Genomic DNA, 225,003 nt, shown 5'->3' with positions numbered 1-225,003 from the left:
TTTATTCTCATTCTACGTGACTTTACCGAAAGAACCAAAGAAGATGAATCCTTGCAGTCACGAAAGCTTTAAAAATAAGAATATCCTTTCACGCCCAATTTAGGCCATAAGACATTTCGTGAAAGGGTATTACAGTAACGTGTTACATTACAAACGCCATCACTGTAATGCCTTCCTTGTGTAAAGATTTATTAGATCGTGTGGTTTTTGAAAGCTGATATTTTCTAGACGCACAAAAGGCTATGACAGTACCGTATTATTTGTTGCAGGTAAGGATATGGTAAGAATCCACCCATCCTTGTAAGTAAAAAGACTGCCATCCAGTGGAAATATAGCTTATAACATGTGACCCTTGATTTATTTCCACACCAAGTTTCATACTCGAGTGTTTGTGTTGATTATTATGTATTGGCATCATTTGAAAACTGTGCTCCATGTTGTTAGAATATTATGGCACACTGGTCACACCTTCGTGAGCGATTGATGAGGCTAGACAGAACACAAGCCATAGTAACCAATGATATATCTGACTGGTGACCTTGTTCCTCACAAAGCATTATTCCCTTACACGTGCCAGAGATTGATTGCTGTATGATTCTTTTGAAACTGGCTGATAAAGCAACAAGATTTGCAAAAAAATCCAGAAAAATAATTGCTCAGTGCCATTAAAAAAGTCTCAATATGTGATAACATTATGATTGCATAACAGCATCGAAAGGAAATGTCAACAACTTATAATAAAGCTTGAATAAAGTGTAGTGTATACAGTATAGGAAACAATATAAAAAATAACCATCGCACTTCCAGTTTGTAATTTATTTATTTTTATTCCCTTATTTAATTATACAACTCTAATCAGGAATAAAACATGAAATATAACTGCTGTTCTCCACTAAGTAGCAGTGACGTCACCAGAACTTGTGCCAGGCTAGGTGCACGTTGTGGCCACATGAACATAATGAACACAATCCACATCTCAAGTGAGAACATTGGTCATGGAAAATAAATTAAAAACACAGCAGATTTTGAACTATATTACATTGTGAATATTAGTAAATACAGAAAATAGTATTTTAATGTGCATACTTTAAAAAAGACAATTCAAAATTCAGTAACTCTTCAAAACAACAAATTCTGCAAGTCAGATTTGCTTTTTTTACTCTTACATTTTCATGTTTGGACTGTCTTATATAATCCATCAACCCAGACCAGATATATTATTTTTCACGACCACCTGAGCTGGTATAACTTTAGTGATTGCCATTTATTTGCAGCCCACAAGTGAATTAAGTAATAACAATTTGAAATCAAATAATTTATTCGTATTACCCCTGTACATAAATTCATACGACTAAAAGTTTTGCTATCTTAAATAGTACCAATTTCTGATCTGGCCCATGGATTATAGAGCATTGGTGACTCGTGGTGATAGTATTGGAAATCTATTAAACTATAACAAAAATATTTTATCAGGTATGGCCCACTGAGGTATAAAGCTCTTTTTTTGAAGCGACCTGGCCATAAATGACAGCTGAACGAAGTGGCTTATCACGTGGAAATGTATCGCAGCCAAATACTCTAAATGCACGTGGATTCTAAATGTGCAGAGAAAAACCAGAGGATCATGAGAAAAATCCACGTGAGAACGGAAAACATGCAAACTATACAGGTGTCAGGGTTGTCTCCAACCAAAAGAGCATATGGATTTCACGCAGCTTCCCAGGAGAACTGGCGTAATTGTGCATTCTTAAGCATTGCTTTCCCTTTCCAATTTAAATTCATCCACCTGTACAATTCACCTGAGACCAGAACACGGGAGCCATGAGCTGCCAATGCAATACAGTAAACCGTCACTATTCACACGTTCTGGATTAGAGTAATTTAATGCATACTAATTCCCTATTCGCGACTGCCTGGACTCCAGTATTTGCGAGTGTACCTGCCAGACCACCGACACCAGGGAGGCGCGCACAGAATTTTTCAATTAAAACTGCGAAGATTAGGCACCCCCTTGGCTGCCAACTTTGTCCTCAGTCCCGCAATAATCCCGTGTACCACGAATAGACAATACCTTGCAGATTTTCTGAACTCGCTATTGTGCATTTTACTTGCTTGTTAATTGCTCCAATGAGAGAAGAAAGTGCATCTGCACTTTCCTCTCTCATCATCAAAGGTAATACAAACCATTGTTCTTTATAATTTAATCTTTATTTATTGTACAGAACATTCACCATTCCTCCGTGATGTTCACTCGTACCATGAACTTAACCCTATTTTCCCTATTGAACAAAATTGCTACATTCGCGAATTCTGCATTCGCGAGCGTTTTAAAAAACGTAACCCTCGCGAATCCATCTCAGAGCCACATTGGCTACAGTTACATTGACATCTATATGTAGCCAGGTGATGGGAGAGCATCGATCGACTTGAAAAGGTCTTTTCACAGACTTTGCAATTGTATTTGAGAGTGCGACACTTGTTCTGAAAGTGTCTTGTCAAGGCAAAGTGCATAGAAAAAAGCTTTTTACACTTTGAACATTTTTTTCTAGAATTTATGAGTGAACATGAGTCACCAAGTTGTACTTGGATATGTAGCTTTAATCACATATATGGCATCGCCAAATATTTTTACCAAACACAGTGATTCCTTTGTAGGAATCATCTATGTAATTGTACATTTCTTTCAGACGCATCTGACCAAGTGAATGGTGTTCTTTTATAATTCCATATATTGTACTATTTGCACAAACAATTGTTTCTGGAAGAGAATTCAGTGGAAAAATGTTGATCAGCTAACAACTTATCAAAGATTTTGCATGCAGTATTTTTATGAATCACTTCACCTGTTTGCTCATGGATCTTTTGACTTTCAACATTTGAACCAATACATTTTCCATTTTCAGAGTGTGTTAACACGAGTCACGAAATTGTACTTAGTCGTATACCTTTTGACGCACATTCGGCATTGCCAAAACCTATGGCCATACGTTTTGGTTGTGTAGGAGTTGTCGATGTAATTGTTCATGGCTGCTCGATATAATTGTGAATGTCATGATCTTACTGTGTCTTGGGACGTATTCTGGAACAAAAGTTCCATCCACAGTGCCACGAGCACACAGATCTGGGTTTGTAGAAGATGCTTCAGGAGAGGAACAATTCTGCTCGATAGGCAAGTGCTGAGAAGTTGAACAGGCATTCTTTTTCTGAAGCACTTCACTTATTTTACAAGAACTAAAAAACAATGCACGGTTTGCAACACCTTCCGTTTTCTCTTGGATCTTATGACTTTTGAAATTTGAGCCAATTAATTTTCCCTCTTTAGAGTGTGTCAAGATGTGAGTCACAAAATTGTACTTAGTTGTATACCTTTTGACACACATTCGGCATTGCCAAAACCTACGGCTATACGTTTTGGTTGTGTAGGAGTTGTCGATGTAATTGTTCATAGCTGCTCGATATAATTGTGAAAATGTCATTATCTCATTGTGTCTTGGGACGTATTCTGGAACAAAAGTTCCATCCACAGTGCCACGAGCACACAGATCTGGGTTTGTAGAAGATGCTTCAGGAGAGGAACAATTCTGCTCGATAGGCAAGTGCTGAGAAGTTGAACAGGCATTCTTTTTCTGAAGCACTTCACTTATTTTACTAGAACTAAAAAACAATGCACTGTTTACACCTTCCGTTTTCTCTTGGATCTTATGACTTTCGATATTTGAGCCAATTAATTTTCCAGTTTTAGAGTGTGTTAACATGTGAGCCACAAAATTGTACTTAGTTGTATACCTTTTGAAACACATTCGGCATTGCCAAAACTTACGGCCATACTTCTTGGTTATGTAGGAGTTGTCGATGTAATTGTTCATAGCTGTTCGATATAATTGTGAATATGTCATTATCTCACTGTATCTTGGGACAGATTCTTGAATAACAGTTCCATCCACAGTGCCACGAGCACACAGATCTGGGTTTGTAGAAGATGCTTCAGGAGAGGAACAATTCTGCTCTATAGGCAAGTGCTGAGAAGTTGAACAGGCATTCTTTTTCTGAAGCACTTCACTTATTTTACTAGAACTAAAAAACAATGTACTGTTTACACCTTCCGTTTTCTCTTGGATCTTATGACTTTTGAAATTTGAGGAAATACATTTTCCAGTTTTAGAGTGTGTTAACATGTGAGCCACAAAATTGTACTTAGTCGTATACCTTTTGACACACATTCGGCATTGCCAAAACTTACGGCCATACTTCTTGGTTATGTAGGAGTTGTCGTTGTAATTGTTCATAGCTGTTCGATATAATTGTGAATATGTCATTATCTCACTGTATCTTGGGACAGATTCTTGAATAACAGTTTCAGGCACAGTGCCAATAGCGCACAGATCTGAGTTTGTAGAACATGCTTCAGGAGAAAAACAATTCTGCTCCATAGGCAAGTGCTCAGAAGTTGAACAGGCATTATTTTCCTGAAGCACTGCACTCATTTCACCAGAACTGAAAAGCAATGCACTGTTCACACCACCTTCCGTTTTTTATTGAATCTTATGACTTTGGAAATTCTAGCCAAGGTATTTTCCAGTTTTGGAATGTGTTAACATGTGAGTTACAAAATTGTACTTATTTGTATACCTTTTGACACACATTCGGCATTGCCAAAACCTATGGCTATATGTTTTGGTTGTGTAGGAGTTGTCGATGTAATTGTTCATAGCTGCTCGATATAATTGTGAAAATGTCATTATCTCATTGTGTCTTGGGACGTATTCTGGAACAAAAGTTCCATCCACAGTGCCACGAGCACACAGATCTGGGTTTGTAGAAGATGCTTCAGGAGAGGAACAATTCTGCTCGATAGGCAAGTGCTGAGAAGTTGAACAGGCATTCTTTTTCTGAAGCACTTCACTTATTTTACTAGAACTGAAAAACAATGCACGGTTTACAACACCTTCCGTTTTCTCTTGGATCTTATGACTTTCGATTTTGAGCCAATTAATTTTCCCTCTTTAGAGTGTGTCAAGATGTGAGTCACAAAATTGTACTTAGTTGTATACCTTTTGACACACATTCGGCATTGCCAAAACCTACGGCTATACGTTTTGGTTGTGTAGGAGTTGTCGATGTAATTGTTCATAGCTGCTCGATATAATTGTGAAAATGTCATTATCTCATTGTGTCTTGGGACGTATTCTGGAACAAAAGTTCCATCCACAGTGCCACGAGCACACAGATCTGGGTTTGTAGAAGATGCTTCAGGAGAGGAACAATTCTCCTCTATAGGCAAGTGCTGAGAAGTTGAACAGGCATTCTTTTTCTGAAGCACTTCACTTATTTTACTAGAACTAAAAAACAATGTACTGTTTACACCTTCCGTTTTCTCTTGGATCTTATGACTTTTGAAATTTGAGGAAATACATTTTCCAGTTTTAGAGTGTGTTAACATGTGAGCCACAAAATTGTACTTAGTCGTATACCTTTTGACACACATTCGGCATTGCCAAAACTTACGGCCATACTTCTTGGTTATGTAGGAGTTGTCGTTGTAATTGTTCATAGCTGTTCGATATAATTGTGAATATGTCATTATCTCACTGTATCTTGGGACAGATTCTTGAATAACAGTTTCAGGCACAGTGCCAATAGCGCACAGATCTGAGTTTGTAGAACATGCTTCAGGAGAAAAACAATTCTGCTCCATAGGCAAGTGCTCAGAAGTTGAACAGGCATTATTTTCCTGAAGCACTGCACTCATTTCACCAGAACTGAAAAGCAATGCACTGTTCACACCACCTTCCGTTTTTTATTGAATCTTATGACTTTAGAAATTCGAGCGAAGGTATTTTCCAGTTTTGGAATGTGTTAACATGTGAGTTACAAAATTGTACTTATTTGTATACCTTTTGACACACATTCGGCATTGCCAAAACCTATGGCTATATGTTTTGGTTGTGTAGGAGTTGTCGATGTAATTGTTCATAGCTGCTCGATATAATTGTGAAAATGTCATTATCTCATTGTGTCTTGGGACGTATTCTGGAACAAAAGTTCCATCCACAGTGCCACGAGCACACAGATCTGGGTTTGTAGAAGATGCTTCAGGAGAGGAACAATTCTGCTCGATAGGCAAGTGCTGAGAAGTTGAACAGGCATTCTTTTTCTGAAGCACTTCACTTATTTTACTAGAACTGAAAAACAATGCACGGTTTACAACACCTTCCGTTTTCTCTTGGATCTTATGACTTTCGATATTTGAGCCAATTAATTTTCCCTCTTTAGAGTGTGTCAAGATGTGAGTCACAAAATTGTACTTAGTTGTATACCTTTTGACACACATTCGGCATTGCCAAAACCTACGGCTATACGTTTTGGTTGTGTAGGAGTTGTCGATGTAATTGTTCATAGCTGCTCGATATAATTGTGAAAATGTCATTATCTCATTGTGTCTTGGGACGTATTCTGGAACAAAAGTTCCATCCACAGTGCCACGAGCACACAGATCTGGGTTTGTAGAAGATGCTTCAGGAGAGGAACAATTCTCCTCTATAGGCAAGTGCTGAGAAGTTGAACAGGCATTCTTTTTCTGAAGCACTTCACTTATTTTACTAGAACTAAAAAACAATGCACTGTTTACACCTTCCGTTTTCTCTTGGATCTTATGACTTTTGAAATTTGAGGAAATACATTTTCCAGTTTTAGAGTGTGTTAACATGTGAGCCACAAAATTGTACTTAGTCGTATACCTTTTGACACACATTCGGCATTGCCAAAACTTACGGCCATACTTCTTGGTTATGTAGGAGTTGTCGTTGTAATTGTTCATAGCTGTTCGATATAATTGTGAATATGTCATTATCTCACTGTATCTTGGGACAGATTCTTGAATAACAGTTTCAGGCACAGTGCCAATAGCGCACAGATCTGAGTTTGTAGAACATGCTTCAGGAGAAAAACAATTCTGCTCCATAGGCAAGTGCTCAGAAGTTGAACAGGCATTATTTTCCTGAAGCACTTCACTCATTTCACCAGAACTGAAAAGCAATGCACTGTTCACACCACCTTCCGTTTTTTATTGAATCTTATGACTTTAGAAATTCGAGCGAAGGTATTTTCCAGTTTTGGAATGTGTTAACATGTGAGTTACGAAATTGTACTTATTTGTATACCTTTTGACACACATTCGGCATTGCCAAAACCTACGGCCATACGTTTTGGTTCTGTAGGAGTTGTCGATGTAATTGTTCATGGCTGCTCGATATAATTGTGAAAATGTCATTATCTCATTGTGTCTTGGGACGTATTCTGGAACAAAAGTTCCATCCACAGTGCCACGAGCACACAGATCTGGGTTTGTAGAGGATGCTTCAGGAGAGGAACAATTCTGCTCGATAGGCAAGTGCTGAGAAATTGAACAGGCATTCTTTTTCTGAAGCACTTCACTTATTTTACTAGAACTGAAAAACAATGCACGGTTTACAACACCTTCCGTTTTCTCTTGGATCTTATGACTTTCGATATTTGAGCCAATTAATTTTCCCTCTTTAGAGTGTGTAAAGATGTGAGTCACAAAATTGTACTTAGTTGTATACCTTTTGACACACATTCGGCATTGCCAAAACCTACGGCTATACGTTTTGGTTGTGTAGGAGTTGTCGATGTAATTGTTCATAGCTGCTCGATATAATTGTGAAAATGTCATTATCTCATTGTGTCTTGGGACGTATTCTGGAACAAAAGTTCCATCCACAGTGCCACGAGCACACAGATCTGGGTTTGTAGAAGATGCTTCAGGAGAGGAACAATTCTGCTCTATAGGCAAGTGCTGAGAAGTTGAACAGGCATTCTTTTTCTGAAGCACTTCACTTATTTTACTAGAACTAAAAAACAATGCACTGTTTACACCTTCCGTTTTCTCTTGGATCTTATGACTTTTGAAATTTGAGGAAATACATTTTCCAGTTTTAGAGTGTGTTAACATGTGAGCCACAAAATTGTACTTAGTCGTATACCTTTTGACACACATTCGGCATTGCCAAAACTTACGGCCATACTTCTTGGTTATGTAGGAGTTGTCGTTGTAATTGTTCATAGCTGTTCGATATAATTGTGAATATGTCATTATCTCACTGTATCTTGGGACAGATTCTTGAATAACAGTTTCAGGCACAGTGCCAATAGCGCACAGATCTGAGTTTGTAGAACATGCTTCAGGAGAAAAACAATTCTGCTCCATAGGCAAGTGCTCAGAAGTTGAACAGGCATTATTTTCCTGAAGCACTTCACTCATTTCACCAGAACTGAAAAGCAATGCACTGTTCACACCACCTTCCGTTTTTTATTGAATCTTATGACTTTAGAAATTCGAGCGAAGGTATTTTCCAGTTTTGGAATGTGTTAACATGTGAGTTACGAAATTGTACTTATTTGTATACCTTTTGACACACATTCGGCATTGCCAAAACCTACGGCCATACGTTTTGGTTCTGTAGGAGTTGTCGATGTAATTGTTCATGGCTGCTCGATATAATTGTGAAAATGTCATTATCTCATTGTGTCTTGGGACGTATTCTGGAACAAAAGTTCCATCCACAGTGCCACGAGCACACAGATCTGGGTTTGTAGAGGATGCTTCAGGAGAGGAACAATTCTGCTCGATAGGCAAGTGCTGAGAAATTGAACAGGCATTCTTTTTCTGAAGCACTTCACTTATTTTACTAGAACTGAAAAACAATGCACGGTTTACAACACCTTCCGTTTTCTCTTGGATCTTATGACTTTCGATATTTGAGCCAATTAATTTTCCCTCTTTAGAGTGTGTCAAGATGTGAGTCACAAAATTGTACTTAGTTGTATACCTTTTGACACACATTCGGCATTGCCAAAACCTACGGCTATACGTTTTGGTTGTGTAGGAGTTGTCGATGTAATTGTTCATAGCTGCTCGATATAATTGTGAAAATGTCATTATCTCATTGTGTCTTGGGACGTATTCTGGAACAAAAGTTCCATCCACAGTGCCACGAGCACACAGATCTGGGTTTGTAGAAGATGCTTTAGGAGAGGAACAATTCTGCTCGATAGGCAAGTGCTGAGAAGTTGAACAGGCATTCTTTTTCTGAAGCACTTCACTTATTTTACTAGAACTAAAAAACAGTGCACTGTTTACACCTTCCGTTTTCTCTTGGATCTTATGACTTTTGAAATTTGAGGAAATACATTTTCCAGTTTTAGAGTGTGTTAACATGTGAGTCACAAAATTGTACTTAGTCGTATATCTTTTGACACACATTCGGCATTGCCAAAACTTACGGCCATACTTCCTGGTTATGTAAGAATTGTCGATGTAATTGTTCATAGCTGTTCGATATAATTGTGAATATGTCATTATCTCACTGTATCTTGGGACATATTCTTGAATAACAATTTCAGGCACAGTGCCCATAGCGCACAGATCTGGGTTTGTAGAAGATGCTTCAGGAGAAAAACAATTCTGCTCCATAGGCAAGTGCTCAGAAGTTGAACAGGCATTATTTTCCTGAAGCACTTCACTAATTTTATTGGAATTGAAAAACATTGCACTGTTCAAACCACCTTCAGTTATTTCTTGAATATTATGACTTTCGATATTTGAGCCAATTAATTTTCCCTCTTTAGAGTGTGTCAACATGTGAGTCACAAAATTGTACTTAGTCGTATACCTTTTCACACACATTCGGCATTGCCAAAACTTACGGCCATACTTCTTCGTTATGTAGGAGTTGTCGATGTAATTGTTCATAGTTGTTCGATATAATAGTGAATATGTCATTATCTCATTGTGTCTTGGGACGTATTCTGGAACAAAAGTTCCATCCACAGTGCCACGAGCACACAGATCTGGGTTTGTAGAAGATGCTTCAGAAGAACAATTTTGTTCCATAGGCAAGTGCTCAGAAGTTGAACAGGCATTATTTTCCTGAAGCACTTCACTAATTTTATTGGAATTGAAAAACATTGCACTCTTCACACCACCTTCAGTTTTTTGTTGAATCTTATGACTTACGATATTTGAGCCAATGCATTTTCCAGTTTTAGAGTGTGTCAACATGTGAGTCACAAAATTGTACTTAGTTGTATACCTTTTGACACACATTCGGCATTGCCAAAACCTACGGCCATACTTTTTGGTTATGTAGGAGTTGTCGATGTAATTGTTCATAGCTGCTCGATATAATTGTGAATATGTCATTATCTCATTGTGTCTTGAGACGTATTCTGGAATAATAGTTTCACCCACAGTGCCACGAGCACACAGATCTGGGTTTGGAGAAGATGCTTCAGGAGAGGAACAATTCTGCTCGATAGGCAAGTGCTGAGAAGTTGAACAGGCATTATTTTCCTGAAGTTCTTCACTTATTTGATTGGAATTGAAAAACATTGCACTGTTCAAACCACCTTCAGTTATTTCTTGAATATTATGACTTTCGATATTTGAGCCAATTAATTTTCCATCTTTAGAGTGTGTCAACATGTGAGTCACAAAATTGTACTTAGTTGTATACCTTTTGACACACATTCGGCATTGCCAAAACCTACGGCCATACTTCTTGGTTATGTAGGAGTTGTCGATGTAATTGTTCATAGCTGCTTGATATAATTGTGAAAATTTCATCATCTCACTGTGTCTTGGGACGTATTCTGGAACAAAAGTTCCATCCACAGTGCCACGAGCACACAGATCTGGGTTTGTAGAAGATGCTTCAGAAGAACAATTTTGTTCCATAGGCAAGTGCTCAGAAGTTGAACAGGCATTATTTTCCTGAAGCACTTCACTAATTTTATTGGAATTGAAAAACATTGCACTCTTCACACCACCTTCAGTTTTTTGTTGAATCTTATGACTTACGATATTTGAGCCAATGCATTTTCCAGTTTTAGAGTGTGTCAACATGTGAGTCACAAAATTGTACCTTGTTGTATACCTTTTGACACACATTCGGCATTGCCAAAACCTACGGCCATACTTTTTGGTTATGTAGGAGTTGTCGATGTAATTCTTCATAGCTGCTTGATATATTTGTGAAAATGTCACTATCTCATTGTGTTTAGGGATACATTCTAGAATAACAATTTCATTAACTGGAGTGCACTGCTTAGTAGGCAACTTCTCGCAAGATGAGCATGGGCTATTTTTCTGAACTCCTTCACCTTTTATACTAGGACTAAAAAGCAATGCCTTGTTTTCAACATCTATAGATTGCTTTTCGATCGGACACTTTTCTAAATTAAAGTCAATGTCTTTTCCAGCTTCGCAGTGTGTTATCATGTGAGTAATCAAATTGTACTTTGTCATATACCCCTTGTTACAAAGACGGCGTTGCCAAAGCTTCTGACCAAGGAAGGAATTATCTACGTAATTAGTCATATCTGCTGGATTTATTTGTCGAATAGTTTGTTTTTCATTTTGTTTTGGAACACGTTTTTGAATAATGGTTTCAACTACATTACTTGCACATGTGTTTACGTTTTCAGCAGTATCATCAACAGAATGCATACCTTGCGTAGCAGATAAATTATCACAAGTTGAAGATATACTACTTTTCTGAAGTGAGTAATTGGTTTTGCTTTGACAGATAAGCAAAACACATTTTGTCATATCAGATTGCTCTTGAATCGAACAACAATCTGTCTTGATTACTGCAACATCCAGGGGTAGTGTGTTAGAAAGCATGGCGTTTACATCACAAATAGCATCTTGGAGGCACGGTTTTAAATTGTCCTCTTGCATCAAATCTGATAAATGTGATGTGATATTTTTTGAGGCTTTATATTCTTCAACCATCGCCAACTTCTTGGTTTGTCCATGTTCACCGGCACAATGTGATGTATTTATTTGACTATTTATGACCTTTCCGTCAAAGTAATGTGTACCATCTTGCATGCCTTTCTCTGCTTTAGTATTTGCATTGGATGGACTGGCTGTACAAAAAAATATATTTTCTCTAACCTCTTCATTACCAATGCCAGGCAACTCAACATTTGTGTCTTGCTCATAGTTTTCCAGCAATAAATTGTTTTCATTTCTGAGTACATCCTTATATGGACCCTGAGATTCTCGTAAATGTGTGTTTGGGTGACATGTATTGACTGCTTCATAAGCTGCTTCATGTGTTAGTACATCTGCACAGCTTTCAGTTGTCCATTCCTTAGATGGCTCGTGGTATGGTTTATTTACAATCGGTTTTGATTCGGAACCAGTGCCACTGTCAAAATAATCGTTAAGTGCTGAAACAGATAAACTGTCAAATTTTGGCAATGGTGAGATAGCATCACTATCAGAATCATCTGCACTGTTATTAATCTCATCACCACACATTATATCATATACAGGCGATGCTGCAATCTTCATGTAATTGATCAGATGTACTCCTTCGTTACTTTCTTCAGCCTCATAAAGCTCACTGGTGCAGAAAAAGCCATCAACTGCATCTTGGCTATTGAGTTGACATCTGGCTTCAGCATTCAAAACTTCCTCCATAAATTTAGCATTGCTCAAGTCCAGCTGTTGCTGGTCATCATGAGAAGATCCACTAGAGACACCGGGCATATCACAAGTGGTGGTAGCAAGTCCAATCAAGTCCTCTTCATCACAAACATCAGCATCCTGATGGTGAGGCGATGTTAAACAGTCTTCTGTAGACATTTTGATTGCTCCGGGTAGATAAGAGTTCTGATATGTGCACAAAAAAGCAATAGAAACACATGTTTAATAGCAAAATACATTGGAAGAAGAGTACAGGCAGTATACTCTTTGGTTCTTTCGGTAAAGTCACGTAGGTAGACAAATAAATAAAAAAAATATCACGACGTTTTGATGGCAACCCAAGCGGTGGTCCTCAGGCGGAAAAAAAAATCCAGCGAGAGAGTTGTTACAACAAGATTGGACTTACGAACGGGTCTCAGGAACTGAGGTAAACTTTTATGATGGGGGGAAAACTGGGTGAGATGATGAAAAGCTGAGTATTGCATTTAAGAATATTAAGCCACTAAGGACAGATTACAGCAAGTCCATGGTCCAATTCAAACGACCACGCGGTAATCTCTGCATTTACCAACGCAGGCTATGAGTAAAGTAGGAATTTGAGACCAAGTGAGTACCACATGAATTGACACAAGTTATCATTTATGCAAGGTATAGTACCTACATAAAATAACAAAACATTTAACCGTCTCTGATTATTTTATAGCATGGTGACCCCCCCCCCCCCATCCCTCCTCGCCATAACTTTACCTTGCAAGAGGTGACGAGTCGAAGCTCCCGCACTCCTCGGTTCAAGAGAGGTTACAGTACGGTCATTGTTGCATACGGTACTCTCACGATCGTGATGGTACCTGGAAAATAAGCAGGTGGACACCAATTATCATGCTCACCCCGAGCTATACATGCTTTGATTACATGCATTGTCTTTGTACCGTTCGCCTTTTGGCCTTTTTCTCTGGTCTAACACTGGTGAGACAAGGCGATAAAGAAGGTTGTCTCTGGTGTAGGCCAAGCAGTTTCAAAGACAATGCATTAATAATCAGAACATATTTGTTTGCATGTTCACCACAAGTACGTGTGATTAATGCAGACTTGATTCTTTGCTGGTCTAACACTGGTGAGACAAGGCGATAAAGAAGGTTGTCTCTGGTGTAGGCCAATCAGTTTCAAAGACAATGCCATATATCGTCAGAACATATTTGTTTGCATGTTCACCACAACTACGTGTGATTAATGCAGACTTGATTCTTTGCTGGTCTAACACTGGTGAGACAAGGCGATAAAGAAGGTTGTCTCTGGTGTAGGCCAAGCAGTTTCAAAGACAATGCATTAATAATCAGAACATATTTGTTTGCATGTTCACCACAAGTACGTGTGATTAATGCAGACTTGATTCTTTGGTAAAGGTAGCTACAGTATTCTTTGTGTCTTTCGGTAAAGTCACGTAGATAGGTTCAAATTAATTTAAAAATAAATAAATAAAAACTACGACGTTTCGATTGATACGTAGTTGTTTTGTTGTTTAAAACATGCCAATTCGTCACGAGTACAGCACTAACCGGTAACTGGGGAGCAAATCCACAACATTTACAATCTGAGTACGACGTTTCGCCAGTAATTACAACTAGCTTCATGAGGCAACAGCCAGATTTGTTGAGAAATCCTTCCGTTTCGTTCCTTAAATAGAGGCGTAGATGTGATGACGTTACTTGTGTGTCCTTGCGAACATAAATGACTATGGGTAATCCCTTGCCGATTGTCGTTACTCACTGGACCACCAATTGACTTCCCCCCACAACTATGCTAATACAGACAATAGTTACAACAGCAATTTATTATATACACCTCAATTGTTGTGGATTCTGAGTCGTGCCTGAGGGGAATCTGGCCCAGACGGCGTGCTTGCTCACACACGAAGTGAGTTGTCCACGCCGCTCAGTGCTGCCTTGGTGTTTGTTATCAGTGTTTGTCGACGTTAATTGTCAGTTGTTTGATGTCTTCTTTCGCGTTGGTTATACATGTAATTTTTTTTTTGCAAACGAAGCTCCTCAGTGGGGTAAAACCGCATGCGCGCTCGACCCCAAAGAGATTTTAAAGAGGCGGGAAAACTCTTGGCCAATCAGAGAGCGAGGAATCCGGCTCCTCCCACTCCTGGGGGGCGATGCCAATCAAAGCCAACGGGGTGGGGTCAGCGCGAGACGGTGCAGAGGTGACGGATGAGAGGGGTGGCAGGGCCCTAGTGCGAGGGGTGAAACTTGCACGTGGCGCAGTGGGTGTCACACCACTAGGAGTTGTTATAACTAGAAAGAAAATACATTAAATAATACAGTAAGACCTTTCGATTGCAACACAAGCAACCGTCATCAGCTAGAACAAAATTTGAGAGAGAAAAAAAACACAGACACACAAGCAGAGAGAGACAAAACAACTATTATTTAATTTATTTTTTCTTTCAAGTGACTTTACCGAAAGAACCAAAGAGTAATTCCTGCAGTCGCGAAAGCTTAAAATAAAGTTTTTTTTAATAACTACTTACTGCCTGGTCAAAGACCCCAACGCAGAAAGCGTGGTCTCCCACGAAGCTCATGGTCCACCATAAAACCGCATCTGCGCAAACCACGGCGGACGCGGATACCTGATGGGTGCACAAATGGAAGATACTCAAATAAAACTCTCCAGAACAGACCGTACAACAACAAAAACAACATCACGAGGGCAATGCCCGATTCACAAACGCGAAGGAGGCATCACGGCCGAATGCGCTCCCACTGCTCCTGACGAGGAATATTTTGCTGTTTTTATTCTGTTTTGCACAAGTCAACATAGTCACTTTAAGATGTTTTTCTTGTTCGTGTTTTTGTTTTTTGTTTGTTGCGGTTGCACCCGATTCAAGAACCGAATGGCTCACAGGGCTATACCAAAATAAATGAAACTGAAAGCTGGAATCTTGGCTCGACTCACCTGAATGTGAAATTGCTGTTGTCTATTCTAGATTTGAAGCTTTCGTGACTGCAAGGAGCCATACTCTTTGGTTCTATTCGATAAAGTCACGTAGGTAAAAAATAAAACAACAAAAAATAAAAATGAAAATAAAAGATAAAAATAAAAAACACGACGTTTCGGCCACAACACAAGTGGCCTTCATCAGGTGAAGGGCCCAAACTGTCCAGAGGACAGCGTTGGAGTGAAGAAAGCCAAGCGCAGGTGGCCTCCTTTTTGTTGTTTTATTTTTTACCTACGTGACTTTACCGAATAGAACCAAAGAGTATTTATTGTTGTTGTCGCCGCTCTGCGTCTGCAATAAGCGTACACGAAGTGGGCAAAAGCAAAGCACTCTCGCGTGTCAAGAGCTGCTGGGGCAGGCAAAAATGCAACAGCAGCGGCGTTCCGTGAGCAACTTTCGTGGTCTCCACCACCTTCACTCGCACTCTGCTTCCTCCCTCTCACATGCGCGTCGCCACTATTTAAAAATATATATAACATTTAAAATATAACCCCGAGAATTTCCAAATAGCGCTCCAGTAACGGTACAGGCTGGTCCACATATCTCGTGACCCCCTCATTTAAGTCTCCAAAAACGCAATATTTTTGGGATTTTGTTCGAGTAAGGTTTTGACGTGAAACTTTCGTTGACTGCGCGGAATTCATATTCGTTGGTTCGTTCGGTAAAGTCACGTAAATAGAAAATAAAACGAACATTAAAATAATAAAAGACCACAAACCTTGCGACGTTTCAATCGTAACGCAAGCAGTTGTCATCAAGCCACCACTTGTGTTGCGATCGAAACGTCGTGAGGTTTAGGTTTATTATTGTATTTTATATCTACGTGACTTTACCGAAAGAACCAACGAAAATTGTTAAAGTAAGGTTAATTTAAAACATAAATTAGTATGCAACGGGGAAAACAATGTTAGGGGTCAACTCGTTTAGGGATCACAATACATCTGGACCACCCTGTACACTGAATTGTTCACGAATACACACAACTGAGATGATTAAACCCCGCGAATATGCCGGGAACAATCTAGATTTGAAGTTTTCGTGACTGCAGGGATCCATACTCTTTGGTTCTTTCGGTAAAGTCCCGTAGGTAGAAAATAAAATACATTTATTCGGTAAAGTCACATAGGTATAAAATCAAATAAACAACGCTCCATGAATTTAATTTGGCCACACCCCATCATCCATCTTTTCCCTACGTATTTATTCATCTGTTCATAGCATTACAGGAATATATCCGGGTCCAATAACATTGTTTTTATGTTCGTTTTCCTTCCACCCCACACCCCAAAATCAGCACGGTTAGCTACGTACGGTGCGAAAGACGTTCAACACACAACATGGAAAACAAAACAACCCCGAGTCCATGCACAGGAGATGACTGAAGCAGACGATCCATATCAGGGAATTGTGCAGGACGATGTCATGAAGGGGATGCGTTTATTTCGTATCATTCATATCCGTGGTGAAGAGTACCATTCAACTGTTTACATTAACTATACTGTCGGGTAACATCGGGAAGAAATTATATTGTAAATTTGAGAATCGAATGGCTTAACGCCTGAGCGATGCCATGGATTCGCATTCTCAGAGGCCACTGTAGCCAACTCCTTCAAGTAGCCCATGGGTCAGAGTAGACATTGGCATCACTTAAGGTTGAAACAACTATAGTCATAACGATATATATTTTTTGCAAATAAGAGTTAATTATTTGCCAACCTGGTTATTTAACATGTGTATTACATTATTCGCTGTTACTGGCCACATAACTATATTGAACCACTCAAGGTAAATAATATTAAGTGGTACTGACAAGTTAAATATCTTGTCTGGGCTCATGGACTCAAGGGGGAAGTGAGACCAACCAACCTCACTCATTAGTCGCTAGATGTCGCGAGATAGCCCAAAAATCGAGTCAGAAATGTCAAATATTAACCACAGTAAACTGATGCGGGATCCTTCATAAGCATCTTGGTTCGCTCAGAAATCTACACAATTCTCTCGTCCCAAAAAGTTGGCAACACTTGCGGCAGGGCGACTAATCGTTCCGGCCCCTTGTGTAGAAGTCATATATACCGCTTATACTACAATCCATATTAAAGTACATTGTATAAATTGTACACACTCGTCTATAAATTGAAATTTCTATTGAATGTAATTTATCGTGGATTTTTAATGTGCACCGTTTATTTTTGCTTCATTTTCCCTGCTGACGTGGATTAAAAACACTTCCCGATAAAGCTTGTCCCCAACTCATCAACAATTGAAAAGTGTTCATTTTACATAATTACCACAGTATTGTATGGCCAGATAACACGTTGCATGATATGTAACATGAGCACATCTTTAAAAATGTAGTTTTGAAATCATGTATAGCTTATGGACCTTTTTCCCAACTTCAAGAAAACAACGAATAAGACAGATATGTTGCAGTAATATACTATGAATATAGTGCAAAAAAATGCAGTCTGCTGAACAAGCGTTGAAGAAACGTCACTGATCACACACGTTTGTCTTCTAAGGCAGCGTCGTTGACGAGTGTGAGTTTTACGTTCATTTTCCTTGTGCACTGCTGCCAACGCAGCATCGCCAAACTATGTACAACTATAATCCTCGGGTGCCATTATTTGAGCTTAAACACAAGAGGGCATTGGTGAGTCGAGCAAATAGTCCACACACAAGCGTGGTACATCATCTTCAACAAGTGGTGAGCCGTCACAGCTGCACTAGACAAGCATTCGTATATATTTCAGCAGTGAAATAACGAGCTTAATTGTAAAGCCGAACAAAGCAGCACTTACTTAATCCATAATTTATATTTGCAGTTGCGTTATCAGCATACAAGCACAGACGAAATGTTTTCATTCATACATTTTTATCTAATATGCATTGTTCTTGTATTTATAACCAGGTGAATGAAATATATCCTTAACTTGGTGGTTCATGAATATTTAATATTGAAACTTTATTTATTCTTTATACTTCTTAAAATACCAATTTTTGAGATGACAGCACTTTTAAACATATGCCAAATAATCCCTCTGAAGTGTACGATCAAATGTGCTAATGCTTTCCAATGGGTGTCTTTTGTAGTCATTGGAAGACATGTTCACTCATTAGATAAAATACATTTCATCATGGGTGAAATGCCTAGGATGTCATCTTCAACAATTCTGATAAAGCACTAACCAGGGCAAAACGATAACACTGACAGCCACCGAGCCACCTTCCTACTCGATGGCATTGCCAAAGCTCTCTATTATTGTATTATTTTCGTTATCCTTTTCTAGCAAGCACACACATAGAGTATACGAGTGATATTCCACAAAAGCACTCAATTCAAAAGAAGCATAGCATAACTCTTAAAACCATGAGCTGGGGTTAATGACCTGAAATCCATTCCTGACCATAACTATAATCGGTGGCGGCTGGTATCTGAACTAGTCCCACTTCACCAACCAGCAATGACCAGCGCGGTGAAGTTTGGCCTTGCATCCCCATGGCCGGTATAGGAGGCCTACATGCTGAAATTGATTGACAATTTGCTAAAAATCATAACCTTGCTACATCGTAGGAGCTTGAGAGATGGCGACAACTCGGGCAGTCGTTCATCCAGCAGTGAATTGGAGATTATGATGATGATGATGATACCACAACCTAGTTCTACAGATATATAATTTGTGCTCGGGCTGCATATGTATTCACAAATGTATTATTAGGTGTGTGTTAACCGGGTCGGATAAACATACCCTTGCCTTAAAGCGCACTTTCTTGTGGCATGTTATAACACATGACACCAATGCCTGTTAATGTTAGAAATGCAGACACAATCCCAGCGGTGCAGGCTCACGTAAGCGTGGCATGTTTGGTCTGATATATTTAAGTCTTGTGCGGGGCTCAGTCCACCACCACAGTCTTGTCATGTCTGGTTATAGCAGTTTTTATGACAAGTATTTTGACGGCTGCCTTGGGCATTCTACATCACATTGACAATAAAATGTTATAGATTAAAATGTTTTAGGGTATTATGTTTTTACTGTGGTGTGTATAGGCATGTGCAAGTATCACAATAAGGCACCGATGTAGGACACTTTTCAAAGACGTAAGTGCGTATGTGTAGCATGTAGCTGCCAACATTAAAACTTTTAAGAATATAGCATGTAAAAAAAATGCGATTTCTTATAATGTACTGTAGTGCTTTGTACCTCGCGTGTGCAGTTGATGTCATAAATATAGTCAGGACTTAGTTTATTTACTAAACATATTCCAGGTTGCTTTCAAAACTAGCAGCCACGAGTTTAATTTATGTCACCTTATGCATTCGTGGGCGACACATTCAACCACAAAAAAGGCCAATGCGATTACAACCAACGTCGTTGAAATTATAATTACGCCGGAAATAAAATAAAGGTAATAATCTTCCAAGTACAGATTTAATTATAAAACAGTATCCAAGATTTATGTAACTGGTTCTAGTGGTCAGAGATCACTCTCTGTTGTCACCAACCTCAATTGAGCATTACTGCACTGTAAGATTACTAAACATCTCTTATTCTCTGTAGCTACTACACTCATTGGCTTGCAATTATCTTTTCATGAACAACCTATGTCTGTAGACTAAGTAGGATAGTAATGTCGGTCAAAATATTATTTTTGAAACGAACATGAATTCTTGTTTGCCTGTTCAAGGAACCATCACACAATGTGACCTGGATGAGTGTGAATGGAGCTATTTTTGGCACGTTTTTAAACACAGCTGGGCCAGTGGATGATGGACCCTAGCGTTGGAGAGCTGAATGGGGGCTGAGCCTCCCTTCTTCATTCTTATAGTCAGAACAAATACAATTTCAGGACAATATTCAACATCCACAATATTTGTATGAGGTTGGACAAAATGCTCAACTTAGTCACATTTAGTTGTGGGCATCAAAGCCTTTCATCGTGTGCAAATGGAGTGAGGGCTAGAGCGGATTGCATAATGGGAAAAAAGCACACCATATCACTCATTCTTTTTAGCATTTAACATTAAACCTTATGAAAGGGACCCCGGGGTCCCCTCTCGCATAAACATTATATTAGAATGTAAACAAGATCTTTGCTCTTTTTCACCAATGGGTTTGAAGGATGGTGGCAAGTATTGTCTTGTTAAACTATGCCTTTAAGACTGAAAACTACTTACCTGTCGTACCTCTGTTTAAATACACTATCGAAAAAAATATTTACACCCTCTGTCAATCATCGTGTTTCTCAATGTGGATTTGTGAACACACTTTGTAAACAGTACATAAAATAGTACTGGTTTTCATTGCGCTGTTCATATTGTAACAAGCGTTTATACCAATGTTACTCTACAGAGTAGTGGGTCGCCGCTCCTCTTATCTGCATTGATACGAGCGGTATGTGGGGACTTAACCGCAAAAAAACTATCTGCACAGATGCATATCTGCAGGTAATAGGATTGTCATCGATTGATCCTGGCTGCAGACATTGGTAGGTCACAAATAGTAATGAAGATAAGAGAGCAGTTTGACTGTATTATGCATACCGTTATGCCAAAATAAAGGACTTAAGTCGTGTAGGCAGTTTGAGCAGCTTTGGATAAGACTTGTTATGATCCTGCCCATACCCGAGCATGGAGTGCATTCGCTTGCTCAGCTTTTGTGCGCATTCATCCTCGATGCTATGCTTGGACGACACGACAACAGAATGATCTGCGCCAGGTGGGTCGCGGCGTTTATGTGCGGGGTGGGACGGAGTCGCCAAAGATACATTTATTAATTACGATTTTGACTTCCGTTTATTCGGGACCCCGGGGTCCCCCCCCATAGCGTTCATTTGTTTAAAAATTGTTTAACAAAGGTGTGTAATGTTCCCCTTGAGTTTGTGCATGCCCGCCCGTTTTAACAAGGTCGTGGTACGGAATTATGGTTGACCCCAAGCAATTGGTCTGCAGTATCATTGACGAGGACCTAGCAGTGCGAGCAAGCACCAGGCAGCAGCGTACACCTGGAGTTCATGAAGTTCCAGCAGCAGCAGCGGCGACGTTGACCACCAGCAGTAGCACTGACAAATAGCAGCAGCAACAACACGTAGTACTAATCACACAGTCATCTCACCACATAAGGGTTTGTGCTCGGGCTTGTCTCACAGGCAGCGTTAAGGACAAGCAACAGCAGGAGCAACATAATCATGTGCAGCACAGTTATTACATTGCTACAGAATCTCGCTTTGGTAAAGCGCAGTGAGGTAGTTATAGAGTTGTGCAGTCAGTGCAACTGCACTGGAGCTCACAGGTCGTAGTGACGCAAGCACCAGGCTTTGAAGCGGGGGGGGGGGGGGGGTATTGGACCGGAGGCCTCTTTTTTGTTATTCCTTGCACCAGGGCCCATGCCAAGCATGCTACTTCACTGGGGAAAACACATTCTCCCACTTACTTTTTTCCATCCTTATACGTTATATCATATAACCACGCTCATCTCACAGGTTCATCAATTATCAAGGAAAAACTGAGGCTCTCAGTACTTATATTCTGGGTAGTGCCCTCTTGATCACGTCGCTCTCCACAAACGGTGATTTCACCTTGGCTGCTGAAGGAGGCACTGGCTCCCGGCTTTCATCCTCTGCCTAGGTGCGAGTGCTGCTCTTCCCTCTGTCCTCTCTCATCCTCGTGTGTAAATTACCACACCCTTTGGAGCTGCCTCACTCATGGGCAGCTATCCCCATGCGCTCTGTCTGGGTGGCAAACTCGAGCACATAAATGTTCCCATTGGATACCATGGGGGTGCTTTATTTGGCAAACCCACTTCCTGTTGTTTGAGTCAGCAAATTCAGATGTGCTCTACGGCAGTGTTATCTTAGTGGCAGGATTACGCTCTGGCCGTTGGATGACCTTCCAGCTAGCTTAGGAGTTACAACTCTTAATTATTGTTGTTACCTGTTCGAAAAATACACGTCTGAAACAGATCCAAACACATCAGTTGGAAACACATTGGAGAGTTCTGACCTGTGAGACTGCATTCTTGCCTCCTTAAACATTCTATGTTCAATGACAGAATCACATATTTAACCTAAGGATGACCCTGAAGCAAAGCCTGATAGTCCAAACCCCTTAATTGTTATTGTTTCCCTGTTGGAAACACATGACAAAACCCAGACCAAATAAATTATGGCCAGATATAAAATAGCCTATCTACACAGAGCGTAAGTTAACACTCCCTATCAGCTGTTATCAAGAGCCAGAATCTTGTTTAATGCCAATTTGCAACCAGGCCATCTGTGTGCCCGGGCCGTTGAATGATGTATTGACTTTTGACCACGTATCTTAAAGTGGGTCGAGTTGACCCTATTTTCTGTGGGTGTAATAAACATACGACGTGACGTCTGCTTTACAGTGAACATTAAAGGTTCTCTGACATCATTCGCAAGAGTAGGCCATTGCATGCCTGCATCAGGGACCAAATGTATGCAAAAAAAATGTTCATGATGGATCGCAATAATTATCCTCTCCTCGCAGAATATAGCCCCAGGTCAGTCTTGCAAATGCAATTGATCATGGTTTCTTGATTTATCTTCTGGTTAAACAAAATAAACTTGACACAATATATACATATATGATAATTACTCAGGCCAGATGGCTCAGCTTTCGAAATTGCCACTCGCAAAAGGAAGGTTGAAAGTTTAAATCCTGGTTGAGAGTTGATTTGGCCCATCATCCCTCTGTGGTCAATAAAATAGGTACTACTTTGTAAGGGAAGTTAACAGTGGTTGTCCTAAGGAGAGATTCGCCCCTGCTATTGGAGTGAGGAATTGTCACCACAGGTTCAGGGCTGTAAACAGGATATAATATCTGCCTCAGTGCTCATTTGAGCAGTAACTCACTTTTACTCGAACAGTATTCATAATTAACTTAATATTTTAAGAGCTATATTGATAACATGTCAACTCCAGTCCTTTGCATATGCAATTTTCTCAAATGGCGTTTCTCTTCAATTTCCCCTAATCTCTCGCTCTGTCCTTTCACCTGTCCCTTTATGCGAATGCCGTGTCAACCGCTGATTTTTAGGCTCTGTGTGGGCAACCTCCTGGCTCTTATTTGCATGCATTGGGCTTTGGTTGTTTGCTAAGCCCTCCATACAACAAAAACAAGATGATGGCTTGACATCTTTCAGTTGAATTGGTGAGCAGAGGGAAATACAATTGCGTGTTCGTAATTGACATAGACATGCCCATTTGAACCTTTATGGTGATTAGTTCCCCTTGGATATGTATGCTTTGACCAAGGGTGGGAACAAAATCTGTTGATGTGATGTGTGTCCTGCATTCTTTTTTATTAAAAAACTGGCACATTTATTCATAAGAAATGCAACTCATGAACATGGTAACATGTGTCTTCAAGTGTTACCCTTCCCTCTGACAACATGATTGTATTGTTTTGTTAAATTTTACGAGCAATATTTTCTGATATTTATACATAGAGACTTGTTGCAACGCAGGATCATGAGAGGTGATAACAACTTGGGGAGGACATCATCCAGCAGCAGATAACTCATGGCTGAATATGTTAATGATACAGACTGGGGGTGGAGTGATGAGGCAAGTTGTTGGTGCACTATACTATGAACCTGGTGACCTACGTTCGACTCTTGGCCATGGTTAACCTAAGTGCTGAGTGATAACTGAATCAGTCCCGGACTCCCTTTCTCTCCTTGACCCTCACCACTGCCCCACTCCCCCTCCCTTCACCACCCCTATACTAACCCAGCATGGGGAAGTATGGTCAAACAACCCTATGGCTGATAGTTTTGGCAGGCCTTCATCGAGCAGTGGATTGACAAATGTATTATATATAGTACAGCATATGAGAGAAAAATACAGTGTTGGAAACATACACTTAAATTTACACAAGATTGGATGGTATGCGAAGTGAGTTTTCTCCACACTAGCCCCGAAGATTGTGGAGAATATCGTCACAGAGATAGATAAGTATGCCGTTCAAATGATCTTAATACAGTAGTTTATCATTTCATCTGGAGCGAAGAGAGAGGAAATCAAAACTCAAGCTCCTACCAGAGGCATAGCGCCTTCACACATGATTGCATGCTGAACTTGTTTATCACAGCAGAGGAACATTTAAAATTCCTCGGATAACTCAAAGGTCAAGTGGCAAACCTCTAACCCATAATGTCGAGCACTGTTGGATTTTTCTAAGTTTTTTGTTCATGATGAGCACATCTGTGTTCAACCGATTTGTCTGCTGTAATACTATATGGCAGTGCAAGCTTAGGTCCCTCTTTCTTCTGTCACCTCTCATTAACTCTTGAGACTCTCCCGTGGGCCTATGCGGTAAAACCGTATTCCTTTTACAACTGAACAAATTACAAAGCATCGGACGAAGTCAATTCAAGTCTACATGTTGCTCATTTTTATATTCATATTCTTAGCTCTTTCGGTAAAGTCACGTTGAAGGGAAACAATAAAATAATAAAATATATATAAAACAATAAAAATTCTCACGACGTTTCGACCATAACGCAAACGGTCATCATCAGGTGTGAAAAACCTGATGATGTTGAGAGCTCATGAAAAACGTGTTGCCAATGTGGATAACCGTTTGTATGAATATGCCAAATATTGGTACAAACTGTAAAATAGGGACAATTAAACTAATTATTGGGAGTGGTGCACAAGCACAATTTACACAAAAAGAACTCAACACATTCGTCGATAGTACTTCCATCAAATAAAAATATATAATAGACGACATTTCAGAAGAAGGGCCATTGCCCAAAAATGTCACCCACAAAAAGGAAAGGTTTGTTAAAGATTGTAATTTGAGAAATGTATGTCGTGTAGTCTATTCATGGATGAATGCTGCAGCCGGAAATTATTTGTGGGGAGAATCCTTTGGCTTGGGAGCCACCGCAAAGTATAAACCCAGAGACCCTTGGCGTTCTGCTTCGCTGATTCGTGAAGATTTTAAGAAAATCAGTTTAATCTCCCATTGGTGGTGTCAAATAGACTTTCGCCAGGAATACATCATGCAGAAGTTTATAATGCATTTTGTGTCAGCTTAAAACGTGGACAATTTTTGTTGTTGCTGAGTGATTATCTTTGGTGACAAGCGCAAGCGTTTAGCGCACTGCACTGTGAACATAGCGACCAGAGTTCTTATTCGTGGCCATGGCTAACATCAGCTGGCCATTCTGAACTGAGCTGCATTGTAGAAAATGGTCAAACACACGGTGCGAGGAGGCTTCCATACAACAGTGAATTAGCAAAGGTGTAAACATTATGAACTTGAGAGAAACATAGTCAGTTAGCTTTGCCTCTCATTTTCACGTATTTTTTATGGCATGATATTTTACCATCGCGTGGTAGTTAAACTGCAGTAAACATAGTGTTAACACTTTTAAATAATTTACATCCCTTTGGCAATCTACTGCTGGATAAAGGCCTCCCCATACGGTGTTGGTCAAGGGAGATCTCTGATCATATTTCACCATTGCAGTAAGCACAGGTTGGCGAGGTTACGGTGGTGGGGGTGTGGAAGCATCTGTTTAGATATCGCTTTGCCAATTATGTAAGCCAAGGCCAGGAATCAAACATGGGTCACTGGGTTCACAGTGCCATGCACTAATCACGGCACCACCGCTCCATTATTATTAAACATATACGGTAAGGTTCTATTGACCTCTATGGAGTCTTTCATGTTTGTTTCGCCACTTAGCTTAACTAAAGGATACAAATTTGCCCAAGGTGGTAATTTACAAACTGTCTGGAATGGTCATGATTGCGATGAATATCGTCATCATCATAGTCATGATGACCATTATGTTCATCACAGCATGGCAGACCTCGCAATGTAAGAGCACGATGAGAATAGCGTGCGAGCACTTTCTCAACCGGCAGCCTCTCTTCAGCACCATGTGTGGCTTGTCAAACGCTGAGCGATGTTTTAACAAAAGTCACGCACAAATGTAATAGGGAATATCCCGTGTTTGGATTGACAGTGATTCCTTGAGATGCATGGGTGAACTTTGAAGTCGTTGTTTATTGTTAGAGTCAGCACAGCAAGGGGAAAGTGTAATGTTTGCACATTAAGCATTCAGCCCTGCAAATAAGGAGGCAGTCCTGGTTAACCCAATGAAGGCTTGCGTTTTTATTTTTAAATGAGAACTGTACTTTCATAATTACATACAACACTGTGGCATGCTACTGTGGTGTAATAATGAGATACTCTGGAGTTGCGATCCAGAAGTTGCCGGTTCGATCTGGCTACGTAACTTGCTAAATGGGGTTCATTTTTGTGCAAGAGATTCAATTGATCTCCCAGCATGGCAGCTGAAACAAGGGACATGTTACGTAAATATTTTCCCAGCAGTACGAGTAGACTCCCTAGTTGATTGGTAGTATGGTATGTCACCTAAGTTTGGGTAAAGTGTGAGTATTCCCATCTCTTCCAAGACATCTGGATAGAATGGAAGAGGAGGCCAACATACCCTCGAGAGGCAAACTCTATAGCTACCTCTAGTGGAGGTTTTTCCTCCAGCAGTTACATCCGCAAATAAATTGCAGGGTTGCTCCTTATCTTGCCACACTGCATTGCAATTCAGAAAAAAACGATGCCTCATTGCTTTAAAAATGCCCTTTTGAAATTGTAATTAGAAGTTATAAAAACAAAATTGGCATGTAAAAAAGGTGCACTGTCACAAGAACGGTTTGATTAAAGTTAAAATAGAATTGTTACCCACTAAATGAAGTCATCCGTGTTTAAGAGCTGCCTTTCTCACCCTGGCTGGCAGGAGAGGCAGGTGGTTCCCGAGTTCATTCTGCTGGAACGACAGTGTCGTCCAAACCAAACAGCACCTCTTGTGCGGTGCAGTAGCGAACTGCACAGTCATGCGTTCCGCTGTTATAGTCAATGTCGAGCACCTAGTTCCCACCACTGCAAGCGATGAGTTGTTTTAAACCGTGGAGTAATTGGCCTCAAATATATTCGTTGCTAATATACATTTTCTCACGTACCTTTTCCCCCCTCTTTTTTGTTTAACGTTTAAAAAATGAAATTTTCGTATGTGTGACATTTATTTTTCAGAGAAGGGGAGCAGCGGTGCAGGGGACGGCGTGCTGCACTGTTAGCACGGAGACCTGAGTTTGATTCCTGGCCATGGCTAACACCAGTGGCGAGCGGTATCTGATCCAGTCCGCGGACCTCGACCCACTACGTTCACCAAACCCAAACTGACCAGCGTGGTGATATACAATCAAACCATCTCCAAAATCAACGCCATGCGGGAAAGCCTTCATCCAACAGTGGACAGGAAAGTGCTTCATATCATAACACTGTATTATTATGTTAATGGTTTACAATCAAATTATAGAGAGATAGTTTGGGATTGAAAGTTGCATTTCGTCAACACGTTGAGCCTGCCGTCACCAACCTCAACAAATATTGGGCAAATTAGATTCTGCTGTGACTGTTCCACCTGAAGACGGAAGCTTGTGTTGCCTCCGAAACGTCGTGATTTAATTGTTCTCTTTTATTTTATTTTACCTACGTGACTTTACCGAAAAAAAACAAAAAGTATGAATCCTTGCAGTCACGAAAGCTTCAAATCTAGAATATTACGCAACCGTTTGCAAAGAATTACACTGCGCTGCCCAGGGTGTGCGTTATCTGAAGGCCGTGTCTTCATCGCCGTGCTGATTCCTGTGAAGGAGAACCAACGCTCTCGCTTTAATGTGGCTCACATGTTGGTGAGCGTCCGTGCTGTGAGCTGAGAACACATGTGTGGCTCTGAATTCAAAGGTTTGCGTTGAAAAAGAAATGTTTGAGTCATGGAACCTGGAACGAAATGTCAGGGATTAAATGGAACACCTGGTAAATATGAGCGAGAGAGAGTCTCCGACTGTGGAGCATGCATGTGTTTCTTATTAGCCTGCACGTTCAGCTTATAGCAATGCAAAGTCGATCAAAGAAACCAGTCTTTCTCTTCTCGCAGCAAAAGGCACTGCGATTTAAACAGTTGCATTTTTATAAAAGCACCTACTTTTATTTTGCTGTTCTTTTTTTTAGTGCTCGGTATTTTACGCATTATATTGATTTGTGGTAAGTATTGATCAATAATAGTGCAATGTATTTTTTTACATATATATGCAGATATCAATAATGTCTTTGGAGCATGAAAGAGGGTATGCACGTTGCATGAAAGGAAAGTTGATATTTATAACATAACTCAAAATGTAAAATGTAAAAAGTGCAAAATGATCATACTATAACAATAATTACATTGTTATTACAAAGCAAAGACGGTGCCTTTCTTTTGTTCTCCCAAGAGAACTTCAACCAATATTAAAAAAACAGTGCTCAATTAACAATATGATGGTTGTATTTTTTAAGGTTCATACTTTAAGATAACCGCAGTGGTGTAATGTGTATTATTTAATCTAAACCAGTCCACTCGTATTCATTCCATAAACTGCAAGGTTCTTAAGTGCTCTGTCGATTAGGTCTTTGAACACTGGACCCCCTACTGAATAATTTACAAGTTTCTGGTAGGGTGAGCAGGAAGAAATTCTAACCATATACGTATATATCGTGTATAATGATGACATGCCTTGATTCTTGGTAGGCGATGCTCGGATATGGAAAATGATAAACTGCATTCGTTTTGTATCAAATTCATATCCATTCACAATGCCTCATGTAGCTGCTTAGGATGCCATTGAGATTCCTTCAAATTGCTGCAATGGAAAAAGATAGTGCATATAGTGGAATCATGTCGATGATAAATTACGGTACTGTACCATGGCTTGGGATTTCGTTCACAGCCAAGTTATAGACAAAGAGATCTTTAGTCTATTGAGACACAACACTGTATTCATGTTTCATGTTACAACTTTGAATCTAAGAATAGGGAGTTTCTCCTTTTTTTCTGGCAACAAAACTGAAACCTTTTTACAAGGAATCATGTCTGCATTAACCACAATACTTGTGGTCAGAATGCAAACAAAAAACACCCTGTAATATATGCATTGTCCTTGAAACTTATTGGTCCACACCAGAGACAGCTTTTTTTTTAGCCTCGTCTCAAACGATGCTAGACCAGAGGACGCCAAAAGGCGTACATCTCAAACACAATGCACTATCAAAATAATGAGGGCTCGGGGTAAACATCTACATCATTGGACCTCCTTTGCCAGGACCAAAATATAAGAATAGGGGTTTTCCCCTTTTTTCTGATAACAAAACTGAAACCTTTTTACCAGGAATCATGTCTGCATTAACTTTGAATCTCCCAAAAAACGGATCCTTTGCGTTACATTATACTATTTTAGAATTGTATTACGTGATAACATTGAATCATTTACAGCTCTTTGTCAGCCCACGACTGGGTGAAGGGCCTCCCAATGCCATGTCAGATGTGGCGGTAGTTTGATGCTGCTTCTCCACGTAGGGCTCGTGTGGGTGTGGTGAGGTGTGGATGCGGGACCGGTTCGGACATCGTTCGCCACTGCCGTTTGCCGTGGCTGGGAATCAACCCGTTTCACAGCACAGTGCGCTAACCACTGTACCGCCACTCCACCCACTGAATTGCACGAATGATTAAAATAAAGACAAAATGTTGTGGGTACCGTAGGTGTTATAAAAAGTGTCATTTTAGCTATGGGTACTGTGTGAATTTCCACGACGATAGATTTGATTGAGAGTTATTGCTGCCAATTAGCATGGTTGGCTACGTACGGTGCAAAATAAGTTCAACGTACATAGATACAATCGGAAAATGTTGTTAAACCAAGGGCCATACTGCGCATCATGGTGTTGAGTTGCAGCGAGAGAGTATGGCCTGGAACCTGTATTCGTTGATTGGATCCTGTTAAGATGTGTTACATGTGGAGCTCTTTGTGAAACCACTGATGGATGAGGGCCTCCTCCCTCATGCCGTGCGGGTCGTGGGGAATTATTTGACCAAACTTTTGCACGGTGGTTGGGTTGCATTGTGAAGGCGGGGCATGTGAACGTGAGAGCATTGTAAGTGCAGTACAATAGTGGATTTTGCTGCAGTGCCCTCGGTTACTCACCACGTAGACACTTGTTAGAAAAGTGTGCGGTCTGTGGACAAAATATTAGGACACTGAGTCACTTCCAGCAACACCGTGAGTCCATCAGACTCCTTAAGTAAAACCACCAGTTCTGACGCTTCTATTCTGCTTATTCACCTGGGTGGTCTGGTGTAGGTTTGTTCTACTGGTACATATTATTTACCTGAATGTTTGACATTTACCTTTCAAGCAACAGTTACACCATTTACTCTCAACCTCTTCCAAGATATAAAAAAAGCAGAAAATGCTTTATTTTATTTTATTCAGACACTGATTTTTCTATTATAAACCGTACAAACACTTGCGGTGTGCTAGAGCAATGGCAAACGCCAGGACAGTGTTAGATAAATGACACTTTATTTAACGCGTGCCTTTTATGACTTTCAGACTTCCTTCCCGAGCCCCCCACACCACACCACTCCCTAGCAACGTTTCCTTTGATGTGTTTTCTCATCGGCGACCTCCCCCCCAACACACCCACCCAGCCAAAACCCCGTCTGCTCGTCACGAGCGCGTGCTCCTAGGCAGACGTGGACCCAGGTGCCGAAGGAGGAGGGTGTGCGCCCTGACGGCGGCGGCGGCGTGGCACGCCAAAGGGCCGCCGCGTTCTTCCCCTTCAATAAACAACGGCCGCCCCCTCCCCGGCCCTGCGTGGAAAAGCCCACGGGGCGTGACCGATCGGCCGCAGACGGCGCACCTGGTTTGATGGCAAAGCCCTCGCAAAACAAAACCAAAACCCCCAACCACGCAGCCCACATCCGGACACGCGAATTAAAAGCGGTGACGTTGTCGAGCCGTCGCGTTTGACTCAATCATAGCGCATTATTGATATTATTATATATGTGTGTGTGTAATAACCGCCACGACGGCCTGAAACGCCATGGGGATCCCTTCATCCAGCAGTGGATTAATGAAAAGGATCTCCCTGCACACGGACAACTGTGGGACGTGTATTTCGACTGGCAATAAGAGTGGGAATCTTACAACAAAATTAGACCACATTAGGCCTAAATTTGTTTTGTTAGACATTTGCTGGGATTTGCCTATGGACAGACACGCCCGGGCAATATGAGTGTGACATCTTCATAAATTTCTCTGGGGCCGAAAACAGAAATGAGCTTCGCTCGAGTTTAACTTCAGCAAGACGACAGTTTCACCTGAATTAAGCTTTGGGATAATTTGGCTATAAGCCTTCAAAGGCTTTATTATCATTATTGGGTAACGTACAAAGTTGAGGATCTATTCGTGTAAACGGTGATAAAAATGAGTCTTTGTCTTACTTCCCAATGAGGCATTGAGTAAATGCCAAAATACCATAACTGTAAGAAAGTTCAAACTCATTCCAACAATTGTGCTCTGTACTCTGTTCCTGTTGGTTTCATCATCAATTCAACGTGACATCAGTGGTAACGTACGGTAATTGTACTTTGAAAATACGACCTTTTTTCTGTTCGTCCTGTAATTGCGCCGCAGCAGCAAAATTAGTCTCGGAATCAGAATCGGTGACGCATTTTTTTTCGTGCATCAGGCAGCCCTTTGTTTTTCAACACTGAGTCACATTTGACCTCGGAGATACTTTTTTAGCCGTGTGCACAAAGTGCACATGCAATGCACATCAAACAGAGTTAGAATCAAAGCAAAGTGGATCACGGTGAAACCCTCCACGCCACTCTGCCCACATGCAGCTTCGCAGGGCTGATGAGCATGAAAGTCACATTTCATGGTGCAGCATTGTCAAAAAATACGACGGTAACGATGACGATGATACACGTTGACGCATATTATCCAATTGCTAAATAAATAAAGCACACACACAGCGTAGCTCCAATCGTGTTTGCATTAATAATGTTGCACAGCCACGTACACTTACTTGTGAATTCATGAATTGTTTCCTAACCTAATCTTAGACTCCTGGTACCATGTGCTGTTCCTGCAGAGGTTAAAACCTTAATACTCGCTAAAATACAACTTGTCCAAAACTTCCAAAACTCAACCTGTTCGTCAATAACGCTGCCTTCAAAGGAGAACATGTATAATAAGAGACGTTTCAGGCAATGGCTCCTCTTCATAACACATCACGTGGACATTATAGAAAAAAGCGCAATTGCCCGTGACATCGCCTATTATATTATTTCAAAGACAGTTACTGACAAAAAAATGTGAGTGTTTTGTGTGATTTGGGCTTGTGCACCACTCCCAGTGCAGTTTCCACCCAAAAAATTGGCAAATAAACTATGCTGTCAATGGAGATTTTCACCACTGGCTCAGTGCTGCCATCAAAGGGCATGCACCACCCATGCTTGTTTTTGATTATATAGATAATCTAATTTTGGTTATACCATACAGTATGGGTATGTGTATATGTATATATACACACATTATATATACGTTATATATACATCTTTGGAGTACAAATGTTTCTCAAATAATGTTTTGGACTACCATGCAAGTAGTATCATTCAGCATTCCAACTGCTCAAATGTTGCTTTTTTGGTATAGTTTGCTAGTGTAGTGCTATCATCAGATGTATTGATATCATCATCATAATTGTAAATTAATAATAATTGATGCAATAGTGGGGTGGGGGGGAGACTATCAGACGTCTATTAAATATTGCAGTTCATCAATTAAGCAGTAAATAACTGAGCATTCAAGCTGCGTTGCACAATACTCAATGAAATTATCAAATGCGCCCTCATAAAAAGTAAACAGGCTCAATGTGGATTACCGGTCAAATAGATATCCCATTACTTGCTGCACCTTTGTTTAACAGTGATGTCTAACCTTTTAAGTAAGCATGCTCATATAATGGAGAAGGCCCCGTTAGCGAGCTGCTAATATCGTGCTGGACCGTCCGTTTGGTGTCATGTTTTTTTGTGTGTTGAACCCTAATGGTTTAAAGGCGGCATGGAATTCGTGCCAGGATCCACCTTCTGGTGAAGTGCTTTACAGCCCAGGCTTGGCTGGACAGGGCTTTTTACTTCCTCGTGTTTTTGAGACCCCCCCCCCCCCCAAGGGGCTGCAAGATGATATCCCCTTGATGAGCACAAGCCCTGAGTAGTGTCGCAAGGACCCCACCCTCCCGATGATAAGTCGACATACACCACTCCCCCAACCTTATCCTCATCCCAACCCCTCCCATCCCCCCCCTCCTCCGCCACCAGCCCATGCATTGGCATCAACCCTCAATACCCTGAGCATGAAGCCACAAGCACCGCTGACGCCCGCTCTCAGCGAGTGACGCACGCGTCGTGAACAGAGGTGAGTGGCACTAGTGTGTCCAGCCACGTGGCTGTGTGCGGTATCATCTTCTTGACACGTTTCGGTCTGCCGAGGGCTCACACTTTAGATTATCCGTTGATTTATTTTATCCTCTGTGCATAAAACAATTGTGGACGAGCCTTTCTCTCCATTTAACTGTACAGAGTCTCCCTCCCTCTCTCTCTCTCTCAAGACACATGCAGCAGCCTCCTAAAGAACGCGCCCTATGTCGGCAATTTTGGCGAAGGGTCCCCTGGGATGAGAGTGAAGAAAAGACCCATCCAGTACAGCAATTAGCATGTGCCCTGGCTGGGCTTGGGTTCCACAAAGTGCAGCGACCTGTGAACTTTAGCGAAGGCACTGGCAGTGTGCATAGGCTGTTGCAGTCCACATCTTTATATATAATGCCCTGTGGGCTGTGTGCCCGCTTAAGCTGATTTGGCTGCCTCTTAGGGTGGGGTGAGTGTGGCTTGATAGGTTGGTTCGGGGGTGTTGGCTAAGTATAATCTGTGATTTTGCATGGACTGGCCTGTACAGCTATACAAAGCCCCTATGTGTCCTGGGACCCTTGCAATCTGCTGTCATGAATATTGAATTTATAAGTTGAAATAGCTGAAAAAAGAGTGATTAACACATTATAAATAAACTACGATGAATTACAATAGATAAATGTGAAAATAATGGTATATTTGTTATTTTTAAAACTTTGAGCATTCAATGCACTTGACTCAAATTGAAAAATATCCAGGGCATTATTCACATATTGCTGAATTATATGGTGCAAAAGTGATACTTAGAAAAGGTCATTCTCTGAGCTTATTTCTGGATGTGCATAATAATCCTTTAAAGAAGCTTAGTTTCACATTTCTAAAAACAATGCTAATGGAGGTAGCACTGCGAATGCTGTAAGAGCATTTAACAAAGCTTATAACAATTCTTAATAATGAAACGTGAAATCTCAGCAAAGTGGTGTTTTTTTCTGCAATTATCGCAACAAAACCATTACTGAAGCTATGTTAATATTGACAAGCTGGTATTTATGTGCATATTAACTCTGTATAAATGCACTTGTGTGTGTTTGTCATTCTGGGATAGGAACTGACATCTTGCCTTCATGGTTGACACTTATCTTGACAGAGGCCCCTAACAACAACAAAAACGTCCAGTGGATTTATTTTTCAGGGACAGATTAAAAACTGGGTTTGTGTTTTTTTTTAGTCACGCATTACTGTGGTCAGGCTTGTGCTTGCAGCGACGCCTATTATGGGCTGCGGTGTGAGTGCAGAGCTTCATGACATTTCTGCTGCCCGCGTGTCACGGGGGAGAAGACAAAGTTATTGCCAGCACTCCCAGTTGTACAGGCAACTTGAAGAATTCCAATAGGGTTCAAAATGAGAAGGTGACTGAGTGGCTCGGGGGAAGGGTGGCGAAGACCCACATCAGACTGAGCTTCGGATCTGAGTGACCGCTTGGAGTTAAAGGGTCATTTTTTTGTGGTGACTGTGCATACACACCAAAAAGGATGACTGCAACTAATTTGGTTCGCACTTCACTCTGAAAAGACATTAATTGGTAATAGCTGCACAGTGAACTGGGCAATTTTCTGCTCAGCTGAAAAGCCCTCTCAATGAATGCAGCTAAAACGAGTGAATGGATAATTTACACGGAGATATCTCTTGGTGAGACTGTGGCCTTTTTGAGACGTGGTAGCTCTGGTGGATGTTGGATTCAGCAGATATCCTTTCAACTGAAGGCGCGTTTAGGATGTACCACCCATTAAAATACACAGTGGTGCTTTGAGAATTATATATCATCACCATTATCTTAATGATACACAATTCACAACACAGGCATCATTTGTGAAACATCCAAACTATGTAAGGTCTATAAGTGTAACCTATAGTTTAACATTAATATGCAACATTCCAAATATCAATAGAGTGAAAAAAAATATTTCTGAGCATTATCAACAGAACTAGCAATAACCTACAGTATGTATACTGTAATGTCCTTTGTCTCATTGGGTCACGGTGTAGCCACTGCATTTGACTCACAACTCAGAAAATTTGGGGTTCAAATCCTGACGAGGGATCGACTCAGCCATTCACAATCCCCCTCTTCTGGAAGTCTACTGTGATTGTCCTCACCATAGATATGTAAAATTTGGCGCTCTGGCTCATGGCCATAAGCAGAATAAGCGCTGCTCCTCTGCTACTTTTAATTTGGAGATACGTTCACCTGTGACTTATTTTTCATCCATAACAATAGAAGGTAGCTGCACATCTTTTAACGCGTAACGATGCGTGTGCCTGTTGGTTGAAATTAATTCTTCCACTATTGACGCATACATGAACAGCTATTTTCACAATTAGATTATTGGCAATATAAATTGTGTGCAAATGATATCCTGAGCTAGAACCAACAAATAACACTACAAATTTGATGGTAGATAGGAGACAACCACTACTCCTAACTTGAATCAGAATTGTGCATTGTGACAATTCATCGAATCTCTTGGGGGGCGTGAATCATTACGTGTGACGACATCATCACCTGTGTCTTGGAAAAGGTCGTAGAATTCTCGTATCGTTTCCCTATCTCAAGTCGACGAGCCCCTTGCTCGCTACTTTGCAGGCGACTTAGATGCGTGTCGGGGAGCGAGCGTGGAATCTGCGCTATCTCTCACGCTCCGCTCACGTGCAACAGAAAACCAGCTGTTCCACGCGATCCTCTCGCATCAACGCGCCTTTCTGCCGGGATGGGACAACTGCTTGCTGTCGCGCGCTATTTGCCACATGGCAGCAAATGCGTACAGCCAGGCGCTCGAACAATGGTTGTCTTGTGATTCACAAGTGTCCCATGCATTTCTGCAGATAACGCCTGCCGTTTAACAAATCAATTTATACCGTTTGTGATTTGACGACGGATATTTTGACGAAATTATTTTTGCATCTCAAACGATTAATATAATCACAGAAATTCAACATGCTTAAGACTAAAAGGTGGTACAGGTATTGTATTTCCAATTTATATGTGGTAGTTGACTTAAAAAAATCTCATTGTGATAATTCATGCAGAAAATAAATAACATTTGACTTGTTATTAAAGTTTGTACTTTAGGTGTAAAATTGTCTGCTGTTTTAAATTCGTACTTGAAAGTGCCTGGAATGAAAGTTTGCATGAACGTGTAGTGCAGTCGCTGCAATTAGTCTAGAAGTGTGGAGGATGACGGACATGACTGCAAGGCATATTCACTCCACTACCATGGCACAAGACTTCCAGGCTGATTTATGTGTTTGCAAAAATAAATTATTCCATATTTGGTTACATTAAACGGCCACTTAGGAAGAAAGTTATATTGATTTATCTATTTTTATTACCATACATGCATATTGTCAGAGACTCCAATTTTTGCCAATCCTTGAATAAGGCCCTCGGCATTTATATCACTGGAGAGAAACTTCACACGTTGAATAAAACGTCGATCAGAGTAAATATAAGTTTGTCCGCCCACTGTGCAGTATCTCAGTATCACCAATCCACTTTAAAGCTCCTTGTGCTTTATAACGGGGGGGGGGGGGGGGGGAGGCCAAAGTAAATATGACAGTTGCATTCAGTTAAGTCACACCTGCTACGAGCATTTGGCTCACTCATCTAGAAATGCCTTTGCTTCAGCTCTGGCTGGCGGATGAGGACTCTGCCCCTGGCCCGCTGGCACAGCAGCAGTTGCGCCATGCTCGGTGGCACTGTGCCCTCTTGTTTGGGCGCACACAATAAGCTCCCTATTCACAGAGGACAGGGCAGCGCACCACTGAGCTGGACGCAAATCAACAGAACGGAAGCGGGCCGAGTTCCTTTAGAAGCAGCGGCGGCGTGCTCGGAATGAGGAGCAATGCGGGTAAGGTGAGCGAGCCCTGTGTATTCGTGCACTTTTAGCCATCCAGAATTCAGGCTGGGAGGAGGGCCAGTGATTGAACTTGAATTTAAATCTTCATGCGTGAAGAGTGGGTGTGGGTGTTGTTTTTTTGACGTAAAACAGTGCAGTTCATTAATAATGTTGGCCCCGATTGCTTTTTCTTTTTGTAATAATAATCAAAACGTGTGAAGGAGGGTGTTTTATGGATTATTGCGTCGTAAGGCTGTGAAGAGATGGTGACGGCTTGGAGAGGCCTGCATCCAGGAATGGATAGATCATGGCTGATGATACCGTTGCTGAAAGAGGGTTTATTCAGTTAAATAAAAAAAATATTTCAAGGTTATCACCCATAGGACCCTCAATACAGACCAATGTATCGCAATATAATTTCTTTAGACAAGGCAATCCTAATCTGGTCGTGATGCCAATTAATCTCATCAGTGCGGCGTTAGCCTGCTGAATCAATACTGATGGGTAGTTAGAGGCAGCAACCAACCACAAGATATATGGAGCTGAGAAATGTGGTGCCTATCTTCATTTCCACGAGTTGTCCCTTGTAATCACCATTAAAAACGTGTTGCTAAAATAATAATAATGGTGTTGTGACAGTGTATGCTGAACTGAAGATCTGGTGAACTGATCATGTCATCCATGCGCTTTAAATATCCTGGCTCACTGGTGACATATATGTTAGTCGTAAGTGTGCGTCAGGCCTTAATTCAATGTTGTATCATCTCACATTTGAATCCTTGTGACATAGCGTCATGGCTTTGGTATTTATAGCTTCTCCAAGTCGGGCGATTGGTATTGGCCTTGTGCTTTTCCCGTAAACGGTTGGCGTGACCTGCTTCACAATTATTCGTAGCTAGGATAGTGTGGGAATGTCATGCCAAGTGCTGCATGCTGCCAGCCTTATCACCTCGCCAAGATTTAAACTCCTTAACCGAACCCAGATTTGTAAGGTAAGTACGACACTGTATGTGGTTTTCATATAGAGACTTAAATATATTACTACTCTACTAGCTTGTCCTTCCCCCGCGCCTCCGCTTAGCTACGTACAGTGCAAAATAAGTCCAACATACATTTACAAATGGTTTTAAGTGAGTACAGTTTCTTCTAAGTCATTAAACTTAAGTTAATAGATCACCTTTCATGTACTTAACCATTTAATCATTCAAAAGTTTAACACCGCAAATGTATTTTTATAATTTACAGTGTGGCTTATTACTTGTAATTATTCATACATTTTTACCTTAGTTGGCATAAGACTATCCCAGAAGTCATGACCAAACATCTCATGAATCGGGCAATCGGCAAGGAAATGTAACTTGCGTCTACGAACTGATTAATCTAAAAATATTGTTTATAAATACATTCTAACAGTTTGAACAAATAATTACAAAAAAATAAAGTGCAAAAAAGCTGATGGGAATGTTTCCATTTCCTTAAAAAATGTCGACGAATAGTATATTTATGAAACATTGCCACACTTCCACGTGTGCACATCAAAAATGGGCACCATTTTTATTTCTTTGCCACAGCGTTACCACGACAACCCTGTCGATCACATGGGACCTCGCGCAGCCAGTCACGGCTCTGTTGCACGTGTAACGAGAAATAACATCATAATGATTTTGAACATACTTGAGTTTCAGATCTAAGCCTAACTTAATTTCCCCTGTGTTGCGGGCCACGTTCGACTTTCCAAGAAGGCTATAAACGTCACTCACTGTAAGCAACGCTAGTGCAGAAAAGCTGCATCATCTTAACATTACAGTATATTTGTTGTGCTTTAAAGGTGTATGGTCAGTAAGCAACGTGTGTAGATATTATCATTAAAATACGGTACCGTACTCTGTATTCTACAAAAGGAGCCGTCCATAAATGACATCACACACCTGGGGGGGGGGGGGGGGTCAGACAATTGTGACGATTTGTGACGGGGGGGGGGAGGTTTGAGAAATGTGACGTCACATCAACATGCGCAATTTTAAATAAATATAGACAACACGTTCTACTTTAGTAAATATACTTTTTTTAATAAATGCTTTCTCCTACAACATCAGAGTGCAGCGCTCCATTAAATACGCACTACAATGGCAATAGTTTAAAGCGATATGAAGCATGTTTTTTTGTGGGGGGGGGGGGCAGAGCTTTGTGATGTCATATTTGAGGGGGGGTCTGACTTTTTGTGACGCCGTGTGACGAGGGGGGGGGGCTCAAAAAACGTCCAAAATCGCGTGACGTCATTTATGGACGGCCCCAAAAGTCGCTGCTGTATTCAATGGTTATCTTCAGAGATTGCTCGGTAGTTCAGAGGTGACAGTACCACACAGTTACCAAAGAGTGCAGAATTTGGTCTTGCACTTGATTTGGTAATATTCTAGGACTGATCATTTAAATATCTCAATTTAAATATGATCGTCATGCTACACACTCTGAGCAGTGTGTATGGGAGAGTGTGAAGTTATTAAAAGCCACGTACATAATTTTTCAGGAGTTCTGTGCAAAATGTATCTTACAGCCCTTCTCTGACATCTAGGGGATGATGGCCGTGAGATGTTTGACTTGATTCTTTAGCTCATAACATTACGCTGATAGCACAATGGGATTAAAGGGAAGGGGGGGGGGAAACTCACAAAACCAAAGTTAACACATGGGTTGCTCGGTCAATGGCCAGGGTCAACGGCGGCGTGGTGTATTCCGCAAATATGCCCGACTGTGAGGGCGTACAGTATTAATAGGGGGAAGTAGTCCTGAGCTTTTGTTTACAGAATTCACGCAAAAGTGAACGCGACTCGCTGAGCTCAGCAACTTATTGCACTTGCTCACCACACCAAAAATATGGTCGGCTCTTGCCAAATATGTATGACCTTCAGTACAACCACACACATTGCACCGAGTTGCATGGCAAAGAACTAGCAACTGTGCCAAGACAATCGAAGTGAACGTTCGTCTATCCTGCGGAATTCATTTAGCTCCACCGTGCATCGCCTCGTGCTTTGTATTCCATTTTATTAGACCGAGAAAGGATAATCTATTTGAAGACGAGAAAGTTTCGAGATATGGATGTTGCGTCAAATGCAGGAAGTCAGCTGGAGGGAAAGAGAGAATAATTCAACGATCCACCATTGGTGTATGGGTCAGACCGCGTGAGCACAAGGCCAATGTGTGCCGGATACCCTCCCTCCACCCAGCACGGCCGAATAAGTAAAGTTGTCAGGCGAACAAAAACATTGTTGCACATCTGTTCACGCGACAACTTAAATTGGGCTGTGTCAGGTGGACGAGGGTGTACAACACACATTTGCATAGTTCTCACACGTGTCATGGCTGAATAAACTGCTATTATGAATCACAATAATGTCAACGAATGCCTACCTGTTGTTAAGCGATATAAGTGCCAGAGTGGGTTTAGGAAGATAATGGTCTCATTTGGATGATTTTCAACAATTCAGAGAAACCAAAAATGTCTGGATTGAGCTTATTTTTAAAGTGGGGGGGGGGGGGGGGTGCTTGCTGAAGGAAGATCTATAGGGGAGCTGGGGGAAAGGCCAAGTGGTAGAAAATGAAAGGCACTGCTTCACAACTCCAAGAAGGTGAGGGGGGGGGTTGATGGGGGGGGGGGGTATATATCGAGTATGATGAAATCAAAAGGAAAGCACAAAATCGAAGGGGATGGGAAGGAACGCGAAGCAAGAATCTGCCCTTGTTCATGGAACTCGAGAATATAACATGTTCATATCTGCTGTGCTTTTTTGTTAATTCGTTAAACGTAATTCACCATTGTACACTCACTGGATGCAATGCCTGACCCACGTCGGGAGGTCACGCTGGGATTGAGAGAATGCAGCGTACGCACAGCACAGGAAAGAAGCCACGACAATACGCAGAGCCGGCAATAATTTGTCGCGCAAAGGCAAAACAAAATGAACGAATGCCCTCCTGATTATTTTCAAACCCAATGACCAGCATTGTATCAACACAGCAGAAACATCTCGCGTCGGACACATCTGCCTGAACAGTGTGGGCGCCGTGGCCACGCTGCGAGCACAGACGATGGTGTGTTCACATTTTGCCGTGTCTCGATCGGATCCGACAGCTGTACGGCGATGGGGCCCATTTGAAGCTTCTCTGCCGTGCGCTATAAATTATCCTGAGTGATCGGAGTACGTGCCAGGCTTGTTGAGTCACGAGTCATTTCACTAGCTCGGGGGTTTTGTTTCTAAAGTTATATTTGAAGAAGCTGTCCTCGACTACATTTCATGACAGTTTATTCAGCATCGGGGTTTGTCTGATAATTATTGAGAATATTTTACACAATAGCTGGTGTTGTGTTATTACGACATCTTGCAAAAAAGGCAAATTCGATTTTCTTATAAACAATGTACGCATTAAAACAATAATGTACAGCCATGTATTAATCAACAGTTGAATGAAGGCCTCTCCATGCTCTGTCGGTCGTGGTAGTTGTTTGACCATACTTCCCCACGAGGGAAGGTTGCCAAAGGAGTTCATTGTACAGGACTGGTTCCGTTATCATTCGCCGCTCACGTTAGTTGTGGCCTGCCAATTGAACTATTTACGCATTACAGTCTGCTTTTTTAAAATAGATGTATACGACACTGACGACTTCTCACCTCCGATTAGCACTGTTGACTACGTAAAGTGCGAAAGAAGTTCAACATACATACTTTGAAACTTTATAACCAACCCTTTTTTTAAGCTCATAGAATATTAATTTTGCAATAAAGCAAACAGTATATGATGATGATTACTTCTTCCCCCGCCACAGGCATGTGTTTTTCACAAGACCTCTGTAGCACAAATCAAGGGAATGTAATGTGGTGATGTCACGGCCACAATGAGCAACCGCGCCACTCCGTGCATGTCGTTCGGAAGCCATAGGGTTAAAGATGGCGATACGCGTGGTATCTGGTTATTGGCACAGATTTGCTCTCAGCCAGGTGTTGGTGAATCTATTGGCTCTCCCCAGTGGGGTAACTTTTGAGTGTGAATGCGATGCAGGCCCAGGTGAAGGGTGCATAGGGGGAGGCCCCGTTTCATTTCTTGCACCAGGGCCCACGCGAACAACGCTATGCCACTGAGTCTCCCATCTTGCGAAATAGGAGCGGCACTGTCTCGCTGGAGGGCAACGGTGGAGGAGTGGTTGGCACACTGTGCATCAAAGCCGGGCCACCTGAGCTCGATTCCTGGCCACGGCTTAGAGCAGCAGTGAGTGCGATGTGAACCGGTCCTAGGTGCCCCCTGAAGTATATGATCAGTCAATCCCCATGACCGATATGGAGAGGCCTTCATCTAGCAGTGGATTGACAAAGGGCTGTACATTCCATTACAGTTCCATCTCACTCATAGAAGTCTGGAAGAGGCCTTGTTTGTAATATCGGTTTCAGATAGTTAAAATATACATACTAAAACTTCTGTGATATATTCAATGTTCTGCCATGCATTTCCAAAGTGTGAGACTGCAGACGAGAGACCACATTTAACTACTTGACATGCCCAATGGTTCCATTGTTTCCTACCAAGTGGCCCTGAGGTGAGAACAATTGATTCATGATCAGAAGATCGCGAGTTAAATCGGGGTCCGGGGGTCGACTCAGCCATTCATTCATCAAGGATTGAACAAAAACATTACCACCAGCGTGGGGAGTCAAGTTTGAACAAGTAAGTGACCCTCTCCGGGCGCCACCTCCTCGGCAGAACGTTCTCGTCGTTTCACTGAGGCCCTGTTTGGAGACAGTTCCTGCGTGGGAATACAAAAAAAACCGGAATCCTCCTAAATCACGAGCTGCCCTTTCATTCCGCTCGACACTTGTTATCTCCGATTGCTATGCGCTGGGGGAAGAATCTCTTACGCAGGCAATCGTACTTCATTGCGTGATGACTTGGAGAGGCCACGTTTATTATAATTTACAGACATCACTGCGTTTATTAGAATTTACAGACATCACTGCGTTTATTAGAATTTACAGACATCACTGCGTTTATTATAATTTACAGACATCACTGCCTTTATTATAATTTACAGACATCACTGCCTTTATTATAATTTACAGACATCACTGCCTTTATTATAATTTACAGACATCACTGCGTTTGTTATAATTTACAGACATCACTGCGTTTATTATAATTTACAGACATCACTGCCGAAGAGCTTTATATGTGTTGAAAGGTTACCGACCGCAACATCAGTGTGTTTCTGTTGCCAAAATAATTTTTGCTTTCTGCAAACATATACTTTTACTGCACGTAAAAATACACATGCTGTGTGACGTGCGTAACCAAAATTGCTAACAATTATGCTGTCAGATGCTGACTTTTTGGAACATATCGTGTTCTTGAAAGCATTTTAGAGCACTTAAAAGGTAGTTTTATTTGTTCTTAAAAAGATAGCTGTCATTTTATTTTGCCTGTAACAGTAATGTCGCATCTTATGGCCGTCGGTGATATACACAATCAAAACTTGGGAGGCCTGGCGTGGCAGTGGATTGCGGGCTGCCACACCTTTAGCTCCGAGGGGAGGTTCGATTTGGCCCTTAAGTTGGCTTTATGGGCTTTGATTTAACCACTGCCGCTGGGACATAGGACAAGTCACAACAAGAGCTCAGTTGATGATCCTGCAGTGATGTCGGCCCAGACTGACGCAATTATCTCCTCACATTATATCTTATTCATCGAACTTCTATTGTTATTCAAAGAGCCCACGTAAGATTCACAAAAATTAGCGAAAAGCACAGGATTCTAAAGGTTTAACGTCAACGTGCCATGATGTAATCGATTCGTAACAACTTTTCATCAACCTTCATAGTTAATTCATTGCATTACATTACAATAATATGAATATAATAATAATGTACAGCCCTTTATCATTCCACTGCTGGTTGAAGGCTTCGCCATGCCATGTCGGCCATGAGTGACGTTTGATCTTACTTCACCACGCTGGTCTGTGCGGGTTGGAGAAGGAAATGCCGAGGATCGGTGCAGATATTACTGACCACCGGTGTTAGCTGTGAGAGCCACGGTGGCGAGATGTTAACTAACCTCACCTGGTATGCAGGAGGTCGTGGGTTCTGACGCCTGTATATTTGGAGTTTGCGGTGTCTTTCTCCTCGTGGTCGCATGAGATTTTTGTCCAGATCCTCCTTTTTTTCCCTCGTGCGTTTAGAATATTTAGCTCATAAATTTCCACGTGATAAGCCACTTCGTTCAGCTATCATTTGTGGCCAGGTCGATTCTGAAAAAAAGCTTTATAGCTCAGTGGGCCTTACCTGGTAAAATATAAATAATTTAGTTCATAGAGGAGCAATTGAATCCAGGTTGTGATTTTAAGATTGTAGTGTTTGATCCCAGTAGCGATTAGAAGCATAGTTTATTAAAGTTCATGTCGCATAAGGACACACATCGCAATATGAATTATTGGTGCAAACAGCCAAACACTAGGATCGTGCCATAGCAGAACAAGTCTTGGGCAATCATTGATGGCAAATTGGGATCAAAATGGTAAAATAGCGAGGTGAAAAAAAGAGTGATGAAATATTTTTGGAAAGTTGAATTTGACAATGAAAAACAGCACACAGATGTGTCTGAAGTAGACACGTTTCATTCAGTTTCAGTTTTCATTTATTTGGTATATCCCTGTAAATTCTAGATTTATAGCTTTCGTGACTGCTAGGATCCATACTCTTTGGTTTTATTGGGTAAAGTCACGTAGGTAAAAATAAAATAACAAAAATCACGACGTTTCGGCCACAACACAAGCGGCCTTCATCAGGTGAAGGGACGAGACTGTCTGGAGGACATATCCCTGTGAGCCATTCGGCTCTTGAATCGGGTGCAACCGCAACAAATAAAAAAACAAAAACATGTACGAGAAAACATCTTAAAGTGACAATGCGCAAACAGAAAAATCCAGGAATAAACAACAAAATCTTCCAGAAAAATTCACTGTACACCAACGCTGTGTGCATTCATCGTGCATGGCCAGATATATAGTACGTGGAACAGAAATATTGATGTTGACGAAGAACATGCTTGAAATAACATAAGAAAAATAGAAAATCAGAGGTGTCAAATGGACTGTTTGAGTGGCAGGACACATCGTGGCTGGAAGGGATGGCCGATGGACTTGTGATGGAATGGCAGCCATGGAAGAGAACACGCCTGAGAGGATGACCACCATGGAGATGGAGTGATGAAACCAGGAGTGAGATATATTTCGGGATTTCTGAACCGTGAGGAATGGCGATGGCATGGGGGAGGCCTTCATTCAGCAGTGGGTAGAGACTGGCCGACGATAATGATGATATATCTTATCCAACATGCAAGTAGCATGTTCATATATGACAACAGTTTTTTGGTATTTCGGTTACCTATCCATGCAGGTTCTCATTTTCTCAACAGAGGATGTGTGTAACTACTGGACAACATTGAGTATAATGTACACAACTTTGAGTGGCATTAATGTACGAAATAATATTGGTATTACAGTATAATAATGAAGCAATGTTATTATTTAACTTTCAGCGTTTTGGAATACGCCCTTCCTCAATAGCAAATGCACCTTATGGCGGAACCCCGAGGTCCCGAATAAATGGAAGTCAAAATCGTAATTAATCCATTTTTTGCGAATCCGTCCCACCGCGCACGTAAACGCCGTGACCCACCAGGCGCGGATCATTCTGTTGCCGTGTCGTCCAAGCGCAGCAGCGAGGACGAATGCGCAGAAGAAACGACACTGTGAAACTTTGAATAGCGCATCGTGAAGAGCTCGTCGAGAGGAATGGATTGCCGTATCGTTCGCCTTCAACAGACATAAAATGACGTCGCAACGCAGTTTATGCGAGAGCCGGGGGCTTACGGGGCCCCGGGGGCTTGTGGGACCCCGGGGGCTTGCGGGACCCCGGGGGCTTGCGGGACCCCGGGGGCTTGCGGGACCCCGGGGGCTTGCGGGACCCCGGGGGCTTACGGGACCCCGGGGGCTTACGGGACCCCGGGGTCCCGCCATAAGGTTCAAATGTCAACGTGCCTGAATGTTTAATTGGTGCGCAAAACTAATGCACTCGCATGAATGCCATGTCCGTAAGAAAATGTGTGCACGATAACAGGGGCATTGCCAGAGGTGCCAATGGTTTTAAAATAATTTGAACTGCCTGATACGGTCAACTCCATTAGCAGTAGGATAGCAAGTGCCCCAGACAAGCCAATTAAATGCAATTAAATGACAGAGAGGCTTCGTGCAAAAACATGCTCAGTCCAGAATACTAATTAGCAGCTAGCTTAAATGTTGTTTTTTTACTGGCTAGGAAATTGGCAATTGTGTTGTGGAGTTAACACCCTTCATGTTTCTACTTGCCAATATGTACTTGTGCTGTATGTGTGTCCGGGAGTGTGGAGGCTAGCGCGCTGCGCTATGAACCCGGTGTCTCGAGTTCGATTCCCGTTCACGGCCAACACCAGTGACGATTATCTGAACCGGTCCAGGGCCTCCCCTAGGTCGACTCAGCCTCAAATGAGTACCTGGTGCGGTGCGTGCACATCGCCACTGGGGAGACAAAGGCGGCCGGGCGTGGTGTTGGCCACCCACCCCCTCGTGCGCCGTGCCGGCCTTCATAGGTGCTCGCTAACAGCACTTGCCCTAACAATCTGATAATGCAATACAGGGGATCTTTGTCTTGGAGTGTGTGCGCGGAGCGGTGAAGGGGTCATTGCACAGTGCTGAGGAGATCTCTGTGATAAGCGTTTCATTCTCTGTCGTGCGCATCAATGGTAAGTGGAGTCTGAACCTGTTCTGGGCCTACCCGAGGTCAACTCTGCTCGAAAGAGGCACGTGGTACCACGTGCAAGCATCTCCATTCTGTGCTGGCCACACCAACTTTTCCATGTCCCGTATAAACGGCCTTAACAATGCTTGCAAACGACATATGCCCCAGTGCTATGTGCAGCAAATTTATGTACTTGGTGTTACAAGCATTACGAAACAACGTGATGATTTACACGTCTATTATTGCAGTAGAATCCCCACACCATGGGTGCCACGGTGGCTCGGAGATGTTAAATATCTCACCTGGTACACAGGAGGTCGTGGGTTCAATCCCGACCCTGAGGCCTCTACTGTATATTTGGAGTTTGCGTGTCTGTCTCCCCGTGATAGCGTGGATTTTTATCCAGGTCCTCCGGATTTTCCCTCCTCCACATTTAGAATCGCCATCACGCGTTTAGTGTGTCTGGCTGCTGTAAATTGCCACGTGATACGCCGCTTCGTTGAGCGATCATTTATGGCCAGGTCGCTAATCTGAAAAATAGCGATATATAGCTGAGTGGACCTTACCTGGTGAAACGAAAACAAACAAAAATAACAGCTGAATAGTTGCATAAACAAAACCAATGGCCTGTGCTTCGGCTGCCCCTGTGTTTCACTTTCCGCAGTGGGACGTGTGCGATGTTGCTGAATAGACTTCACTCGCTCTGTCACAACGTCGACGGCAAAACGCTGACGTGTGCCCCGTCAACTTACGCGACGCGCAAGCATGAATTCCCCCCCCTCCCTCTGCAGCACTTATGAGCTAAAAGGTAAAGCGTTTAAAATTACACCTTGCACGCCTCTGCTCCTGGCTGTTAGATAATAATTGTCAGTTGGCCCGAATCCACCTCCCTTCCAACGTGTAATATAAATCCTCTGGTCAAGCGTGGCAGGCACCGAGCGCTCAGGCCACTGGTACACAGTTGTCTGGAGTCTAGACACGAGGGAATGTGTGCGTTAATCTCCGTCTGCTCCGAGAGCAGGTTGACAACCATAAACAAAGCCTCCAAACCACCGGTGGCACAAGTCATCTGTCTATCTACTGTACGTTAAACTTCTTTCGCACCGCACGTAGCCAACCGTGTGGGGCAAGGACAACAAACTAAACACAAAAATCAGTTTGCATTTTTTTTTGCAACAGCCTCATAGCCACGTGTGTGTGTCTGTTGACCTGCATGCGGTCGTCCTCATCTTCAGTCACCTTCCGTCGTCCATCAATCTTCCACTTTACTTTGAACAATTTTTTTTACAACACCAACAACAAAAATATTTCAAAGCACGTCACATTTAATCAGATCCGTTCATCATAACAGAAAAAAAATGCGTGTCTCGAGTCGACCGATGACTCCTAATATGTTGTCTATCTCTGCATCACTGATGCCTGTCAGCCGGTCACATTCGCTCAAATGTATTCTGATGGTGACCTAAGACAATATGACCAAAATGCGCTTCTTCAGGAAAAGCTGACGTTTTGTTGTTCTCATCATGCACAGAGGCTGAGCGCTTTGTACACGAGTTCGTGTGTTGTTTGAATCTCGCAATACACATTTGCAGCGATCCCAAAAATAAATCCGTGGATCACAACTCGTATCACTGGGCAATTTTTGAACAGAGAGAAATGTTTAAACGCTCAAACAAATCAACAGGACAGCACTCATTTCCATTGGTGGTTCTCAGCCAGTGGTCGGAATTCCACGTTCCCCTGACGGTACCAGCCTATCTCTCGAGGGGGATGACTCTTAGCTTCCAGCATAGTGGTACATGTATAGTTGTTCCAAGAGGTACAATGTGCTGAGTCGATCACCGACGAGGAGTTGAACTAGCAACCTTCTGATTGTGTGCCAAGTGGTCTAACCACAGCAGCACACACCTGTGCATAGGCAGCGGTAATTGACACAGAGGACGTGCACAAACACCTACGACTATTTTACATGATCCTGTGATGGATTAAATGCGAAAGCATGAAACCGCAGTAAATGTCTGTGCTGTAATTGGCTGTAAATGTTACCGGTTGACTGAGCGTGAGGGTTTTAGTCATTTTTTTAAGAAGCCTCCTGGAGAATTACACTCACTTTTGGCATTTGTGTCAAAGACTTTCAGTCCCTTTTATTGGTGTATTGGGTTGTAACGTGATCGTGAAATATGAAGTGACAGGAATTTATAATTGTGTGTCTTAATCATTAGCTGTGCTTTAACAAAGTCTGGAAGTGTATGACTTTTTTCTAGTTTTGCGTATATTTCTGCAGTTGTGCTGTATCCGATGTGTTTTTGGATTGTTCCCTATATGATGTCCGACATTTCGCTCCCGGCTTGGAGCAAAACGAAAGACATCAGGCCGAACAACACGCGGTTCCACCCTGCAACAAGCAGTCGAGCTAAAACAGTCGGCTACTTGCAGTTGAAAGAGAGATGCGTGGACAGTGCTGCTAACATCAGGGTCGTCTGTTGAAAATACATCTCTTGGCGCTATGCACCGTGGCTCTGCGTCGTTTTTCCATGTCATAAATCTTAGCGCAGCTGACCCCGTGGGCTGCATACGCACGTGTAACCAAAAAAAACTGACCTGTCCCTGAACAAGGAGTGGCTTGCGATGAAAATTGGCTGCGGATGACTCCCCGTTACAGGAGGGACACTGTGCGTAGGAAAACAATGACGCTTTTGTAATTAAAAGGCAGGTGAGTGTGGGTTCGTGTGTGGCCTCCGGGCCCATTGGATCAAGTGTCCCTCAAGTAGAACTACGCGCTCGTTGTGGGAGACGGAGATGCGAGGGTGCCTTCAGCGACCTCGGACGCATGTGCTTGCAGAGACGAAAGGACTGGCGGTTATTGCAGGCGCATTATCAGTTGCGCTACGCTCGCAAGTTTTTCATGAGCCCCGATAATGCAAGAGGCAAGTACTGTCAATTAGCTTTCCTTTAATCCACGTCACCGGTTTTGGGACTGCCACACAATCCGGAAGAATCCGAGCGACGCGTGCCGTCGGGATGAGATGACTTCATCCCCACCCTGCCCGTGCGTGGCACATCTCCGATAACGTTGTGCAACTCGACAATGGAAAGCGTGGAGCGTTGGCAGTCTGCGAGCAGTGGAATTTAGACAGAAGGCGTACATTAAACATAAATGCTCAGCTGGCGCTGGCGCAAGGTATTTGGGTGAAGTTCACAGGGTTGTGAGTTCGATCCCCGTTTGGGGGTCAACTCCGCCATTCATCCCTCCATCGTTGATACAACAGGGTACGACTTTGTGGGAAGTGAGCGTGGGTTACCTTTGTGAAAAATAATTTCGCCGCTATAGGATTGCGGAATTTCCACCATGGACCCCTGGCTCGACAGAGGTCCGCCATCCAGGGGCTTGTTATGAACGTGGAGCTACTCTTCTGTTTTTTCCGGTAAAGTCACGTATAAATAAGAAATAATAAAACAACATAATAGCGTACGACGTTTCGGTTGCAACACAAGCAGCCATCATCAGGTACAGAAGAGCTAAATTTACGAGAGAGAGGAAACACATAACCCCAGATGTATATACAGACACCCAAGTAGGGGGGAACTAACACAGATACAACAGGGGACACAGAGAGAGAAGCATACCAAACAAACAGGGTTTAGCAAAATTTGGAAACCATATAAAGCAACACAGACGGTCGGTCAAAACACAATTAACGCATAGTCTGGTTGATTACGCTATTTCAAAGATTGCTAAATTGCAAGTTAAGTATGACATTTAAAATACAGACCGCGCGCACACATAGACATCTACTTGGATGTCTATGTGTGTGCGCGGTCTGTAAGACATCAGGCCGAACAACAACAGTATGGAATTTAAAATACAGACCGCGCACACACATAGACATCTACTTGGATGTCTATGTGTGTGCGTAGTCTGTATTTTAAATTTCATACTTAACTTGCAATTTAGCAATCTTTGAAATAGCGTAATCAACCAGACTATGCGTTAATTGTGTTTTGACCGACCGTCTGTGTTGCTTTATATGGTTTCCAAATTTTGCTAAACCCTGTTTGTTTGGTATGCTTCTCTCTCTGTGTCCCCTGTTGTATCTGTGTTAGTTCCCCCTAAATGGGTGTCTGTATATACATCTGGGGTTATGTGTTTCCTCTCTCTCGTAAATTTAGCTCTTCTGTACCTGATGATGGCTGCTTGTGTTGCAACCGAAACGTCATACGCTATTATGTTATTTTATTATTTCTTATTTATACGTGACTTTACCGAAAAAACCAAAGCGTAATTCCTGCAGTCACGAAAGTTTCGAATCAACGTGGAGCTACTTTCACTTTTGTTAAATTACTGGCTTTACCACAACCAAATACATTTTAGGTATGTCGGGCATAGGTGGTTGAGTCAACAATGATGGATAAAGTATTTCTATTGTCACTGCGTGTAATAAAAAAAAATTCGAGCTTGACAATGGAAGGTCATTACAGAAACCAAACAACGGAAATACGTCACTGTCCTCGACCTGCAGCCTTTAACATTTGTGATAATAACTGCTAATACACGGTAATGCAGCACGTCATTGCTAAACGAGTGTCACCTAATCTTGGCCCACAGTGTATGTGACGCGTGGCACGTGCATGAACACAACCGCAAACAATTGGAGACACTTGCAGGCGAGCAATGTGCACACTCGCTCGGGATCACTCAGTGACGGTTCGTCGCCACTGAGTCCCCGCCACGCCCCGCACACACTCCACGGCGCACGCACGTCAATTTACTCAAAATATTATTTCAATTATCCCCATTCCCACTGAGGCTGCCAGTTAAGCGCACACATTACCCGACACACGTCTGCCCATGGACTTTGCAGCAGCTGCAAATTCACCACCCATTCTCTCTTATTACCCTCACGTTCCTCTCCATTCCCAAATTGCCCGGCACTCCAAGGCAAACTATACGTGCCCGCTCACACCCTCTCTATTTATACTCCCTGATGATGCTTTTTTTTGGAGAGCATATCGAAGTTTGCCCGCTCTGTCCTACGCTGGGTATTTTTTTCATCCGCAAAGTGGCGACTGGATTTCAAAAGGACTTTGGGGACCGTGCGTAACACACCGGGGGGGGGGGGGGGGGACCCAGCCGCGCCTACACGCTGTCCCGACACTTGCTGTCCGGAAGGGGTTCAATAGGGCGCTCGCTCGTTTTTTTTTTGGGTCGTTGGGTGGAGTGAATTCCATCGATAGTTAACGTTCCTGGGAGCCGTTACTCCTCGCGTGTTATGGATTGCTGTGGCTGGCCTGCATAAATATAGCCCACCCTTGCATGTCACGATTTGAATAGCACCCGAGCGGAACTGTGCCGCTCACACTGCGTGTCGTGTTGTGGCTACTTCTCACCCCGTGGCTCGTACGCACCTTCTATCTGTTTTTGTAACCATCAAAGCATTTCCAAGAGTGACGCATTTCCAAGAGTGTGTAAGAAAGTTATTTTTTTCTCCCCCAAATGAGATTGTATTTTTTTAAGTTGTTAACGTGTGCGGTACTGGGGAGTGGTGGCGCAGTGGTTAGCACACTGTCCTATGAGCATAGCGAACCAAGTTGGATTCCCAGTCACTCACGGTTTATATCAGTCGAGAGTGATATCTGAACTGATCAGCATGATGAAGTATGGTCAAATAACCCCCCTGACCAACGGAACATGGGAAGGCCTTCGCCCAGCAGTGGATTAACAAAGAGCTCAATATTTCTATGTTTATACCATGGGTATTTTTGTTAAGTGCGCACCTTAAATCAATTGTGAAGCATTTGTTGTAAATATTGTAACGGTTTTTTTGTCTATTTCATATTGTATTAATTTATTTCACCCGCACATGAATGTAATATCCGCAGTAAGAATTACCATGTTATTCATCATCATCATCCATTAGTCAAGTTCAATCCACCGCTGGATGAATGCTTCCTCGAGCCGTCACGGCCTCTCGCTATTCTGCATTGAAATAACCCGCACTGCACACCAGCTCCTTTCATCGCTCCGTCTCCTCGGTGGACCTACTATGGAACGCGTTCATAATATAATTATTTTTTTAATAGTTTCACCAGTTGGTGAAACTAGTTGGTGAAACTATGAAACATTTAAATATTAAATGACTTTTTTTTATTTCAGAACTGTACGGCGTGCAAACAAACAAAAGCAACAGCCTAAAATGTTAACGACCCAAATCGAATTCGTTTTACATGGATGAAACTGTTTTTATTATGCGCCGGCTTCTAAAAATACATATTTTAAAATGTATTACGAGCAACTCAATTCAGTGTACAAAGTAACATGATTCGTTTAAATAGTATGTATACTTCATCAGAATCTTTGGGGAAAAAATGGTAATATCCATTGACAAGATAAATCACTTTAATCCAATAAACAGCGTCATCATTCGCAGCTGTACTTGAATGAGCTTGAGATGGAAGGCTCTGGGTTGCGTCACCTGCGTTACTCATCACGCCTGCCTCTGCTTTCGAGCACTATACTACCTACGATCGACTTTGCATCATTTGTGGCCCGAAATACTTGCAGGGCATTTCTGTCAGTCCACAGCCAGAGCCGGAATCCTGACTTAGCTCCTCTTCAAGTGTATGGCTTTAAATGGGATCTTCTGCACCCCGTGTGCAGCGCTTGTTGTGCTCGTCTAAATGCGACTGTGATTTGTTTCAGCCTGTACATCGTCTCCATTTGTAGGCTCAAGGTCAGAGCAGTGCGTTAGGTTGACCCGTGGCTTTGACGAATGGAGGGTTTTACCTCTTGTTTGTCTGTCTCGATCGACCAATGATGTGTTGTTGTAAGTTGTACATTTATTATTACGTAACACTTGGCCTTGCACGTAAAGTCGTTAAACATTGGAGCTGTTATGGCGCATTGATTTGCAATAATTTCTTACGCTACTTTAACACACATCGAATCAACCATGTAAGAATTAATATATGTTTTACATTTGTATACGGCATATGGAACAGGTTCCCACGACCCCTTCATTGGCCACTGTTAAAAAGTCCCACTCAATCCAGATGCCCCATTGACAAATTAACGAGAAATGATCACAAATTAGGCGCTCATACCCCCAGATAGCTCGATCCTTTGGATCGTTATGATGATGATGATTCCCATTCTTTTCCAAATCTTGTAATGAATCCTCACCAAGCTCTCTAAGGGTGAGCTATGCATCATTTCTGTGCTATAACAATAGTAATGTATGTATGTATGTGGAACGTATTTCGCACCGTGCGTAGCCAACAAACTGAACACAGAAAACAATTCGAAAGAAATTAGTTTTCAATTTGAATCCGTGAACCTTAATTGTGACAATTCGTTGACTCGTCGGTGTGGCGGCAGCGGGAGTGGCGTTCCACCCCTTATTACGGTGACACAAATGTGTGGTCACCACCAGGCAGGAAGGGAGTGTGAGGCAGCACCAGTTCGTGTAAAAGTAGAAGAGCTGACCGTGAAGCCAGCGCCAGCACCGTCCGAACGTGACGGAGCGTTCCCTCTAAATGGGATGTTTCACCGGTTTAACTCCCCGAGTGCCATCACTAAAGGCTTTCTCTATGAACAACAACAACAACCCAAGATCCGCAGCTTAAGGGGGTACAGAATGTCGAATAGAACAAATTACATCTCACATTGGCGCTCAATGCCCATAAAAAAAACGCAATCTTGACAATTGCTGCAATTTCAGAATTGAGCCGCGACACAAAAGCATCGTGCACATTTGATGGGGCTTACGTGCCACTTTCAATTACTCTGAATGCGCAAAACTGCTGAGCTCCCCCCGATGCTTTATGTGTGTTGTGGCCGGGCCGTGAGACTGGGCCGGGCCGTCAGGGAGGTGCGGCAGGCACACATGGGGGGTGGGGAGTGGGAGGGGGGTGTAGCTCTGTGCCTGGGCCGAGCTGAGTTGGGGAGGGAGGCCTCCCGTTAGCGCTGGCTGCACGCCTGGTCCCAGAGCACGCGAGCGTTGGAGCGAGGGCGCGGGAGCTCACGCCGGGACGCCCCCCCCCTCTCTCTCTCAGCAGCAGCTCTTTCATCGCGAGGCTGGGATGGTTCGAGAGGAAAGCGTGGAGAGGGATTTTTTAACCGATGGGCGTCGAGGCCATGCGGAGCCGTGTGCTTTGCTGCGACGGGCGCTGGTGCCAACTCCCAGCGCGCTCTCTCTCTCTCCGTTTGCAGATGGGCTTAGACATTAAGAGTTGGCTTAAGCTTAATGTGATTCGGGCCGTGTTGTATAACAACTTTTTTCATAATTGGTGGCCAACAAAGAGGCTTTGCGATTAAGTGTGAAACAAAGCGTGCAATTAAGTATTTTTTTTGGTAATGTTAGCATAGTTCTCAAATGTATGCCATTAATGCCTTCGTTCATGACTTGCACATCCGTAATACGTGCATCCAGTGCGCATACTAATATGAGCACCGGATGCATCTCTAATGACTATTGGGCCTCTTAATTAAACGCACAAGTTGCCGTGCAGGTTCATTTGTCACGCACACGATGGCTTCATCTCCAAACGGTCTCGTCAACCACACCTCGTGTTGTTGGATTGTAATTGCTGGGTGCGCCACCACACACCCAGCCATCATGCTACGTTAATTTATTCGGGTCAATAAAATGGGGTACTGCAATGTCTTGACTGATCCTCACCATAAGAATGTGGAATCTCCACGATTGTCTCAGCGTGTACCAATAGAGAAGGGCAACATGTTCGTGTAGAGAGACACATTGAGTTTAAAAAAATTGTATTTTCCCAATTTTCATTTTCCATTTGTGCTCTGTCATGAGACAAAGAATTGTCCACTTGTAAATTTCACAGAGCAGCGAATCACCCTGTCTTAGAGTATGACCCGTAGAACAAAAGATTACAGAATTACTTCCGAGATCTCCAAGTAATCTCTTATCCACATTGGAGGCGCTGTGCTTCCGCATATGCCATACTATGTTAGCACATGGGAAGTCAAAACATATTTTAGTTTGTTTTGTTTTAGATCTCAGTGTCGAATTAGCTCCACGAGAATGAATTGTTTAAGGGTGAATAATAGATCACGACGTTTCCATCGCAACACAAACAATCGTCATCAGGTGGGACAACCACAGCAAGAAGAAACTGCTGAAGTAGGCGAGAGATCCGCCGTGGCACGAGGTTATATAGTAGGCCTCGGCAGTAGGGGTCCACTTCCTGCCCCGCCTCCTTCCCCCCCCCCTTCTGTCTCCCCCCCTACTGTCGAGGCCTACTATATAACCTCGTGCCACGGCGGATATCTCGCCTACTTCAGCAGTTTGTTTTTCTTGCTGTGGTTGTCCCACCTGATGACGATTGTTTGTGTTGCGATCGAAACGTCGTGATCTATTGTTTTTCAACCTACGTGACTTTACCGAAAGAACCGAAGAGTATGGATTCCTGCAGTCACGAAAGCTTCAAATCAAGACTGTGTAAGGGTGCTGTATGAATGTTAATTAGAATCATATACAACTGTGAAAAACTACATTTAATATGTTGGATTTGTTGTGCAGTCATAAGTAACTGGGCAAAGACCACATAGTCACTCCACTTTGTAATCACGGATGGCTGCCCAAATTCACGCCCAGGATCTGGATTAGGAAGCCACTGGAGCTGTGCCCTTTTAAATGTAGATTGAAAACTCAGTTCTTCAGAACTGCTGATTTGTGTTTGGTTTGTTGTCCTTCCCCCGTACCTCCAATAAGCGTGGTTGGCCACGTACGGTGCTAAAAAAGTTCAACATACATACACCGTGAGCGATATCATGGTAGGTGTATCTGTTTCTTGTGTACGTGTCTATAGGTGCAATGGTGTGCACGCATGTGTGTACGGGTGTATACGCGTGTAGACGTGCTAACTACTCACTGTTCGATAACCTGCATTGCCACTAGGTATCAAAGGAGCAGTGCAGCGTTACCTCTGTGTGAATAACGGATGGGGTCAGACGAGGTGAAGTGGATCGTAGTCACAGTTGGTAAGAACCAATCAGACAGTTCCACGTGGGAATGTGGGATTGGTTACACCTGGCCACAAACGGGTATAAGAAGGGTGAGCGCGCAGAGCGCAGCGAGTTCTCTCCGTACACGAAGACCGAAGCCCAGGTTGAAGATAGCCAGGACCCTGGACCCGGCCTTCCAGCCCTTCTGAGGGCTAAGGCTCGGCGTATCCAGTGGTCAAGACCCACCGGGCCAGCGGTGGGTCAGATAGCCTCCCCTAGGTCCAAGCAGGAGGACTCTAGGATAGCGGTAGACGTGTGAGTAAGTCCCGCCAAGACAGGAGGCTGTACCTCCTTAGGTTAGGAAGAGACCTGTGTCTAGGTCACGATAAGTCCGGAGGTTGTACCTTCTTAGGGTATCGGGTAAGGGGACCGTATACCCCTTTGTGTGTTAAGAACTGTGTAAGAGAAGAAAGACAATAAACAGAGTGTGCGTCATAAGAAGTTTATTCTTCATTATAAACACTACACGTGTATTATGTGTGTGTATGAGTACCAGTCATCTTAGTCAGTCAACCCATGATACCTGGGTCTGTCCCGTGACCTCCTGCCGTCGAACCCTCGACACAATTAGCATGAGCTACGTGGCCATCACTTTGAATTCTTAGACTAAAAATGGCTTTCAGACAATTTAAATGTAAAATGTTTCACACATTGAATAGTATCATTCGTTTACGTACAAAATATAACCAAATCGATGTAATACCACCATGTTAGGAGATATTGACATGCTACGTTGATTAAAATTGCAATTATATCGATTGTTCGTGTTGATAACTTAGTAATGGACACTTCTGCTTTGCGGGTGTCTCCTGTGGCGATGGATGTGACCTTTGAACCGGGAAGTTCTGTGAATCGCTATCCAGCGCCGATCGTCAACCCATTCACAGGAAACCACAATCACTAAGGTCACATTGCAGAGGCTGCGGCCTCAGAGCTTTGGGGGTTGTCTGGTAATTATATGTGAGAGTTCACAGAGCGAGGGCAGCCTGCTGGGTGGAGCTGTGACCCCGTAATGATTATCACACGGCACGGTTGAGTGAAAATGCACAGTGGATGTGTCCTGGCAGCTCACAGAACCGTGGCAGCCCCTGAGTCTGGTCTCAGAACATTAAACTACATTTGTGTCCGGAAGGGTGTTTTCCTGTGACTAGGACCAATTGTTCATGGCCGCATTTTGTTTAAGCAGACAAATCCTGGACCAGTTTGAATCTGGTTCCATCAAAACGATGCTCCATGCCATGTTTTTTGTACACTCCTTTGCACGGCGCAAATTGTGCTAAAACGGACTTTTGACATTGGATTGGAAGCGTGGAATGAACACTGGCACAACAAGATCAAACACACTGCAGTCTGGAGGAAACTGGATGGTCGGCCATGATAAATCTGACACGTGAACAGAGTGACAGCGGGGAGATGTAGAAATCAAGACTACGGGTACAGAGCTGACAAGGCAGTGGGCTGCAAATGCACTGGAAAAGCAGGCCAATTATGGGGATTTTTTTATTGAACTATAATTTATTCATATTCTTGGTTCTTTCGGTAAAGTCACGTTGAAGGGAAACAATAAAATAATAATATATATATAACAATTAAATTCTCACGACGTTTCGACTGCAACACAAGCAGTCATCATCAGGTGTGAATTTAATTGTTTTATATATTTTATTATTTTATTGTTTCCCTTCAACGTGACTTTACCAAAAGAACCAAGAATATGAAACACTGCAGTCACGAAAGCTTTAAATCAAAATATAATTTATTCCTCTATTTAGGACTAAAGCAGGAGGATTTCTCCACAACTCTGGCTATCCGTTTGATGATGCTAGTTATAATTACTGGCGAAACGTCGTACCCGAATTGTAAATGTTTTGGGTTTACTCTCCAACACATTGATGTGCTGAACTAGTACCGAGTTGGCATGTCTTTGTTTACGTGACATACCTTGCGAATTCAAGAGCCAAATACAGAATTCGAACGTCAGGGAGGGAAAAGCACACGTCACTCGTGAGCGACAACCCCTGGGCTCAATGCTCTACTCCCATAGGGGCAACGATCGGAGACAAAATATTTTTAAGAGAGGGGTAGAGAAGGGAGTGGGGGGGGGGCTATTCAGCAGCTTAAATATCTTAACACGTAGGCTTTTTCAGCCAATACTAGGAATCCCAATTGATTTTTTCTAGAATAGGCCACGTAACCTAATAAAAACTATTATGAACTTAATAATCTGCTCAGAACGTGTGGAATATATTCACGTGGCCACTCGAATATTCACTTGGCTATCATCATACTGAGCCTGACACTTGGGTGCGAGTGATGTCTGGAATGTTCTTGGGCAGCAGCATCGCAGGAGGTTGTATCAGGTGTGAGAATGACATCCCAGTTGATATTTAAACAGTCCCACTCAATCCAGATGCCCCATTGACAAATTAACGAGAAATTATCACAAAATAGGAGCTCATACCCCCAGATAGCTCGATCCTTTGGACCGTGATGATGATGACTCCCATTCTTTTCCAAATCTTGTAATGAATCCTCACCAAGTTCTCTAAGGGTGAGCTATGCATTATTTCCGTGCTATAACAATAGTAATGTATGTATGTATGTTGAACTTATTTTGCACCGTACGTATCCAACCGTGCTAATCAGAGGTGCGGGGGAAGGACAACAATGTCCTTTATGCACCCAGAAATCCCCAAGTCGTTTGACTCGTTTTAAAAGAGGGTCCTGGTTTTATATATTTGGCCAATGCCATGAATGAGTGTTTGGTATGTGCAGGGGAAAACTTGAGTAGCCCAGAGAACCACAATGACCAGCATGGTGAAGTATAGTCAAACAACCTCCATGTCTGACATAGTGTGAGCAGGTCTTCACTCAGCAGTGCGTTGACAATATTATTCCTTTGCCTGAAAATTTATAAGCAAAATGTATGAGGGATTAGGTTTCTCAGCATTTTAAAATCCAATCATTAATACGTTTTGTGCCAGTGCCATTATTATATAGAAATCCATATATTTCAGTGTTGCCTTTTCAAATATGGTTAAATAAAAAAAATATGGTTGCATCATAACGATTCATGAAATTGTAGAGGTACAGTTCAGCAAACTGTCCTTGCCTAAGTAAGGCGCCTCTGAGCGATTTTACAACATTATTAGTGAATTATTTGTCTTTTGTCAACGTGACACTTTTTTGCTGATTGGCCATGTCGGGTGGTGGAGGGTTATGACACATTTATAAATAACGCGATCTAACCCAAAAACATTTATTATGAATAATATTGGTCGCGATAGCCTACGTGTTAAACTAACATTATTACAGTCCGCAGGATTTGTAAAAGAGGATAAAATAACCTAATAGTGCAGTTTTAATATACAATATATAGCTATGTCCATGTTAATAATTGTACCGTTTCTCCATTCTCGTCCAGATGGTACAGTCTTGGCATTGATTCTTTATTACAATCCAAGCTGTAAAATATTCTCCTTTTTTAAAGAGTTAAATGTCCTAAGTCTGCAAAGTCTGTTTTTCTCTCTGTTTGGAAAATTCAGTGATAATCAGTAATGATTGATTTGACTATTGCCCTTCTGTGTCGTCTCGAAACCTCATCATACAAATCCTTGCACTGATATTAAACTTTGACTTAAAACTTTCGTGACTGCAAGAATTAATATTCTTTTGGGTCTTTCGGTAAAGTCACGTAGATAGGTTGAAAGAAAATAACAAAAAAATATGACGTTTCGATCGGGAAAAAAGCGTTCATCATCAGGAAGATGACGAACGCTTGTGTTGCGATCAAAACGTTGTAGTATATTTTATTTTATTTGAACCTATCTACGTGGCTTTACCGAAAGATCCAAATAATATGAATACATCTGCCCAGCGTAAAAATGTTGGTCAACTGCCCTCTACAGTGGCTCTCTACCCCTCCCTCTAGTGGACTCCCGTCATAATTTTCCACAACCAAATTTGCAGGGCTGCCCGTTTATCCTCACTTTTTACGTACAACCATCCGGAAGCTTTTAAAGTTACAGGAGAATTTTACGAACTTAAAAAAAAATGAATTAGTACGTGGAAGAATCACGAACCTCCCTGCCATACTCAATGGTTGTATTCGTTAGGCACAATCTCAGAACTACAGCATCTGAGCTACACGCTCAAAGACAAGGAAGAAGAATACACACGTACATGGGGTCCATTCCAAAACCTTAGAACAGTATTAAATACCTGAGCCCAGAATGGCAATTATATGGCCCCCACCTCCCCCAAATAAAATCCCCCCTCCCATCCCTAATCTGATGAGTTCAGAGTGCCTGGTAACGTCTATGCAACTGGCAATGCTGTCCGGAGTGTTAGGATGTTGCATCGTCTGACGAGAGGCAGGATGTGGAAGACGAATATTTGATTTAAAAAAAAAAACGGATTCCCAAAGAGGTCCCCGTTGAGGCTGCGTGTAAGAGGCTGGCACGTTTTTTTTTGTTACATTGAAACGAGGATCATTGAGGAGATTGCTATTCCTGGGCCGCGATAGGCCGCGTGGGCCAGGCGAGGCTGCCTTGTGTTTTTTGACGGCGGCACGGCGCGAGTGGACGGGCCCCGATGGGAAGCTGTCGCGGATACCAGCTGACGAACTTGACGCCCTATCGGGTGTCGGGCTGAAAAGTGAAGGGCAGACGGGAGTATTTTTGGCCGAGACGTTTGACGAATGTCAGAATTACTGTTGTTTTTTTTTTAAACGGCACTTGGTACAAATATGATGACAAACAATAATAATTATTAATTACTTATGAGCCTCTAAATTTTGACCTAAAACTCTCGTGACTGCAGGAATTCATATTCTTTGGTTCTTTCGGTAAAGTCACGTTGATAGAAAAAAAAATAAACTACGACGTTTCGATCGTCTTCCTCCTGAAGACGATCGCTTGTGTTGTGATCGAAACGTAGTGGTTTTTATTTGTATTATTATTTTCTATCCACGTGACTTCACCGAAATAACCAAAGATTTATAAGCCTCTATTAATTCACTTGTAGATAACGGCTTCCTCAAACACTTGTGTCAGTATCCGGGGAATTTTTTTTTTACCATACTTCGCTACGTTGGTGAGTGAATTATGGTGAACGGGGAGTTGGCCGCCGGTTTGAATACCACCCCCGTTACTGATGTTAACTGGGGGCCGGGAATCGAACTCTAGTGGCCGGGTTCAATGGCTCAGCACACGTACAACTGAGCCACAACTTTACTTCATTCACGAGAACATTTGTATGTTATCCCTGCACCAGAGGTCGTCAAACCTGCTGCTCTTTAAGGACGGCTTCGCTAAAGTTGTTTATTAAGGACCACCATCCGTCTCATATCCACATGCATTGCGGCCATTGAAATAATTAGTTTTTTTTATACCGAATTCTAAAAACATTTGCGCTTCTTGTTATTTCGGTTTGCCGACCCCCCATTTCCTAAGATGTTGGGCAATAATATGTAGTTTTCAGTTACATAATTACTCCTAAAATACTAGTAGGGTACGTTGGGTTCTTTGTTGCTAAGCAGATCTGTGTGTTTAATGTTAGTCGTGGTAAGTGCGCTAGTGGTACAGTACTTCAAAGGCACTTCATGAGGAATACATTTACAAAGGGATACATGTTTCCAAAAGCAATTCTTATCCACAGTGAGTGTGGTTATAAACATGATAACAATGTCTATAAATACCATGGCCACTCGCGTTCACGTGTGCACGTTCCATGTCGACACCTTTATCCGTACGGTATTAATATTAATTGAACTTTAACTAATACGTCAATGAAGGAGGTGCGGTGATAGCTCAGGCTGAAGGTTGTTGAATCGTTGCCATTGATCGATGCTTGGTCACCGGGTCGATGGCACGAGTCGTGATTTCTCGCTGAACAGAGTGAGTGACGCATGAAGGTAATGTCCTCGAACTTTGGAGATCCGTATAAATAGTTGCCGTCTTAAAATATTTGTTTATTATTTATATGCACGTCTTCTTCAGTTATGACAACGACCAGTAAGTATTTTCAACCGATATTTGTTCGCATGGGAGGGAGCGGTGATGCCGTGGTTTGTGTTACGTGCTGTGAACCCGGCGACCTGAGTTCACTTCCCATACCGACCCTGACGCCCGCTGTATATTTGGAGTTTGCATGTTCTCCCCGTGGTCCGCGTGGATTTTTTTTAAAGCTGGGTTCTTCAGTTTTTCCCTTCACGCCAAGAAACATGCGTCTAGATTATTTTGTTTTATATTTCTTGCTATGCATTTCCACCGGTAAAGGCTCAGTGGCCTTTACCTGCTAAGATTAACAATGCGTGGTTTAGCTTAATTTGCACGTGTTGTGAGTGATTTGTTGACCTTCCCTATGGTTTGCACTCCTGTCGTATTTTTGTATTGCTTGTCGTTGCAACGTTCTGACATTCCCCGACTGGACATCTGTGAAAAAGGCTTTTTGAAGCTCATCGGTTTCCTCCAGTATAAATTCACATTCCGATTCTTATTAGTATCGGTGGTGGTGAGTGATATCTCAAATGTTCTTGCACGCCCCACCCCGCCACAAACCTTCACCAACCCGCACCGACAAGCGTGGCAAAAGTGTGAGCATCAACCCTCTTGTTGACTGACGTGTTGTGTGGAAGGTCTCCATCCAGCAGTGGATTGACAAAGGGCGCGCACGGTAGGTTGCGGCCCGGTGTCAAATCCACCGCAGCATGAAGGCCTCCTCCGCACGTTGCGTCAGGAGCACCCAGAGCTGATGGTCGAAATCGCTCACCACTCATGTTAGCCCAGGTTCAGAGCTCAGCATACAGACCACCGCACCACTGTTCCCCCCCCCCCCCCACCGAGAACGCATGCGTACGTATATAGTACAGATAGTTTTGATGAGTATTGTACAACCGTGTGTGTGTGTGAATGTGCACACACGCAACACGCAGCGCGTAGGTAAGTAAACAGACGATGTTTACGAGGGGGTGAAGCAGTGTTGTTATGGCTGCAGAAACAGCTCTGTGAAAACATCAGCTCTGTTCGTTAAGCAGCAGTCACTGCCACACACACAGTGGTTAAAACGAGGGTGTGTGCTGGCAATGTCAATTAAATAGACGCAATAAAAATAAGTCTTACCATTCCTGTTGATTCGGACGGATGGGTTGGGCGTAAGTATTTTGTCTTCGCTCTTGTGAAGGACATTTAAATATTGTACTATGCTGAGATATATATATATGGATCTCTAAAATATGTCCACGTTATGGAATATCCTGACCGACGTATTTGAGAGGTGGCTAAATTTACTGTGCACATTGTGTTCAGTGAGATGCTCTTATCACAAAACAGGGCTCTCTGACACTAAGTTTTCTGAGACATGCCGGGGAAATAACTTGGATTATTTGAATAAAAATGTATTTGGGTGGGTTAATCGACTTACTATTTTCCAGTATGGAACTGTGTCTCCTTGTGATGAATACATTGTTTTTACAGAAGTCTCCCAATTATACCCAACTCTGATTGGAGGGAATCTGTCACGTGTAAATGTATTTCAACTTAAAACTAGTTCACTGTGTCCTTAATGCATTTATTCAACAAAATAAAAAAAGGAAATTCATTTGTATCCTCTTTGCGCGTAGCAAACAATTTTTCAGCCTGACATTTGTTTACCGAACAGCGATTTGTTTGAACGCATGGCGCTTGCTCAAATAACAAATGGAACTTGAAACCCAATACAATATTAAATAATAACATTCATGGTGCATGGAGCCATAAAGCAGTCTGCATCATGGCTGCGTGAACATCTATGAAGAGCACATTACTCTCAACTTTATTATAATGCAAAAGAAGATAAACTCCTGGATTGTATCCGTAAGTGTCCCATCAGCAGCAGCAACCATTGCCCATCCACTGCTGGATGAAGGTCTTCCCCAAGCCATCACCACCCTCCTACGGTCCTGCGATGCCGCATTCCATCACACGAGCGGATCTCATCTCGGTGGTGGTCTCCTTCTCATGCGTCCTGGAGAGCTGTGCACGTGTTGTGAAATCCACGAGGGAGATAGCAAAGTATCAACCCCCTTTATACATCTTCTCCAGCTCCCCTTGCACAGCCATCTCCATCTCTCTCCGCCCGCGACTCCCGCTCGTTCCTCTCTCCTCCAACCATGTCCCCCCCCCCACCCCGTAGGGCCTTGACTCCAACGGGAGAGCTGTGAGACTCTGCAGTCAGATACTTGCTGCTTTCCCCTTCTGGGCTACCGCACCTATGCTCATCACATCTGCCCCGAGTAGCCTACGCATGTTCAACACTTTATATAGGCTATTCAAACTGTTTACATTTTTACTAGGGCAAAGGCCCGTAATTCAGGAGGATTAATTAACAACTGAGCGAATCTAGAGGTTGGCCGTTGCACTCCTTAATTTACGATCATGGCAATAGTTTTGTGTTTCGCCTGATTTAAACAAAAATGCTAATCGCCAAGTAATTACCGTGATCGTAATCAGAATTGCTTGGTTAAAGGATGCCTTTAGTGGGCTCCCATCTGGTTAATTAACTAGTAACTATTAACTGTTTTGTATTTTTACCAGGTAACGCCCACTGAGCTATGTAGCTCTTTTTCATAAGCGACCTAGCCACAAATGATAGCTCAACGAAGTGGCTTATCATGTGAAAATGTATAGCAGCCAAACACTTTCAACGCAAGTTTATTCTAAATGCGGGGAGAAAACCGTAGCACCCGGAGAAAAATCCACGCGACCGCGGGGAGAACATGCAGACTCCAAATATTCAGGCGTCGGGATCGAACCCACGACCTCCCCCACGCCAGGCGACGGAGTTAACATCTTGCCACCGTGGCGAGTTAATATCTACCCTGTACATTAGGCGTGCAATAACTGTGCCCGCCTCCCTCCACACCCACTCCCTGAGATTTAAAGATTTGTCATGATTCAGGGTCGTGATTCGTTTCAATTATAGATTTAAATTGTGCCGGGTGGCAATGCTGCAAGGGTCACATGGATCCATTGCCTTGTATAGAATAATAAAACATTGCTCCTTAGAAATGCGATTTGATGCATATATCGTGAATTATTTAACATTAGATACCAGACGAAGGATCGATGCACCGTTACTCCCGTAATACATAGTGAGAGACTAGCTCTTGGTAAAGGAATGTGGAATGCCCAGCATTAACTCTGGATGACTGAAGAGAGAGGAGTACATGTAAGAGGGAGACGCTTCGCCTTTTTGAGTCGACTACGTGAAAGAACAATCAGGAATGCGTTTAAAATCGCTTACGAGTATTATTACAACGTCTACGGTAAACTTTTTTTTTCTAACGCGTTGCTGTTGACGCGGCCTGTTGGGTGATGTTGCTGTTTCTAAGCCGCAAAAAAAAAGGTGGATGGATCGTGGAGCATGGCAAGGCTGCATGGAATCCCAGCGTACACACATCAGTCACACTTGGCAAAACCCGAGAGCCCCCCTCACGCCCCTACCCACTTGCCCTTAACCTCAGTCTCACTTGCAGCGTCTGACTTAACGGTGGTAGACAATTGGCAGGGATTGTACTCACAACCGAATCGCCCTGAATGTGCCCGGTCTCATCAAATCTCGGAGGCTTAAGCCTCGGTTGCAATTGGATGACAGACTGCTTGTGAATACCAGGTTTTGTCGGTCTTAGCCTGTGAAGTAGCTAGGAAATGGCAGTACAGCAACGGATTCTTGAACGTGTATGCATGGAGCTTTGTGTGTTACCCTTCAAATGTGCCGAGTTCTTCCGTACAACTCCAGCTTTCTGACAAATACTCATTGATTGAATTGGTCACACATCACAATACAAGACCATAATAAAAATAAAACCGTGGCTTTCATGGGTAAGTAGAGGGCATTAATATAATTTTGTTTGCTACAATATCCAAAGATCATTACCACAAACGTGTAATGATTGATATTTATTTCCATTAATTGGGGTGATCACGGTATACCAAAATGATTACAATCATACCACTCCCATTACATTCAACATAGACAACAGCGGGTGGTGTTACATGGAGTGACCTTTCTCCACAATAGCAATAATGTAGAATACTGTAGAATCCCCACTCAGGACCGCCAAGAGAGATGAGCACTGCCCAACCCACAATCTTGCTTACTGCTTTGCTTCAGGTAGTCAGGCCATCGCATCCGATGATGACTTCCATGAATTCTCGTGGGTTCTCTGATGACTGTATCGTCCGATGCGGGATGCACACTGTCTGCCACAGACAGTGTGATGATGGCTGATGGTCAAGAATAATGATGGAGTGGCAGCCAACGGATGGAACGCATCTTGAGTAGACCTATACCGAGGAGATGGAGTGATGAAATAAGCGCGTGTGCAGGTGCTATGAAGATCATTGTTACATCACAGGACCGTGAGTGATGGTTGCTTGAGTAAGCCTTCGTCCAGCAGTAGATTGATCATGGATGATGATGGCTGGTATTTTCATGGCTGATAATATAATAATTGAACAGTATTTGTTTGTCCTAGTATTCATAATAAAGGTTTTTGGGTTAGATCGCGTTTATTTATAAATGTGTCGTAACCCTCCACCACCCGACACGGCCAATCAGCAAAAAAAAGTGTCACGTTGACAAAAGACAAATAATTCACTACTTCAGCCCACCGGTGTGTTGAAGAGTTAATCCACATTTACAGTTTGAGTACGACGTTTCGCTGGTAAATACATCCAGCATCATCAAGCAATTCGCCAGAATGGTAAAGCCCTCGCTTGCTCCCGGTTTTTATATAGAGCAGCAGGGTGACGTCATCACTTAACTCATATCAGGTGCAGTGATTAGAGGCGGAGGGGGGGGTATTGTAATTATATAATCGATTAGTAATCAGTCATTGGTTATGATTAGTAATGAGTTGTAGATTAGTAATTCTTTAAATGTAATGTGTATTATTTAATAATACGCTTCCAGGCCGCACTAAGCCGGTAGCTGTCAGAGCGATTAAAGTTATTCTTGTTCCTCTCAATTTCAATGGATTCTCTAATTAGTCTTTGCCAGTAATAATTCGTTTTACACACCACTGCAACATTGTCAAAATCAATTGAGTGTCCTTGTTGACAAGCATGTTCTGCCACTGCCGACAGTTGTGTTTGAGATAATTTAATATTTCTCTGATGTTCTTTTAGTCTTACGCTGATGTTACGTCCCGTCTGCCCAATGTAGCAGCTGCCACATGAACAATTAATCCGATATACACCTTCTGTTGATAGTTCAGGTAATGCATCTTTAGTGCAAGATACTAGTTTTTGAATTTTGTGTACTGTACCAAATCTTACTGTAATGTTTTGCTTTTGCAGAACACGGGCTAATTTGTCAGTTACTCCTGAGATATATGGAATTTTTATTGTTTTAACAATCTGGTCGCTTTCAGTAGTATTGCTTTGCGATCGTGATTTGGCATTCAGTGCTCTGTTAATTTGAGCATTATTGTAACCATTCTGTCGTAGTGCGTCTTTAACGTGTTTAATCTCTCTCACTAGACTCTCACCATCTGACACTGTTTTCGCCCGATGTACGAGCGTCTTGATAAGAGATGTGGATTAACTCTTCAACACACCGGTGGGCTGAAGTAGTGAATTATTTGTCTTTTGTCAACGTGACACTTTTTTTGCTGATTGGCCGTGTCGGGTGGTGGAGGGTTACGACACATTTATAAATAAACGCGATCTAACCCAAAAACCTTTATTATGAATAATATTGGTCGCGAAAGCCTACGTGTTAAATTGTCCTAGTATGTTTTCTCATTGGGTAGAACAGAACCTCCCGAAAACAAATAATCACACACAATACAACGAGAAGTTGCATACAAAATGAGTACATTCAAATTGTGTATGTGTATTGTTTGCACGCCCTAAAACAAAAACCCTTACGTTATAGCATTGGAACACCATTTTCGTAATCCCACAGATTACGAAAACGCCGTGCCTAGTGTCCCAAACCGAGAAACCAGCAATTGTCCCTGGAGCACACATTTTGACTTTCTTGTGCCAACTTACGTGATTATCCGCTCAGGTATTAAGCCAAGCTCGAATAGCGACGTATGTTTCCTTTGTTTGAACCAGGTGGGAGCCCATTCAACCTGCATGTCTCTTTAAAACAGGTCTTATTTTTGCTCGACGATTGTTTAAAACAATCAGTAGCCGATTTGAAAGGCCTCTGTTAATTTGAAATAGCGTGACTTTTGTTTCTTTGCAATTTTTACGTATCACTGCCGTAAATCTTGTTTGTTGTTTTTGTTTATACCAAGGTGACACTCGTCCAGCGCGTGAAGTAAGTGTTCTTGTCCGTCTCCTCCCTTGGCCTCTTGGGCCATGGAGGCATGACCATGTCCTCTACCCCTTGCGGTGGTCTTTCCACTTCTTTCTGCCCGCCACTGCGTCAATCGATCAATCGATCTTCATTTTACGTGCCAATATCGCCCTCAATAAAGTAGGCCGGTGTACGTTACAACGGAACGGCAAAGGCCACATGGGAAGGGCATGAAAAAGAAAGTCGTCACACACACAGCGGCTGACACCGACTGAGCAAAGTTAATTGATACCGCGCGCAACGAATATCAAAGAAAGATAAGAGGTAAATACGAATAAAGCATAAATAATACAATTCAAGAAACATTTTTATTTTATTTTATGGGAAGAAGGGGCCTCACTGGAGGAACATCGAGAGACCCCTGTAGAATGCAATTCACCTATTCTTCCCCATTGGCCAGATGTGTTGAAAGAGGTGGGAGTATACCCACGCTTTGCCACACCACAGATGACCTGCTGTTGGACTAACTGTGCTATATAGTACCCATTTATATTGCTGAGTAGTTGCAGGCAGGGGAAAAAAGCCCGTATCGATTGTTTAAAATGTCATGCTGAGACAGCTTTTTATGTTTAACATCCAGCCGTATTGTGGTCTTCCTCTTCCTTAGAACCTTCGAGTGTTCTCTCCATCACCATCCTCTTCATGTCCGAAATATAGCATTTTCGTCAATGAATCATCACCTTGTGTGTTTTTTTGTTCATGTCGATTATTTCCAGGACTTCCTTGTTTGTTCAATGCGATGCGAAGTAGTGTGCCTAATACTGAAAATGCATTATCTGAAAGCATTTGCAGCAGGCTTCCGGATATTTTGGGGTTATTACAGCGATTACAGTTGATTCTTAGGGCTGGAAATAATTAAACAACTGTTGACTCCACGAATAATACACTTAGTGTTTATATCTAGATTGGTTTATGCTGCTGTGCATTGACTTTGTCATGGGATTAGGTGTGCTCAGCTGCTAAATAATTCTTACTCAGTAATACCAACGGAGTTGAAATCCATGCTGACCTGACCTTCGCTTAAATCCTCGCAATCCTCATAGCCAGACAGCTTTCCCCGGGCTCTTAATGCGAGAGCGATGACCATTGACACGTCTCTGAGACAACACATACAGGCAAGCACGAAAGACACGTCTGAAGAAATCACTGCACAGTAAAAAGCCAAACGATGATTATCAACCGATCCTTCAGTAAAAACTTTGAAAACCAAGTTGTAAACGGGACACTAAAATCACCGACTAGTAATACAGAACCAGATTTATCGCATTTTAAGGGGAATATTACGACGGTTTGGCAACTTGCTCTTTGGTGGTTGGGTTGGTGACTCACGCAAAATTCCCTCCCAACCCACTCGGGTAAAGGTACCACTAAGGTGGACACTTGTCTGAGGGGGGGGGCAGGGGTGGGCATGCCATTACCGCATCCTGGTGGGCATCTTATCTCTCCAGAGATTCTCCAGTTTGGATTGTGTTTGGGTGGTGCTTGGGTGCGATGCCAAGATGGCAAACTGGACCACGGCTCTCCCTCTCTCTCTTTCGTCGCGTTGCTGCTGAACTTTCCCCACGGCCCCTTTGCTGACGCTCAAATTCGTCTGTGGCGTTTGTACCGCGGTGCGCATGAGTGGGTCATCGGTTGCCCCTCTGTGACATCTTTCAAGTGTTGTGATTTTTCTTTGGTCATTTTCCACCCGTCTATCTTTTCCCATTTTTCGTCACAGTGATGTTTTTGTAGTTTTTGTTTTGCCCTACAGAAGGTGCATTGAGATGCCGCGGGATTTAAGCGTCTGATCAAACATTATTCCATTTCTCTGTGTGGTAGCACAGCAGATTTGCTGCTGACCCATCTGTGTCGATGTTCGGATATTGTTGCCACTTTAAGCGTTGGCTTTCTCAAGGTTCCCCTGGCTTATGTCCACACTGTATCAGTGAGGCTTTACTGAATAAGTAAATCTTGTTATTATAATATACTAAATTAGACAGCGTATTTTAATTACAGGATTTAAGTCATAGTAAAGTACAGTAGTGAGCCTTGCAATGATTTCCATACCATGCAATAATCCCAGTATTAGAGAAAATATGAATCTTTGTAATAGAGACGAGAAACATTTTATTGCTTTAATCTTTTAAAAATGTATTTTAATGAATTGGTTTAAGACTTCACAACTGTGAAGCCTCTCTTGGGCAGGCCCAGATTGAGACAGCAAACGCTGGCAGTAACCGATCTGAGTTTGCGATGCCAGTCTGAAATAGCGATGGGTCAGACACCACTGCGGCCGAGCTCGTGTTGTGCAAATACACAACGCAATTTTTATTTTTTTTATTTTTTTGTCTTTCCCCACAGGGTGCGCAAAATAAGGAACACGCAAACTGTTTGACGAGCAATTGTGACGGCAATTTCCGATGGCATACACAGTGCGTCGCGCCGCAGGAATTACGGCACGAATTGTGATTTCTGTTGTTGATAACCATGGGCGCAAGCCACCGTCAGCCGTACCCCGCGGTAACAGGAGAGGACCCGCGCGCGCGCGCGCGTGTACAGCCCCCTTTGATAGCGCCACGGCCTGCTGCCGCGGAGTGGCCGCGTGACTCCTCGCGATCTCCTCGCTATTTCAGAGGCTTTTCCCGGCGTAAAGCTCAAAATACGGCGAGTGAGAAGCACGGATTTCCTGAACGAATAAAGCCGGACCCGCTGGCGCAGCTGCCGCGCGTCTGAGAATAACGGCTCGGACGATATGGATAGCAGTAAATGATATGCAAACATTTATTTTAAAGTGAGTTTTCATACAAAACTATGTTTTTCATGTTACGGCGAGGAAATTTTTTTTTACGGAAAATATTTTTTTCCCTCTGTATTAACCGTATTTTCTTGGTTATAAGACGTGCATTCTCCCCCCCCCCGCCCGGCCACCCCGTATTATAAAACAAAAATTAAGGGTGCGTCTTATAATCCAGCAGGTCTGTGTTGTGCCCATGTGACCAAATGAGTACAAGTCCATTGAGACCGGGCAGCCACAGGTTTGGGGCGCGTCTTACTTTCTGCGGCGCCTTATGATCGGGAGAATACGGCATTGGAGAATGATATGGGTGTCGTGCATTATCTGCGTAGTTAATCAACTTGATGTGATCAGACTGCCAACGCCTGCTTGTAATGGAGTCGCCACGGCTTCCCGGCTGCATATAAGCACTCTGTCACAGGCTCAACTAGAGGCGCTAGGCAAGCCAGGTATGTGTGTTTTCACTGTGTGTGTACGTGCATCGCACTGCATGTTTGTTGTATTACGTTGTAGTCAATTATCCGCCGCGCATGTTGATTTTTGCTGAGAGAAAAAAAGGTTCTGTGTGTTTGTTTCATAAGCTCTGTATTTGGGAAGAGGTTGTTTTGTACATTGAGTGCTTTGTCACGTGACACTTTGGAACGCTGTTGTTGATCTCTGGTGCTTATACGTGGCCGGTGCTTTGAAGAGGAGTTTTTAAATGTGCAAGTGAAGGGGCCATTGTGAACGCTGTAATGGGAGTGCATGTTGTATTTCAGAACACTCTCGTGTCAATGGGACCCCACTCACAATAAGCTGTGAAAACATCGCGTTAGAAATTGGGTTGCAATGAGAAGTTGTAGTTTGGCACAAATCATCATCACCATGTGCATAAGACTCTGAACTTCAGGGTGTTAAATCGCCTAATTAAAGAGAAACAGCAATTCCAAATGAAAATGTATTATTGATACATTTCACAGTGCACTCCACTGAACATTGTCAGCAGATCCTCTATAAATCTAGCATCTCAAACGTGTGGCATTCCTATAAGCCCCTCATTTATCTACAGTTTGTTATGGGACATCACAGATGCTGATGGAACAGCCGATAGTGGTTTGAAGAGAGGTGGAATTTACCCCAGTAAAAAATAACTGCGTTAGACAGAGACATTTTGACTGGTAAAACAGTCATTGGACATCTGATCGCATTGAACTTCGAAACATCCGATTAGCAGAGCCCGCACCTCCGATGAGTATGGTTGGTTACGTACGGTGCGAAATAAGTTCAACAGACACACCTACACCTCTCAAGAATGTACATTCACGTACAATCCCAATTCGCCTTAATTATGTTTTCCAAGCACAAACGTGTAACACATTGCTTGTAGAATTCAATACTGTGGAATCTTCCTGGCAAAGTCTCGAGGCTCATTGAGATTTCAATCCAAACAATAATCACGTTTGAGAATAGGTTTTCCCCTTTTTTCTGGCAACAAAACAGGTGTTAAGATGTTAAAACACCAGACTGAAACCTTTTTACAAGGAATCATGTCTGCATTAACCACAATACTTGTGATCAAAATGCAAACAAAAAACATACTTTGATAATATATGCATTGTCCTTGAAACTGATTGGTCCACACCAGAGACAGCTTTCTTTCGAGCCTCGTCTCAAACGGTGTTAGACCAGAGGACGCCAAAAGGAAAACCTATTCTCATATTTTAGTGCTGCCAAAGGAGGTCCCATGAAATAATCACGTTTGCTTGAATAAAAAGAAATAATACAATAGTTAACAGCTCCTTGTCAATTCACTGCTGGATGAAGGCCTCCCTCACGCCATGCCGGTCCTGGTGGTTATTTGGCCATACTTCACCATACGGGTCAGTGCGGGGCCCAGAGCAGGTTCAAATATTGACTCAGCAGCGATGAAATAGTCTGGTCAGGCGATCAAACTCACGCCGGCGGGTCCATTGCTCAGTGCGCTAATCGCAGCTCTGCTGCTCCTCACTATCACGTTACTAATTGTAACGAAGGAACATTTGGAATGCATTACTTTCCCAAATTAACTTTAAAGCATTCCACCATGGTCTCTGGCCATGGTGGAATCTCCAAAGTGAAATGAAGTGCACCTGCCTGATGCGCAGTGTATTTTGGCTCAGGGGGCTGGGTGAGTGCGCACAAGGACACAGATCTGTCAGCACATTTTCCCGTTGCCATTTAAATACCCGGCAGGTCTGTTATGTCTCTGCGCGTCCCTCGCCAGGATGCCCAAGGTTCAGAAAGTCTATGGTTGTTGTTGTCGTTTTTTTATGTTTCCCCTAGTCATTATTTGGCGACCAAATGTGAATGCTGGGAAAATAAATCAAGCAAGAAGAAGAAGAAAAAAAGCCGATGGACTCAAATTCAACTTTTAACTTCAGGTCCCCTTCGGGACCCAAACAAGGGAATTAAAATGAATTTATCTTTCATGGCCAAAGGTGCCGAATGTCGGAAATGTGAATTGCAAAAATCTGGTAATAGTTGAGGGGCACGAGGAGCCGGGGCAGCTCGTTAATCTCAGGAGGATGCTGCTTCCGTGGCATCATGGTTAGCACACTAGATTCGCGATCGACAGATCGCCGATTCCATCTCCCAGCATGCCATTTGAAACAATCGATAAGGTTTTTTGTTCCTGCAACTACTCAGCAATATAAATGGGTACTATATAGCACAGTTAGTCCAACAGCAGGTCATCTGTGGTGTGGCAAAAGGTGGGCATACCCCCACCTCTTTCAACACATCTGGCCAATGTGGAATAATAGGTAAATTACATTCTACAGGGGTCTCTAGATCTTCCTCTAGTGAGGGCCCTTCTGCCAGTAGTGTCATGAGCAAGCTATTTCAGGGCTGCACCTTTACCTTGTGTTATTTAATGAACTCTCCGGAATAGGAATCCTCTAATCGCTCGATGATCCACTGCAAGATTCATCTCATTGTGGCAGCGACAGAGCGTTGCCCGCCAGTCACAACAACAGATTCACATCGCCAGCTGGTATGCAAGTAACCCAGACCGCTCAATAGCCATTTCAAAAACATTTTTTTTAATACCCGTGTGTGTGTTGTTCCCAGAATAGGTGGCACAGATCCAAATACGTGCCTTGTGCTCGAGAATTGCGCGTCACCAAAAAACATGGCACCTGTTCATCTCTCCGATCTGTGTTCGAGTTGTTACCGCGTGCCGTCCAGCACGATGTCCGACGTTTCGCTCCACGTGCTGGGAGATTAATCTGGAGCTGAACAGAATGCGGAAGACGCTCCAGGCACGCGGAGCTAACCGTCGTGCGTCATGCCGGACAACACGTGGTAAGACTCACCACCGTGAAAATAAAAAAAATAATTATTTACATTTCTCAGGATCATTTCATCCGTAGGTCCCCATACGCAGTAGCAAAGACGCGGAGATAAACAGAATAATAGCGCTGGCAAAATATATATTTCAGAACATTTGATCTGTTTTAAAATATATATTGACGAGGATTAGTATATTGCAGCGTTACATATGGTCAGTTCTCCCATATGGATGTGAAAGCTGGACAATTACATAGACCCTACAAAGCAAACTGGAAGCAACAGAAATGTAGTGTTTGAGAAGGATGTTAAAATTGTCATGGACAATGCCAGATGAGTGACATAAACGTCGTACGGATCGCAGGTACAAACATAATAATAAAGAAATTAGAAAAAGGCAAGTGAGCTTTCTTGGACGTGTAATGATGATAAAATAAGAGACTGAACGAAAATGTGTTTTGCTTAGAAAAATTACAGGTATAAGAAGCCAGAAAAGACAGCGATATGAATGCATAACCATTCTGAACTATTAGATGCAACCGTGAATACACATTTCTTGAGAAAAATTCCACCGACAGAGCTAAATGAACTGGAGGCCATGATCGCCGATATCCTTGAGAAAGGACGCGACGCACATAGAGTAACGACGCCTGTTGTTAAATCTTGGGGGGGGGGGGGTTAATTTGTTTTAATGAAGGGGCTTCGCGGCCAGAAAGCTGGCTGCATCATCTCGCAGGTCGTGTGAGATGCCCTCCCGTGCGCGAGGCAGTCGCAGGCCCCGCCTGCTGCTGCCATCAGCGTACGTGCGAACCGTTTTTGGCCTCGACGAGGAATGCCACTTATCGTTTCAGCTCTGGCGTTGCTTTGGGCCTCCACCGAATATCCGCTCTCGTTTTTGTTTTTCTCTCGGCCGAAATCGGCGCGTGCATGCATTACACAAACACCGCTATCTTGTGCACACACACGCACGCACGCGCGCGCCTATTTACTCGGTCTTGCCGCGATTGCTTCGTGGCAATAGCGCATTCCGCGCCGCAGACTACCATCTCAATGGCCCTTTTGTGCCCACGGAAGACAATTCGATCGGTACAGTGTTGCCAGAGGAACTAATGATGGCCGCAGTAGCCGTGGAACAGCATTCAGAGGTTCCATTTCCTTCTTGATTACCTAAACACGGGAATACCGGATGGGATATTTGGGTTGTTCGCGTTGCGTTGGGCTATCGCCCGCCGGCGTGTCGTCTTGTTATGTTGCCACAAACAGTGGCGTGCCCCAGGGTAACCTTGTGTTGGAACAGCCAATGGGCATGCAGGTGTAACCCTTGGCGTTGGGAGGGATTGACCTTCAGAAGTGACCAATACAGCGCTGTGCTTGGTGACGATTCGCCCATCCAGCTATTTTCTATGTCACTATGTTGGGGGGGGGGGGGGGTTATGATTGAACTCAAGAACGAGTTTTATTTTCTCACGCTTGTACCATCTCATGTATTCGTCTCATTTGTACCGACTGTCTTGACTGTCGCAATTATGCTACAGCATCTCATTCGTATTCTACGACTCGTTCGTTTATTCATTAATTCGCTGGATGTACATTTTCACAATTGATTCATACACCTACTATTTCCATCCATACTTTGGGAGTGTAGGAATAGGCTTAATGAATCGATTAATCGTTTGTGAAATGTGCCCAGCATCCCCATTTAGGGGGCAGCTGGGGCGACACGACTCTAACACAGTTGAGAAAGAGGGAGCAGCTGCTGTTGCCTACATGATCTGCCTCAGTGCATGCACCTGGATACAAGCACCCCTATGGGACCGCATGTTGTTCGGCGTGATGTCCGACGCTTTCGATCCGCGTGCTGGCAGCTGCTTCAGGAACCGACTTCAGTTCCGACGCTCCTTCATTACAACTGAATGCAGTTCCTGAAGAAGCTCCCGGTGGTTGGAGCGAAACGTCGGACGTTGAGCCGAACAGAGCATGCGGTACGTCCCTGAAAACAAATCGGAGAGCTATGCAGCATAACTTCGAAAACGTATATGCAGTAGTTACCGTTCGTGTTGTCTGTGCTGGAGCATATCTATATATATAAAAGAGAAATTTGTGAATGTGTGTCTGTTCGAAATGTTTAGCATACTGCCCAACATGCAACAAACTTGAAATTTGGTATGTGGGTAGCTTCCAGACTGTACACAATGCAAAAAATATAAAAATAGACTTGTATTTTGGGGGGGGGGAGGGGGGCGCAATAATGGATTTATTTTGCACGGCAAGTGAGCGGTGACGTCACATCTGTGACAGCTGTGACGTCGCCTGCATGCGGCAGCGTCACGCAGTGCGCCTGCTGACGTCACGCATCACCCTCCCAACCCTCCGTGTAGGCCGTGTATTAATCCAAGACAAGAATCCAAGTCTCGGGCGAAGCCGGGTAGTAAAACTAGTAGATCAAATCAAGAAAGCCAGTTGTATTATATGGCAGCGGTTAATGTAGCAGTTGGCACGCTGCGCTACGAAGCCGGCGACCCGCGTTCGATTCCCGCTCACGGCCAACACCAGTGACGATTATCTGAAATAGTTATGGGCCTCCCCTAGGTCGACTCAGCCTCATATAAATATCTGGTGTGTGGTATGTAAACATTGCCACTAGGAAGACAAAGGCGGCTGGGTGTGGTGCTGGCCACCCACCCCCTTATTGTGCCGTGCTGTCCTTCATAGGTGCTCGCTAACAGCACTTACCCCAAAAGTCTGTTAAGGCTATGAGGGGGATCTTTATCTTTGTATTCATGAGTGTGTGTAATCCAAACCAGGTGTCACCTGCAGAGCTCTTGACTGACAATAGGAAGGTTAGTGTCTCCATATCTCAGTTGTGAGTCGGCTCAGCCCATTGTCTCTCCAGAACCGATAAAATATGTACACGTATACAGCTTTATAGAAAATCATCAGTGGCTGTTGAATGATTAGGCTATATCCTGACATAGGAATGTGGAATTTCCACAGTTGGCCGAGTGTCACCATTAGATATGAGTGTTGTTCAATATTAAATATCTTTATTAAATGGTGAAAATGGCTGTGCGATTGAAGTTTTTTTTGAGCACACAAAAAGAATAGCGTTGATGTAACGTGTGAAATGTATTATGCAGGTACATCAAAGTGGGCGTGATTATGATGAAGATGTCAGTTTTAAGCTCGCACTTGCCCTTGAAGTCGAGTGCACCTGCTCGGGTTGGGAATTTTATGTTGCTGTCAGGTGAGTTGATATCTCAAAGAACGTTCAAAAGTGACCTCACTCTCTCGTCGGAGCACCGGTTGTTGTAGTCCATCAACTGTGCGTGAAGAGGTCCACTCATTTCCATTGTGTCTGAGGAAGCCCAACACCTGGTATTGTAATACAACTGTGGATAGCGCTCCACGCCAGAGGAATTTAATACTAATATATCCATATTAAAACAGTCATGCGGTAATAATAATATAACGTACAATTGTAATGTGCTACACAGTATTCGCTCGCTCTCAAAGAGAGACAGCGAGAGAGACCCGGAGGCAAGAGGATCCACAAACAAGTGGAAAGGCAGCCATGCGGTAAACCGGCACCAACAGTTGCCCAAGCTCTGCCGTTCTCCATATATATGAAGGTGTTATCGCTCCTTTTCACGAGTGTGTATGTATGTTGAACGTAGCCAACCATGCTAATCGGAGGTGCGGGGGGAAGGACAACAGACTAAACACACAAAAAACTGTTCTTAAGAAATTTGTTTTCAATCTAGATGATTTAAAAGTGCACAGCTCCAGTAGCTTCTTAATATCGGAAGGGCGTTCCAGATGGCCGCAGAAGTGCATCTGAAAGCGCGCGATGCAGAGTGTTTACGTGGGTGAGGAAACCAGAGCACCCGGAGAAAACTCACGCCTGAGAAGGGGCAACACGCTATCCCATACAGATGGTACAGTTGGAGTCAACGACTGCTGTACCGCATTTTCTTGGCGAGCCAGGGTATGGCACCTCGACACCCACGGGAAGGGAGTTGCGTTCCAGTTGTATGATCTACCAATCCAAGTATAGCTCTCCTATGTGTTTTCAGGATGTACTGCGTATGATGTCTGACGTTTTACCCCACGTACGCAGGTGTGTCATCCAGTTATTTTGAGTCTGCATGTTTTGATATACGATATGTAATATAGTGATTGAATTAAAATCACAACGCATGCAAATCTGTTTTATTGTAGAAGGTTTATTTTAGGTATCTTTTTTACTTTTACGAGAATACTTTACACACAACATTATACTGGTCTACCATGTTGTACTCAGTATGTTCTACATTCAGTAGAACTCCGTTTTGGGGGGAACTGACACACTATATCTACAAGACATTGCTATCAATTCAAAATATTAATAATGCCAATGATTCACCCATCACGCACATGGGCATGTGACACTCAGCACTGCCATCTCCTGGCCACATTGCAGCCCCACCCCTACAACATCTGGCAAGCCCCGAGGGTTCACCCATCCAAGAACTCGCCAGGCTCAAACCTACTTAGCTTCTGAGATATGACGACATAGGGTGTAATTATGGCGATTCGGTTACCCTTGTGGCAATGTATGCATGTAAAAAAATCTGATGTGTGGGGGGAAGAACAACAAACTTAATACAAAAGGCAGCTCTAAAGAAATTAGCTTTCAATGTATAAATGAGCAAGCGGCAAGATCACGGTATGAGGGGAGGAGGCACGTTTGGTACAAAATTACTTCTTTACATTCTTCAGGGGAAACGACAGCAGAAGCATAATAATGAATTCATTAAAGTCCACCAGCGATTCCCATCCCAATTGACATCGGTAGCACGATATGCATGGAGTGGCACGAGTTCTCCTTTATGTTGAATGCGTTCACTTTAAACGCCGATTTGCACGAATTCCCAGCGGCACAGACCTATCTATATTTTTTTTCCCCTCGGTGTTTTTTTTCTCTCTTGCTCAAAGTGTTTTTCTCATGAGCGCGCGGTAAACAGGTGAGGCTGGTTTTCGTGAAAGGGGCAATAAGCCGCATTTGTGGGCTAAAGGTGAGGTCAACTGAAATCCTGGAGAGCCTTAACTCCTTGAACGCAATTCTTCTGGCACGAAGGCAAATTTAACTCTCTCGTGATCGAGTGCCAACGTGTATTTAACGTGCTCAGTTTGCATAGATTCCCCAGGGAGTGAAGGAAAGGAAACGATGTTAATGTCTTACACAATGAGCTGGCTGCCGCTTTGAATTTCTGTTTTGAATAGTTAGAGTGCAGCCTACAAAGTCGAGTAGCGTCTGTGTGTGTGACGGAGGGTATTGGTGGTTGTGCCTTTACAGCCTTGATAGGTGCTCGCTAACAGCACAATGTGGCGGCGGCGTGTGTAGCAGCGTGTGAGTTGTTTTTGTGAGTTGTTTTGCGTGAATGTAAACTGTGCGTGAGTGTGAAAATGTGAGTGAGAATGAGCCGTGTGTGAGTGTGTGTGAGTGAGCCGTGTGAGAGGGACTTCTGCGTTCGTGTGTGTGATGGTGTGGTGATGTACACTCTGTGTGTGTGATTGTGTGATGGTGTGCACTCTGTATGTGTGTGATGGTGTGGTGATGTGCACTCTGTGTGTGATGGAGTGGTGATGTGCATTCTGTGTGTGTGTGATGGTGTGGTGATGTGCACTCTGTGTGTGTGTGATGGTGTGGTGATGTGCGCTCGTGTGTGTGTGATAGTGTGGTGATGTGCACTCGTGTGTGTGATGGTGTGGTGATGTGCACTCTGTGTGTGATGGAGTGGTGATGTGCACTCTGTGTGTGTGTGATGGAGTGGTGATGTGCACTCTGTGTGTGATGGTGTGGTGATGTGCACTCTGTATGTGTGATGGAGTGGTGATGTGCACTCTGTGTGTGTGATGGTGTGGTGATGTGCACTCTGTGTGTGATGGAGTGGTGATGTGCACTCTGTGTGTGTGATGGTGTGGTGATGTGCACTCTGTGTGTGTGATGGTGTGGTGATGTGCACTCTGTGTGTGATGGAGTGGTGATGTGCACTCTGTGTGTGTGTGATGGTGTGGTGATGTGCGCTCGTGTGTGTGTGATAGTGTGGTGATGTGCACTCGTGTGTGTGTTGGTGTGGTGATGTGCACTCTGTGTGTGATGGAGTGGTGATGTGCACTCTGTGTGTGTGTGATGGAGTGGTGATGTGCACTCTGTGTGTGTGTGATGGTGTGGTGATGTGCTCTCTGTGCGTGTGTGATGGAGTGGTGATGTGCACTCTGTGTGTGTGATGGAGTGGTGATGTGCACTCTGTATGTGATGGAGTGGTGATGTGCACTCTGTGTGTGTGATGGTGTGGTGATGTGCACTCTGTGTGTGTGATGGTGTGGTGATGTGCACTCTGTGTGTGATAGAGTGGTGATGTGCACTCTGTGTGTGTGATGGTGTGGTGATGTGCGCTCGTGTGTGTGTGATAGTGTGGTGATGTGCACTCGTGTGTGTGTTGGTGTGATGGTGTACACTCGTGTGTGTGTGATGGTGTATACTCGTGTGTGTATGAGATGGTGTACACTCGTGTGTGTGATGGTGTGGTGATGTGCGCTCCTGTGTGCACCTGGCGCAGCCTGAGTGAGACCTAGTAAATTGTGCACCTGGCGCAGCCTGAGTGAGACCTAGTTAATCGTGCACGTGGTGCAGCCTGAGGCCTAGTTAATCACGCACATGGCGCAACCTGAATGAGGCCTAGTAAATTGTGCACGTGACATTGCCTGAGTGAGGCCTAGCTAATCGTGCACAAGGCGCAGCCTGAGTGAGGTTTAGTTAGTCATACATGTGGCGCGGCCTGAGTGAGGTTTAGTTGGTCATACACGTGGCGCGGCCTGGTTGTGCACATGACACTGCCTGGGTGAGGCCTAACAGATCGTGCGCCTGGCGCAGCCTGAGAGAGGCCTGGTTAATCATGCACAAGGCGTAGCCGGAGTGAGGCCTGGTTGACAGTGCACCTGGCGCAGCCTGAGTGAGGCCTAGTTAATAGTGCGACGGACCACAAGCTGTGTTCCTGCCAAGGCGGCATTGCCATGGACCCCAAGCTGTGTTCCTGCCAAGGCAACATTGCCATGGACCCCAGGCTGTGTTCCTGGCAAGGCAACATTGCCACGGACCCCAAGCTGTGTTCCTGCCAAGGCAACATTGCTACGGACCCCAAGCTGTGTTCCTGCCAAGGCAACATTGCCACGGACTCCAAGCTGTGTTCCTGCCAAGGCAACATTGCCACGGACTCCAAGCTGTGTTCCTGCCAAGGCAACATTGCGACGGACCCCCAGCTATGTTCCTGCCAAGGCAACATTGCCATGGACTCCAAGCTGTGTTCCTGCCAAGGCAACATTGCCACGGACCCCAAGCTGTGTTCCTGCCAAGGCAACATTGCCATGGACCCCAGGCTGTGTTCCTGGCAAGGCAACATTGCCACGGACCCCAAGCTGTGTTCCTGCCAAGGCAACATTGCTACGGATCCCAAGCTGTGTTCCTGCTAAGGCAACATTGCCACGGACTCCAAGCTATGTTCCTGGAAAACTTCACGGAGATCGTCAAGACGGCCAAGGGTCGTGAATGAAGAGTCCCCTGTGTGGGCTTCAGTTGGGCCGTCTGGTCGGACAGCAGAGACACGAGAGGCATTCCAGTCGTGGGTTGAGCTCAAGGAGGGCTAGCTCGAGCACTATTCTGCGGCGGGGAAAGGAGGTGGTGCAAGCGGTTCAGCCGAGCCCACAACAGCCACAAATCTGCTGTCCCTGTCTGGGGGGGGGGGGGGTGGGCGCTGTTCAACCTTAGCACATGGGCGAGAAGCCGTGCATGTGTGACAAGTGCGGCAAGACGTTTTCTCGCGCTCGGCCTACAAGTATATATATTTTTTCCTTCCCTTGTGTGTGTTAATCTGTGTTTACCCCGGATATTTTAGAGATGGCAATTCTCCTGTGTATCCTACTGCTGTCCCTCCCGGCCATATCTAGTGCCACACTCAACTCTACAAACAGCTACCCTCGTTACTTTGCATCCATACTTGTTGCTCGATTTGCCACTACACCTGCTAATGAAACAGCTTGTATACACTTCTACACTCCATCATTGTATCCTTTTAAACCCTATCTTTGTCCCATTACTTCACCAGCACTCCTTTCAAACTTCATTCTGCTCTTAAAAATAACACCATCTGCGAGCTACTGCTATTCGTCCAAGGTTCGCCGCTCTTCATCCTTTCACAGAAAATACTTGTGCAAACTATTAATTCTACTTTTCTTATTTCTGGGTGGTATTGAGCTTCATCCTGGCCCAAATGAAAGGAACTCGTATAATTCTGTAGATTTTTCTGGCAGGAAAGGTGTTGGTGTTCTACATGTCAACATCAGAGGGCTTGTGATTAAATTAAGTCAACTAAAACTAGAAGTGGCAAATCTTGACCCAGACATTTTTTGCCTAACAGAAACATTTCTCACTCCTGCCGTCAATGACTTGCAGATTGCGATTGACAACTTTTTCGGCTTGACCGAGGATCTAAAGGAGGTGGAATTGCCATCTATGTTCGTAACACTATTGCATGTTCACTAGCTCATTCCTTGTTTAAAAAATGTTGCTTTGAAGGTCTGGCTCTCAAAATAACTCTCCCAAATAATCAACATATTGGTAGTGTGCTGCTATAGACCGCCTAGTGGGAAGGATGTTGAAGCTGCATCTGCACTGAGAGAGCGTTTTGGGGGCCTCCCTCAAGGTGAAATAGTTTTAGTGGGTGATCTAAATTGGAATTGGCTAAACCCGCCGGCCGTGGCCACACATTTTGCAGATTAATTTAATCTGTTTCAATTAATAAATGTCCCCACAAGACCCAACCTAAAAAATCCGGGACAGTCATCTCTGCTTGACGTCCTATTGACAAATGCCCCTCACAATTTCACACCGGTGTTCTGGGTAATAACCTTAGTGATCACTCCTTAATTTTTGGGGTGAGATCATCAGCCAGACCCAAAGCCCCCCTAAATTGGTTTAGAAGCACTCTATGAGACACTTCAGCACTCAGGCATTTACTAATGATGTGCTTCACTCGGATATTGACAAGGTCTGTGATATCCCCAACCTGACTACGGCTTGGGAGACCTTCAGGTATACATTTCTCCAGATTCTTAACAAACATGCTCCGTTGGTTAGATTTAAAACTAAAGGCAACCGCCCACCATGGTTTGATCCTTTGATTACAAAGCTCATGAAGAATAGGGACAAGGCTTGGGTATGTGCTCAGAAAAGTAATTTGGTCAATCACTGCCTAGAATACAGGATTTTAAGGAATAGATGCGTCAAAAAAATACGGCATGCAAAAAATGCCTACTTTTCCTCCACTCTCCTGGAATCACATGGAAATGCCAGCATTTTCTGGAAAACAATCAAATGTATCGAAAAGGCATCCAAAATTCACAATCTGCCCGTTGAGCTTAACCGAAATGGGGAATATTTTTCAGATCCCAAAAAAATAGTTGACAATTTTAACCTTCATTTTTCTGAAGCTTGTAATCTTTTTGATAATGTATTGGGAGTCACCCCTGCTCATGCAAATTCCTACACCCCTGTCCAAACATTAAACGAATTTTGTTTCCAGCCAATCCACGAAAGTAATGTTCTGAAATAACTGTCCTACCTCAAGGGGTCCTCCTCTACCGGAGCAGATAGTATTCCCGTCTTTGCTCTACTAACTGTTGGTCACCTAATATACAAACCTATAGCCCATATTTTCAACCTGTCCATCAAAGAAGCATCAGTTCCTCTAGAATGGAGACATTCCTATGCCCGTCCACTTCACAAAGGGGGCCCTTAAGATGATCCAAATAACTATCGACCTATCTCAATTTTGTCCCCGTCGATGAAAATTTTTGAAAAATTATTGACCTACCAAATTAGCAGTTTCCTGTCCATCAACAATCTACTACATCTAAAACAATCGGGGTTCCAAAAAAAAATACAGCACCACATCTGCTGCATTAGACTCTCTGAATCACATATACAGTAGCCTTGATAATAATCAGAACTGTGCCTGTCTTTTTCTTGACCTGTCCAAAGCTTTTGATACAGTAGACCACAACACCCTGCTTAGTAAGCTAAGTTGCCTCGGTTTTTCCTCTTTTCTCGTATTCACAAATGGTTGGAGGTCAAACAATGTTAAGATAACAAAAGGGGTTCCACAGGGCTCCATCCTCGACCCCCATTTGTTCTCTCTTTATGTCAATGACTTGAGCACTGACCTGGATCATTCCAGGGTAAATATGTTTGCAGATGACACGATACTGATTACTGCTGGCCGCTCTCCAGATGATGTGATTGCTAAGCTACAGGGTGATTTCAACAAACTACAACATCAGCTAGTTGCTCTTAAACTAGTCCTGAATACCTCCAAAACTAAGGTGCTATGCTTCTCACCAGGACTAAAGCAGGAAATTATTTTTCCCCAATCACATTCCGTAAATTATTATCAAATAGAGCAAATCAAGATCTATAAGTATCTTGGGGTCATCCTGGATTCAAAACTGAATTTTGAAGATCACATTGATTATATTGGTAAAAAGATAAAAATAAAAATTGGTTTTCTGTATCGACACAAGCACTGCTTCCCCCCAATGTTCAATTTGGAATTGATAAAAGCTACCATACTGCCTCTACTTGACTACTGTGACATCGTGTATAAATCAGCCCCAAGTACTGTACTGAAGAAGCTTGATTCCATCTATCACTCGGCCTTAAGATTTACATTGAACTGCCCACATAGGACTCACCACTGTGATCTCTACATTGGGTCAAACTTAACATCTCTTAATGTTAGACGGCTTGTGCACCATATCTTATTTATTCACGATGTACTTACAAAAAAAATCCGCAGACTACCTGCTGGATCGCCTCTCTGTTTCAAAGAACAAATTTGACTTCATTTACCAGCTTCACATTCCCTATTGCCATACAAAAACTGGAGGAAGGGCCTTTGCTATTGATGCCCCAGGGTCTGGAATGCTATTGCCAATAAACTGCAACTTGAATCGCTATCAATGAGATCTTTTCTCCAAACTGCTCTAGAGGAGTTGTACACCCCTAGCTGCCACTGCTATTCATTGGCGTAAAATAAAATAAAATGTTTCGCTCCGGATGACGCTGAAAAGTATTATCTGTATTTTTATTTAGCGTGCTGATCTTAAAGGTGCATTGAAAAATTTGATACTCCGACTGATGCTTCTGTTGTTGTGGGGTAACTCATGCAGTCAGCTATGGCTCTAGGATTTGGTGTTACATGTTATTTATGTAGTTTATTGTAAAAATTCAGTCACAGTCCCTTTGATCAGTTACGTTGGAATTATGGCTTTATTTTTTGGTGATTTCGAAAACGTTTTTTGGTTTTGACATGTTTGTTTTGTTGTAGTCCAGAGTTAGACTGATGGCCTTAATCTAAGTTTTCTTGTGATTGTTGTTTGACTTACATCCCACTGGGATTTTTTGCACACAGCGTTGGTGTACGGTGCTTTTTTCAGGAATATTTTGCTGTTTTTTCATGGATTTTCTGTTTGCACAAGTCACATAGTCACTTTAAGATGTTTTTCTTGTTCGTGTTTTAGTTTTTTTGTTGGTTGTGGTTGCACCCGATTCGAGAGCCGAATGGCTCACAGGGCTATACCAAAATAAATAAACTGAAATAAAATAAAAAAACTGAAACTTCCCCCAACTACCTCTTAAGGCTATCCGGGTGATCCTTGTCCCCTTGTCTTTGCGGTGACGATTATCTGAACCGAATCTAGGTCTCCCCTATATCAACTCAGCCTTAAATAAGTACCTGGTGTGGTGTGTGAACATCGCCACTGGGGAGACAAAGGTGGTGCTGTCCACACACCAAAGATGCCCGCTAACAGCACTTGCCCCAAAACTTTGTTAAGGCGATATGGGGAATCTTTGTCTTTGCGGTGAGTGTATGTACAGGTGCAAGTTGTGGTTTGTTGGCAGTGGTGAGTAGTGTGGGCGCAGTTGTTAGTACGCTGCTCTAAAATCCTGGCGACCTAGGTTAAATTCTTGGACATGCGGAACATTATTGCCAAGCTGTTACTGAAAGCTCGATTCAGCCTGAGACGCGAAGTTTAAACACAAGTATGTTGGCCACACCTTGTGTGCTATGCCTGCAACAGTAAGGTTCTCAATAACAGCACTTGCCCCGTGTGTTCTATAAAGCCAGCCAGGGAAATAATTGTCCGTCGTGGTGGCTATGTCGAGGCGTGTGCGTGTGTGCGTGTGTCACAACTTGCTCTTGAAAACAAATGCTGACGCTATCGTGGTGAACAAAGTAGCTTACTGACAAGGATGAGTCATTTTCAACCAGGAAGGGTGGAGGAAAATCTTCCATAATAATTCATGATGATTGTTATCGAAGGTATTGACGTGGGCATATCGCGCCTCGTTCTGGGTGTGTTTCAGAATCAATTGTGCTTCTTGAGTGCATTCACTGAATCCAGTCCTAAATCTGGTCTTAAACCTATTTCGAAAGTTTAACCATAACAAATGGATTTTGACTTCCCCCCCCCCCCCCCATTTGCTTGCAGAGATCATCCCTGGTGTAGGATTGTGTGTCAATGGGGGTTGCGAGGATTACAAAGTAAAGCGATCGCTCCCCACAAGAAGCGTGACCGCCCTGTGTTTTCTGGAAGGCGACTGAATATTGTCTGCCACCCACGTCATTTGTGTTGCAATGTTTGTGCACGACTGTATTTTTAAAAGATTCCGTCGTAGGCACAATTTGCATTCGTAACCCTATTGACGAAGGCATTTTTTTTTAAACTCAATAAACCGATGAAATTTGTCTAAAAAGTCGGGGGTGGTGTTGCAGACGGCCACGGCACTCGCAGTGTACTGCGCCCCTGGTTGGGTGTCTCGGGATTAGAGCACTGAGCCGGCCAGCACCACTGGCGACAATATTGGTCTGAGTATGGCGGCTGCCTGTGATTATTCAACTGCGTGCTCGAGTCTAAAGAGTTGGTGGTCTCGATCTGGTTACCAAAATGCCTGCAGGAAGAGAAAACAAACTGATCAATTAAAATGGGGGTTTAATTTTGGCAAAAATTTCAGCTTTCATTAACAAAAAACCGTGAAAGGATTTGTTTCAACAAGTTAAACTCTGAACTGGTGTCGACTCCATTTAATCTCATCAGCCGAGTGTGGCAGGTTAAACGAATGACCACCGGGTAACCCGATGTTTTCGACAAGAGCCACTCCTGAACACCGTGGGGCCCGACATTGAGTTTGCACAAATAATAGCAAAAGGGCTCAATGTTTTACGTGCTGCCCCAGTGAGTTATGGGTAATGACGAAAAAAACAGATGGGGGGGATGTGTTTATATTCTTGGTTCTTTCGGTAAAGTCACGTAGATAGAACGAACCAAGAATATGGATGCGTTTACTCTCTAAAATGGAATAATAATTAAATAAGAAAGACTCCTCCAGGGGATGGGCCTTTCCATCAAGTCTCCATCTGTGATGTTTACCTCTACTCTGAAGGGGGATGTATGGCGTTTACGGGTGATGTACGGAGTTTAAGAGGGATGTGCGGTCAAACACTGAACTCGCAGCAGAGTTTTTGAAGACGTGGATTTTTATTTTTTTAAAAACCACAATCAAGCGCACTGTTACACAAACCATTCTTGTTGTGTGATTTACGAGAGCCCCCTCGTGATTGCTGCTACCCGATGAGACTGCAGAGCCTCTTTCACAAAGCATCAATGATTGCCCTCAAATGAAACGGAGCTTGTCTCCGCGACAAAGTTACCAATATTTCAGCTGCACAATACACCCGCCTTTATTTAATATTCTGCGGGGTTTTTTTTTTGTGTAAACACAGGCAAAGGCTCTCGTCGTGCCCTTTACCGTAAAAACACCAACGACACCGGGAGCGTGGAGTCGAGTTGCAGCGGAATTCTCGGTTTGAATTACCAAGAAATGTGCTTGCCTCCAAAACGATTCGCTGGAAAGCAAATGACTGTTCCTTTTAGAGAAATTTTAAAAAAAGCACATGCACAACATACAAAGAAGAGATTTCAACGGAGGTCGCGAAGACCTTGAAAAAAATCGCCTGCGCTCTGACTATTGATGTTTTGTTTATGTTTTCGCCCATCGTCAGTCGCTAGGACTGTGTTGGGCCCGAATCGATTTTCTTTTTTTTTACATTAAAGCGATATAACTGTTTAGGGAAAGGAGTAGAGTTAAAGTTAAAGAGCAGCACGTTTCATCCGAGGGTGCCTTTCAAAGGTGAACGTTGCAACCCTCGAAGGTCCACTTTGAGGGTGCTGCTCTCGCTTGTGTATTCTGTGAACGTGAGGAGCCGGTGGCGTGTCGCCGTTGGAGGCCAATGGCTTTCTTGCTGGAAAAGCAGCGCAAAAGAGATCGGCATCCACGTGAAAAATAAACACCACATCGCATTACGCCCGCTGTCATGTGCAACGTGATTCTCGCCGACACCTTGGGTATACACACACACAGGGCACATGAAACAAACGCGACCCACGCCTGCTGCGATGGTTGCCACCTTAGTTATTTATTTTAAAGGGGCCTTCAAGTATATTTGTGTGTCAGTGCTTTATCAGCACCGCTCCCTGACTTTTCTAATTGAGTTTCCCACTTGTCAAACAATGCGCTGCTTCGCGCGTGTCATACGTTGCCCGTACGTTGTGCTGCGTGTGTGTGCGTGCCTGGCAGATGTGCGTGTGTGGGGAGCGGTGGCGCAGCGGTTAGCGCTCTGCGCTACGAACCCGGTGACCGCAGTTCGATTCCCGCTCAAGGCCAACAGCCAGTGACGAATTATCACCGGTCCTGGGTCTCCCCTAGGTCGACTCGGCTTCCAATGAGCACCTGGTGCTGTGTGTAAACATCGCCACTTGAGAGACAAAGGCGGCCGGGCGTGGTGTTGGCCACCCACCTCCTCGTGTGCCGTTCCGGCCTTCATAGGTACTCGCTGACAGCACTTGCCCCCACAGTTAATACGGGACGGGGGATCTTTGTATTTTTTGTGGCAAATGTTGCGCGTGTCTGCTCGTGTGTTCCACGTGGTGAAGATGGGTTAACCTCTTTGGTTTGTATCGCCATTATGTTGTCAATCAACAGAGGGAGCGCAATTGTCTAAGGAGGGTTTATATGGCTGATAACTCGATCAGCCAGGCAGCCGCCTCGCAAAGGAGCGCAAAGGTTGAGCCGAACTGGCAGTCTGCGCCTTGTCCCCCTTTCGTGATGCAAGAGCATTGTTTGACTTGCAGCAAAAAAAAATCAAGAAAAAACGGTGTTTGTTCATTCACATCGCCCTTGACGAAGCAAACGAGCGCAGCGCGCCACGTTGCAACATTACGTTCAAGGGTACCTGTCGATAAACTCACGTGCGGCAGCTCCCAGGGATAACACAAGAGTGTGCGCGCCTTGTCACGATGGACACCTCCATGTGCTTCTTCCGTTGTCCGTCGTCGCGTGGCAGCTGATGCCGAGGCTGGACGAACGAGCGAGCATCTTCCACGCTTTACATCCTCTGGTCACGGCTTCCTGTCGACCTACGTTGGGGGTTTTGTTGTTGTTGCTCTTCTCTTTCATTTAAATCCTCATGCTGTTCGGGATGCTGCCGTGGTGTGTGATGGTGACCACACTGGACCAACAATCCAGGGCGTGGGGGGGGCACAAATGATAGCTCAACGAAGTGGCTTATGATCATGTGGAAATTTATATCAGTCAAATATGCCAAAGGCGTGATGTTGATTCTAAATGTGGAGGGAAAAACCGGAGGACGCGGAGAAAAATCCACGCGACCACGGGGGAAAGAGACACCGCAAACTCCAAAATATACATAGCAGGTATCAAGGTTGAGATTGCACCCACGGCCTCCTACATACCAGGCGAGGTAGTTCATTTCTCGACACCATCAATCCGGCCCACCTCTGTCCACCCAGCAGGTTAAATGGGTACAACCACAGCTAGTCGACGAGCAGGTCGCGTATGGCGGGGTAAAGTGTGGGTACTCCCAACTCGCCCAAGACGTGTGGCAAGCGTGGAAGAGTATACTCCTCTAAGAGTGACTCTCGAGCGATTTCGCGAGTGGAGTCCTTTCCTTCAAGCAGTGGTGTGAGAAAGAAATTGCAGCGCTGCAACTTTTTTGTGTCCTGATGCCACCCCATGCCGTGACGGCCTCAGCTTCTCCTTACTTCCTCATGGCAGTACAAGGCCACCGATGCCTGCATCGCAGTGTGAATATGGCAGTGCATGTTGTTTTATATACGTGGATTTTAGCTGTAATGTTTTTATTTGGTTACTTGATTATTTAAGGGAACGTTGAAACGTATAATCAGCAAAGTTCACGGGGTTAGCATTATGATTTAGAGTATTGACCGAGCTAAGATCGCAGGAGATTAATCATACCTGTGATAAATGAAAATTATTATGAACATGCTGATAATTGATTTTCTCTCTAGTTTGCTTGTCAACTTTAATTATTTGGTTTTATATCAATTGTGCTCGTCTGAAAGTTGGCAGTATTTATAGAGGAGTGGAACTCAAACATATAATGCTAGGGATTCAAGATAACTTCGGATAGAGTTGCTCCATCCTCACAGCGGCTTTTGGCTAACCATCGAAACAAAGACGGTCACTGCATCGCGTGCTTTCGGATGCGCTTCAGTGGCCGTCTGGAACGCTCTTCCTTCCGATATTAGGAATCCACTGGAGTTATGCACTTTAAAATCTAAATTGATAACTAATTTATTTAGACCTGCGTTTTGTGTTTAGCTTGTTATCCCTCCCCCACACACCCGATTAGCACGGTTGGCTACGTACGGTGCGAAAGTTCAACCTACATACGTACATGCTCAACTAACACTAAGGCTTCCTTCAACCACTACACATTAAACATCATTTAAAGGTATGTTTCAATAGCAAGCAGTGAAAATTTTAAAGTAGTCCAAATGTGTGAAATTATTGTATCGACCTCTAAATGAGGGCAACACACATTACAACGTGATAATGGGTAAGCGAATATCAAAGCTAGATAAAGGGTGCAGAGATGAGAGGGTGTTTGGAATATTTGGGGTAGGAGTGAGGAACCATAGAGGAGGACATTTGTCACATTCCTGAAGAAAGAAAAAATATAAAATTTATGTTACCACATCAATGAGTGAAACAACTAGAAATGAAATGGGCAGTATCCTGAAAGTGGGAGGCAAAGTGATAGTAAAGGAAACGGAGAAGATGCGTTAACCTGAAACCCCTCATAGCACGCCGAAGCAACGGAGAGATATTAAAAGGGATGAACATGTCAACCAAAAGATAGAATCCACAGATCTCCGTAAAACCATGAGAGCATGAAAAAAATAATTATAGGCCACAACACACACACACGATTGAAGATGTTCTAAGAAGCAATGGTAAGTGGATGTGTTCAGTGCTTTGATACATGGTGGTGTGTGTGCCGGTTGGTAAAGTTTGTAGGGGGACATGGCGGGGGGGGGGGGGTGTACCCTGGGTAATTTCAGATATCACTCGCCATCGATGTTAGCCGTGGCCGAGAAGGCGACACGGGGTTCACGGCGACTGCGACAACCACTCCGCCAATGCTCCCCGCATGCATTAATTAACATATTAATTAACATATTAATTAACATATTAATTAACATATTCAAATTGGAGAGATATTTTGGCGGCGGCTCCACCAACTTCCATTCGACTGCGTGGGATGAGCGCGAGTAGAAATAACAAGTTGAAATGGCTTCCTTTCATTGTCCCACTGCTTGGTCTAATTCGCATAATAAACAAAAACTGATGAAATTAACATTATGGAGATTTATTTTTTTAATGACACGCCATTCACCAAACAATGTCTCACATTAATATCCGAGGTTTTTAAAATTACAATGTCCGATGTTGTGTTCGTATACCTCTGCTGACCATCCCAACATTTTGAGGTATGCCGTTATATACATTCTGCCATGGTCTCAATTTCCCTCGGTACACTTGAGGACGATTACGTGATGCAACCTCTACTTGGCTCTAATTTGTCCATGTCGGCTGAGACGAGTGAGTCGGTCGTCTAAAAGTGCTCTTAATTAATTGCAGGATGTAACGCAAATAGATGCCATTTTAAAATAAGGATTGCTTTTTTCAACGATGTTTTTTTTTTCCACCACGGCACCGATGGACATTGATTTTCTTGTACTCACTGGCACGCACACAAAGCATACAGTTATTTGACTTATATAAACAACAGGCTTCCGGTCGCTTAATGGGATGCCAACATGTAAAACGGTGAAAATTTGTGTAAGCTTTACTGTCATCGATCTGCCTTATACCGATTGCAGACAGAAAGTCAACGAAACAAACGGCATGCCGTGATTGCATGGACACCAAGTTTATCATGTGACATCAGCCACCACCAAAACCTGTCTACCTTCTCGAGTAAATATAGGACTCTCTCTCTCTGTGTGTCTGCAAACACAGAGACACAACAGCTGTGAGATGACCGACGTGCGAATCCGGAGCTTCTCCATCCGGAGCAATTGTCCCTATTGGTAACGGGGTACAATGCAAAAAATGCGACCACTCGGTGACAATGTTACAATACCGGGCTCGGCGTCCATCAGTAACGTCATCGTGAGCCGTGGGTCAGCGACAGAATGCATGGTGCCATTGGTAAGCCAAAGGCGTGGGTTGCGACCTCAATGAATGGAGCACAGCTGCACCTGTGTAGCTGCTGCCCAAGCTTTTCTCAAGAGTAGTTTGTGGTGTTATGCCACCGCGTACTCTTTTTTTAAGTATAACGTAAGCAGTGAAGACAGACGAAAGTGTTGAAAAATGTAACAATGTTTTATTTGTGGTAGTCTTAAGGATATTAATGACGCACTCAGGGCGATGTTTTCACTCGAGACGTCTCATTGGTTTATTTTTCATAAATATTTTAATCGCGCGATCAGGCTTCCATTTTTTCATGATGTGGCATTTATTATTTTGCAGTTACCACAGACCGTTGGAATGTGTTTTTTGCGCCAAAGTGGAATTCTTCTTATTTGCTGAAGTATTATTTTAAACGTGGCAAATATCGCTAGCTTTATTACTTCATTACATACGTGAGCGCCAAAAAATACACCCACGACAATTTTCGTAACGTGTTATTAAGTCGCGTGTAGCTAGTCGCCAACAAGTGTGCTTATCATCGGGCGCTTCTTTTGTTTTGACAAGCCAAATGAAAACAAATTGAATTTGGTGGAGATCACAATCAAGTTATTCTCACGTTGTTTGGGAGTAAAAAGGAAAGATATAACAACAAAATCGTTCTTGCTGTTGACACCACCTCTGTCAAAGGGAACCGAGGTGCCTGGATTAATGATCCAGATCGGCGATGAGACACTGAGACCAAACCTGGGGGGGGGGGGGGGCGTGGAGGGGGGGGCAATGTGGGGAGGGGGACTTGGGGGCAATGTGGGGGGGGCGTGGAGGGGGGGCAATGTGGCGGGGGAGGACGTGGAGGGGGGGCAATTTTGGGGGGGGGACGTGGAGGGGGGAAATGTGGGGGGGGGACGTAGGGAGGGGGACGTAGGGGGGGCAATGTGGGGGGGGACGTGGAGGGGGGGCAATGTGGGGGGGGGACGTGGAGGGGGGGCAATGTGGGAGGGGGGGACGTGGAGGCAGGGGGGGGACAATTCGGGGGGGGGACGTGGAGGGGGGCAATGTGGGGGGGGACGTGGAGGGGGGGCAATGTGGGAGGGGGGGACGTGGAGGGGGAGGCAATGTGGGGGGGGACGTGGAGGGGGGGCAATGTGGGAGGGGGGGACGTGGAGGCAGGGGGGGGACAATTCGGGGGGGGGGACGTGGAGGGGGCAATGTGGGGGGGGGGGGGGACGTGGAGGGGGGGCAATGTGGGAGGGGGGGGGGATTACGTGGAGATGTGTTTGCAGTTTTATGCTTAGACTTTTCTTGTGGGAAGTAATTTCCCAGCTGATGTTTCATTCGTGGCCGCCCAATTTTCATCATGAGTGAAGGGAAATTGCAAATTGGTTCAAATCGATCGGCAATTACTTAGTGGTTTACGGAAATGGCTTCGTTTAAATGAAAACGTGTTTGAGTGATTGCCAGGTAAACGAACCCCGAGGTGTTTAGCAGGCACCGGGTCAATACGGCTCACGTTGTACGAGCAGAGATCTGTGTGTGTGTTGGCCGTCTGAGGCTCGAGACAAAGGCGGTCGGGTGTGCTGCTGTCCACCCAACCCCTCGTGTACCGTGCCGGCCTTCATAGGTGATCCCTGACAGCACTTTGCCCCAACAGTCTGTTAAGGTTATACGGGGGATCTTTGTCTTTGTTGTCCGTCTGCTCCAGATAATTGATTTCAAATTGATTCCCTGCCACCGCCAAGTTAAACATGCATTTGTGTGCTGTTCAACATTACTTTTAAATACTACAATCTTAGTTAAATTAAACGTGCTTCATTGATTGGCATGCAGTCATAGATTTTGAACATTGACAAAAAGGCACCAAACTATGAGCTTGAGTTCAACAAGCGTTCGTTCCAAGCAACTGCACATACGATTGAACGTTCTCTCAATATTTACGATTACTCATATATGACATCCAAAGCGGAAATTAAACTTGGCTTAACTTAATGAAAGTAACATTACATTTCCCGAACTTGACATGATATTGAGAAGGTCACGTTATTTGTTTTCTGGTTTTAAGTGCTGAAAATGTGTACATACTCTGGTTAGGGTTCCTGCCTCCCCATCTCAAAGTTGAGAGGTTAAATTTCGGTCGGCAGCCAACCGGATCCATCATCCCTTCGTTGTCGATAAAATATGTACCATTTGCGTAGACATTCAATGGCAATTATTTTCAGGATGCACTGTTCACCCCGTCCACCAGCTATGGGAATGTGGAATTTCCACTACTTGCTTGCAGTGAAGGTAGGCACTGACCGACGTTCAATTTGATCCTGGGGACACTTTGACTCGACTTTAAATGCAACAGATGCTTCAAATGCTGGAGCCAAGAGCAAGAAATGAATATAAATGGAATAGCAAGGACCATCAGCCATCGCCAATAAGAATGTTGGGGGGGGGGGGGGGAGTTCTATTTGCCTTGTTGTGAATGCTGGACCAAGGATGGTCCAAAACTGTGGTCACGCTGAGCCCGGAGGGCTGGCCTGAATGAGGAATTGTGCCAGTGGTGTATGGTAATGTAACATGCTCTATCATGCTGATGAATGCTTCATCTCAAAGGCTGCATTATGTCCAGTGTACACAGAGGCATTGAATAGCTTGTGGTATTTGCTTGGAGGAAAATCATGATATTTCGATTAAAGAAATCTCGAGAAAATTTCCATAACCATGTTTATATAGAGGCAGTACAAAATGTACGGCATTGTGTTTGTTTGCTCGCTTGCTTGGGCCAGTGGTAGCAACAACCCTTGTAGCAGACTGCTTGTTGTAGTGCTACGGTAACAAATTATACAACACGAGTTGCCAATGGGATATAATCACAGCTCTGTATGCGCCGGCGAAGATACTAGGTGACACATCGATAAACAGAAAATGCTCGCATCTCCCATGTAAAAATAGATTTCCCCTTCAAAAATAATACAAATAACACTTTATTCCACGACGTTTGCCACTTCCAGATCATTGTTTTACAGAGTAATGTGTTTTAAACAAGCAGCCATACTTGGGTCAGTTTTGACCGTTTGAGTCTCAGTTTGAAGTCTGGACAAATAACCCAAGTGTCTGACACTGTGTAAGGAGGCCTTCATCCAGCAATGGATTTGACAAAGGCTGTAAAATTACTTGTTGTGATTTTTTTAAAATTATTCATCACCCTCCATATTACATAATGTGTTTGTACAATTTTATTGTTTAGCAAGGAACAGCCCCATAGCTTTTCTGGAGAGCTCTTTCCTGACATATCAGGCAACTTGGCAGAATTTTCCTGATGCTACTGATGAGACTCAACACAGTTGAGAGAGTTTGTCTGATTGAGTCAATGTGGATAGAAAACATTGGTTCTGAAGGCATATTGACTCATAGTTGCTTATCTGTTCACTGAGAAATTGATCAATCATTGCCTATCATATGGCCAGATGAGAATTCATGAATGTCCATGAATTCTACTACTATGGAGGTCTTTATAACCATAGTTACGTATGCACAGTTGATAATTTTGTCCAATTTTGTTTATAATATTTGTAGATTCAAATTTGGATCGGTGGTCAGTTCAAGTCCATCATTCATCTTTAGTCGATAAATGGATACCACTTTGGTATTTCATAGCAGAAATAACCTCTCCTATGAAACATCTATCAATATATCTCAAACATATGCATCTGTATCTTAAAGGGTCCTCGCATATAACATCTGGCAGTTCATCAGCATTGATTCAAGCAGACTTGACTGCTAACGAGACAGTGTATGTCACAATCGGTCCCGAACTTGCTTTTACTGAATAAACGCAGCTGAACATTTTTAATCCCAGAAGGCCGTCGGGACCGATGGGTTGTGTAAGAACTTATTTTTATTTTTGTATGGAGACGCAGATATATGATGTTGACAATATTGTCTGCTAATTTATTTTATTTATATTCCCATAAACAACACTCATGATTATCTCATGCACGATAAAAGGCCGTTGCCCAAACCAATGCCCGTTATATAATTGTGTCTCTTTAGGGCACTTTTATTGATTAAGGCGTTGAGCTTAGTTATTTGTGTTTGTGTACCACTGCCAATGCAGTAGCACGATTTAATGTTGTTCATTCCTGCCATAGCAGTGTATAATTTTTACCACTGACTCAGGGCTGGCAACGGAAATGGGAACCGCGTCATGCTTGATTTAAACGGGGGGACACTTTGAATGTTCAAATGTGGAATTTAGGGGAAGACATTGTGACACAGTGACATACTCTTGCAAACGATGTCACGCAGTCTTTGACATCCACTTCACGGCCGAGAGGAACACGTTGGCAATTTCCTAAATAAATTACTCGCTGGCTCCGTGACAGATTTTACGATCATTTTCTGTTACTCAGGCTCTGGGGATAGAATTTTGTCAACTTGGGGCAAATCGCTTCAGCGGTTGATGAGGACCCGAGCTCGGCTTTGCACTTGCCCTATGGGTCGATGTGACCAAACAATATTAAAAGTTACCAAGGTAGAGGAGTCAAGCGAATGAGTTATGACTTGTTTGAAATGCGGTATTTGTACAGGTGCACTGTGTTACCTTCCCTCTCTGTTTACATACGAGTCCACTCGGCACCTTACATCCGCTTAATATGTCTGTCACTTAATTTTAATTGTACTATGATCAACCTACAAATATTATTCCCAAGTCAACTGGCGCTGGGGGGGGGGGGGATTTGATTGTTCAACGTTCAATTCTCTTTGTCAAATATTTTCGATTTCTCACGTGACGCTCGTTTTTTGTTCTGATTTCTATTTGCTTCATTGCACCAATTGTTTGGCTTTTTGCCATTTTGGTGACCCGAGCCCATTCTCACCAATGGCACTTCTATCCTTGCCTCTTCAAGAGTTGCCCGGTTAAACAACATCAACTTTAAAACTTGAACTGGGATAGCAGTTCAGTCCCGTGGCAAAACACCACAGTGCTGTATATTTGTGCGCTCACAACAAACCATGGCTCAACTCACTCCTTCCTCCTCTCCATGTGATGCTGCGACTATCCACTCGCGTTTGGTTAACCCCTGTGTGGTAACAAAGCAAGCACCACCGAAAGCTTCGCAAAATAATGGCCGTGAGCTATGACAGCAACACGCAACCGAGTCCCATTGGTTATGGAGAAGCAAAGTGCTCGGAATAGCGAGAGCAAATTATGCGTACGCAGACTCTTTCCTCCTTTAGACCGAGATGACCCAACCGACTTTACAAAACGCCCGTAATGACAGGCCCGCGTTCGCGATGTTTCCCCAGCGTTCTCATGCTGTCATCATTGTCTGAGCGCTTAACCGCGGTGTGCAAACAGTCGCCACCAAAGGACGAGGAGAACGTTCCGTAAACAAGTCGACATCCGCGGTGGTTCCTTCACATTGTGCCGTCCCTCGGCGTTAAAGTACAAGCGCCCCCCCCCCCTTTCCACCCCCCCCCCCTCTCATCATTCTCACGTAGCTTTAAGGAGTGGGCATGCGAGCCATTGCCAGGGTCACCTGACCCACGGGGCGCTGTGTTCCGTGGCAGCAGCTGCGTTTTCCACGCGCACGCGCGCGGCTTTGTGCGCGCGCGGTGTGTGTACACGCGGTCTTCTGAGTAGCCGTGGGGTTCGTAGGAGGATGTTTATTCTTGGAGCGTTCTGGGGCAGTGGAAACCACCACGCGCGCTGCTCCTTCCACGCGTGAGAGCTTTGGCCATCGGAGGTTGTGGCGACGGTGCTTGGGGCTGCTGTCGGAAGCGACTACCGCGCTGTGAAATACCCGAGGTACGCTGGAACGGTGTCAAAGTGTGAAATTGTAGCCGCGGTATCGCAGTGCGGAGAGATTGACTTATGAAGAGCATTATATTCTCTAATTACGGAAGAGAGATTTAGAAATAATGCAACGGAATTGCTTGTTTGGTATTTTTAAAGTAGACCTCGTCCGATAATATTATCACTCGATTATTCTCGTGATTACTAGTAAAAAAATATATGGTATTTAATTTAACTTTGGCATTCATAATGTTATACCGTGACTGTAGGCTTTGTAGCATGAATGAAAGCAATCGGCTTCTGTTGTCCTCACGTTAATCCAAGCTGCTACAGACTCGTCGTTTAAAAATGAATATTATTGTAAAATCGAATTACTCGGTGCATGCTAAGTGTCGGTAATTTGATTCCACACTGGGAATAAAAAACACCCCCAATAGCATCATATTACTAATACACGTTATTGCTTTTTGTAATTGGATTTCTGATAATGCATTACCCCCCACCGCTGGACATAATTGCACACGCTTTGTGTACGATGTTTTAGAAGCTGAATAACTCTGAAACGGGTAACGTTCATTCAAATCATCACAATTATGTTGTTGCAATGCTTCAGCAAATATATTCCAGCCCCCCCCCCCCCCCCACTGCAGATTAATAACGTATTTTCGTGAAGGGAGAAAGAGCTATAATATTTGAGTGAATATTTTCCTGACAATGTTCGGTGTACCCGAATACATTTTTATCGCGTAATTGATGAACACATAATGCGTGACTTGACGCAAAGATAGTTTGGTACATGAATTCAAGAGATGACGTGTGTACATTTTATATATATTTACATTATGCTTGTCTATGAGTGCACTGACATGTTAACTTGATATTAATTCACCTTTTAAACATGTGTGCAATATGCGATATTCAATTAAATTGCATATAATATATGTGAATAAATCATTGCGGAATGCACCCAATGTCATCAGATCTCGGCGGAAGCCAGGCAGGGTTTGAGTCTGGACAGCGCCTGGATGGGTGACCACCATGCACAAATAGTGTTAGGTTCAGGGCCTACGCGGCGGGCAGTATAGGGCAGTGCAGCAACATCCATTGTTGCACTACTACTACTATATTGTGCTCACACGTCGACTGCTCGGAGCTTCACCAAGCCGTACCTCACTGGCAGAGTCACCAGCGGAGTGAATATGTCCAAATAACCCTTGTGAACCACACAGGCGTCAGAATGCCCTCATCCAGCAGTGGATTGACAAGAGGGCTGTACAGTGACATGCTCAAGCACTTGCATAGGCACGCGTTTGCGAGGTCTATTTTAATCGGTGTGACTTTGCAGTGGCCGTAGCCGCTACAATTTAAAGGGTCCAAATAATGACGTTCTACCCAGAGTGCACGTTTGAGTGCGCCGCGCCTGACAATTTGCTTCTGAAAAGGTTATTTCCCACAACGACTGTTGTGCAAAGGTCAAGAATGAGTGGGCCCTCAGGGGGCCATTGCGCAACGCTGGGCTTAACTTGACCCTGTTTGGCTAAAGATTTCAAAAGTACAGCTGCTGCTACTGCTAACTCCGTTGGAGGAATTAAAAAAAAGTTGAGTTTACATAACTGCCACCACTATTTTTAATTTGAGGGCAGCACTTACTGCAACAGCGGTGTGGCTAACGCTGCTATAATTGGCACATTGGGTGGAAGAGTTGCACTTTGTTAGACTCCCCGACAACACTGCAAGCAGCTCGGCTGTGTGCTGCTGTTTACCGCGCAGGTTTTTGCGGGCATGCTTTGTATGGATCTCCGTTGCGTTTTCCGGGGTGGCGGGGGAGGCTGTCTCGCGTGACGTTCGGCTCGAAGTCTGACGTTTCGTCCCACGTGCCGGGAGCTCCATGAGCCGAACAACGCTCGGTACAACGTGAAAACACGCCGGGTGGTTCCTCCCACAAGGGACTGACTCTGCTGATGTTGAAGCGTTATACCTGTACACAAACTCATCTGTTGCTACAAGCCCCGCCACTTGGTAGCAAACAACATTTAATGGTGAAAATAACAATGTCCTTCATTTAGCCAGGAAAGCCTTAGCGGAATTTCGAGACACCATCTTTGTCAGGAAGGACCCGCATTGAATTCCGTTCACGAATGTTTGGCATGTGGGAGGACACCTGGAATACGGTACTCAGAAAATCCACACGCACGAAGTGACAGCACTCGAAATTTCACCCAGATAGATTCAAGCAGCCATCGCTGTACCGCCATCTCCTGGCCACCTCGCGACTCGAGCCCGACAACAACACCAGGGTATACCCTCGGCAGTGTCCTCTTCCAAGTACGAACCAGGCTGAGGTCCCCGATTGGCTTGTGATATCTGGCGAGATCGGGTACATTCTGTTGGCTGTATGCATCTGCGCTATCGTTTCACTCCCCTGTGCTGGTGTCTGGTGGCTTCTACCAGGGGGGTGCCCCAAGGTTAGGGGCAGAAGGCGCCGTCCAGACCCGGTAAGGGCGTGAGACCTGATGCGTCAGCAGGTGCAGGCGGCCGACATCATTTGCCGCGATAACGGAGCGTTTGGCTGCCACCTTTCTCGCACCAGGTGAACCGTAGAGTCGGTTTTTTTTGCCTCTGCCGCCCTCGTAACTTATCCGCTGACATTCAAACTGTGGGCGGTGGTGGCCGGGCTGCAACGGCACTGTTGTTCAAACAGAGGGTTGCGTCACGCTTAAGCCGAGCTCGCTGGGACGTCGGGCTTGTGAGCTCAACGGTGACAGAGGCTGCTGCAGTTAAGGCTGCATATAGAGCGGTGGTTCTTCTTAACCCGGGGATGCACGCTGCACCCCCTGGGGGTGTGAGACGCCCTTTCTGGGGGTGCGAGACATGCCAGAATTTTTGGTTAGAAGGTAAATCATCGAAAGCACGAATTAAACACGGGCAACGTGAGTACAGCTAACTTCGCTTCATCAAACGTATGTCTTTATAAAACAAAATTGTACGATTGAGAACCAACAAGGTGCAAGGCTGTAGTAAATGTGAAGAAGCACTGGCATAGAGCAAATACACGGGGCTACGTGGTGGTACAGCAAAATCCATTGTTGTACTCTACTATCAGCGTGGTGAAGTGTGGTCAAATAACCCCAGTGATCCACACGGCATGGCTGGGGGGGGGTGGGGGGGGCTATACACGTATGTGTGTGTATATATGTGTAGCAGCGGCACTGTGGTTCAAGCACTGCGAAATGAACCCTGGGGGAGACCTTGATTGGATTCCCAGCCACGTCTAATGTCAGTGTGACATATGCACCACTCGTGCGCCGACCCCCTCCGCCCACTCCCCCTTCGAATCGCGCTGACCGGTGTGGTGAAGTGCCGTGCTGTGCTGTCACACAGCCTCCGCGACTGGCGGAGTGCGGAGAGGCCTTCATCCGGCAGTTGATCCGGCAGGGCGCCACAGTGGCGAGCTGTTAACTACCTCGCCTGGTATACAGGAGGTCGTGGGTTCGATTTTGACTCTGACGCCTGTTGTATATTTGGAGTTCGCGTGTTCTCCCCCCTGGTCACGTGGATTTTTTTCTCCGGGACCTCTGGTTTTTCCCTCCACATTTAGAATCAACACGCGTTTAGAGTATTAGGCTGATATATGTCTACATGATAAGCCGCTTCGTTCGTTGAACCAACATTTGTGGCCAGCTCGCTTCTTATAAAAGACCTATATATCAGTAGGCCCTACCTGGCAAAGTAAAAAATAGTTTTCGTTTAGTTTTATTCCGTGGTTTCTGCATTGTTTTGAAATTGCCTTTTAATTTTAGATTGACAAAAGAGCTATACAAATGTGCGTGTTCGGGTGGCACTCCTAACAGAATGCTTGACTCACGCTTTAAACGTTGCGAATACATTTTCCGATTGGAGGTCAACTTGCCACACCATCGCTCTGGGGTTGATTAAAATCGGTACTGTACCCACTTTGCAAAAGTCAATAGTGGTAAACCGTGACCAGCCAAAGAAATATGGAATTTTTATTTCTGGCACGGAGTATCCAATAGGGATGAACGCTAACCCCTGCCATCCACTTACCGATAGTCTGAAAGCACATGTAGCCTCGTGAAAGTTTTATTTTTATTTTCTACATTTGATCGATGCAAATTGATTATTTGAAAGAAAAGTGACGTGGGACTTGCGGCTGGTGGAATGCCACCTCTTGAGTGACATTTTCTGTAAATGTGTCATCTAAAGCAGTCTAGACTACATCCAGGGGTACAAAGAATTCACTTTCGTTTGTTTTTACTCACTGGCCCGTTGGTCCAACTGCAACATTCACGCTCAAGCAGAGTCCTCTTCAAAGGGCTTACCTGCTAAGACCTGAGACACATTTACAGTAAATCTAAGTAAGCTCTTTAGGCTCCCAGTGACAACGTCCTGTTTTTAACGAGTTGGACTGTACAGCCTTTAGGCACGCGTGCGGATCCTGCTGATATCGTTTATCTGATGAAAAAATCAAACACTGAAGTTGGGGGTCGGGGGTGGCGCAGGGGTTCTATTCTTTCCATTACGAAATAACCAGCATCACGAAACTTTACGTCGCCCAGCGCTAAACCGAAGCGTCAACTGATGTTAGCCGCGTCACTCGTCCGCCTTTGGATCAAACGATGTCCGGTAAGCCGAGCCGTGAGACAGAGTAAGGCACACCGCTGATCAGCGCAGACAAATTGGCGTGGCTTTGTACGTCTCAACGAAACCCTGGTCTGCGGCTGCAGACTTTGAGCCACGAGCCGGGACTCCGGATTGCCCCCTGTTTGAAGGCTTTAATAGTTTTACCTCCTGGCCTGCCCCCGTGGGTTATCTTTTTGCAGGCGCCGACGACCTTGGACCGGCTCGCTGTGCCCGCCGTGACGTGGCCCGTTGCAGCGAGATAGCGACGCGCCGTTTCACTCCCGCTGCAAGGATTAAGGTAAAACAAGAAAAAAAATCAACAAACAAAAGGAGGCCACGGGTACCATTTTTAAACGGCCGCTCACCGCAGCAGCAAGCCAGCTTCAACGAGCCATCTTTATTGTTTTACTGCGGCTTTAAGTTGCGCGGAACTCGGCCCTCCAGAACAGGTTGCAAGCCTTGTTGTGATATTTTTATTTATTTATATATACCGTTTAATATTGGCTCGGTCAATGTGATCCGGTACTGCTTTCTTTTTTTAAATTATATTTTAATGATTTTTTATTTTTTATTCTGGCAGGTCTAAAATCTTTGATTGTTTTAATAGCGATCAGGTAATATAAACACGTCAAAAATTGAACGTGCAGAGTTGAGCAGTTGTTTATTTAAAATGTATTACAACTCGGGTTGCTAAAAAAACATATACAAATGTAACCAAAGAAAACACAGCGGTGTATGCTAAAAAAAAAATGTGTTGGCACTGACGCACGAGCACAAACAAAATGAAACTTGCCACCTTCATCGTTAACGCTGCTTTAGGGGTGCAACATCCATCGTTGGGCAGTGGTTTCGGCAATGGGGACATTCTCTCCACTGGCAAGTGGAATTCGGCGATTCTCTAAAAATGTTAGCCTTTTGCATTATTCTGCAAGAAAGGCAGTGCTCGTGATGAAGGTGGTGAGAGTTTCTGTATATATATACATTGTAAAAATATATATTCTATTTCAATCTTATAATGAAAAGTGCTGTGAGGAGTAGGTACGTTATAAAATGTCAGCTCAGGCAAGCGCTCAGTAAGGAGACGGTGGCACGTTGCGGGGATTCTCCGTGCCGTCTCTTCTGTACCCATCGCGTTGCCTATAGAACAGCGCCTTTGGCGGGTGTTGATGGGACACGGGTGTTGATGGGACACGGGTGTTGATGGGACACGGGTGTTGATGGGACACGGGTGTTGATGGGACACGGGTGTTGCTTTGCCACCCGGGGGTGATGTGGCTCTGTCTGCTCGCAAGGGGCACTGGCATCGTCCGCACGCTGGGCTGTAATTGGGTGAGACGGAGTGGAGTAATTTAGCGTGAAGAGATCGCTTGTTCCGTGGTCACGTATAAAGGAGCCGGGGCCGGCGGGCGGGGGGGCAGAAATTTGATCGCGAGTGGCTCGGACAATAAAACGTGGCGCTATTTCCTTTATGGGTTTAGGAGGTAGAGAAGAATGAGATTAACGTGTGAGCATGTCTGTACGTGTGGTGCGTATGTATGTGCGGAGCGGTAGTGTAGTGGTTAGCTCGCTGCGTTGCAAACCCGGTGACCCGAGTTTGATTCCCGCTCACAGTGGCCAACACCAGTGACGATTATCTGAACCGGTCCTGGACATCCCCTAGGTCGACTAAGCCTCAAATGAATATCCTGTTGCGGTGTGTAAATATCGCCACTGGGGAGACAAAGGGGGTCGGGCGTGGTGCTGGCCACCCACCCCCTCGCGTACCGTTCCGGCCTTCATAGGTGCTCGCTAACAGTACTTGCCATAACAGTCTGTTAAGGCTATATGGGGAATCTTTGTCTTTTGTATGTGTGGGAGCGGTGGCGCAGCGATTAGCGCGCTTGTGCTACAAACCGTTCAATTGCCGGAAACCGCCATCGCCACCATTGACGATTATCTGAAATAGTCCTGGGTCTTCTTTAGGTCAACTCAGCCTCAAATGAGTACCTGATACGGTGTGTAAACATTGCCACTGGGGAGACAAATGTGGCCGGGCGTGGTTGCTGGCCACCCACCCCCTCGTGTGCCGTGCCGGCCTTCATAGGTGCTCGCTAACAGCACTTGCCCTAACAGTCTGTTAAGGTTATAAGGGGGCGGGGTCTTTATCTTTGTGAGTGTTTTTTTCTTTCTGGGAGTGGTGGTATCGTGGTAAGCACACTGAAATACGATCCCGGCAATCTGGGTTCAATTCCTGGTCATTCACAACATGTGTGCGCAAGTGGCATCCGAAGCTATCCTGGGCCTCCCACCGATGTTTTTTTTCAAAATGAAAATTACTACCTAGGCTTTGTTGTTGGTCTCAAGACTTCCTCGGTCCCGACCATTGCGGTTACTTGCGAACAACAACACTTGTCGCGTGGTCCATGAGGATAAACAAGGGGAGGGGGTCGTCGTGCTTACGTGGCTGTGAATGTGTGTACTTGGGGAGCGACTGTGCAGTGGTTAGTTATCGCATTGCCCTACGAACCCAGGGTGGATTCCTGGTCACGACCAACATCAGTGGCATATGCTACCTGCCAGTCCTGGGGTTCACCCCGAAGGTCGACTCAGTCTTAAACGAGTATCTGGTGAAGTTATATAAACGTCAACAATATGGAGACAAAAGAGTTGCCAGGCATATTGATAAGCCACGCCCATCGTCTTGTGCGTATGGCTGGCATTAACAGGTGCTCGCTAACAGCATTTACCCCAACAGCCTACAAAGTCTATGGAGGGAGTACGGGGGTAATTAACTTAATCTCTGTGTGTGGTGTGCAGCAGCAGCAGCGCATATACACACTAAAGAAGCAAAATCTAAAACATTGCGTGGACAGATGGTTGTCTCATTATTCATAGCTGTCAACCCCTTATCAGTGCCCCACCTTATTACGGGCCAATTCAGACCTTATTGGTCACCCCGTGCCCCTATAAATCTCAACGTTCAACTGACAAAGTCCCGTCACAAGGGAGAAACACAAACAAATTGATAAAACAAATGTGCCCAAATTGAAACGGCTGTACGCCGTATGGACCTGAACACTCAATTTCCCTGTACAAAAATACCGGTAAACCGTATGGGTTGACAGCTAAGCATTATTTGTCAAATGATAATTAATCTTCTTCTGTTACTGCTGCTGCTGCTGCCACTGTCTTCATCGAGTTAATAAAATGTTACGTTTCAGTACATTCCTGCTAAAATGATAACCCCCCCCCCGCCCTCCCCCTTGAACATTTCTTCAATACGGTTACAGCGAAAGGGGACTTTGTATTTTCCTGAAGCCAAGAGGGCCCTGCCAGCTTCTTCAACTTTCCGCAGCCTGTTTGCACACGTGACATCTGCTGCTGCCGCCGCCGCCTCCAGGACCGTAGACCGATATGGGCCTCAGGGTCAACGTTCTCGTGACGAGTATTTGGCTCACGTGTTTTGTTTAGAAAAATAACTCACATCGGTGTCTTCTTTCGTTAAAAATGTTTTTTTTATCCTTGAGCAGTAGCTTGGGATGTGCAAGCGGGGGCCACAGTTGAAAGGGGTCAATAGCTCCACGTTTAAAACAAAAAAACTACGAATACAAACAATCTCGCACGACCTTCAACGAACCAAACGGGGATATCGCATTCGTGTTGGGATGATAGTAGCCCTAACAAAATAATGCCAACCTGTGATTTGTATCGGCTCACTTGTACGAATGCGAATATGCGCATTTGGTACAAGCAGCGGGGGGGGCAGCGTAGGTGGGTGTGCGTATGTGTGTGTGTGTGCACGCGTGTGGGGGTAGATGTATGTGTGTGTGGGTGTGCACGCGTGTGGGGGTAGATGTATGTCTGTGTGGGTGTGCACGCGTGTGGGGGTAGATGTATGTGTCTGCATACATTTGCGCGTGTGTCTCTTGGCAGAGAATGTGTTTGGCCCTGGGTCTGGCCGCTCTATCTTTCCTCCCGCGTTAAGGGATCTGACGTGGTGCCAGGATGAGCGATGGGGGCTTGCTTTGTCTTGTTTGCACAGACGGAACCTTCCCTGCACCTCTCTCCTTCCCCCGGCCGTCCTGCCTGCCCCCGGCCCTCATGCCTGCCCTCCTGCCTTACTCCTACCTGCCCCCTACCTGCCTACCTGCTCCCTCCCCTCCTGCCTGCCCCCTCCTCTCCCCTCCTGCCTACCATCATCTGCCCCCTATCCTCCTGAATGCCCCCTACCCTCCTGCCTGCTCCTTCCCCTCCTGCCTGCCATCCTGTCTGCCCTTCCTTTCTGACTGCCCCCTACCCTCCTGACTGCCTACAACCCTCTTAACTGCCCCCATTCCTTCCTGACTGTCTGCAACCCTCCTGACTGCCTCCTACCCTCCTGATTGCCTCTTGCCCTCCTGCCTGCCCCCTGCCCTCTCGTCTGCCCTCCTGTCTGCCCCCTGCACTCCTGTCGGCCCCCTGCCCTCTTGACTGCCCCCCTGCCCTCCTTCCTGCCCACCACGACTGATCAGCAAGGCCAAGCATTGCTCCACTATTTACATTGTCGTAGTGTCCCCACATGGCCCTTGGACGGTTATAGGAGAGCAATGACCGAGGAGTTTGGCAGCCTAGGTAACTGCCCAGTAACAATACGTTACTTTAATGGCACACAACAGCCATTGCATAATCAGTGTAACATTGTTTTATTAAAACATTAGAAATGGGAAAACATTGGCTTTTATTTAATATGCCGCTGTGTAATGGTGTTTATGTGATGAAAAAAGAAGGTATTTTGTTCATCCATCGCTGGATGAAAACTGTTCAAGTTCAAGGATTACCATCTTCGTAATGATAGTTTCTACTGATGAACGAAGACAGGATATCCCGCTCTGGACATCAACACTGACGCTTTTCTCATTCTGGGGGGAGGGCTGGAAACCAGCAGATGTACGGTATCTACAAAGTAACCGTGGTTTACTCACATAAAATTTAATAAAAATTGCAATTCACAGAGAAATGCACTCATTTTAAGAGACTTTGTGTGCAGAATGACATAAATCACATTTCTAGGGATTTATTTTAATTGTCATGTTTAAAATGTTTAATTCAATTAAATAATCCATTGCTGTTTTCTTAATAATGCCATGAATGTAAACGCATCTCTCGTGGCTGCCGGGGGGATATGAACTCAGTACATACAATGCATATGACTTGCAAACGATTGATTCTTACAAATGTGATGTGATACGTGTTTCATTATAGCCCGAAAGTCCTAAAATTTGAGATGGTTGGAAAACCTAGTTCCATGCTGAATTAGTCAACAAAATTTGTATTGTTTTCCTTACAGAATGCAACCAGATATTGCTTTTTAGCTGACAAGAGGCAATGTGAAACTGTGCGCTTGGCTGCAGTGTCCTTAAAGTGCAGATTCAGTAAATGCTGAATCTGAGAATTATATGAGCCTCAGAAAATGCATCGTTTGTAGTGAACTAACTTTGATTCAAATATATATTTGCTGGTTCGTCTAATTAGTTAGTTGCACTAACTATGGAAAATACTTGAACCAGTCATATCTGGTATAGGCTTGAAAATGTGTGTTTGTTTGTTAACGCAATGCTTCCTCTTCAGTTGTAGCGGCTCTCTTGTCTAAAGCGGTGATAGGCCGATGCCACGATCTCGGGATCAGTGACTTTAAACGTTCCTCCAGGAGAGCAGCAGACGGTGCTTCAGACCACATCAAAAACGGGGCTGATTTAGTCGAGTCTCCGGGAGACTGTCCTGTTTGACGCAGTGGCATTCCTGGCTTTAATTACGTGTCTATCACCATGCCAGTCTGAGTAGGATGTGAGCGCTGCTGCTCCACATGGGTTTAATAGAATACTGAAACGAATCATGTTGGGGAGAAGGAGGAGTGAGAGGGGTGGGGGGGGGGTCATGTGGGGGGGATGGGGGTGGTGTTTTTTTGCTTTTTATTTTGTTGTTAAGCCAAAGCGAAACCGAGCTGCGTTTTAGCGGCACTATAAATGTTACGAGGTATCGTTGAGCTTACTTCGCCGAGTTGTGGAGACACGAATGAAGGCACGAGCCCCCCCCCTCCCGCCCGCCTCCTCGCGAAGTTCACGCGCGACTTTGCCTCGTGGCTACCGTGGCGGCGAGAGAGATTGAGACGGCTAAGCGTATGGCGATCATGCCCCCGTGATTATGACCCGCCCAGATCACTCCATGACAGCGCTGCTGCAGAGACGCATTCGGATTTCTCGTATTACTTACTCTTTGGTTCTTTCTACCTACGTGACTTTACCGAAAGAACCAAAGAGTATGGATTCCTGCAGTCACGAAAGCTTCAAATCGTATTACTTAGCTGATTGGCCGCATAGCATGTGAGCGATGTTCATTCCACTTCAGATCACGTGAGCCATCACTGCTGCGCTAGGTGCTTGCGTGCATAAATCCTTCCTCTTGGTCAATCCCCAGGATAAATCAAGATTTCTGATTCTGAATCGCAGACTTCAAACGTTCGCCTTCCCTACCTGTGAGTGCCTTTGTCTCGCTATCAACGCTGCTTCTCATCGCAGCAGCATTGTCGATTTTCTTCTCTGACTGTCCTCTTTGTTGACCCCCAACTGAACGTATCTTTTGATTAAATAAAAAAACATTTCCACTTTCCCGAATCACCATCCCCTCCCACCCATCTCCCGCACTTCGATGTCAAATAAAACCTCTCCTGTTACGTTTGCACGGCAATTTGAGACACATTGAACTGTATTACTCGGAATGTTATGCGTGATCACGGACGTTCGCCTGTCGTTCGCCTGCATGGCCAGTCCATAAATCCACAAGGCCCTCCCTTACGTCATTGCATTCGCTTTCAAAGCGACCGACAACATTTTTGTAAAAAAAATAAAGCTGTCCCCCCACCCCCCCACCCCCGATGATTTCTTGTGCCCTTGGTCCCGAGTGACTTTGCAGGAGACGATGAGACTGGCATTGTTCCATTGCTCGCGTGGCATCGGTGTGTCCCGCGCTTCCTGAAGGCTGAGTTGGTGGCCTCGCTGGCACAGGACAGTCGGTGTGTTTGTTGTGTAGCGAGTTTTTTGCTGTGCGCGCGTGTGATTTCCGCGGGTACAGAATGTGCAAATGTGCGTGTTGTGCCCCGGGGTAGGTCCTTTATAGTCCCACAGGCACGCCTTGCATCGCAATTGGGACCCTGACGTTAAAGGCTGCCTCTCTCGCCGAAGCTTCGCAAAAGCGAACAATGCAACGTGGCTCGAGACGTCGTGCCGTCTCCAGGGCCGAGCGACGAGCATGGCGCTCCGTGCGCATTGAAGATAATAGAGCGTGAGATACACTTGCTCGTAAGACGCAGGCATACATACATTCATTCGAACACACATGCAATGCTAGGCAACAGTTGTGGCGGTTGAGTGTTTGAGCGCTTCATAATTTACGTGAGCGGGCGCGATGGATAGCTCAGTTTACTCTCCCCAGGCAGCAGTGGAAACTCCATGTTTCTATGACAGGAGCCAGTCCTCTCCAGAGAACAACCGCTGCTCATAGTTTAGCGGTTTCCGTGCAATTTTTATACCAAGACACAATGTGCGTGAGTGCAATGTATGATTGGGATTCTATGGCAAATTTTACTTCTCTGGGAATTAATGTTGGAATTTAAAAACTAAAAACATTAAAACTGTTTAGAGCCGGTGGCTATTAGCCGCCAGTGAACACCTTTGATGTAAATAGTGAACGTTTCGTTTCTGGCCTGCATGCGTTTCTGGCTGTTGGGTTTCCTCATTAGCTGTAGCACGTGATATATATACATTTTATTCATATCAATAACCGAGCAACTTAATATGATTTGGTTATTCAAGATTGGTTACATTATCAAGTTGGTGTGCAGCAGTGGTGCAGTGGTTCGCGCACTGTGCTACGAACACAGCGACCTAAGTTCCATTCTTGGCCATAGCTAACATCCGTGGCAAGCGATATGCGAACCAACCCTGGCACGTACCCCCTTCACGAACCCACACTGACCAGAAGAACATTATGTCCGAACAACCTAAATAACTGACATGGTGTGGGGAGACTGTCATCCATCAGTTGATTGATAAAGGGGGTGCAAGTTACATGTGTATCTTATTGTCACATTTATCATACACATTTTATTACATTATAGATTAGAATTCTGTATTGAATTAATCTGAATCGTGAAAATGAGGTCCTTATTGAATTGGCCTTGGCAGGCGGTGTTTAAATAAACACAGCGGGCTGACATTTATGAGGACAATTTAGTGGCCTCAAGAGGCACATTGGCTGCCAATACTGGCTTTGGGCTTATGGAAGGTGATTAGTTTTACCAATTTAAATATGATGCCATTCTGGTGATTCTTAAACACTTCGGTGGATTTTAATGTGCACAGCGAGTGGTCATCACTGGATCGAATGAAGTGAAGTGGCAGATTTATATGATATTTTCTTTCTCTGCGGGATCTTACATTCTGGCATCTCGGAATTGAATCACGAGTAAGCTTCTCAGGTTTTAACCAAATATCTCAATTGTGCCGGCTCAATTAAGGCCTCCAAACTTGAGAGGCTCAACCGGGACACGTGGTGAGCTAACAGCCCCTCTGTCTTTTAGCCCTAGCTATCTTTTACATAACTCTATCGTGGTCCAAGTCCCGCTTATATGGCCTCGCTCTCTGTCGTATTAGCCCCGGTTTGCTGCATGTACATTAGCCATACGAAAAAAGAAGACCGGTCACATGCCACATCTACTTCTCTGCCAATCACACCCACTGGTTCAGTAAACCGTGCCCATTGACCTTTACCATTAGTTCAGTGTGAAGGCAGTACATTTTAAACTTGGAAAAAATCCAGATTTGTAGCAAACGCTTCAGAGGCACCAGGATATCCTATTTGCAATCGGGATTATCCCGGCCAAAATCGGGACGTTTTTTGAGGCCTCGGGCTTAGTGCTGCGACATGAGCATTGGGCCCCCGTGAGCTAACCAAGCGCCACCTCTCTGCCACTCACTGAGTGTTGTTAGCAAAGGTCACGAGGGAGTGCGCAAACACAGGACATTTTGTGCCACCCCCACGGGTAGTGGTGGTGCGCGCAGTCACTTCAGTTCTGGCCGATAAACCTCTTGATGCCCGACCTCATTTAAGTTTGGCAAATACCTCGTAAAATGTTTTATACTACTGGCAGTAAATTCAGTCCAGACATTTATCGGCATGGATGGATGGGGTTTTTTTTTCTTTTCCTGGACACCTGTGCCAGTGGTGATGATGGAGCGTTTGGTGGAACGGGATGAAAGAAGGACACCCTACACGGCAGCGGTGCAATAATATTTGCTGCGGCGTGGTGTAGGCGCTACGGATATTTGTTTCGGAAATCTCGATCAGTTGTCGCGGGATGGTTGGACGGAAAGTCTGTTTATAGCCAACCTAGCTGGCAGATTAGCATCTGAAACGGAAAAACGTTTCAAAAATAATTCCACGGGTGCATTTACATGAACTGATAGGTAAATATGTGAACTTTTGACTTGACCACCTACTCCCCCCCCCCCACGTCATAATTCCATCAATCGTTATGAATTGGGGTCACGATTCAATTCAAGAATTGCAAGTGATTTCTTTTTGCCTAATTTTTGTCATCGCGTTTGTATTGTTTCTCTTTTAGTACTGTCTCATAGTTGTTTCATTGCTCGAAAGTTGCAGTATATGCTAAACAATCTGACATGCAATGGTTACATACGCGTGCCAATGAGCTTAAGAATCCATTTCAATACGTGGCTTTACAAATATGCTATTCACATGTTGTTCTGCAGCTTGGGACAACAACATAATAAGACTGACAAAATAAATGCAGTCACACAACCATCACCTAAAAAGTTAAGCAAGTAAACATCGTGACGTGTTTTATTCCCTTAATGATTACCCGTCAGTGTTGTGCCCTCCTGCTAACCTCAACAATTTGCACAGATGTCTGAGGGTTGAGGCATGGCTGCCCTTGAGTGAGTTCTCTCTCCGCCTCTTTGCTCTTAAGCACTTGGAGGGCTGGCCTGCCCATCTGTGCCGCCACTGTAAATCGACAAGGAACACGTTTTGGTGTTCCTCCCTCCCTCCCATCCCCATCTCTCTCTCTGGACCCCTCAACAACAGCCAGGGATGCAGACACTGTGAGCATTATTGGCAGTCTGGCCGGACTTCTAAACTTGAGTGACACCCCCACATTTTTGGATAAAAATTTGAATATTTTTGAGCCTGTGATTTTTTTTCTCCCTTCAAAAAAAATCGTTGTGTTTTTTGCATTATGCCGATGATGGATCCTTTAAATGCACAGTATCCTAGGAACAGTAGGCTCGGTCCCAAGTCAGTAGCAAGTACAGTAGTAGTGTAGGTTATATACTTATAATTAAAGTGCAGTATTAAACTCCTCTTATGAATCATGTTTTGTAATCTCACCAATAACCACCGGGAACCATCATTCGCTTGTAGCAAGCACACCCCCAACTTCAAAAGTGTGGCTGTACCCTCAGACCTACACTGCCATTGTTTTCCAGAGAAGGGGGGCGGGCGGATACTGCCCTCTGTGCTGGCACAATAATCAACCAAGCCTATCGGAACTTCCTCCACACCCTCGCCCCTCTGCCCCCACCACCACCGCCAGCCTGATTATCTTGCTCTTAGTCCCCAGGCATGTTTCATTTCCACATCACCTTTCCACAGCACCGTACGTAGCCAATAGTGCCAATCGGAGATGCTTGGGGAAGGACAACAAAACTAAACCCAAAAGCGATTATAAAGAAAATTAGTCATTCAATCTCGATTTTAAAAGTGCATAGCTCCGGTCGTTTCCTAATTTCGGAAGGAGGAGCGTTCCAGACGGCGGCAAGGAGCGCATCTGAAATCTCTTGATGCGGTGACCACCATCCTTGTTCGATGGCCAGCCAAAAGCCGCTGCTGCGAGGCTGACCGGAGTTCGTGTGATGGTGCCTAGAGGGCCCACCCTTCTGCGATCATGCAAAGTCAATGTTGGATTTGTGACAAAGCTTCTTCACTCTTAAAATTGCGTAATAAATAAACATATATATTAAAAACACCTGTTGTCCTTAGCATTGTAGTTTAACAGGTTATTTCTGGAAAATCATCCCATTAAGTGTGTCAGAGTATAGGTGTTAGTTGTGTCATGTAAGATGAAGGAAATACCACAGACCATTTAAGATACACATGAACAGGAGATGATAAAGGCTGACAAACAACATTGTTACCGAAATTTTTTTTATGTATTTATTCCGAAATGTTTCTTCAACGTCAAAACTTGAGAGAAATCCCAGCATGCATTGCATGTTAAAATTACTTCACCATTCTTAGGCATATATTCTAAATATTCACTTGCTCAAGAGTTGGTGTCATATAATTACTGCTTGTCACAAAGACTACCGATAATTAGTTTCACCTTTTTGAACACATGCCGAAGGCCTCACACAAGAATGCTCTCCTCATCAAATGGCTCTAAACTATTCCAACTTTATTCTGCCAGGACCAGCTGACTGACCCCTCAAACATTACACCCCACCCTCTCACATATCTGGGTCCAATAAACACAGCGGGTGTCATGGGCCACAGCTGACTTTCCAGAGGCATTTAACGGTCTGAAAACAACACTTCCAGACATATTTTGGCCCGATAAATAATACAAATATTATGCTTCCCTACGGCAGCCGAAAGGGACTGGGTGTGTTCCGCCGTTACTATCTTGTGAGGTCGAAGCGCTTGGTTTCGCCACTGTCCTCTGGAGGTGTCTGTCCAAAGAAACAGTCCAAATGCGTATGTGAAATGACACAAGATGGCAGTACTGGCCATGTGACTCCACCTCAGTTAATCAGTCAATCGCAATTTAAAACAGTGTGAGCAATGTTGAGGTAATTTGTCTTTTTTTAAAGGAGGTAAAATGTACATGCTGTCATTTCGCAAGACGCTCTGCGCTCACAGCCTTGCGCTGATCGTTCATGTGTAAGGTTGATAGAATTTCTGAGGGATTTACTTTCAAATAATACATTCTTGTTTCGTTTAACACCATAAAATAATACCAAGCGCTTATATCAATAAGCAGTATTTTCTACTCAAATATTATTCTGCCTTTCTTTCAACGATCTTTCCCCCAAGTTCCCAATATAACTGTGTTCTTTTGACTCATGAACAGCAAAGTAATCATTTACGTCTCTTGTAACCGATGTGAATTCTGATGAATGACAATTACACACGATGTTCGTTTTCCTGACACTTTTGTATTAAATAAAAACAGCGCCTGGCACCCAATTGGAGAAGTAACCCGTCCCATCGTTTACAAATCCATCACCTGATTTCAACAACGTGAAAGTTTGTTGTGAGGCTGCTATTATGCGAGTTTGTGAAATAAACATTTAGTGGCGTCGTTCTCTAAATAAGGATACAGGTTCTCCTCTCGCACGTTCAGTGTCTGCTGTTTGCAAAGCCAATGGCCAGCACATCCCTTTGGAGGTCGTCAATGCGAAGCTAATGGCCATTAAACTGTCTGCTTGCCATTTGCAATCAGACTTAATGCAATCGCGTAAACTTTTGAACCGCGGAAACTTTCGTCCCATGCAAAAATCAGTCACTTGTAATAAGATCTCATTGCAATCACATCCCTGCCAAAACCTTAATTAGATTACGTTCTGTTACACTGCCTTGTTTATCTCGCTTGTAATGCTCTGGTCCTAATTGAGCAAATCTAAAACTTAAAAATGCGTAATTTGATTCGTTTAATAGATTTGAGCCTTAAGCCTTTTCCCCCTTTGGTCAGAGTGGTGGTTTCAAATCATTATGAAAACATTAATCAGAATTGAAAAGTAACTTAAGAGAAAATAGGATTGACGTGTGAGGACTTCATGTAACACAATGCAGGTGAATTCATGTTTCAGTCAACAATCATGTTTGCCAATCTATTTCATTTCTGAGATATTTTTCATGAAACTGTGTGTAATGCAGGATGCATGTTGTTGTTGTTGTTTGCTAACGTGGCCTTTTTATGCTTCAAAAATTCCCGGAAAGGAGTTGACATATCGGTGGCGAGATATTAACGTCCTCGCCTGGTATACAGGAGGTAGTGGGTTCAATCCAGACCCTGACGTCTGTATCTTTGGAGTTTGCATGTCTCTCCCTGTGGTCGTGTGGATTTTTCTCTGGGTTTTCCGATTTTTCCCATCATATTTAGAATCAACATGCGTTTAAATATTTGTCTGCTATTCACTTACACATGATAAGCCACTGTGTTGAGCTATCATTTGTGGCCAGGTCGCTTCTGAAAAAGAGCTATATAGCTCAGTGGGCCTTACCTGGTAAAGGTAAAAAAAAAATATTGAATAGTTTAGTTTTGAGCAATAAAATCAGATCACGTGCAGGTTCTCAGTCGATTGTTGCATCACAGGATCATGATAGATGGCTGAAATCTTTGAGAATCCTTCATCCATCAATGGATTGAGCATGCCTGATGATGAAATAATAAGCACTGTGTCAACGTTCTTAAAAAGAAAACTGTGATTGGACATACCTAAAATATATTACATTTTAAAAGGAACCCAACACCGTAACTGATCATTTAGACATCAGATACATTTACAGCTACATAAGTGAGTGGTAATTTGTTTTGGAGAAGCTGCATTGAATTGCTCATGATTCACGCTTAGCAACAGTGCAGAAACTGGCCATAATTTAAGAGTGAGACTCATGGAGGCTGGTAACATACAAACATTCAAACCCAGCTTTAATGAACATTTTTCATGAGACAGCCTTGATTGAAAGTGCTAGACTAGGGGCAAGAATTGACCAAGACTTGGCTCTGCATTGAGGCGGAACGCACGAGACCTTAACCAGAGCAACGATGACGGGTATATGTTAGACTTTAAACCACTTGCTAACGAGATGTTTATTATCGTTAAACGTGCGCCGTAATTGGGTTTGTTAAGCTTGGAGCGCACGTGTTATTTTTGGTCATCAGCGTCGAAGGGCGCCGCCGAGACGGGAGATTGTTGCTTATAGTAACGCAAGCCACAGCAGAATGCTAACACGTTTTGATAAATATTTTAATGTTTACATCTCGTGAGGCAGTCTACTTGTTTATCGCGCATTCTGGCCTTGGGGCAGAGCAGCAACTGAGTCTAAACACCCACCACGGCATTTGAACTGTCGGAGTTGTTGGCAGCAGGGAAGAATTTCCTTAGGCCCTGCAGGCATTGTGGCCTGTGGGTGCCCAGTCTGGCTGTTGTCGGAGATTAAGGAGACGGTCGGCCAATTGGTTGTCTGCCCGAATCAGATTGGCCGTTCGAGACAGCCAGCATGAACGCCATGCAAATCCCGGAGATTACGGAGATTGAACCACAACACTTCAACATCTCACGCTTCTCTCAATGTCAGCATTGTGATTGAATATCCCGCACTGCATCACATGCTTATCACGAATATATATAGTCTTGTATGTATATGTATAAGGCGGCGGGGGGGGGTTGACGCAGTGGTTAGCACATTGCCCTTTGGACCTGGTGACTTGAGTTTGATTTCCAGCCATGGCTAACATCAGTGGAGAGTTGTATCGGAACTGGTACATTACCAAACTGCACTGACCGGCGTAGTGAAGTATAACCAAACAACCCCTTGACTGACATGGCAGTGTGCTGACAAAATTCTGTAAATTATTAAATTATAATATAGAAAACGGTTATATTTCTTGTTCCACGGAATGGTGTGTTCCATTTTTATTTATTTATACAAATTAAAACAATGTGCAGACAATATGCTGATATCACCTCCAGACTAATGGAGGAAACTAAATAAATGACAAGCAATACAAGTGGGACGGTATTTGAGAGAGTGAGAAAAAGAGCCGAATCATCATTCCATAGTCGTGACGATTCACAGAATCGCTCGCCGTTGTGGGGTAGGGGTGCATCGTTACATGCACGAGGATTGGTGTTTGCCCACGTGTGTATTCCTACAGCAGCGTTTTCCGACCGCAGTGTTCGCGATGGTACTATAAGGTCCGCCTTTTCGTGAATACCAATTCCCCATCTTTTACTGTTTGTATGTTGAATTTATTTCATACCGTACATAGCCAACCGCGCGAATGGGAGGTGCAGGGGAAAGACAACAAACTAAACACAAGAAAAGCAGTTCTATAGTTCTGAGCTTTCATTGCAGATTCAAAAGTGCATAGCTCCAGCGGTTTCCTAATATCGGAAGGGAGAGCGTTCCAGACGGCCTCAGAAACATATCTGAAAGTGCGCGATGCAGTGTCCATCTTAGTACACAGTGACCATCTAAAACAGGGTTGTCGGTCCTTTGTCAGGACATACACGTCTGTGTAAGGTCCGCCTTTTCGTTGGTGTTTGCCCACGTGTGTATTCCTACAGCAGCGTTTTCCGTCCGCAGTGTTCGCGATGGTACACGTCTTTGGAGATTAAGGAGACGGTCAGCCAATTGGTTGTCTGCCCGAATCAGATTGGCCGTTCGAGACACGTCTGTGGTACACGTCTGTGCATGACCTTTGTCAGGTCATACACGTCTGTGTGTGACCTTTGTCAGGTCATACTCGTCTGTGCATGACCTTGGTCAGGTCATACTCGTCTGTGCATGACCTTTGTCAGGTCATACATGTCTGTGCATGACCTTTGTCAGGTCATACACGTCTGTGTGTGACCTTTGTCAGGTCATACTCGTCTGTGCATGACCTTTGTCAGGTCATACACGTCTGTGCATGACCTTTGTCAGGTCATACACGTCTGTGCATGACCTTTGTCAGGTCATACTCGTCTGTGCATGACCTTTGTCAGGTCATACTCGTCTGTGCATGACCTTTGTCAGGTCATACTCGTCTGTGCATGACCTTTGTCAGGACATACACGTCTGTGTGTGACCTTTGTCAGGTCATACACGTCTCTGCATGACCTTTGTCAGGTCATACTCGTCTGTGTATGACCTTTGTCAGGTCATACACGTCTGTGTGTGACCTTTGTCAGGTCATACACGTCTCTGCATGACCTTTGTCAGGACATACACGTCTGTGTGTGACCTTTGTCAGGTCATACACGTCTCTGCATGACCTTTGTCAGGTCATACTCGTCTGTGTATGACCTTTGTCAGGTCATACACGTCTGTGTGTGACCTTTGTCAGGTCATACACGTCTCTGCATGACCTTTGTCAGGACATACTCGTCTGTGTATGTCCTTTGTCAGGTCATACACGTCTCTGCATGACCTTTGTCAGGTCATACTCGTCTGTGTATGACCTTTGTCAGGTCATACACGTCTGTGTGTGACCTTTGTCAGGTCATACACGTCTCTGCATGACCTTTGTCAGGACATACACGTCTGTGCATGACCTTTGTCAGGACATACTCGTCTGTGCATGACCTTTGTCAGGTCATACTCATCTGTGCGTGACCTTTGTCAGGTCATGCTCGTCTGTGCGTGACCTTTGTCAGGTCATACGACAAGGTCTATGAGGCGAGCGAGGAAGATTATGGCCGATTTCTCCCACCCTGGACACTCTCTGTTTCAGCTACTCCCCTCTGGCAGAAGGCTTCGGTCCATCAGGACCAAAACCTCACGCCATAAAAACAGTTTCTTCCCATCTGCTGCTGGCCTGTTAAACAAGGCCAAGGGCTAACACTGTTTTTAACATTTGATCTACATAACGACACGTTGCTGATATTAACTATGTTTCCCTATTTGTATTTTTAAATTATATCTTAAAGCTATTTTATATTCGATATTTATTTAATTTTATATACTTCAGCCCCTTAGTGTTAGACTTTTAACCCTTATTATAGTAAGACTTGTTTAAAACTTATTTAAGATTTTAGATTCCTATATGTTGAATGTATGCACCATCCTGCCAAAGTAAATTCCGTGTCGGTGTGAACTTACATGGCGAATAAAACCCTTTCTGATTCTGATTCTGTGCATGACCTTTGTCAGGTCTGTGCATGTAAAGAAAGTCCACGAAGTCCCTTTGCATGGAAAACAAAACTGAAAATGTAACCTCGAATTCCAACATCTCCATGTTGTTACCTTTTCATTCTTAGCACGTGTCCCACTGCCCCAGTTCTCCTTCACAGGTTCTTCCAAGTGAAATGATGGCCCCTCCCTATAAAAGCAGTTCCGTAACAGCTGTTTTCGATTTCCTCAATGTTTGTCAATCTTAAGTGTGAAGCATTCTCCAAGATAATTCCCCAAATGGGAAGCCCAAACGGGGGTTTCAGGGATGGTCACATCACATCAGAACCTCTCCTAATCCATCGTCCACTGAATTCCTGATTAAAATATTCCCACATTAGGAGGCATGTGCCAGAAAACAATATTTATTGGAAACGGACTTCACGGCCACCCTGTATATGTCACGTGATACAATGTTTAGATCACAGGGCACATACATCTCACATGTTACTGCTTCATTTTTCAATTGAATAACGCTCAACTTCAGACGGTTTTTTTTTTTAATCGAAAAACTCAACACACTCGTGAACAACACTGCCTTTAAAGATTAAAACGAAATATATAATCGGTGACGTTTCGGGCAATGGCCCTCCTTCATATCACAGAAGAGCCATTGCCTGAGACATCACCAATTATATGTTTTCTTTAGAGGCGGTGTCGTTGACGAGTGTGTTGAGCTTATTTATTAATTGTTTAGTATGTTGTCTTCTAGATTTGAAGTTTTCGTGACTGCAATGACCCATACTCTTTGGTTCTTTCGGTAAAGTCACGTAGGTAAAAAATAAAATAAAGTTAATCAAATCACGACGTTTCGGAAGCAACACAAGCCTCCGTCATCAGGTGGGATAGTCACAGCAAGAAGTAATTTGCTGTAGTGGAACGTCGTGATTTGATTAACTTTATTTTACGTTTTACCTACGTGATTTTACTGAACAAACCAAAGAGTATAGTCTGGCATTATTTCAGCAGCATTGTTTCAAGACAAGCAAAGTCTGGGTTAGTTTCGACATACAGTGTCTCATCAGCAGTCAGGTTTTCTTGAATCACTACTCGTGAACTGCCGATCTTACAGGCAATGACCCTCTTTACGCTATTGCTTCCTAGTTATAAATGTACTGGACTTAGCTCCTTACAGACCAATGACTTTTGCTCAGAGATAGCTAGCTACGAGTGACACTGCAATTCGTTCTGTGGGACAGTCATCTTTCGTGGCTGACCCATTGTGACACCAGGCTCCAAGTTGCGAAAAGATGCCTCATTTTCGTCATACAACATTCTTCATTTGTATGACGAAAACGTAATTGGTAATGGAACAAATGATTCATGATGCACACTTGTGTTCATTTGCTGCAATCATTTACGTTGTTTTATGCTCACAATTCTAACTTATCATCATCACCGGCCATGATCTATCCACGGCTGGGTGAAGGTCACCCTAAGCTATCGCATCTCTCACAGTCTCACTATGCAACAAGCTATCTTTAGCTCCTGCAAATTCGCTGAACCCATCGTTCCATCTCCACAGTGGACGTCCTATCAAGTGTATTTCATCCTACGGTGTGTTTGTTAACGTAGACTTGTCATAAAAACATGTGCCGTACACGCACGTCTCATATCCTTCAGCGCGACAAATTCAGTTGGTGGTGGCACACGCCTGTAATCCAGCACTGTAGAGACGAGGGTTGATGGATCACGCAAATGTTGTGGAACTCTGTTCCCGTGAGCGTCGAGGTGTCATATACCCTGGTTTGCCAGGATACGGTGGTGCAGCAAATGTGCACTACACCTGTTCCATCTATACGGGATAGAGTGTTACCCCGTCGTATGTGTGACTTTTCCCCGGGTGCTCCAGTTTCCTCCCACATGTAAACACTTGTTAATTGGCTGATAATGCCTTCATATATATATAGGATCACAGAGCTTGGGGGTAGTTTGGCACCGGCTCACCGTGTGGCCGTCTTCCCACTTTTCGGTGGTTCCTCCTCGTACCTCTGAGTAAGTTGGTATCTATTCTAGATTTGAAGCTTTCGTGACTGCAAGGATCCATACTCTTTGGTTCTATTCGGTAAAGTCACGTAGGTAAAAAAATAAAACAACAAAAATCACGACGTTTCGGCCACAACACAAGCGGCCTTCATCAGGTGAAGGGACCAAACTGTCCAGCGGACAGCGTTGGAGTGAAGAAAGCCAAGCGCTGGTCGCCTCCTTTTAAGCTGTGAGGGGGTAAACAGTAAACGCCTTGACAAAGGAATTTAGCATAAAACGTACTACTGACAGAGCTTTGAATTAGCATAAGATGATTATACACCACCTTGGAAGTTTGGAGTGCCACTACTAGAATAAATATACTGTACCATTGAAAATTAGTTTAATGTTTGGTTCGATTTAGAACATCTTTCCAATGGTTGTTTACTTTGAAACCATCTTCTCGGTTGAAATTGTGTCTGTGTTTGTAAATCTGAATTGCCTCGTGGACAAATCTCTGATGATAACCTGTCGGTTTGCAAAGGACCTTGGTATCGGAGAAAATTATATCGTGATCACCCACAGCGTTGTAACAATGATCAGCTACGGCAGAATAATTCGTTCTGCCGTGTTTCAAATCTGATTTGTGCTCGCGAATTCGGTCAGAGACATGTCGTTTCGTCTCCCCGATATAGCAATCACCACAAGTGTGCTCAATTTGTAAACCCCGGGATACTGTAAGTCAGGAATGACATCCTTCACGGATGGGATCAGATCACGAATTTTGTGTACTGTATTGAACCGGCCCTGGATCTTGTGTTTGTTTAGAATTTTGGAAATCTTTTTAGTAACGCCTGCTATATATGGTAGTGTGATGGTTTTGACCGGAGTATCTGTATGGAGGGAGAAACAGCTTGGCGGATGGTACGGTCAGAGTATCTGTTTCTCTTGAGGGCCAGATATACGGAGAAAGTTGGTATGTCTTCGAAAGGGAGTGAATACTGTGCACGTAAAAAAAATGATCAACCTTCTATTGCTTTTGCAGAAATATGTAGAGTATTTGGCAGCTATAAATTTCCACGTGATAAGCCACTTCGTTGAGCTATCATTTGTGTCCAGGTGGCTTCTGAAAGAGCTATATAGCTCAGTTGGATTTACCTGGTGAAATTTTAAAAAAATGTTTTCGTTCAGTTTTAGCCTGTGGTCTCTGCATTGTTTTTAAATTGCCTTTAATTTACGTATTAAGGCTATTTTCTGTGATAATTACCTAATTGTTTTTCTCTAAGCTCTCTGAAAGCTATAATTGCATACCATCAAGCACGTATTGCCCATGCAGTGATGCGTTCAATTTATATTGTTTAACCGGGTGAGCATTCAAGAATCAGAATCTTTATTTAGACTGGAGGAATCCGATGAGCTATGAAGCTCTTTTTCACAGATGTCCAGTAGGACATCAAGAGACCAGGATAGTCTGAAAGAGTGATTGGGGTCATTAAAATGACAACAGCCAAACAAATCAAATGAAAGCACAGCGATGAAGTCAATAACCAGTGTCACGTGATACATCCCAAAAATTGTGCAAACATAAATTATTGTTGAATAATAAATATCAATTTGATGATTTCATCGTGAAATACAGTGCCGTAAAGGAATATACTTTTAAATATGATTTAGAGCTGGGTAGACATTTCTAAAGCGGCCACACTGACCTATTCTTGATAGGTAGATCCTCAAGACAATTGTAAATAGCACTGCTTTGAAAGAAGGAAAACAAAAATCTATAATAGATGACGTTTCAAGTAATGGCCCTCCTTCATGCAGCCATTGCCCTAAACTTGACTGAGTGGAGTGCTGTGAACACCTCGATCTGAGATTTGTTTCCCGGCCACGGCTGATATCACAATCAGAATCCTTATTTATACTGGAGGAATCTGATGAGCTATAAAGGCCTTTCTCACAGATGTCCAGTTGGGGCGGGTAAGAACGTTACAACAACACACAAACCGTGTCCATCCTGCCAGACAAAGCCCACGGAGGTGTTAACTTATTTTTCAAAAGCGATCTGGCCACAAACGATAGCTCGACAAAGTGGCTTATCACGTGGACACTTATAGCAGCAAAAATAATCAAAATAGTCTAAACGCATGTTTTTAAATGTGGAGGACCCGGAGATTAGAAAAAAAATCCACGCGACCACGGGGAGAGAGACATGCAAACTCCAAATATACAGCGGGCGTCAGGGTCGGGATCGAACCCCCGGTCTCCTGCACACCAGGCGAGGTAGTTAACACCTCACCACCTTGGCGCCCATTAAATAACTACATTATATAAGTTAAAATAAAGTAAATACGTTAAAATAAAGTATATAAGTTCAAACAAAGTATAAAAGTTCAAATAAAGTATATAAGTTCAAATAAAGTATATAAGTTAAAATAAAGTGTATAAGTTAAGATAAAGTATTTGAGTGGTGAGTGATACGTGAACTTGTTCCCTGCCCCTCCCCCACCCCCCATTTCACAAACCCACACTGGGCCAACGTGGTGAGTATGGACAAACGACCTCCGCTGTCAAAGGGCGCGGCGATGCTTCTAGCATCCGTGAGCGGGTGAACAATGGGACGTACAATTATGATGCGCTACTCTTAATTCCAATTGAGGGAAGACACGCAGAAGGATGGCCAGCGCAGAGATGGAACGATGGGACGAGCTGATGGTGCAGCAGTGAGATGGACGAGGACATCATCGCGGTACCACGAGGGGTGGCGACAGCATGGGGGGGGGGGGGAGGCTTTCATACAGCAGTGGATATAACATAGCTGCGTGTCACGATTGCAGTTGTCATTTTTCACTGAAAACCATTTTTGCAGAGCCTCGTGACCTTGCAGCAAGAGCCCGGAGCAACAGCCCGGGACGGGAGAGAGCCCAGCGGTCCAGGGGGTGTAGCGCCACATCGCAGCAAAAAAAAAACCTCCTTCTGATGCATCATGCGTGGTGGGTGCAGGGGTCCGTAGCCACCGCTTCTATGCTCGAGAGGTGGAAAGAGGGGGTAGGAGGAGGAGGAGGGGGAGAGGAGAGGGGCCGCTGCGCGTGTGTGGATTAGCATTCACTGGGGGAAGAGCTGGGAGTGGGGGGAGGAGTGAGTGTGAGAAGGGGGCTGGGTAGAACCTTCGGCGCTTGGTGGTGGTGGTGGTGGGGTGCGTGGGGTGTGTGGGACAGGGCGATGCGGGCAGGGGGCGGCGGGGGGGTGATCGGGCGCTCTGACAATGCTCCCGGGGGTCGCACTCACAAACGGTCACGGCTCAGCCCTGGCAACCTCCATTGTGCTGCCTCGCTCCGAAACCTCCTCTCGGTTGCTTGTAGCTTGGGAGGGGTGAGTGGTGGTGGTGGGGGGAGGGGGGAGAAAGTGCCGCTCGTGCGAGCCGCAACAACGGCAAAGTCTCCCTCGCCTCCTTCTCGCAACGGGGAGAGAGGAAAGCCGCGCGCGCTCTCGCGTTCATTCGGCGCGCGTCCCCACGATGACACCGCAGCGGACGCCGACGGTGATGGAGACGCGCTGAGCGAAAGGTAACACACGCGCGGGGAGGGGGGGGGACCTTGGGGAGAGTTGGGAGAGGGGGGGGGGTCCGCCGATTCAGTTTCACTTGCCGGGAGCATCGCACGCGAGCGCGTGGCTCCCCGTGTTCGGCGATGCGGTGAACGTCGCATGGCGCGCGGTGTTGGTCGCGAATTCGCGTTTGAAAATAAGCGGAGAGGGGGGGGGGTGTTGTTTTGTTTGGGAGGGTGGCTTCGTTCGGTGTGGTTTGCCGGCACGTGTCCTCCACCACCACCGCCACTCACATCCCGTGCACGTGGACTGCGAAGCGTCCTTCCGATGGGCTCCCAGCGCGCTCGTTGTCTTGCTGCCGCTGCTGCACCGCGTTTGCGTTGCACAGATTCGTAAGGAGCAGGTGGAGAGAGCGAGAAAGAAAGAGCGATTGAGGAGCTTCCGTGCGTTTGTTGAGCGCGACGGTTGTTGTGAACTCACCCGACGGCGGAACACGTGGAACCGTGACGAATGCGGGCTACCGACGCGCGCGCGGAGTGTTTGCGCAACTATTTCGTGTAAAGCAGTGCTTCTTACACTTCTTATTATTATTAACCTGCGGTGCACGCACCCCATGCCAGATTTATTTTTCAGACGGTAAATAATCATCGAAAAAAAACACAAATAAAGAACGGGCACGTAAGTACACACCAACTTGTTTCACCAAACGCCTATGTATTTATTTAAGCAAATTTGTAACGATTGACAACCAAAGGGTTTGCAAGTCTGCAGTAAAGGTTTAAGAACCACTGGTCTAATCTTGATTTGAAGCTTTCGTGACTGCAGGGATACATACTCTAGTCTACCTACGTGACTTTACCGAAATAACCAAAGAGTAACCACTGGTCTAAATCGTATGGAGCTCTGTGACGAGACCTCATGCCCCCCCCTCCCTGATTGTTGCGTACACGTGTTTACAACTTCCAAGATGATGACGGGCTTGGGTTCATTGGAATAGAAGCCGCCTTTTGAAAGGCAGCGGTCATTTGTTTTGATGCGTGCTCAGATGGGAATAGACACGTGACATAACTCGTATTCATTTGTTGGCCCACTCTTCTCATCACAATTGCTTTCACATACACAAAAGACAAAGTTCCCCCGTATAGCCTGTGACAGACTGTAGGAGCAAGTGCTGTTAGCGAGCGCCTATGAACGGTACACGAGGAGGTGGGTGGCCAGCACCACGCCCGACCGCCTTTGTCTCTCCAAGTGGCGATGTTTACACACCACACCAGGTACTCATTTGAGGCTGAGTCGACCTATGGGAGGCCCAGGACCGGTTCAGATAATAGTCACTGAGCAGGAATCGAACTCGGGTCTCCGGGTTCATAGCGCAGCGCGCTGACCGCTACACTACCGCTCCCCACCACACACACAAACGCACACACACACTCGCCTTCCATTCTGGTCTCTGCGCGAGTATGCAATCCGTGCATCGTTGTATCTCGCGCAGACCTTGAGCGCACGCACGTAGGTGACCGCTGCGGTCGTCTGCGCAGAGTGAAATAAATTCCGCGTTCCTGCGTGGATGTAGCCGCGGGGCTCCAACTGGCGCAGCGCTTCGGGGGAAAGTGAAAGAATACCAACTTTCTTTCGGAAAGAGCCACATTGTTTATGACTGACAGAACAGTTTTGCACGGTCGGAGTGGGGCGATAGTGAACGGGGTGTCTAGGGGGTGGGGGGTGTTAAGAAATATTCAAATTGTAAGTGCTATTTTTTTTTACTTGCAGACCTTTGGTTACGCGGTACGCATTCCTCGCATGACCCCACTGCAACGTGAAGTGCGGTTCATTCATTAGTCTCCGTTCGCGGCATTGATTTTGTGTTCAGAGTGTGGGGTCCGAGTTGTGAGTTTGCGCTACAGATTTTGCAGTGGTTCCCCGCGTCGACGCCGCTTCGTTGAGCTATCATTTGTGGCCAGGTCGCTTCTGAAAAACAGATAAATAGCTCAGTGGGCCTTACCTGGTTAATTGAAAAAAAAAGTGTAGTAATTACTGCACACGTACACTCGTCCGTTTGGCAGTAGTCAGATCTTTGAAAACAGTGCTTTTTCCGTTGACAACTTCGAGTGTTTTTAACGTGGTGTTTTTATTTGTTAGCTTTATACCCGTCGGGTGCCGAGTCGTAACCAAATGTGCCGCACGTCCTTCCATAACGAGACAGCAAGCTGAACTGTCAGCCAGCACGCGCATGGTTCAATTTTCAGAGGGCATGCCAAACACTGCACTCGATTATTTGTCGGACACTACTTTCATAGTCCATTCGACGGTGAAGTGGGTCTATGCAGTATGGTCTAATGAAAATATACATCCTGCATATCTTTCCATTTTTGTTAAATTACGTCTCAATACTGCTGCTACTGCTGCTGCTACTCAGGTATGCAATTGTGAAAATGAATTGGGATTGTCCGCTTAGAAGTTGTAAACAAACGCCGCGTACAAAGAAAACATCAAACAGAAAACGTGGAAGCTAAAGTGCCGTTGGAATTCCTCGACCTGTGCCTACTCTCGTCACAACAGTTTTGCTCACTAATTGCGCAAATGGCACGGGCTACACAAGACTGGCACTGGCTCCGTTTAATTGGTATTTACCACAGCGTTATAAACATCTGTCGCAACTCTGTGGAGTTCTTTGAAGCTCCGGTAGTGTCTATTGCCCGAAGCTTCTACTATATAAACTGTAGGTGCTTTAGAACGATGGATATTTCAGGCAGCTGTTAAAATAATCTGAAGGTTGTGTTTGTATAGCAGCATGTCCCGTATGGGCAGAAGGTGCCTCAGTGTCTGTATATTATCGTTTCACCTTTTGTCTCAAAAGTTCAGTGTTTTACTTTCATGCACAGCTCTTGTTTGCGGACGGAATGTAGAGGTTTATTTTTTAACGAAGGTATACATATTCTAAATCACATTCCAAAGGGATCGGTTATTCTGTATAAGACGATGTCTGTACAGAAAGTGAGTCTGTGATCTCTCCGTGCAAACCTTGGGGCATTATCCAAATTCACATGCGAGGAGGGGTGTTTCTCTCCTTCTGCTTACTCCGTTTTCTTCCCACATGCAAAACGCTCCTTTTAAAAGGAACTGGCCAAACATCACAAGGCATGACCCCTCCTGATAAAGCATTGAGTTTCAGTGAGGCTTTCATGGACAAATAAAGGAATTCATTATGATTTTTTATCATATGCTACTTTGGCTGGCACTGTTGGTGAAGTGCATGGTTAACAGTTGGAAGGATTGTAAAACATTCAAATCTTGTTGGTGTGCTCACTCAGCCTATAATCACTCTCTGGTCAATACAATGAGAAGCACCTCCTGGGATGTCAACAGTGTTTATTATGAAGTGTTTGTTCTCTTGGAGAGAATGGTCTCAGCTTGGGAATGTGTGGAGTTTCCACCCACTGGCTCACAACCTACAGAAATTATCACCACCCTGTACCGTACTCACTTGAACCCTTTCGTACATCAAGTCTGCGTCGGGTGGACTGCTGTTATTAATACGGCTTCTGTAAAATCACATTGAACATTTTCTACACATTTTTTTAATGAGAGTTTGCCTTTGAGTCCTGAAATTCACATTAAACTAAAACAACATTTCTTTTAGGTTTGGCCTTTGAATATTTTTTTGCGCAAGACGGTTAAAGCGGGAAGGTTGTTTGACTGTTTGACTGGTTTTTATTATTGCTATTAATTACAGAATGGGTGCTTTCACGAAGCAGGCTGTCTGGTGATCCTGGCAAATGCACAGGAATATAAAAAAACAAATCCACACACCACCCATTTTCCTCTGGAGAGGAGTTTATTTTTTTTAACACCGATGCCCCGAGTGTGCGAAACTGCACAATGTACAGTACCATGCCTGTTATACACCGCTCGCTCACTCCATCCATCACTGGGATTTCTTGGAAGTCTCGACCGCAGGAAATTAATGAAAATCTCTCTGCCTAACTTTTTGTTCGTTGCCTCGGTATTATACAATCGCCGTATAGTGCCGGGGCTCTCAACGCGCGCGCGCATGCGCGCGCGCTGCGTCATCACGTGGAACACTTCTCCACCGTCAACATCGACTCGGTGATGGGGACTTCTATTTACAGCCAATGTCAAAAACACTTTGACGGCGAGCGAGCGTACTTAGGTGAAGCACGTAGGCAAAGACGGCGGTGCGTGCAAAATAAAACAAACAAACCCGCACATTAAAAATAACAGGGGTAGAACAATGGCTTTAGTAATCGATTAAAACAAAAATCTGAATCAGAATCTTTGTTTATACTGCACGAGGAATCCGATGAGCTATAAAGCTCTTTTTCCCACATGTCCAGTAGGGGCGGGTCAGAAAGTTACGACAACAAACATACAAAAACACGATAGGAGTGCAAAGTATTGAAAAGATAAACAATTCACAAAAAAACATTCTAACATATATTTTAAAATGCTTTGGGTCTTTCGGTAAAGTCACGTAGTTACCAGGTAATGCCCACTTAGCTATTAGCTTCTTTTAAAGAAGGGGACCTGACCACAAATGACAGCTCAACGAAGTGTAAGGGCTGTTGTTTTTTTCCATTCGTGTACGTCGCGTGTAAGTGAAAATCTCAACACTTTCGTCAAGAACGTCGTGTACCATCGTAGGCGCTCGTTTCGACCGATCGGCCCTTGTCCACAGCACGTAAAAACACTTTTGTATCACGTTATCTCGTTACTTCACGTGATCTCTACAGCCCCTAGAGGCGCTATACCATTCACCGCAGTATCACAACAACAACGAAAGCAAAAATCTTCTAATCAAATTGAAACCCAGCAGCCACTTCCCGGGGAAGCAATGCGCTACCGCTGACGGCAGGGCCAGGATTACCAAAAGCGGGGGATCTCTTAGCGCTGCCTTCGATGTTTGAGCAACCGATTTGACCAGCTTTGTATAGAGTAAGTCCCTAATAGCAACACAAATTTATTTGAAGGCTTTCTTCAGACTGAATTATTTTTTCATGAGAATTATCGACCCCGCCCCCCCGCCCCGGGGTTACAGAGATACATAGAGATAGCCGGACGGAGCTAATGTCTGCAGTACTGTACGTGATTTCAACCACCGTTAAAAAAGTGTAAAAAAAGGGATCTCATGTCAATAGCATTGCATGCATGTGGCATTTTTGTCCCTCCAGTATGGAGTGAGTTTCTCACGATGACTCGTAGCCTGTATTTGCTTTGTGCTAATATTAACGAACACCCTTGTTACAATCTTGCAGCGAAGGCAACTTTAACATTCGTATTTCTGCCAAGCGAACCGTTTCCAATGTGTTCGATTTACGAATTTAATCATCGCACGCTTTACACTGAGCCACATTGCACAGGTTAATTCCGGTCGTGGGGTTTTGAAATTATTTGGCAAATTAGCGTGTAGGTTTGGCCGTTAAAGGCCCTGTGCCTCACGACATAAACGCTCTTGGGGATTGATTCCTGACCGGGGTGCTCTCTCAGTGTGGAGTTTGCATCTTCTCTCTGCCTGTTCTGCATGGGTTTCCCCCGAGTTCTCCAATCAACCTCCCATATATACAAAAACAAACGATGTAAATGGTGTTGGAAAAACATTCCAATTCTCGTAAAAATGTATCTGGAAATTATGGTACTCAATTGTGGTCACACAAAGCAACATTGCACCTGACTTCGAAACCTTGACTTGAGACGAGCTGAGGCTTTCCTGCCTGAGCAAGCATGAGGATAACAATAATAGACTGGCCCCTGCCAAGGAACTGTGAAATTTTCACCACGGACTGATATTTCCACGTTATAAGCCACTTCATTTGAGCTATCATTTGCGAGCAGGTCACTTCTGAAAAACATCTATATAGCTCAGTGGGCTTTACCTGGCAAAATAAAAATGTATAGTTAATACATATAGTATTGTCCAATGCTCATTTGAGCCTTGCAGACACTCAGAGACTTTTAACTTTTAGTATCGTTATTTCAGTCTCCCTTGCCACGTTAGTGCACGAGTGAGCTCACGCTTGGTTCCGAGTCAAGCACATTTTTTACCGAAATTTATTATCGGGAAAGCAGGTGCCTTCTACTAACAACAACAAAAATGCTAACACTTGTTGATAGCGGCCCTTGTAGGAACATAACGGGGCCAATGCTGCGAGCGTGCAATGATTAATTGTTGTTGTTTCGGCCCCGTTGACCTGTTTGTAAAAACAAGAAATAGGCAAAACAAACACCTGGCCGCATATGGAACGCGGCGTCTGAATTTCTGCACGGACAACTCAGTAGCTCGGCGGGGGGGGGGGGGGGGGAGACGACGACGACGGGGGGAGCTGCAGGAAGTGGCAGCTGATGGACACGGAACAGGCGTCGCAGGTGTGGAAATTCGCACGCCCCCTGCTTATGAACTCTGGGCGACGCGCAGCGGCCAGGGGTGCAGCTTGCTCCGTCACCTCCTGCTGCAGGACCGCCACAGCTTGCAGTGACCCCCTTCAATCCCATCCCCTCCCCCAACCTACTGTGCGCAACCCTCGCCTTACGATGGATAAGATCTCTGTTCTGTTACAATTAACTCTTAGCCTTTGTGAGGTTAAATGATTGGCAAGTTTCATAAATCCCCCCCCCTTCCTCCTCCTTGCCGCCGCCTCGGTCCCAGCCATCAGCAGTACAAATGGGTACGGCGCAACGGCCAAGTGTGGTGGGGTGAATTGTGAGAACTCCCAACTCCTCTTCTAAGATGTTTGACCAGCGGGTATGCCTGGTACACAGGTAGCGGGTGGGTTTCGATCCCAACCCTGACGCCTGCTGTTGTATATTTGGAGTTTGCGGTGGCTCTCTCCATGTGGTCGCGTGGATTTTTCTCTGGGTCCTCCGGTTTTTGCCTGCACATCTCGACTCAACATTACGCGTTTAGAGTATTTGGCTGCGAGACATTTCCACGTGATGAGCTACCTCGCTTAGCCCTCAATTGTGTCCAGGTCACTTCTGAAAAAGGGCTACATAGCTCAACGAGTCTTACCATTTAAAATAAAAAAAATAGTTTATAGTTTAGTTAGAGATGGTTCTCCAGAGCTCCCTCGAGTCGAAGGCCTTCCATCAGCAGTGGCGTGAGCAGGCAATTTCAGAGCTGCACCATTTCATTTATCCTGTCACTGATTACTCCACAGTCACTTTGTGGGAAGTCCGCAGTGATCATAACTCTGCCAGATGTTTACCCAGGAATGAAAGCCTCACTCACTCTCAAGAGGTTTATTTGTTTTAAAAGGAGGGTCCTGTATTGGGACGTTTGGTCAACATCATTAATAAGTGTTTGGAAATGTTAGTTGTCGAATGAAGGTACCAATCCTCACCGTATGAACGTGGGATCTCCTTCACTGCTTCAAGATCTCCGATAGAGGAGAATGCCATCCAATGCTCTTTGACGTGTGGGGAATTTGTTAACGTTGTTTGTTGTGGTACATCCTGTTCTGTGTTTAAGTGACAGATTGTGTATTTTCATGCAACTCGTGAATTAATTTTAGTCAGCAGTGTCATGTCATGTGAGTAAACTTGGCACCAAAGCCGTCACTTCCACAGTTGTTTGTCACGCAGCACAAGACGGAACTCAATTGTGCTCTTTGCAGAGCGGTGCATTGCACGCCAGTCATTCAGTGTTCTGCAAGTTCAGCTTGCAGAGCTGGGGTTGATAAAATGAAATGATTTGAAGATATTTGTACATTATGTAGTTTAAATAGTGGCATGGTCATTTATAACAAAACAAAGATCCCATCCATTCTAGTGGTGGCGCGGTGGTTAGCACACTGCGCTATGAACCCCACAACCTGAGAGTGATTCCAAGCCACTGCCGACATCAGTCGCAAGTGACATCTGACTTGGTTCAGGGCCCCCACCAGCTCCCACTGGCCCAGCGTGGTGAAGTATGGTCAAACAACCCACACGGTGCAAGCGTGCTTGGGCATGACACATCGCTAGAAATGATGATGGCTTATGGACACGCCTGGTGATGGAATGGTGGCTAAAGGACAGAACGTGCCCAAGTGCCCTGCCACCGAGGAGATGGAGCGATGAGATACGTTAATGCGCGGGTGGGAGATGTATTTGGCATTGCCGGACTGAAAGTAATGGCAATGGCATGGGAAGGCCTTCATTCAGCAGTGGCCGACAGTAGCAATTTATTATATCTAAGAACCTGGTTTAGATGCATGCGGCTGCTGGGATTGAAAACCGTGATCTTAGCAGTGCTGGCTCAAAGCGCTGACGCGAACGGCAGCATCGAACTCTCGAGCCACGTTACCAGCGTAACTGTCCGGGATTGTATCTCAGCCCATACAGTCACTGATATTTTTCCAGGCAAACTGCCATCGCTTTACGAAGCACTCGGGAGCGCTCTACGGATCCTCACAGGAAGATCTACCTCAACATGGAGCGTGCCCTTTACGAGCATCTTCGTCATTGAAGGGGATTTGAGAGCCAGACATCGAAAGTGGAAGTTTTTTTCAATTTACGGATGGTGAAAATATGAAGGCGTGGTAAGTACGAGTGGATACAGGGAATTGAGAAAGAAGGGGCATGGAGAGGGAGGGTAGAAGCTGGACATGTGGTCTATTGATCTTGTGTGAGCAGCGTACACAGTGAGTTGTTTGCCCATGCCTTTATCAGTGTTCCGTGGTTTATTCCCCCGGTGGACATTTATCAACTGGTGACAAATGTGCCAGCACGTTTTGACATTATAATTTGTCACGGGGACGGGCACCGCAAACGCGTAAATGAAGTTTATAATCAACGGATTTTCAAGTCGTTACGGTGGGCGTCACGGATAAAGTGCATTGTACTTTGCGATGCCGTTGCAACCACATTTCCTCTTGCGGCTATTGAACTGTCAAACATCCATCGGCGGGTACCGTGCCTTGACGCTGGCAAGTCACGTGCGCCATTCGAGTGATCAGTCCATTTGTCTCTACTCAATAATAAAAAAAAACTAATTAACTTAATCAGAGTAAACTACAGTAATTAAAAAGAGGCCCTGCCAGATCTCACCATGGGGCTTTGGGAGCATTGTGATGACTGGTCTGAGTTATTCATTAATCCGTGGGACTTCAACCTGCTTGCAACGGGGGAAAAATTCCCCTAACCAGTTAAATGCCCTTTAGTATCGTCCCTCCCATGGTTCTAGGCGGCGGTAATATGTTCTGTTTGCGCTGGCACCCCTGTGGAAGGTCAGGGAACGGCCCCATCTCACCCACCGATGGAATAGCGCGCGCGCGTCTCTCTCTCTCTCTCTCAGCGCGGCCCGTGTACCTCCTGGTGAGTGACTCTGCTCGGTCTGTCGGTGCTGATTGAATTCACATTCCGTGGGAGTGCAATGCGGCCCAGGGGGGGGGGGGAAGGGGCGGTGGAGCTCATTGCTGGAGTCCCTTTGTCAAAGTGTGGCCTCTTGCACATGCGAGCTTGTAATTGTTTTTCAGAAAACAAATGTTATGGCGTCTCCTTCAGTTCCTGGCTTGCAGTCCGTAACAAAGAAGCTGTTGATACGATGATCGCTGGCCTAGCAAGTAGGCCACCTCAAGTAGAGCACGAACGCTAGTGGGGTGCTGCACAGTTGTTTGTACCAAGGAATGTGTATCTCGTGATATTTACATTTTCACAAAAGGGACGCATAAAAGCTTTGTTATCATCATACGAAGTTGTATTCCTCTAGAGAGAGAGTGGTCGCACCGTGGCTGGGTGGGCAGCACCACGCCCGACCGTCTACCCAGTGGCGATGTTTAAATACCGCACCAGGTACTCATTTGAGGCTGAGTCGACCTAGGGGATGCCCAGGACTGGTTCAGAAAATCGCCACCGGTGTTGGCCGTGAGCGGGAATCGAACTCGGGTCGGCGTGTTTGTAGCGCAGTGCGTTATCCGCTATACTTCCGCTCTCAACACACACACACACGACATTTTATAAACTGCATTCATGTGTTAATGCTATTGTCCAGTTGTACGGTACAAGGTGAAAAAAAATAACAACGTTGTTACCATGGTAAGTTTTAAAATCTGTGGTGAAAGAGACTGAACGTGATTATGTCATGTGTCTTGGTGGCACTTGGGGAATGTCCACATTTATTTCACCTAAATCGTGAAGGCTCGTAGGTAGTGACTAAACTCCTGTTTTTAGTTTCTGTATCGCCGTGGTGCTCCCCTCTGCCCACCCAGCAGTGTAAATGGTCACACCGCCGTTACGCGATCGGCAGGTGGCGAGGGTAAAGTGTGGCTACACCAACCTCTCCCAAGACATTCGATTTGGCTAATTACCCTCTAGAGGGGGGCTCTCTAGGGCTCCCCTTGGTGGAGGTCTTTCTGCCAGCAGTTGTAATGACAGAGTTGCTGCACCTTTAACTTTCTGTCACAGTACTCTCTGTTGGATATTTCAGAGCTGCACAGGGCGAGCGTGTGTGGTATCTGTTTGGTGTTCACTTTCCAGCAGGAGTGGGGAGGGCAAGTGAAAAACACGAACGTGACTTACCCGGCTTGGAAAATCTCCTGACTTTAATTTAATTCCTGTACGCGGAGAAATCCAATAGCCTTACCCTGATCAAGGGCCGTTACATGAAGCTGCTGTCGCGAAATTTGGCAGCGTGCTAATTAACATGGCAAAACCTCAGCTCATAGAGTTTAGTATAGAACATTGGTTTCGTGGTTGATGTACCGTGGCAAATATGGTTAAAGAGTGCAAAAAACAGTTATCAGAATTTTACGAAAGCCTAGCAAGTGCTCTAAAGTGTGTTTAAACAAGAGGCTGAGAGAGTAAATTACAATTGTTTTGTGGAGATATAGGAAGGTGATCTATTTAAATTGCTACCCATAATGCTCTATTACAGTGTTCAGTGAGGTTTTATGCGAAAAAAAGTTTCCCTTACGGTCTATGCCTCTGTGGTGTAGAGAGGTCACTTGCCAATAACATCTGGTAAACTAGCAGTATTTGTTTAACAAGCCTGGCTCTGCTGATGACCCGTAGAAGGACAAAACTGCTATACGACGTATTGAAACAGTTACTTCTGCTTAACATAGATCTGGAATGCCAGTAAAACCAACATACTCCAAAAACATAACTCATACTCTTTGGGTCTTTCATACAACTCATATGTGTGAATATGGAACGACAGGTTTCAGAAGTTTTGTGGCACTTTCGTTCAGACCCAGGACTGGCTAAAGGTGATATCTCATGCTGGGCCTGCAAGATGCTCTCAAGTGTGAAGAAAATGTGCTGTTGTGTTGTACCTGTTGGTAGTCTATCCCATGTGACGACGCACGTACGTATATGGTTGCTGGGAAGACTTTAAGAGGGCTCTTGGACTTTGTCCGCGTACGTTTCTGGGGAAGATGAGGGGCAAACGTATTCTCCGAAGCAATGCCCTGGGTTTTCCCCGTCTCGTTGGCAACATGAGGATTGGCTGAAGGTTGTTAGTCCTTCACACGCACAGGGCATGACTCACGGGCGTGGTTAACAGGTGGCTTTATCCGATATTGTTTTTAGTCATCGAGCAAATATCGGATGTGTTTATTGAGCAGAGATTAAGATGTCTTTGGGAATATCTTTCTTGGCAAAACGAGAGATCTGCCACCCGGCTGAGAAAAAATCTTGGCTAAAAAAAAAGACCCCTGGAAATGTGAGAATTCGATGCAGTATGGTGGTGCCACAGCAGAGCAGTCTTTCAACAATGCACAGGAAAGGGAGTGGTGAGAAGTAATTGATAAACACTACCACGGCTGATATCTCGAATTTTTATGGAATAGAGTTTATAAATAGTAGACCTGGAACAATTCTCCGCCCTGCCTCCAGCGATTTAATGTCGCGATTAAATGTCTCGATTCAAATTAAGAATCAACTATTATTTGAAATCAAACATGTTCCAAGCTCCTTTTGTGTTGCCTTCTGTCCCGCTTGTACAGTTTCGTTTCCTTTGCATTACCCCTGTACCATATAACATTAGGCTATACCATATAATTCGTTAATTATTTCCAGTGTCTATAAAAAACTGTAACCGATTTTCACACGAACGCAAAATCCAATACACGTAGCACAAGCGCCAAATTCGAGTTTACAATAATCTAAAATCGATCTACAGTTACACGCCCAATAATCGTAATATTTGTTTTCTCTGCTGGGTCACGCTGTAGCAGGACATCTGGCGGACAATCCGAACGTTTTCAAAGCCGAGTCAGGGGTCAACTCGGCCCATCATCCCTCCGTGGTCTACAAAATGAGTATCCTTTCACGGGAAGTCAATAGTACCTGTCCTATGAAGAGAGACCTATTCCCAATCCATAGGATTGTGGCATTTCTACCACTGGCTCAGGGCCACCAATGGAGAAGAGTGACTCCCATCAGTCGTTTGAACAAGTGGACGCTTTGATTGTTTTATTGTTATTATTTTTATGACCACAACTAACTAACTTAACACCCAAAGAGCTCCACACGTGAGCGCTAAACGTCTGTAACTTGAGCCTGTGCCCTCAGTTGGGAACAGCGTGTTCCTTTCTCACTTGCGCGTGACCACTGTACGCGTTGGGCACACGAGCCCGATCCAAATAGATCTCGCGCGAAGCCTCAACGAGCCTCGAGCACCAAAGCAGAGCGAGCAGCGTTTTTGTTGGCGTCTAATCATGACGATGTTTCGTTTCATACGGCGTCATCGTTCGTGCAAAACGCATCCTCACAATTTCTGAATAACCGCAGACACGCGGGAAGGCAGCAAGATGGTGGGAGTCATCGCTACAAAAAAAACTTGCTCCAAGATCCGCAGTCTTCTCTATATGCAGATGTTTTCAGCCCCTGAGTGTTTTTGCACGTGGGAGGAAACCGGAGCACCAGGAGAAAACCCGCGCGTGTGAGGGACCAACACTCCATCCCCACAGAAGAGATTATATTAGTCCGCACTTTGATTTACCGGCTTCGCCTGGCCATCCAGGGCACGGCACCTCGACACCGACGGAAAAGGGAGCTTAACAACACTTGTGCGATCCACCAACCCTTACCTCCGCCATGTGTGTATGTTGAACTTCTTTCGCGCCGTACGTAGCCAAACGTGCTGGATTGCAAGGGTGCATAGCTACCACCGCGGGGTATATGCGCGCGTGTGCGTGCGTGTGTTTTGTGTATTCCCACCCTCGTGACTTATCAAAATATTTGTCACTGCAGCCTTCCTGGTGCCCCAATTCCCTTCCTGCAAAGTGTGTGTCTGTGTGCTCCTCTATCCTCACAAAAGCAAAGAGCTTCCTGATTCCACAGCTGATTTGGCATTGAGTCTCCAAAGGAAGGAGGCCGCGTGTGATGTTTCCATAGCAGCTCTGTGCGAAAGCCCATTTCTATGGCTGCAACTGTGAGTGTGGAAGCCTGTCGTTTTGTGTCTATTCTATTGCATAACGCCTCTGTAAACCATGTCCTGAATAAGGCTGGTCAGCTGAAACGTCATTCTTCCTTCTCAGACAGTTGAAAACCAGTTTTTTTATTGAACCCGTTAATTATTGTCGAAGTTCACCAAAGAAGGATCTCGATAACTCCTATCTCATTATGCACAGGTTTTGAGAGGGTTAATAACAAAATATGAGGTTCAATACAATTTTGATAATTATTGTTTTAATGTGCTTTCTGTGCGGGCCCTTTTGCGTGATTATTTAAAAAAAAACACTTTTGTTCCATTGTTTTTGTCGGTGTCCATGCTTCTGATCGTGGGTAAGGTGCGCCAGTTGAAAGTTCGGAAAAGGCTCACTCGGATCAGCGAACAAACAAATCCGAGGCACCATGGGGCCTCCCTTGCCAGTATATCTGAATATAACAATAGGCTTTACCCTTGCTGGCAATAAAACAGCTGTGTTAAGATGTTTCGACATCTGTTTTAACATCTTAGCACCTCACACCGAACACTAAAACTTTCCTTCACCTTAACACAGCTGTTATTTATTGCCAGAAAGGGTAAAGCCTATTCTTAAATCAGAGGCACGTGAATTGGGCTTGGGCAGAACCCATCAACAGAGATTGAATAGCCGATGGATTGTGACTGGTGATAGAATGGCTGTCCAAGGCCAGACACACGCCAGAGCGGATGGCCGCGGATGAGATGGAACAATGCGATAAGTTAATCTGCAAAGAGTGACATGGGCTATGGCGTCCGCAGCACTGCGAGGGATGGAAATTGTATGGAGAGGCCTTCATCCAGCAGTGGATAGACATTGGCCGATGATGGTCAGTGCGTATCATGTACAGTTTTTACATCAGCTCAGATGAGATGCACGCTGTTGCGCGTAGGGTAAACACTGCAGTGTGTGTGTGTGAGAGAGAGAGTTGTGGAAATGAGGGACATGCGCTGTATCTGTCTGTTCTCTACGAACGACAAATCAACAGGGCACACCGAGAGTGTCTAACCACCATCTCGCCGAGCCTGGCCAGCCGTTTACACGCAAGCTTTGTAAGTGCTCCTCGTGTTAGCACGTATCCTGGGTTAACAAATCCACGGCCTAATGTATACCGTGGGCCACACATTAACTCAATGCGCGTGAGAGGGCTGAGGGAAGTGACACACACCGAACACTAAACATTGCGTTTGGTTTTACCGATTCTCTTCTCTCTCTGCCATTAATCCATATTGTAGCCATAAACCTAATCCCATTCAATCTCACTGTTTTTACAGGAGGCGATCTGGCTCCGAGATCTCGAGCCCGATCTACAATTTTTAGCAAAGAGCCTGAAGAAGAAAGGTTCCTTTATGGCAGCGGCGTGTTTGTGGAGCCTCCTGTTTGCCGCCCCCCCGGCTCACGGCCGCCTTTGTGCTTCACGGTGTGGCAGACATAGGCCTAACAGACATAGGCCTAATAGACTCTCAGTGCCATCCATTGTTTATTTGTGGTCCCAGCAGACAAAACAAAGCCTCAAATTGGTCCCTTTTGTGTATTTAGATCCTTCTCGTGCCTCTTTGGCGAGATGGAAAGGTTCTGGCTTTTTCTGCTGTGCGCGCGTGTGTGTGTATATGTCTGCGTGTGTATAAGAGAGGGGGTTTTCCTTATGCAGTCGCCTTGGATAATGGGCAAGTGATGTTGCTTTGCCATACTGCACACCGACAAAGCGCTTGCTCATAGGGCAAGATGGAATGTTTTGGCCGCCATGGAGTTTGGTTTACAACACCAAGAGCGTGTTGTGACTTAGAGAAGCGCACTTTCTCTCCTGGGCAGTGTGCCTGCGGACCCTCGATTGATACATTGTACGCTGTCACCGTTGAGGAACGTCGTGTAATGGTTTCGATCCCTCTGTCACTATGTTTTCATCTTCACAGAGGGGACTTTCCCCTCCCCGTTAGAAATGCACGCGTTGGTCGAGAAATTATTGATTTGGTTTTTTTTTGCTTGTGCGAGACACTTCCTCAAGTGGCGGTGGGCGTTGTGAGAGTTCGCGCGTTTAGACACGATGTTCAGAAAATAATTGACCACTTTGGTTTGTCTGGACCATCTCCGAAATCGTCTGGGCGATCTCCAAAAAGGAGCGGATGATTTTTTTTTCCCCGGTGTGACTTTTGCGTGGCGTGATTGGATGGATGACGGGGCAATTATCAAAGTCGAGGTGTGTTTAATATCACGCCTCCGTGGAGTTTTGACATCGGAGCGAGGGGGGGGGGCGGCGCGCGACACGCAAAACATGTATGGAATTGACTTTGGAGAATTCTACAGGGAATGCCAATCACGGACAATTCTTGCAGCTGAACACTTTGCTTTCTGTTGGGAAACCGGGCTGCTGCTGCTGCTGCCGCTGCTGCCGCTGCTGCCACTGCTGCAAAAGTTGGCCGTCACAGAAAACCTTCGCTTCTTGTCCTTTTGTGGTTTCCGCATTTGAAACGGAGCATTATTTGTCTCGCTGTAATTAGATTTTTTTTAAAAAATGGGTCCCTTTCTTTAATTAAAAGTGAGTTTTTTTCTGTTAAGTCTTTGTTGCTGATTAGATCTAACATATCCATTACCATATAACCCCCCTCCCCCCCCCACTGCCCCCTCCCCCCTCCCTTGCCACCTTCCCTGCATCTTCCTCCCCAGGCTAAAACATCTCCAAAACGAATAGCCTGGACACTTGTAAAGGCAAAGCAAAACAGAATATTGAGCCATTGTTGAAATCACCGCCTGCCTCTCTCGTGTTACACAACTCCCACTATTGCAGACACTGACTAACAATGCCCCGTCATCGGAACTCGCCACCTCAGCATTTGCCATAAACCGTCCAGGGGGGGGGGGGGGGCTATGACATAATTGACGTCACTCCCCGCAGGAGGCAATCGGGACCCAATTCAGACAGCGCATTAAATAAACACTGCCACCTTAAGACTGCAGGCTATGAATAAAGTCAACATCAAATCTTGACTTAAAGCTTTCGTGACTCGCAGGAATTCATATTCTTTGGGTCTTTCGGTAAAGTCACGTAGATAGGTACAAAGTTTTTTTTGTTATTTTTTCTTTGAACCTATCTACGTGACTTTACCGAAAGACCCAAATAATATGAAAGTCAACATCCTTCTGGTAAACAACATAAAATAAATAACTGTGATGGGCTATGTGTATCACGTATCATTTAAAACTCAATAACTGAAGGATTTCTCTGCTCAATGGATTGTGGGGCGTTTTAAAAAAAAAAAATCTGCGTTGGCTGCCTTGGGCATGTGGTGGAAGTTCCACATTTATATGGTGAATACCAATCCTTCCATAGGAGAACTAATATTGACAACACAAAGTGATATAATAATTTATGGACCCCCCCCCAGAATGATGATGGTCTGAAGTTGGACTCCAATTGTGATAAAACTCTTAAATTTGTGATTGAAAGGTCACCATCTAATGAAAGTTCAATCCTACAGAATAAGCTAAACACATTCAAATTCTTAAGTTTCTGACATTTCTGTTCTTACGTGCAATCATAAATTAGTGATACATGGGATGCTTTTATGCTTTTCAATAATTACAGTACCAGTTTAGTCTTTCTTAATGTCACATTTCATGAGTGATGCAATCAATTACACAAAGTCTTAGGTCTTAATCTGCAAAAAAAACTCTCATTATCAAAAGTTTAACGTTCCGATGCCAGTGGTTCATTTATGCCATTCTCTGCCCACTGCTGGTGTAACGCCGCTCTTTGTCGGTGCCATTTTTGTTCGTCTACTTTTTTGTTTATTTTTTTACATTCACGCCTAAAAAAAAGAAACCGGATGCTTGCCCTTTTGTTAGTTGTGCCAGTGACTTGTATAATTGCCATCTCTTAACGTCTGTGACCTCACCATTGCGTGGAGGCGAACGTTCGGTGGAACGGAGTTCCATTCCTGGTTTAAGGTGAAACCGTGGGCCATTTATTTCCCACAACGCTCGGTTCTCTCCAGCCTCCAGTGGAATGGGTGAAACGGCAGCGAATAGATTGGCAGATTTGCTTGCGGTTGCAGGAAAACGTGGGTACAGCATCCACGGTGGCGAGATGTTAACTACCTGCAGGAGGTCGTGGGTTCAATCCCGACCGTGATGCATGTATATTTGAAGTTTGCATGTTCTGCCCGTGGTCGCGTGACTTTTTCACCGCGTCCTCCGGAGGTTCCCTCCACATTTAGAACCCACATCACGCGTTTAAAGTATTTGGCTGCTATTAATTTCCATACGATGAGCCACTTCGTTGAGATATCTTTTGTGGCCAGGTCGCTTCTGAAAAAGAGCTACATATCTCGGTGGGTCTTACCTGGTAAAATAAAAAAATAATTTAGTTGTTAAGTGTCTTCAAAACCGTGTTGCTTTTGTAGGAGAAATGCATTTGAAGGCGATGGTGCGATGCCCAATGTTTTTTTTTCCCACTGCGTCCACGGATGTGCGATTACTTTTGGACGATCCTCTCATTTATTCCACGGATGGTTATCAAGATTGCCGCAATGTTTTCACATTTTTTCCCCCGCTTTCGATTGCACTTACATTCGCTTCATTCACTTATGAAGCCCACACAAACGCGTGTCTGTGTGAGTAAGTGCACTTGATGGCATGTGTGCGTGCACACACGTGTGTGTGTGCCTGGCCATGAAACGGTGGTGGTGGTTAAAGCCTCACACCAAGATCCAATGGATCCCCAGGTACTATTCCTCAGCCTGCACACTTCAACAAATAAATATCTCAATCTGGCCTGGATTTTCCTTACTCAGTACCTGGTGTGATGTGGTCAACATCAATGTTGGCGAGACAAAGACAGCTGGGTCCGGTGCTGACCACATTTACCCCCTCCCTCCCTTCCTCGCGTGCCATGGTGGCCTCAATAGGCGCAGTAGCCCCTAGCCCCAGTAGTCTACCCAGGCTAAAAGGGAAGATCGTTATCTTTGTGAGTGCACAAGCAGCACTCTGCCCCGACATTATCATTGGTCAAAATGGGACCAATGAACGACGCCAATGAAATCCACGCAGTTAGGTGATCAGTGCCGGTTGCTGCTGTTCCTGCCATGGCTTAGACTGACTCCGACCACAATTACCCACGAGGTGCGGTGGACCTTTTGCAAAGTCAGGTGACAAATTGCCCCCTGCCAACAACGCTTCTATGACTGGGACCCAGTTCAAATGCACGGAATTACTGTTGTTGCTTGAATCGCTGTGGGTGAGTAATTGTGGAGGAAGTCTAGACGCTTTCACGAACTCACCCCGTCCACCTCCCACTGCAGCAGACCGTGATGGCAAAGTAAATTTAAGTGTCCCGCTTTGGAAAATAAATACCTGCCATGATTTGTTCTCATGTAAAGTGCAGCTATACACGTGAAATGCAGTACAGTATTTCAAAGGGCCGCGTGTGGGCTTTTTTCCCCCCACATTTATGAGCGGTTGACTTGGTAAAATGCCAAGGTCTTGGTAAGGGAGGAGTAGGTTTTTTTTTGCCGCCGCAAGGTAAAGTATAAAACCCCAAAAACACAACAACACACTTAGGCGCGCTGCGTTTGCGCGCGGAACGGAGCATCACATTTTTTTTGTTCGTTAAACTGTTTTTTTAATTTAGCGAATGCAAAGTCCCTAAGCCAAGCGGTCGCTGCGTTGGAAGGTGAGTGAGGCCTCTGCTGAGTTTTGCGGATCGGGGAGACTTCTCGGATGGCAGCATCCAATGAACACGCGCGACTCATCCTGGAGCAGGGCAAGCCCGACATGCTCGTGCACGCGTGCACACTCTCGCGTTGCACACGCGCGCACGCAGGTATATGCGCACGCCGAATCTCGCCGGGCCTGACACCTAACTCCTAACTCAGGTCGTCTCGACGCAGCGTTCTGCGCTTGGCACTGTCGTTATCAGTCTCAGCGTCGGCACTGGGGGAGACGGACGGACGGACGGACGCATGTTGTTATCGCCCAGCGCCGCCCCCACTGGGCGCTATGCTGGCTGTAACAAATGCCCGTCGACATCCCTTGCCGCGCCATTACGATTGCACGTGCAGATGTCGCGTGCCCAATGTGGTGGCCCAGTCCGAAGCACTTAGCGGTGTTGATCTTTCTCGAGTAAACCTGCGAGCACAATGGGTCTACAGGGCTGCCCCCGCTTTGTTAGGATCAGGCGGGCCGCGCCAGTCTGGCGCTCTCGGGGCTTTAGCTCAGGTGGTGCTCTCGTCTGAGTGCTCGGTTCTGCGCCGAGCCACGTCCAGGTCCTGCCGCAGCACGATAAGACTCGGCTTGCCACCTTCAGCCTCTGCGTGTGATCCGGCCACCGCAGACTCGTCTGCACCGGGCCCAGACCGGTACCGCATCAACACAAAGTGATGGGGTGGAGTTGGGAACAGAGTGGGGGGGGGGGGGGGAGTTGTGTCTGCTTGGCTGAGATCGATCAACTTATCTGGTGACGTTGGCGGGTCTTGCTCCGTTTATTTTTTCTAAACCGACTGCAGATTGCACGGAAACTGCATGGTGCAGCTAAAATTCATTGGTGCAGCCTATTATTATCCCCAAAATATTTTTTGGGGATTTGGTTTTTCTCCCCACTGTACGCTTGCCATGAATGAACCACAATACCTTGCTGATCTCGTCAAGGAGCATGAACCATCACGCAAACTGCGATCATTCTCGCAGCGGCTTTTGGCTAACCATCAAACAAAGACGGTGGTCACCGCATCATGCACTTTCAGGTGCACTTCTGCGGCCGTCTGGAACGCTCTTCCTTCCGATATTAGGAATGGCCTGGAGCTGAGCACTTTTAAATCTAAATTGAAAACTCATTTCTTTAGAACTGATTTTTGTGTTTAGTTTTTTGTCCTTCCCGGGCACCTCCGATTAGCACGGTTGGCTTTGTACGGTGTAAAATAAGTTACTTATACGTACAGATACACAGCATTTCTCAGAAAAGCATATTGTCTGCAGCTAATGTCTAAAAGCATAGGGTCGCATTTCACAGCACAATTGTTTCAGGTAGGCCACACATCATAGCTGAGTGTGAAGGCTTTTACGATGGCTGTGGCCATCAGGGAAACGCTAATGCTTGGAATTTATCACGGCACTCGTGTGCTTCTTAGGAACATTGAGACAAAATATTAATTCTATTTCATGAGTGTAAAATGGTTCCTGGGCTGATTTATAATTTGTGTGCACATATACCGAGGTACTGTAGCACACGTCTGTGATCCAGCAGTCTGGAGGTGACGATCGTGTGCATTTTTAAAACTAGTAACAACCACGGTTTTTTTTAGGTGGCTAGGAGTTTGCAGAGCAGCAATTTGATTGAATTAAAGTTTGCACATGCTACCACATGCCAAATACCCATGAATGAGTGACAAATTCATTGATCTCATGAGCACTGTAAATGTTGAAAGAGGTTAGCTTCATTGTAGATTACTACTACCAAGAAAGTCTGTCAAAGATAAGCATTAAGGATTGCCGTCAATTTTTTTGCAACAATTACGTTCATTCTGAACAATACATTGTGAAAAGTAAGTGGGCTTTAACGAGACACGTCCCGAGAAGAGATGACGACCGGTGGTCGAGACGAACGATGGGAGTGGCAGCCAAAGGACAGAACACGCCCAACAAAATGACGACCGTGGAGATGGAGTGATGAAATCAGCTCATGTGCGGCAGCTATTTGGGGTTGATGCATGGGACGCTCGCGATGGAAGGCACTGCCTTCGTCCAGCGGTGCGTACAGATCGTGGCTCGTGATGACGAGGTTGGCCATTAATCCAGGGAATAGGATGTGCCTTGCTCGTGCCAGGTAGGCTTTGGACGCTCACAAAGACATCTTTTGTGCTTGGCCCCACGAGCGTGGTTTTGTTCTGTTGTGCCCGGGCCACACGGCGTGCCTCGGTCGAGGCGGCAATTCTGGACACGTCTGGGCTTCGGACTTAGCGGGACTTGAGATGCCCTCTTTGTGCTGAAATTTACGAAGGCAGCCAAGCTCTATATGAAAGTGCCATCGCCTGAAAATAATATACCCGAGGCTGTTCTTCGCACCAAAGCAGGGTACTTGCGAATTCTAAGATTTGGGCACTTTTGTGTTCAGTATCAAACTGTAAAGGGGGTACAAGGACGGTGCATTGTCATGTCGTTTGTTAATTGCAGATGGAGGGTTCATATGATTTTATGTTGAAAATGTTTTTCCTCGTGATAAGGTGTGATCCATGTGGACATTAAACCAGGGGAAACAACGTTATCTCACGTCTGAATTTTAAATATATAGTAATTTTTCAAGTTTATTTTGTTTAACCAGGTGAAACCTCAGGGATACTTTCAGTTGCAAGAGTGACCTGGGTTGTTGGTCTGCTAGTAGGGGAAGATGATGGCTTTGTATAATTATCGGAGGTGTGGGGGAAAGGCATCAAAACTAAACACAAAAAGTAGCTCTAAAGAAATTAGTTTTCAACCTACATTTAAAAGTGCATAGCTCTGGTGGCTTCCTGATATCGGAAGGAAGAGCGTTCCAGATGGCCACAGAAGCGCGTCTGAAAGCGCCACGTGATGCAGTGACCGTGTTTGTTCGATGGCCAGCCAAAATCCGCTGAGAGGAAGACCGCAGTTGGCGTGATGGTTACCGTTCAAGTGGCATCTTATGGAGAAACCGGCCCCCACCATGGGAATATGGAATTTCCTAGGATATTTCAGAGCTGCCAACAGAAGTGAGTGGCTGTCTCGTTGCTTGTTTTAGCAGGAAGGCGTTTTTACTTGTTGATACGTATAGCACTGTGAAAGTCTGAACAAAGTTCTAGTCACATAACGTTGGTAGGGCAGGAGTGTGTGTGTGTCATCCCTTGTAAGTGATTTGTAGCAGTTTACATGTTGTACGAGAGCAATGGTGGTCTTTAACACAACAAGACTCTATTAGCAGGGCATATCGATCTCAGCTCTTCGTAGCCTTGGATTTTATCTCCAACGCTGCTGAATCTCCCCTGGGTCCAACTGCTTAGTTCAGGGCACTGGTCATTGGCGGGCCTCCCCTTGAATGAATGGACAGCTCGGACTGATAAAATATAATCAGTATCGTCGCTATTTCCATCTCCCAAAGTCTCGGTGCCTCCCTGAATATGGGGCGGATGGCAGGGTTGAGCAGGATGGGAGGTGCGACAATCCACGCCCCTTTTTTTATTTTCGAAGCTGGGATGTGATAACAAGTCAACGCTTCTTGACAAAGGTAGGTTTGTTATGCGTTGGACGTGGATCATGTGCTTTTACCCACTTGAGAAAGAGAGAGGAGAGTCGAGTGTGGGGATGATGCAATTGGCGTTGTGTAATGCACGCACGGTGTTGTGAAAATGATTAAATTGTTGAGGATGCGTTGGTCACACCTGGCGATGGTGCTGTTGCAAAGCGCTCTGCTCAAAGTTGGAAATTCGTGAGTCAATGGATCTTTTTTTTGCGTGCCAATATCGCCCTACAATAAAGTATGCATCAGTGCACATTTACAGCGGAACCGGAACGGTAACAGGGGGCATTGGAGCAACAAGAATGAGAAAATAAACCACGTCGAGCAAAGTATCAAATCCTGGGGCCATCATCGTTCCTCTTTGTAGGAATTCAACAATTGTCATTTTGCGGATAATCAGGCCCCTGCCAGAGGAATGTGGAATCCCCGCGAATTGTTTAACGCAACCAATTAAGCCGAGCCCCACTCAGCGCTCAAAGGAGTATGCGATTGATTATTGCGTCGTTTTTTTTTCTTATCAACGTGACAACTGCGCGAATATCGCCAACGTGAAGTTCACACGACGAACTGGAAAGACGAGCCAACGAACGGGTCGGTGAGGCGCGATGGGAGCAGCAAGCAGCAGCACAGGTGGCTTGGAACTCCCTCCCCCAAGCTCCACCTCTTGATCCCCCCCTCCTCCCCTACCTCTCCGCCTCCGCACCCTGAGAGAGAGAGAGAGAGAAGGAAAAACACTCCCCATGCGCTTGTTTGTACTTGCACCAAGCTTGGGTAACAATTAGATGAAAATTGGCAGGCGTGTGCGTAAGCGACTGTTGGTGCAAAGGAAGGGTGGGGGGGGAGGAGAGACATTGTGAAAGAGTGCGCCTGCTGCTACTACCGCTGTCGCATCCGTGCGCTGAGCCACGGAGAGAGAGAGAGAGTGAACGCAAGCAACCGATGGCTCATTGAGGGGGGGGGGATGGGTGCGTCTTAGGAGCAGGCACCAAGACGGCTTCATCATCATCATCGTCGTCGTCGTCATCCTCTCCTGCGAGCGCCGTGAAAGAATGGTTCGTGAGCTACTTGTGGATCTTTTACGCTGCTCCTCGTGTTCTTGTTGGAAGTGTGCGAGGTGGTTCGTGGGTGCGCGATCCCAGTTTCACGTGCCTCTCTCCCTTCCTCCGGGATGTTCGGAGAGAATGTTTGTTGGCGATTGGTGGTGGTGACAATGTTGTTGTCGTCGTCGTTGATGATGATGAGTCGTTGTTTTCGTTGCTTAAAGCTGAAGTTAATGTCTAAGTAATCAATCTACTGCAAATCATGCGCGTGTGTTGTTTTAAAAAAAAAGAAGGGTAAGGAGTCTAAATGCCAAGATGTTATTTACGTCTCGGCAACACAATGACACCCCACAAGTTCACTTTGTAAAGTTACTTAATCTTACAGTTTTCGTTTATTTTCTACAATTACCAGTCAATTGCCTTTCCCCCCCTTTAACCGAGACGAATCTGTGGAAGCAACGTATCTGTTTTGGATGGTGGTGGTGGTATGGGGGGGATCCTGCAGTGATTCATATATATTCTTTGTTTTTTTCGGTAAAGTCGCGTAGATAGAAAATAATAAAATAATACACTTTTAACATTTTATAAAAACCAAAAACTCCCGACGCCTGATGGCGATCGCTTGTGTTATTAACATTTTTTATTTTTTTATTATTATTTTCTATCTACGTGACTTCACTGAAATAACCAAAGAATATGTATTCCTGCAGTCACGAAAGTTTTAAATCATGATTTATATATGTGTTTTATATCTTCGGTGCATCTCCGACCCAACCTACGTTGGTTTGCAGTACGCGTTTGTCCGACCTAACAGTGGTCCCTTATAATCGCACCGCAGAAAGGGTTGCCCGCCATCCTCCTTCTCGACGTCGGTAACTTTGCTCTTACCCCGGCGCCGTGAACTCGGGAGTCCGTTCCGTCAACGCGGCCACAAAATCCACGGCCACAAAATCCTCTTGCCTGGACGCGAGCTGCCTGGACGCGAGCTAAACGCGTCCAGGCAAGAGGATTCCGCATCGGCGGAATCCTCGCGGTGCCACGCGTTGGCGGCACACGCGAACGTTAACCCCCCCCCACCCCTCGCAGTTTATAAGCAACAAAATATAGTACGTGGGTGATCCGTATATAACGTATGATCATTTTATGTTCGATAACCCAACTAGCATCCGGATGCATTACAATACTATATTGCTACATCGCAGATCTGTTTAAGGAAGTGACTTGGAGAGGTATTCATCCAGCAGTGGATCGATCATGGCTGATGATACAGCGTGAAATTGTGATTGAGGGATGTTAATCTTGGAATGCTGTGCATGCGACACATTCTTGTCGAATATTATTGCCCTCCGCTCTCTTTTTCTTCTATACATTAATTGAACTTGCGTGACAATTTGCGATTCAATTTGCAAAATGATTTTTCCCTTGCGTTGGCGCACGGCCAAATGTCTCCTGGAATCGGCATTGCTACGTTGTCACTTTGCACGTATGCGTGAGCCGTAGATCCTCCAGGAATCTCCATCCAATCTGTCACTTTCCATCACGTTCACAATATTAAATCACCTGTCGAGGCGAAAGAGGGCCGTTGGAAATCAATGGGGTATCTCTAAATGGATCGCTTTGCGTGTGCACTCACCCGACCTTGTGGTGGCGTTGATAGTGATGCACCGTGCTTTTAAGAGCACGCTGCTCGCAAACGGAAAGCAGTGCGGGATCAATTCGGCCCGCCGTCCATCCAAGGTCGATAAATTGCCATTCACGTGCAAGGACACCACAGTGAGCCTCAAGACTCTTTTGAACGAGGGTCCTGCACCAGGATGTTTGGCCGAGTCCTATGTCGCGAGTGTACGTGGCGGTGCATGGTCGGTGAGCCCCACTACCGGAAGGCAACGGTTATTTTATGGATATACTGGGCCCCGCCATCGGAATGTGGATTTTAAACCCCCGCCTCAAGACCAAAACCCAAAGTGTGATGGCTTTGCCAATCGCTCGCTTGTAGGGGCTTGGAGACGAGGTGACTGCATTGCTCCTGGTCGTTGTGAAACGCTGAGGCTTCTGATGTTACACTGCGTGCATACGTGAGTGAGTTGGGCCAGAATTCGACCTCACCTATTTTTTGCATCGCTGTATTTTGGACTCTGGTATCTGATGCAAAAGCAGGTTTATCCTCAGTAGGCCATCGCTACCAACACGTTCTAAATAAAGGAGTTGATGGATCGTTTGTGGTCGCAGAATGCGCAGCTTCGGCCACTGTTTATTTGGTGTCGCTTTTCAACATGGTTCTCTCAAACTATTTTTTTATTTGAACCAGGTAAGAGTTTCTTAGCTCTTTTTTTCAGAAGCGACCTGGCCACGCGTGATAGCTCAACGAAGTGGCTTATTGTATGGAAATGTATCGCAGCCAAATAAATGTGGAGGGAAAAAACCGGAGGACTCGGAGTAAAAAAAATCCCCGCGACCACGGAGAGACACACAAACTCCAAATATACAGGCGAGTGAGTTAACATCTCGCCACCGCAGTGCCGAAAGAATCTAGGTTAATTACAAAGGTTAAGCTGTTCATGCTTCCAATTTGCTTTAAATAGGGAACGCTGTAAATGTGGTCACATGGTGCATTGTTTTATAACCTGCGGGGTTTTTTTTATCAGCAATTAGGAGTTAATTGGCCATCGGCCATAAATAATGCAGAGTTTACTACTCTGCGTGCCGCCGGTCGGTCGGCATGTGGCATGCCAATTAGAGTAAAAACTATTGCATAGTCGGACTGTTACGTGATTTTTTTTTAACGTAACATTTGACGATGCTGTATCACGCGCCGCACATGGTTCCCCAACCACAGTTGTGTTTTTGTTGTTGTTTCACTCTGCTGTGAGATGCTGATAAATCAAAGGGTCACGTTTCTGTTGACCTTTACCACCAACCATGGTGGGGGGGGGGGGGATGGTGCTGGACACGAGGGCACGAAACCGATGCCACGATTGCCGTGGCTATTGCCGCTGGCTTGCCTTGTGCGTATTCTCGACGAGCGGTGGTGACGCCCTCGACTCTCTTGCCGCACGGTGTTGCACAATCCAGCATCGGCGGCAGCAGGGCCTCTCATCGCGATGCGGGCAGCTGCAGATTGTCTTACTCGGAGCGGTACAGATTGATGGCATCAATGCCGGGAGTTTGCGTGACTCTTCCAATAAACATTGCCACTCTCCAGATTGAAATCGCATCCGCGGCGACAGGTTTCTGCAGATTACTCAACGCACACCTTCCTTCCCACATACCCCCACCCATAACCCCTCGGACCAGTCATCGGCTACCGGAGCGACTCGGTGCTCCGGTCTCCAGATCTGTTAGAATTTTTTTTTTTATTTTGGCCTCTTTCGTCGCAAATCAAATGGAACTGCAGTGTAGGGTTGCCGTCTGTACCTGCAAGAGCCGGAGTTTACGGTTACTAAGCCTCGCTCTGAAAAAGCGCTTGAAATTAAATACAGCGCGTATTGTTCCTGGGCCGTGTCGGGAGCTGGCTGCAGTGTGCCGTGTTGGTCGCCTCTGAAAGGGGCTCGCACGGCTTGGCTAGCAGTAGCGGCGGCGGCTTGCGTCCACCGCCCAGCTCTGCTCGAGCGTCCGTGTCCCGCGGAAACGCCACCTGTTTGTACTAAAAAAAATGAAAAAGATAAAAGCCGAAGATGCCCTGCGAATGTGTTTTGCAAACTTGCTGCAGGATCAAGAGAACATTTGTCACGATTACACGCCCGTTTATGCGATTCGTACCGGGTGCAGAATCTCACGCAGGAATTTGTTTCTCCTACGCGGAACTTGTTTTAAATCATTTGCGGAAGTGGTCGATTCAGCAGCCCGTGCTGCTGCTCGCTTGGTGAGAAGCAGGGATGACAACGGGGTCAACTCCTTGAACCCACGCCCCGCCTTCATGGCCCACGTGGAGTTGGGAGGTCATCATCCAGCAGCGGATTAACAAAAATGTATTATTGTCCATACACGTATGGCCCATGCCATTGCACATGTTGGGCACCCGATAATGTTAAACGTTTCCACTTGTGTCGTGGGAGATGGCGATTCGCACGTTGCCTTTGGGACCCCCCCCCCCCCTCTGGTGCCTTCCTGCTGCCCCACTCGAGGTGCTGCTATACTCGCCGCGTCCTTATCAAAAAGGACGGATTTTTTTTTATTCTGCAAAACATCGCGACGCCCAATGCATGACAATCCATCGAACCACTGGTGGGGGGGGGGGGGGGTATAAATAATCACGAGGGTATCCACGTGGCCATTACCTTGGCGGCGGAGTTGTGTCACCTTCACGCCCCACTCAGATGTGGGCCCGACACGGCCCTCACGCGGACTGACGTGTACGAACAAGTCGTGCGAGCGGCCAAATAAGTGAGTTGTTTATCTTCTCAATAGTAACATTTGTTAATGCTGGACTTTATCCAAACTACCTGCCCAAACCTTACCTACCGGTACGCCCCTTGACGAAACAATAAAGCACTGCTAGCTTTGTTTTTAATTGCGAGCGATCCTGTGGCCTGACCGATGCCAATCAATCCCGGCTGACCGCGCACTCTTCTGTGGTTAAGTGAGCAACGATGCTTTGATACTTTGCTTAAATTTTTTTTATTATTATTATGATCCAAATACATGAATCAAAATCACGCGCGTGTGATGGCATGATTTTTTTTTTGATCGATGCAAACGCTTGCTTATATTCGCTTTGAGGCGAATGCGAAGAACCAAACTAAAACAAACGAGAGAAAAAATATGAGAAGCAGTACAACAAATGAGATGGTAAAAACGGGGATGGTGACAATTCATCAAGTCGTTGCAGTTGTAAATGACTGATAGCCAAATATAAATCTTCCCTCCTCGCCACTCTTAAATTAAGCCATCATTTGTCTGGTGCAAATTAATTTTGGCTGAACTCAATTGACTCTTCTTAACCATATCATCCCCACATCTCAGTCTACCGTGTAGCCCAGAAGCATGCATGCGCTGCATTGTTTCCAGCGACATTCAGCTGCATTGTTTAAACACAAGAAAACATAAACATATCCCGTGGTTAATTACAGTCACGATTGTTCGGTTTGATTTAGATTTCTTTTTTTTGGTTTATTTTGCAATTGGTGTTTCTCGGTGCTGGGTACCATTGAAAATCAACCGAATACCGGCTTCACGGTACGCCTCTTGTTACTATTCGATCGGCTATGACGGATGGATCGGACACCGACGAAGAGGACGGGCCAAACACGTGCAAGAAGCGCAGAGATCCACATGCTTAGGATTACGCTGAGACTGAGCGGGGACTGCGGGGATTGGAGAATGTACACAAGTTAAGGATGTAACTTTGATCGTCGGGACAAAAAAGCGGCTTGCGGCTTACGTTTTTTTTGCGCAGGATATACGTCGTTGATGGCCACTGGGCAAGAAAAGTTACAGAGCAGCAGCCAAAGGAGCGAATGGAGGGGGGGGGGGGACGTCTTGGGTGCAATTTATTGCATCGCAGGACCGTTACAGATGGCAGCCACTTTCATCCAGCAGTGGATTGACCAAGACGGATGATGTTGAATTGAGTCACGAACTTGAATCATTGTGATTCATAGAATCCACAAGGTGATGAATTGCCGTATTACATACTTAGCGCAGATACATGTGATTGTTATTTTGTATAAAAAATCTTGGAAACAGGTGGTTTTAATATGCCGTGTTTTATTTGGTATTACTGACTCACCTTTGCACGGTGTAATTTTCTTCAAAGGTAGTCTGCTCTGAGTAGTAAACCTTAATTATATTTAACTTAAACGAATCTCGCAAACCTCAAACAGTTATAGCCACCAATCTCCGATTCGCGATCTTTCTCGGCTCTCTGTTCCCAACATCGCAGAGAATAACAACCCTTTCAAAGGCCTCGGCATATGAGTTCATCTTAAGTTAATCCTAAGTTAAGCAAAACTTAATTCCTTTAGTGCCTCTAACCTGCTGTGTGTCTACATTTTTAATACTTTGGACAGATACGTTTGTAAAATAAATTCCCGAATATTCAAAGAACGTTCCTTGCTAAAAACCTTTTTTCATGATGGCATTTCCCATCGGATGCATTCCCTATGCAGAAGTAAACTCCCAGTAAAGCTCTAAATACGATATTTACAGGAAACAATTCTCAGGCATCCTTTCCGTAAAGCCTGAAAACATTTGTATGAGCGATGGTTTATTCTTGTAACCAACGCACAATGGTCTTGTCTACTGCAGATCTAGACCTTTTTGCGTCTCAACAAGTTATCGGATGGTTCGCTTATAGCTTGGAAAATCCACCAACACCCCCCCCCCCGCAACCAGCGAAAAATCTGTGCAGTTGCTAAAGACACCAGGAGTATTATAATCATCAACATCATCATCGCCTGTTAAATCTAAGTAGGGTCAACTCAAACATCATTGTCCTGAATCGGTAACTGCATCTGATTAGGCCACAAAGATTCAGTTTTGAGATAAACTCTAACTACAGGTCATCGGGTCAGTGCAGCTGTTATATTTGTTTGGTAACTCATCTTTTTAAAATGTTTTTGATCATAGCTACTTCCTGCATTCTGCTGCTCTAAACTTCACACGATGAAGACTGCATTTTTTTATTTTCTATCTACGTGACTTTATCGAAAGAACCAAAGAATATGAATTCCTGCAGTCACGAAATTTTTAAGTCGGCATATCATTGTATTTCACTTATAAACAAAGCGGGCACTTTGGCAATTGCCATGAATGCCTTTTGAGGCAGAGAGGAGCAGTGATGGAATTGTTTCCCGTCCGATTTCAGAATACCGAATCAACTCTTCATCCGGCATTCGTTTAACAATTTGACACCGGTGACCGTTGCACCGTTTGCCTCAACTTCGTGTTCAACTCGATCCATGCGTCGCTGGTGAGAAAGAGCGCCGTGTGCGTAACGTTGTCACCTGCTTCGGCCGGTGATCCGCTTTGCGATCGAACGATTTGGATGAGCAGACGATACATCTCCTTCATGTGTATCTGTCTCTGCGCTTAAAAAAAAGTATTCTTTACACAACCCCCTTTCGGCTCCCATAGCCGTCAGGGAGTGAATAATTTCAGCAGCACTGATTCGGTTACAAGGAAACCCTTTGAAATATACACAAAAACGGAGCGCACTTGTCAATAACGCCCTCTGACCTCTCTATTTATGTGCTGCGAAGAAGAGCCATTGCCTGAAAGATAACCTATTATATACCTTCCCTTTTAGCCCGATGTTATTGATTGTGATGCTTTTGTTATTTGTGCTTTGTGGACCACGGCTAAAGCAGCAGCAGCAGCATCACCAAATAATTCGTTTTACTTGTTTCAATATAGGTCAGCTTGGTTTAGCTCGTGTGGTTTTATGGTCACCTCGCATCACGCCGCTGCAAGGGTTAGTCCTAATTGTTATTCCTTCCATTCGCGATGGATGTCAATGTTGTAAAATATGCAGGCAATTAGTGTGAACGGCGCAAAGTGTAGGTGGCACAATTGCACATTGTTACTGTTGTTCACGCACTGAATAAGCAGAGGCAATGCTGTTCCAGATATTCATGCACGGCTCTGTTGTTCGTATAAATAAATAGTGACCTGTAAACAAATGTTGGCATGTAAATAAAAAAGGAAAAAGCTCAAGTGTTTTGGGGGATATAGCCCACATGGTGTGAACCTTTGGCTTGTGAGGGCACAAGTTCAAATTTTAGCAAGGGTCAACGAATCCCATCATCCTTTTCAGGGTCAATAAAATCCGTACCACATGGTGGGAAGTCCGCAAGTTGTTTGTTTTGTGATGGGAAATTGGTCCCTGCTATGCAAATGTGGAATTTCCACCGCTGAGTCCGCACCACCAATGGAAACGAGAACCGCTCGTTGCTCAATTCGGCGCAGGAATACTGACGTTTTGCATTTCTTGCGTGTACGGTACACACACACACACACGCGTGCGTTTAGTTGGCACAGTAGGGGGCACAGTTGGTGCATCGGGGCAGTCATCTCATTCAGTCGACCCGTGGCACCTGGGTTTGTCCCGTGACCTCCTCCCAGCTGGCGTTCGACATCACTGTGAACTCGACGTGCACCTAGCCTGGCACAAGCGCCATGGTGACGGTTGTTGTTTTTGTTGTTGCGCTTTGGGGGGCGGAAGCACAGTGGTGTGCGCGCCGCGCTACGAATCCGGCGATGTGAGTCCGCCAACATCAGTGGCGATTGATGTCGGAAGCGCCACATTGTTGTCCACCCCCAGGTTTACGATGACTTCCTGATGCGGTATGCAAACATCAGCGCTTTCCCCCAACAAAACTGTGCACGTTGTATGGGGGATCTTTATATTTAATCTTTGCGCTCTCCAGAGGCATTCGATTGTACATGCTGGTGCACAATCCACGATCACGGCTTTGCACGCAAATCTGTTGCGTCGGCTTCGCGGGAAACGTGCCTTCATTTATTTTTCACAATGAATGAAAGGTCAAAGTCCTCCTCCGGCTCTGATAATGATAATGACGATAGTAAGCAAGCAAGCAAGCAATTAAATCAATATAGCTCTTGGTTGGCACCAAATCTCCATCATGCGCTCACGACCTGTGTGGGAATCTGGCACTGCGTGCCCGCGCGTCTATCTGCAGCCGGAGCCTCTTTCCCCTGCAGGCACGGCGGAGATCATCGCAGCCACGCTGTGGCGGCCCATTGGTTTTTTTTGTTGCACGCACACTCTGCTTATCGCGCGACGTGATTGTGTCGCATCGCAGCCGCCTCCATTGAACGGCTGCTCTTCGCCACGCGGCGAAGGCACGGCACCACGCAACGCACGCGATTCATAATGGATGCCCTTGAAGCCACACTCATTGATAATAATAATGATAAAGTTCGCAGCTCATTCACGGCATTTTGTAGATGTTGAGTCGGTATCCGGCACTATAAGGAACATTGGAGCTGTGGTGTAGATTCCACAGTGGTATGGTAGCGACTGTCCTCCCGAGAGATTAGCCACGTGTGGCTTGCCCACAAAACGGCACGCCGTTTGTTGGCCCTGGAGAGGCCAAGTTGACGGCTGACTGCGACGAGATATTCGCCAGCATGTTCCGACGGTGAACTCGGCAATCTTAACCACAGCTCCATCCGGTTGGGCTTTAGAAGTGCTGAAAATAAGTAAATCAAGTAAACAAATTACCTAGGGTCTAGTCTCGAACTCGGGGATGTGCCCCTCACTCACGAGAGCGCCTGAGGATCTCGGTCGTGGGCTGTGCACCGTGGCGTTGCGCCAAGTGTGTGCGCGAGTTGTAATGGAGGTAATTGATGGCAGCCACGTGGGACGAGGGGGGGGACAGCACGCGCGCGCTTGGTGGTGGCGTGCGCCCCCGAACACCGCACCAGGCAGGGTGGCACACGCCTGTCATCCGCTGCTTTGCATACGACGGCTGGCGGGTGAACCACACGGATTTATGACACTCCCAAAGACCTCTTTTGTGGGATGTGAGGTCACCTGGAAGGTGGCAGTACAGGAAATGGGTTGCTGGACCCATCTGTACAGCGAGGGGTTTTTTTTTCTTCTCCTTGGTCCTCTGATTGCCTACCACATGCACAGCGCTCATCAATGGAATATCCCCAACGTCTCGACGCAAGGACGCTTGAGACGCTCGGTGTCGCTCTGCTGAAGTAAATTGGTGACACTGCTCTAAAGTTAATGGTAGCGTGGCGCAAGTCTGGCGTATTTTACGACCGCACAATTTCACCAGCGGGTCCTACCTTGCACATTGGGCACATTTACTGCGACACCATCGGTTCCTCAAACCACGACGCAGTTCCCGCTTTGTCTGCATTTATTTGGTCTGTAGGCCAGTTTTGAGGCCGAATGAGGAAGATTGAACTTGCCTTCGTCTGTAAATTTTAAAGCGAGATTACAATTTTTGTTTTAACCTTGCATACAGTGAGTGAGGAACTGACGACTCAGCGGTGTTGGGAAAGATGGCGGTGATGATGAAATCACCTGATCGCAGTCGTGGGTGTAAAAAATGTAAATATCAAGAGACAGGAAACATGTATGCAATCTTCCAGTTGGCAGATGTATTAGAAAGCAATTTGTTGCAAATCCTGCTTAGTTGTCAGCGTGCGGCGTGAATGAGTAATGCGACGGCACCCTGGTTAGTATCGCTGTGTGCTGGTGTGTGGCACTGGTGCTGGCCGAAGTGTCTGTGTTAGCGTGCGTGTGAGCAGGAGGAATTATGGCTTTGCAGTTGGCGCAATGTATAGCCTTGCAGAGCATCGGTAGCAATTCATATTTGAACCTGTCCTGGATCTGGGAACCTGTCCCAATATCACCATCCCCACGTGTGATGTGCCAGCATGAATAAGTGCTCGCTAGCCGCACTTCCTCCAATAGCCTGCAAGGATAATGGATGGATATTTGTCATCGTGTGCGACGATGTTGTAAAATCTGTATTAAAAACAGCGGGTGGTCGACAAACACATTACCGTTCCTTGAACCAAGGTCTCATTTCCATTTGTGGTAGAATATTTCATGTGCATTCACGTATGTGAGAGAAGCTTAAGAGTATTTGCAAGGATTACGTTTTCTGGTCTAATGTGCGTGTAATTTGCAGGTTATTGCCGCAGAAGAAATCATCACCGCACCTTGTCCAAGAGGGTCATACGAGACCGTCCAAGCAACATGGCTCTGTTGAGAGCCTCGTGAAGCACACCCTCCACGCCGAAGCGAGCTTGCTGTGAGGACGAAAGAAACCCCAAGAGCAGAAGAACCCGACGGCCAAAAAGCATCCCGACCGTTGGCTTGTGGCGACTAAAGGGACGCGGAGAAGATTCGCGGGAGCAGCAGCAGCAGCAGCAGCTTCGGCATGCGTCGTTGCTCGCGCGCCCTTGCCCCGTGCCCGAGCTGCAGCGTGGCCGCGGCAATGCTGTGCGCGTGCCTCGTCGCTCTGTCTGTGCACCTCGCGATCGCGACGGAGCTTGGAGCAGCGCCAAGGCTCACGCACACGTACCAGGGTAGGTGACCGGTGCCGCGGGCGTGCATTTCTACGTGGGGTGTTTCCCTATAACCCCCCCCCACCCCGGATTCACACGGGCGCACCCCCCCCCCGGGCTACCACGAGTTGCTTGTTTCTGGTGGACGTTCCGCATCGCGCTCGGTAATGCGAACGGGCCGCGGGCAAAGCAAAGCAGTACCACCCGTGACCGTGACACTACGGTGACGACGGCCGTTTGGGCAATTCACGTGGACGCACGTTGGGGGAACACGCGGGGGGAGCGGTGACGTGCAGCGGCGACGAATTGCGCCCTGGAGCTGGAAAATCTGAATTTGATTCCCAGCCAGGGTCAACGCCAGTGCTGACTAATGTCCGAGGCAGTTCTGTGTTCTCCGCTTCGTTAAAGCCGCACCGATGAGCGTGGCGAGGCACGGTTAAAAATAACTCCTGTGACTGACTTGGCTTGGGGAGGCTTCCATCCAGCAGTGGATTGTCAGGGCTGTAAATGGCAATTGTTGTTAATATTATTAAGGAATATCTTTTGTATAAGTTGGTTACAATCCCATAACTTGTCCACTTATGCCAATTATATTTTCTATAACAAGCCGAGAATGCATGGGGGAAACTTTAGGAGTTGCATCTTTAATATAAAAGTGGGAATAAATCCGTCGTGATGGCTGAAATGTTCACTTATTACGAGGGCGCTTGTTTACCCAGGAAAGCCTCAGCGAGTCCCATGACTCTTCTTCAGGACGGTCCCGCCAAGGTGTAGCCATCATGGGGCGATGATTGTTACGAGGTGTCGTTTGTGGTAATTTAGCGTTATTGTCGTACATGAAAATGCTGCACTTTGTCCAAACGACGCGGTTTCTAGACACATCGGGTGTCAAGAGGGGCTTGATTCATGCGTTGTTGAGAATGCAGATGCCACATGCCGAGAAAATGAGAAACTGTTGACTTTTTTCCGACCAACTTGGATAATTTTTCTATGCAAAATAATTATAATATAAACCATCTCTCTGTGAAGTATAAAATCAGGTCATAGATTAATACGCTTCTAAAGGAACTCATGTAAACATTTATCACCGAGCATTCAGGGGTGACAGACAAGTCACAAATGAGATCTTTCGGGGAAAAAAATGCCAGCACTAAGTACAGCACAGTGCAACAAGATTAGATTCTGCTACTAGAATAACACGTTGTTTATCTGTGTGTCGTCGTAAAGTTGGGCCATGCATGAGACTCGGCTGGCTTGCTTTATGGCGCTCTGTTACTGGGATTGTGCACAGGTGCACCCACTTATCTGACCGAGCACAAAGCACGCAACATTTACACCCCGACCGCTGTGAAAGGAAACGATGAGAAGCAGAGATGTTTGTGCGCGAGAAAAGCCTGTGAGGTGGGACCAAAAGCGTTCGCTACGAGGGCGCGGAGAGAAAATGGGGACCGAAGAAGAAGGGTTTGGGTTTGGATTACATCTGACTAACAGCAGTGGATTGATCGCGTGCCATGATCAATCCACTGCTTGATGCCATCGTCATGTGTGCTCGAGAATGAATGACGCAAAAGCAGGGAGTGTTTGTGTGTTTGACGGCTTTTACGAGATCTTCCAACCGTTAGAAAGATTTATTGGAATGGGTGGTGTTTCACGGGAGGGAGTTGGACCAGGGATATATTTATTATCAAGGGTTGCAGTAAAAATGTTTTTACTTAACGCCCCATTCATTAAAGGGCAGATGCAGTAATGAAACCGTGACGAATCCTTGTTAAAGGTCTGACATGTGCCTTGCCCTGACACCCCTCTCCATTCTCATCTCAGCTCATTATGTGGGTCACGATTCGAGTTTTGAGTCCGTTCATTATTTTACATCACGTTGAATGTTTAGCGCGCCCAGTGGCTGTAGGGGCAGTTGGAACCGATTATTTGTCACACGTGAAAATTGAATAGCATTCATTACTACATGTTCATTGATTTTATGTGTTCATTGCCAGCTTAAGATTTTAATACTTTCGAATCGATACATTTTTCCACTCAAATAACAATTATTATAATAACAATGCTCTCGATTTACCCAGAAAAAGTAACGCTGAGTTTCGCGACTCTTTGAGGAGGGGTCGTGTTTGTAGGATGTATGACCAATTCCATATGAATGAGCGTGTGGAGTGAGGCATGCCCTCTGCAGTGGATGACGGCACGCATGGTAGCGGAGCAGCGCTGTACGCGTGCTTTATTGCTCCTGCTGTTGCTACAGAGCGGCATTCTGCAGTTATTGCCGTTTACTGATAGCACGGTGACCAATTCACACACCAGCTGACATGGGCAGGTCAGGGAGGGGGTCGTCAATCTTTTTGGGATAAGGGGGTTGTTCCTTCTTCCCATTCTTTGTCCTCCTGGGTCCGTTCCTCCATCCTCGACAATCGTAGCCATTGAAATGGTTAATCCACCACACATCCATTGATAGGTAGAGATACGGAGATGTTCCGTGGAGGTGTGGAGACTCAATGTTGAGAACCTCTGATGCAGAGGAATGCCCCGATTGTGAAATGGGGGGGGGGCATGGGGGCCTCAATGGCCATGAAGTGGATTGCTCCAATAATCCGCACGTTTCTTGGCACAAACCAGGGGACATTTGCCATCATCTTGTGCCCTGTTAATGCATATAACTTAAAATTACTCTTGGATCGTGCTAGGAAAATATTTTTTTGTCATCGAAAAAGGAAATGAAACCACTCTAACACACTGTATAAAGGGTGTTGGAAACTCGAGGGGAAAATGTCAATAGCCTTAACACTGGATGAGGGATTTTTTTTGTTATATGTTCTGTGCCTTTCTATTTTGTTTCTCGTTGTTCTGAAAACGGCCCTGAAAAGGAGAGTGGGAGGACCAAGGCAGCATTGCACACACACAGACGAGCGCGTTGTTTACTCTCACGCAAATCGGCTCGCTCGGCCGACAATAGCCGTCCCGAACGTCACGTGCGATGGGTCCCGCCGAACCCGACGACGGCTTCAAATTTCAGATTAAGGCACCAATTTCCACGATGTTTTATAGCGCGTGAGATTGTTGGTTGTTTTTTTAGTTTTCGGCTGCAGCCTCTTCCCCCCCCCCCCATTGTTCTTCCTTCGATACTCCCCCCCCCCCCCATTGTTCCTCCTTCGGTACTCCCCCCCTCATTGTTCTTCCTTCGGTACTCCCCCCCTCATTGTTCTTCCTTCGGTACTCCCCCCCTCATTGTTCTTCCTTCGATACTCTCCCCCCCCCCCCATTGTTTTTCCTTAGGTACTCCACCCCCCCCATTGTTCTTCCTTCGGTTCCAGACCCCCCCCCCCCATTGTTCTTCCTTCGGTACTCCCCCCCCCACATTGTTCTTCCTTCGGTACTCCCCCCCTCATTGTTCTTCCTTCGGTACTCTCCCCCCCCCCATTGTTTTTCCTTCGGTACTCCACCCCCCCCCCATTGTTCTTCCTTCGGTTCCAGACCCCCCCCCCATTGTTCTTCCTTCGGCACCCCCCCCCACATTGTTCTTCCTTCGGTACTCCCCCCCCCCCCCCCCACATTGTTCTTCCTTCGGTACTCCTGTCCAGCCGTAGCCTCCAAACTCGGTGCCTTCATCTCACGGCTGTCGCCAGCCTTTCTCCACAGCCTTTCTCTGAATTTCTCTGCCTTCTCTTAGTCTCCACCCCGTGGTTGACTTTTGTCCGTCTCTTGTGAGTCCATGTCGTCATCACGTGACCTGATTTGCAATCTATTCTCAACAGGCCATTGCGTCGCGCGCTTTCAGATGCGCTTCTGCGGCCGTCTGGAATGCGCTCTTCCTTCTGATACTAGGAAGCCACTTGAGCTGTGCACTTTTTAAAATCTAGATTGAAAACTCTTTTCTTTAGAACTGCTTTTTGTGTTTAGTTTGTTGTCCTTCCCCCACACCTCTGGGTAGCACGGTTGACTATGTATGGTTCAAAAATAGTTCAACATACATACAACAGCATCACTGAAACCTTTAGTTCTTTACGAGGGCATAAATACACACTTGTCAGAATTAGGAATAGGTTTTACCCTTTTAACTGGCACAAAAACTGACACCTGCCAGTTAAAAGGGTAAAACCTATTCCTATATCTTGTTTCTGGCAAAGGAGGTCTCATAATGTTAAAACTTGTCAGAATTATTATCCCCTGCCAAAGGAATGTGGAATTTGGACCACGAGAGCAGATATGCGAAATGGAATGGGGACTGCCCCATGCTCGTTTAAGCAAGGAGACAATTTTAATTCAATTTCAAGTATTTTTTTAAAATATCCAAATAACCTCCATACTCAAACAAGAAATGCAGTGGTGTCATCTTCATAGGTGGCCCTGAGCCAATGGTGAAAATTCTGCATTGCCATGGCAATGACCAAACTGGCCAAAGAATGACCACGGGTGACTTGTCAAAAATAAGTGGCACGTTTTATGAACCCTGGAGAGGTTAAGGGCTAAGTCAATCCCCGACCAGAGTTTTTAACTGCTGGCCTGACTTTTGTGAGTCAAGCACATGGAGGTAAACATATCTCTTGTTACTGATGTCATCTGCTAGAGCATAGCCCTAAACGTGATGTACTTCAAAGTACAGGATGGGGGACTTGGCTGCATTTTGCATTTCAACTGAAATTATTGTGACTTGTCCAGGCATTTAGACTTTGAGCTCTGCTGATGCTCACTGAATTCAGTCTAAAAATATAAAAACGTGCTTGCCGGGCAGTTCAACTTGTCTGGGAAGCCATCCTTCACAACGTGAGAACCACTCGAGAGGTTTTCTCGTGTTTGCTTTGTCGCGCTTTTCAGCGCATGCTATTTACGACCGATATTTGCATTTGAGTTGACCCAGTTTGAGTGGTTTCTTTACCATCACCTGGCAGATATAGAATTCTTTAAATGGGGAAACCGACTTGGCCAGTTCTCCACAACCAACAGTGCCTATGCATCCACATTATACATTCCGTCTAACAATGTGAACGCTTACATCAGCCATGATGCTTGGTCCACTCGGTGTGCAACCCAGAGGTCGCCGTTCGACTTGAACTACCGGCAGGGTGGTTAAAGCAATGAAGTAGGTTCTTCAATCCCACCGGCCCTTGTCCATCCCGTAGTATAAATGGGTACCACCGTGATCGGTCGATTGGCAGGCCATGCCTGGTGGAGTAAAGTGTGCGTGTACTCCCACCTCTTCCAAGATGTGTGGGCAGCATGGAAAGAGTTTGCCAAAGTACGCTCTACGGGGGGCTCTCTGGAACCCCCTCTCGCGGAGGCCCTTCCGGCAGCAGTGGCTCGTGAGCAGGAAATTCCGGGGCTGCTCCTTTGGCTTTGCATTTGCGTGAGCCACACGATAGTTTGCGAATCGGCGGATGGTTAAATGGTAGATCGAGTCATTCCATTGAATGAGCGTGGTGGAATTGTTTCCACTCCGCGGTTGCGCAAGTTGGCTTGTGTAGCCTGGCGCATGAACCCCCACGCGTGGAACGAGCGAGTTTAAATGACTGCCAGGTTAATGGTGAGGTCCGGCTCTGTGTGGGAGGGGGCGGGGTGCATGAATCACGCGTCGCAGTTCTCTTACTCAAGCTGCCTTCTCCCTGCGTGGGGCTTCGGAACGCGCCCCCCCGGACAACGCTTGACTAACCACCGTGCAATAAAGAACACGTCACCTCCGTTAGGATCGCGAAGCGTTCAAGGACCGTGGTGCTAGTAGCCGTCACTTGTTTCTTTTTCCTTTGCTGAGTAAGCAATGCTGCGGGGGGGGGGGGGGGGTGACAGGGTTGTTGCCTTAACTTCGTTGCAGAATAATCTTTTTTTGTTTATTCCCAACTCTGCAAACACGGATCCGTGAACGCGAATCGAAGGTCGAGCTGACCTTCAACTGTTGGGACTCCTCAAGGGCGAGCGGGAGAGGGGGCATGGGTCACAGGGACTTGTATAAGAGACTGTGGGTCTTGTTGGCTGCAGTTCAATTCACTTTGCCCCTCCGATCGGGACACCGTCGAGCCTCACTGCTTCCTTGCAGGCTGCCCACACTCATTTGTTCAAGTTTCCTGCTCCATCGTCCCTTCGGGATTTCAATTTCCAGCACCAAAATTGTTTTTTTTTACTTGCTGGCGCACTTACTCGTTGTATATTGGCCGTAGAGAAGGGTGTGCGAGTTAGAGGCATCGTAATATAAGAATAGGTTTTACCCTTTGTGGCAATAAAACAGGTGTAAAGATGTTGAAACACCAAACAGAAACCTTTTTCAAGGAATCATGTCTGCATTAACCACATATAGTTGTGGTGAACATGCAAACAAATGACGTGCTCTGGTAGCATATGTGCTGTGTTCGCCTTTTGGCGTCCTATGGTCTCGCACTGTTTTCGACGAGGGAACACGCCGGAGAGCACGTCCGCCACAGAGATGGAACGATGAGATCGGCTCGTGTGGATTGTTGCACGGTGGCACCGTCAGGGATGGCGATAGCTTGGGATACAAAGTTAGTCCTTCATCCAGCAGTGGTGATGGTGGCCGAGGCCGATTGAAAAACCTATCCTTTGGTATGCAAACCACACGTTAGTTATTTACCGGTAATGCGGGCTTCTACTGTGGCGTGCTCTCTTTTTGTTTTGCTCGTGAAAAATACCGGGTTGGGGAGAGCGTGCGGTGACACTGGCCAGGCCCGGGCACCACCACCACCACACCACGACCACACCACCACCACACCACGACCACACCACCACCACACCATACGGGTGCACGTGCCGCTGACGCTGTCGCCACCCCCACCGCCGCGGGCGAGGGATCGCCATGCGTGGGACGGGGATGGGACAATCGTTTCATCAAACGCGACGCGGGGGAGGAGGGAGGAGGCAGCACGTGATGATGCCCTGAGCCCGCTTGCACGCACGCACACCTCATACATGGACACGGAACTCGTATTGCTTCCGTTCGCGTTGAGGCCGCAACAACGGGGTGGCACGGGGGACTCTTGTGGAACACGCGAGCGCAATTAACCAGCTCCGAGTGCCGCGTGGAGGTCGAGAGTCAAAGGACGGACGTTCTACGTCGGTCATTTTCTGGTATCGGCAGCGCCACCGCTCCGACGACAATTCAAGTGAAGTCGCAACATCTTCACAGTTCAGTTGAACGATAGGATCACACTCATCTCTAGTGGCAGTGATGGCAATGCCACATGGCCAGCCTGACTGAGGATCACCACTGCTGACTTGTGACAAAGTGTAACTCGTTTTTCAGAGCCCAGAGGGAGGATAGAATTCACCCACAGATCATGATTTGTACTCGCCTCCTTCCAGATTGAGTCTGCTGCTCTAACCACAGCTATGCCCATCTACCCAGCTGTATCACATGCTTTTGTCAAACAAGTCGGACCCTGCTGGTGATAGCCATTATGCAGAAACCAGTCCAGAGGGTTGCTTGCTTTAACAAATGGACATCTGTGGAAAAGAGCTTTGTAGCTCATCAGATTCCTCCAATATAAATACATATTCTGATTTTGATTCTTAAATGCTTGATAATTTTAGCCTGGAAAGCTTATAAAATATAACTTACTTTTTGGTCACATCTGGAGATATATACAAGTAAGCTCTGCTTATATTTGCTTAAGACCAGGGACAGATAAGATAGCATATTCGCCTGTGTCCGCACCTCCGATTAGCACGGTCGGCTACGTATTGTGCGAAAGAAGTTCAACATACATATCCATGACTATAGCTGTTAGCTCAAAACAACAAAACAGGCGGCTCTCAGATCAGGCTGTTGAGCGTGTAATATTAATTTATCTCCATAAACTATTTCACGCAAGGGCATCGTGAGAATACATGTATAAATGTAGGTGTTGCCAAGAATGAACTTTAAACTACACCACCCATCATTCATGGCGATGTATACTTACATGTATTTAGCCGTGACATTAAAATAAATGGGTAATGTGGATTTTTCCCACCACGAACAGAGATGAGCATTGCCTCAAATTCAATTGAGCGGAGAGGCGGACCACCGTGCGCTGACTTTTCAAACATTAATATATAGATTTTATTTGGTTGAAAGGCTGAACTCTGTTTGGGTAAAGCTGACGCAGTGTTAACAATATATCTGCGGTGAACTAGCCCAGGAAACCCACTTGGAAGGACGGAGTCGCGCGCACACACCCGGGGTGCAAGTGAATGCGCAAGCGAGCCGGTTGCGGTGTTTTCTCAAGAATCTTTATTGCGCAAAAACAAACAGGAATTAGTGCACCTCCAAGCAACGCCAACGCACTGCGCGCAGTTGCTATGCAAATCTTTTACATTTGGTGGGAAACAAAGGTACAGTAATCTCCCTTTTTTACGTTCACGGGCGGAACGAGATGGCGAATAGTAATAATGGAGCGGAGACATGCAGCCGGCCGCTCCCTGAAACCACAGTGGAAAGTTCATTAATTGGTGGGGGGTATGGCCGGGATTTCGCAGAAATTGTGGCGCCCAGAGCGAAGAGAGGGGGGGGGGACGGGGGGATTTCACCGTGATTGCTTTTCCGCAAAGTTATAATCAAATTACCCGTACTCCTGATTGTGCGCAAGTGTTGTGTATCTGGAGTTATAATGCAGATATGTAAACGAGAATCGTGGTTGAGCGGTGGCCCAGCAGTTAGCGTCTGAACTTGGCTACCCGAGTTCGATTCCCTGCCACGGCTAGCATCGGTGCCAAATTTCTAAACCAGTTTTGGGCCTCTCCCCACCGCCCCCCGCACCGACGCCGCCTTCAGCCTGCGTGGTGTCGTCGTATAACCCCAATGGGTGACACAGCAACAATGAAGCCTTCATCTGGCAGTGGATTGGCAACGGCATGTAAATTATTATTAAGTTAACGAATGAACCGGTGGTGTATAGCATGTGGTGCTGGCCAGTGGTGAAGGCGGAGGCTGGCACATGGCTGTGGTTCTATTGACACTGAGCCCAGTCCCTAATCCGAAGGAAAAATTATTAAGCGTGAGCCATTTCATGCGCCACGTTGTCTGCCTGCTGAGCAATAAGACGCGCAGAATGTGGTTAGGTTCACGAATCGCTTGTGGTGGGGGGAAATGTGGGTATTTGTGTTACAGTCGTCAAAAAGGAGAGTGCGCAGTGTACACTGACGAGACGCGCTTTCCTGCCAGTATAATGCACTCTTTTTTTTAAAGCCTTTTAAATTTAACGCCTTTTTTACAAATTGGGTGCACTTCAAATAAATATTTAAGTGAGAGCCACTGTCGCACTCGGTTCCTCGTCTGCGTGACCTATTCCTCCACGCTGTTTCGATTTTCACCTCTGCTGCACCATTGTTTCCTTATCACGTCTGCCCTCTATCTTACTTCTCCAAAACGGCCTCCTCTTCGCTTCCCTCTTTCCCTGGTGACTGAGGCACGGGTAACGGAGAGTATCAGAATCGGAATCTTTTGTTTGGTCTGGAGGATGAATCTCATGAAGCTTACGGAGTCCTTATTCACAGAGTAGGTGTGCAGGGTCAGCAAGTTACATCAACGAACAACACAAAACACTATATAAGAGCAAGAGAGATAAAACGAAATAAATAAACAAACAATGTATGAAAATACCAATTGCACAAGTACATGCATTCTTTCCGATTGGTCAACACCAAATATAATCTCCGATTAGCATGGTTGGCTGCGTACGGTGCGAACGAAGTTCAACATACAAGCTTGGGCAAGGCAGCAAAGCAGCAAGTCCCAGACCACAGCAACTGTTGATCAGAGCCCTCCTTTGAAAGCCTGCGGTGGATTGGAATTTGCTTGCGAAGGTGAAACCTTCATAACATGTATTTAATGGCACGAGCCTTCACCATCACCAAAATCATTACACGCCACGATCTATCCACTGCTGGGGCTCCTCCGCCATCAATGATGCTTATCCCTTCCTCGTAGCTTTAGTTGCCTCCTATAACTTTAGTGAAACCACTTATTGAAGAATATATTGAGTACATTTATTATATTGATGTAGTTTATACTTAGTTTTTTTCACATCGGTTTATTGTATGATAGTTGGGTAGTTGCAGTCCTTTAGCGTCCATATACTAAATGCCTCTGTTGATATGTAAACTTTGACTTTAACATAGCTATTTCTGTGACCAGTCACATGCTAATCCCTCACATTAACATCATGCTAATCTCCCAGTTACATGCTAATTTCTGACTTTAACACCCTGCTGATCCAACACTTTAACACCGCTATTTCAATGCTAAATTATCCTGTTTGATATGTAAACTCCTTTGTCCAGGCACTTTACTTCTCCCACCTAGCTTAAAAGACGCTGCGAATCTTAGCAGCGTTCATTGAAGCACTGTCGTCCCGACAGTTCTGTTCCTTCACCTGAAGAAGGCTACTTGTGTTGTGGCCGAAACGTCGTGAGAATTTTATTTTATTATATTTTATTTTTATTATTTTATTTCCATTCTACGTGACTTTACCGAAATAACCAAAAAGATGAAACCACATTGTACTACATGCGTGCCTCTTTCAGCCTATCTGGTCGAGCATGAAACAATTTCGCTAATCGCCCCTCAAGAGTTGGGAACATTTTGCCTGCAGTGCACAGGGTGCACCGCTTGCCCTCTCCTCTGCGATGCGACGGATCGGTCTTGCAACGCAAGGGGACGATGAAGGCACCCGCAGGTGTAGGGGATGTGTCCACCTCCTCTTAATTTTCTTGACTTCTGTGAGTCATTCTGGTTGAGGTCTCACTCCTGCTGTCATCGCCGTGACTCAGGAGGAAAGTGGAGTCTCTTCTGGCCCGGGATTCCAGCCACGGCCCTCCCATGTCCCCCCTGTGTCATTGAACGGAAGTTGAATTTGCATGCTCGGGCGAGTTGAGGCTGCGGCCCGTGCACATTCCACCTGGCAGGAAGAAGTGGGCCCACCTTAGGTGCGGTCAATCCAGTTTTCGAAGTGATTGATATTTATCCCTAAGCCATCGGCTTGTTCCATCATCTAAATTAAACTAAAGTCAAAGTTGCCTTGCCTCTCCAAAGAGTATTGGGGGAATTGGGCAATGCACTTCTCTGTGTCTCTGAGCCAGTGTTGGGAATTCCCCATTCTCATGGTGGGAGCCATTTTACGTTGAATTCACAGAAAAATAAATACCATAGTTATCATCGACCCTGAAATAACAATAGTCTAAGTTGGCCACCAACTGATGTTTGAACTCGCAACCTTCCAAAAGTGAGTTAAGTGCTCTGACTATGGGGCTACATGATCTGCCGATGTAATATCCGTTATTTGTCTCGGAAAGCCAGTGCCAAGACATTTCGAGTGGCTCCTGCACCAAAATATTTCGTCAATTACCATTTTAACAATGGGCACGTTGCAGAATGAGTTACACTGTGGTGAAACATGTGGCTCCCTTTTAATTTGAAGTAATTTTACCGTTTCCTGTACTTGTGTTGTCCTCACTAGTCCAGTATAACAATGCACGGCTCATCAATGATCTTTACGCGAACTGCCTACGCAGTGAACAGTGCATATAATAATTGATTGATTCGTGCAAATCATGTACGGTACTAGTGTTAGATTTAGACTGCTTGAGCAAAGAAGAGCATACAAACGAGACTTTTTTTTTTAAACAAGATCAAATATAGTCAACCTCTTGACTGGATTCGCACTTGTGTACCTCACTGGGCGGTGGTGGTGAACCATTGCAAAGCACCTGGTTTTTGCATCAACAACACGCAGGTTGTGCAATGAGAGATTGCGAGTTATTAACCATCGGGTTGTTTTCCCATTTTTGTGGGCAGATTATTTAAGCGCTATGGCTCGGTGAATGCCACCCAAGCCAAACCTAAGGCTTATTTGGGATTTTTAGGGTTAAGTCTTGGGCCAGGTGGCACCGTGGTGGTTAGAGCGCTTGACTTGCTGCAAATGGAAGGTTAGGAGTTCAAAATCCCATGTTGAGGGTTGACTGGGCCTATCATCACGTCAGGGCTTCGTCAGATGTAAACAGTGTTCATCCTTTGCAAGTACTGGCCGCTGCCATGGCACTGTGGAATTTCCGCTTCTGGCTCCGGGCTGCCAGCAGGAGGTGAACTCTGTCCCCAGTTGTTTCTGTGAACCAAAGACACTTCGGCGTGATCCTTTGGTGGAAATGCGAAGACAAAAATAAAGTCATCCAACTACAAAGTCTCACAGTGTATGGCGAGAATGATCTCGGGGCTGCCTGCAGCAAGGTTCTCTTATTATTATTGCAAATCACACATGTCATCACCAGGCGATGCTATATTTTTGTGAAACCTGCACCTGCTGAATGCGGTATTTCTACAAAAAAGAGAACAAGAATGGGAGCAACAACCAAAAAAAAAGCTGCTTCTGTTATCAGATTTGTCATTTGTTCAAAGAATTTTGTTTTCACCATGGTGTGGCTTTGCGGTAGATTGCAAAAAGCAATACCTTGTCTCAAAAAATCTACGTGTGTTTTTTTCTAAGTGTGTGCACACACGTGTGTGTGTCTCATTGCACACGTATGTTTCATTGGCACAGATTTCAAAACTATTGCTGGCGAGTTGCTTCTGCAAGTCTTGCAGTGGCTACAGCTATGTGCACAGTAAGCTGTAACGAAAACAACCAATCGGGGAGAGAGAGGGCTCGTGGCTTAGAGTGGGTTCACTGAGTGTGGATTTGGACGGCTGGTTAACCAAGACACTGTTAAAAAAAAATCTGGAACAGTCGGGGTGAGGTCAGGTTAGGTACAAAAAATGTAAAAAAAACAATCCTTGCTGCCCCGGTGCAGGAGGTATTGTAGATGTGTTTTGCGCGCAAGGGTTTCAGATTGTTGTTTGTGTGATCTCGTTGCACCACTATCTTGCACCTAAGCAGGAAGAAACGTGCACATTTGTTTGTGGCTCAGTTTTTTGTTACAATTTTGATTTGCTGATATGCCTCCTTGAAATTCCGCATAGTTTTGTTGCAAATGTTGTGCAAATGGCAGTCTCTCCGGGGAGCTTTACTTACGAATGTTTGTGTATTTACGCATATTGCAGTCCATGCAGAACGCATCCCAGTGACACCTACGTTTTGGATTTATGTTTGCAGTGTTTCGTCCATACATCATAGGCAATGCAATGCAGCATGAGCACAGTCACTTTGCTTTGCTATTTTCTGGCTTTGTTTTCTTCTTCAATTACCAACGCTGCTGCGGGGAAGGCAATCATTGCTGAATGGCAGAGCGAGGAATTTGTACTAATGGGAGCTTACAATTGTTCAGCACCCTGCAGGTCCAAGGCTCAAAACATTGAATAAAGGGTGGGGGGTGAGGCTGAAATGCTATCGCCTTCTTGGAGGATTAACATAATTTCAACACAACGTAAAAGTTGTGCTCTAATCAAATGTTTTTTTTTAATGGGATGTAATGGTACTTAAATTATTGTAATCTTTACTTGTGGAAAGGGTGCCCGTGTTGAGAAGCTTATCTGGGGATTGTGAAATGGGGGGGGGATGGGTGGAGGTGAGTAGTGGGAGTAGTGGGGGGAGGTGAGTAGTGGGGGGGGGGGATGGGTGGAGGTGAGTAGTGGGGGGGGGGGATGGGTGGAGGTGAGTAGTGGGGGGGGGTGGCATGGGTGGAGGTGAGTAGTGGGGGGGGATGGGTGGAGGTGAGTAGTGGGAGTAGTGGGGGGAGGTGAGTAGTGGGGGGGGATGGGTGGAGGTGAGTAGTGGGGGGGGGGGGATGGGTGGAGGTGAGTAGTGGGGGGGGATGGGTGGAGGTGAGTAGTGGGGGGGGGATGGGTGGAGGTGAGTAGTGGGGGGGGGATGGGTGGAGGTGAGTAGTGTGGGGTGGGATGGGTGGAGGTGAGTAGTGGGGGGGGGATGGGTGGAGGTGAGTAGTGGGAGTAGTGGGGGGAGGTGAGTATTGGGGGGGGGATGGGTGGAGGTGAGTAGTGGGGGGGGGATGGGTGGAGGTGAGTAGTGGGGAGGGGGATGGGTGGAGGTGAGTAGTGGGGGGGGGATGGGTGGAGGTGAGTAGTGGGGGGGGGGATGGGTGGAGGTGAGTAGTGGGGGGGGGGATGGGTGGAGGTGAGTAGTGGGGGGGGGGGATGGGTGGAGGTGAGTGGGGGGGGGGATGGGTGGAGGTGAGTGGGGGGGGGGATGGCTGGAGGTGAGTAGTAGGGGGGGGATGGGTGGAGGTGAGTAGTGGGGGGGGGTGGCATGGGTGGAGGTGAGTAGTGGGGGGGGATGGGTGGAGGTGAGTAGTGGGAGTAGTGGGGGGAGGTGAGTAGTGGGGGGGGATGGGTGGAGGTGAGTAGTGGGGGGGGGGGATGGGTGGAGGTGAGTAGTGGGGGGGGGATGGGTGGAGGTGAGTAGTGTGGGGTGGGATGGGTGGAGGTGAGTAGTGTGGGGTGGGATGGGTGGAGGTGAGTAGTGGGGGGGGGATGGGTGGAGGTGAGTAGTGGGAGTAGTGGGGGGAGGTGAGTATTGGGGGGGGGATGGGTGGAGGTGAGTAGTGGGGGGGGGATGGGTGGAGGTGAGTAGTGGGGAGGGGGATGGGTGGAGGTGAGTAGTGGGGGGGGGATGGGTGGAGGTGAGTAGTGGGGGGGGGGGATGGGTGGAGGTGAGTAGTGGGGGGGGGGGATGGGTGGAGGTGAGTAGTGGGGGGGGGGGATGGGTGGAGGTGAGTGGGGGGGGGGGGGGATGGCTGGAGGTGAGTAGTGGGGGGGGGATGGGTGGAGGTGAGTAGTGGGGGGGCGGTGAGTTGTGGGAGTCGTGGGGGGAGGTGAGTAGTGGGGGGGGATGGGTGGAGGTGAGTAGTGGGGGGGTGAGTTGTGGGAGTCGTGGGGGGAGGTGAGTAGTGGGGGGGGATGGGTGTAGGTGAGTAGTGGGGGGGGATGGGTGTAGGTGAGTAGTGGGGGGGGGTGAGTTGTGGGAGTCGTGGGGGGAGGTGAGTAGTGGGGGGGGATGGGTGGAGGTGAGTAGTGGGGGGAGGGACGGATGCAAGTGGGAGAGGGATTGGATTCCACGACGGGGTCCAACGTGAGGCCGAGGGAGAAGCTGAACTCTCCTTGTGACTCCCGGTACTGCGCTCGCTAAAGTGCACCAGCCAGCAGGAGAGAGGGGACACGGGGGGGGGGCGAGATGGGCACCTGCATCGTAGAGTTATGTGCTGACTATTTTTACCTTTACCAGGTATTAAGGCTTACTGAGCTATATAGCTCTTTTTAAGAAGCGACCTGGCCACCAATGGCAGCTCAACGAAGTGGCTTATCATCGTGTACAAATGTATAGCGGCCAAATAGTCTAAACGCGTGATGTTGATTCTAAATACGGGGGGAAAACCGGAGGACCCTGAGAAAAATCCACGCGACTACGGGCAGAGAGACACCGCAAACTCCAAATATACAGCAGGTGTCAAGATTGGGATCGAACCCCCATGACCTGCATACCTCCCTGAAAGTTCCTGGCACAGCGGGCAAGCTGCAGTCCCAACACAGCAACGGCGTGTGCCCTGCTTCAGCTAACCCCAGGGCCACCAGCTTTTGCCAACCTGCGTTCGCTGGGCTGAAAAGCTCACGCCGTTTTTTCAAATATGTTGGCCCCTTGGTTGGATGTGCCCTGGGCTAGATTCTATCTTGGCGTGTGATGATAGAGCAGTCGGTTGGGGACCCCAGGCTCCCCGCTGTGCCCCCTTCACCACGCTGATGACTCTCCCAGGCCCCCCCCCCTCCCCCCCGTGATGGATACGTCCGCCGCCGTTTGGGGTCGTGCTGTGGTGGGCTCGTGATGTGGAACTCGTCGTGGGTGCGCGGGCTCGGCAAAGGTCCCAAAACACCGCTGTGGCTATTCTGCTCGGTATTGCAGTCATAATCTTTGTGAGTTTCTGGGCACCACCAGTGCGAGCGTGGAATGTGTAATTTACAGGGAAAGTAAGTCTGATTTATGATAATGGACTGCGGTCATTACCGTGCAGTTGTATATTTATATTTGGCACCTTGCGCTTTTAGGATGCCAGTAACCTAAGTTCGGTTCCCAGCTACGGTTAACATCAGTGGTGATCGATATCTGAACCTGCCCTGGGTCCCCTTTTCTCCAACCCACACTTGCCAGCGTGGTGAAGTATGGTCAGACACCCGCACCATGACCAACACGGCATAGAGGGGCCTTCATCCAGCAGCATATTGACAAAGGGACGTATGCTACGTGTTTGTTTTTAAGTTACCAATTCCTAATCGTAGTACAAATACCATGCACTTGCATTATGAATTTGCTTATGCATGATGCTTTATTCGCTAGTCCCAGAAATAATGCTCAAGTTATCCTACAGGATTGTATTCACAACAACTTAAATCACTTAAAATAAATCGGTACCGCAATTACAGATAGCTTAATTCGCAATGCCTATGCTGATGAACACCACTATCCAGTATAATTAGACTTCATAAGAGATAAATGTGATTCCGTGATTCCAGTGCCCCCAAACAAAATTCCACACCAAGAATCCCAGAGCTAAAAGTGCAATAAAGCAGTGGTATTGCATTCACAGAGACTGAGTTCACTATACAGGCCTTCACATTTCACTGTAAAATGAGGACAACCCGTAATTATATTCGTCGTTCATCGAGTTGGTGAAAGACTCATTTAACTTTGAAACTACAGTCATGATAGCAATTTCTGTATTGAAAACAAAATTATGTAATGCCAGGCACGTGTTCATAAACTTTAATGGAAAAATGTGTTTGTTTATTTATTTCACAAAATTTGTTCTGAAAGGCAACAATCAGCGTTCCCATCATCTCACGGTTGGTGTGTTCTTTGGTGCCGCGATCATTTGTTTTTGGTATTTTTTTGCTTCTATCGCTCTTTCTATTTTATTTTTAAGCAACAAATTGTCGTGTTGCCAGCGGTATCTGGACGCGTACGGAATAATCAACCGTCCATCTCGGCCAAATAACGTCTCCACCCCCACCTCGTGTACTTCGTGTTCACGGTGAGGCGGGGGCATCTGAAACCCCCATTGATGGGAACGCACACTACGACGATCCCTCCCCACCACCACGTTACGACGCTTGGGAAGCGCACACGCGTGCGGCCGCCCCACAAAGCCATGAATGGTCTCCCAGACGATAATGACCCTGGAACAAAAATGGAATTAAATGCATTTTACTTTGCTTCAGGACACGTAAAGAAACGCCAAATAAACTGCTTATCCACGGAGCGCTAAACCGGACCGCGCGCATGCATTAACGCACGCGTTGACAGGGGCGTTCGACGCGGAGCTTGTGTGAGCGTTTGCGATGTTATGGCCTCGTGAGTGACGTTTCTGCCACTGTTATCACAAGGCTTCACAACACGAAGAATTGATCCTCAGTTTTCCAGAAAGTCTTCCATCGTGTGTGAATGTAACTCTTTTGTTTGCGGAGGTTTCTGCTTGAGAAATGGATAGGTCCTCACTGGGTACTTTGGCGTTTGTAAAGCAACTGTAAATGTGAGGACAAAAATACACCACGCGCACTTGGGGATAACGCTCGGAATGCGAGAGGCCGGCAGCTTCCTGCGTTGTCGTTTGCCGGTCGGAGTGAATGACTTCTGAAGTGCGTTGTCTCAAGCACACTGATCTGTGTGAGATCGATCCGAGCCTAACTAACCCTCCAATAGACATGTGCCCAACACACCCAGATTCACGCGCTGACGTAAAACCGGAGTGGTTTGATGGACACTTGACACGTCGTAGCTAACATAGGGTTCGTGATATTGTGGTTTATTACAAAGGCGGCCGATGGATACTTCTCAATGACGACTTTTGCCTTGCGTCGAGAGAGAAGGGAAATTTGGACGATTGCTTTTGGTGTCCCTCAGTTGAGTAGTTGTTCCACCGCTTGTTTCATTAATTATTATTATTATTTTGCCGAGCGGCAGGGGAGGGCTGGAGCGCTTGTACTTTGGCAATAAGTAGTACTTGCATCACTCCTTCAAGTGATGGGAATTTGCATACAAATCGATACGAGCGTGTTGCGACATGCCAAATGAAGAGCCCGCCGTGCCAATGAAGCGAGATATTGTCCCCAGAGTTAGCGCAGTGGCAAGGAGACGGCAGGCAGCAGGGCTTTACAAATGCTTGCGATGCGCTTCCCTGCGCGGTGTTTGTTAAGAGTTGCTGCAATGTTCGACAGTACGTGTCCATCGGTGAGCCAGTCTGTCAGTCGCAGCACTTTACCTCGGTTGTTTTTGTTGTACGGAGCCGAGTCGGGGGCTCGTTTGGACCAGAATAAACCTATGACCTTTGACCCGAGGTAAAACAAAATGTTGGCAAACATTTTCCCCATGTGAACCTGCAGTCGAGGTGGAGGACATCGTTGAGGTCACTCATGCCATGCGTTTTTATGATGTGTAGTTAGAAGAGGATTCGTCTCATTAATTGGACTGCCTGGTTACAGGCTTGTCTTTGGAGCCATCAAGTTTAAGGTAGATGTCAAAAATATCAGTGTCTCCTTGCTCAAATGAGCAATGGGTCAGCACTCATCTCTGTGGGAAGCGCTAAGGCATTGGCGGGAATTCCACATTCCCATGGTGGCGGCCTTTCTCTCCAAAGAATGACAACTTTCGACTTGCCATTGGAATGGTACCGACTATCGACCCTTGGCAGCACGATCGGCTGAGTCAACCCATGACCGTAATTTGTAGTCGCAACTTTCCTATTGTGAGTCAAGCACCCTCACTGCTGCGCACCGCCAGCAATCCAGATGTGCAACTCATGTGAAACTAAATCTGAATCCCACAGCACTGGGAAGAGCCTTGTAGTCTAAATAATGGGTTTTAGATTTCAATGCAGTTGTGTTGTAACCCTGAACCCTGTTTACGTTTATGTATTTACATTTATTTGGCAGTGTTGTTGAGCAGGAGTGCCCAGAGCCTGCATTGTCACGTGTTACACCAGTCCACTGCCACGCTCTATCTAAATAAAGCTTTGCCGATGGTATGCATGACAAATCTCGTGGTGGGAACCTTTGTCAGGTGTAATCAGGGTGTTGGTTGATCTTTGGGGGGTAATAATAGATTGCATTTCCATTTTAGCATCTTTTACGATGGCCTGTTGGTCAGCACTGTGCTTTCGTGAAGAGGCTGGTGCGTTGACCTGCACGATGCCTTCACTCGGGGCCCAGCAAGAGCAAGAATAATTTTTTGCCGGTTAAAAGAACATTTCCTTTCGGGACCACACTTCCCTTTGCTTGGTCGCGGCAAGGGCCGGTGATGATTAACGTAGCGTGACTCGTAGGTGCCCCTCGTCACGCAGCGGGCGATCAAATGTAGAACGTCAACAACAGTGGTTGTCCGAATGTCAAATTAAAAAAACTTCACTTTGCGTATGTTGAACTTTCTTTCGCAGCGCGCGTAGCCAAGCGTGCTAATCGGAGGTGCGGGGGAAGGCCAACAAACTAAACACGACAAACTGTTCTCAAGAAGTTAGTTTTCAATCTCGATTTAAAAGTGCACAGCTCCCAGTGCCTTCCTAATATCGGAAGGAAGAGTGTTCCAGACGGCCACAGAAGTGCATCTGACCACCCACCACCACAACATAGGAACGTGGAATTTCCACCACTGTTTTTTTTTGGCTACCAATTGAGATGGCCACAATTTATTCTGTGGCTGTAATTGTAAAAGCTCATCACATTGTTAAACGTGTTAGAGCCAGGGTTGGGATGTTTCCCCGTGAGGGCTGTGGATTTGCAAGCCCAGGCAGAAACGATCACGAGACCTTCAGCTACGTGCAGTGGGGGGGGGGGGGTCCCCTTGTTATTCCTCCGTAATGCTTCTCTGACTCTCGCACCTTCTGTGAGTGAACAAAAAATAAAACCTACAACTCACTTCATGATTAATTACTACCGCGCACACAGAAGTGAACACGGAGCGGAACACAATTGTCTGCCTTGCTGAATGCGACACGGGCACATCGTGTTTGTTGGTGAAGTTGTACCGGTTGCTTGGGCACAGTGTGTGCCGTGTGGACGTCGTTTTCAGAAGCAACAAAAGGGGGGAGAGGACGAGTCGTTTTGGAGAGTGAAAAGAGCCAATCAGATCGTCCTCGTTGATCGTGGGCAAAAGCGGACTCCCTTCTCGGTGTCCCCTTCAAAGGCAGTGGCACAACACAAGTGGATTTGTCCTACTCATTGGTTTTTTTCGGTAAAGTGACGTATGTAGAAATGCTATAAAATTATACTAAAATAAATCAATCACGACGTTTCGACCGCAACACAAGCGATCTTCATCAGGTGTAAAAAACAAATAGCACATAGGGTGACGTCAACGCAACACATAGAGTGTTAAACAGCATGGAGGTAAATACAACAAGAATATGAGAGACGAGAATTCAATAAACCTTAGAAAAAATTAGGTGATGCAAAACCAGTCAGGCCAACAACACAGTTATACACTTGCCTGGCGGACCACAAATTTCAGAAAAGTGCTAAATTTTGTGTTCATCCTCTGGGTTGAACATACCAGCATAGACAGCGTGAACAAATACGAGGTACAAGGCAGCAGAAAAACATATACAGCGACACAAGAGGTAAGAAGAGGAAAGACGGACAGAGAAGCAAGAAAAAGGGCTGGAGGGATGAACAGACAGAGGCTTAAAATAAGCAGTAGAGGTGGGGGGAGGGGCCGCTCTCTATGTGTTGCGTTGATGTCACCCCATATGCTCCCTCGCTATTTGTTTTTTACACCTGATGAAGATCGCTTGTGTTGCGGTCGAAACGTCGTGATTGATTTATTTTAATATAATTTTATGGTATTTCTACATACGTGACTTGACCGAAAAAAACAATGAGTAATTTATGCAGTCACGAAAGCTTTAATTCTGAATTTGTCCTATTTTTCCCGGGAAGGCCAAGTGGGCTCTGGTTTATGCGACGATCAACAAACTCCTCCAGGTATCAGGAACCTGGTCACGTTTTGGGAAGCTTAACTTGTTCTTTTTTTTTCTACCATAATACAATTATCCAGTTGTACGAGACTGAAAGAGGAACCAAGAATAAACACAGATTAAATATCACATTGACTGTTAAGACAAGTTGAGTGGATTTGGGTAGGACACGTCACTAAAGTGGATGATCTCTTGGTAGGCGAGATTGGTGATGGAATGAAATCCAAAGGGAAAGAAGGAAATGCGCCCCAATAGCACGACCGCACGCAGAGATGGAGCGATTGTTTTGGTTCTGTTCATGCGCCGGAGTGAGATGGATTGTGGCACCGTGGGACCGTGAGGGATGGTGACGACCTGGCAAGGGGATTAATCCACCAGCAGACCGATCACGGTTAATGATTGCGATGCTGCGAGCAGTTACACGGCAGTGTTGGTTCATGACAAGGGTGACAATTTAAGAAGATGCGGCCTTCTTCGTCCGCCTTCACAGCCGTCGAGACACCCACAGCCTCCTCCGCCCGCTCCGCCGTTGAGGACTTCTCGGATCGCTCTTAGCCTGGAACATCCCCTTTGACCTTGACGCCCATGGGTGACCGACGCCTTCGCTCTCGGGATCGTTGGAACACAAACACTTCGCGATACGGCGGCGGATCCTCGGGAGAGGGATAGGAAAATTGTCACAGAGTTTGGATTGAGCGCCACCGCCGAGGAAGTGCTTTGCACAATGTCGAGCTGGTGGCATTAGTCTGCCACCTTGTGGATTCTTTTATTTATACGGTCACACCAGCAACGTAAAATCTACCTTTCCTAATTTTCTGTGCCGGAGCAGTAGGACAGTCGTGTGCTTGAACGCATGTTGTGATGTTGACGCCGTGTTGTGTGCACTCTTAAATCCTGCGAGAATGAATGAAAGTGTTGTTGCTATCGCTCGTCACTTGCGCTGTAAAGAAGCATTTTATATGACGCTCCACGGGATTCCATTATGAATACATTCATTTATCGTAAAAAGTAGTGAATTTACTTTATCTACTTTCTAAGCAACGATAAAGGAAATGTCACAAACCTGCTTTTAATTTACTATTTGGTTTATTCGTACAGCGGTCACTGAGATGCTCCGAACATTGCCATTAGAACACCATTACATTGCCCACCACTCGGGCAACTCGGCCAATGCATTTTTTTGCATCCATTTAATATACAGTTCCACATGCAGGTGTGTGGGGCCTTCAATCCCCCTCGCCCCCTCCCCCGCAGGGAGGGTGCCGGGGATCGAGCACCCACCCACGTGACCTTCCCCCGAGGGATAAAGGAAATGTCACGAAAGCAACGTTTTAATTTACAATTCGTTTTATTTCGTGCCATTGGCTAATTCAGGCTGAGTGAACTTTGCGGACACGTCGCACAGCTCGGTTAAACCTGTGGTTAAATCAACCTTATGCTAATTTGGGAGAAAAAAAATCACGAACGTGATTGAGCAATAAAATTACACTACTTTGAAAATGCCAAATTCATGAGTTCTAAGACCTCGAGTAGCGTGATACCCTTCTTATCCGTGGCTGTGTAGGGGCTGTCACGGGGTGAAATATCCTCTCGGTGGAAATTACCGCTATCTCGCTTGTGCGGCTTTTCATAGATCAACACGGACAAGAGGAGTAATTGGGTGCCATTTCCATCCTGCTGTCTCTTTCCCTTGAAGAGTCACAAATCCGGTGCCCCCAAGAAACCGCCAGTGGCGACGGATAAACGGGGATAATCGGTAAAAACATTTCCAGCACTGTCGAGTGACTGCTATTATCCTCGGATAATTATCAGAAGAGCCGATATTCAGGCACCTGGATAGGCAGAGTTGTCAGCGTAATTGATGGCAAGAAAACGGATAATATCTCAACATTGCCCCTCCGAAGCGCTGCCTCCCGTGCCGACCCGCTTCTCATCTCTCCCCCTCAACCCCTGTCCCCCTCGCCCCTATTTCCCGTGGCAGCCATGGAGAGCCGAGGGCGGCTGCGAGCGTTCACGCGGCCCAGCGTCAGCAACTACTCGACGCTGCTGCTGTCGGAGCAGGGGGACGTGTTGTACGTCGGGGCACGCGACGCCGTCTTCTCGCTCAACCCAAGCAACATCTCCGAGGAGACGCACAGTCGGGTGAGCTTCTTGTCTTCCGTGGCGTCTAAAATGCAACCGCATCCCCGGACGCGCTGCTCAAGAACATTGGGCACCTCCGATTTAGCACGGTCGGCTACGCACGGTGCGAAAGAAGTTGAGTATACGTGCGTGTTTGCTGACTTCATAGAGAGAATAGAAGAGGCAGTCGCTCGTAAGCAGAGAGGAGCTTGGACTTGGATCAGCGACAGGAAGTCGACAGCACGGGCGGCTGGGGAAAGCCTCCCCAGTACCATCAACTGCACCCAATTCAAAGTGTGCAGTTATGGGCCTTGGCACCCTTGTGTGATGCAGGACGATCCTGTTGCTGTGTCTCCAATGAGAAAGGAGAGAAAAACTTGAATAATTGGAATGAAAATGTCTACTCTTCGTTGAGCAACTTATTGTTTCCAAATGCAATTGTTTCTTTACCAACCACCGTTGCTTTCGTGTGCTGTGATTTGCACGTTGTTTTTTGCTTACAGCAGCAGCTTGATTGCAATTGAATTGAGCAGCGTAGCAGAAGCCGTCCGTGCGTTCGTGTCGAACATCGACGTTATTCGCATTGTGTGTGACGTGCGGGCACCATGGGCCAAAGATAGCCGGGGCCACGTTTCCCAATGTGCACCTCACACACGCACAATCATGACATCAGCTATTTCGCAACGAAGCTTTCATTTGAAGTCAATATTTTCGCGCTAGATATAACTTGCACATTGTTTTTCCCCCCTTTTTCAGTCGCTGGCATTTATGCACTTTGTACGATTCAATCATGACTAAGCTGCTCCAGCTCGGTGGATTCAGTGATTTCATTCAAAACAATTAGGCCCGAGTTAGGGCACCGTGGCAAATATTTACCCATGTCACATTAATCATCACATGTTCTTGCAGTTGCTTAAAGTTTGACAGAATTCCTTTTAAGAATAAAAAAGGGAGCGGTTTTGTTTATTGGCTCTTAACTTGCATAAACGTAAATGCACAATAGTGGAAATACAGCAGGTGTGGAAGCCATGATTTTAAATATTATTTATTTTGTAAAATTGTGGTACGGTTTTATATGACATACTAGTTTGCGTAGTTTAATTATGGATTAATATTGTGTAACCTCATAATTATGTATGCACTGCATGTTTTCTATGCTTATGTGAGCATAACTTATATTAATCATATTATAATAACACATTTTATATTTACTGTGCTGTGTGTACATATGCATTCCTATGTGTATACACATACACACCGCGCAATGTGCATACCAGGATGATACTGCAGTGTATTGTTTACAGTTTATTAAATACAATAGACTGTACAAATTTTGATGATGAACTATTAAAACGCACATCAATGTAACAATGCAAGTCCCAATTGCATTGCATACACTGTTGTATAATAGACTAGTTGGATTGCCTTTGGAAATAAATGTTGTACGTCAAAAATTAAGAACTGTAGCTTCTCACATACCAAAAAATCTCTGTATTGAATTAGAATCTTTATTTATCTTGGAGGAATCTGATGAGCTATGAAGCTCTTTTTTCCCATATGTCGAGTACTGAAACCTTCTTACAGTCTCACATGAGCAGAGAGAACGTGCAGCGCGTGCACAATTATAAGGTCACACTTTATGTGTGCGGAAATGTGATAGCTGCGAGAGACGTGGATGAGTGACCGTTGCTTTGTCGTTGGCCAGGTCGACTGGGATGCGTCATCCAAGCAGCAAGAGTGTGTGATGAAGGGCAGAAGTGAAACGGTGAGATCGCATGACGCAACGCTCATAGTCACATACGTGACTAAAGGGGAAAACACATTCTGGATTTTTGCGGCCACTGAAAAGCGAACCAGCTCGGTTCATGAACTGGGCTACCGGGCCCAGCTGCCTGCCTTCCCACAGCAGCCTAATCGTGGCCACCCAGCACGAGGTGGCCTCAGTAGGTTGTGGGTCATGTGGCCTGTGGCCTCCTTTCATCATTCCATGCAGGCCGACTTCTGAACCGTTCGTGGCGTTGGGAGGCTCACGGTGGAAATGAGACACAACGGTCAACGGCGTCGCTCACATTTGAGGGCCTCGTTTGTTTAAACACACTCGTTGGGAAGTGTAAACAATAATAGGTGTTTCCTTGGTATGGAATTGGCTGAAGGCTTTTTTTTATTTTATGATCTCTCAATATGGCCATGGGAGGCCGGGGGTACTGAACAGAATGGGCCAAGTACTCAGAGCCGCAGTTCACAAAGTTTGGAAACAAGATCCAGTTCGTGGCAGCACAGCCCATGGCCATTCCTGGGACACCAAACCTGCTCGGCTGTGTTCTTAAAAATGTTGTTACGATCTGGCCCCGTGACACTGACAGTGCGTTCTACTGTGACAGTCGTCACAAGTTCAATTTCTTAACCAGGGGTTAGATCCGGCCTAATCATGCATTCAGGTGCGATAAAATGAGTACAATTTGTGAGAGTCAAAGTGTTTGTCCTTTAGAGAGACTGGTCTCAGTGGTCAGAATATGGAATTTCCATCACTGGCTTAAGGGCTGCCAATAAAGATAAAAAATGGCCCATTGCCCATTGGAGTGGGGAGGGACTTTGACCAAAGTATTGATTAATTTGGTTAACAATGTTATTCCATTCTCACTGCACACACCAACTTTTATTTGTGTGTGTGTTCACGCATTTTTAAACCAGGTGAATAGATTTAATGACTTCTGCTGGTGATGAATGATGTTGACACACGTGGAGTTGCTGATCAGCCTCACGAATATTTTGCTGAAATCAAGATATTTTCTGCTTCAACTAATTCCTATAATTAGTACATAAAATGAGGGGTGTTTAAATCTGTGAGGTGAGAGAAAGCTCAATCCTGTGGTGTTATTATGAGCTTGGTAGGTTAATGTTTAACAGCGACATTGGCTTTAAATGCCGTGCAACAATTATTTTCTCCCCTTGCCATCATTGGTTTGGCTGCAGGCCATGGCATCAGCAGGTGACCCTCCACCCAATTTGGCACTGGGTCAACAAGCGAAAATATTCCGGCTAAAAAAATATACAATTTGGAAAAATTAAGTCTGCAAGACCAGTAGGCCATTAAATGAAACATTTATTTTCCTGAATTAATTTTACCTAAATCAGATTTCCGCTCACGGCCACCAACACCAGTGACGATTATCAGAATCGGTTCTGGTCCTGCCCTAGGTCGACTTGGCCTCAAATGAGTGCCTATTATGATGGTCTGAGATGATGGCGGTGGTCGGGCGTCGTGCTGGCCACCACCCCCTGACCCCGTGCGCCATGCTGGCCTTAATAGGTGCTCGCTAACAGCACTTGCCTTAACAGTTTGTTAATAGGCTATACGAGGGATCTTTGTCTGTGTGTGTGTGTGCGTCTACAGATGGAGTGCTTCAACTTCATCCGGGTGCTCGTCGAGCTTAACGAGACGCACCTCTTTGTATGTGGGACGTACGCCTTCCATCCAATGTGTGCCTACATTGTAAGGCTTCTGCACAACGCGTGGCATTCACAATTAAATCAGAATCTCTATTTAGACTGCAGGAGGAATCTGATGAGCTATAAAGCACTTTTTTCACAGATGTCCAGTAGGGGGCGGATCAGAAAGTTACAACAAAAAATACAAAAACACGACGGGAGCGCAAAATATAGGAAAGGTAAACAAATCACGAAAATAGTTTAAATAAACTTGTTTTTTTTATTATTAGATAAAGACCACTGAGCTATTAGCTTCTTTATCAGACGTGACCTAGTGTCGGTCACGTGGGCGTTGTTTGACCATACTTCACCACGCTGGTCAGTACGGGTTGAATGAAGTCGTCAAAAAGCCCGTGACCGGTTCAGATATTGCTCACCGCTTGACACGCTCACACCTGCACGATTGCCATCCATCGCAAACCAGAAATGGCATTTAAATCCGAGACGATAACCAGGAGCCCCTTCACTCGCAGGAGAAGGAGAACTTCACCCTGGTGACGACGACTCAAGGCGAGGTCCTGACGGAGGATGGGCGGGGGCGTTCCCCGTACAACCCCACGCAGGCATACACGGCCACGCTCGCTGGTACCAGCCGCCCCCTCCCCCACCCTCCACCTCCCCCCCCGCCCTGCTACCCCGCAGCCGCAACCACGGCAGCCACTCCATCGTGTCGCGGTCCTGCCCCTCAACCTCATCGGCTTGGTTCGCTGAGCCGTCGCACACTCTAATTCCACTGAGAGTGTTTGCGAAAGACAACTGATGTGTTTTTAACGACTTTTTATTAACGCGGTTATTTATTATGGTGGGATGGATTAACACCTTCAGGGATCGGCATGTTTACTGCCGAGGCAGCTTGAGTGGCAGCTGCAGAAAGGTCGATATTTCGATTTTGATTCTGGCACCTTACCAGTTTGAGTAGAGGATTACCAAAGCGAAGCTTCTGCTGTGAAGTTGACTTTAATGGCCATGTGCCCTGTGATTTCATTCATAGGACACAAAGTGTTTGTGTTTCAGTGTAAATCCACATCCAGAATTTAAAAAAATCACCCATAAATAAATTGTAATATTTTCAAAGATGCCCTATTCTCTGTTGTCACCAGACCGCTTCTGAGAAAGTAAGTTCAACTTTCTTCTCATCCAGTAACATTGCTCTTTAATAATAATTAACATCCATTTTCAATCCACTTCTGGATTAAGTCCTCACAACAATATATCATTCATCAGGTTCTTGAAAATAGGGTGCCAAGGATTGGTTTACATATCACGTGATATTAGCCATAGCCAGGAGTCGAACTCAGACATTTGGTTCATAGCACAGCGTGCAAACCACTGCGCCACTACTCTATATAATTCACATAATTCATACGAATATAATGTAACATATAATTAATTGAAATAAGTCTATGTTGTGCTCCACACCAAATATCAAGAATGACAGGATATTACAAAGCGCACCGTATTATTAGAATGAACGAAGGAGCGAGCAAATGGTGCCCTCCTGTATACTGTGCGGCACTGTGACCTCGTTTTCTCTTCTTCTCCTTGCAACAGATGGGGAGCTGTACTCGGCCATGATGAAAAACTTCCTGGGCACGGAGCCTGTGATTCAGCGCAGCCTGGGCAGCCGGCCTGCCATGAAGTCCGACCTGCTGGTGTCCTGGCTCTACGGTGGGACAGCGCTCGCACTGCCACTCTCGCCAGGGCCTCTGAAATGTTTTTGGAGGCCCGAGGCAAACAAAAAACGCCAGACGAAGCCCTCCCCCCTCTGCGGCACACTCAGCCCTTTCCTGAGACACCCTTGGATCTGTGGCCCAGGGCAAACTGACCCACCTGCCTGCTTCCCCCACCCCCTCTCTGTGGCCCTGACTCTTAACTTAGAGCCACGGCACCAAGTGTTTCTCACAAAGACTTCTGAAATCTTCTCCGATTTTTATCCGCGTAACATTATATTACGTTGGTGGAATTACACGGCGAGACCTCGCTGCTTTATAGGGACTCGGACGGTAGTTTGGATCTCAGGATGGAGTGGATAATCCACAGATGTGTCATCTCTACTTTATTTTATGGAAAATAAGTGGGGGGTGAAAATGTACAAGGTGTGAAATTGAGCATAATGGAAGAGTGCAATGGCCAGCCGAGCTATAGGAGTCAGCTGAGCTTTAAGGACAAACCCACAGGCTCTCACTGCTTTTATACATTTTGCATAATTGTAGAATATCGTTCTTCTTAAAATGTCTGCTTCAAGGCAGGTCCATGGCAAGCTCCCTTCCTTCATCCCATCTGATCCCACTCCCACGTCTCCCACCTCGCCGCACCGTGCTACGTGCCAGGGTTCTTGAACCTGAATTAGAGAAACTTTATTGAGGTGGTTGCCTCCAACAATCGCCATATGCAGTTTTAACGCCATACCCAGCAGAATGAATACCACCGGCTCCCAAACCGTTCAGTTATCACAGCCAATTTCCACGTGATCTTGGGCAACCACCATTAATAGCACATGCGTTATGCGGAAGAAGCCACCAATTCTTCTTCACTGATAACAAGGATACATTATGAATATATATTTAAACTGTTGCACTGAGAGAGTGATGGTACAGTGACCAAAAATACGGTTTCACTTGTGGAAGTGTGCAAAGGTGCCACGGCAATGCAATTCGCTTATCGGGTGACAGTTGGTGGGGGGCCCTTGCTGACGCGTTGACATGGGCCGTTTGTTTTTTTGTTGCGCCTGCAGAGCCGAGGTTCGTGGGGTCGGAGTTTGTGCAGGAGGATCCCGAGGGCGACGAGGATGACAAGGTGTACCTCTTCTTCACGGAGACGGCGCGGGAGTTTGAGTTCTACAGCAAGGTGGTGGTGTCACGCATCGCCCGCGTCTGCAAGGTACTTTGCTCCTCGTCGCCGTGCTCGGCGCTCGCACCTCAGAATCTGAATCTTTATTGAGACTGGAGGAATCGGATGAGCTATGAAGCTCTCTTTCACAGATGTCCAGTAGGGGTGGGTAAGAAAGTTACAATGACAATACAAAAAAACGATGGCAGTACAAAGTACAGGAAAGGTAAGCAAGCCACGAGAGAAGAAACAAATGAAGTATATAAGTTTCAAATATATATATAAGTACCTCACCGCTGTATATGGGACTCGAGCTACTAACCATTATGAGGACCAAGTTGCGTGTGTAAATCCGGAGACTTGGTAACAATTAACGATACGATGGGAGTAAGTGGCAATGGGGGGTGGGGGTGCCAATATTAAGCAGCCAAAAGGGTTCCTGTTAATGGAGGGCAGAACGTATTGCTTGGTGCGTGGGCCGTGGTCGTGATTAATGACAGAGTGGCAGCCAAAGGACGGAGAGCATTGCCCCTCAGCTGCACGTTGACAGAGCGAACTAGAAGCTATTTTTTACTTGACCAGGTTAGGGCCGCTAAGCTATTGGCTCTTGTTCAGAAGCGACCTGGCTACAAATGATAGCTCGATGAAGTGGCTTGTCACGTGGACATTAATTGCTGCCAAATACTCCAGACGCATGTTGATTTTAAATGTGGAGGGAAAAACCGGAGCACCCGGAGAAAAATCCACATGACCCCGGGAAGAACATGAAAACTCGAAAATAAACAGGCGTCAGGGTCGGGATCGAACCCATAACCTCATGCATACAAGGGGAGGGAGTTAATGTCTCGCCACCACGGCACCCCAGAGAGTTGCATCATGAGTTGCCCGTGATTCGGGGGGGGGGGGGGTGGGAGGGGGTTGATGAGACGCTCACCGGCTTGCCGTGTTTGCAGGGAGACATGGGAGGCACGCGCATGCTACAGCGCATGTGGACATCGTTCCAGAAGGCGCAGCTTGAGTGCTCGCTCCCCGAGCGCAACATCCACTTCAACCTCATCCAGGACGTGTTCACGCTGCGCACGGCGCCCGGCCAGACGACCTTCTACGCCGTCTTCATCGTCGAAGTGTACGACCCTCACGTTCCCTGCTGGTTCACACTCTCATACTGAGCACGGCAGGGGTGGCCGTGTGGCTCGGGGGAGGGAAAGTGGGGGAGGGGGTCGGAGGAGATTATTACGAGCGAGACGGATCATTGCATTGCAAGGCTGTGAGAGATAGGTGACGGCTGGGGAGGCTTTCAGTGGGTAATATGCGACTTTAGAATAAATGTGTTTCATCGATCGATTGAAATACTGCCACTGCAAGTCAACACCACTGACAGTAACCCAGAACTGCGTGTGTATGCGGCGTCGCCTCCTCCCTTCCTCAGTGGGGGCACGAACGTATCGGCCGTGTGCGCCTACAGCATGGATGACGTGCGGCAGACCTTCCAGGGCCGCTTCAAGGAGCAGAAGGGGCCCGACCAGAGATGGGCCACATTCACGGGGGACATCCCGGAGCCTCGGCCTGGCAGCGTAGGTGCAGCACCACTACCACCACCACCCGCCGCCAATGACAAAACCCATGCGGCCGTGTGGAGGAGTAGATGCTCATCTAGGCCAACCCGTGTTGGTGAAATGTACGGACGGTAAATCGTTAGCGTCGCCCTTCATGAGGTGTTGAATTGTCAGGGTTCAGGATCATGATTATATTCGGCACTGGCTTTGTTTTGCCCCGTGGCGTATGTTGAACTAAGAGTTGTGCAGATCTAGAGAGTGGACCATGGAAGAGTAGGCCAAAGTACCCTGGAACTCCCTCGAGTGGAGGTCCGTCTTCTGTCGGCAAGAAATTGCAGGACTGCACTTTACCTTTCTAGAGTTTATTTACCACCCCCACCAAAACCATGTCGATAGATTTCCATGAATCATGGTGGTGATTTGAATCAGGAAATGATTACGTTCCGTCTGAATATGGTCTGACTTGTCTGTACGGCCTCCAATAACTAATGTATTGCATCAGCATGCCATTTATTTCTCTCCCGCATCTTGTAACATTTTGATTATCACGCCAAACTCTATTACGGGGTTTCCTTATATACAGTACTTGCCTCCTCCCTGTAACGACGACGTCGCCCACCTTTCTCCCCCACCCCACCCTGCAGTGCCTCAGAGGCCAGTCGTCCCTCGACTTGCCGGACCGCACGGTCAGCTTCGCCAGGGACCACCCTCTCGTAGACCAAACGGTGGAGCCCGTGGGCCAGCGGCCCCTCCTGGTGGCGGCGAACGCGCGCTACACGCAGCTCGCCGTGCAGACCGTGCGCTCGCTTGGCGGCGCCGACCACCGCGTCATGTACATGGCCACAGGTGAGCCGCCGCCACTGCCGGAGGGGGGGGGGGCGGGGGGCCACGGTGCTGTTGGCGCCTGCCGGTGGCCTCCGTGGTCAAAGCGCCGGGCTCCGTTGTAGAGGCTTGGTCAGGCGAGGTGCTGCCACCGGCGGTTGGGTGGAAGGGGCCCTGGCAGTGCCGGGCTTTTAATTTAAAAAAAACGATGATATTGTCACGGCGAAATAGTTGCGAGCGTGCGTTTTATGCCGTTGCCTCTTTAAAAAAAGTAATATAATAAACGACAGCACAATTCAAAAGTAATGAGGGAACAAGTGAATATTAGCAAGACTGAACTGTGAGCTCATATTAATGCAGTGCTATATTGTGAAATATAAATAGATATACGTCATTACGTATTTGTATTTAACAAGGCCTATATTTTATTTGAATTGGACCTGTTACATACTCTTATAAAGTGTGTATGATTATGCATCATATCCATACACGTGTAATACTTGTATGCAGTACATGTCTTGCTGGAGTTCCCATGCAAATGGCTGTTAAGAAGAGTTAGCATATTCACCGTGATAGATGCTAAATGCCACATTAAAGGCAGTCGTGACACTGAGAGAGTGTTGGGAGTCTGTTGGTATTCTCTGGTGATGTTCACGATGATCAGTAGGCATATAACAATGGTACGATTCTTCCATTAAGATCGATTCTTACTCTCACGATCCGTGCATCGAACGCATTTAATAATCAATTGTCAGAAAATGTCTCAACTATACAAATGCATTGCTAATATTGTGTAAGAGCTAATGGGACAAACACATTGGAACAGAAAAAGCCAATGAGATTCGTAAATAAAAGAGTCGATTTTTTAATTGAGTCCTAACCCCGGAATCGGAGACAATTCATGGGATTTCCTGGGAGAGTTGAATCATCGTGTTCAATGATTAAGATGTACTTGCTGTAATTTCAGATGCTGGGACTCTACACAAAGCCATAAATATCAACGGAGACATGCATCTGATTGAGGAGATGCAGCTTTTCTCAGAGCCCCAATCAATAAACAGCCTACTTCTTCTGGAAACAAAGGTATACTGCACGTGCATATTTATCTGTGTGTGTGTGTGCGTGTTTTGGGGGGAGCGGTAGTGTAGCAGTTAGCCCACTGCGCTACGAACCCGGCGACCCGCGTTCGATTCTCCCTCATGGCCAACACCGGTGACGATCATCTGAAACGATCCTGTGCCTCCACTAGGTCAACCCGGCCTCAAATTAGTGCCTGGTTCATTGTGTAAACATCACCACTGGGGAGACAAAGGCGGCTGGGCATCGTGCGGACTGCCCAACTCTTCGTGTGCTGCGCCGACCTTCATAGGTGCTCGCCTACAGCACTTCCTCCAAGAGTCCATTATGGCTATATGAGGGGGGTTGTGCGTGTGTGTGCGTTATTCTGTGTGTGTTATTGAGGCAAGTCCCATCAGTGTACTCATCTGTGGAGCAAAGCTGCATTTGCTTTGTCGTGTAGTCCCGCATGCCCAGCTACTTCCAAAATGTGTGAGCTTTTGTTCAGCTGGATAGATGAGACAATACGGATGGGGGACAGGCTAGAGAAGACACTGGCTGTTGTGGTTTAAGAGGAAGCGATGATGAATGAGTGGCCTTGCCTAAAGCTGGTTGCAGTTTTGTCAGCACAGACTTCTGTCGAGGAATCTTGTGAAAAGGGTCACCAACAACAGCCACCCGCCAGCAATTCAGCAACAATAAGATGTCGAGCAATGCTCATAACAATGTTCTGCACATTGTTATGAGCAAACAGTTGCATTTGACACAGTGGAGAGTGTCGGTGGGGCATCTGAGCGGACTACATGGCTGGGTTGGTGCCAGCTTGCACCGATAAGGCTTGCTGCTGTGATCACTCAGGCGTATTAACCCAACCCCATTTTGCCCGGATTAGCCATCCAATAAAGCTTGCTCCCCAGTAGTTGTGGGAACGTGGTCTAACACTGCTGTGCCCCCTCTGCTGCTGCTGCTGCTGGCGCGCAGGGCCTGCTGTACGTCGCCTCGTCGTCGTCGGTGCTGCAGGTGCCCGTGGCTGACTGCGGCGCCTACGCCACGTGCGGTGACTGCGTGCTGGCGCGGGACCCGCACTGCGCGTGGGACGCGCGGTCGGAGCGCTGCCGCGACACGCAGGAGGCCGAGCCCGCATCGTGAGTGACAGGCCAGACGCGCTCGGCACAGTCGCTCGCACCATCGGAGGCGGCGCACCGGAAAATATAACAACTGGTTAAAGTTCAACCTCGTCGTTGATGCAGAACCCTGTGACCAAATCGGCCGGAATGGAACCCGCTCACGTCATATCTTGATAGGATTGATCCTGAATAGCACTTGTATGGGTGACCGCCGTCATGCATGAAACAGATGTTATAGGCTGCTGTGGGGTTACATTGTCAGCAGGGGAGCAGTGATTAGCTCACTGCTTCATACCGCAGTATGCTGGTGCGCCACAGTGGTGAGATGTTAACTACCTCGCCTGGTATACAGGAGGTCATGGGTTCGATCCCAACCCTTATTGCCTGTATATTTGGAGTTTGCATGTTCTTCCAGTGGATACATTTCCACATAATGAGTCACTTCATTGGGCTTTCATTTATGGCCAGGTCGCTTCTGAAAAAGAGCTTTATAGCTCAGTGGACCTTATTACCTGGTAAAATAAATTAAGTAATGTTGTGCTAATCACTGCGCCACCGCTCTCTCATCGTTAGGATATCTGAACGTAACTGTGATTAGGCCTCTTGCACGTGACTGCACGTGATTTACTGCTGCCTGTCGTGTGCCTCGCAGCGCGTGGATTCAGGACATTGAACGTGCGGACGCAAGCGGCCTTTGTCCCGCTGACCCAGGTGAGTCGAAAGCGCATGAGGTACGGGAGTCTTCGTGGTTTGGAAAGACATCTGGGAGCGTTGGCACTTTAGCCACAACCACACAAGCGATGCAATGTTCGATTCCACAGATGTCTTGTTATTCTGACGTTTAATTGGTCGTTTAAGCGGGCTATTGATCATCAAGGCAGGTAGAATGTCTCGCAAGAAAGCCCTGGTTTTAATTTTAACCTTATTTATGACGGAACTATTCATTAGTACCGATGACCAAATCACCTGGAAAATGCACCCAATCTAATCACTAGACTTGTACTGAACTGAACCGTTACTGCAGATACATGTGAATTGAGTTTTAGTGATGGTCATTACAGGAATTATTATTTAGGAGGAACCACATCGCATCATTCAACTTCTCTGTTTTCTTTGTCACCAAGCTCTGGTTGGGGCACTTGACTTACAACTGGAAAGTTCACGATTCAAAAATACGGTCATTTGGTACAAAGTTAACCGAGCATTTGTCCAGGGTTGTTAAAGTAAATACTGCTTCGTTAGAACTCACCAGTGGTCCCTGTGAATAGACTAATCCATGCAATCAGAATGCAGAATTTCCACCACGAGCTCTGGGGAATTCAATGGAAATTGACACCGTTACATCGCTCGTTTGAGCAGCGAGACAAACTTCTTGGCTTGAATTGAATTCTGCTTCAAACAGTGCTGCTCTATTTGCCCTGTGCTTGACCGCAGTGGAGGAAAAGGAGGTGAGGATCCAGGCGGGCTTGCCGCTGCTCCTGCGCTGCACGCCACCCTCTAACCTCGCGACAGAGCAGTGGGAGCACGACGGCAGGCAGCTGACCTCGCAGGAGGTGGCCTACACTGTCTATCCCCGCGTTGGGCTGCTGCTGTCCTCGCCCGGGCCCCAATCCGTCGGCTCCTACATCTGCTACACGCTCGAGGGCGGCTTCAGGCGCGCTATGGCGAGCTTCAACGTTCGCATGCCGCCGACCACAACGACTACCACCACCACCACCACCGTGCCCACCACAACCGTGCCTACCACTGCCGCCACCACCACCACCACCACGCCCGTCACCGAGATCACCCCCGTGGTGCACAAGAATTCCGACTTAGACGGTTCGGGGTTGGACGAGATGACCAGGAACAACGCCTCCTTCGCGCCCACTGCCACGGCGCCCAGCACCACCGCGGGCTCCAGCAACGAGAACGCAGGTAATGGCGAAAGATCAAAGTCGTTGTCACGTACTCGGGAGGAGACACCGGAGGTTGTAATCAGACCGCAGACGCAAATGCAGGCGCAGTCGGGCAGCGAGGGCGTGGGCATGGTGGTGGCCCTGGCTGTCTCGTTGGCCGTCAACGTGCTGCTGCTGCTGTTCGTGGTGCACCGCGCGCGCGAGTGCAAGAAGCGCGTGGCACGGCTGGTGCACTGCGAGATGCCCGAGCGGCCTTGCACGCCACACGGCACCAAGGCCGGGCAGAACCGGGCAGATGCGGTCACGCCGGTGCGGTCACCCACCCACTGCATAAACATGGACCCCGACACGAAGTCGCCACTCATTGGAACGCCGGCTTTAAACGAATCGCAGGCGTAGCGGCGGCAGTGAGACGAAGAAGTCGCGGAACGGAACGGTGTGCTTGGTCGCATTTCACGCAACTGCCAAGAAACTGACTAATCCTGTATTGAACTTCGGCTGGGCTCACGCTGTGGGTCGTCTTGTCGGCAATGAGGAGATGGATTAGAATTCTGGATTTGCAAAGGTTGATTCATAAACTTTTCAACCGGCAGCTTTAAAACTTTCATTGTGCTACGCGATTGAGACTTTTATCTTTTTTTACAAAAGAAGCAAGAAGGGTACGAAGACGGACACACCTTGCAACTGATTTTCAATTCATTATTATTGAGAATCGCAAGCCATAAGGCTGTATGTACAACAATTACTTTATGATTACCTTAAAGTGAATCCTGTATTTTGAGGTTATTCGGAACTGAAAATTAAAGCAGCACAGAATCTATTTCATTTCAACAGATAGGTGATAACAAACAACGATTGATGAAACGTATTGAGTTGATCTTTTTTTTTTTTGCAACTGCTCATTCGTTTGTACACTGTTTGCCGAGAAAAGCCTTTTTCCTTCTTAACTGTCATTGGTTTTAACTGCATTTATTTTCATCGGATGAGAATTTACTGTCTTCTGCACTCGTTGTCAATCTGGGAGCTCGCTTGGGTTGCGTTTCGGCAAGTAGCCTTTCATTGAAGTGTACATTTTCACATTTTAGGGCAGCTATGTGTGTGTTTTTTTAGGGCAAGCAAAGTGGTAAGTGTATAATTACATTTTTATGACAACAAGAAAAAAAGATAAATCTTTTGGCCGAAAGTGTGTGCATTTTTTTGTAAGAGCCTCCTGGCTTTGTTGTTAAAGCCCTTCCACTGCGTGAACGTCTGGACAAGTAACCCAGCTGTGCACCTTAGTTTGGTTCTCTGAAGGACTTGCCATCTCTCTAGCCTGCTCCTTCAGTTTTGAATTTTGCTACCATAGATATAAAAATGCTGCCCCCTAGTGCCTGTGCGTGTTTGCGTGGTTTTTTTGGAGCTTCCAGAAGTGGTCTTTTTTTTGCGTCGTGGGCAATGTGGAGATTTGTGGGGGGAGAGGGACTGTAGATTTGATTGGCCAACTCATAACACACATTGTGTTGTGGAGCCCGTGGAAAAATTAATCAATTTGGGTTCCTGCTAAGCAGGAAGCTGCTCCTCTCCGACAGTGGCACATACTTGCATAGCTCGAGCTCAGCATTGAGCAATGCCCATCAAGAACCAGGGAGTGGCCAGCCAATGTGATGTTCACCACTGCTGGCAGCCACACAGAGTCCTTGAACCATCCTTTAATCAACCTTCCAGGCATTACGGGGTTGTGTAACTGTGCACGTGCTTTTTGACATCCGCTTAGTTGCACAATGCTTTTGGTGTCCGCTCGCCCACGCCGCAGTGTTAAACGCGGCCCATTCCCTTTGTTGTGTTTCACGTCCATGGCCACGCCGAGAACGGTGTACATGTTTCACGTCCGTGGCCACGCCGAGAATGGTGTACATGTTTGACGTCCGTGGCCACGCCGAGAACGGTGTACATGTTTGACGTCCGTGGCCACGCCGAGAACGGTGTACATGTTTGACGTCCGTGGCCACGCCGAGAACGGTGTACATGTTTGACGTCCGTGGCCACGCCGAGAACGGTGTACATGTTTGACGTCCGTGGCCACGCCGAGAACGGTGTACATGTTTCACGTCCGTGGCCACGCCGAGAACGGTGTACATGTTTCACGTCCGTGGCCACGCCGAGAACGGTGTACATGTTTCACGTCCGTGGCCACGCCGAGAACGGTGTACATGTTTCACGTCCGTGGCCACGCCGAGAACGGTGTACATGTTTGACGTCCGTGGCCACGCCGAGAACGGTGTACATGTTTCACGTCCGTGGCCACGCCGAGAACGGTGTACATGTTTCACGTCCGTGGCCACGCCGAGAACGGTGTACATGTTTGACGTCCGTGGCCACGCCGAGAACGGTGTACATGTTTCACGTCCGTGGCCACGCCGAGAACGGTGTACATGTTTCACGTCCGTGGCCACGCCGAGAACGGTGTACATGTTTGACGTCCGTGGCCACGCCGAGAACGGTGTACATGTTTCACGTCCGTGGCCACGCCGAGAACGGTGTACATGTTTCACGTCCGTGGCCACGCCGAGAACGGTGTACATGTTTGACGTCCGTGGCCACGCCGAGAACGGTGTACATGTTTCACGTCCGTGGCCACGCCGAGAACGGTGTACATGTTTCACGTCCGTGGCCACGCCGAGAACGGTGTACATGCACCGCGACGGGTGGGATGATGGCGCCATCTGAATTGCGCCGCCTCGCAAGGGGCACTGCAATGGGCGTCGCATCGCTGGAAACCTGCACCTTTGTGCACCTCGCTTGTTTTTCCACGTCAAATGGAGCTTTTTTGTGCGTGCTTCATTGCAACGGTTTAAAGCATGTGGGTTTGTCCGTCGTGTCGCCAATTCACAGGGAAAATAACGTCGCGTGTTCAATCGAGTGTGTGAATATTTTAAGGGAATCGGCGTTTTTGTCAGTTGGTTATGTTGTCATGTTCAAATAATCTTGGGACGGTACTCATCTCCGATGGTGGTCCTTGGCCAATGGTGAAAATTCCACGTTTCTATGGCGGGGGCCTTTCTGCTGTTGACTTCTCGCAAGGTGGCAGTCATTTTAATTACCACAGAGAGCTGTTGGCCTGGGTCGTCCACCCCAGCAAGGAATTTTACTTTCAACCGTCTGACTGTGAGTCGAGCACTCTTGCTGCAGTGTTAACTGGACTATAAGTAAAACATTTTTGTTGTGTTTTGATAGTTTTTAAACTTTAAACGTCCAATTAAAAATGTGCACAGTCCGAGTAAATCTAAAATTTGCACGGGGTATAGTCCTGCATACACACGGGCTCGTGAAACACTGGGTACGGAGTGGAGTGGTTGTCCAGACATCATGGTTAAACGGGCCATTGTTTTTATGCCTTTATTTTGTTAAATTAATCAATCGTGGGAAAATGAAATTACCGTAACTGTACTTTATCAAGACAAATTGGGACCGGGTGCTTTTTGCCAATATGTCTGAAAGTATTTTTTTATATATATACCTGTGGGTCTGTAAAACAGCAAGAATTAAGGGGAAGAGCAACACACGTTTTCGTAGTTAGAATTAGCACTTAACAGGCTTGGAACAAACAAACAAAAACTGCAAACTGTCATCGCACAATTCTGCAATGGGAAATTTTTTTTTAGGAAAATTATTGGATGGGTCTGAGGCAGGGGTTGGAGAAGGAGGTTGGGGTGCAGGTCATAATACAATTGCTATGTATCGTATTAAAATCAAATGGTGAGATGTGAATTGTGAGCGAGTTAAAGCTTGTCTGTACAGTTCCTTATTTTTAATTTTTAAAATAAAAACTTTTTTTTCCAGAACTCTCACATGTAATTTTTGTTTTGGGCTTATTTGTTCGTATACCGAGGAATGCAAAACCACCGTCTTTTTTCAATTCAAAAACGGTCGCTACCCTATTTTTAGTTTGTTTATTAAAGTACTTTTTTTAAAGCTGTAAACCAAAAGCATCATTATTTTATGTTGCTCGAGTAACTCGCCGGACGACCTGACCTTGAATATAACACGACGCTTTATCAAGAGCGCAAAGCACGCCGAGTTTCCTGTTACGTTTTCCTGTTTAGGACATCTTTTTGCCTGCTTATTATCACTTTACTTTGCATGGAACCAGTGGAACGCTGCATCGTTTTTCTGAGTGCCGTTCCCTGTTTCAGATTCTCACTGCGCACTTTTGTCTCTCCCTCTCTGTCTGCCATCCCCCTTGTCCTCTCGCCTGCGGCCTTTTTCCAGCTCGCTCCTCCTCTTCTTCATCCTCATCATCTTCTGTCTCCTTCGCACTCCCTCATGCCACCCTCGGCTCTAACGCGGCTCGTCTGCGCCTCTCCTCCTCCGCCGCTCCGTCCGTGGACCCGACGGCGGCGGCCGCCGTCGTCTTCGCGTCCTCCAAAGGGCCCCTCGGGGCGGAGCGCCCGGCAGCGCTGCCGCCGCCGCCGCCACCGGTGACACTGCTGCCGCCGCTCCTCTCTGAGCAGAACCAGAGTTGGTGCGGCGTGCAGCCGGTGCACCTGTTCTGCCGCGCCAGCGGTAAGCGCCGCTTCACCTTGCCGCCCCACCGTGCCGCCGCCCCCCCCTCCCCTGCTCTAGTGCCGCGTCTCGTGCAGTGGTGAAGCGTCGGCGGGGGGGGGGGGGGGAGATGGGGTATAGACTTGCTCACGAAATTGAAGTGTTTTCTCTACCCCCCACTTCTTGTATGGTGGACATGGTGGACATGGGGGGGGGGGGGACAAAAGGACATTTAGCTCTGGACATCAATGCAAACTCCTTCCCCGTTGCCAACTGGGAAGCAGTGTTTATTTCTATTAAATATCACAACCACTTTCTACACGCCAGATAAATTTACAGTAATTTTTAGTGGCTTTCCATTAGAAATGAAATTAAAGATTCGACATCCCAGAAATGTGATGAATTGTCGCAATTCGGTTAAAGAGGCTTTTCTTTTTTTTACAGCATTCCCCCAAGTCGGTGCTGGCACTGCAACAGAGGGAGCTCATGAGTCTCCAGCAACATGTGACCCAATTCCGCCACTCATGGTAGCATCTTCAGTAATTCAACCGCCAAAAAAGAATGCTTGCAGGCCAGAAACAAATGTCAAAATGTCATGCTGTGACATGCAAAGCATGCTGGGATTCCCATTCTCCTTTTTGCTGTTCTAGACACCTTTTTGGCTTGTGTATGGTTGCTCTTGGCTTGGAATACTAGATCGCTTCTGCGATTCAAATTTATTGTTATGACTGAGCAAAGACATTTGGCAAAAAAAAATCGAAAGAATATGCCATAAATAGAGACGGTTAAAAAGGAACCAAAACAGGTGCTTAAATTTAATAACAAAACAATTCATCAAATTGTTGAGGGGTTGTGCCGTCGGGCCGTCCATAAATGACGTCACGCATCTAGGGGGGGGGGGTCAGACATTTGTGACGATGTGTGACGAGGGAGGGGGGTTGAGAAATGTGACGTCACATGAAAATGCGCAACTTTAAATATAGACAACACGTTATACTTAATTAAATTGACTTTTAAATAAATATTTTCTCCTACAACATCAGAGTGCGGCGCCACATTAAATACGCACTACAATGACAATAGTTTAAAGCGATTTGAAGCATGTTTTCTTTGGGGGAGGGGGGCAGAGCTTTGTGACGTCATATTTGAGGGGGGGGGGTCTGACTTTTTGTGACGCCGTGTGATTAGGGGGGGGGGTCAAAAATCGTACAAAATCGCGTGACGTAATTTATGAACGGCCCCTTATATGTCTACTGTCTACCCAAACATTCAAGAATGCGCTCGGTTCTCGCTATAGAACAATGGAACGTCCACCCACCCCTATACAGGACATGAGCACCCTCACTAATTTCAACTGAAAACCACTTTCACATTTGCAATATGTAACGCAGTGATCCACCGCCGTGGCGAATCCAAACATTTACACAGCTACACTTGGCATATCAGCCCCCCCACCCCAACCCCTTGGGCACTATAACATGCGGTGCTCACGAGGCACGCGTCTGAAGGAACACGTGACCAGATTCCGTCTCTCATTGCCGCATGAGCCACACGTCGGAGTGCGATGATGTCATCATTGGGGTGCTGGCATCATTATTTTGTTGTCATTTAACCCACGTGCAGTAATCCCGCCACTATACACCCCACCTCGCTTTGCGTTTCTCTCCACTCATCGATTTGTGTTTCCTGCTTGTCATACTGACAAACTGAAAGTGCGTACAGTATTGCTTGCATCACCACATCTGCTCTTAGTTGTTTATTTTGGCCTGCGCATGCCATATATGAAGACAGTTTGGTTGAAAAGTGCTGAAAATGTGTGGGTTGAGTGGTGCGATGACTAAGTATTTCTGAATTCCCAATTAAGAAAATATTACGCTGCACTAATTGTATTCCCAGTTGTTCATCCGTAGACGTTTAATTGGCCGTGTCGGGTGGTGGCGGGTTTAACGACGCTTATGTTTATGCAATTTAACCCCTCAAAAAACGTATGCTATAGACGTTTCTTCATCAAACTTTGCTTCTGACAACCCAGCAAAAAAATGGGAACAATACTAACTAAGCCAATTTAAGTATTCAGCGGAGCAGTGATACTGGGAAAAGAACCACGACGTAAATTTGTTCAGTCCCATCATCACCACTGAGCTAACAGAAGGGACAGGTAATGATAACGATGTTGATTATCCTCCCCTTCACCCCATGGACCCCAACACTATGGGGGCATCCAAAAGCTCAGTAACTCTTCGTAGTCGCAGCTTCAAGATGCGCAACGGCCCAGCACCGCCGTTCGCAGCATGGAGTCCTCACGGGCCGCTCGGCCCTGCAACACGCGTGCACACAGGTCCTCCGGACCTCTCCGTCACGTGGGCGCGCGACGGCCAGGAGCTCAGCAGAGTGGACTACCACGTGGACGTTGTTCCCTCGCACGGAGGCTCCCTCGCCGTCGCCACGTCCTGGCTGAGGGACGCGGCGCCGGGGGACGTTACGTACACCTGCTCCGCTCGTTGGCGGGGGCAGGCCAAGTCCTCGAGTGCGCTCGTACGACGGGCAGGTGAGCCCGGCGGCCCAGCAGGTGCCCTCCTGTGAACGTGCGCGTTCTGAAATTAGCCCGTGAGCCGCCAAGTGGTTTGGTTGGTTGGTACCATCTGGGGTGGAAAATGCTACTGTTGTCCACCATGGGCAGTGTCTACACTGAGCAGAAAGTGTAGCCTACACGCTGTTTTTTTTAATGCACGTAATATTTATTGTGGTATTCCATAGATGATTCATATCAGATGCGGTTTTCCCCCAAAATTATTTTCTCTATTAATATACATTAGTACCCTCATCTCATGATAGTATTGTCATAAAAGGCTATGATAGTGACCTTGTTATCATACATAGGTGTATTTTACAGATAAAATGTGTCACGAAAATCATTGGTAGCATTTGCCACCCTTAGTGGTACCAAACAAGCCATTTTTGGGGCAAGGACCAAGTGACAGCGTTTGCCATAAGCCAACCAAGCAAAAGTATTCTGGCCCCATGTAGTTCGATTCATGAAAAAAATGGGTAAATCAAATATCTCAAGTTCAATTCCGAATAAACATAACAAGCAAATGCATCTTGTGTTTCCTAACTCTGAAAAATACATTTTGATCTCGTATCTCTTGACTAACCGAAGGGATTTCCTCTCATTCTAAAATCTCATATGAATACATCTGTCCTGTCATTCTCATATCTTGTCTGAATACCTCTATATCCATATCCATGTTATCTTGCTCATAGAATATAAATTTCTTGCAGTTTACCAAGCTCAATGAAGTTTCTACGTCCCTGACAATTAGTTGGAAGCTTTATATATTTTTATGTTCATTTAAAATCAATCAAGTTTAAACAATGTCAGCTGCCGAAGTGCCTTATCATAAAATTTGTGTAGGTTTGGATACTAAAGATAATAAATAATACACCTCTGCCTAGAAATCAGATGCATTTTCACAATTTAACGTCACTATTCATGCAAGATTCAATTAAATAATTTCCATTGTAATATTTTTTTTTATAATTATGTGGCGCTTAAATACTTCACTAACTCAAAGCTCCTTACATCACATCTGAAATATTCCATGGGAACCCCGAGTGGCAGCTGTCCCTGTGCAGCACAAGACGAATCAGCACTGCCCTGCAAGTGGGCGTTCGTCTGCCAGTAAGGGGTGACGACTGCTAAGTGTAATTGCAAATGAGTAATTTGCAGGTATTTATTTGGAAGTTGTAAAGTGTGGACCATTACACCGACACACAAACGCCTATTCATTTCGAATTATGTCAATAGAACTTTAAAGTCAGCTTTTTTATGGTTACAACACCCGATTTAATGTTAGTGGCTCCTAGTGGCTGGTAGGGTTACCTGAACCCGTTACATACAAACATTGATTTTTGCACACGCATTTCGATAGAGGTATCATGGTCTTAAGAGTCAATTTTAAATAATGAACCGGTGCAGCATTACACCCCTATCGAATGCTGTACATTCACTAACTCTGCCACTGCACTCTCCGCGCCGGATCAGGCTCTGACACAGATTATCAGGATGCATGGAATATGGAGTTTGTACGATGGAAAAGTGCAGCTCGTGACCACGCGAAGATGATGCACCTTTGGAAAAAAGCCTTGGTAAGGCTGCACGGGAAAGCCATGATGAATACTGAACTGTATTGCTGTCCTACCAGTGTTAAGGGAGGGGAGAAAAAATGATACTCTGGCAAAGCATCAGCACGCTTACTTATATATTTATTTATCTTACAATACTGTCTTTTTTCCATTATATTTCAGCCTAAATGCATTGTCTTGCTCGCAATTTGATTTTCATTTTAAAATTCATCAGATAACAAAATACAGTTTTATATATGGAATATTGAATGTCTCTATTGGGAAGCAAATGCTGCCTTGAAAGTAAACGCACGTCCAAAATTCACTGCACATATTCCCATTGTGGGACAGTTCGGTGCATAACGATGATTAGGTATTACACATGCATGACATGATTACGTGTTTATTAAGGCACATGTGTTTGTAAAAAATGTTTATATTTTCATCGTATCATGTATGAGGTATATTGGAGTCATAGACCTCCCGCAGATTTTTTTTTAAGTCTCACCGTTCAGTACAATTCATACCCTCATTGATGCGAGCCAAATGTATGAATTAACATCGAGCTAACTATTTGGTAATGCTGCTACGTTGGCAGTGGTACACAAGCACAATAATCAACACATTTATAAATATCACTGCCTTAAAAGGAAAAGTATATACTGTAATAGGTGATGTAGTTAAAAACAATCCGGCTTGTATAATTGAAAAACATGAATATATATCATACTCAAAGCATTACGTTTATATCATCATATCAAAAAGATTCGTCCTCGCACAGTTGGCTACTAAACACTAAGTTAGTGCTCAGTATTTTAATCTATCAAAATAGAATTACAACTCTATCTCAATTAATATACATTTTGGAACCACCTGTCCGTTAAAGGATTGTAGCAGTTTTTCGTACAAAAATCAACAAAACATAGTTACATTTTGGAGGGCTTCATAAAAAGGATCTCTAGCGTACTGAATGTTGTTGACTTTAAGTAGATTGTGGGCTGATCTGAGAGCATCAGGTTTCTGTGAATTTTTGTATGAATACAAAGGGAAAAAAGTATTTGATCCCCTGCTGATTTTGTACGTTTGCCCACTGACAAAGAAATGATCAGTCTATAATTTTAATGGTAGGTTTATTTGAACAGTGAGAGACAGAATAACAACAACAAAATCCAGAAAAACGCATGTCAAAAATGTTATAAATTGATTTGCATTTTAATGAGGGAAATAAGTATTTGACCACCTCTCAATCAGAAAGATTTCTGGCTCCAGGTGTCTTTTATACAGGTAACGAGCTGAGATTAGGAGCACACTCTTAAAGGGAGTGCTCCTAATCTCAGCTTGTTACCTGCATAAAAGACACCTGTCCACAGAAGCAATCAATCAATCAGATTCCAAACTCTCCACCATAGCCAAGACCAAAGAGCTCTCCAAGGATGTCAGGGACAAGATTATAGACCTACACAAGGCTGGAATGGGCTACAAGACCATTGCCAAGCAGCTTGGTGAGAAGGTGACAACAGTTGGTGCGATTATTCGCAAATGGAAGAAACACAAAAGAACTGTCAATCTCCCTCGGCCTGGAGCTCCATGCAAAATCTCACCTCGTGGAGTTGTAATGATCATGAGAACGGTGAGGAATCAGCCCAGAACTACACAGGAGGATCTTGTCAATGATCTCAAGGCAGCTGGGACCATGGTCACCAAGAAAACAATCGGTAACACACTATGCCGTGAAGGACTAAAATCCTGCAGCGCCTGCAAGGTCCCCGTGCTCAAAAAAGCACATATACATGCCCGTCTGAAGTTTGCCAATGAACATCTGAATGATTCAGAGGACAACTGGGTGAAAGTGTTGTGGTCAGATGAGACCAAAATGAAGCTCTTTGGCATCAACTTAACTCGCCGTGTTTGGAGGAGGAGAAATGCTACCTATGACCCCAAGAACACCATCCCCACCGTCAAACATGGAGGTGGAAACATTATGCTTTGGGGGTGTTTTTCTGCTAAGGGGACAGGACAACTTCACCGCATCAAAGGGACGATGGACAGGGCCATGCACCGTCAAATCTTGGGTGAGAACCTCCTTCCCTCAGCCAGGGCATTGAAAATGAGTCGTGCATGGGTATTCCAGCATGACAATGACCCAAAACACACGGCCAAGGCAACAAAGGAGTGGCTCAAGAAGAAGCACATTAAGGTCCTGGAGTAGCCTAGCCAGTCTCCAGACCTTAATCCCGTAGAAAATCTGTGGAGGGAGCTGAAGGTTCGAGTTGCCAAACGTCAGCCTCGAAACCTTAATGACTTGGAGAAGATCTGCAAAGAGGAGTGGGACAAAATCCCTCCTGAGATGTGTGCAAACCTGGTGGCCAACTACAAGAAACGTCTGACCTCTGTGATTGCCAACAAAGGTTTTGCCACCAAGTACTAAGTCATGTTTTACAGAGGGGTCAAATACTTAGTTCCCTCGTTAAAATTCAAATCAATTTATAACATTTTTGACATGCGTTTTTCTGGATTTGTTGTTGTTATTCTGTCTCTCACTGTTCAAATGAACCTACCATTAAAATTATAGACTGATCACTTCCTTGTCAGTGGGCAAACGTACAAAATCAGCAGGGGATCAAATACTTTTTTCCCTCACTGTATGGGCCTCTTAAATTTTATCAATCTAAGTCAATATATTTTTAGTTTTTACATTTAAAAGTCATTTTTTTGTATGACAGAGTGCCAACTGTGTTTAAAAAAAGAATCATATGTCAGAATGCTGTGGAACCGGGCTGAGGGTGATAACAGATTCAGTTCTGGGTGGATCGCTGCTGATTCAACATCAAGCTCAAACATTTTCATTAGCCAAACCAGTAATCGGTGGAATGACCCCACTCTGAGTGGTTATCTCATAGCTTATCTTCACACACCCGCCACGTCGCTCACCACCGAAAAGAAGATGTGAAACAAGCAAAGTAATTCCAGAAGCAGACACTATGTTCATCACATTCCACCGGAACCTTTCGGCATTAGGGCTTCTACCTGTCCTGGTTTACACAGGATCATCCGTTGTTGTGCTAACCGACCTGGGGAAATCTGTAAGTCTTCCCGGGACATTAAAAGTTCAGGTTATTTTTGTACCCGTTGCGTGGTAATAATAAGAACACACTGCTCAAGACAATGCATTTAAATACAGTTCTCCCCTCTTTCAGAATTGTGAGATTCTTCCCGTGATATGCCCCAGTTCTTTTTTGTTTTTGTACCTCAAGAGGTGGCGATCTTAGTCCTCGTACGAAATTGCCTTCTTTCGATTTTTATTTTAATTTTGCACGCAGACGGAGAGCTGCCTCGTGGATCGCGATGGAAACTAGCCCATTATTCCGGGAGCTGCTGCTGCTGCGCTGGGCGCCTGCACACAGCCTCCTCCTCCTCTTCCTCCAGCCCGGCACCATGGCAACGCGGCTCCTCTCTCTACAGAGCCAAACGTAGGAGCCGTCCCTTTAACTCAGGGCTGCGTGCTCCCACTCTCATTAACTGCTGCATTGGACCGGCTGCAACGGTGTATGTGAAACTATACACTGAGTAGTGTACGCTGCACTCACGTTTACGCACTCGCACACATCCACATCTTGTACGTGTATATAAAAATAAGTCTTGCTTATTGGGTTTTGTGTGTGTTTTTCAGCTGTGGAGATATATATATGAAAATAATTTGGCAAAAAAATAAGGGTTTTTTTTCTTTATTTGTACATGAGTGGGGGATAAAGTAATGTTTAAAGATGACGGTTGCTTATCGAGTCCCCAGCAAGACGCATTCACGAAATATGTTAACTTTATCTTCCATTTTATAAAAAAAAATATTTATATTTACCAATTTCTATTTACACACACATAGACCGTACGTGTACATGCAGACACACACACACCCATGCACATTTGCTGCACCTACTAATGAAAAAACAATTGGTGGAAAGGAGGGGGCGCATGATGTGTGGAGGGGGGGGGCGGGCACTATTGTTGAATCGCTGCAATCCTTTTAAAGGAGCCAAAAAACTAATGCAGTACGTTTGGCATGGACATTGTGAGCAGCCGGCCTGTGCTGCATTTAGATTGGGAAAAACCATTCGGCAAGGGGTTATGGGGGGGGGAGTGGATGGTGTAGCAGAGCCGAATTTCTCCCCCCCCCCCAGCTCAAAGCTTGTGATATCACCTGAATGATCATCGGAGAGTTTTAGCCGTGCAAATGTTAGCAGGGAAACGGTGCCTTCAGCAGGATGAACAACAACAACAAAACCCAGCTGTGAAGTTTACAATTGTATAGGGGGCGCAAAATCGAGTTAATGTAGATGATGTGTAAATGTAGAGCGAGCCGCATGACGAAGTCGCGCGGGAAGCATTTTGGGGAGAGAATGCGTGCTCCTTTAGACGCGAGACGACGTGGCACGCTATTCCGCAATGGGCGCGTGGTAGCATCGCATGTGTAGTAGTGCAACCTCTCCTTATGTAATCGTGCTATTACTGGCCACGCACCAACGCCATCGGTGAACTCTGTGTCGGGGTTTGTCTAATGCCCATAAATGCACTGCACTGACAACAAAACGCAAAAAAAACACTGAAAACATGCTGTTAGTTTGTGCGCCATCGAGGTTCCTGCGTTTCTGAAGAGGTGGAAACGAAATCATCTCGTGTCAACAAAACGCCCGTTTCAACGTCGGCCCAGTAGCACAGTCGAATAACTGTGTAGTATTTTTCCAGAGAATTAAGTCCACCGGGCAACAAGCTGACGTCAGCTCTGCAAAACCCAGACTGGCTCATTTTACACCACACCACGGGGTTCAAACATGAACGCTGACCTCGTATTAATATCGTAGTAGCAGCTGCTTATAAGCACACCCGTTGAGAGCATGGCCAGGTATGCTTATATCTGAAGTTGTGTGCTTGTATAAGACAATTTCCTTTGCCCTTCTCCTACAAAGTTCAACACACATACTAGTGCATCGTAGGTATGTATTGATTATATCAGACAGAACTGTGGTCATGTGCGATGTGCTTATATACAGTTTTCACTCGTGCTGGGTACGGTCAGGCATACACAATGTAGGTGCTGTGTGCACTGTGCTCAGAGTGTGGAGTGGTGGCACAGAGGTTACCACACTGCACTATGAACCTGACAACCTGGAAGGGCAGCCATGGCTAACATCAATGAAGGGTGATCGCTGAACCGGCCCTGGACTCGACCGTCACCCATTCGCACCGATCAGCATGGTAAAGAATGGTTAAATAGCCCCCTTAAACTGTTGATATGCAAAGTCAAAATATACAGCCGTCAGCGTCGGGGTCCAACCCACGACATCCTGCATACCGGGCGAGGTAGTTAACATCTCGTCACCGTATCGCCCCCTGATGCATGGGAAGGACTCAGTTCAGCAATAGATTGATCAAAGGCTGAAAGTTGTATTATGTAAACTCTGCTTGTTTATGACACACGCTATGGAAATGCATCATGAAAATGCATCATGGAAATGCATCATTTCCATCATTGACTGCACGCTGCCAAAATGTGACTTGTTATAATATACAGCAGAATAAAATTTTATAAAAATCTGAAATCTAAGCCCCACTATAATATACAATCTTGGTAAGTTCTATTACAATATTCTTGGTTCTTTCAGTAAAGTCACGTAGATTGGAAACAATAAAATAATAAAAATATAAAACAAAAAAATTATAACGACGTTCCGACTGCAACACAAGCAATCATCATCGGGTGACTTTACCGAAAGAACCAAGAATAGGAGTCCCTGCAGTCACGAAAGCTTTAAATCAAAATTCTATTACAATGTTTATATGTATTAAAATTACACTATTCACTCATTAATCGCGAGGGATATGTTCTGGAGATGCTTGTGAATAACAAATTTCGTAAAGAATATTGGCCTACGAAAATATTATTTATTAATTTCCTTAAAGAAATACATCACTTTATCTCTCATCACTTTATCTCGTCACTTTATCGCATCATATTCTCTCTCATCACTTTCTTTCTCTCTTTCTCGATGCAGTCGTGTAGAGTTGCAAATGCAATACGCGGATGGTCAAAATCGCGGATAGCAAGTTCGTGAATAACGAGGGAATACTGTAGTCGTGTGGAATGATCTATCACATTAATCCATACACCTATGTGTAGTTCCGAATATAACATTACCTAACCCTCTATGGCAATGGTGGCTCGGTGGCTCTAGCCTTGGGGAGAGACAAACTCAGCCTCGGATATTTCAGTTCCAGGAACCATGTGCAGGTGGATTAATTAACCGATTGGAATGTGATGCCAGAGCTAAAACTCCAGCGCACAGGTGCATGGAAATGAGGATGCTTCGCGAACGCACCAGGCAGGTGCAGTGCCGGACTATCCTCGGAGCAAAAGTAGCTACATAATGCTACGGGCCCCGCATTTTCAAGGGCCCCGCGCTAAATGTTTCAAGCTATCAATTCCGGTTCACTGATTCTGCACTTGCACTATTACGATAGTACTATACTGCCTTCAACTTACATGAACGACTGGGTGTTTAAGTTTAGCTATTTTTCGTATTATCTGGCTGTATAGCACATTTTTAAATACAATTACTTTACTGTGCAAATTAAACATTTATGTGTTTTAATGTTTATATATATAGGGCCCCTTTATAACATATGCTACAGGCCCCGCACTAGCATAATCCGGCACTGGGCATGTCTACCCAGAATTGGAACACCATCATTATTATTACTACAGTTCGACTACGTGAAGCCTGTGCATTATATCCGGCCAGGTGGTGTTAAGACAAACAGTGCTTTACTGACAATAGGAATGGGTGCAAGTTCAAATGGTCGTTGCAGCCCATCAATCAATCTTGAACTTCTTTCTCACTGTACGCAGCCAACCGTGCTCGTTGTAGTTAGTCACTATTATTTAAATTTGCGCTTCTGGCGGCCGTCTGGAACGCTCGTCCTGCTGATATTAGGAAGCCACCAGAGCTATGCACTTTTAAATTTAGATTTAAAACTAATTTCTTTAGAACTGTTTTTTTTGTGTTTTTAGTTCATTGTCCCCCACACCTCCGATTAGCACGGTTGGCTATTGTACGGTGCGAAAGAAGTTCAACATGCACGCATGCAAGTTCGGGGTGTATGGGGTGTGTCAGGTAGGGGTGGCACCTCTAAACGGGGGAACAATCATACCTCTGTGAGTGGTTGGCCATTGTTAGTCCCCACCGGTATCCAGCTCTCACCTGCGGCTCCTCGCAGTTGCCTGCATGGGGCAGCGGCCACACGCCGGAAAACCGCCACGACTGGTGGCGGACAAAACCAGGCGAGGGTAGCCAGCGGGTTTGAAACCCTTGGTGAGACGAGCCCATTACTCTCCCCCTGCATGCGAAGACTGTTTTCCTCGTTGGAGGGGGCTGAACAGATAAATCTAGCGTCTCGATGGCCACGAAGGCAGCTAAAGCAAAGTGGTGTGAAGGGTTCGGAGCAATGGCGAGGCACTGAAGAACCAATTGGTCATCCATTGTATCCGGTCTCATCTCCAGTTGTCTTGACTTTGTCTTGAAGGGCCTGGACAAGAGAGTATTAGGCTGACGTTTTGCAACTCTCCCTCGCTTTAATCTAATTCAGCTGCAAGTCGTGACATCACCCACCATCGATACCAAGTCCTGTGGCGATGGGCGAGCAATGAAGCAGCAGGGAGCTGTAGCCGCAGACCCGTACACAGGTGGCTCAGGTCATAAGGTCATCTTTCGCTGGATAGAAGTGGCGGTGGAACTCTGCAGCTCCCTGAGCAACCAAGCAATCCTCTTTCATGATCACACTGCTCACCTCCGGGGCATGAGGAAGGGGCTGGAAAAGGTGCCCTTAACGATGTCTGCTTCATCCACCCGAGCCAGTATATCCTGGCTGGCGGGGATCCCACTTATCTGATCTCATATTCTTAGTTCTTTCGGTAAAGTCACGTTGAAGGGAAACAATAAAATAATAAAATATATAAAACAATAAAAATTCTCACGACGTTTCGACCATAACACAAACGGTCGTCTTCAGGTGTGTCGGTTTGCATCAATTTATTTATTTTTAAAGGGTGTATTTATTTATATATTTATTTTAGAAAAAACGTTTGCGTCACGCGCAGCGATTTGGCAGTTTATTTAGAAGTACTAGTCCATCTATGTTTTATTATTTTATTGTTTCCCTTCAACGTGACTTTACCGAAAGAACTAAGATATGAATTACTGCAGTCACGAAAGCTTTAAATCAAAATTTATCTGATCTCGTCAACAAACGTTCGAGTCTGCCAAAAAGAGTGAACGATCGACTCATGACCTTTAAACTTCACTTGAAGGGAAAACGGCATACCGTTATTGTCCTTGCTTATGCACCCACAATGACAAACCACCTCGGGTTGAAATACATTTTATGAAGAGCTGAACACATGAATATCAAGACATTTTATTCAGTGGAAAGTGATGCAGGGTCTTAATCATATTTAAATTATCTAAACATTGATAAAGATGGATCAAACATGCTGAAATTTTATGAAGTAGAACATCAGAAGAGGAGTTGGGCAAGGAGATCGATGGGAAGCCTTCATCTGGACCTCTGTCAGATAAACTATTCAACCCTAAACGGGAGCCAGGACCTCAGCGTTACATCTGCTCGAGGCACAGGGATTGTGTTTCTGGGGTGCTTTAAGTGTTCATGTAAATGATTATGGCATTAGTTGTTTGAGTAAGATTGTGCAAAACTCTAACCTTCTGGTAAATTAATAATGTGGGTAAGAATATAACCCTTCTTACTCCTTGAATTGTACTACCACCACTACGACAAATAATTTATATCCGTTTGTCGATCCACTGATGGATGGAGTTTTTCCATGCTGTGTCGGTCATGGAGATTTCATTTACCATACTTCACCACGCTAATCAGTGTAAGTTGGTAAGGGAGGGGCCCAGAAACTGGTTCCTATATTATTCACCAATGATGGTAATTGTGACTAGGAATCAAACTCAGGTCACCAGGTTCATAGCGTAGTGTGTAAACCACTGCACGTATGCCGACTGATTTTCATAATCTGTGCTTTGCATTCGGTGGCAAGTCGAACAAGAATACTTTCCAAGAGGAAAAGGTCTACACATTTGAGGAAGGTTAACATAACAGAGACTTTCTTCAGGAATTGATGGACTTTTAATGGTTCCTATAAACATTTTTTAAAATAAGGGTAAGAAAATGTTGTCAAACATTTGTGCTGGCAACTGTACCTCATAAGTTTAGCTGTCATGTAACTAAAACAACCATACATAACTGAGGGTACTTCCTCGTATGTGCAGTAAGTGCGAGCCACCGTGTAGTGTATTAATTGTTTTAGCAGTCGCCAACCATGTGTTTAATCTGAATGCCCTCCAGCTCTGGCCTGTTTATCAATGGAAGCTACATGAAAGGTGTAGGTGTGGATAACACAGTGAGCCGTATTTTATAATCACCCAGAAACTACCCTTTTCCTAGGCAGCTAACGCAGCTGTGAAAAGAGCGACATGGGGGCGAGATGTTAACTAACTTTCCTAGTATACAGGAGGTCGTAGGTTTGATCCCGACCCAGACGTCTGTATGTTTGGAGTTTGCTTTTCTCTCTCCCCGTGGTCGTGTGAATTTTTCTCCGGATCTTCCGGTTTTTTCCCCCTCCACATTTAAAAAAATACATGCACTTATAGTATTTGGTTGCAATCAATTATCACATGATAAACCACTTCGCTAAGCTATCATTTGTGGCCAGGTCGCTTCTGAAAAAGAGCCACTTAGCTCAGTGAGCCTTACCTGGTGAAATTCAAAATATTTTAGGTTCGTTTTTGAAATCGCTTGCCAGTTAGTTGCTTTGCTCAAGGAAGTACATAACCTGGGGGGGCCCCGAGTGCAGTTCAAAAATATATATCCGTAAATCTAAGCGGGAAGCAGCGACGCGTGTACGAAATTTAGATGTGAGAAGAGCGGAGTTCGAAGCCGTTACGCAGACACGAACGGAATAAAAAAAAAAGCCGTTGCTCTTTGTGACGTCACAATCCCACCAGCCAATCGGCTGCAGCGGGGGATTTTGGCGCCAATTTAACATGGACGCTGCTTCTACTGCAGCACGTCGCAGCAGCAACAGCCTCAGTTCGAATCTTCTCTTCTCATGGACAGCGAGCGAACTTCGCGTGTGATGGGGTGGACGCCCTCGTGTATGATGTGGGTGGCGTCCACCTCCGTGATATGAACCTAGCATTTAGAGGCAGTATCAATCACCCGGCTATCCAAGTCCAGTCTCAAGACCTTCCTTTTCTGTTTTTCTACCTACGATTGATCACCTCTTTCTCTTTATAATATAAATATACCCACTGTTCTATACATTATTGAGGTGTGGTTTTATTTATATGCTTTTTAAATCTTATTGCTTATCTCTCTTATATGTTCATGTTAGTGCTAACATACTAAGATACTTGATGAATTCAAATCGCATTGCATTATATTGCTAATTTCATGTTACTGCGAACATACCAATCAAACTGGCTACATAACGCATTCATTCGAGTACAGGGGTGTTCATAAACTCATGTTGACAATACTGGTTTAATTTTAACTTAACATGTTGAATAATGCAACTAAATGGCAAATGTAAAAACAAAACTTAGTATGGTGTTGAAACATCAAAGATAATTAGTCTTTAAATCAACATTGCATTGTGCAAAATTTTGCTTTGATTTGTTTTACAATACGATACGCATGTATTTTGTGTGTCAAACACTTGACAGTTAAATGATTAAACCACCAGCGGACTGGATTCTAATCAGCTAACATCGTTAATGTCTAATCAAACGTGACACTGCAAACAGCTGCTTATGTCAAGTAACTTGATCAGATTAACAAAAAAGATCGGCCTCTTGGGTGGATCTCCGGTGATATTGTTCAACAATCACACGTGTGGGCTACGGAAAAAAGGATGCATTTAACGTCTGTGTAACATAGTACCATGTTAACAGAGTTTTGTGCTGAAATTGATATATGTAAAGCGCATCTCAGAGAATAAGATATTTTAGTAGGTTTTTTTTCCTGCCATTTGTATGGAAATCAAACAAACACAATTTGGATTTAAATAACGTTTGAATTTAAGTACACCTCAATATAGTCATATGAAGAACTGCCTGTAATCATGAAAGGTAACAATTGTAATTTAAATGGTGACATTCTAAAAACGTGTTGAGTTACTTGTAATTCAAAATGTGCTCTAACTAAAAAAAGTTGTGGTAATGAATGGGCAAGTACATTTAATATAAGCTTCTTACATGTGTTAAAGTACAGCGTGTATATATGCACAGCGTCTTTGTTGTTACTCAATTTCATTGGTGAATGGCTGTTATTATTCTGCACTGACTTTAGGCAGCAGCATGTACGTGAAGAGTCTTGAGTTGGTTTAACATCCAAGATCCTATATGTTGGACACTCGCATTTCACTTTTTTCTTAAATAGCATAGCCAACTCTTAAAAATAAGCCTGTAATTCTTGAAATAACATACATTTCTTCCTTCTGCGAGTTTAAAATCACCACACAATTTATTTAGGATTCTATTGGGATTTGTACAGTTGTGTAATTTTGGAGTGTGAAATTGGAATTGTATTTAAAAGTGCATTGTCAGGTCTATGCACTAAATATTAGGGCCCTTTTTGCACATCGTACATATTCTATTGCACACAATGTGGTGTGAGACCTGATTGAGGCAACAGCTAATAGTTTACATGTGTATATAAATAACGCACACAAATCTGTATTAAAATATCGAATGAAATTGTTGAATTAATAAATTGGCATTGACTGTAATAATTACGAATGTGTCATTGCTTTCGAAACCCGTATAATGACAATACTTACGACACTGGTAATATTCAAAACAATGAATCAAATATAAACAAATGTAACTACTTTAGAATTTTACAGAGTTACAAATGAATGTTTTTACTATTAAATGTAACTGGCTTTGTAAATAGCAGCAGTTGGAAAGGGGACAAAGATAACAAATAAATTGCCATTGTGCCACACTGGAATTTTGTATGTGGATCTTACTTAAAATTCAAGTTACGATAGAGTTTATACAGAACTGTATTAATATTTGACATGACCATCCCTGTCTGTTAAATGTCATGGCTTAATTTCCTAAAATACTCTCTGCTTTTGTCCCTCATCCCTCCTACTTATAGTCTCCACCCCTCACAATACAGTAATATGGGTTTCACACTTGTCTAAAATAATTGTATACAGTGTTAAATAACATTTTTTTATGGATTTTAATTTATTTTGCATTCTTTTGGTATTATAGGATATACAGTACTATTGTTTGTGATTGGCACAATGCCCTCTATAGCAGGTGTTGCCATTCTCAGGCACGCATGCTCAAATAATGATGGTGATGAATTGTTCATTGAATTAGTGAGAAGTACACCTTATATAATGTAACCCTGAATGCACTGGCTCTGCACCCCAACAGCTTTTGTGCCACCCTCATGAATATTGCCCAGACACGACTTAATTACCGAGCCAAGTAATGCAATTAGTAAACTAAGCAATCGATTAATTAATAATGAAGGTAAAAAATTTTCTTAATTCTGAAAAATTGCCTGATGAAGCTGGTTGTAATCACCAGCAAAACGTCGTACTCAAATTGTAAAAGTTTTGGGTTTACTCTCCAACACACCGGTGTGCTGAAGTAGTAAGTCAGTGGCACGTTTTCTTTACGTGACAAACCTTACTAATTGGTTTCGTCGGGTGGTATTGGGTTAACGGCACTTAAGTTTATGCGATCTAACCCAAAAAAAAGATTTATTATGAATAATATACATATAATCACCCAGGAATGTGACGTCACTCTACATCAAACAGCCCCCCTCATTAATAATCATGAGCAGGTGACGTCCTCCAAATGGACACACCCCCCCCCCCCCCCCCCATTATTATTACCTTCTATAATGAGCCATGAATGTCTGTGTGCAACGCTCGTGACGTCACTCCACGTCGACCAGCCCCCATCGTTAATAATCATGAACAGGTTACGTCCTCCACATGGACCCCCCCCCCTCATTAATAATCATGAACAGGTTACGTCCTCCACATGGACCCCCCCCCCTCATTAATAATCATGAACAGGTTACGTCCTCCACATGGACCCCCCCCTCATTAATAATCATGAGCAGGTGACGTCACTCCACATCGAACAGCCCCTCTCATTAATAATCATCAACAGGTGACGTCCTCCAAATGGACCCCCCCCCTCTTTATTCATAACAATTAGCGTCTGACGTCACTCCACATGGGGGGGCGAGGCGCCTCCTCCCCCCCCCCTCCTCAGCGTCAACTGACAACCCTCACTACAAAGGCAGAACCCTCACGTCACGTGATCTCCGTAACGCTGTTGTTGAGACATCAAAGTAAAAAGGACGTAATGATGAACAAGGGATTATAACCTTAAAATGAAATAGATCTGTGTCACCGCGCCCTTATAAATTGCACGCACACGCATTGATGCAATGAATATCACGTGGCGGGCTGCTTTTCGCTTGCAAGTTTCAGATTTACTGCAATACACCCGTCCTTGGACGGGCAAAAGGCTAGTGAATAATATTGGTCGCGACAGCCTGCTACGTTTTAAAATAATTAATTCATTTGTGTGTTTATATCCAGATGAGAGCCTTTTGGAGAGGAAAACTTGGGGCACATGAAATAATTCACAGGGTACAAATTCAATGCAAAATAATAATAAAAATGTTTGAAAAACATATACGCTTTAGGAATAGTACAACAATGTGTGTCAAACGTAAATAATAGCCTTCTTGAAATACAAAATAGAAAAGTTGAACAGTGTATGTCCCGGTGTTATAAAAGTGATGAAAGATGGGATGTAAATAAAAGTTTCATTTTCAAACTGTTGCACAAGACGCACTGTATGTACTGTTTTCACCCTATTGGATTCTGTTTTTTTATAAAGAGGGTTATTCAAGAGAACATTAGAATGTATTAAATAAGGACCGGATCACACAAAGGGCACCCTCTCTAGGAAATGTTGTGAAATACTGTATCAAATTTCACTCCAGTACAATACTCGCAACAATTCCATTGTAAAATGTTGTCTTTCTCACGTACAGTATAAGCAAAGCACACAGGATGGATTATTGTTTCTTATTGTCGCCGCTTAAACATAACACTTTTTCTCACGATTGCAACAAAATTTAAAATAGTTTTAGGTCAGAGCTTAAATCCATGATCGTCAGGCTTAGTATTTGCTATATCGTTAAATCAGTCAGGTGATATGATTTTCATCTGTGGGTTCATTGTAATGGTCTGTCGCCAAATGCGGCATCTTGTAATCCAATTCTAAGACATCTCGGCAGGTGCAACTTCGGGACAATAGACCTAGTGAGAACTGTTTGTACTGCAGCCATTGTCAATATCGGTGGAGTGTGTTTTACTTGAGTAGTTTCAAAACTGGAGGCATGCAATAATTTGGAGAAGAGAGCGCTCCACTTTGGGGAGTTAGGGACATTGTCAACCTTTTGCGGAAACACACGGGGACCAAAACAGCTACAGTTGGCACTGCAAGGGAATTTCTATAATTAACAATGCCCCGATGTTGAAAAATATATTTCTCTATGAAAAGATGAACACCATTGTTTATGCGTATTATTTAGGCACTGCTGTATTTTTGTTGGCAAACAGGTACGCCGTGCTCTTTTGTAATGATTATCGGGCTTTCTGAGCTTATTTAATTCACATAAAATATACTGTATTGTATAGTTCAGCTCAGCCAAATCCTTTCATTGTAATAAGGTACTGCATATGTTTCTTAATAAAAAAATGTATTTTTAAAAGTATACAGTGTAAAACTGTTAAGGCACTGTACTTGATGTTAACCCTTTTTTCCTGATCAAGTGTGAAAAAAGATTATTAATATTTTGCATGCCAGAAAGGGGAGTTAAGCAATAAAATGAATCTTCACTGCTTTGAAGAACAATCAGAGGTATGCATTGTTGTGTATTATCTATACAAAAACATAAAAATTTGGCTTAATGCCAAAAGTGTGTACCATCCCTTGTTTTGATCATTTTGATTAAAACTTTAAATGTACAATAATCATAAATGATGACTCTCAAATGTAACCGGCTAAATTATTAACTTGATCACTGCAGTGAAAATAATAGTTTTTCATTTAAATTGTCCTTCCACGGCTCTGGTGGCTCACTTATCAGTTGGATACAGTTGAAATTAAATTGCATTATTTTACACTTACCAAAGTTAATGGATAATAAATGTGTTCATTGGTGATGAATGTACTGTAAACCAGTGCGATATACACTTCATACAGGATGTATGTCATAAAGTGTCACCTAATTTAGTTTCCTCAGGATAAGCTGCTGTCGTATGGAATATCAGAAAATAAATGTATTCTCCGAAAAAAATATATAATTTTGAGATACCCTACAGTGATAACATTATTAATTACTCAAATGATAACAGTGCATCAACTGTAGTGTGGCAGAAAGTTCAGATATGCTCTCGTGGCTTCACAACTCTTTTAGAGGTATGGCAGCAGCAGCACCTAAATTGTGAGACAAAAATATTACTTCATGGAATTGTATTGATCATTCCCCATTCCGTGGAACAAGCACATCACCAATACAAACTCTGGGAACCATCATCCTCACCCTTCCCATTCTGCTCACGTGACTTGTCTGCTATGGGGAATAAAAAGTACTATCATACAAAATGTGGTTTCTGACTCAAAGTTAATTTTGAACGTGACTGGGTGGTTTTCAGGGAGCTAATACCATGTCAGAGCACTGCGCCAACATCACTTGAGTTCGCATCCAGGCAGCCACCCATGACTACGCTGGTTCTTGTACTATGGGTTGATGTAACTTTTTAAACATTCCTTTAGTTTTCCTTTGATAAATTGCACGTGTTTTTTTCTACCCTCAGCACAAAAAATGTTTAATTTAAGAACGATGGTCGTCTGTGTACAGGATTTGTCCAAGATTGCCTCGATGTACTATGTTTGCCATCTATCAGAAACATAGGAAGAAATATTATGAGTTTCACAGTCATGTCACATTCACGATGCATTTTTTAAAATCACATTCTTCAATAATGGAAATGCCCTTTTACTATCATACTTTAGCGATTTTTAGTTGCAATGCAATTTGCTATGCTACGCATGAAAGCTGTTCCCCACAAAAACATATGATACAAACGATAATTGTAGTGAATGGGTGTAAATAAACCCACAAATGACGGTACCGTAGAATGTAATTGTCCAAGTGTGCGCCCGACAGATTAGCCTCCCATTGTGTTAATTGTGAATTATATTACTTTACTTAAATGATAATTACAAATAAAAAATGACAATTTGCCCAAACATTTTTACTGAAAAAATATAGTAAGCAGTGACGCATCCTCCATGCACTCGAAATGTAATTGGCATTCGATTCTTCACAGCGAATCTCCTGAAAAGTCTTAAATATTCAAATCACTCCTGTATTACCGGACTCGGTTATGCTGTCTTTACATATTCCATATTCTAAAGCACACTTCACTCTGGACGATGTATTTTCAGTGTAGTTGTACCGAACATTAATTCCTTGATTTCCTTTTACGTTATTTCACAAATATGTCACAATATTATGATTTGCGTCACCTCAACCAAGACTTAGGTCGCTGACAGCAGCGTCCGTCCTTTCTCGTATCCGTCGTATCAGCCTTCCCCCCACATACTCTGTAAATTGCTTTGATTCACGCTGTTCCGATATTTGTCGTTGCACCTTTCAGGAGCGCATCCCCGATGTAAACCGGAGCATTACTGTATGTTTAATTTGTTAGAATTCAGGACATTTGAGAAATTTGTGAACTGAAATACAGTATGTAGTCATTTGTGACTGATATTTGTCATGGGTGACTTACACATTAAGAGTACAGTAATTGATATATTTACTGAAATGGGCAATTAACACGTGGCAATGGTGACTGAGACTCGCCGTCAGGAGGCTAAACTAGCTGTGATCGGCTGAGGATTTGGTCTTCGAACCGATCCTCAGGAACCCACAGACAAAGCTGCCATCCACCACCACCACCCCCGGCATGGAGAGGCGCCTTGCCGACGCGCGTCTCACCAGGTTGGGAGATCTGGTGGAGCCCGGAACACGGGGCCCGTGGCTCAGACTGACTGAGATGGTCACAAAGACGGGGCTGCAGTCGCTCCAGGTGGCTGCCCGGATCCTGGCCGAAGCCAAGGGGGCCTTTCTCAGCGGCAGCGGGGAGAATGCCTTCAATCGGCATCGGGGATGACGAGGCCCCTCTCGGTCCCCCTTCACCGGAGCTCTCCGTCCTGCCACTGTGTCGCCACTGCTGACAAACGAAGGCAGATCACGACCTGTGCCGGCTGGAAGACCTACCAGAGGTGGCCTTTTACAACGTAAAGAGGAAGGTGCTCTGCTCCTACATGGTCCGGTTTAACCAACAGAACACCCTGAAGAGCCACAAAGACCATGCCTGGAGGAGAGCCCTGCCCTGCATCTCTCCGGAGAGGCCTCTCTGGAGGCAACTCTACTCCAGCCCGACGTACAACCGCATCGGCGACATCAGTTGGAGCATCGCCCACGGCACCGTCACCACCAACGCCTCCCTGGCGCGCTTCACTGACACGTTCCCAGAGTACCGGTTCTGCGGTAAAGTGGAGACGGTGGCGCACCAATACATGGAGTGCAAGAGCCTGGACTCGCTGTTCATGGTCCTTAGAAACATCCTCCTCAGGTTCAGCCTCCATTTCTCCCTGACGCTCCTCATCTTTGGACACCTGACGGGCGATGGATCCCAACATCTTCAGGGGCTGGTCAACGTACTCGTTGGCTATGCCAAGCTCGCCATATACAGGGCAAGGAAGGTGGCCGTGGAGGAGAAACGTCCGGCCAGCAGCCTGGGCATCTTCCGCGCTCTGGTTGGTGCCAGGGTGTGGCTGGAGTTCCGGCATGCGCAGCTGACCCACGCTGTGCCGGCCTTCATGGAGCAGTGGGCGGTGGAGGAGGCCATGTGCTTGGTGGCAAAAGATGGAGAGCTCTGCATGGAGATATGAGCTACCGTCGGAGGTCATAGGACTGCGAGAAGTGCTGGGTGCAAATGCAGCACTTGTCGTAGTTTACAAAAAAATTACATAGAAAGCAGGGGGAACAGAGAGAGTAGGGAGGGGGGTAG

General features: G+C 45.3%; 1 protein-coding gene and 1 long non-coding RNA gene across 15 annotated transcripts; one reads left to right on the top strand and one right to left on the bottom strand.

Moving 5' to 3' along the window:
* Positions 1-801: 801 nt before the first annotated feature.
* Positions 802-13,590, bottom strand: LOC142924162 (uncharacterized). The gene is made up of 2 exons (XR_012941325.1): positions 13,265-13,590; positions 802-12,703 (listed from the first exon to the last, which is right to left on the bottom strand). It is a non-coding gene; the product is annotated as an uncharacterized LOC142924162 (long non-coding RNA).
* A 20,169-nt stretch (positions 13,591-33,759) lies between these two features.
* LOC116938531 (semaphorin-4B-like) lies at positions 33,760-218,816 on the top strand. Of its 14 annotated transcripts, none has more exons than XM_032945762.2 (20): positions 33,760-33,878; positions 105,342-105,439; positions 135,976-136,154; positions 161,918-162,317; positions 185,167-185,327; positions 187,012-187,071; positions 188,701-188,799; positions 189,269-189,380; positions 190,347-190,463; positions 191,530-191,675; positions 192,578-192,750; positions 193,054-193,198; positions 193,825-194,026; positions 194,970-195,085; positions 196,040-196,203; positions 196,838-196,896; positions 197,620-198,102; positions 202,332-202,625; positions 204,943-205,152; positions 206,650-208,016. In XM_032945762.2, exons 4-20 carry the CDS (start codon positions 162,170-162,172, stop codon positions 206,832-206,834), a joined length of 2,874 nt encoding a protein of 957 aa, XP_032801653.2. In that variant the 5' UTR covers positions 33,760-33,878; positions 105,342-105,439; positions 135,976-136,154; positions 161,918-162,169; the 3' UTR covers positions 206,835-208,016. The 14 variants fall into 14 exon arrangements, with proteins under 14 accessions (XP_032801653.2, XP_032801613.2, XP_032801682.2 ...); XM_032945781.2 differs by lacking the exon at positions 33,760-33,878 and adding an exon at positions 100,225-100,512; XM_032945722.2 differs by lacking the exon at positions 135,976-136,154.
* The last annotated feature ends 6,187 nt before the right edge of the window (positions 218,817-225,003 follow it).

The sequence above is a fragment of the Petromyzon marinus genome, chromosome 1 (assembly GCF_048934315.1).
Source record: "Petromyzon marinus isolate PM22_M1 ecotype Great Lakes invasive population chromosome 1, UKy_Petmar_22M1.pri1.0, whole genome shotgun sequence".
In the NCBI taxonomy this organism is placed as follows: domain Eukaryota; kingdom Metazoa; phylum Chordata; class Hyperoartia; order Petromyzontiformes; family Petromyzontidae; genus Petromyzon; species Petromyzon marinus.
Note: the sequence above shows the minus strand (reverse complement) of the source record. Positions and strands in the feature narration are given on the sequence as shown.

Bases quoted from the DNA above. Each gene is read 5' to 3' on its own strand.
- LOC116938531 (XM_032945722.2), top strand. From the start codon at position 162,170: ATGCGTCGTTGCTCGCGCGCCCTTGCCCCGTGCCCGAGCTGCAGCGTG. The intron at 185,328-187,011 runs GTGAGCTTCTTG...GTCGTTGGCCAG, and splicing joins CCGAGGAGACGCACAGTCGG to GTCGACTGGGATGCGTCATC. The intron at 202,626-204,942 runs GTAAGCGCCGCT...GCGTGCACACAG, and splicing joins CCTGTTCTGCCGCGCCAGCG to GTCCTCCGGACCTCTCCGTC.